We start from the raw sequence: 288,358 nt of genomic DNA on the forward strand, positions 1-288,358 counted from the left end.
AGCAAAATCGGCCTACAAGCAAATTCAAAAGGGTGCCAGACTGGAATGGCAAGTGAATCAATGGCGGGCAATTATAGAAGCCTCATCATCACGGAACTCCAGACAATTTTGGCTCCTGGTAAATAAAAGAACTAAAAGATACCCTTTAACTATTATTCCCGCCCCGGTTTGGGAATCTTATTTAAAAAATTACTTTGCCACAACTGACTGTATCGTTAACACAAGAGACAAATTTCAAGATCAGCTTCCCCTCTGGCCCCCCACCGATCCGGAAGACACCCATGACTTGATCGTCAAACTCAAAACAGGGAAAGCGCCTGGGCCAGACCTGATCCCGGCAGAAGCTATAAAATACCACGTGGACTGGTGGGCCATCTTCGATGCAGTTAACAACTCTGGAATGATCCCGGAAGTATGGAAGGACGCTGTTATCGTTCCAATCCACAAAAAGGGCTCACCAGACGACCCGGGGAATTACAGAAACATCAGTCTGCTCTCAATAGTGGGGAAACTGTATGCCCACTTCCTGTTGAACAGACTTATCCAATGGGCCGAAGAGAAAAAACTAATTGGGCCCGAACAAGCTGGATTCCGCCCAAAACAGTCAACAATTAATCATATTCTAATTTTACAGCATCTTGCCTGGAAATATTCCACCCCAAAGGGTGGCCAACTCTGTGTGGCATTCATTGACCTAAAGGCAGCATTCGATAGTATCCCCAGGAGCATCCTCTGGGAAAAACTCACCCGCTGGGGCATCGACAGAAGGCTTCTCTGGCTAATAATCAAACTCCATGAGAACTCAGTGGCTAGAGTGAGATTCACCCCGGAGGGTGATCTCACCAACTCAATTCCCATTAACAGAGGTGTCCGACAGGGTTGTATATTGGCTCCACTCCTGTTCAATTTGTTCATAAGTGACATGAGGACTCCCCTAATAGAGGCCCAAGAAAGGATTCATGCACCCCGCCTAGCACTTTATCGCTGCCCCTTGTTACTATATGCGGATGACGCAGTCATTCTTTCCTTTTCTAGAGTAGGTCTCAGGAGGGCCTTAAAATTTTTTGGATCATACTGTAACGCAAATTCCCTTACAATTAATTATGGAAAATCTAAGATCCTGATATTCTCAAAGAGCCGGAAACTCCATAATTGGAGAATTGATGGGAGAGTCATCGAACAAGTCTATAGATTCCAATATTTGGGAGTTTGGTTACAACATAACCTCAGATGGAAGGCCCATGTAGCCTATGTTACAAATAGAGCCAAAGCTATCTCCTTGACGATCTTGCGATTCTTCTTCACCGATGGGGCCCTTCATATCCCATCGGCGTTGAAAGTCTTCAAGGCCAAGGTGATCCCGACAATTGCTTATGCCATCTCAATTTGGGGGACTTTTGCCAACCTATCTCACCTGGAGGTCATTCAAAATCAGTTTTTAAGAGGGATATTGAAACTGCCCAACTGTGTAAGTAATACAGCGTTACGCATGGAACTTAATATTGTATCCCTGGAAAATGCTCTGTGGAAGCACATACTCTGTCACTGGTTATCTCTATGGCACAATCTCCCAAACTTGTACTTGATACAATGTATGTGGAGAGATGATTTCCAGAGCCCATGGGTAAAAAATTTACAGCTGAAAATTACGGCAATGGGAATCTCCCCATCCAAATTACTAGAGCAGGACATAGTCCCAGCTAAAAGAACAGTAATCTGTAAGCTAGAGGAGATGGACTTGCAGCAGAAAATGGTTTTGGGCAATGGTACCTGCTCACCTCTAAATCTTGGTTTATTACCCCTCTTAAGGCTCCCAAACTATTTGAATTCCTTAACTTCCTCAGCTCATAGATATGCCTTTGTAAAGGCAAGATTCAACACCTTCCCATCGAACGTGCTGAGAAATAGATTCTCCAATGGACAGATATCGCTCTTATGTGATTGTAATTGTGGGGCACCGGAATCGTTGCATCACATAATTTTTGACTGTGCTTTTCACTTACCGGCCAGGAGCAAGTTTCTTGCTCAATATCTTAAGGGAATTGCCGATGATACGATTGAAGCCAAACTGAGATATCTACTAATTGATGATGACCCCCTAAGATCACTCATGGTTGCCAGATTCTTGATCAGCGTCCTATCCCAAAAGAAGAGAAACGGTCTCCTGTGTGGCTCGGATAACCCCTTTAAACCATGATCTATGTTTTAGGTGACATCACCATTGTTTTAAACCATGATCTATGTTTTAGGCGATATCACCATTGATATCCTTGATTAATTTATGAGCAGAGGGCGATGTATAGGTTACAAATTTATTGTAATGTATGATGGTGGTCTTTGTCTTTGTTTTGCTTCGGTTCCTGTTTGTCTTTTGTAAGTTTTGGCGATTTTAAATTAGGAGGTTTAAGTATAATATGTTGGTATGGGAAACTGTCGTGTAACGGGCCAATGGCCGTAATAAAGATCAATCCAATCCAATCCAATCACAAGCTCAGCTGTCCCAAGTTAAATTATTAGTTAACTAACTGATCATTGGTGAATTTAAACATAATCAAGAATTTTGATTGGATCTGAGTTCCGTTTCCACGTGAGTTTTAGAAATAAAGATCCTGAGAAAGTAGCCATGGGCGCACTCTGCAATCCGCCCGTCTGTCAGCTTACCACCTTGCTGATAGTTGTCCGGCTTGTGGGTCTTTGTAATGAAGATCTTTTCTGTCTTTGAGATGCAGATTTCACTGAGGACTTTGAAACCATACTAACTTTGCCTTTGTTCTCATTTGTAAGTATGTTAGCTAGCTATACTATACCATGTATTTGTTTTCTGTGTGAAATGTGTTAAGTTGTGGGCGAACATATCAGACGACACAGCGATTCTTCCAAAGCAGCTCTTTATTTGTAAACTGGAACAGAACTGAACTGAGGAGCTCAGTCAGCCTGCTTATATAGAGCTCCACTAGAATGCAACAGTAACCATTTTCTGTAACTAGCCAATCACTGAACGTCACTTTTGATCATTCATTTGCATACAAACTATCCAATCACTGAACGTCACTTTCAATCCTTCATTTGCATAACTATCTACAGTATCCCCCTGCTGGCCCAGGGTGAGAACTTCAGTACATAACAAAATGTATAAGAGAGGTGCCTACTTTTTAAAGTATGTTTAACCCTGTTTTTTAAATAAATTTTAAAAAGAGAACTTTTCTTGTCCTGTGTGCCATTCTGGGGGGAAGTCTGAGTCCAGAAGCCTGACCAATCAGTTACGCACTACCTGTTGAATTTCTGCCTGCACTTTTGTGAAAGTAATTTGCAGGACAGGGCAGCCGGTAATTAGGAAGCGTAACTTTCTCCCTTGAGTTACGTTTCCTGGTGCCCTGGTACAGGGGAGTGGTGGCAGCAACTACCCTTTTGATGCGTTTTGTCCTGTCAAAAGTATATGCCTCCTGCCGCTGTTCCTTGAAACCTGATCCAGCTGGATGGTAGGACAGGTGAGGGGGGGCGAGTGATCGGAGCATTACTACATCAGGGATGATGGGAATTGTAGGAATTGAGGAAGCCTGCTCTAAGGGGAGGGGAAAGGAACAACATAGATGTAAGCAATGTGCAGAAACACAGGATGAGGAGAGCCCATCAAACACAGCACTATGGGATTGCCTAGCTACTTTACCTCCAGTTACAGAATTGGAAGTGCTTGTCCCCTCTCAAGTTTGGCCACCTTATAACAGGGTAGGTGTGGACTCAGCTACATGAGTAAAGAAACAGCATTTTGAATGCGCTGTAAACATGCAGCGCCAGACAGCACGAATTTTTTATACACGTTTTTCCATAGGGTTTTAAAATTATTTTGTTAAAATGATCTAATTTCTGACTTATTTATAGCATTTCCCCCCCTGTGTGTAGATCCACCATGTGTCTACCAAAAATGTCCCAAGGCATGATCAATCCTCTGTTGCCTAACTAAAACTGCTATACTGAATATGTATATATATTCTTAAACTACCAGGTTGGAACAAAAGAAATAAGCAACTAGACTAAAGGAGCTCTATGAAAAGTATTTGCAATCCATTACAGTAGTGCCCCGCAAGACGAATGCCTCGCAAGACAAAAAACTCGCTAGACGAAAGGTTTTTTCGCCCGCGATTTGCCTCACAAGACGAATTCCCCTATGGGCTTGCTTCGCAAAACGAAAACGTCTCGCGACTTTGTTTCCTTTGTGTAAAAACCGTTAAAACCAAGGGTGCTTAGCTTGAGCAGCTGCAGTTGCGACTTGACTTCGAGGAGCAACTGTTAGCACGTGGTTTGGTAGCCTTTTCTCAGACTTTGCTCACTTTTGAAGATTTTCCAAAACTTTTCCAGAACTTTTCCAGAACTTCTCTTTCATCCATTTGGTAAGTTAAACTTTTAAAACTTTTTTGGGGGGTTTTGGATTTTGGGTTGGGGTGTTTGGGATTCAAGGACTTGGTGTTGGGAAGGGGTTTGCGATAATCTGGGGGCTTGTGGGCCTTTTTTGGGAATTTTTATGATTTTCTGTGACCACTGGGCCAGGTTGATTTTTTTTGAAAAATTTTCTGAGTTTGAATTTCTGAGTGCTGGCCATGTTGTTATTTTTTGAAATTTTTTTTTGTCTGGGTGGGGAAGCAGTTGGGGAGGGGTTTGCAGCAGTTGGGGAGGGGCTGGGGGAGCAGTTGGGGAGGGGTTTGCAATTTCTGTGTTGTGGGTGGGTTGGTGCATGTCTGTGGGAGCAGTTGAGGTTTTTGAAGACATTGGTGATTTTTGAAGCTTTTCCTAAACTTATTTTGCAGCCATTTGAGGTTTCTGAGGACGTCGGTGGTTGATTGGTGAAGCTTTTCCAGAACTTCTCTTTCATCCATTTGGTAAGCTAAACTTTTAAAACTTTTTTGGGGGTTTTTGGATTTTGGATTTGGGGTTGGGGTGCTTGGGATTCAAGGCCTTGGTTCTGGGTTTTAATTTCTGTGTGGTGGGTGGCTGGCTGCTTTTGTATTTTTTGGGTTTGAAGCACATCACTGATTTTTTTTTTCTGTTTCTGAGTTTACGAAGGTAGGAGCTGTGCTGCCATGGGACCCAAGAAGACTGCTGCTGCGGTGGCCGGCGAGAGGAAGAAGGAGAAGGTGACGCTGGAAATGAAGAAGGAGATCATCTGGAAGCACGACGGCGGAATGTGTGTGACGGACATCGCCAGGGAGTACGGCAGGAACCCATCGACCATCGGGACCATCCTGAAGATGAGGGAGAAGATCCTGGCGACTGATGCAGCCAAGGGAGTCACCAGGATCGTGAAGAACCGCCCAGCTGTCCTGGAGGAGGTCGAGAAGTTGCTGCTCATCTGGATAGAAGAGAAGCAGCGTGCAGGGGACACAGTGTCTGAGGCCGTCATTTGTGAGAAGGCCAAGGCCTTGCACGCTGACCTCATCCGGGAACAGCCAGGAACCTCAGCCGAGCCAGAAGTCTTCAAGGCTAGCAGAGGTTGGTTTGACCGGTTCAAGACAAGATCTGGCATCCACAGTGTGGTCAGGCATGGAGAGGCTGCCAGTTCTGATGTTCCTGCGGCTGAAGACTTTGCAGCGGAGTTCCTGGAGGTTGTGACGACGGAGGGCTACGTTCTGCAGGCAGAGGCTGCGCAGGAGCAGGCCTCACTGGAAGAGGAGGAAGCAACTGAGGAACGGCTGTCCTCCGAAAGACTGAGGGACATTTGCCAGAAGTGGAAGGAGGTGCAGACTTTTGCAGATCTACACCACCATGAGAAGCACGTGGCACATGACGCTGGGAACTTTTATGATACGAGGGTCATGTCGTCTTTCAGGGAGCTGCTGAAAAGGCGGATAAAGCAGCAGACTATGGACAGGTTCTTGACCAAGAAGCAAAGAGTGGAAGAGGAGCCTTCTTCGAGTGGTCCCCCAGAGTCTTAGAAAATGTACTGTACACTTTGTTGATTTTTAAATGTTTTTCTGTCATGTTTATAAAGTTAATTTATTTTCCCTTCAATTTTTGAACTGCTCTTTACAGTATGTGTGACTTTAAAGAGCAGTTAATAAACTGTTGTTGTACCAAATTTGGCTTTGTTTGGACTTTTTTTGACCATAGGAACGCATTAATTGATTTTCAATGCATTCCTATGGGATTTCGTGCTTCGCAAGACGAAAAATTCGCTAGACGACAAAAATTGCGGAACGAATTAATTTCGTCTTGTGGGGCACCACTGTAGTTACAAGTTTAAAGCCACAGGAACATGTAACGATCCATTTATTGAGAATAACTGCTTCATTATAAAAGCATTTATAACTTGGCGAATTTCCAGCAGGAGTAGTTAAGAAGCTTCGCATTGCTGTTGTTTTTTCTTAAGAGTTTAATTTTATTAGAAGCCTGGGAAAAAGCATGGTGTCTCTTAAGGCAGAATGTGACAGGAAATAGCCACAAATGAGGCCTTTTTATGTATCACTTTGCATTATAGAATCATAACAATGGTTGATTTCCTCACCTCTGGATTTTGGATTTTTTATTTTTAAGCTTACACAGGTCTGTCTCCTCCTTTAGGTGAAAAACACTGGTTTCTTGATGGGTATAAAATGGGGGGCGGGGAGGGAGGGAAGGGAGAGAAATTATATAGCCTCCCCAAAGCAGAAGTTTTCTGGTTGTCTCACAGATATATAGATATGTGTATATATTTTAAAATACAGCAAAAAAAATTGAAAAGCCACAATTAATTAATTTGTTAAAAGCTGAAACACAGTGCAAAATCCAATCTTGGACAAACAGCTCAATAAATGAGAATACGGGAACAAATTCACCTTTGTACAAATATGTTACAGTGCATTAGAAGAGCTCTGCTGGATCAAAGCAATAACTTTATCAATTGTTTTAGTATTTATTATAATATAATAATGTTACCAAATACACTATTAAAATATTGTAATAAATATTACTGGGTTATTAAAAATATTTCTCCCCTGACTTTCACCATGAGGTGAGTTAGAACAATTTACCCATAAAATATTCAAATCAGTTAAAACAAGCCATAGTGAAGAGGTGGGTCCTAAAATACAATATATCTCTCAGTTGTCAGAGACCTGGATAAAGAGGTACAGTATGTCTTCATAAAACTACCGTATTTTTCGCCCTATAGGACACAGTTTTTCCCCTCCATAAATGAAGGGGAAATGTGTGTGCGTCCTATGGGGCGAATGCAGGCTTTCGCTGAAGCCTGGAGAGCGAGGGGGGTCGGTGCGTACCGACCCCTCTTGCTCTCCAGGCTTCAGGAAGCTATGCGCTAGCCGTGGGAGAGCTGTGCGAAGTTGCGCAGCTCTCCCATGGCTAGCGGAGAGCTTGCCTGCACCCAGAAGCTTAGAGTGCGCTGAGCTCAGCACACCCCAGGCTTCGGGCTTCGCGCAGCTCTCCCACGGCTTGCGAATAGCAGCCTGTTCTGGGGGCTGGGGTTGGGGGAAGCTCGGGCTTCCCCCGCCCCAGCCCCGCACCTGGGGGGGGGAAATAATTTTTTTTCTTTATTTCCCCCCAAAAAAACTAGTGCGCCCTATGGGCCGGTGTGCCCTATGGGGCGAAAAATACGGTACATAATGGAGGGACCAGTTGCACCTCTGTGGGGATAGAATTCTACAACTTGCAGACTACTACAGAAAATGTCTTCTACTAAGCCACCACACCCTGAACCTCTGAGGATGGGGGAACTACCAAAGTCCTAACACCCAAGGGGGAAGGAGGCAAGTCTTCTGAATTTTTGAGGTCTTAGACTTGCCGATCAGAAGGTTGGCGGTTCGAATCCCCGCAACAGGGTGAGCTCCCGTTGCTCGGTCCCTGCTCCTGCCAACCTAGCACTTAGAAAGCACACCATTGCAAGTAGATAAGTAGGTACCACTGCAACAGGAAGGTAAACAGCGTTTCCGCGCACTGCTCTGGTTCGCCAGAAGCGGCTTAGTCACGCTGGCCACATGACCCAGAAGCTGTACGCCACTCCCTTGGCCAATAAAGTGAGAAGAGCACCGCAACTCCAGTCGGCCATGAGTAGACCTAATGGTCAGGGGTCCCTTTACCTTTAAAAACATTTGGAGGGGCACAGGTTTCCCATCTCAGATCTAGAGCTTTCCACAAAGAATGACTTCTGATAAACTGATGGGAGTTTTGTGTGCTTTGAGGTCCCTTGAAGTCAATTAAGTTTGCTTTTCTATCAGTGTATTTAGGACACCAGCCAAAGTCTGTCCAAATCCCAGCTGTTCCCTCTCCACCCTCAATATCTAATGACTTTTCCCTTTGAAATCACTGGCTCGGAATCGGATTTTGACGTAATACATACAGAAACAACAGCATGCAACTTTTTGACGTAAATTCCTAGAAGAAGCAAGCACAGGGGGAACTCTCTGTGATGAACTAAGTTAACCTTGGGCAATCCAACCTGGCTAAACCTTCAGTTAATCAGTTTTCCAGAGCAAAGAGCAGGTTTCACTTTTCTCCCCAAATGCATTGCACAAAGTGACTAAGTATTAGAGCGGTTATATTCATCCCTTTTTCACCCACTGTCTTTGGGTTGTATCAATGCTCCATGAATGGAACTATGCTCACACAACAGAACTTCCCCTTCCTCTCCTCCCCCGTTCCTATGCACCCCATAATCTGATCTGTAAAATCCCCCCCAAAGAGAACAGGGGAAATATATATAATTTTCCATTTAGTAATATGCAATCACATCATTATTAACCACATTACCTCTCTGGCACTTCAGAGCCCATCGACTTCCTTCCCTCCCACCTCATGGCTTTCAAAATTAACCTTTATATCATTGCATTTTCCAATTCTAATTACATTCCATACAAAACACCTTAAAATTTAAATAAATATAGAAAGGGAGAAAAATTCTCATTACAAGTCTTCAGACAACCCTGCTAGTGATGTTAATTGCTTACAGTAATCTTTCAAATATCGTATAAATTTACTCCAGCCTTTTGGAATACTTGATCACGCTGGCTTCGGATTTTTCCTGTCAGCTTCACCAATTCCGCAAAGTCCATCATTTTCATCTGCCACTCTTCTTTCGTTGGTACTTCTTGTTGTTTCCATTTTTGAGGAAATTCCAGTTTAGCAAGGAGATGTTTCTTCAGCTAGTGGAACGAGAATGTCGGCTACTGCTCCTTGAGTCAACTAAATTGGTCATTCAGAAGGAAATACAATTATCTCTCTACTGTATAAAATAAAAATGGAATAAATGGAAAGGGGGCTGTACACACGAGCATTGCTCTCCCTCCAGAAACAGCAGGTGCATGATGGAGAACAAGAGGGTCACGCTCACAGCTTCTCCCTTTGATACAGGCCTTGGTGTGTCAGCATCAAAAAATGTGCAACCCCTGAGGTCATAAAACCTGGACAGCTATATGCATGGAGGGTGTAAATGCAGCCATAGGGGGCCCTGAGTCAGATCAGGATCATGGCGCTGGGGGAGGAATTTTAACATTTCCTATCGTTTCCCCCCCTCCATCCAAATCTCCACCACCACCCCTTACACATTTATCACACCCTTTCCCAAAGTGCTCAGGACAGCAGTGGGGGCTGGAGAAGCTCTCAGTGGATCAGAATCCAAACTGCAGGAGGAGGCAGAAAGCAAATGGAGAGGGAATGGAGGATGCAATGGCCCATCCTGAAAGAGGAATGTTGCTGGTTGGCTGGAATACTGAACAGGAGAACTCCATGCTGCAGCACTGTCCTTTCCATAAGTTTTTGTTATTCCATTCAATTTGTGACTGGCACCTGCAGCACTTTCCCCAAATTTGAAATGTGCCTCCTTATCCAACCATCTAAGTTCTAACCAACATCTAGCAGCAAATCATATAAATAAGCACACCAGCCAAGGAAACCAACACAGTGATGCAACAATCAGACTAATAACACAGAGTGTACCCTGTCATTAGACAAATTGGCCTCCAATCTTTCATTAGATTCGTGCCCACAGATACATTGCACCACCAGTACTGAATGAGGACTTTTATAACCCCTTTGTGGGAGGCAAATTTAAAGCGTCTGAACTGCAGAGCAGAACACCCAGGGAGGTTTTATGGATGATTTATCACTATCAAATCTACGAAATAAAGCAGAGACTGCACAGAAAGGCAGAATCCAACTTTGCAGCCATCTAGGATTCGGAGGTTCTGACCTTTATTTCTGAAGCTGGCCAGTTGGTACTAGGAATTCTTTGATGTTCATGGAGAATGCCAGAGCAGCTATTTTGTTTACCCTTAAAAGTCCTTAAAAGTAAACGGCGTTTCCGTGAGCTGCTCTGGTGCCGGTTCGCCGGAGCAGCTTCGTCACGCTGGCCACGTGACCCGGAAGTGTCTGCGGACAGCGCTGGCTCCCGGCCTATAGAGTGAGATGAGCGCACAACCCTAGAGTCTGGCAAGACTGGCCCGTACGGGCAGGGGTACCTTTACCTTTAAAAGTCCTGCTGTGGAATATGATGTGAGGAGCGGAGAGGTAACAGCCACAGTTCCAGTGACTTGCCAGTTAGAGACAACTACATATTGTGGAGAAGCATTTCTATTGGGACCAGTGCTATTGAACTTGTTCATAACTTATCAGTATTTGAGGAGAGCAGCGAAAGAGTTAAATTTGCAGATGATCAGGATGGTAAACTCCCAAACAGACTGCAAAGAGCTCCAAAGAAGAGCTCTTCAAATTGGGTGAATGGGCAACAAAATGGAAAAATGAGATTCATTGTTCTCAATTTTTTTATTATTTATTAAATTTATATACCGCCCTTGATATATCTCAATATCTTAGGGCGGTTCACAGTATAAAAATACAGGATGAAAGTGCAAAATAAAAAAGAATTAAACAAAAACCAAACAAACATATATAAAATGCCATAGATATTATTATTATTATTATTATTATTATTATTATTATTAATTAAATTTATTGTAACTAAGCGAAAAATTGATGCACAGTGGGGCAAAAAATGTAAATAAATAAAAGAGCATATGCACTGATATGGTCTAAGTTTACAGAGACTTATCCAGAAAGAGATCATGGAGTGGGGTGGATAGCTCAAAGCAAATGCTAAAACAAGAATGAGCCAGCTATCAAAAGGAGCCGCTCGTTCTTTATAGGTTCAGGCACCTCTTGCAATAGCATCACCAAAACCATCAGCTGAAGCAATTAACTCCAACTGCAACTTTGCCAAATGGCACAGTAGTAACAAATACAAATTAGACACCTACTCCACAAATGCTTTCATCCTGCAGCTTGTAAAGTTACCAGGCTAACTGGTCTTTTATCATGCTGGAAAGGGCCTAGCCCAGCAATGTTCAGTGTTGATCACAGGCAAGTATGAAGCAAACTTGGAGAAAACCTGAAGTTTCCAGTGTGCTCCCACCACTGGTTTGAGAAGTGGTGTAAACACACAATGTAGGCTGCGACCCAAATTTATCTTGTATTTTCTTATGAAATACTGCATTTTGATGCATTTTCTTCTAAACTGGCTTCAACTTGAATTAAGAAAAAAGGATGGCCTAGCTGGATTTCAAGGTGGCAAGGTGAACACTAACTAAAAGAGGCATAAATGAAGACTTAGAGAAATGTCCAAGAGAAGGTGGCCAATGGCCGTCTCAACAAAACCTCTATCAAGTTCAATCTGAGATGGACTTATCTCTAGGGAACATGGGCCATGGGCAAATCTCTTGCCTATGCAGGAGTTTCATGCATGTCCACGATATTTAAATGCACTTACAACATGAGCAGGCCCATTTGGGTGCAATGTTTGCATGTCAATGGTATATCCCATCCTATTCCAGTACTAGAGGTAAGTGTGTTTAAACACTTACACTGGTAAGGGCTTCACTAAGGACCAGTCCTGTATAAATTAGTCCTAATGGTAACAGAAATTCCTACCCCAGGTCTGCGAAGACTATGGGCTGTTACACACTTCTGTTTCCCCCATCGCTTTCCCCTGGGGAAGCCTGCTCTTTGCTGCTGATTTGGAAAAAAGAGCAACTGGGTTTTCCACATATTGCTGTTGGTTCCGATTGAGTGGTAAAGAGCAGGTTTTCCTGGGGGCAAACGAGAAACTGCTCAGACCTGTGCTTCCTAGGCACAGCACAAGTGGAATTGTGGATTAGCCCTATTTGTGTGTGTGTGTGTGTGTGTGTGTGTGTGTGTGTGTGTAAGGACCTAAAACAGGCTCTTTTTTTGGTCTGCTTCAAAGCGGGAAATTTTAGATGAGGCTTGGGTATGTTTTTAGGCTGCTGCAGTTCATACGGGTTTTTTTATGATACCGCTTTACAGGTGAGCTAATCAAGTCAACTTTAAATACATGCATATGTAATCTCCTTCTTCCCAGGTGAACGATCAGCCTGCACCCCACAACTGGCCACACACAGAGGGCACAGAAGAGGGAGGATGACAGCAAAGGCAGGGAAGATGGAGGACGTTGGCAGTGAGGGCAAGGATCCCCCAGAAGTGGCTCACTCAGAGGAAAGTGACAGCGAGGGTTAAAAGCGTCCTACACTGAGTTGTCAGGATGACCCGGAAGAGAAGATGTAGAAGAGTTTGGATTTGATATCCCACTTTATCACTACCCTAAGGAGTCTCAAAGCAGCTAACAATCTCCTTTTCCCTTCCTCCCCCACAACAAACACTCTGTGAGGTGAGTGGGGCTGAGAGAAGTGTGACTAGCCCAAGGTCACCCAGCAGCTGCATGTGGAGGAGCAGGGAATCAAACCTGGTTCACCAGATTACAAGTCCACTGCTCTTAACCACTACACCATGCTGGCTCTCAGGGGAGTGAGAATGGAATAAGTGGAAGAATTGCCAGTGGGGCCTGCTCAAAGCAAGAAGGGAGCCCAAGCGCCCCGCTTCCCACTGCCATCGTCACCTTGAGCCTGTAGGCGGGCAAGCAGAGAAGAACAACATTGTTTGCCCAGGAGTGCACATCATCATGGACCTGGAGGGAATGACAGCTACGCTCACAGCTGTGCCTCACCAGGCTAAGATGGGGCTGGGAGCACAGAGCATATGATCCCTGCACCTGTAGCTGACTCAGATTGGAACCAGCCCTAATTAAGGAGAGAAGAGTCAAGCTGCAAGCGTTGGCACAACTACCCAAGGCAGGGGTGAGGAGGAGGAGGAGGGGGAGGGGGAGGAGGAGGAGGAGGGGGAGGAGGAGGAGGGGGAGGAGGAGGAGGAGGAGGAGGAGGGGGAGGAGGAGGAGGAGGGGGAGGAGGAGGAGGAGGAGGAGGGGGAGGAGGAGGAGGAGGAGGAGGAGGAGGAGGAGGAGGAGGAGGAGGGGGAGGAGGAGGAGGAGGAGGAGGGGGAGGAGGAGGAGGAGGAGGAGGAGGGGGAGGAGGAGGAGGAGGAGGAGGGGGAGGAGGAGGAGGAGGAGGAGGGGGAGGAGGAGGAGGAGGAGGGGGAGGAGGAGGAGGAGGGGGAGGAGGAGGAGGGGGAGGAGGGGGAGGAGTATTGTGAAGACCAAGAGGGTGATGTTGGAGTGCAGAGGGTAGAATGACCTTTTCTGGGCAAAGGTACAGCAGAGACAGCAGCAGCAAGGTGTGCTGAGTTACCATCGCACACTGAGAGGAAGCAACGGCAAAGAGGAAGAAAGTACCGCTAGGAGCAGCCAGATTCGGGACAGGCTGGAACTTTATTGGACTTGGCGCTAGACCACTGCCACCTCAACCCTGCACCAAACGCGACAGGGAAGGTATTGATGACTGGTTTTTGGATGTGCCCCACTCCAGTGATATGACTCATAGAAAGGCAAGGTATGAACGCCATACAATAAAGAAGTTAATTAATACAGCATGCTACAACATAAAAAGAGAAAGGAAACAAACAGAGGAGGACAGAGGTAAATAATTAGTGTATGGCAAAAAATCTACCATTTCTCAAATATCTTGTTGTTGTTTAGTCGTTTAGTCATGTCCGACTCTTTGTGACCCCATGGACCAGAGCACACCAGGCACTCCTGTCTTCCACTGCCTCCCGCAGTTTGGTCAGACTCATGTTTGTAGCTTCGAGAACACTGTCCAACCATCTCGTCCTCTGTCATCCCCTTCTCCTTGTGCCCTCCATCCTTCCCAGCATCAGGGTCTTTTCCAGGGAGTCTTCTCTTCTCATGAGGTGGCCAAAGTACTGGAGCCTCAGCGTCACGATCTGTCCTTCCAGTGAGCACTCAGGGCTGATTTCCTTCAGAGTGGATAGGTTTGATCTTCTTGCAGTCCATGGGACTCTCAAGAGTCTCCTCCAGCACCATAATTCAAAAGCATCAATTCTTCGGCGATCAGCCTTCTTGATGGTCCAGCTGTCACTTCCATACATCACTACTGGGAAAACCATGGCTTTAACTATACGGACCTTTGTTGGTAAGGTGCCTTCCATAAAAAGGCACTAACTGAGAAAAAACAGAGGTAATCAAAGGTCTCAATGTATGTATTCACTTGACTTTGTCTTACATATGTTATGGATTCTTGTATGGACCAGTCTGAAAGTTCTTTTGTCTACTTCTATCCCATCTCTTGACCGCTAAAGTAGGTTTAGTCTTTATGGTGCCACAAGGCTGTTTTCTTCTCCTACATGAACAGTTAAATCTCCAATTTATTGGTAGATGGATGGTAGCACTGTCATCCTCTACACTGACTGGACACTACTCATTTATCATCTTGGAATAATAATAATAATAATTTATTTGTACCCTGCCCATCTGGCTGGGTCTCCCAGCCACCCTGGGCGGCCTCCAACAAAGATTAAAAATACATTAAAATATCACACATTAAAAACTTCCCTGAACTTCTAAATGTCAGGGAGTTGTTTATCTCTTTGACATCTGATGGGAGGAGGTTCCACAGGGCAGGCACCACTACTGAGAAGGCAGGAATGAGCATGAATATGGGTACCCACTCTTGCAATGCCCTGCATAACTACCTACTAGTAACAGAAACAGGTCAGAGTTGTTTGTTCCTAGAACTATTGGATAATCTGGTGGCAGGCAGCCTCTTGAACCCAATAGGCCTTGTTGTGGAACTCAACAAAAGTCTCTGGCTGAAAGCTGCAGCACTCATGCCACATATTCCAGGGGCCAGAATGAGCACCATAGTTTGGGGCAGTTATGACTACTTTCCTAACCAGTCGCACACACTGTCTACCTGATATTGGGGTCTCACGTTCACATGTGTCTGCAATGTGCTTCCTGGTGCTTTTTTGATGTCATGCAGGCACAACACCTTCTTTATATGTATGGCATTGACAAAGCTGTGCCTATGTCATTCTGTGTCGACAACTTCAATTGACGACTTAATTAATTAAGAGTCTCATGCTCTACTCACTGAGCTAGATGTTGTTGGATTCCAAATCTTGTCAGACCCAGAAGCCATGGCCAATATAAGGGTGGCGGCGGGGGGGGGGGGAATCATAGTCTAGCAATGTCTGAAGGGCACCATGTTGGCTATCTGTAGACTAGACTATAAAATGAACTAACATGTTCATTACCGAGGCGGAAAGAAAAGGACACATTTTCACAATGTCAAGGAAAATGTGACATTACTTGTTGACAAGAATGATTACTGAAAGGCGAGCTTAAGTCATGTATGAGGAACCAGATTTAAATACCACCTGCATCCTGCTGTTCTTGTTCTGGAGTGTCAGTTTTCATCATTGGTGTGACTGAATATTGATTAAGAAACACAACATTTTCAAATGACAACATACAAACTTTGCAAGCACTGAGCTGCTAAATAAAAGTGGAACTTTCACCTTCTCTATAGGCTAAGGTAAGTGAGAGAAGGTTTGCCAGGTCAAATTGCAGGTCCGCTTTAGGAAGTTGGGTCTTTTGCTTTCAGATAACGCAAAGCCTCCAGTAAGTTGAGGTTTGAATTTAAAAAGCAGAAGAGAATTAAGAAAAACAGCAGCAGCAACAAAAGACTCTTAAAACTTATTTACTGTATTTTTCCATCTATAAGACGCCGCCATGTAAAGACGCCCCCTATTTTGGGGGACTCTGATTTAAGAAAATAGGGGGAGATCTATCCATGTATAAGACACCCCCAAATTTTGGACATTATTTTTTAGGGAAAAAATCTGGTCTTATAGATGGAAAAATATGGTATTTATTTATTTTATTTATTAAATTTTTTTTATATAAATAATTTTTATTGAAGTTTCCACAAATTTTTATCAGAACAAACAAAACATAACAACATACATACAACACGTATAATTTCAACTCTTGATTTCATATACCTTTCTTTCCCGACTTCCTCATACCTCCCCTTTCTGCATTCTCATGTCTAGTTAATTAATTAACAAATCCCTCCCTTACTTTCAACTTAATTTTAATAACACTCATTTTCTTTAACTTGACCATTACCGCTGTTAACCCCTATTTTTCTCATCCAACATCAATCTAACATTCACTGATTTTTTAATATCTCTTTAGATAGTCTTTAAATTTTTTCCAGTCCTCTTCCGCCGTTGCTCTTCCCTGGTCTCGGATTCTGCTCGTCATCTCGGCCAAACCCATATAGTCAATCACTTTCATCTGCCATTCTTCCACGGTGGGTAGATCTTGTGTCTTCCAGTACTTTGCGATGAGTATTCTTGCTGCTGTTGTAGCATACATAAAAAAAGTTCTATCCTTCTTTAACACCAATTGGCCGACTATGCCCAGGAGAAAGGCCTCTGCTTTGTTAGGGAAAGTGTACTTAAGTACCTTTTTCAGTTCATTATATATCATTTCCCAGAAAGCCTTAATCCTTGGGCACGTCCAACAAAGGTGAAAGAATGTTTTATTTATTAAATTTATATACCACCCTTCATCAAAAGATCTCAGGGCAGTTTGCAGAATAATATACAAGAAAACGTACACTTAAAGACAAATGCAGCTTTGCAAATAAGTTCATAAAAGGAACTAGCAAATGTCTGGCTCTGTAGCACATAAATCGCCTGGCGCACAAAGGGCTCATCTACACTTATCCACTCATAGACTTATCCACTCATCCACACTTTCTAGGCACAGGTCTGAGCTTTCCAGGCCTTTATCTGAGTGGTTTTGTGGGGGGCTTTGTCCTGGAGCTTTCCTTGGGAAAACTCATGTTTTTCTGCTGAATTGGAGCAAACAGCGATCCACAGAAAACCCAATTGCCATTTGCTCTGATTCAGTGATAATACAGCTTTTCAGGGAAAGTGCTGGGGGGGGGGGACCCCACTTGGACGTGGACCTGGGAAGCCTTAACCTGTGCCAAGAAACGCAACACAAAAGGAAGTGTAGATGAATCCAAATTGAAACAATTTTCTTCCAGTTAAAAATACTTCTTTGCCCGGTCTCCTTACCAGTGCTTTTTTTCAGGGGTTCTCAATAGTACAAAGTACTGGCACCTCTTTTTTGACGTTAAAAAGTGTGGCATTTACTGTAACAACTTCATGGTGAGTACTGACTCCCACCTATTTATCTAGGGAAAAAGCACTTATTATTACTCATCTCTGGTGGACACACAAACAAATACTATTAAATAAGGGGATAGTAACACTTATCTACTTTACAGGGCTATTACTGAGAACAGGTATGCAAAGGATTTTGATCACTCTAAACCTCACTATGTAGATGCTAATTATTGTTACTTCCTAGTTGGAAACTTAGGTTAAAAATATATAGGAGACCCACTTGATCTAATCAAGGATCATCTAGTCTAGGTGAGTGGAGGGCATTTTTGTTGTTGTTGCTGCTGCTGCTGCTGGCATTGATGGCTCATCCAGACTTCCGTTTGTACCGTTGCTTTTCCCAATGGAAAACCTGCTCTTTACTGTTGAATCGGAGCAAATTGTCAAGTGGATTTTCTGCCAACTGCTCTAATTAGCGCTGTTGTAGAAAAATTGGGGGTTGGCTTTTGCTGCCCAACTCCCCAAGGGACTCTGAGTCCCCTAAGTCCATGACTGGTCAAAGAAGAATGGATGGAGGCAGGATCCAGTGAAAGCTAGGCTGATTTTTATTTTTCTGTTGCAACAGAGCCCCGCCCCCACCACAAGGAAGTGAGAGAGACCAAAAGCACAAAGTGTACAGGAACCTTTAAAGACTTTAGACATTAGCCAAAGACCACCCTAAAATCATCATACATACATCACAGAGGTGGTCTCCCAAATAAATTTGAGTGTGTGGCTTCTCTCATGTCTACCAGGATATCTGATGTTTTACTGGTTGCATTACCTGGGCAGTGAAAAGAACTACGGTACTGGGAAAGGTTTCTCCATGATATCTCCTTCCGTAGGGGAAATATTTTGAGTAATTAGGAGAGCCAAGATGGCTTTTGGGGGGATTGTTCTGTGTGCTAAAATAATGTGTAATTTTCTCAGGGAATAGTTCATATATTTTGTAGGGTGGAGGATTGGTTTTCTGTGGAGTGTGTGTCTGCTATGTGTGTGTACCCTAATATTTTATAATATTTTATATCAGCCCTAAAGAGCAGCTTTTCCAGGGGAAAGCGGTAGGGCAGATGGGGAAGAGCATTCCACAAGCAGAAAGCCACTGCAGAAAAAGTCTTTTCTCATGTTACCGCCCTCCAGACCTCTCACGGAAGGGGCCCCAAGAAGAAAGGCCTCAGATGATGATCACAGGTTTATAAAGAAAAAGAAAGACATAAAGAAAAACGTTAAAAGAAACTTGTACAAAACAGGCAATATTAGCAGCATTACAAGCCATAATGGCATATCAGAAGCCTCATTTAACCAATGACAGCACCATACAACATTGTATTTGGATAGCATTTGTAATCCATGTGTGTTGTTAAATAAAGTATGAAAAACCACCAGACTCTTTCCCTGAGAACCTGGAGCTGGTGGGCCATTTTCCTTGATGTGGCTATCAATAAGGCTTTAAAAAAAACCCAAACAGTTCATAATATAATATGCAAGAGCCTCCTTCCACCCTATATGAAGTTCATATATAGTTTGCAGCCAGCGCAGACACCAGGGCTCTCCTTCGCTCCCTTCTTCGGGTAACACGATGCTGCCTCGCTGAGATGCGCGCCTTCCTCCCGTTGCTAAGCGACCATCTCCTCTTTCTCACCAGAGGACCTGCAGCAGCGACTGCCCTCACCGCGCAGTCGGCAGCGGGGCTCCCATTGGCCGCCGGGCACCCGCGTCACGCGCTTCATTCGCCGGTCCGGGCCTCAGCGGCGCGCCCATTGGGCGCCCTCCCTCTGGCCACGCGGCGTCATTTTCTCACACCACTCCTCTCGCCCTCCCCTCGCCTCCTCTCCCCGCCTTGCCTCGCTCATTGGCCAGGAACGGGAAGAGGGGCAGGCTCCGGCGCGCCGGCCTCCGATTGGGCAGGGAGAGCTGCCGCTCACCGGTTTCAAGCGGTAGCTTGGGCGGCGGGGCTGGTTTAAAGGCGCATCTCCAGCCGCGGCTGCGTCCCATTCAGGACGAGGAGCTGAGAGACAGCGCGCGGACCCTGCAGAGAACGAGCCATCGCCGCACACAGGTGGGTGGGATCTTATTTCCGTCCGGTGCATAGGGAGCACCTGCCTGGTTTTGGTGTTAAATTGAAGCTCTCCCGCCCCGCCTCCTCTAGGACCAGGTGTGCTAACCCAGAAATCGCACCTGTGTCTGCTCAGAAGTAAACCCCGTAGAAGTCACCAGGTAAATTGTGCTTAGGGTTGCAGGCGAAGGCTGGAATCCTGCACGAGCTTAGCTTGGGTGTAAGCCCCATCGCATTCAGAGGATCTTACTTCTGAGTAGCCCTGAATAGGATTGCCACCTAAACTAGGTCCTTGATTTTTCCAAAGACCATTAGGCTTTTTTAAAGTGGTCAGATCAAAGTTTTGGGGTACTTGCAATTCTAGAGCTGACTGTTTTCTGTGATGGTGGTGGTAGTAATATGTGGCCCCCTGGTTACATTTAAAAGGAATATAATTGTTCTGGGGCAAGGGTGGGGAACATTTAGCTTTCCAGATATTCGTGAACAGCCCCAGCAGCTGTGGCAGCTGGGCAGGGATGATGGGAGTTGCAGATCAGCAACACCTGGCGGGCCAAAGGTCCCCCCCACCTGTTTTCTAGTACTAAATAGGACCCAGGATGCCATCATGCCCAGTGCTTCTGCTAAAGAGAATAATTTTCTACTCAGCAGGCTTGTTTGGGCAGGGAGGCTGGGCAACATGTCTCTGGTGGGGCCTCCTTATCATGCCACTGTTCCTCAAGAGAAAGAGCAGTTTAAGTTGCCAGGGGTGGTGGTGGTGGTGGTAGAATTGAGCAAGTGGTGATTGCAAGGAGCAGCTACCTCTGATTCCTCACCTGCCCATTCCCTTAAGGAGGCTCTTCTATCAGGTAAGAGACTACTTACCTGGATTTAACCCAGCAAGGTTGCCCAGAGAGAGGCAGTGAGCAAGAGAGAGCAGCTCTGCCAGTTTGAACGCCCTATCGTCACTTTAGGTGGGGCAGTGGCTGCCCTGCTGGGAGCAGCTGCTTCTGGCTTGCTCACCCACTCTCTCTGGGTGGCCTCTCTCTACTGAGCCCTGTCCACCCCGCCTAATGGGAGAGCATAGGTGTGGAAGCCTCTTGCTAGGGTTCTTTGGGGCTGTCCCTCAGATCTCTCTCTCTGTGTTTATGGGGTGGGGCTGAGCCAATTTTTTTCCACTGCTCCACCCAGAGAGAAAGGGGGTGAGCAAAAGGGAACAGGATTCCCTCCCTCCCTCACTTGCATCCTTCCTCTGAAGAAGTACAGATATGGCACCTTATGGCACCTAGACAGGGAGGCTGTACTGGCGGAAAAAAACGATTGAATGTATTTATTGCGCTTAACTCTCCCTCTCCCCTACTGTGTTGCCCAGAGAGAGGGAGGTAAGGTTGGAGAGGCAGAAGAAGCCACTTTCTGCTCTTCCTCTGGATGCTATGACAAATCCAAGCCCTGATCCAAAGGGAGGGGGCAGGCAGGTACCCCTCAAAACCTGTTGTTCAGTTTGCCCATTTTTGCAGACAAACCAGTGGCAGCTGTTCTCTGGGCAGGAAGATGGGGCATTGGTGTTGCATGTGGCACAGAGCAAAGGAGGCAAGTCTCCCAGGGAGCTCTCCACTGAAAATGGTGGCTGTGGCACTTCAACAGTTTTTGGGGGTGGGGGTCTGTACTAATGTGAGAGCGAGGCTTGGGCCAGTCCCCCCCCCCATACTAGCCCAAAGTGATCCAGTACAACAGCACACGCCCAAAGTACAGAAGTCAGTAAGACATGGCAAGTCAAAGAATTGCTTGCTGTTGAACAGTGCAGCCCTATGGAACATATTTACTCAGTTATTATTTTTATTTCCACTAAGTTCAGTGGGGTTTGCCTCTCCAAAAGTGAGTATCTGGGAATGGCAGCTGCAGTTGACTTCTGCAAGGAAGCCATAGGAACCCCCAAAAATTGCGAGGAAATCCTTTTCCCGATCATCCAGATAGGCTGCCTTGTTAGATCTGGATATCTTCTGAGTTTTTTTTTGTTTGTTTTTTGCTATTAACTGAACACTAGTTCATCTCACAGCCCTCCACCCACCAATGTCTTTGCTGGGTGGTGGGGAACTTGTGTCTCACTAGAGTTTGTGAGCTCTGGAATAAAAACCAGAACCTCTCAGCTTTTTAAAATCTGTGTTTGGAAGCTTATAATGTCCCACCCAACCAGAATTATTTCTACTTTAGGAACCCTGCTTTCTTTCATTACAAGCCAGCTGCAGCCTCTGATCAACCAGAAATTTAAAACCAGAGTAATTTTAATTGTAAAATAGAAATCTGCCCAGCTAACTTGTTAATTGCTGTAGAGTACATCTACCAAGTGATATTTAGTGATTGGCTTTCATTCTAGGATAGACAGAACAATTCTAAAGCTGATAGATCTTGCTGTCTTAAGAGCTAAATGGTTTCTGTGAACCTAGTGGGCATTTCTTGTGTCTGGTCAGACATATAACCCTAGAGCAATTAAGGGCTCATCCACACTTAATTTTTGACTCACACTTTCTGGGCACAGGTTTCTGGTTCCCTGGGTTGTGCTAAATCATTTTTTTTTTTGCCTGAAGCTTACTCCAAGAAAACCCAATCTTTGCCACTGAATTGGAGCAAGATTCCTATTTGCTCTGATTCAGCAGTAAAGTGCAGGTTTCTGTGGGGAAAGGGGGAGGGGAAAAACAACAACTAACCCACTTGAAACAGACCTGGAAAGCCCAGACCTTTGCATAGAAATGTGGAGCAAAGGTGGATGAGCTCTCTATTGCTAGAGCTTTGTGGTGACATTGAAATCTACCTTGGCAACCCTACTCTGGGGGTGTAGCCTCGGGACTAGCAGTTCCATAGGGAAGTCCCTGAACTCTAGCAGAGAGAGAAGTGCAGTTTTAGTGGCTGGATCAGGTCCTTCTACAGTACTGGTCATAAACATTGTACTTTCCACAAGTTTTGGACTCCAACTCCAGCTGAGTCATCATGACATCATCTTCAGGGATGATGGGAATTGTAGTTCATAGGATCTGGCGAGTGCCACACTGAATGCCTCTCTTCTAGAGCATTAAAAATGGCCATGTGTGCTTTCTTCAGTGTGCATATTGACCAAGGACCAGAACTGGATCAGGAGTTGGCAGGTATGCCTGCTGGTGTTAAATTGCCCACTTCTGTCTGCAGTTATCTTCCCTAGGATTGTTTTTGGTTTTTTTTAAATCCCTGCATATGGTGTGGGGAGGAATTGATCTTGGGGAAAATACTTCTAGCACAGAGTCCTCTTTCAGATATGTCAGGGGTTTTTTGCTTCTAGGCATGTTCCATCTCACAAGTCGCTGCCTGCAAGTCTAAAGTGGAATAGTCAGACACAGAATACCCCCTCTACTGTTTGTAAGGACTACCATAAGTATAAGGCTAAAATCCTCTACACACAACTCAAAAAGTAAGTCCCATTGAACTTGCTGGGCTTTAAACTAAAAGAGCTTGCTTAATGATTCCACGGTCCATCTTAACAGATCTTTCCGAGAGCTCTCCATGGAGACTGGTGTGAAAGGATATGCAAATTTGTGAAGCGTTCCTCTTTTGTGTTGGATTGTGACCTCCTGTTTCCACAGAATGCCATAGGGAGGCCAATATGATGCCTGCTGTTAAATTTCTAGGATCACTGCTACGCTGAATTTTAAAATAAGGGCAGAGCATTTATCAGGTGTGGCTTGTCTGTTTTTTTAAAAAAATTGATTGGCTTCACTTAATTACAGCAAAGTCTTCTCTGATTACAGTAGAAAGAGTTCTATCGCTACCAATTAAATCAGTGGGACTGCGTAGTTGTGGTTGCGTCATGCACCCTGTTGCTCTTCTTTGGACACTGATCTTTACTAGACAGAGTAGGTGATGTCATTGTCATTTTTTTAATGGATTTTGTGCTCAGTGTACCTCCAGTTTTCAGGAGGTACCTGCCCATTTAATCTGTCTGTACCATGTAGTCTGTTTTCCGACTGATCATCTAGCATGCCTTAGTATTTCATCATGATTTCATTGTATTGTTTGGTTTTGAAAGGCCGAGGCATTCTTGTATCAGCCTCTGAAGTACATTGGGACAGCAAGTGCCTCTTGAGATTTTTCCCCTGAGGGTAGCCTGCCTGTAGGACAAGAAGGAAAATGGATGCTGTGTTGTGCCTAGTAGATTTATTCTGGCATAAACCTGAAACTTCAAGAGGCTTTCTAGCTTTGAGGATGATGCTCTTTTTTTTGTCTTTCCATGTAATTTTTTTCTTGCTAAAATTTGTGTTTTGCTGCAGCTGGCAGCTCAGAAATTGAAAGTTTCTCTTCTGAAAACGCTTATCTTAATGTGTCCTCATTCTCTTCTTCTCCCCCCCCCCCCCGCCTTTCCCTGAGATGACTAGAGAAATTGGACTGCATACAGTTCTTTCTTGTTTGGCTCAGAAGTATTCTGCTGCTGCCTAAAAACGTGAGCTGCAAGTAGATGAAAATGCCTCTCTGAATTGTTTCAGGTCTGGCAGCAGGGAGGTTTTGTAAGAGCCTCACTTTCATAGGGTTGGATTTCCCCGTGTGGGCTCCTGACGCCTCTAGGTGAAGAAGTGGGGGAAACCAGTAAAAAATAAGCTGCAGGACATGTCCACTCGCCTGAGGCTGCCATTGCTGCCGTAAGCCAGGCTCAAACTATGAGCAATGTAGTCTGACAACATAGCAATGCAGGTTGTGGACAGTGACTACCCCAGGCTGGGGTGGAGCTTTCCCGACTCTCATGAAGAAAAGGAAACGATGGCTGCTTAGGCTTTCAGATTCTACATCTGGGGGAGAGAAGGTCTTGCCAGGTTTGCTCGTAGATATATAGTGACCCTTGTAGTTGTGAGACAGTGACGCCTTGTGGCTGTTTTTAGTGCTAGATTTTGAGATGTACAAAATCTTTGAACACCAAGTACTTCTGGAGCAGCAGAGCTTACAGTAAGTTAGCAAATGATGACTAATGGCCCTTCACAGTTGTTAATGATTTTTATGGTTATGTGAACAGAAGTGGACTTGTCTGCTCTCTCTTGTCCAAGCCTTTAGCATACTTGAAAGATGCATGTGAGCATTTTCTGGGCACTCGGTAGCTATGTCAACAGCTTGTGCATACTGTTTACCAACTTGTGGCAATCTCAAGTCATGTGCTACTTTTGCTTTGGCCCGATTATTCTATTTCCATTCCTTTTATTTATTTTAAACATTTCCTTTCTTAACTATGTTCCCTGGTGTAACTGATGCTTGAAGTGGCTCTACAATGCATTCTAAGCATTTATGGGATAAGTAGAAAAGCAAAATGCTGCATTCAACGGTGGAGGGACGGGGCAGGACACTACAGCTTGGGAACAAACTTCTTTAGGCTTTCCCATGTATCTGATGGGCATATGAATTGGGTATCATTAGAACAAGCCTGTAGAAGAAATTCCTGGCGGATGAGGGGCGGGGGGAGAGATGCAAGCTGGGAGTTGGAGACAAAAGAAATATTCACAGCCCAAAGCTCAACCTACCCCTGTTGTGTTGGCTGGAATTGATGGGTTGTAGTCCAAAGCATATATGGAACGCACCAGGCTGGGCAAGGATAAACCTTAGCCACTCGCTAAAAGTTCTTCCATAGTATCTTGGTGAGGATGTCGCTAGGGCACTGCTTCCTATCGCAGTGGATTCACTGCCTGAGCCACACTCAACCTTTTTAATACAAGTTGCTGTGATTGGAAGACAAAGTGAATACAAGGGTGGTGGCCCATAGCCCCAAACCTTTTTGTGGAAAAGACGCGTGCCTGAACATGGTGTTTTAAAATTGCTGTAACATGCCCTGAGACCGTATGATTAAAGGCAATAATAAAATTTATCAATTAAATTATTAACAGGATTACTATGCTTACTGAATCATCAAAAGCCTCTAGGCTATTTACATGAAACAGTGCATTAAGCTTCTACAACGATGTTTGGTTCTTGCCAAAGATGGGAAGGGGAAGGTGTATAATTCTTTTACACATACATATCCCTTTCCTTAAAACCCCAACCACAGAATATGTACTAGATGTGCTGATTGGCATAGTATAAGTAGATTAAGTCAATTGCTTAATGATTTCCTGGAAAGGAAATTTGCAAAATTCAGGCTGTTGCTCATATATCAGTTTTAATCTTCTAATTGCTCATGGTAATACATTTTTTAAAAGGTGTTCTAAAGTGACCCTTCTACAAGTAGGATCTTTCAGCAAAGCAGCAAGCTTACAAAACAAAGCTCTGCACATAGGTCACCTATTGAAATACATCCCTCTTTAGCCAACTATGTAGCTTGAAAGAAGCCCCATTGATTTCATAAAGTGACCTCTCAGGAATTATAATTTCAGCCACAGCTCAAGTAATAAACCTTTAGGTCTGCGAAACGGAAATCAGATTTTAAAAAATATTTTAATATTTTTCATATAAATTTACAGGGAGAAACCTGTGCCCCTGCCTCCAGTTGTGGGACTTCCAACTCTCAACACCCATGGTTCATGAATGATGGAAGCCGCAATAGTTCTGTTGCAACCCTCCCTAGGGCCTTTTGATGAAAGGCCAGTAAGACATATTCTAGATAAATAGTGGAGTCGCGGGTTCCCCATCCCTGCTCTGATGCCATGCTCCTACTTAATACTGAGGTCAAGAAACTTCAGCGGCAGGGGTGTGTTTGTGATACGTCTGAATATGGCAAACATAGTGGCAGGGGGTTGTGTGCGTGCTTGTTTGTTTGAATACACAGTACGAGTTCTAGCTCAGCTCATGGCAAAGTAACTGAAGGCGGCTGTCCTTCACAAGACACCATTTCTTTATGTACAGTACAGTACAGTACAGTACACGCGAAGGAGGCATTGCCTACATTTTGAGGTGCCGATCCGGGTTTGCCCTGCGTCACGTGTGAAAGGTCCCCGTGCGTGACCTCGGAGACAGGGACTTGCCCTCCCTCCTTCCCACGCGTTCCCTGTGTGCTGGTTTCGTATCGTCCTCGGCAGCAGCCACCGCTCGCCTACACATCCGTGCGCCGCTTCTCAGAAGCGAACGCGTAGTAGTAGTAGCCCCAGGAAAAGGCGGCGGCGGCGGCGGCTCGGGCTCCTCAGTTGCATTCGCGCGGCGGAGCGAGGGGGCGCGCGAGCGCAGAACGCCCTCGAGCCAGGGAGGGGCGTGGCTTGCTCTGCCGCGTCAGAATGAAGGGGGGGAGTGGGCGCGGCCGAGGGAGGGAGGGAGCGGGCGGGCGGCCGCGCGCCGCGTTTTCAAGGTGACAGCGGCGGGCTGGAGCCAGAGGGCCCGCGATGAGGAGCGCATGCGCGCTGGGCCGACCCGGTGCCGTCCGGAGCCGGTGATGGGGTTTCACTGCGTGTGAGTGAAGCGCGCCTGGGGGGGGGGGAGGGGCGGGGGGAACCGCGCCGGCCTTGACCTCGGTGAGGACGCGGAATCTTCCTCCCCGGTGTTTCCTGAGGGATGTGGCGGTGGTGGGGACTTTCATCTGGGTGGCTTATATATGAGGGAAGGACGTGGGGCCGCTCTGCCTGACAGGGAAACTGAGGCAAAGGCCTCAGTTGCGAATGGAAGCCATTATCTGGCTACTTGAGGCCTAGGGGTGAGGTGGAGTGGGGGTCATAAGGAAAATGGGACCTGCCACCGCCCTTTCAGTTATATATATATATATGTGGGTGGGTGGGTGGGTGCTCTGAGTGCCTGACAGGGAAACTGAGGCAAAGGGTCCCTTACCACGGAAGTGGAGGTACAGAGCTCTCTTGAGATAATTAGAGGTGGGGAGAGGCTTATTTTCTTCCCAATTCCCCTTTCTCTTCTACTGTACTTTTCCTCACAAGAGCCAAGGGAGCTGCCTTGTCGAGTTGGGCCATTGATCCGTCCAGCTCAGTGTTTTCTTGCACCGACTGGCAACAGCGCTCTAAGGGTTCAGCTGGGTGCAGAGGGTTGGACTCGATGATCCTTGCGGTCCTTTCCAACTCTGCACTGGGGACCTTAAGCATGCTGCCAAGCTATTTGCTCCCCATCCCCCCCCCCCACAAAAAAAGCCTCACGGCGTGCTTGTGTGTGTGTGTATGTGTTTACTTGGAAGCAATCCCCACTGTGTTCATGTTTTCTTTGTGCCTGTTACCTGCCCTTCTCTGGTTTTACAAGCCAACTGACTCGTAGGACATTTGACTGAAAGAGGTTTCCTTAGCAGTGGAAGAAGGGTTCACTGGTTGTATTTCTGTCATGTATGCACAGGTATCCTTCCAGTAACATAGATAGCCACATTTTTCTTTTTTAAAACATAACATGCGTGGCAAATGACTGCCACACTTCTGTCAGAATTGTGGAGTTGCCAGGGCTTGTTATATCTGGATATGAAACTTGATGATCCAGGCAGGCTTCTGGTATTTAGGGCCATGATTGTTGTGCAGAACATTAGTCCAGTTGTGGATAGTTGAATGATCTGCTGCTTGTGTGGGCTTTACATTTTATTTTTATATTTGTTTCGTAACAAAATATTATCTGAAGTGACTTAGGATAGTAGAGATAATTGATATAAACAGTTGTTTTCCAATTAGATTTTCGGTTTATGAAGGGATTTGTTTCATCTTTTGCCAACATAGCTCCAGTGCAGTCGTTTGCCCCCTAAGAGACCCAAACCATTGATAAAGGGATTCTTGTGTATACATATTGAAGCAGGCAGTGAGTGCGACTCACTGTTTTTTCCTGAAGGACACACCAGTGAAGCAGATTTGCTGTGACACTACCAGGCTGAAACTCAGACACACTTTTTCAGTGACCATATAGCACTGAGGATCATGTAGTGTTAACTTCGGCAGTGTGATATTTGGCAGTTGCCCATTGTCAATCCTTTTTCCTGGAGAGGCTGTCAAACTGTTGTTTTGGGTCCTTAGTCAGCAAAGCATTGTATAAACTTTCTAAGAGTGAGTAGATAAATTGTTTTGTCTGATAGTTGCTATTTTCTCTGGGTTGGAGGTAAGCAGCACAAAAAGAATGGAGAGCTGGTAAGATTAAGGCCATGTCAAACCAAGACAAGCACAAATCAGGTAAATTTAAGTAGGCATCATTCTGCCTTTTGCCCAATGGAGACTCGCTTGGGAGGAGCATACACCTCCCTAGCAAGGGCTGTATTTAAAAGCCATCACCAATCTTCTCAGAGTTTGGTGCCAATGGAGGGCTGTAGCAAAGGGCTGTCTTGGAGTACTGGTGGTTGTAGGTGAGCAACTGATTGGATGGCTGAGATGGTTTCTGTGTTGTGTTTTTGTTCTGCAGGATGTTGGGCATTCTCAAATTACTAGTTTTTAGTTAAAGAATGCATGAGTCAGGAAGGGTTTCAATCTTCTTTTCAGATGGAGAAAGAAACCAGGTTTTGCTGCATTATTGGTCATTTTTATTACTGGTGGGGTGATTTGATGACATTAATTTCAACCATTCTACAATGGTACATTTTCATAATGGATATGAGGAATGGTTTGGCAAACTACTGGCCAAGAAGAAGCTGATACTGCAGGCAAATGACTGCTGTCTTTAAGGATGTTCAGAGTCATGATTCCATATTACTTGGTTTTCTTCTTAAGTTGTCATTGATTATGAAGGTTGTTTTTTCAACAACTCCGTTTTCCACAACTGGGGCTTGACTTAACTCAGCTGGTTAGAGTGTGGTGCTGACGTGTAGGTAGCAGGCCCTGCCCTGCTCTTGTTTCCCAGCAATTAATTTTCAGAGAGATACTGCCTTTGAATCTGGAGGTTCTACTTAGCTTTGTCAGTTTATCTGTTAAACTCATTTTCTAAAAACTATTGAACACAAAAATTCAAACAGCTAGGCTGAGCTTCATTGTAGCATAAGTGGTCCCCGGCACACTGGACCCTGTGCAATGAAATTTTGTATAAACTATTGGGCTGTGAAAGCAAACAGAAACCTTTATGTGGTATGTTTATCCCCATGATCCATCAGCAAGTAACAAGCTGTTTGGGCCAATAATCATTGATTAGACTGACCTCTATAAAATTTGTGTAATATCTGAATTTAAAATCAAAACCATAGAATTGTAGAATTGGAAGCGATCCTGGGAATCATCTAGTCCAGCACCTTGCAATGCAGGGATATGGAGGTGGCCTGTATGGGGATCAAACCCACAACCTTGGCATTATCAGCACCATGCTCTAACCATGATTCTTTTTTAGAAAACTCATGGCCACATCTTGTTGCAGCAAATTCTGTAAGTTATGTACTGCGTGGATCAGTTCTTCCTTCTGCCAGTCTTGAATTAACAGTAGGAATTAACAGTTATTAAGTTCCAAATAGTATTAAAAAGTTATTATGACAAAGATGTTATTACCCCAATATTCAATATTTTAAAAGACATACTTAAAAATCTGAAAACTAGTCAAAACAATAATATAAGACTATTTAATCTGCAAGAATTAATTCAATAACACAGATTTTTCCTTCTGGCCTTCCTATTCCCAAGTCTCCATACTTCATTTGCACAGTGGTGAGAGCTGTGTGTGGTGGTCCCATACAACTAAGGAGCACATTTGAATGTTCCAAGCACGCGCTACAAATTTCTGCGCCATTGTATGCATGTTGGATGAGGCAGATGGGCACTGGGACAGAGTTAGTGTTCCTCTTGTGGGTTCCAGTCTGCAGAACGATCAATGTCCACAGAAGGGGAGCCCCAGAAGTCATGCAGGGTAAAGAGTTCTACCCATCACTTTCAGCTGCCTACCTGCCTCTTCACTTTATCTTTATTAGGATTTCTATTGCCCTAAGGCAATATGATCTACCCACTTGAAATAAAGTTCTCTTCATTCCAATACCGCATTGGATGATACGCCTTTTGTCTCCTATCCATTTGGCAGTTCTTTGAAGTTTGCATTTCATACAGGATGTTGCATGTTTGTAGATAAAGATCATGTCTGGATTTGCCATTCAAAATAATTACGCAAGACTACTGGTACATGTTGCTTTACTCCTTAAGAATCACTTTGGTGTCCAGTAAAAAGAGCTGCACATGCTGAATGTCCCCAATTCACCCACAGTCTGTTAATGAATGACTTTCTTCAGTGGTTGGACGGGGGGTGGGGGGGGGATAGGGAAACCCTGTATGAGACTTTGGAAAGCCTCTGTCAGTTGGAGTGGTCCAGGGATAGGGAAGCTCTGGTTCACTAACTGAAGTTGGATTACAACTCCCATGGATGGTCATGGGTTCCCTATCCCTGGAGTATACTTTTCTAGGTAAATGGAACAGTGGTCTCACTCAGTTTAGGGCAACTTCATATGGAATATTCTTGGCATTTTTCTGACGTAAGAGATCTTCTCAATCTGAATAGTACAGTTGCAAGTACAGACTTGTAGTGTGAGCTAATAATGGCCTATATATCAGCTGGACAGCAGAGGTTGGGATAAAATAGCTCTGCTCCAGTTCTACATATGTGGCAATTTGTTAAAATGTGCTTGGGATAGCAGCTGTAGCCCTGGTCTCTTTAAAATTAGTGTGGGCAGAATTACAGCTGTGCAGACTATAGTGTAACTGTCAGATTCCTCTCCAAGTAGCTTTTCTTACTTTGAACACTCTGCCAGGTGTCTTTCCTGCTTTGAGGGGTTGGACTAGATGACCTTTGGATTCACTTCTAATTCTGTTATTCTATGTACCTGCTTTTATGATCATTGCCCTATTAGTTGTTGGACTGCTTGTGAGTCAAAATATTTTATCAAAACTTTTAATCTCCAGCCCTTGTGCTTTCAGTAAGCCTCAATGAATGCATTGGTACTTGAATCTAAGTAAGTGTGCACAGGATCAAGCTTTGCTCACTCTATTCAAATAAGCACTATTAACTTCTCTTCTTTCAGCTGCACCACCATGCCTGGATCTCTTCCTGTGAATGCTGAAGCCTGCTGGCCAAAAGATGTGGGAATAGTTGCTTTGGAGATCTACTTCCCTTCCCAATATGTTGACCAGGCAGAGTTAGAGAAGTTTGATGGCGTGGATGCAGGGAAATACACCATTGGTTTGGGTCAGTCCAAGATGGGCTTCTGCTCGGATAGGGAGGATATCAATTCACTTTGCCTCACTGCAGTCCAGAAGCTTATGGAAAGGAACAGTCTCTCCTACAACTGCATTGGGAGACTTGAAGTTGGAACGGAGACGATCATCGACAAGTCCAAATCGGTAAAGACTGTCCTGATGCAGCTTTTTGAAGAATCTGGCAACACAGACGTGGAAGGCATTGACACAACCAATGCATGCTATGGTGGCACTGCTGCACTCTTCAATGCTATCAACTGGGTTGAATCCAGTTCCTGGGATGGTAAGTTTGACATCTCCAGCAAGCAGTATTTTTTAGAATTTGCCAAAAAAAAGAAAAGGAAAGAAAGACAAGGCATACAGAGATATGGAATTTAAATGTTATTAAATGTAATCCTGTAAATAATAGTCACTTCAGGACTATGAAGTCCTGGCTGTCATGTTCTTGTGATTTCAGGAGGGCTTGATAAAAGCTAATTCCTAGTCCACTATGCTCATTCATGCTTAGTGGATATTACAAGAGGAAACTATATTAGTGTTCAGAAGTAAAAAAAAAAAAAAAAAAAAAAAAAAGGCAGAGGGCAGTGATCCTTTGCAAATACCAAGCAGGGCAGTAAGATTTAGCAGGAATACAATTGGCCTGTGAAAATGAGCCCATATCCCACTAAACCTGTTCTTGTACTGAGCCAGCACTTCACTCATCTGTACTGATCATACTATTGGATGCAATGCAAACTAGCTGGTGGAAACAGGTTGGATAACATACTTTGAATCAGTGACTGTAGCATTCAATGCTTATGCTTATTTGAAACTCCCCCCCCCCTTTCCAAACTTTCTGGTGACTCCTAAGCTGCCCATCTGCAATTGCCCTCAATTTTGTTCCTTGCTCAAAAATGATCTGCTTAACAGGATGTTTGTATGACAAATAGAATTGTGTGAGAAGAACTTTGTACACATTAAGTATTGTGCATGTTAATTGGTGGCTGTGGGAGTTTAAGATTGACTTCTTGTAATCTTTTCCCCAGTGACCACGCAGTCCAATTCTCTGCATATTTACTTTGAATTCTGTAGGGCTTACTGTTAAGGGATTTGCTTCCATGTGTATATAGCATTGTAGTCAATGTAGTCAGCAGTTGCCTCAGCTAAAAATGACTTTTCTGCAGCTTTTTTACAGCATTTGTTTGTGTTTTTCAGGGCGTTATGCACTTGTTGTTGCTGGAGACATAGCAGTGTATGCCACTGGAAATGCTAGGCCAACTGGAGGAGCCGGTGCTGTTGCTATGCTTGTGGGACCAAATGCACCTCTTATTTTTGAGAGAGGTTAGTTTTCTCTGGCAGGCTAAATATTATTCATAGAGAAGATTCCAGCAGTATTTTAGTTCAAATGAACAGCTTGTGCAAGCATTCTTCACTTGTGAAATGCCACAAGAGCAAGCTAGTGCTAGATTGCCTTTTCCTAGATTGCAAACTATGCTGGTTTGCCCTTATGAGGGAAATTAAGCAATTTTCCAGTTCACAGAATGAAAGCCATAAACCTGCATGTGTTCACTCCTCTGCAGCTCATATGAGTAGACTGCTTATGTGAGCAGTAATCTCTGCAAGTGAGCTGCCTGGAACATCAGCCTGTTAAAATATTAACAAATAGCTATCTGTACTGCTTGGCATTTAGTATTCTAGTATTCTTTTTCCTGATCACATTGGGAAGTGGTGTAACTTTTCTGTTCACCACCACCTCCCACATCCACCAGATTAATCTTTGGTTGTACAATGTATCTTATTTTTATTATTATTATGATTTATTGAATTTATATACTGCCCTATGCCCGGAGGTCTCAGGGTGGTTCACAGAATAAAATAATAATAATAAAAACCCAATATACCCCCCCAAAAGCCCCACATTTTAAAAGGGCATAGGATGTCAGTCATGTTTTGAGGTAAGAAGACTACCTTATTAATGGACTTCACTGCGGCATTTCTTTCAAGTCTGGCTTCTTTTCCCTAGGATTGCGAGGGACCCACATGCAGCATGCCTATGATTTCTATAAGCCTGATATGGTATCTGAGTATCCTGTGGTTGATGGGAAACTGTCCATACAATGCTACCTCAGTGCATTAGATCGCTGCTACACTGTCTATCGCAAGAAAATCCATGCTCAGTGGCAGAAAGGTATGTCTTGCTAGAAAGTACCATTGCAGAATCAAGGTGTTTCTTTTTTCCCCATCTTCTCGGATCCTGTCCTCTTCCACAGAATTTGGAAAACTGTCACAGACTTAAAACCATTCTGCCAGTTATGGCAAACGACTGCACAGAATTCTGCTGCTGGTTCAGGAGTGCAGAGTATCTTGTGTTTGAATGCCTACCACAAGCACACTTTAGACTGTTGTTCACACAGCTGCCCCTGCAGCGTGGGGTTACTGCTGAACATGCCCTATATTAGATTTCATTTTGAAAAGTATTTTTACCCTGTTCTTCAGCTGCAAAAGGCTTCCGGGGTGGCCTGTGGTGATCAGTAATAAGAAGGTCCCTGCTTTAGGCTTACAATCTAAAATAGAGAAGACAAAAAGAAAAGAGATTGGCTTTAAGGAGGAGGAAAAAAGGAAACCTAGGCAGGCATTCATTGCTATAATATTTCTAGCAGGGAAGCTCCTTGTTTGGTTGAGCCACAGTGGTCTCTTGCTCTTTGTCATGATATTCTTAAGGTAGTCAAGCAGCCTTTTCTGGCTGGGGTGGATTTTTAAACGAATTGACAATGAGTGGTGAGAATGGGATAGATGAGTAGTGCAGTAGTGGAGCAATAGATAAGAAACAGCTAGGTTGATTAGGAGGAAATCTTTTTGTTTCAAGAGGGGTGTGTGGGCAGGAAGATCTAGGCTCGGGCTATCCATGGTTACTAGCCACACTGACTTCCGTTCTGCCTTTACTGTTGGAGGCACCATGCTGCTTAGTGGTAGTTGCTGGGACTCACAAATGGGGACAGTACTTGGGTTGTGCTTGCAAGCTTCCCACAGGCATCTAGTGGGCCTCTGTGAGAGCACAGGATGCTAGGCTTGGTGGGTTGTAGTCTGATACACCAGGGCTCTTCTGAGGCCAGGTTGACAGACACAAGAGTTGGTTGCAAGCATATCCAACAGCATGGGAGTAGGAGGTAGACAAGGATGCCATAAGCAAATGAGTTGTGTCACACAGTAGAAATGCAAAGGTGATTAAGATGTGAGAAGTTGTTGGAGCAGAGGATTAAAATGTACTTAATCTCCAATACCAGAATGGGAAACCTGTGACCTTTCAGTAGTTGTTCAACTGCAACTCACATCAGCCCCACCCAGCATAGCCACTGGTCAGGAATTATGGAATGTGTAGTCCAAGTTTTGGAGAGCCATAAATTCCCCATCCCTGCTCTAAGCAAAGATCTGAGCCGATCCCAATTTTAGTTGGGATTTAAATAAAAGGTAGTATAAAACGAATTTCATATTGCAGAAGTAAGAATACACAAATGTTAAAACTTGTAGCCTGATCTTTTGCTTGTTTACTTGGAAATAAGCTTTGCTGCGTTCAGTAGTTCTTTCTCCCAAGTAAGTGTACATAGGACTTAGGCAGAATAGCATCCATGTCCTGTTTCTTTTTTTATTTCAGAGGGAGTTGACAAAGACTTCACCCTGAATGACTTCGGTTTCATGATCTTTCACTCTCCATACTGCAAACTTGTACAGAAATCTGTAGCTCGTCTGTTGCTGAATGACTTTCTGAATGATCAGACACCCACAAAAGAAAATGGCATCTATAGTGGCCTGGAAGCTTTTAGGTAAATAAGAAAATTCTTCAGTACAAGAGACATTGTGAAGCATCCATAAACTTGTATCTGGAAGTAGTTCTATAGCTGACATTGATCTATTTTATGTATGATCTTTTTTATACAGCTCTTAAAATTTAAGGGAGTGGATCTGGAATGCTTTCATAGCTGCCTGAAAGTTTGTCTTGATAAGGTTCATCTTATGCAAAGATTTCTTGGAAAAAAATAGGTGGAAAAGAACGTATCACTAGGTTGATTTTTTAACAATAGTCGACAAACTGGGAGCAGTTAGCTTGATTTTAATATGTGAAGATAGCCTGGGGAACCCAAAGAGGATAAGGTTATTCTGCGGTGTAGCTTAATCCTAATCACCATTACTTGGAAGTAAGTCCATGTGTGGAATTTACTTTTTAGTAAGTGACTCTCTTTTGCTATCTTATTCTGTTGCAGCAAACGCACCAACAAGGCTAACACATTTCTTGGCCTTGTTTGGATGATTGTATAAGAAGCTGATAGGCGAATGAGGCTTTCATTTACACACACAATTATTTCTCTCTCCCCTTCTCCATATGACTGAATGCATTGTGGAAAGTCTGCAAAACCAGTGTTTCCATTTTGGACCAAACATGGGGAATCCCTGGATACTGGCTTCAAGACAAGCTAGCATTTTAAAAACCTGGTTTAAAGTTTAAGATCCCAGCTTCTTCTCAAAGGATATTGAAGAGCTAGAAAAGGTGTTAGAAAGGGTCAACCAAACTGAACAAGGGACTGAAACATTTCTTCTATGAAGAAAAGATGCAACCTTTGAAGCTTCTTAGTTTAGGGAAAAGGTCAGTAAGGGTGGGGCAAACATGAAAGAGGTGTGTAGAGTTATGTATGGTATGGAGAAAGCAAATACTGCTTTCATAACACACAATGATCCTGAAGTTTGTAAGATACAAGGCAAGCAGAAGGAAGAACTCTTCACATAGCACATAGTTAAATTATAGAAGATTTAGTGATGGCTCCCAACTTGGAAGTCTTTAAAGGGGATTAGACAAACTGATGATAGCACAAGGCTGTCAGCGGCTATGTTACCTTCAGGATCTGAAGCAATATGCCTCTGAACACCAGTTGCTGGGGATTGTGAACAGAAGAGGGCGATTGCACTCATGCCCTGTTTTGTAGGCTTCCCAAAGGCATCTGGCAGGCCATTTGAGAACAGAATACGGGATCAGATGGGCCATCAGCCTGATCCAGTAGGTGTCTCTTAATGTTCAAAGGTTGTAACCAAAGTTTCTGGTTTAGAAAAAAAATGGAAACAATGGTTTTATAGACTTTTACATTGCATTGAGGCACATTGAGAACAGAAGGAGAGAAGCAGCTTCTTCACCATTGCCTGAACACGGCCAATGTGAAAGTTAGTATTGGAACTAAATATTGCAGTGCGTGACTTCAAGTTAAAATTGTGCATGTTCTTCAGTATAATAAATTGGCTATATCAAATTGAAATAGGCATGACTGAAGGAAAAGTGATCTCTTGTGTAGCACAATCTGGGTGCCTTAAAAAAAACAACCAACCTGGGATAATTTTAGAAATCAAATAGAGCAGATGAGACATGTTTATAGGTTTCATAGCCTTCTGCTCTAGTAGTCTTTCAAGTTATTATTTTTTCTTCTAAATGCTCCCCTTGCTATCTTCAGAGATGTAAAACTAGAAGACACCTACTTTGACCGTGATGTGGAAAAAGCTTTTATGAAGGCCAGTGCTGAGATTTTCAATCAGAAAACCAAAGCTTCCTTGCTTGTATCCAATCAGAATGGAAATATGTACACGCCTTCTGTCTATGGCTGCCTTGCTTCTATCCTAGCACAGTAAGTATGAAGGAAGGATCTGAAGCTGGGTTTGAGGTGTTTGTATAATTATCTGACTGACGTTGGGTATCAGATTCCTAAAGGACAGGCTTGCTTTAGGCAATGGCTCAGCCCCACATTCTTCTTGTGAATTAGTAAAAAGCAGAGTGCCTTTGAGCATGCACAGGGTGCCTTCCTTTCTTCACTGAGTGACCAACTTTAACACCACACTTCAGAAGGAAATAATTCCCAGATATGAGTGCAACTACCAAGCAGTGCTGAACCTTGCTGCTTCTTGCCTTTTGAAACTAATTAAACACTATCTAAAGGTGATGTAACCAAGCAGTGCTGAACCTTGCTGCTTCTTGCCTTTTGAAACTAATTAAACACTATCTAAAGGTGATGTACAAAGTTGTTGAAAAGTCTGTGACAATTGTAACCGTATATTTGAGCTGAATGACAAAATTTAAAGCACGAAGGTGACTTAACTGTAGATTAAAACTTCTCCAACAATATAGGTGGCAACTACCTATATTGGGCAGACAGCAGTAGGAACTGTGGCTACTAAGCTGCTCCATGAACAATCTTAAGTTCGCAGAATATCTGTGTGCTTTTGATAAGACACACTCCACGCTGCGGTTGCTGCTTCAAACAAACCAAGACTAGCACACCTGTTTTATCAACATCTGTGTATCTTTGTAGCCAGATTCTGCATTTCCTTAGTATTCACATGTACCAGAAGTTATTTGGCATAACTCACTTGTGCAAGTCCAGACTTGGCAGCTGAAGAAAGAGGGAAGAGTCTGAACACTGGTAATCTTTGACTTGAGGCAGAACCAATAGCCTTCAGCTAAACTCCTACATGTTTGAAGATAATTACATGGCCAGTGGTTTCGCTTTAGCAGAAAGAGAGGAAATAATTTGAAGGCGGTACAGGATGGAGACAGCTTATTAATATTTGTGTATTAATCTTCTCTAATGTGCTTTTCACTAACACCTTGTTCTCTGGCGTGCAGGTATTCTCCTCAGCAACTGGCAGGACAGAGGATTGGAGTCTTCTCTTATGGCTCTGGGTTTGCTGCTACCCTCTACTCCATCAAAGTTAGCCAAGATGCAACCCCTGGTGAGTAAAATCACTAAGGTTTCCTATACACAACCACTTCTAAAGTTAGTGTGTCACTGATAGTATCCAGCCAGTATTTTAATTCTTGTAGGGAGTGCATACAGTGAACATGCTGAAGAACCCATTAGCAGTAATTTATGACAAGAATGGCTTGTTGTGCACAATTAAGAGTGTGCAACAAAAAGCACTGAGTCTATATAGCTTTGGGTTATAGCACATTGGGGATGATTTATATGCTCAGTGATGACTGCAGAAATACTGTTATAAGGGAATGCTATAATACATATTATTTTATACTTCTTGAATAATCTCTGGTATTAATCTACATAGATAGATGATCCAGTTTAGGAAATGCTAGCTTTAACAATTTTTTTTGTACGATTTTGTGTTTTTATTCTTATAAACCACTTCTGGATACAGCAGTATATAAATATTTTTTTAAATAAATAAATATCAATTTCTGGGCAATTTTTAAGAATAGAGGAAGTTGCCACTAAAACCTAAATAGCTGGGTTAAGAAAGGTGCCTTGCTATGTAACATCTTGCATAAATTTGAATGCATTGCTTATGGTAATACAGTCACACCTCTTGTTACGTTCAGTTCAGGTTACGTCTTTTCAGGTTGCGTCCCGCGGCGACCCGGAAGTAACGGAATGGGTTACTTCTGGGTTTTGCTGCTTGCGCATGCGCAGACGCTCAGAATGATGTCACACGCATGCACAGAAGTAGCGAATCGCGACCCGCAGATGCGGGTTGCGTTCTGCTCATGATGCGAACGGAGCTCCGGAATGGATCCCGATTGCAACCAGAGGTACCACTGTAATGGTGAATCTAATTGCAGTGTTAAAGTGTAGCATTGTTTAGTGTGATGTTGGCAGGCTGGTTTTGGGCAGGCTGCAGCTTGTGAGCCATTTTGGCAGGAACCTAACTCCTGCTTCTGAACAGAGTCTAGCCCAGGGTTGTGGAACCTGTAGCCTGTTCCAGCAGGCTCTTCTTAAGTTCTTAGCCCTCCACAGGTTATTGGGTGCCAGTGGTTAAGGATTTGATGCCCAGGTGTTGCTGGGCTACGACAGATCTGGCCTCATCTCTGGCCTCTTATGAGGTTTTGAGAACTTAGGAAAGGGTGTGCTATGTCTTGATATAACAATCAATGCACTTTTACTACGGTACTACTACAGCTAGCAATATTACAAAAGGGTTATGTTGGAAAAATAGCCCCCGCTTTTTCACAGTATAGTAAGAAATCAAGATGCTGCTGTTTCTGACTTGTATTCTTCATTGTCAGATCATGGAATTGTCGAGTTGGAAGGGACTAATAATTCTTTTTAGAAAACGTAAGTTACTGCTTTCTACTGCAGGCTCTTCTCTGGATAAAATAACAGCAAGCCTCTCTGATCTGAAGGCAAGGCTCGATTCAAGGAAATGCATCTCGCCAGAGGTGTTTGCAGAAAACATGATGCTTAGACAAGATACTCATCACTTAGGTAAGTGATGGTGGGATTAAGTTCAGCAAATGTCTGCCATAAATTCAGTGATGGCCTCTATTAGGCAACCGTTGATGATAAAGCACACCCCTAAAGCTTATTTCCTTTTTTAAAATAATGAGGTTGGCTTCCAAGCCTTCTGGTTGTTGTAAGAGATGTTAACCAACTTGATGGTTACAGCTTTGACTTGAAATATTTGGGTAATTCTGTCCATATTGAACTGGCAAAAGGCTTTTCTTTTCATGCCAAACATGGGCTTAAAAATTAACCATGAATTAAAACTGCAATCAAGAGGACAGCAGGACCTGGTTCTCAACTTCTCAGGTCTTCAGATTAACAACTTCATGGTGGATCTGAAAATCTAATTGTGCTGTAAGCGCTGAAGTAGTTGACAAAAGTGTCTTGTGTGCCCCATTTCCACAGCTCCACCAGAGTGTGATAATGGAGGGGTGGAGGCATTTCATATTCTTCTTTGGGAGCGTTGCAAGCCTCCTGTGCATCTTCTTACAGAGAAGACAGTGAAGGCGCTTGCCTTCCCAATACCCTTGAAGCATCTGAACATGAAGCACAGCTTGCTTCAGTTCTCTGCACTTCCATGTGACATAGCACTAATCCCTTCATGGTGTGTGTCTCTCACACAAGATAAGAGAAATCAGAACTTTTCCAGCATGGCTCAGTATGTAGTGAGGTCAAAGATTAAGCTAACACCAGGAGTAAACTGTCTATTTAGAGCTTCCGCGTTCTGTCTTTTTATAGCCAACTATATTCCACAATGCTCAGTGGATGATCTGTATGAGGGAACATGGTATTTGGTGCGAGTGGATGAAAAACACAGAAGAACCTATGCTCGTCGCCCCGTGCTGGGCGATGGGCCCTTGGAAGCAGGAGTGGAAGTTGTTCATATGGGCCTTGCTCATGAGGTAAGTGTAAAGTCTCTTTAATTCATCCTTTTAACATCCAAGGGCTAGTGCACTCCTAATGGTGTTGATCCCTTATTTGTGGGTTAAAGACATCAGGAGCAGACCGCAGAATTGAACACTACCCCCACCCCAATCTGCCTTTAATGTGATTCATAGATATCTTGGCACTGATGAACAGTTGTTTAGGCTTACCAGTTTCCTTGCTTGAGCAGAATAATAGTACCCCAGCCACTGTGGGCAGCTTCCAACAGATATAAAAGTATCATAAAACATCAAGCATTAAAAACTTGCCCATGCAGGGCTGCCTTCAGAGGTCTTCTAAAAGTTGTATAGTTATATATCACATTGACATCTGATGGGAAGGCGTTCCACAGGGCGGACACCACTACCTGGAATGCCCTCTGCCTGTTTCCCTGCCTGCCCTCTTCAGTTTCTGATTAAGCAGGGAAACCAGTAACCCTTAACTATTGTTTGAAGTTGGTGCTGGCATACCTATGGACTGAAGCTAAGGTGCACATGGGCCTGGGAAGGAGGAGGGGAACATGCTTTCCAGGAGGGAATGTTCAAAGATGTGGTCTGCTTCCAATCTCTTTAAAAATGATTCCCTGCTCCATTATGGGTGGAGCAGCCACAGCAAAGGGTGGCTCTTTGCTAACCTTTCCTTTTTTTATTTCTTTTTGTTACCAAAACTAAATTACAGACTATTAAGCACATGTAGCGGATGTGTAACTGCTCTTCCAGTAAGTTACAATCTTCAGTAATTTATAAACCCTGTCAGATCACACATCCCCTCCCTTTCCCTGCTCTTACGTTATATGGTTCTTCTCCCACTTACCTCCGCAGTCTGTCAGTCTCTTTCTTTCTCTCCCCCCACCCCTTGTGCAGTCTGCCCAACTTCCATTGTCGGGCATACAAAATATTTTGCTGTCATTGATAAAATAACAGGCATTTCCCTTACACTAACATATTTTATCAGTTCCAGCAAGATATTTTTTTAATCCTTTCTTAAGCCTGTAATATGAAATTTCACAAGTAACCTCAGCAGTCCTGTCCCAATATCTAGAAACTTTAGGGAAACCACACCAAAAATGCAAAAAGAAAAATACTTGGCACTAAGCAAGACACAATTCCTCTGCTTATAGTATTTACTTTGTAAATTCTGCCTTAGTTTTTGTAGCCTCATATTCCATCTCTCTTCGTAGATTGGGTTTTCATTACATTTAGACATGGATAATGGCAGAATTCTACCCTGTTCTAAAACATGCCCAACTATTTCATGATACTGATGTTGAAAGTTACCAAAATCATTGCAATTGATGGATACGCTATAAATCTGGGATATGATATTCTTTGGATTTTCTTCTGTCAGTGATTCCTCCATTTCAGATACTTGTCCATTTTATTGTAATCAAACCCATTACAGAATACCAAATTTGATAATATTGATACAAATCTTCAACCCAGCGTTCTCCAGCTCATGCCTTCCAGGTGTTTGGAACTACAATTTCCAATAGCCCTGACAGGTTGGAGAAGGCTGCTGTGTAACCTGACATTCTTTGAACAACTTCTAAGAGGGGAATGCTGCTGTTCTCAAATTGGATCTAGAAATCTAAATATAACCTATGTTGTGTCCAACTCTGAAAGCTTCCTATTGTGCAGGATAGATTCCAATGGAGAATTGTCTGGACAAAGTATTTGGAACCAAGTTACTGTTGCCTAATACCTGGGCTTTCCCAATGAGTCTTGAAACAAAATTAAAGTAAGATAATTGGCAGCTGTGCTTTTTAATAATGTGTTCTAACCTGTGGCTTTTCTCCCCCTCCCCACCCCTTGCAGCATATCCCTAGCCCTGCCAAGAAAGTACCAAGAATTCCTGCAAAAACAGACTCAGAAGCCGTTGCTGTTTCCCTTTCCAATGGGGAGCATTAAGAGACCTCTGTGAGGTGGGAGTTGGAAAAGTTGGGGAGGGCTGGGGATGTACACGGGAGTAACTGTTAATACCCATGTTTTGCTGTACAGTACTGCTTAGTTGGGAGCATGAAAAACTGTTAATCTTGAGGCTCTGTCTTTTGATGCAGTTTGTTGATACGTAGTTAAATAACACTAAAAAAAGTTTGCTAGCTTCTTGGAACAGAAATGACCAAGGGCTCTTTCTAAGAAACAGCTGTTTTAAAACAACAGCAAATGGTTCAAGAATAGGTACTTAAATTTACAGAGGGGTAGCCATGTTAGTTTGTTGCAGCAAAAAAGACAGCAGAGCCTTTTGGCATCTTAAGTTTAGGTCTACAGTTGCTTATTCTGTAAAAATATATCGCTTAATCTTTAAGGTGCCACAAGAATCTTTGTGTTTAGTTTAAGCTTGGGAAGACTTCAGTTGTGCTTGCCCTACTCTATTTTAATGAATTAATATCCAGAGTGGAGGTGAGACCTTTTAAAGCCATTATGGAGAAAAATTAATGTGACCTAAAGCTATTTGTGAGTCATTTTATCTTAAATGTTAGGGTTCTATGTGCCTTAACAGTATAAGCACCCAGTCTTTTAAATACAAGCCTTGTTCCATCCCCTCAAAACATGCTATGCATTTGAAAGGGGATAATTGGCTTGTTTTTCAAGGTGCTATTAATTGGTTCCAACCCATCTTGAAAGTTGGAGGTCTGTGACATGGTTTCCAGTTGTATGCTTATAATATTAAAAGCTCCTCTCACCTCCCAGAAATCATATTGCAAAGCTAAGAAGTGCATGCATTTGGGGAGAGAACACTCTCTTGCCCCAAAGTGCTCTTGGTGGCTACTTAGAAATAGTTGGAAAGTTAATTCCTTTTGAACCTCTTGTATGTAATCTTTTATAAAGGTTGCTTAAGAGCAGGCTTTGCCATACTCTGCTTCTACAAAAATGCAGAAGCTCAGCCCAAGAGCCGTGATTTGATCCTGAACTTTTTGCTCCTCACGATTGTTTTAGCTGTGTGCTGTGGGGTTCTGCAAGCTGTAGCTCTGAGGTCATGTATAAATAGCTTCATATCTCAAACATATTTAAAACTCCATTTCACTTCTGCAAGGAGTACTCAAAAGGCTGCAATCCTCAAAGCACTTACCTTAGAATAGGCATGAACAACTTGTGACCCATTGAGTTGAACACTGCTCACCAGCTATGTGTGATGGCTTGTCGGGTGCTTGCTAAAATTGACCTGTGTTGGCTGCCTGCCAGAGACTTGGGGAAAAAATGGTATGTGTTGAGAACCTGGCTGGGCATATACAGGGATTTGTGAGGGGTGCCTTTGGCCTGCAAGTTGTTCTGCTCTAGAACGGTCCTGTTTATTATCATACACTTGCTGAAGTGTAAGTGCTTTGGCCATTGCAAGTATATTGGGTGGGCCTGGATGAACTGGAAGCAAAGGGAAAGACAGCTCCTGGCTTGTAAAATACATTGTGTTTACACTAAACTTACACAATTTGTCCTGTTTTTATTTTGCTTTGAAATACTTCTTAACTAATGCATACTGTGCTAAGTTACAAGATGCGGTGTTTGGGGGCTCTGTAGTTTGTTTGTTTTTTGAAGCAAATTACTTAGGTTTGATACAGCTTGTTGGGGAAAAACGGTTTGATTTACACCACTTTTTTGTCCATTTGTGCCAAGTGCTGTGGCTATATAAAACAAAGGAGAGGATCCCAAGCTTGGTTTTGTTCACAGGCTGGCGATGTATCAAGTCCATTGCAGGCAATGGACAGGCTAAAAACAGCAGCACCAAATCTAAGGTTTATAAAACTCAAAAGCAATGAAACAGATGCCTTGCCAAATAAACACTGAGCTATCTGAACTGCCCATGTTGGTGTAGTTATGCTTTGTATCCAAACCAAGGAGGATGAATTGTGGCTGCCTAGAGGGCAGATCTGATCAAGCAGATGAGTTCTCAGTGGCCTCCACGTTCAAGACTTACCCTGCTGGAATTAGAAGGGAACAGGGTGAACCTCAATATTTCCTGCACTGCAGGGGGGGAGGGTTGGACTTAGATGACCCTTGCAGTCCCTTCGCTGAACCTTAAAAAAGCAAAATCACAGATCACAATGTTACAGGCATGGGAGGAGGAGAAAAACAGTGGGTAAAATATTTATGGGTGCTATTCATTAGGTGCCTACAGATGTGTATTTTCAGGACCTGCCTTCTTCCTGTGAGAGAAAATTCCTTTAACTGCTTTTAATGCTGAAATTTAAATAGTTGTAACTTATCCTGGGACCTACTAGTGAAGGGCAGGTAATAAATTTAATAATAGTGTTAACTATTATCATTACTTATAATGCAAACATAACCAGGAAGACCTTCTAAAGGATTCCCACACTACTCAATGCATGTGAGGCAAGAGTTCACCTATATTAACAGACCTTAACATGCTGTCTAAACTCACCCAAGTGAAATGCACTGTGTTAGTTCCAGACAGCAGCCTGAGCCAAAATTCTAAGCATGTTTACTCTGAAGTCCTACTGGGACTTGCTGCATGATAACTATACACTTTACTAGTCTACTCTAGAATGTGCATCTTACATGAGGAATTTTAAGGCATCTTTTTTTTTATTTAATTCAAAATTACAAAAATGCTAAGAACAAGAGCTGACTGGTAGCAGACAAAGAGGTCTCGGCAAAGTTTGCCACCAAGACAGCTGCATTTTTTATAAAATCAAACAGAGCTTAGATGAGTGTTTGAGGCCGCGATAGGTAGACTGCTCTTTCTTTGACTCTTGCTCCCTGAATTCCGGTTGGCTGATTATATGAACCGCTTCCACGGCCCTTTTCTTTTGCACCCTGTGCAAAATAATTCGGTAGATCCCAGTTACTGAGCTGTGGGAAGCTCTCCCGCGGTTGTTCTGAATGTGCTCCTCCGTGATCCCCAAATTGTTCAAGATTTTTTTCACTTCGGCGTCTTCCTCTCCGAGTGTTCCACTCCCCGACAAGTACTTTGGATCCAGTTTGAAAGGTTCCAGGGGCTTCGGATACTCCACTCCTTTCATCCATTCGCTGTTCATAATGTACTCAATGGAATAGCGTTCCGATGGTACTGGCTGCAGGATTCCCCGAATCAGCTTCTGGCAAGGTTCCGAGAGGAACGGCGGCAGGACATACACACCCTCGAGGATAGTCTTCTTCAGTTTGCCCACTGTGTCTGCTCGAAAAGGCATCATCCCCGTCATCATAAAATACAGAAGAATTCCGAGTGCCCAGATATCCACATATGCCCCAACGTAGCTTTCGTCCCTGAAGAGCTCTGGGGCAGCGTAAGGAGGGGATCCGCAAAAAGTGTTCAGTGTTTCCTCTTTCTTACTTATTGTGCTGAATCCAAAATCCCCCACTTTCACACAGGTGTTACTGGTGTAAAATACGTTTTCAGCTTTTAGGTCCCGGTGAATTATGTTACTCTCATGCTGCAGAACAAAGAATAAAAATTAATGTTTAGCTTTCATAAATGTTTTCCACTGTGCTGCAAATGGAAACGTGAAAGTCTTTTAAAATAAGAACGGTTAGTCTTTTAAAAGCAAAGTATATTTTAGCTAGTCTTTTGTACAAAACCACCAGCAGGGCTGTAGCCGCAGATGAGGAAAAGGAAGGAATGGACCACTGAAAGTTATTCCAAGCCTCTACCTTGAATGTTTAGCTTTCATTTAACCCTTCTTCCCCTGCCTCCCACATCCCAATAATTTTATAGCCATTTTGTTTGTGGAGACATGCAGAAAAGGACAAAGGCAGCATTCTGCCCAGTTGCCCTCTAAATATTAATACAATTAAGCAGTTATGAGCTCTTTATCAAGCTACCTGTATGTTCTTACTATTCTGTAATGAATCCCCTCCCACATAGGATCCTCATCACAACATTTCTGGCTATAGGCCTGAAAAATCAGAGCTGTTAAATAGCCCCTGAACACATTACAGCAGAGCTTACACAGGCACACAAACTGCTTGCACTCCCATGGTGGTCACGTGTTTCCAGCAAAAGATATTCCACACAAAACGTACCTCAAGCTGCAGAAAAGCACCCAAAGCAAATGTTTGTTCAAACGTAGGCACACTAAGCTGGAGCCACTTGCCATGTGGACATAATACTCTTTTATTGCTCCTAACAGACTGGTGGATATCTCAAACTAATCCTGCTTCTCTTTAAAGTGGGACACACACAGGGAAATGCAGAGCTGCTGAAGGGACCAAAATAATGAACTTACCATGTGCTTAAGAGCAGACACAATCTGGGAGAAGATGTGCTTACTCTCCACTTCCAATAATTTCCCCTCTGTCGTGATTTTCGCAAATAGCTCCCCTCCACTGGCATATTCCATCACCAGGTGCAGCTTGGAGAGTGTCTCCATGACCTCATAAAGCCTGATGATGTTTGGGTGGTGCAGCTTCTCCATGCTGGAAATCTCGCGGGAGAGTAATCTCTGCGTCTTCTGGTCTAATTTCGTCTTGTCCAAAATCTTAATGGCTACCTTTTCTGGAATGACAGTGGTTTGATTTCATAGGGTTAGCAAGGGCAGCTGATAACATGCTTAAGAAAGGAAGAAAAGTAATATGAACAGCCTTGATCCAGCAAGCTCATGACTATCAGTTGCAACTTGCAGGAGATCGTCAGAGCCTCAGGCAGATGGCCTTCCCATCGAGCTACCTAAGATCCTTTTAACTGGAAATAGCACCAGCTAAATCTGGGACTGGTTCTGCTCTGGAAGGTTCTGCTCTGCCACTGAGCTATGTCCCCTCCTTCTGCTCCATCTTGTATAATTGCATCTTAAAACAAAATTCCCATAACAGTTGGCATTGATGTAACGTACTCACCTATTAAAAGAGGAGGAACATAGGCAGCTGTTTTGTTACTGCACAGCACCCTGGGTTCTGTTTGGATGAAGGGTGCTTTAGAAATGTTGATAATAAGTATACTCGGTAAGCACAGTTGTTCATCTAGCCCCGTTGTTCATCTAGCCCCGTAAATTAACTGGCAGAACGTCTTCAGTGCCCAAGGGGATGTTCACATTACCACATTACAGTGCAGTGACGTGGTTTGTGCTGGCAGATACAGTGGTACCTCAGGTTACATACGCTTCAGGTTACAGACGCCGCTAACCCAGAAATATTACCTCGGGTTAAGAACTTTGCTTCAGGATGAGAACAGAAATCGTGCGGCGCCAGCGCAAGATCCCATTAGCTAAAGTGGTGCTTCAGGTTGAGAACAGTTTCAGGTTAAGAACGGATCCCCGGAACGAATTAAGTACTTAACCCGATGTACCACTGTAATTAGGTTTCTTCCATGCTCAGTTCAGGGGCTTGTCCCCACTTCCACTTGTCCTTTTTGACTTGCCCTTTCCCCCTTGCCCCACTCCTTTCCCCCAAGAAAACCCACTCTTTAGCTCTAAATCTGAGCAAATGTTAATCTGGAGAAAACCTGAATTGCCTTATGATTGAGTGCTAAAAAGCAGTTTCCCCCAGGGGCTGTGAGGAGTTGTGTAAGAAATTTATGCATACTAACCAGGCTTTGAAACTGAAACTGAAACTTTGCTCAATATGGCAAGAACCATGCAGAGCAGCCATCAAATCCTCTAGCAGGCCTTGGACTCCACATATGCACAACTGTAAGGGACCCTAAGCAGCCTCTCTGTGTCACAGGCCAAAAGGGATCTGCATTCCACTATTTGTTTTATTTTTTGCTGTGATGAGGCAGCTGTATTTAAACATGACTTAATAAAGGAACTTGAATGGAATATAGAATCCACATTGTTTGTAACAGAACTGAGCTGTGTTGTGTTGTTTTTCTGATACACAGCAGTCAGACTACCATTCCTATCTGTGCAATAAATGCTGGCTGCAGCTGAAGGCTGTTACAGCCCCAAATATCTGGAGGGCGCTAGGTTGGCGAAGGCTGTATTCAACTCTACTGTTGCTGCAACCCAACACACACTTACTGGCGAGCAGGACACACTGAGCACAGTGGTGTTCACTTTCAAGTAAATATGTATAGGATTGCATTGCGAACCAGGTTTCCACTGCAGCAAACATGGTCACTGTTGCAAATGAAACAGACTACAGCCCGTTTCCGAGAGACCGTGAGTATCTTCACCCCACAAGAGAGACTGAGCTACACCCCCACCTTTCCCAAGAAGCTCAGGGTAGCACATATAGGCGTTATTCCCCTCCAATAAACAATAAAACAGCAACACAAAATTATTAAATATCCCCCAAGTGCAACTGCTGTTAAGAAAGCTTCAAAGGCACTGCAAGATGTTTGTGTTTTGTAAATTTAAAACACTATCCTCACCACAAACTACAGAAGAGAAAAAACAAAGGCCAAGCAACACAGTGGGAAACAAAAGGCCTTTTCTCATTCTTTTCAAGCACAATATTTACAGAAAAAAGAGGGTAGAAGGAAAAAAGGTTCCAAGGCTAGGCAAGACCAAAAGAAGTAACAAATCAGATTTTGCACTTCATCCATGGCCCAGATTTCACCTCACCGCATTTTGCTTCTGCAGCCTTGGTTCTGCACTTTGTTTTAAGAAGTTTAGGGAGGAGAGATCAGGTCATCCTGAGAATCCAGCTAGCCAGACACTTTTAGAAGGAAAGGTTGCTATAACCTTGTCTGTGCCATCAGTGACAAGAGTCTCTCTAATCCTAGCTGCTGATGCAACTGTTTGAAACACAGCTTGCAATTGGCACGCCAGGTATCATCTGGAAAAGGAGCCAAACACTAGGATGTTCTTTTGTTGCACATGCAGGAACACAGAATTCAGGCATGCGCATGGGTGGAGCTTCAGCTATTGATACGGTTTTTTAGCAGAGAGATACAGGATTCCCTCTTATTACTATTATTTGTTAAATTAGCATGCCACTTTTCATCCAAAGATCACAGGGCAGTTTACTACATAAAAATACAAACGAGAACTAAAGCAAACCAATAACTCCTTCCCTCCCACAAACATTTAAAAAGCCATAGAGTGTTAATCAGCCAAAGCCTTAGTTACAGAGAAACGTTTTTGCCTGGCCCCTAAAGATAAGTAACAAAAAGCGTCAGGCAAGCCTCCCCGGGGGGAGCATTCCACAGATGGGGAGCCACTGCAGAAAGGCCTGTTCTCATGTTGCCACCCTCCAAAACACTCATGGAGGAGGCACACAAAGAAGGGCCTCAGGTGATAATTGCAGGTTCTGGGTCAGTTCATATGGGGAGAGGTGGTCTTTGAGGTACAGTGGTACCTCGAATTAAGTACTTAATTCGTTCCGAAGGTCTGTTCTTAACCTGAAACTGTTCTTAACCTGAAGCACCACTTTAGCTAATGGGGCCTCCTACTGCCACTGCGCCGTTGCCGTGTGATTTCTGTTCTCATCCTGAAGCAAAGTTCTTAACCTGAGGTACTATTTCTGGGTTAGCGGAGTGTGTAACCTGAAGCGTGTGTAACCTGAAGTGTATGTAACCCGAGGCACCACTGTACTGCAGTCCCGAGATTTATAGATCAAAACCAGCACTTTGAACTGGGCCCAGAAACTTATTGGCAGCCAGTGTAATACCCTCAAACCAACCACACCAGCTGAAGTTTCCGAAGTATCTTCAGAAGCAGCCCTACATATAACACATTGCAGTAATCTAACACAGAGGTTACTAGAGCACAGACAATGTAAGTTAGTCTATCCCTGTCCAGATAGGGGCACAGCTGGGCCACCAGCCGAAACTGATGTAAGGCACTCCTTGCCACTGAGGCCACCCGACCCTCAAGCAACAGCAAAAGATTCAGAAGTACCCCCAAGCTGCATACACGCTCCTTCAGAAGGAGTGTAACCCCATCCAGATCAGGCAACCTCCCATCCATATGGGTCTAGGGAACCATTCACTAACAGTGTCTCAGTCTAATCTGGATTGAGCTTCAGTTTGTTGGCTCTCAGTCCATTACCAAGGCAAGACAACGGTCCAGCACATCCACTGCTACACCTTCAGATGTAAAGAAGAAGCAGAGCTGTGTGTCATCAGCATATTACTCCAAAGCTCCGGATGACCCCACTTGGTGGTTTCATGCACCATATTTATCTTGGAAGGATAACGAGTCATGTGAAACCCCAAGAAACCAGATCTGAAAGACACACTCTCTGGAGTAGCCCGTTGGAAGACATTAACTGCATTACTTACAGGACTGAAGTCTATACAGTCATACCTTGGATCTTGAATGCCCTGGAACGCGGACGTTTTGGCTCCCAAACTCCACAAACCTAGAAGTGATTGTTCCAGTTTGCAAGCGTTCTTTTGGAACCAGAACATCCGATGGGGCTTCTGTGGCTTCTGATTGGCTGCAGGAGCTTCCTGCAGCCAATCAGAAGCCGTGATTTGGTTTTTGAACGTTTTGGAAGTCGAACGGACTTCCGGAATGGATTCCGTTTGACTTCCAAAGTACGGCTGTACCAGCAAATAATTTATCTTATTCCTTTCACCAGGTAAATTTCCCCTGTATATCCTACTGTTGTAACTGCTAACACTGCAAAGTTAGTACACCCCCCCCCCGCTCTGCTCCTAAGAAATAACACTGCAATAATTACAAGTTCATTTAATTATAATTCAGCAATTGAGCTGGAATTTCCATCGCTACATTCTTCTGCAGGCAACACCTCGGCTCCCGTTTTGAAATGCTCAAGTGCTCTCTTTAATCCTTGCTGTATAAAGCACACCTGCACTCTTCCTTCTGTTGCCATTGCCCCATGAATCTAGGCCCCAGGAGGTGAAGGTCTGGGATCACAGGATGGGGTGGGGGAGGGGGGGTTTCAATTAATCTGATGTGAGCAAGGAGAGACTTTCTACAGGCACACAAACATGGTATCAGCAGGAATTGCAAATACAGAGAAAGCGACACACACACACACACGGGCAAAAATTTAAACACTAAAGAGCTTCAGTGTGACTTAAACTCAGCAAGGGAGATAACAAATACAGCAGAGTCAGAAGACCCCCCCCCAGGCACGTTTTGGATAAAGAACAACTGATAATAGTGCTCGCATCCAAATTCTGGGAGCAGGAAGGCACTTATGCAGATAAAAACCGTATAAATCACAGAGATGGAAGGGACATGTGGCCTTCCTGACGTTGTTGTTGGACTCTGGCTTCCATCATCCCCAGTCACCATGGCCGGTGGTCAGGGAATGATGGGAGTTGTAGTCCAACAACAGCATCAGAAAGGCCACAGGTTTCCCACCCAGATTTATAGTACCATCAGCAGATGGTACTCATTTCTATAATGCTTGGCCTGTGATCTAGAAACGGAAAGAAAGGTTAGTGGGAGCAGTGGGGATGGGATTTGTGTACGCAGGAGAGAATGAATGCATGATGAAGGGGAAGGGGAGGGGGGCAGGAGGGCTGTTCTGACCCACTTCTGGCTTCAGCCCGGCTCACTTTGGGCTCTGCCCTTGTCCACCACCAGCTTAAAGCTCCTAATTTCTCCCACCCACCCACCTAGGGGAAATTGACATAAACTTCTAAAGGGGCTGCCCAGTCCTCTTCTAAAATAACCAACGCTCCTTGGTATCATCATGAATACTGAATGGAATAGTCATTCCTGACAAAAACAACATGTCCTGGAAAACAGGTAGAGGAGGAGGGGAAGTCTCCCATCTTAGCTGTTCTCTGTCCCAAGAGGGTGTTCAGAAGCACGCTCAAAAGCGCAGCGAACTCACTTTTAACTCTCTGGTCTTGGCATGCAAGGCAGATGGTACAGGAGCCTGAACAAGGAGAGACCAGCTCAGGACATTGCCTTCAATGCTAATGCAAGGGATGGCGTATTACATTGTGCATCCACCCACTGCCCCACTTAGTTATCTGTTCTATGGGTGCTTCCAGACAGGAGCTGAATTTGCAAACCGATCAATGAGATGTTGCAAACAGGTTGCTTTAAAAAAAAAAAAAAAAAAAAAAAAACTTACTGGATTTTCCTCAGGAAAGGATAAATCTGGATGAAATTGGAAGGGAGGGGAAGATATATAGCCTGGCATTTGGATGCCAATGACACGTGGATGCTGTAGGAACAAAAAACCTTACATGTGTCTGCTGCACCAATCCCACAAACACCCATCTGGAAACACCTTGTATATATATCTCTACACAACCGCTTGTTCCACACACCGCAGAGCCTACCTTTGGTCAGAGCATGGATTCCAAGCTTCACTTGGGAGAAGTTCCCACTCCCTATTTCCCCTCTGATGCGGTAAAACCCAATCCTCTTCCCCAGAGTTAACTCTTTAACCACCTTTTCATCCTGGGACATATCCAGAGTCAGTTTCTCCAAAGGCGTCAACCGGCGCTGCCTGCCCTGCTCATCTTCTGCGTAGACCTCGCTCTTTGTATAGTCCTCTGCACTGTCTTCCCGGTTCCATCTAACATACCGGTGGCTCCCTAGACCGCCATTCGCATATCCTGTGGTCATAGTCCAGGGGGCGATCACGTATCCATCGGCTTTAGCGAGCTGCTCTGCAGGAAGACCTCGGTGACACGGATGCAGACATGACAAAGCCCGTGACCATTTAAAACAGAAAGCTAGAGAGGGCTCCAAAACATCGGGCTCGGCACTAAGTCTTATTCGCGGCGTTATCTTCCAGCAAATGCATCACTCCGTTTCGTCCAAATAAAACTTAGGAAGCGAAGACCCAACTTGTATCCACATTTAAGCAGCCATTTCAACAAGGGTCACAATCTGCAGGCTTAATGGAAGATTTGCAATTAAAGGTGTAAACTCTACATCACAAAAGCAAGGAGGGCTGTGCAAAATACAAGGGCATCCTTTTCTCACACTCTCTCTCCAGGCATACAAACAAAGTGCTTGACTCAGCGTCGGCTGCTGCTGCTTTGAATATGTCCAGGTCCCTTTGAACAGCTGACCTCATCAGGCAGGAGATGATCCGATCCTCCCTCCTTGATTCAGGTCCCAGTTCAAGAGCCGAAAGCTGCGATTCTTTCATCGCTATGTTCTTTAGCCGGCAACACTTCTGCTGCGGCTTTGAAGTGTCGGGGTGCTTCCTCGGATCCCTGCTGCAAATAACACACCTGTGCTCTTTGGTGCTGCCATTGTTGGTAGAAGGCTGGCACTGGAGGGTGAAGGCAAAGGCTGTATGCTGACAGAAGAGGAAGACGGGCGATGAAAACACCACCCTTTCTTGAGTAGCACGGAAGTCACAGCGAAGGATTAACGAACTGCAGTTACTTCACCCCTCCTTCTTTGAAGGCTTGAGCCTTCTCACAGATGTAATGTGTTCCTAAGAGGAGGGAGGTACAAAAGAATAAAAATCAGTTAAAGCCTTTGCTTACTGGTTCCAAGCGTTCCCACTGCACAGTCGCTTTTTTTCCCTCTGCTGTTTTAGAAATCATCACCAGTTGCATCCTGCACTTTAACACTACTCCAAGTAATCAGGGAACTTGCTCACTCTCTCCTGTTTCCTCCTCTTAACAAGGCATCAAGAGGTTGCAAGGCTAATCTGTGGATCACCAGCATCCTCCAGCCCATATCAGCAAGCATCTGCTGGAGGAACAGAGCTGCTGTGCTCTCTTCCCTTTCACAAGGGCAGGGAGATAGCTTTACATAACCCATTAAATAATCCTTTCAGCAGCTCAGTCACTTCTTCGTGAGATCCAGAGGTGTACAGAGCCTGGCCCTGGAAATCTTTCAGCTGTGCTTGCTTAACTTCTTAACTATCTTAGTATTCCTATTTCCCCGACACTTACCTACCAAGTTACAATCTCTGTGGCCTTGCGCCATGGCATCTTTCAAGCTTCGTTTCCAAAATAGGCTCCTATTCCAGGGGTGGCTATAATCTGTGTCCCTCCAGTTGTTGTAGACCACAACATCCACCAGCCACAGGCAGCATGGCCATGGATGATTAGAGTTGTAGTCCAGCAACATCTAGGGACGTGGGTGGCGCTGTGGGTTAAACCACAGAGCCTAGGACTTGCCAATCAGAAGGTCGGCGGTTCGAATCCCTGCCATGGGGTGAGCTCCCATTGCTTGGTCCCTGCTCCTGCCAACCTAGCAGTTTGAAAGCACGTCAAAGTGCAAGTAGATAAATAGGTACCACTCCAGCGGGAAGGTAAACGGCGTTTCCGTGTGCTGCTCTGGTTCGCCAGATACGGCTTAGTCATGCTGGCCACATGACCTGGAAGCTGTACGCCGGCTCCCTCGGCCAATAAAGTGAGATGAGCGCCGCAACCCCAGAGTCAACCACGACTGGACCTAATGGTCAGGGGTCCCTTTACCTTTACCAGCAACATCTGGAGGACCACAGATCATAACCAGTTCATGCACTAGACCCAGGGTGAGGAACCTTTGGCCTGCCAGATGTTCCTGAACATCAACTCCCAGCAGCCCCAGGAAGTAATAGCCAATAGCTAAGGGGGATGGGAGTTGGGAGTTCAGCAACATCTGGATGGCCACAGGTCCGTCTCCCCACTCTTGAGCATGACCTTCGCTCCTCCAGACCAACTGCTCATTTTTACTTGTTTGTTTTGTCTGTGAATGAGCACCAAACCCTCTGCTTACTTGAAGAACTTCAACCACTCTCCCTGCCAACTGTCAAGTCTAGAATGTGTTCCCAGAACAGTTATGGGGTTCCACCCATCTCTTTCCCTCTCTCTCTTCTTTCCAGCCTCTCCCTTTTTAGTGGGGCTTTAGTTTGGGGTTTATTTGTAAAAATGTGTTACCCTTAGGCATGGGCAGCCCTTGGCAGTTTAACCCTTAGCCATGGATGCTAATGTAGCCTGCTTAACTCATTTGGTGGGTTTTTCTGAGCAAAGCTAATATATATTTGACTATAGTAAATAGCACACCAGGAGACAATGATATGAGCCCAGATCAATCCTACACTTACAGTTAGCAAAGGTAACAGCAATGCAAAGATCTAAACAAAGCATCTTAAAGATTCCACTTCAAAGACCAAGCAGCTCATCTAATGTTTACCAAGAAGCTCAGATGCAGAGCGTCTTGCTTTTGCATGCACAAGGCCCCAGGATCAATCCCTGGCATCTCCAGGCAAAGCTGGGCAGCTCCCCTGCCTGAAACCCTGGAGAGCAGCTGCCAGTCAGTGTGGATAATGCTGAACCAAACAGCGCCAACTTCATATAAGGCAGCTTCCACATTTCTCAAGGTGAATGAAGTATTTATGTTGGCTTTGTTCTGAGCAATGAGAGTGGTTCCACTGCAAGGAATCAGGAGAAAGCCACAGTGGGTCAAAGGAAGCATCTCTCCAACAGTGGAAGCTCCTGTGATTCTTGTTAAATATCCTCTCCACAGTAGCTGTTTTACTGGGAATTGTCCTGCTGCTCAAGAACCGATTTACAGAATAAACCTTTGGATTACCCTAAGTGCAAAGAGCTAAATTAACTCCATAGAACCCTTACCCTACCAAATGCAAGTAGAGGTCCTTAGTTAAATCTGGGAGAGTAACAAATGAGGCATTTTCTAGAAAGTTTCTCCCACTGATAACTGGAATACCTCCACTGTGGCGGTTGCCCTAGGATGTGTCAAGGAAAGGGTTAAAATGGGTGTGAGGTGATTGGCCAGTGAGAATGCGAGGGGGGAGTAAAAGATAGAGTGGGAGGTTTTGAAAAGTCAGTTGAGGTTTGTCAGTTGGGAGTTGAGGCTTGGGTGTTGGAGAAGGAAGAGGGTGGAATAGGCAGTGGGTTGGTTGAGTTGCATTGTGAAAGAGTGAGAGGAATTGTTAGGGAGTTAGATAGTTGGGAATAATTCAGTTTGAAATTGTAGGAACTAAGATTTAAGAAACGGACAAGAGAGAAATACAGTGGTGCCTCGCAAGACGAAAAGAATCCGTTCCGCGAGTCTCTTCGTCTTGCGGTTTTTTCGTCTTGCGAAGCAAGCCCATTAGCGGCTTAGCGGCTTAGAAAAAGGGGGGGAGGGAAAAAAACCCGCAGGAACTCGCAAGACATTTTCGTCTTGCGAAGCAAGCCCATAGGAAATTCGTTTTGCGAAGCACCTCCAAAACGGAAAACCCTTTCGTCTAGCGGGTTTTCCGTCTTGCAAGGCATTCGTCTTGCGGGGCACCACTTAAACCGAAACCATACGCTTATTCCTGCACTTAAAAATAATCTTGCTATTTGTTTATGTTAACAACTGTCTGGACTCCATGTGTCCCCGTGAGAAGGGGGGGGGGGTGGCAGCGAAGAAAGCAACCGCAGTGGTGGCACAGGGTCAATAGACCGTGAAACGTCCGGGGCCCCTGTGTGATCGCCACATCCACCTTGCTTCACAAGCCACCTCAGCCACCAGCCTGAGAGTTTGGATTGGAAGACCCCTCCCAACCCCCCTGTTACTCTTTGGTGTATCCAACACTTGTACTGTGACATAGTTCTCCAGACAACCTGTTTATTCACCATTCATCCTGAATTGTTCACACAAAGCTTACACAGTGGTTCAAATAGATCCAGTCTTCACTGAGCATTCGTTCTTAATTGTGTACAGGGCAGTCATATGACCAATGAGCAGACGTCCTCATTTGCTTTCGGGTGCTTGCATGCCTTCCGGTTAATATTTTTACCTACTCACACTTTTCAGTGCATCTCCTTGTCACTTTCCTAACCACAAAAGGTCTGGGTTTTTTTTAAAGAAGATTTGTTGCACTAGGGCAACAGAGCGCTTTAATCCACTTTCATCGTGCATAGATCTCTCCCGCAAAAATAATGGCAAGTCTGGAAGGCTCCTCGTCTCCTGCATAGGAAGCAATACTACTTCTGTGAACACACATGGAAGGTTCATGTATATAGCTGTGTACAGATCATAGGAGCCAATTCCTAGGGGCTGAGGCCCTCCCATAAAATATTTGGGCACTGCCATTCAAATGGTAGGGGGTGAGCCCCATCATGTGATTGATTATGTGGGACAGGGCTTACCTGCCCTCCCCAATATTTTATTCACAAACAGATGCACAAACAGATCTTGAAACACTAGCAGATTTACCCTTGTGGAGTTTTGCACAGAGACACACACTCTCTCTTCAAATTGGGGACCATTTTCAGAACAGCAGCATTCAGACAGAAAATCCCATGACTCAATCTCAACAGAATAGTCACTGCATACGGACAAATACAATCAGCCTAAGTAAGGGCTTTATCGGCGATCTGCTTCTCCCCTCCATCCCTGCTCCACCCCCAGGCTATGTAAGGCCTGCTATGACAGCATCATGTGTCCTGCCAATCCCACTATTGCTGCCTTTTATTTATGAAATTTGCCACATCACTGTTAAGACTCTGAAACGCTCGGGACTCTAAGGTTTCTGACAAAGCAAAACCAGACACTCAGCGCCGGCTTTTCTATATATGTGGCGGAGGGGACAGAAATAGCAGAACCAGCTTAGAGGCAGTGCAGCTTAGGACAACAGTGGCAGATGGATATAGCAGAGGAGGAGACGGTTCTGCCCTCCGGCACATTCATTATTCAGATTCTATTTTTGTGTTTCTGCTTCACCACTGATGTTAATCCCGCTGCACACGCCATGTACAATTGTGAAAAGGGCGCATCATGGGCAGGGCAGCATTCGTTCTCACCATTACGTAACCCAAAGACACGCCTGAGCTCCTAACAAAAGATGGTGCAGCAGTTTATCTGACAATGGCAACTTCTAAAATTGCAGACCGTGCTGTGCGACTGAGATTTCAGACACAGCTCGCCTCCTAGGGCTTTGTCTGCTGCATTGGTTTAAGATCTGAAGCAGGGAGGCATGGGAAGCAGCCTCATATACAGCTCAGAACGAGGGCCTTGCCCAGCTGTGCCTGGAAGGGATTGAGCCCAAGATGTTTTGCAGAAGCTCTGCCACTGAGCTACAAGTAAATCCCTTAGCTGACTGCACCAGAAGCTTGGCACATTATTCATGCCCTTTGACTTGTAGGGCTCCTGTTGTAGGTTGCTGCTACTATGCTGCCAAACTCATAGGCACAGAAGTTATGGGGTAAAAAAAAGGTAAAGGAACCCTGGATGGTTAAGTCCAGGCAAGGGTGACTATGGGTTTGCGGCGCTCATCTCACTTTCAGGCCGAGGGAGCCAGCGTTTGTTCACAGGCAGCTTTCCAGGTCATGTGGCCAGCATGACTAAACCGCTTCTGGCACAACGGAACACCGTGACGGAAAGCAGAGCGCACGGAAACGCTGTTTACCTTCCCGCTGCAGCAGTACCTATTTATCTACTTGCACTGGTGTGCTTTCGAACTGCCAGGTTGGCAGGAGCTGGGACAGAGCAACGGGAGCTCTCCCTGTCGCAGAGATTTGAACCGCTGATCGGCAAGCCCAAGAGATCCAGTGGTTTAGACCACAGCGCATGTCCCTTCTTCATGCAGCACAAAGCTAAACTATGGAAGTCACTCCCCGCAGGAGGCAGTGATGACTACCAACTTGGATGATTCTGAAACAGATTAGAGAATTTCACAGAGGATAAGGGCATCAATCAGGCCTGTGCAGACCTTGTCTGATGAATGGGGTGGGAGTGTTGTCCATGAGATGCACCACCTAATCCAGGGGTCAGCAAACTTTTTCAGCAGGGGGCCAGTCCACTGTCACTCAGACCTTGTGGGTGGCCGGACTATATTTTGGAAAAAAAATTGAACAAATTCTTACGCCCCACAAATAACCTAGAGATGCATTTTAAATAAAAGGGCACATTCTACTCATGTAAAAACATGCTGATTCCCAGACCATCCGCGGGCTGGATTTAGAGAGCGATGGGGCTGAATCCGGGCCTTAGTTTGCCTACCCATGACCTAATCTGACCTGACGCGACACACTAGTAAGCAGTAACGCAGGTCCAGATTTTACTGTCGCAGCCTTGCAGTGCATATGGACAAACATGGCAGTTTCACTCATTACGTACCCAGTCAACTGAGAGGTGCAGGGTATTTTTGACATGGCAGTACATCCAGCAAGCCCCTGCCAGCTCCCCCAGCCTGTTTAGCCCTCTGCGGCCTGGGGCAAGTTTACCAAGCTGCCCCTGCCTCTGCATGCTAGACATAATGGTTCTGTCAAAGGCAGTAATACTTCTGAATGCCCATTGCTGGAAACTGCAGGAGGGGAGAGCGCACCTGAGTTCAGGTTCCTCACAGGCATCTGGTTGGCCACTGTGAGAACAGGATGCTCGACAAGATGGGCCTTTGGCCTGATCCAGCAGGCTTGTCCTAGCGCTCTTTTTACATCCCTAAATGTGCTACAACAAAACTTGTTTCATTTAAGCCAATTTCTCTGGGTAACTCCAAAGTTCCACCATTATGAGAAAAAAACAACACCCTCCTCTTCACGCCATGCGCAAAACTCTTTCCTGTTCCCTCTTTTCATAATTGTTCTAAACCAAACAGTCACAAATGTTTTAGCCTCTCTCTGTCATAAGGAAGTTGCTCTTGCCCTTGTTCATTTTTGTTTGATATTTACAGAGTTCTCTTTTCTAGAAGCGAGTGATATTTTAGTTCGGAATATGAACCTCCGCAACTTTTAATGCTCTCCTTCAGTCCAAAGAGAGTATTGACGCTCTACAATATCTTCTCTAGCTTGAAATGCAATCTTCACGACGTGCTTCCTTCCCATGGGCCTGGGGGCCGAATCCAGCCCAATCACCTTCTAAATCCAGCCTGCAGATGGTCTGGGAATCAGCGTGTTTTTACATGAGTAGAATGTGTCTTTTTATTTGAAATGTATCTCTGAGTTATTTGTGGGGCCTGCCTGGTGTTTTTACATGAGTAGAATGTGTGCTTTTATTTGAAATGTATCTCTGAGTTATTTGTGGGGCATAGGAATTCATTCATCTTTTTTTCAAAATATAGTCTGGCCTCCCACAAGGTCTGAGGGACAGTGGAATGGCCCCCTGCTGAAAATGTTTGCTGACCCCTGTTCTAACCGTTCTCACTAGAAGCATCTCTCTTTCCTGGTGACTGCTGCAATTTAGTGTGCCAGGGAGCCTGGGTATGTGATTTTCTTAGGGTACCCAAGTCCCCAATAGGGGCATTGGGCATCATGGAAATCACATTTCCCAGGCTCCCTGGCACACTAAGGCAGTGGTTGTAGCAATGTTCCAGCAGTTAGCAGGCTGGCTTCCAACAACTTCTCTGCCACTGCTTCCAGACCGAAAGATGTCAAACAGGCCAGAGGGTCTCATGGGTGCAGTCTAGGGAAGTTTTCGGAACCCATCACACTTCTGGAAACATTGGGATCCCAATGAGGTTTGATTTGGGCTCACAATAATTTCCCCTGTTTATTTCCATACAGTGGTACTTCAGGTTACATACACTTCAGGTTACAGACTCTGCTAATCCAGAAATAGTGCTTCAGGTTAAGAACTGTGCTTCAGGATGAGAACAGAAATTGTGCTCCGGTGGCGCGGTGGCAGCAGGAGGCCCCATTAGCTAAAGTGGTGCTTTAGGTTAAGAACAGTTTCAGGTTAAGAACGGACCTCCGGAACGAATTAAGTACTTAACCCAAGGTACCACTGTATTTAGAAAACAGCTTAAATTGAGCTGGTTTTCTAAATGAATAAATATACACGGAAAATTATTCGGAGCCCAGAACTGGTCCATCACTGCATACACATAATGCAGACTACCTCAAGAAAACTGAGCTTGCCTCTCATTCATTTTTAAACTCACCCAGCGATAAAAACACCGCCAAAGAAAAATAGTCAGCAGTGGGGCAATCCGCACACCAATTACCAAAGCACCAGCGACAACCCTTTGACAGGCTCTTAAATCTCTGAATGCAGTTGGCAAGACTGGCTTTTAAACAGCCTGCTACAGTAATTCCAGTTTTCACTGCTTTCAACTCAAGAAGATGCAACTGTGTGTGTTTTAACACAAAGTGAAACTGCAATTACTAGGAGTGTTTTTCTTCGTCTGCTGAAGAGGTATAAAGTTCAGAGCAGCCTTTGAAGTAGCCTTTCATGCAGTCAGCGATGGTTACAGTCCAAAATGTGGAAGAGACTGGGGCACCAGGTTGGGGGAGACAGGTTTGGAGGACCAGTAGCTCTGTTTGGAAGAGAACTCAGCCAAGTTGGATCCCCGAAGCAACCCTGCTTCCCCAGCTTTTTGATGTCAGGGATGATGGGAGACGTTCCAAGAGCATTTGGAGGTCACTCCATTGGCTATCCCTGCTCTAACCATACCAGCTCTAACCTACCCTAGGCTAACTTTACCCTAACTCGCAGTGTGGTGCTAAATCACTGATCCAAGCAAAATTTCCATTGTTTTTTTAAAAAGGTTAAATCCTAAGCTAGCTTTTAAAAAAAGGGGAGAATTTTATTTGATTTTCAAAGCCTACAACCCAGAAAGTCTGCAAAACTATGACCTCCTTTCATCTAAATATTTTAGCTACTCTACATGATAAAAAACAACCAGGTGCGACCTACCTAGCATTTGAGCCTCTCATGACTGTATCTCATTACTTTTCCAGATTTTTGGTTTATCAAAGCCTTTGATGAGATTTATTCGATTCCTTTGAAATGCAGAGTTCACGCCCACATCAGTGTGGGTTCCAATAAAACAGAATACATCTTAACATTGCCTCCCTTCAGGATCGCCTTTAGTCTTTTGAAATTACTTTTGCTAATCATCCTCATGAAATATTGCAAATATAATTTTTCGCTCCCTCTGCTTGCCAGCCTTCCTCAGTAGTGAGAAAGCCCAGCTCTGTACAGTGGACCCTCTGGATACGAATTAAATTCATTTCGGGGGTCCGTACTTAACCTGAAAAGTCCGTAACTGGAGGTGCTGCTTCTGTGCATGCACGTGGCACAATAGAGTGCTTCTGTGCATGTGTGCGGTGCGCAGAGCGCTTCTGCGCATGGCAAAACCCAAAAGTATACACTTCCGGGTTTGCCATGTTCGCAATGCAAAAGGTACGTATCCAGAGCAGTATGTAACTCGAGGGTCCACTGTACTTACAAGGTTCATTTAGCAGAGGGAGTACTGGAGGGTTTGGGCCCATCTGCACTATGCATTTAAAGCAGCATTGCACCACTTTAGACAGTCATGGCTTCCCCCAAATTATCCTAGGAACTGTAGCTTGTTAAGAATGCTGAGAATTGTTAGAACACTCCCCCACCCCTCTTTAGAGAGCTACCATGCAAAAACTCTCAAAGTGATACGTAAACTTCTCTGCCAAGCAAGTAGTATGATGAACCATTAATATATTTATGTTATTTTCACTTGCATTTCCATGGTTATGTCTTCTTATAAACTATGGCTGAAACGAATGAAAACACGTCCCTCTTCTGCAGAATTATTTAGGTTTGAAACCTAGTTGAGACATAGGTTGCATGAGACTGAGCTAAGATGCAGGAAAGAAGCTCTCTATAGCTGCTTTGTTCCTCCCTGGTCCTTCTCTTGCAGTGCTCTGCTGAGCTAAGCTAAGCCAATCCTTGGCTTAGCATGTTATCTGAACTGGGTCTCACAGTTAAGCTCTTGCTGTGCTAACCACAAGATGCAGCCAACAGCCTATGTGTTTGTGCCATCTCGGTAAGCCATAGTTTGGCTTACCACATTGCATGAATAATTGAGCTGCAGAGTTGGAAGCTGTAGAGTTGGGACGCGGGTGGCGCTGTGGGTTAAACCACAGAGCCTAGGACTTGCCGATCAGAAGGTCGGAGGTTCGAATCCCCGCAACGGGGTGAGCTCCCGTTGCTCAGTCCCTGCTCCTGCCAACCTAGCAGTTCGAAAGCACGTCAAAGTGCAAGTAGATTAATAGGTACCGCTCCTGTGGGAAGGTAAACAGCATTTCTGTACGCTGCTCTGGTTCACCAGAAGCTGCTTAGTCATGCTGGCCACATGACCCGGAAGCTCGGCCAATAAAGTGAGATAAGCGCCGCAATCCCAGAGTCGACCACGACTGGACCTAATGGTCAGGGGCCCCCTTTACCCAGAGTTGGAAGGGACCACAAGGGTGATCTAGTCCAACCCCCTGCAATGTAGGAGTCTTGTGCCCAACATGGGGCTCAAACCCACGATCCTGAGATTAAGAGTCTCATGCTCTACCGACTGAGCTAGTTCTTCAACAATAACACTCTCTGAAGTAGTTCGCTACCTTCCTTCTTTGCTCATGCTCTTGCAAATGCAACCATTAAACCTGTCAAAATGCTTTTTCAGAGATTTCAGCTCTGCTGGGGCCTATGGTCTGCTGATGTGTCACTGTCACTCTATGTGGCTCCCATCGACTCAACTGCTCTGATGTCCAGTGGTGTAGCGTGGGGGGTGCACGGGGGGCCGGCCACACTGGGCGCAACATCTGGGGGGGTGCTCGCACTAGCTAATCTAGTGGAAGAGACTCGAGTGCTAAAATCCATGGGTTAGGGGGCGCAAATTACTTGCCTTGCCCCGGGTGCTGACAACCCACCCTACGCCACTGCTGATGTCACACCAATGTCATAATAGGGAGCCTAATAAGCCCTGGACAACCCATATGATGATGATGATTTATACCCCGCCCGTCTGACTGGGTTGCCCCAGCCATTCTGGGTGGCTGGAGATAGCTGGAAGCGGGGCATTGGGAAACCTCAGCACTCCAAAGTCTATGGGATGTTTAGTTCAGCCAAAGATCATGGGAGAAAACAGCTGGGCAAAACAAAGAAGCTCCCAACAGGTCAGAAGAAACTTTCCTGGCTGCTTACTGGTGGAAGAAATGAAAAGAAATCAGCAGCCTTTTTGATCAGCAATTCCCTCCATGGCCAGGGACGAGACAAATATGACCTCCTCCCCTTACAATCTGCTGGGTTATTTGCCATATGTAGAGGGGCATCTTTCTTCTCCTCTTACCATAATATAAAAAAATATACCCCAGGTGATTTAACGGGCAAGACGATACCTTTTCTATGAGCCAAGTAAAAAGATGAAAGCTTGCAAATTGCACAGAACTTTTCATACAGTTGGGTGTTCAAGCCAAAAGAGGGATGGGAAAGAGGGGGAAAAAATAGCTGACTGAGCTAATGCATGGCAGTACATTGATCTTACCCAAGGTCAGAAGGCTTCCCAGCACCACCACTTGGTCCTTATATGGGAGTGAGCTGTCAACCATAGCATTTGTTTAGTATCCTATGGTCTTCTGTCTCAAATAGGATCATCTGGGTGGCTAACAAATCAAAATAAAACCAACCCAGCACTACAGCAAGTGTATGGGGGGGGGCTCGTTTAATTTCACTGCACACAGGTTGTGTAATGACAATAAAGGTTTATTACTTATTATTATTATTAAGATAAGATCCAAAGAAAAACCTGAGAAAATAGCCAGCAGCAGCAACAAAAATGAAGAGCAATTAAGAGACCAAATCCAAGAGCAAGCAGATCCACAAGCCTCCCATAAAAAGACTGGTGAACCATGATCTTCTGAACCTGGTGCCTAAATACGCTCCATGGGATAATGAACAAAGGTGAAAAGATCCCGTCTCCCAGTCCCACACTGTTCCACATGATGCAATGGGTGGGCATTCTCCCCCAAAATGCAGCACGTGGGCATTTGAAACACAGCCTAAAATAAGCTACTATTGCGAAAGCCAAGAATGCGCTACGTTGGCAAATTTGGACCTCCGAGCCATAAAAAAGGGTGGGTTGGATCTCTTCCTGGGTGTCCAATTGCAATCTCAAATGCAAGAAAGAGATAAAAGCCACTGAGGTCCATTTCTCCTGTGAAATTAAGCAGGTTTTTAATCCAATGCAAACAGTGCTTCCAGATTGTCACTATTTTGCTGGAGACATTAAAGTGCATATCAGAACTTTAGGTTTGTACATCCTAATGCAACAAAGCCACTTATTAAAAAGCAGAGCTTTTGCGGTTTGGAATGTGGTGATGAAATGTACCAAAAACTGTGGGATGGATGAATGATTAATGGGAAGCAGGCAAATTGGGATGAATGCTCATTGTTGCATAACCACTCTGAAAACAAATCTGAATGCATGCTCACTAAAAACCAGATATAATTTACCATAACCTCCATGTGAGCTTTGCAAAAGCAAACCAGGATGAGTGCTCAAGAAACTGGTTATCCTGAGCAGACCCTAACCCTATCATGATTTAATAACAGCATTTTAAAATGTCAACATTCATTATTTAGCGTCTGAGAAACACACCACTTTTCTTTCTGCTTCCGTTCCATCGCATCCACTGCACACACAGAAATTAAAGAGATAAAAACCTCTGAAGTTAATTGCATCTGTGAAATTAAACAAGCTTTTGATATAACATAATTAAACGTACCTGTTAATGGCACTAAAACGTTCACTATTAAGGTATGAGAAATTAATAGCTTCTCTGTTCATCGAATCCACTGAACACACAGGAACATACCCAAACTCTGCCCTAATCCACACCAGCTACAGCTCACTATTCCCATTCCATTTACCTGTCAATGTCCGCCAATCTGCATCCTGAGTGAAGCACTCACTATATTTCTCTGTACCCAGAAACAGATTTGATCCAAAATGAAAAATGTTTGGAGCCTCTGTAAAAAGCAAGTCAGAATCCTTTGCCCCCCAGAGTTCCAAATTATCAGAGTGACAGGCAGCCTCTAACGTGGAACGGAGCCTGCAAGCTAATACAGAGCAACCGAAGCTCTGAAATAGCCAAAGCTATTTTTACATCCATGTTAATACAGTACTTCTGGCATTTCATTCACTGACTAATCCACCCTGGATTTGCTTAATGCTGTTCCCATATCAGCCTGCCACAAGTAATGACACCTGTTTGGTAGCCTCCAAATATTATAGGGAAGCAGCAGGAGGGCTGGATATACCAGGAGGCAGGCTAAGCAGCTGTCTAGTGGCCTCGGATATTTAGGGACCTCAAAACCTCAGAGGGAAAAACCTTGTGCGAAAACTCAGTGAAGACAATCCCGTTTAGTAAACACTTATTCAGTTCTAATAATAAATTGCTTCCCCACTCAATGCCTCCTAAAACATAGACACGAACCACCCCTAGCTGATTGCTGCATTACAGGAGTTTGAAGAACCTTAGGGTTCCTTCCATCTCCACAATTCTGTTCCGTGATTTTGTGGGGAAACATTAATAACATTGCAGCGCACTTTAAATATAAGTTGAGCAGCGGGTACCACCCCTTCCTTCCCTTACAGATATCCCAAACCATGTCATAGGTGAGCTCCAGAGGAACATGAAGAAGAGAGTAGGACAGCTCCCCAGCAGCCTTCCTGCTTTGCTGTGGCTTCCTTCCTTGGCCTCCAACACTGCTGAGGCCAAAACAGCAGCGTTGATGTGAGGCAGGCAGTGGTAGTAGAGTAGGACCATTGCTGGGGAGCTGCCCCAGCCTGCCCTGCCTATTCCTCTGCAGCTCACCTGGTCCATGCTGTGCCCGCTCACTTGCTCTGCCTGCTTACCTGCCCAGGCTGCCTATCAGCAGCAAGACAAATTGCAGCGTGACCACGTCCTTACAATTTGTTTATATAGCTTTTTAAAAACTCAGCAGAACATCTCAAATAACAACAGAAGCCGACAAAAAACAATTCATGAATGGAAATGTAGCTTATATTTATCATACAGTACAGGAGAGCCCTTGCTGACAGGTACATTTCATTGCTTTTAATAAAGACAACCTTATACTACCCTGGAAGGTACTTTCCACGTACCTCTTTAAGGAAGGTAAAGGAAAACTGAGTGTGAGATAGAATGGGAATCAGTATGAAGGATGAAGAAAAATATACAAGTTGGAAAGGAGCTCCAAACAAAAACAAAATCCTGGCTTTCTGCTACTGGCTCCCTGCTTCCTCTTCTTTAACCAGTTACTAATCTGCCTACTCCTTGACTGCTAAATTTACTCAAGCCTGGATTAAAACAACGGAAGGCCCTCGACTAGGAGACCTGGGGAAGTCCAAATTTAATAGCATTTGATCATGAAAACAAAACCTCGTACTTCTTTACTGTTACTAAGCAACTGGGCCCAGACAGTAAAATCTGCTTGTATTTAAAAAAAATGGCAGGAGGCCAAGGACCCCCTAGACTAGGAGGCCATGGGGTGCAGCCCACTCAGCCTATATGTAAATCCAGCCCTGACTGGACCATTCCTACGCATGTGCTTATCAACACACCCCAAGAACAGTTAAGGTTGGGGAGGCAGGACTTTCTTTTGCAAAAGACACACTGATTCCTCTGCAGCAAGGCTTGTTCTTCAGTGTGCTTCATTTAGTGTTGCGTTTAATAAATGATCCCACCAATTCACCCAGAACAGATGTTTAATAAACTGGCTTGTGTTTTCCTGGATCCTCCCTGCAATACTTTAAAAAAAATAAATAAAGTTTATACATATAGTGCTGTTAATTACCTTTAAAGCCCTAAACAGCTTGGGGCCAAGATACTGAAGAACCATCTTCCCCCATGTGAACCCGCCTATCTTTCAATATCAGCTTTTAAAGGTGTGTTTGGCAGCAACATGCAAAGAGTGCCTTTTATTGAACAAAGCCTCCTATTACATTCATGGAACTTATTTGCCCCCGAGAGATTAGATTATCTCCTTCTCTTTGCTTGTGTTCTGGCAGCACTGAAAAACCATGCTTTCTCATTAAGCCCTTTGAGATCTTACTGCTGTTCAAGTTACGTCGTTCTGGCTCTTGTTATTTTTAAATGCTATCTTTAGAGTCAAGATGTATTGCTATTCCATCTTATCCATTTTTAAAATCATCACGTAGTATTCATACTCCAAAGGTCAACGTTTGTTAAGATTTGTAAATGCGGGATTCAGAATTGGGGCCATTTTCTTCTTCTTCACCTGCCTGCAGACATAATCAAGCCTCTTAACTTCTGGCACAGCCTTTAAAGTACATGGCTTATCATCAATCCACAGGAACATTTCGAGAACCAATATTTTCCCACTTGGGCAGTATGCCAGAACATCTATCTGGTTACCTCTGCTGTCAAAGCCATGATGTCTTTTGTCCCAACGTCCCACAATGTTCTACAAGACAAGAAACCCAAACAAAAAGTTAAGAGTTGTTGCAGTGAGCTGGTGCAGATGTCCCCTATTTCACCTTGGCAACTATGCAACTTTAGCGATGGCAACTTCGTGGGAGTTATAGTCCAAAACACCTGGAGCACAAAAACAGCTGGAGAAGGCTGCTGTGCAGAACTATTACTACAAAGACACAATCCTTGTGGATATTTATGTTTTTTATAAAACTAGCTTAACATCTTCTTAGTGGTATTGCACTGTATTTGTGAAGTTGACAGTTCTGCATGTCACTCCATCCTCCACTGGCTTGGATTTTAAATCCATGCACTTTCCATATCAGGCAAGCCATATTTCAGAGGGTATTAATTACTCTTACAAAGGGCATTAATTAATTAGAGGGATGCAGGTGGCGCTGTGGTCTAAACCACTGAGCCTCTTGGGCTTGCCAATCGGAAGGTCGGCTGTTCAAATTCATGTGATGGGGTGAGCTCCCCATCACTTTGTCCCAGCTCCTGCAAACCTAGCAGTTTGAAAAGCACACCAATGCTAGTAGATAAATAGGTACCACTGTGGCAGGAAGGTAAACGGCATTTTCATGCAGTCTGGCTTCCGTCATGGTATTCTGTTGCACCAGAAGCAGTTTAGTCATGCTGGCCACATGACCCAGAAAGCTGTCTGTGGACAAACAAAACAAAATAAAAAAATTCCTTCCAGTAGCACCTTAAAGACCAACTGAGTTAGTTCTAGGTATGAGCTTTCGTGTGCATGCACACTTCTTCAGATACACTGAAACAGAAGTCACCGGACCTTTCTATATAGTGAGAAGGTGGGGAGGGGTATCTGAAGAAGTGTGCATGCACACGAAAGCTCATACCTAGAACTAACTCAGTTGGTCTTTAAGGTGCTACTGGAAGGAATTTTTTTATTTTGTTTTGACCATGGCAGACCAACACGGCTACCTATCTGTAACTGTGGACAAACACCAGCTCTCTTGGCCTGAAAGCGAGATGAGTGCCGCAACCCCATAGCCGGTATAGTGCAGCATGCGGGGGATTCACTGAGCTGGCAGCTCGGTTTGGGGGGCGGCTCGTGGGTCGTTAAAACTGTCTTCGTGGGCTGCATCCAGCCCATGGGCCGCACATTGCCGACCCCTGATCTAAAACATAGCAGAGGGGAAATTTGAAATGTGGCAAATGGGGACTGCTAGGCCCATTGTGCCACACACCAGTCTTACCTGAAGACCAGGAGAATTCTTTCATCACCCAATATTTCAAAAAGTCTCAGGAACCTGAATAAAGCTTACAGATGGCGTGATCAATCAAGCCATATTTGGGCATGGTAGAAATTTGGGAGCTACACGCAGAAAAAGAGGGGTTGTTGTGGAGCAGAGTGTGCTAAATCCAGCCCCCTTCCTCCTCCACCCCCTCCTCCTCAAGTTGGAGGGCCACTGTCTGAAGCAGAGACCCTCCTGAACTCATGGTGGCTGCACATGCAAGGTAGAAGCTGCGGAAGATTAGGGTCCCTACATCGTGCAAGGAGCCCAAGCAAGAAGAAGTTGGCTGCCCAGTTCACATGCTCACTACTCTTCAACCCAAGGCTAGCACACTTTCCCCATAAACTATTGCTCCTCTGCCTCCTTGTGAATGGAATTTTCCCGTTTCTATAACCCTTGAATACGGCTCCAGAACTGAGGCTAGATACAGAGGAGGGAACTGGATAAGAGAACCCCAGGCACTCCCACAGGACATGTTTAACACGCGACTTGGCAGCAGCTGCACCATCAGGTGCAGCGGAGGGAGTGATGGGAAGCAGGGGTGGCCTAAAATAGGGTGCATTTTATCAAACTGCGCCAGTTGCCTTGTGGCCACAAAACAAAGCACGCCAGCTGCGTATGTTCAAACTACCCCCTTGGAATCGCACCCTGCTTTGTGACATTTCTGAAGCTAAGCAGGATTGGGTGCAGCAGCACCGGTTCCCGAAATGAAAGGGTGCTTGGCAACCTCCAGTACGGTGTCCTGAGTTCCAGAGAGAGAAGGAGCAGGAAACGGAGAGGAGGAGGTGGAGAAGCAGTCATTTGTAAGCTGCTGCTGAATCCACACTGTGTGAGAGAGAAAAGAAGCTGGGCTCTCACTGGCCTTATAGCCCCTTATTAGATTCTGCCCCATTGATCTGGAGTGCGTTGTGGGGCGGCCGTGCAGGAGAAGGAGGCAACAACTTCAAGTATAATACTACAGGCATGCACCGAGCCCATTAAGATGCAAATTGCCTACCCCTCAGTTACGAGGTTTGGGCTCCTCCGTGAGATTACAAGCAAAGGGTCCTCGGTTTGAAAGAGCTGCTTTAAAAAGTTCCCATAACCCTTACAGAATTCCCACAACCCGGCGCTGTTTTTTCACATGTGCGCACAGCAGCAAAAGGCGCAGTTCTGAGAGCAATTACTTAATGCTCCAGAGATTAGCTGTCTGCCTCATCCTGAGTCCATATTATTCAAGAGAGAACAAAGGGGAACGAGACACATGAATCCATCAGCCCTATAGCGCTAACTTTCCTGTCATAGGCATTTATGAGCCTCTACAACTCCATGTTCCTCCTGGGGCAGGGGGGAGTTTATTCATAGTCTGCTGAAGTAAAGACTATGCAATGAAAGAAGTTGCGTCGCTGCCCCAAACTGGGAGGCTGCTTCAGATGCAGCAAAGTCACATGCAGGGTCTTCTTGTGCAACTGCGGTTAAGATCTGCATCGTGCACTCGGCAAAAGGGACAAAGCTAAGAACATAAGAATATTCTACTGAATCAGGCCAAAGGCCCATCTAGCCCAGCATTCTGTTCTCACAGTGGTCAACCAGATGCTTGCAAGCAGAACCTGAGCACAACAGTACCCCCTACAGCATATACACATAGTTGTGATTCCTAGCAAGCAGTCATAGAATCATAGAATCATAGAGTTGGAAGAGACCACAAGGGCCATCGAGTCCAACCCCCTGCCAAGCAGGAAACACCATCAGAGCACTCCTGACATATTGCCTCTGACAGGAGAAGCTGACTGTTCAAAGCTACCCAACTCTGCTGTGCTTAAGAGGCAAAGAAACCTCTGGTTTCTGCTGCCGTTCCCACAAACTGAGAAATTTTAGGTAGTTACAGAATGAGATTCCTTGTGTTTGGTGTGTGTGCATGTGCTTACACACACACACACAGGGAGGGAAGACTGAAGGTGCAAATATGTGAATAAATCATATTTCTTAAAGCTATGATGGTCTCTGCCACATCTTCAACCTTTTATTATTATTAAATAATTTTTATTGATTTTACAATTTTAACTTCACCAAGTATTCTCCATAGAGATAATACAAGGGGGGGGGATAAAAGGAAAATAAAGCAAAAAAATAAAACAGAATATAAACAAACCTTAATCATGACACATTTTCAGTATATATAAACATATTTTGGAGGTTCTCTTTAGCTTCCTGACTTCCCTCCTTCTCCTTTTCTGGTTCATTAAATAAGTATGTTTTCTTATTTTTCTTAATAAGTATGGTTTCTTATATAAAACCTCTTTTTTTTCTTATATTATCAATATTTAACAAACTACCATCATACATTAATATTTCAAATAGCCTATGTTAGACTCATTATTTAACACTTGCAAATTTTTCTATTTGTATACCATATTTTTGTACATATACAATAAATGTTTCCTAACCTTTTTTAAATTTCTCACTGCCATTGTCTCTGAGCTTCTCTGTAAGCTTTGCCAACTTGCCTTCAATTCTCCAAAGGAGCAGAGCCCCTGGGCGGGTGCCTGGAATCTCGGCAGAGAGTGGGGGTGACACCCAACTTTTATAACATTATGGTTTTTTATCCTATTTTAATGTTTCATTGCATAGGCTGCTCTGGGATTATGATAATTTTAAAAAGAGTGGTGTATCAAACAAAGAAAGTACACAAATACTGCCCCCCCTGCCCCCCGATAAGCTTCAAAGGAATCCTATTAATACCCAAAACACAGTTTGAGGACACTGAAAGTCCATTGCTAATACTTCCCTGGATTACAGAGTATAATAGCCCTATATGAGCGTGTTACTCCTTTTAATTAATCCCATGGCATCGATCCCAGATGTTTCCCCCGCTGCGGCTTGATACTGATGAGCTAATCCTGAAATTAGATTAACCTGCGTGGATGAACAAACGGGGATGTGGAGTCATGGTTGTCAGGACAACAAATAGAAATTGCATCCTATTAATCCTCTCAGAAGAAATCTGCTTCCAGCACAGCAACAACACCCAGGACATGTTTCCAGCAAAGTCAATCCAATGAAATTTATTATTGTGCGTTTGTTGCTTTCATTGGGTACATGTGTAACAAAGGGAGCCCAGGTTCATTAAGCTGTAAAAACACATGCTGTAAAATTGTAGCCATTAAAAATAATAACAAGAAGTTTTTCCCACGATGGTAAACTCTAGAAGGGAGAGACAGGTTTGAATAAGAACTTAAGAAGAACCTACAGGGTCAGTCCAGTGGCCCCTCTAGTGTGAACTCTATTCTCACAGAGGCCAAATGGATGACTATTGAAGTCCTAGAGGAGCAGGTCTGCCAGTGGAATCATAATAGAGGCAATACAAAAAAATAATACCATAGGGGCATCCTCCTCTTCATCCAACAGGTTCTAATGTGTTTTTTAAAACAACAACAACATAGCCCTAAAAATATAATGTGTTGATGTGTTTACTTTGAGGTGTTTGAAAGTTAAACAAATACACCACACAGATACAGTGCTCAATTCTATGCACAACAGATTTCCTGAATGCACAACAGTATTGTCCAAAACAATCTTGTGCTGAAGGGATGGCATAGATACCCACTCATGTATAAGTAGTGATAGTGAGCTAACCTGATTGAGCCAGGGTCGCAGGATGCATGTCCATAGCCAACCCTTAGCTGGTTCGTAACAACTACTACCCGGAGCAGATCACATTTGCCACATTAAGATGCAGAACTAACAAGAGAGATGACATATGCACCAAGGCAAAACTGAGTTTCTGTCTGGGTGACATGGTCCCGGGAACACGCTGCATATCCACCGCATAATAAAACTATGTGCCGTAACCACCAGGAAAGAGAAAGAACAGCAAGGAGTGGATTACGGCAAAGCTTTTGTAGACTAGAATCCACTTCAGTCAGCAAGTATAGATGTGTACACACAAACACCCAGTTCACCACCTGTTCTTGATCCCCATGATTGCTTCCACGGTTAATTTGCAAGATGCACCACAGCTGCCCAAAGCAACTTAAATAGAACGCATTGTAGGCGGACCACAAAGTCCATTATTTCAAGTGTGCATACAGTACCTCGGGGTTCCTAATTTTGGAGCCCTTCGTCCCAAATATTTGCAGGTGTGTAGGACAGAGAGAGGAAGCTGCCTTATGTGCCCATTCAGTATTGCCCCACAGTGTTATATCCTGCCTTTTACGTCTCCTCCAAGGAGCTCAAGGTGGCGTTTATGGTCCCCCCTCCTCCCCTTGCTCTCCTCCCCACAGCCCTGTGAGGTAGGCGGGACTGAGGTCACCCACGGGCTTCATGGTGGCTGAGTGGGGATTTGAACCCAGGACTCCCAGGACTCTGTGCAGCTGCTCTCCATCCACAGTTGCAGGCAGGGGACACCCTCCGCCCCCAAATCCTACCTGGAGACGCCGGGGGTTGAACCCGGGACCTTCCACCCAGGGTCCTTCCCGCTCCATTCCATCCCTCAGCATGCCGCCGGCGTCCCCTTCCTTGCAGGTAAGCCCTGCTGAGCTCTGGAGGTTTCGCGCAGCGCCCTTCCCGCCTCTTACCTGCCGGGCAGGTGGAGCCAGGAGGAGCAGGCGGGCAGCCGCGCGCCGCAGGGTGTTCATTGCAGCCGCCACTCGGGAGCCAATGAAAGGCTCTTGCTCCGCCGCCAGGAAAGCCAGAGAGAGAAGGCGCGTGCGCGCATGGCCGGGAGGCGCAGGCACGAGGGGGAAAGGCGGGGCGGCGGCGTGGGAGAGCGTGCAGAACGGAGGGAGCCCCAGGAAGGGGGAGGGAGAGCCGACGGGAGAACCAATCGGCTCGCAGGGAGGGCGTGGCCGGCCGCGCGCCTTGGGCTGGTTTCTATAGCAGCGCGTGCGCAATAGCGTGGCTGCGAAAAGGATTCACCTGTTGGGTTTCTGCCTGCCTCGTTATTGCTATTATTGCTATTATTAATAATACTTTGGTTTAATTACCACGCCTGTTCACCTCTGAAGGGGATGGAGGCAGCTCACATATAAAAACAAGAAATGCCACATTGGGGGTGGGGGGAACCATTCATTTAAAAAAGCAATTAGAAGTACACGAAATCTATTAACAACAACAACAACAAACAACTAGCATTGTTAAGCTGGGTGAAGGGAGAGAAGAGGCAAGCTGGAAAACTGGGAGCAGCAATGCCCTCACCGCCCCACCCACCCCGCTCAAGGTGGGGCAATACAATATATATATATTTAGGCAGAGATGTCACTGCCTTAAAATATACAGTCCCTGGGTAGGTTCAAACCCACTGTGGATGCTGAAGTGTCTATTCTGCTTACTATTCAAGGAATCACTGTTCCTAGAAACCATGGACAGCTCCACACACAATATTCTTTCCTAAGAAAGAAATGCTGTACAGATGCGATACTAAAGTACCAGGTAGTACAAAGTTCCTTGCACAAATCGGATGGAGACGAAGTTTTAAAAACTGAGGGTGGCTTGAAAGAGGGATCACCACTCATGATATGTGTTGTCATTCCCACTTCTACCCCTTGCTAAGCACACATTGTTTCTAAACATATCTGAATGCAGGAAACAGCAGGGGGCAAAAGAATGCAATTCACATCATGGCAAGTAAACCCAGTCATTAAAAGAAAAACGGCAACAACATTTTGTACATCGTTTCCTTGTGCTTCTAGCTTGTACTCTTCTTCCCAATGAGAGCACTGAGCAGTGGCTGCCAGAACATTATCACACACAATGGCATATCATTTCTTCCCAGGTGTGGAAGAAAACTGTTGTCCATGAACCAATATGTGTAAACAGGAAGGAATCAGCAGCCAAGATGTACTGCAAAGCAACACCCCCCCACACACAAAAAAAGCTAGCCAAAATGGTAGTATGTTGGATTTGTACAACAGGCAGCTACTTCTTTGCTTACAGGTTGCTCCTGATCCTCCTTGAAAGGAGTACTGCCCTCTAGCCTACTTAAGCGTAAACACCACCTTTCCTTATACTGTAGATCCAGCGCTTGATACAGCCTGTCATTAATTTTGTACACTTCGTTATACAGTTTGCAATGCTACCAAGTCATTGGAACTCCCCCAAGTTCACATACTTTAGAAATAGAGAATTCAGATATCATTGCCTCCCTGCTACATTCCGGTGTCTTCTGCGTTATCCTCCCATCTTTTTCCAGAGCAAATTTCCAGTTACCTACCTCCAGCTTTGAGTATTTGGTTCTAGACATACAGCCATCACTGCAGTGATGACATCAGTGGAAAAAAGGTATTTGGAAGACCATTAAGACCATTTTTAAGACTTGTTAAAATGTATTTCGCAGTAACAGCCCCATCCTTAACTTACCTTCTCTGAAGTCAGTCCTATGGAGTGTGAGAAGAGTTAAGTTCCAACCAGGAATACTTAGAACAGAAGCCTTACATGGTGGAACGCTCTGTCACAAGAGACTAGGATCCTGCGGGACTTGATATCCTTCCGCAGGGCCTGCAAGACAGAGCTGTTCCGCCTGGCCTTTGGTTTGGACTCAGTCTGACCCCTATGTTTCCCTTCCCTTAGGGTTTTGATCTATGGGCTACTTTTAAAATGAGGCTGCATTTTAAATTGCATTTTAACCTGTATTTTAAATTGGTCCCCCCCCATTATGTTTTTACTGTAATTTTACTGGTGTTAGCCACCCTGAGCCTGGCTCTGGCAGGGGAGGGCAGGGTATAAATAATTATTATTATTATTATTATTATTATTATTATTATTATTATTATTACATTGAAACTCCCAGCAGCATATACTTCAATTTACAATTTGTATGTGAAAAGTGCCTTCCTTATAAGGTGGGGTGGGGTGGGGTGCACTTTTACATCACCCATGGCTCAGTGTAGGAGATAAAAGCTTTAGAAGATGGTGCAAGCAGTTTGTGGAGAAAGCACAAGCACATCTCCAATCACTCTGAACTCAAGCATGGGAGTGTCTTGATGCTGGCCACAGAAGAAAGTCAAGAATTGGAGTCTTCTTTCCCCCTTTCCATTTGAATGCAGCCACTCTAACCCGCAATCTCTATGATGCCCTTAATTTATTTGCATTGCTTTTCCTGAGCATTCTGCTCGCTAGGCAATGGCTCACATTTTCAACACAATCCCTGTTTGAGCCTCTCCTGGTAAAGGTGATCCACAGGCCTAGGCTTCCCAAGAGACATGGATGTAGTGTAGTGTAGTGTAGTGTAGTGTAGTGTAGTGTAGTGTAGTGTAGTGTAGTGGTTAGTGTGTCATGACTAGGGATTAGGAGATCCGGGTTCAATTCCCCACTCAGGTCAGGAGACCCATTGTGTAACCTTATACTAATTAACATCTGTCACCTTAACTTGCCTGCGAGGGCAAAAACATGGATGCTTGCTTGAGCTGCTTAGAGGGAAAACAGGATAAAAGTGCAGTAAAACACCTCCAAGGAGGTCAAAACCCTCACTTAAGGAAGCCCAATCCATCTGTGGTCCTCTAGATGCTGTTGGACCACAGAATCCCATCACACCCAACTACTGTGTATGCTGGCTGGGACAGATGGGAGCTGCAGTTCAACAGCATCAGGAGGGACCCATCTGATGAAGGCAGGCATTGGTGTCTCAATGATGCAGTAAAACTTTAAAGTGTTGGCCCAATGAGGGAAGGGAGGGTGGCATTTCAGGCAGCAAAGTGTCTAGTGCTGGCACTGGCAACAAACTGAATGCACATATTGTAAGGACAGGATTGGCCACAACTCCCTGAAAAGCTTACACTCCTGGACCAGCCCAACTTTTTTGTATAACATCCAAAACGGCCCTAAGAAGGAACAAATACTACATTAACTGAGAATTTTGTGGTTGGTACTGTTTTATTGTCCAATAATACTGATTAAATATTTACACTCCTACTCTTATAAATCCACAGTTAAAACACTCATACCTATGGCTTTTGATCCCCCCCCCCAATCTTTTAAGCACAAGATCTTTCTGTAAAGGTTCAAAAAAGTTTAAATAATAAAACAGTAGCCTGATGCATTGAGCAGACACATTTACTTTGTATTTTTTTTAAACGCATTTTCTTTAAATATAAAATGTACCTTTTTTTCTAAAAATAAAAATCTGGTGATAAGATGCCAGTGCAACCTTTCAGCCAACTCATTCCTTGCTACAGATGCAGCCAAAATATTCCTATTATAATTGGCCCTTTAAATCAAAACAAAACTGCCCGTGTTGAACTAATTCCCCCCCCCCATCTTAAGTTTATTGTAATGCAAAAAACCCTGGTAGCTGACAATTGTAAACAAAATTACAAAGCACTGTACAGCAATATCTACACTGTCTCCTCTGCATTAGCTTTGTAAATGTCCTAAAAGCTTTGTGGAAGTTTAATTCCTCAGTTGTGAGAAGGCACAAGGGTTCTTTTTAAAAACAAAACAAAAAGAAAACCTGTAACACACTCTACTTCCATACCAATCCACTTCCAGGCTTAAAGACAAGGAGTGTGTTCACATGTCACAGTAAACCATAGTTAACCAGTTCAGACATAGCATTTAACCAGGGACTGTGGTTTTTTGCTCTCGCTGGAAGCGTGAAGCAGGAGAGACTGCTGCATTTGCTGTGATGCGTGAATTGGATCTGTGGCTAACCTGAAGAAGATAAATAAAGCAAAGACTGCAGCTACTGCAAAAATTAATATTAGAGGGGGAAAGGGGATAAATTGTCTGCAGTCCTTATATAATCCATCTGAATGTTGGAACCTTGCTGTTTTAACACTAAACTCATACTTGGAAAAGAAAACAGAACTTGCTCCGGAAGTCTCTCCCAATGGCAACAGTATGACCTAAATGGTACAATCTAGCAAAACTCTACTATTAAACTTCACACAAAGCTTGTTCATCTCTAGAATAGGCTTTGTTCCGTGGTTTTTTTGTTTTTTGTTTGTTTGTTTGTTTGTTAGGAAAGGGGGATTATCCCCCATCCCTCCCCAAAAAAAACTCAAGAAGGGCAGTTTAATCAAATATCCTAACTTTGGTCCACCTGTCCACTTCCCCAACAGCATCGATACAAGAGAGCCATCCATTGGTGGTGCAAAAGTCATACAAGTAAATTAACAAAAATAGTTTGGTATTACATTTCCCACCCCACCCTCCAAATCACAGGTACTGCAGTCTACATTTCCTAGGTCTCCACCTTTTCCTCTTGCATATCCACTATTGGCTGAGTTTTTAAATCATCAGATTCTTCATGATCTGCTGTGTGTGCTTCCACCTCCTCTGCCTGAACAGGCGGGTTTGCTTCCAGCTCTCCTTGATCCACATGTCCCGATTCTACTTGCTCTATATCAGTTTCCTCTATAAGCTGCGCCTGAACCTCTTCCATTTGTAACTGGTTCACATGCTCCACGTCTAGCTCCTCCATGTGCACTTCAGCACTTTGCTCAGTCTGAATGTGCTCCACTTCTAAGTAGCTTATCTCCACCTGCTCTTGTAGCTCCGCTATTTGTTCACCTTTCACTTGATTATTCTGTATCAAATCCGGATGCACCTGCTCTACAGTCACTTGTGCTGGATCCACCTGGACCTGGATTACGGGCAGGACATGGACTTGTTCCACTTGCTCTATGATAGTCATGGAAGCCACTGGGTTGCTGTCCACTGGAAGAATGTCCTCGGTCACAAGCCGTTCTGTGATGTTATGCATTTCTTGCAGGTGCCTCCGCAGTTCACTGCCTTGCATAAACCACACGTCACATAAGGTACAGTGGTTGGGCTTGTCACCTGTGTGTATTACCAAGTGATCCTTGAATTGATCCCAGCTGTTAAATATACTGTTGCAGACCTGAAAGAACAAAACACAACAGCTGTAGGAATGCTAACCAAAGTTCATTGTATGTCTTCAGACCATTCTTTTCAATTCAGTTTATTTCTTTAAAACCCCAGGTGGCAACGAAACAATTCCACTGCTTAGGACCTAACTTTCCCTGCGTCAGCCAATTGGGAACTATAAATTAGTTCACAGTTACAAGCAACCCACTAACTAACTAAAAAATAGTTAAGGGAACCTCCAAAGGCATTATGCAGAACTGCACAGCGGATCCTTACACTGGATTAGCTCCATAGAATGACACAACCAATGACTGCATGCATGTGCATCTAGTCTTTTGGAAAGCTATTGCAATAAGACTTATTTAGCACCTTAAACATTTTTATCATTAGTAAAATCATTACACTTCTCTCTTCTAAAAAATGTTATAGTAATGCACCTTGCATTGAAGCACTTGCCTGGCAGCTATAGGTAACAAGGAATGGGAAGCAGGCGACTGGATGGATAAGCAGAGGAGAGAAAAACTGAATCCCTCCTCTATGGCCAGCACAGAATCTATGGTAAGTGGGCTGTCCTAGAAGGGAAGCCTTCTTCTCCACGCCCATCACAGAAATGCAGCAAGTTACTGCAGGAGGGAGGGGACTCTCATCCCTTCTGGGATAGCTCCCAGCAGGCTAGCAAAAATACTGCATGCTTGTAACTTTTGTGGGCTTTTTGCAAGGTTGTTTAATAGGTTCTTCTGTCCATCTTCAAATGCGCTATCACTAAGCAACTCAGCTTCTTTTAGTCTGACAGCCATTCACTCAAAGTTTGGTTTTTGGGCCTTCCTCCGTGGCATTCCCTCCCCAAGAAGGTTTTGCCTGGTTCCAACTGTTTCTTTCAGGTGCTGTACCAGACAAAGCCCTTTCTCCCAGTATTCAAGGCATTTGATACATTGCCAGCTCCCTGTGCTTATATCTTTAATGTTTGGTTTTATTGCTTTTTAAAGTTGCAAATCACTCTGAAACAAAATCTAGTATATAAATATTTTAAAGAAAATAAATATAAACTCAACGTGGAAAATTGTTTATATAGAGTTTACTATAGAGATCAATGCTTAAAAACATGACATCTCTGTGGTGCAATCTGCCTGTGGTCTGAGGACCAACCAGGTAGGACTGTGGGTGCTCCCCACGCTCAGTGAGTAGTAAAGTGGTGAACTGCAGAGTAACGACATTTTTTTAATCATGACCAGACAAACTTTTTGCAAGAATCTTGCTGCAGGTGTGCTACACAAAAGGCAGGGCATCCTAACCTGACAGCCATCCCCTAAGGGTGCTGCCACTGGAGCACATGCCAGAAAGAGAGGAAGCAGGATCTCTGGCCAAGCAAGTGAGGGAAAGCCAGAAGAATAACGTTGATTAGTCTTCTGCAATAGCAATAAAATAAAGGGGGGGGGGGAAACTGCTTCTGTGCCCATCTTTAACAACAACAACAACAACAAAAATGAACATAGTGCTAAAGACAAAGTATCAGTGGGGAAAATTAAACTTAGTCTTTTCTGGAACAATCTCCACTTTGAAAATAGCAGTGTTACCAAAAATCAATTTCCCATTTCGAACTCGCATATCTGAATTTGCAAAATCGCAAGATGTTCTACTCAAATTTATTTGTTGTAATAAAAAAAAACTCCAAGAATTAAAGCAAATATACAATTCTACATGAGAAAACAAAGGGTTTTTTCATACCAAATTTGAAATTATACTATACAATAAGCTGTAAAGATTCTCTGGTGGACTGTATATTAGAATCCAACTTTAATCTCACAATTTGAAGAGACGTTACTAACATCATCACTCCATAAATCATCATTGCATAAAATACTGTGGGGGAGATAGAACTTAATAAAGCTACAGCAGCTAAGAATAATTTCTTACTATCTACCAAATTCTAGATACGGTATAAAAACAAGCAGATACTAGGTCCAAAAACATCCCCATTGCAATTAGTCCAAGTGGATCTTCACTCACACCCCAGTATTAAATTTTGGAGAAACAACAAACTATTACCGTATTTTTCGCCCCATAGGACGCACCGGCCCATAAGATGAACCTACGGTAGTTTTTTGGGGGGGAAATCAAGGAAAAAAATTTGATTCCCCCCCCCCCAGCCTGCAGAGGCTTTGCACAGCCATCCCCAAGCTAGAAGAGGGAGATGGAGCGCTCCATCTCCCTCTTCTGCCTTCAGGGACAGCCTCCCTAGCCTCCGTGGGGCAGCAGCTTGCCCCGCTGTCCCCCGAGATTGTGGGGCTGGCGGTTGGGAGAAGCTTGCTTGCTTCTCCCCACGCCAGCCTCCAAACCAGGTCGGGGAATAGCGGGATGGCGGCGCTCCGCCTCCCCGCTGTCCCCCGAGCTTGTGGGGCTGGTGGTGGGGAGAAGCTTGCTTGCTTCTCCCCACCGCCAGCCTCCAAACCAGGTCGGGGAATAGCGGGATGGCGGCGCTCCGCCTCCCCGCTGTCCCCCAAGCTTGTGGGGCTGCCCGATATCTGCTCGAAACCCGGGGTGCGCTCCGGAGCGCGCCCCATGCTTCGCACTGCAGGCTGCCGCCCGCAAGCCTTGCGAGCCTGGTGGGCACTCCCGCGGGCTCCCAAGGCTTGCGGATAGCTTTCTGAAGCCTGGAGAGTGAGAGGGGTCGGTGCGCACCGATGCCTCTCGCTCTCCAGGCTTCAGCGAAAGCCTGCATTCGCCCCATAGGACGCACACACATTTCCCCTTCATTTTTGGAGGGGAAAAAGTGCGTCCTATAGGGCGAAAAATACGGTATTTTAAAGCACTGAGAAGAAACAATACTATTTCAGTTAAAACCAATTCAGCTATCAGCATGGGCTTTCCACAAACAACTTTAAGATAAACTCTGAAAACAGGGAGAATGGCTTTGACACATCTCTCTTCTCTTCTGACACTTTAAGGGCTCCAGGCTTCTAACTATTACTACAGGGTCCTGTGTAGCCTAGCACCACATGTTGCTGCAAGAACCCAGTCCTAAGTGTTCTGCAGCAAAGCCAAACTGGAGATCAGCTCCCACAACCCCGCCCTGGCCACCTTGTCGACAACACAGGCTGTCTACATGGTCAAATTCGCTAGACCAGAATCACGATGGGCAAAATTACATACCTGACATTCATAAAGTTTCTTCCGTCCCTTTTTAGCACCAGCGCTGGACTGGCATGCTGTCAGGTGGCATTTGAGTGTGCTGTTTCGAGCAAAACGTTCACGGCAGTTTGGACACTCAAATGGTTTTTCACCTATCAAGGCAAATATCAAGGCATGACCAAAAAATGAAAATCAGGTTGCCTCAGGTTCAGCTTTTTCACTGTTACAAACTCACCTCCCTACCCCCGTAATTAGGTGGGATTTTGCCAGTTTCCCATTCCCGAACGTCAGCTATCCAAGAGGAGTAGAAGTACAAGAATAAAGAGTTTAGGGACTACTAAGTAGGGTTAGATCAGTGATATTAGACTACTAAGCAGGGCCATCTTTCTATCTTGTGATATTAGCCGTCTAGGATGCTGTGTTCATAAACGGAGCAACATCCCTGATTATCCGTCCATCTCTGAAAACAGATGATCTGCTACGGCTATTAGCCAAGAACATACCTATCCCCTCATAGATTCATCTATTCCCTTTAATAGCCCACCCTTAAGAGCACAGCAAATAAGATGGCACAGGAAACAATCACCGCCGTGCCCAATGTGGCTCATTCACAGGTAAAAGCAGGTAAGGCTATAACCTGAGGGTGGAATTACATGCTACCTTGGCAAGCAGTTTTCCCCAAATACTATTTGCGAAAGTAATACAAGTGTGGCATTTGGGAGAGGGATGTTGAATGTCTCCAATCTTCCCTTGCAAATGCTGACACAGACACACACCCCAGGCCACTCCCCACACAGTCAGGTTTATGTCAAGCTTCAGAGCCCACCAGAGATGCATTTGCAGCAGAGAACTGGCACAAGTGAGGAACAGGCTCATTCAGTGCACATCTGCATTTGGCAATTCTCTCCTGCATAATTTTCCCATTCACACTATTCACCTTATAGGGAAATCACTATTTGATAACTGTGTGCTGCTTCATGACATGCAATTCTGCCCTGATAGTCATGGATTAGTTATGCATCATTTAAATTTTTTATTGTGTGCGCAGCATGCTTGTCTCCCACTGGAGCCATTGGAGGGCTCAACATTCCTGGTTATAGAAGCTGAACGCTTTCCCTTTCTAAGTAACACTGAGCAGGATTTATAACTTACATCTTGCTGAAGTGTTCAATAATAATAATAATAATAATAATAACAACAACAACAACAACAACAACAACAATAATAATAATAATAATAATAACCCTTGCAAATTGTGAAGGGTTTCCCATTCATCTATTGCATTATCTCCTAAACCATTCAGCAGTGCTGTGGAGAAACAACTCACACTAGTACCTAGTCTAAGGTTAGACACCAAATGAAATATAATGCACACTGCAGTCAATGCACATTATAGATCTTGATACACAAAAAGAACAGATAGGTTAAAGCTAAATGTAACTTTCTTAGGGGCAAAGCATACTTTCCTTAACGCATTAAGCAGAGCATTGTACAACGTCTGACTGCTGGTAAAGAAGATTGTTAACTTCAGATTGATCTCAGCTATCATTTTTATGGAGGAAGCAAAGTTCACGTTTTCGTGGTGTAGAGAGAAACTTATGCAGACATTGAAGATCTGCAAATCAAAACGTCTCTTGAATACATAATCCAGCCATTCCCGGCAATAAGGGCACTGCAAATTGAATTACAGGCATTTACACACATTCAATATGTTTGTGACCACGGGCCTGCATATCACACCGAACCCGGAAGTGACCCAAAAGTGTCACAAAAAGGGGCAGAACAGGACGGGCTGTTTGCAGGCTTTTCTAGTGGTGTTTCAAATGCACACAATTTCACTGATGCGCACAGTGCCTTGGAATGTAACTCTCACGTAAATGGGGGCTGCCTGTACTGTATTGAACAATCTACCACCTAAGCTTCTGTATTTTTCCCAATTGTGGCTCTGCGTACTGGGATGCAAGAGCAACACGCAACATGAATGGAGCTGTTTTACAAACACAGGTGGTGTTTCGAAAGCCAGTGAAAGCCTTGCTGTGCAGAGCATTGCTGTCAAAGGTGGGGGGTTGAGTTCTGCAGGCACAACCACATTCATTTATGTCAGCAAGCTCTGCTCACGTTATAAAGCATAACTGGGTGGCGATACATCTAGGGCTAGGAGCATTGACCAAGCCTGGGCAATTGGTTTTATTGCACTCCTGTTCCTCTCCGATCGGTTGCTCATGCAAATTTAACACTATATACGTAATCTTTTCAAGTGCAGCCTGAGATTATCCATCTGTAAAATGCATTTAAGAAGCACTTCACAAATAATTCCTAATATATTCTTTGCTCATTCTAACTCACTAACTAGCATTAAAGCCAAAGGAAAACCCACATTATCCTCCTAACTCTTCTTCCCAATTCAGTACACTCAAAATATCCACCCGTTCATCCTTCTCCATCTCTTCTGTCACAACAAATTCTCCCTTCTCCGCACAATCCAAGGCTATCCAACTAGTTTCCCCTTCTTTAAGAAATGCTATGCTTGTGTGACTCCTGCCAACCTAGCAGTTCGAAAGCACGTCAAAGTGCAAGTAGATAAATAGGTACCACTCCGGCGGGAAGGTAAACGGCGTTTCCATGCGCTGCTCTGGTTCACCAGAAGCGGCTTAGTCATGCTGGCCACATGACCCGGAAGCTGTACGCCGGCTTCCTTGGCCAATAAAGCGAGATGAGCGCTGCAACCCTAGAGTCGGTCACGACTGGACCTAATGGTCAGGGGTCCCTTTACCTTTACTATGCTTGTGTGATGAAATTGTGGATACACACAGTCCTATAAAGGGGGCATTTCAATGAAAAATTAGAACTGAGTTAGCCTTCTCCAATCTAGAGCCCTCCAGAGGCTTTAGATTACAAACTCCCATCAGCCTCAACTAACATGTCTATTAGTCAAGGATAATGGAAGCTGTAGTCCAAATCTCTCCGGAGGGGGCACCAAGTTGAGGATGGCTAAACACAAACTAGTAACTAAGCCAGATATAGGCCTGGGGGAGGCAGCTCAAACTTGACCGGGCCAGAGTTTTTCCAGATCAATGTCCATTATGTGTTCCCAAATCCATAGAGACCAAGTCTGATGTCATCATGCAGTATATTTTCTATCAAAGTAGAACATTATTCTGCAAAACTGTACGACTGACCAATAAACAAATAAATTTGACAATGGGTTGAAAAAGCCACATCCCAAGTACTTCTGATCCAACACTGAAGACACAAAAAGGCACATTTCCCTTCCACCATTTTCACTTTGTATTTGCCAATGTGTACTGTACCTATTGAAATTGGTTGTGGGACAGGGAGACCCTTCCAAGAGACAGTGTCATTTTGATGAAGGAGCAATATGCAAGAGATGATTGATTCCCATCCTCTAACAACCACAGACACACAACAAAACTTAGGGTGCTATCTTGCTGCTTTCTGATTGGGAAAAACATGCTAAAATCCCAGGATCAAAAAGCACAGCTAAGCAACTAATAGTGTCCTCTAAGGCCTCGGAGCAGTCCCTGATACATGCAGCAGTTTGAGTAAAAAAAAGAAGCTAGGCTATTTTTATCCTTATCCAGATCTCTGTGCAAGCAAAGCAAGCCTCAGCCTATCTTGAAAAGTTATCTGTGCTTGCCAGAGGCCTTGGAACAGAGACGGGGTTTCCTCTACAAAGAGCTTTAAATAATAATAATAATAATAATAATAATAATAATAATAATAATAATAGAATCAACTGACATTTGGGTGGGTGGCAAGTTATGAGGGCCAGCCTTAAATGGTTCCTAGATTACCTTCCATTTATAAAGGCTTTAATCAACATTTACACCATTCTTATTCCACTACCAATGAAGGCTGTACAAAATGTTACGGTGAGAATCACTGTGGGGAGGCGAGAACCACAAAAAGTGGTGTGAATTGTCTGCAACTGGAAGGGGGAAGGGAACTGCAGTTACCTGTGTGCTTCCGAAGGTGCTCTTTGAAATGTCCAAAGTGGTCAAATTGCTTATCGCAGTACTGACAGACATGTATTTTTTTGCCAGGTCTCTGCTTCTTGTTAGCACCACCTTCATCAAGGTGGTAACAGGTAAGGTGCTGCTTCAATGCACTCTCACGCAGGTACCTTTTGTTGCATAGGTCACACTTGTAAGTTTCTGTGGAGTGCGTTTTCATGTGCTCCTTAAAGTGGTAAAACAACTTAAATGTACGGTTGCACTTTTCACAGTGGAAAAGATTGTTGACGTGCGACAACTGAAGTTCCATTATCTCAATGCCTTCCACCTGCTTGCCTGTTGGATCAGATCCGTCGTCACACTCTTCCTGAATTTCACTTTTCCTCTCCCCATGGCGGAACTTGCTGGTAATATCTGCCAGGAGAGCCAAAGCAGACTCATCTGATGTACCCGTGGTTTGTATGTACTTTATTGACTGTTCAGCAGAAGCGACCTCCTCAAGTGCTTCAACGTTATTTTCTTCCACGTCGATAGCCCCTTCTGTAATCTCCACCTCAATTTCAACAGGCTCAGATTCTGCGCAGGGCAGTGTTTCAGTAATAACATTGGAGGTCTCTGCTATCTTCCTCTTTTTGGCTATACTCTTATCTTCTACCTGATCCGATTCAGGCGGCAATGAATTTTCTTTGTTCCTAGAAAAATTATACACAACACAGTGCATAACATCAAAAAGGCAGTTCTGTTGCACTTAAGGCTAACCAGGCTTCTCATTTTAACTCAGAATCCGTGGCCAGCTTTAAATGAGAAAACTGGCTATTCCAAATACAGTTCACTGTTGCTGAAGATGTAAGTTAGACCTAGTGGCAGGAATTGATGCTCCTAAAGGGAAGGAGAGCATGATCCTGTGCCCTGGGACATAGGGGGTAAGGCGGTACTTAAATCATCCTGGGCCTAAGTTGTTCAGCACTTTGTACCCTAGTAAAAGAACCTTGAACCAGGTCTTTTAACAGCAGCAACCTTTGCTTGCAGCAGTTTCTATCATGAGTCTGGCTGTAGCATTCTGCAGTGGCTGAAGCTTCCAGAACAGACCCACTTATTTATCATGAAGACCACAGGATGATGCAGTAGTCATGATCATGGAAAGCCAACAAGAAGAGAACCTGGCCAGTGCATCGAAGATGGGTAAAGATAGTTCTAACATGCCTTCCCAAGGCACAGTCCTCTGAGAAACCACACTCACCTGATTTCGAGTGCTTTAATGGCTTCCAGCATCTGAAGATACTCTGCTGCTTTCCAGACATCACTTGCTTCCTCTTCCCCTTGCACCATCAGCTTGGCGGTGTACGTGAACTCAATTAAGTGACGAAATGCCATGTTACTTACACCTAATGATAGCAAAGAACAAAATGAAACCTAGGCTTTGCAAAGAGGCTTTGCTAGTAAATACCTAAACAACTGCCTTATTATTATTATTATTATTATTAATTAAATTTGTATACTGCCCTTCATCCAAAGATCTCAGGGCGGTTCACAGCATTAAAAGCATTGAAGCATCATTTTCAACTCCGTTCAATTCATACTAGGAACAATAACTAGCCGGGCTATGTTTTATGGCCACTTCCTGCTGTCTGCTCTCAGCATTTAATAATTGAACGTAATGTGTACATGTATTAACCCCATTCCACTTTGTTATATGATCTAGACCTAAGAACTGGTGGGATATGACTAGAATGAAACACTTCCCAGGAAAATATCTCTTAGTCCTAAACTGAAAGTATGCCTATGAGAATGGGAAGACAAGTGAAAGAGACATAGCAGGGTTTTTGTTTTCCTAGTTCTTTTCACGCAAGAGTTCTGGATCTAACAGAATCAGCAAGTTACCTTCTATCTCTACTAGAGGTTCCTGAGTGAAGTCTTGGAAGAATTTGTAGAAAAACTGGCTACAGGCAGCAAGAACAGCTTTATGGGCTTTAAAATGGTGACCTAGGAGGAGAGAAAGAACTGGATATAAATATATGTTAGATGGTCATAGTGGAGAGGAAAACATTGTAATATACAGCCTTCTATATTAACAAGACCAAGAACACTGCAGTGTCAAGTCTTCCCACAGAGTATGTGTCTCCAAATTTCATGCCAAACAGTAGATCTAAACACACTAGGTATTTAGACCTCTTTAGTGGAGGTCTCATTTGGACATGGTGATTGAACAATACAGGCAACAACTGTTTTATGCACGTCTGACTGGTGTGTGATCGTGGAGGCACGCACAGTGCTGAACCTAGAAGTGACCCTAAAAGGTTGGAATGGGGGCAGGGTGCAACACTTTACGTGGGCCCACCGAAATGCGTGGGGCCCCAGAACCAAACTCCTGTGCAAAATGAGGATTGCACGTACAGTAGTACCTCTGGATGCGAATGGGATCCGTTCCAGAGCCCCATTCACATCCTGAAGCGAACACAACCCGCATCTGCGCGTCACGATTCGCTGCTTCCACACATGCATGACGTCATTTTGAGCGTCTGCACATGCGCGAGCGGCGAAACCCAGAAGTAATGCGCTTGGTTACTTCCGGGTCACCGCGAAAATGCTCAACCCGAAGCTACTTCAACCCGAGGTACGACTGTGCTGAATGTTATGAAAAAGCACATCAGGATGGGATGTGGATGGTGGCTTAGGAAGGGGGGCGCAGTAGGCTGCTCCGGGTGTCATCACTGAGGGGGGTGACTGCGGAGCCTGGCCTGCAGCGAGCCTGAGCCACATGTCTCTCTTGGGGAGTGACATGGTGGCTCAGGCAGCTGCAGGCTCCACGCTGCCCAAAACAGCAATGTGGGGCTTGCGGACTACGTGGAGGTTCCGCGCAGCATGCTCTGCCCCATCCCCGGGTGCAGGGCATTTGTGCCGCCCCGGGGTGCCCAAGCAGCTAGCTATGCCACTGGATGTGGACTTTGGATGGGTGAGAGGGAAGAGAATGCAGCATCCAGTTTCTTCACAAACTAATACAGTGCACAAATCGGTTTAGGGAAGAATTCAGCATTTCAGTTTGCTGCATACTCTTGCAAAATAGATTCGGTTATCAGAAAAATCATTTTAAATTGTGAAAGGTGGTGGTGATACATATAATAAAACAAGCAGAAAAATGTTTTGCCTTCTACAATATTTGTGCAGCCTGATCTTATGCCAGTCATTTGGAATTTTAAGTCCTGAGTTGAATGGGACTGCAACCTAGGCAGGTGTATATGTAAGTGGCCTAAAGCTGTAAACGAAACAAGCCACGGTATTCAAATTTCAGTTGACCGTCACTCAGCTTCAATGAAACTGAACTGGCTGAAGTCCAGATGCCTTGTGCCTTAATTCAAATTATGGATGATATGTTTGTGAGAGACCCAGTTTGCGTCACGACATACCATCCACAATCAAAGTGATGTCTGTGAATTGATCCTGCTCCCGCTGTTCATTCAGTCTGTCCAACATTACTTTGTAATGTTCTGGAAATTCCTGAATGCATTCCATCGTCTCTTCAGCTTCCATGGCTAATAGATTTGTCTAGGAAAGATCATCAGTCGTAATGAGAACTCCACAGTCCATAGCCATAAATGGTTACAGTAAGCAAGGATATTCATCAGCAAGAGGTATCCAGACTCAGAAGCGGGTCCTATAAAACGATGAGTAAAGTTAGAAGCACACAGTATTACACCTACCACATCTGGAGAAGCTATAGCAAATACAAGACTCAGTATATAAAAACACAGTGCATAGATAGCTGAACGACATTATGAAGCCCATGGTACAAGGGGAGATGAAGAACCCCAGTCACAATAGAACCAAGGAAGCCAACAGCAGCAGAGAAACACTATCAGTTGAGGGGAAAGGAAGTGATGGCAGTAAGAAAAGGTGTGGATTATTGGAGAGAAAAACACTGTTGTATGGCGGGAGATTTTGGTTTCCAGCCATAGGAACCTGAAGCACCTGCATTTCTTAACTTTTAAGGTTTTCTTTTTAAAAACTGAACAGGCTAGGTTTTCATTACCTCCTTTAACTAAGTGTTTCATTCATCAGAATCATGGGCAACATGCATTTATATTGCCAATGCTACAGACAAGAGAGCAGAGGCATAGAAAGAAAAGAAATTATGCATTTGGAGCTTGTGTGGCCACAGGAGCCCAGAGAGTAGCTAAACAGGTTTTGGGGTTGCAAGCTGTACATAATCCACTAAGACGATGGATTACTGGAAGTTAAAACTAAAATGGGATCAGATTCTGTACAAGCACACACAGTACATACAGTATGTACATACATACAGATAAACTATACACCCACATACAGTGGTACCTCGGGTTACATACACTTCAGGTTACACACTCGGCTAACCCAGAAATAGTGCTTCAGGCTAAGAACTTTGCTTCAGGATAAGAACAGAAATCGGGCTCCGGCGGCGCGGCGACAGGAGACCCCATTAGCTAAAGTGGTGCTTCAGGTTAAGAACAGTTTCAGGTTAAGAATGCACTGCCGGAACGAATTAAGGTACCACTGTGCATGGTGGTACGATTGCCACTTTTCTATGGCTCAACTCCATACAGCTAGGAAGTATTTAGGAATGTTCATTCTGTTTATATCCCCCTGTTCCTCCATCATGGAATTCAAGGTGCCGTATGTATACTAAGTTCTCAGTGCCATCCAGGCACGGACTCAACCCAGGTCTCTTGCTTCAGCAGGGCCTGGGATCATCCAAATGAGAGATTATTTCAAATTTGTAATAGCCAGGATAACAAACACCAATTTGAAGATCCTGAGGTAAAAATAGTATTCCAGTGCTGTTGGTACTCAAGAGATGTTGAGCTCAAAGGAGGTATGGGGCATATCAGGGCATGTTGGGGGAATTTGATGCAGTCTCCTTCATTGGCCACCCCCTGCCCCCTGCTAGCAAACGGGGGAAACAGAAGTACACCAACTACAGGAACCAATGGAACAGAAAATGAAAAATAAGAGTGGGGAGAGGGGGCCACAGTACAGGGCAGGACTTTGGATGTGTCAGGCTTCTTCCCCATTAAGATTGCTGTGTTTAAAAAAAATCAGAGTAAAGGTTTCCTGTATTTCATCACCCAGGGAACCCAACTGTCTCATGCATCACTGCGTACATTTGATTTTGCATCAAAATGTCACTGCTGTGCTGCACTTCACAGCTGTTTACCATGGATTCTCTCTGTAGTCATGTGTGTGCTGAGGTTTGCAACCATGTGCCACAGGCTTATTTCTCTCTGTCTCTCTGTCAAATAAGTATCACATGCTACATCCACTGGACTCCAATGCAAAGTTTCTCAAACTGTACTCTGCAAGCTCCATTCAGGGGGTCAATGGGAAGGCTTTGGAAGAGCTGCGATTCTCTGCTCTCAGTCCTGTCTTGAAGACAAAACTGCTTTTTGACAAGGGCCAGGTTCCTTTAAAAAAAAAAAAAAGCTTCTTTTGAATCTTAACCTCTACTAAATTATGGTTTGATGCTGCTGTCAGCTACCTTGAGTTTCTTAAATGAAAAGGCAGCTCTTATTTCCGGCAAGAAATCATAACACCTCTTAAGCTGCAATAAAAGCCCTGCTGCTTTCCTAGCTTAGAAGCCAGGAGACCCCAGGGGCAGAACGTGGCCCTCAAACAGGCTCAGAAGCATCTCTCCTTAGGAGAGCCACACGGCACTGGAGTCCACTGGGGGCACGCACGTCAATCATCGGCTAGGCAGCCAATCGCAGCACTGGAAGGTAGAGAAGCGGGCCAATGAGCTGCTAAAGCGGGCTAAGCGGAAGGCCTAACCGTCGAGGGGCGACGAGAAGCGAAAGGGCCTCCCTGAAGGGGAAAAAAGAGAACGGAGCGGGAGGTCCCCGCACTAGCCGGCGCGGGCGGAAAGACGCCATAAGGCAGCCGGCGCACAGACCGGCGCAACCCCGGCGGCGGCCCTGTCTCCAGAGCCGTTATTACGTCATCAAATCGCGCATTAAATCGATCCCTTCTCGACGCCAGCCTCGGCCAGAGGCGAGCGCCGACCTCGAGAAAATCGGAAGGGTCCGAGAAACACTCACCCGGAGGAGCCTCCCGCCCCGCCGAGCCTCCTCAGCCGCCGCTATCGCTTCCTGCTTGCCGAAAAGCGGGGCAAGCGCCGGCCAATAGCGCTACTCGCATTCCCGTCCTGCACCGCGCGCCGGAAATGGCGAGCTCGTTGACCTCCTTTACCTGCCGGGGCGCTCTAGGGAAATTGGCGGGCCCAAGTGCATGATGGGAGTTTTGAGGTGCCTGCTTTGAGCGGCTGCCCGAGTCCCATTCGCTGTGCCGCGAGATGCATGCCGGTAGTCGTAGTAGGCGCCGCGCTGCTGTTTCTGCTGCTGCCTCTGTTGCAGGTGGCAACTTGCTTGGCTTGCTTTCTGTTAGTAAAAGCACTCTGCTTAATATTTGGCATCATTTTGCTATTTATGAATACGTATTATCTAATTCTAATGGATGCAAAACAACACCTGGACATACTGGGAGAGTTATTGGAAGAAGAAATCACATTTATTATAAAACGTTCTCTCTTCAACAGAAAATTCGACAAAGAGATGTGTGCTGTTTGCCAAACATGTCTTTACCACAATTTTATTCGGTGTGCCGCCTTTCCGTAGTTAAAACCATGCTCAAGATGGCTTACAGTATGAAAAGATTTACATAATTACAAACAACAAAAGCCATAAAACAATAAACAAAACACTTCAAAAAGTCCACAACCAAGCATGTGCTCAAGATCTCCTTTTAATCAAGCTCCAGTGTTTTTGTGATGAATATTGCTAGTTCCTAATCTCAAAAGGTTTTCTTTCCAGTAATAATAATAATAATAATAATAATAATAATAATAATAATAATTTATTTATACCCCACCCATCTGGCTGGGTTTCCCAATCACTCTGGGCGGCTCCCAACAGAATATTAAACAGAATAAAACATCAAACATTAAAAACTCCCCTAAACAAGGCTGCTTTCAGAGGTCTTCTAAAAGTCAGATAGTTGCTTATTTCCTTGACATCTGATGGAAGGGTGTTCCACAGGGCGGGTGCCACCACCAAGAAGGCCCTCTGCCTGGTTCCTTGTAACCTCACTTATTGCAGGGAGGGAACCGCCAGAAGGCCTTCAGTGCTGGACCTCAGTGTCCAGGTTGAACGATGGGGGTGGAGACGCTCCTTCAGGTATACTGGGCTGAGGCTGTTTAGGGCTATTTTATGCAAGCTTTACATAATAAAGTCACAGAACGTATTTATAAGCATGTTCAATGTCTTTGTAACTTGTCGCTTTAAAAAAATCATTTCTTAAAATGTCAAGAACCTTTCAACATGTCTGAAGATTACTTCTTCATGTTTTACTTTTGCCCTGATAGTGCAATCCTCAGAAAGCATTGGATATATAACCATGTTCTAAGTACAGTGGTACCTCAGGTTAAGTACTTAATTCGTTCTGGAGGTCCATACTTAACCTGAAACTGTACTTAACCTGAAGCACCACTTTAGCTAATGGGGCTCCTGCTGCTGCTGCGCCGCCGGAGCACGATTTCTGTTCTCATCCTGAAGCAAAGTTCTTAACCTGAAGCACTATTTCTGGGTTAGCGGAGCCTGTAACCTGAAGCGTATGTAACCCGAGGTACCACTGTAACCTGTTCCAAGCATAGTTTTTTGAGGGGGGTGGGTTACATTGTATGATGTGTGAGTCCCTTCTAATTCCTGGATCCGGCAAGAGTTAAAATCTAATGGAGGAGCCCATTGTTGAATTAGCCAGGCAAGGGCCATAATGGCCCCTAAGTATGGGTCAATTAGTATAAGCAAGGAAGTTGCTCTGTGACCCTCCCTCACCTGGCTAGTAATGAAAGTTGGGGTTTGTGGGGAGGGAGATGAATCCTTATGTACCTTCCTGCAGGTGCCAACCATCCTTACTGTCACATTTTGGGAACAAGCCACAGCACAGTGGCAGAACACCTGCTTTTCAATCCCTGGCATCTCCAGGACTGAAACCTTCCTGAACCTGGGAGAGACACTGCGAGTTAAGTGTGGACAGTACTGAGCTAGGTGAACCAATGATTTAACTTATATATAACACAGCTTCCTCTGTTAATGTGCCTTATGAAGGAAGCACAGTTAGATGTTTCTGCATTATTGGTGTATATTGTGGACAGTTAAACTATGGAACTCCCTGCCTCAAGAATTGATGGTTACCAAGTTAGAAAGCTTTGAAAGGGGATTATTAGATAAATTCATAGGGGATAAGAGTAAACAATGGGTATCAAAAAAGGAAAAGGACCCCGACAATTAAGTCCAGTCGCAGACGACTCTGGGGTTGCGGCGCTCATCTCGCTTTACAATCCGAGGAAGCTGGCGTTTGTCGCAGACAGTTTTTCTGGGTCGTGTGACCAGCATGACTAAGCCGCTTCTGGCGCAACGGAACACTGAAACCAGAGCAGCGCACGGAAATGCCGTTTACCTTCCCGCCGGAGTGGTACCTATTTATCTACTTGCACTTGCGTGCTTTCAAACCAATTTCTGGGGAACAATAACCATAGAGGACTGTTGTCCTCATGTCTTGTTCATAGGCTTCCCAAAGACATTTTGTGTTTGGCTCCTTTGGGAAACAGAATGCTGAGCTAGACAGGCCTTTGATCTGATCCCGCAGATCTACTCTTACGTTTCTCCCATACTGTGAAAAGGATCCCTAAGATGTAAGTCTTTCAGTTACCAAACTGCGGAATGGGAAATCTCCTTCATTACTATTTATTAACATATATCCCCCACACCCACCAAATATTCATTATGCAGCAGATAGTCTGGAAAATAGGGTTCCTCTGAATATATTAAATCTGAGTATATTCAAAAGTTTTTTTTTTCTATCAGCTTTTCAACCTAGGAAATATGCCAAATGATTGCAAAACTGTTTACAGGAGCAAATGTATCTCCAGGCTAGGAAATAATTTGTATCTCCTTGGCTAAAACAGTTTGTCTTTTCAGTGTGCTTGGATTCATGTACTCACTTACATCTCCTTTTCCAACCGCTGGGTGAGCCTCCCTGTTCTAGGTCAAGGTCCTTTGGCACTGAACAACTTATGCGAAACAGGAACACTCTTTAACTTGGTTTTGTAGTTTTGATGAAATGTGTACTTCAGCAAAATGAGTGCCTGGAATATTTTACTGTGGCTCAAGCTCTTCTCTTGGAAAGTGCTTTGGTATGCATTTCTTTTTAAAATACCTCTCAAGAGCGTACAACTTGATTTCATTCATCCCAATATATTTTGATAGCCCCTTTTTGCCATTTTAAACGTAAAACAGGTAAATGAGGTTGCCAGGAACATTGGCTGTGGCTGATGGGAGTTTTAATACAGCAGCATTTGGAAAGGTTCCTCACTCCTGATTTACTCTGTATACTTAAGAAAGAAGAGCACATTTATTTGGATTTTCTCCATTTAGAATAGGTTTTCCCACAGTGATTGATATTGACCCCTTTGGGTCTATAAGACTGCAAGGGGTGAATAAAGACCTAGGGGTTGAAATGAGGTTTAAATGAGCCTAGGGGCAGAAAATAAGTTTGTATATAGAGGATATAGTGCAAAGCATTTAATTAGGAACTATAAGCCTCAGAAATAAATGTCATGGGCATATACAGAGTACACCTCCCTTGTCAGTGGGGAACCTCTGTATTTAATAAGAAGATTCCACAATACAATAATAGTATTCCTTATTTTTTACATTTTATGATTCCTAGGATGCCTTTATCTGCTCCGCTGCAACAAAACATGTCTCTCTCGTATTCAGCCACAGCAGGTGCTGTGAGCTTCCAGTGGTTTGACTTCACTCCCGAAAGTGTACTCTTCCATTGTCTCCCGAGACAGATAGATGCCAACCAAGTAATGGTGATGGATGATTAATAAATGTTGATTATGTATTGCAATCGCTTGTCTTTATTTCATTTGCATTTCTAAGAATTGGGGTTGGGCTCCATGACAATTTTAAAAGCTCATCAAGGGGCCAATGAATTCAGAAGTCTGGAAAAACCTGGTTTACAAGGTTCAACGGTTAGCAAGAACTGATTCCAGCCTTGTTTATGAAGCCCCGATCCAGAAATAGTCTAACTGCCCACAGTGATCTGAGAGTCCTTGTTTACTCTTTTACCACAGTGGATTTCCTAGCACAGCAAAAAAGTGTTTTTTACTTCTTCTAATTTACTTGACTTCCTTTTATCCTAGGAAGCATATGACGGATTAATTCCACTACTGAAGAGTCTAATTATTTTAATGAGAGTGGAGGCATTCCACTCTCTGTCCAGGCAAAGAACTGTCCAGAAGCATACAGATCTTCTTCTTAATACATTCTGATGGTTGTATCATTATGTTAATCTCCCATGGGCAGCCAAGGTTGTTTTCAGACCATCCTGACCCTCACTGACCTGAAACCAAAGCCTTTTGGAAAACATTCACAGGCAAACTGGGTTGAAACACTATTGTACTCTAAATATAGGTGCTTCATCAGCATGCCACAGCCTGCTTGAAGAAACATGCCAATCCCCGCTCTGGTCTTGGCACCCACAAATTGTTGGTAGACTAGTTTCTCACAGTACTAAGGTTTATTTTAACGATTTTACGAAATTTCTATACTTGCACAAATTTATGATTGCCTGTATGTGATTGAATCCATCCCACAAAACAGTGACAGTCTGGAGGTGATCTTGCATCGCATGATTCTGCACAATGCCACAAAGCAGAGAAGAGCAAGGCTGGATCTACATTGATCTTATAGAACATCGTATTTAATAGTGTTTCGAACACTTAATGGCAATTTTTTCCATTGCCAGTGGCTCGCTGCTCTGCAGCAGCCGCTGGAGTCAAATTTTAATAATGCATTTTTAACGTTATAAATTATTAGTGTAGATATGCTCCGATAATGCACTGTAATTAAAAGGGGTGTATGTAGCTCGGTGATGGAGCGTGTGTTTTCCTTGCAGAAAGTCTCATGCTCTATCTCCACCTAGGGCTAGGAATGGTTTGTCAGGAGCTGGTGTCAGGCGTAGGTCAGCAATAAAATAATAAAGCACCCGATGTCAGTGAACTCTTTATCAAAGAAACAAAACAGTTCAGTCCTAGTTGGTTGCAGCAACCCTTCCCAGTAGGTCTTGCCCCAGTGAGGCAGTTGCAAGGACTGAAGGTCCCTGCCTTCCTACCACTCTCTAAGGCGCTTTCCCCGGTTTCTTCCCCAGCAGCCTAAGCTCTTTGCTCCTCCTTCATTTCTCTGCATGTTCTGGGAGACCAGGAGGAGGCGAGCAGGTCGCAGCAGGAGGGGGAGACTCCCTGGATTCTTCATCAACCTGCCTCATCTCTGTCTCCTGGCCCCCCTCCTCTCCTGCCTCCAAGTCTGCACTGCGCTCTGCCCCAGCCTCTTCCTGCTCCCTAAACCTTGTTGCCTCTTCAGCTTCCAACACCTCCTCTTCCCACCCTGCTCCCTCTTTTCCTTCTGACCACTCATCTTCAACCCACCACCCACCCCCTGACTCAGAGTCTTCTTCCCTTGGGGGTTCCCCAGCTGGTGCCTCTCACCACTCCCCTGTCATGATTCTAGTCCGAAATCCAGGAGAGCTGCTGCCAGCCAGTGCCAACAACACTGAGCTAGCTAACTAATAGTCTGGCTTGATAGGACAGCGACTCATCTACAGAGCTATCAAAAGAACAGAGTGTCTTTTTATATCAGATTTATTAAAGGAAAGGACAGAGTGCCTTGTAGTGCTTCAAAGACTAACAGCACAACCCCCTGCATGCCTGCTCAGGGGGGAAATCCCACAATAAATGTGTAGAGGTTGCAGTCTAATACAGGGAGAGTAAGATTTCCTGAAAGTTTGTGCCAGAATATACTTGTTCACTAATATTATCATTTAAAGCAGAGGCGTATTGTTCTCCATTGTGACCCTGGTTCAAGTCAATATGTGCTCTCCTATCCTCCACATAATGGCTGCACCACAAGGGCTCTTTGAACTGAAGAGCAACTCACTGTGATGGAGGACTTGATCTCCGGACTTGCTCCACAAACACAGCTTTATTTCCCTCCCCTACCTACCAAGTTCCAGAAACCTAAAGCAAATTTTTGGACACCCGTAGAGGAGTCCACCTAATAGAGGTAAAAATAGACCAAGCAAATAGGAGCTGTTTTTCACCTATGGAGTTTCCTCCCCCCCCCCCAATCAACTCAGTATCCTTACAATCATATTGTGATCATATTATAAAGCTGGCTTGTTGCTCTGTGAAAGTTTGCTCCCAATAGATGTATTGTGTGACTGGGGATTTCTGAACTTTTCTTGCAGAACAAGAGAGCTTCCTTTCCTTTTGGTGTCAGGTTTAAATGTTATCTGCCTTGGATACACAGCCGATGACCCTTCTGCCCCGACCATCCTTGCTTCTCAAGAAAACAAAGTGAAATAATGAAATAAAATCTCGGATACATTTTGCTTCATTCTTCTATGCGCTCAGAGGAAGTTTGGCAGTGGTTCTGGGCTGCAGTGTCAGCAGAAACCTTATCCTGTTTTTCTGCTTCCAACTGGCAAAAGTTCAGAGAAGTGCAACTTTAAACTAGCTCAAAAAGCACACAGTTATGTTCTTCGGGCATTTCTTGTCAAAACCTTTAGCAACCATCCAATTAGCATTAATTAAAGACAGCTGTTTTGCTTTGTGACATGCTGGGGGGTTTCATTGTTTTGATCACATTGGGTGAGGAACACCGGATAGGATTAAAAAAATGGGCCCGATCCAAAGGGTTGCCTTCTGCACATGCAGTCCCATCACTAGAACTCATACCTCCCAAGTGCCCTGATTTAACCAGGACAGCAACACTTTCCTTGAAGGCACCCCGGGCTCTGCCTTCGTTCCAAGGTGCCCCAATTTCACACCAGCTGTGGATGAGGCTCACAGAAGCAGCTCTTGTAGCAGCAGCAGCAGCAACAGCAGCAGCAGCATTGTGAAGGAGCAGTTGCCGGCCTTTGTGAAGGAGGCACAAGACTGTGATGGGCTCCTGGAGCCCTCCTGCCTCCTTCTCAAAGCCAGCAAGCACTTAAGGGGCTTGGGGAAGGAGTTTTGGGTCTCTTGTGCCCTAGCAGAGAACCTGCCACTTTCCCTATGCTGGGCAGAAGCTTCCTAGACTTTGGGAAGGAGGCGTCAAGACCTCTGGTAGGATCCTGGAGCCCTCCTGCCTTCTTCCCAACATCAGGCAGAAGTTTACAGGGCTTTGGGAAAGAGGCATGAGGCCCCTGTCCTGATTTTTATCGGCAGAATGTTTGGAGTGTATGAGAACTTGGATTGGGACCATCCAACCCATGGTGGCTGGGGACCATTGAGACTGGCAGGGCAGAAGGTAGGGAGACCAACAAGAGTCAGAACCAATCACAGGCACACCTAACCAATTCTAGCTTTCACTTCCTCTTCCTTTTCCCTGTTGAGTTCAATAAGGGCAACCTTATCAAGGAGGAGGAAGCTGACCCCTCCACGACTGGTTGTAATTAAGAAGACAGGCAGGTGAGCAGACTGAAGTTGGTGGTGGGGCACTGTCCCATTTGCCCAAGCAGAGCAGCCTCCACTGCTTCCAATGAAAGGGCAGATTAGAAGATTCAGGACTGGCAAAAGTACTCCAAGTACATAGCATGTGGAATCCCCCCCCCCCCACAAGATGCAGCGGTGGCCATCAGGTTGGATGGCTTTAGAAGAGGATTAGACACATTTATGGGGGATAAGTCCATCTATTGTATCTAGCCATGATGGGGATGTTCTCCTTACAACATTGGAGGCCATATGCTTCTTAAGGAATGCTAGTTTCTGGGAGTCGCAAGTAGGTCAGGTCCTGTTTGTGGACTTCCCATAGGCGTCTGGTCAATGCAACGCTTGACTAGATGGGCCTTTGACTTCATTCAGCAGGGTCCTTCTCATGTTTCTCTATTCTTGCCCTGCCCACCACCAGGTTTGGTGTGCTGGGCTAGGGGCTTGGCCTCCTCCCAGTGTTGTGTGTTTGTGTGACATCACAGGTGCTGAGATCCCCCAATGTTGGGTCCAAGCTGCACCTCTGTCTCAAAGTATTTCTTTTCTTTTTAAAATCAGGACTGCCCAATTTTTTAAAATTATTATTATTATTATTATTAGGTAATTTTCTCTAACAGAGTGAAGGCACGTGAAGGAATGTTAATTGTGTGCTTCATAACTAAAGTACATAGCTATCTAAAGCTCTCCACCCTCCTGCCGTGCCCCCACCCCAAGATCCACTAACTAAAATTACCTGGCTGTTTGATTTTATTATGTAGCTTAAAAAAAGGACAATGATGGAGTGCCACCTGATCTGGTACTTTTTACTGCTTGTTTGTGTTGAAACAGGACCAATATATTTGGTCAATCTAGAAATGCCTGAAAAGGATTAAAAAGATAAACATGTGAATTTGCAATGGACAGAACGTTTAACTAATGATGTATTAGATTTGTAACATTTATTGTATTTTATAGTTATGAAAACAAATAAAAAATAAATCTAAAATAACATAAAATCACCTTGTTGCAATACTGGAAACACAAGGCCCTTAATTATGCTTTTGTTGTTGTTGTTGTTGTTGTTGTGGGAAGTGTAGTGTGTGTGTGTGTGTGTGGTGCTTTTTACAGCCAAATCTCCTCTGCAAATGCCTTTGGAGGCAAAGAAATCAGCTTCATCACTCACCATTTTTAATATATATTTTGTCCTTTCTGTCCTTGTCGCTGATCTGAAAATATAATATCTAAGTTGTAACGTTTTAAAAGTCTCAATGAAATGCAATTGCACACTCCTGAGGGATGATGTGTGGGTGTCCAATCGATTAAGCAGTTATCCTTCCTAACATTTAACATAACATGTTGTAATGTGTCTCACAGGTAAGATTCTTCATGTCCATCAAATGAACAAATAATGAGTGATGCAATAAAATGTACTCAGTACTGTCTTCATCATGGTAGCCAACCTGATACCTCTGGGAAGACTCAAAGCAGAGTTACACTGCATCCAACAGTGAAGATGGAACATAGCCATTGTGGTTAATAACCACCAACAGCCTTAACCTCCATGAATTTGTGGACCTCCAGATAATGCTGGACTTCATTATCCATCAGCCCCAGCCAGTGGTGAGGGATATGGAAGCTATAGCCCAACATACCTGGAGGGCCACAGGTTGTTGACATGCAGAGGGCCAGGAGGCCAGCTGGCTAGCCCCAGCCAGGCCATTCCCTTCCAGCAGTCCTGCTGCGTAGACCATCGGCCTCTGCCCTGACGTAAATCAGCGACCCGGGCTTCAAAGCCAGGGCAAGCTATCAGCAGATTGAACTGCGCACAAAGAATAGGCGTGAGGCTTGTGGAAGCATACTACAACTACAGATTTATTAATCATAAATCAGGACAAAGAAACATGTCGTCTCTCTTTCTCTCGTCTTCTCAGAGAGAACAGGAAAAGCAAAAGCTATACACAACAGAAGTACCCAGCAAGCTGTGCTGGAATGGAAACAGGCATGTGACACGCAACAGTTCCACACATCTGCTCCTTAAGGTGGAATGGAAATTTCAACACAGGTTCCCCATCACTGGGGAACGAGCTGTAGCTCTCCGGTTTTTCCAAGCCTTACCTGCAGATGCCAGGGACTGAACCTCGAACCTTCCACATGCAAAACTTGTGCTCTGTGACTTATGTCAGCGTCCACTTGCACTTTGCTCAGGTGTTTTGCTAGCTTATCTGTAATGGTGAGGATGGGGAAAGAGGGAGAATGCATACCTGCACCATTTCTCTCTGTGCTTCCTTTTCACATTCTTTGGTCGTGGATCCAGGCACGCTATCCCTTGGAAATAAATTATTAACAAGGTCTTGGTCTGGCAAATGCCATTTTAGGTCACCTGCTCCTTTACCTCTCAGAGGGAAAAAATGACCTGTTATATTTTTCCCATGCTCAGTGATCTGTAAAGGAATCGGTCTTCTACTAGATCAGACTCGCTCTGGCAGGTGATATTGGGGGCTACGAATTTTCCTTTATTACCTTTCCTGTTGTATGTTGCTTTCTTCAGTAGGACTTGTTTCCAAATGTGTGCAAAGGATTGCAGCCTTTACTGCCCGATTCATTTGTTTATTTGAAGCATTTTTACACACACACACTTGAGTTGGCTTAGAACTATCAAGAAGACTGACCCTGCCCTCAGACTTACCATCTAGAAGACAATGATGCTGGTCACTATTTTCAGGTGACTATTTTCAATCACAACCTGGCAAATTCAGGTTGTGTAATTCAAGTCGATTTGGAGCTGTTGTGTGTCAAACCTATTCCTATCCATCCCGTATGCCAAAACAGTTTTTTTGTGTTAAGGGAAGTGGAATGCCCTCCCATCAGCTATTAAGGGAATAAGTAACTATACAACCTTTGGAAGATATCTGAAGGCAGCCCTCTATAGGGAAGGTTTTTTTAATGTTTCATGCTTTTGTATATGCTGGAAGCTGCCCAGAGCGGCTGGGGCAGCCCTGTCAGATGTTGGGGTACAAACAGAAGAAGAAGAAGAAGAAGAAGAAGAAGAAGAAGAAGAAGAAGAAGAAGACCTCTGTTGCCACATTTCCAAATTAAGGCCTTGTTTGGAAGTACCCACAAAAGGAGAAGAGAGTGGGTAAGATAGTTTCAGACACTGAAAGCATAAGACAGAACTTTGCTTGGGGCAAAGTCTGTGAGATCCAGAATATCATGTTATATTCCTCAGAGCCAGACTTCTCAGAATCTCAAGTCAGCAAAGGAAGCTAGTAAATTCAGATATGGACTTGGAACTGTTCCTGAAAACAACTTGTGGCCCACCAAACCAACTGTAACCCTTCAACCATTCTAGGAGGTGCTTGACAATCAGTGTTTTTCCCCCTCAAGTGGTGGTGAGGGGGGAAAAGTTTATTGGGCTGCTGTACATGATTGATAGGCTAAATTCATCTTGGTGAGTCAGCTGTTAACTAGCCAGTTTTAACCTCTGTATTTCATGAAGAGTTACTCATTGCACATCCTCCAGAATGATAAGAAATTAAGATTAATACTTGCCCTGATGAATTGTCTGAACATTGTCCTATTTTATGTCTAGCGAATGCAGCTATCAAGGAGGACCATCTGGCATTATCCACCTTATCTATATCACACTGGCATAAATCTTTATTGGCTCAAGGTCTTATCTGGGGAAACCTTTGCAACATTAAGAAATGCCATCTTTCTTCCAATCTTCTATTTTGAGACTATTTTAAAAAGCACCTTTGTGCTTTTCGTTGGGACAGAATGTGGAAGTGGTTGTACCATACTCTGAATTCTGCTGGGTTTGAAAATAAGGCACTTTTGAAAATTATTCCAAAATTCCATATTCACAGGCAACTCTAAACCACTTAAACTAAACTATGGTTGAGAAATGCACTTTGCTCCCCCACAACTCTGGGTGCTGCAGTGCTGTCAGGAGCTAAGCCATGGTCTCTTTATGTCTGATCCTGGGTTCGTGGTTTGTCTTCCCCAAAGAAATCTCAAGCAGTAAGCTAAGAACAAACCGTGGACACAGCTCATAGTTCATTTGGAAGGAAACAAACCACAAGGCTACATTCAGAAACAACACTGTTCCAAACCATGGCGTCGCAGGGAGGAGCAAAGCTATTGCGATTTTAGCAGCATGTCGTACAGTCACCTATAAAACATAATTTAAGAAGGATATTGACAAGCTGGAATGTGTGCAGAGGAGGGAAACCAAGATGATCAAGGGTCCACACCTGGAGTACTATGTCCCCGTTCTGGATGCCACAGTTTAAGAAGGATATCAACAATCTGGAACATGTGCAGAGGAGGGAAACCAAGCCTTAGGAGGGACATTTGAGGGAATTGGGTATGTTTAGCCTGGGTAAAAGAAGACTGAGAGGAGATAGGATAGTCATCTTCAAATATGTTAAGGGCTGTCACATGGGAGATGGAGCAAGCTCGTTTTCTGTTGCTGCAGAGTGTAGGACCCAAATCAAGTTACAAGAAAGGAGATTTTGACTAAACATCATGAATGATTTTCTGACAGTAAGAGCTATTTGACAGTGGAACAGTCTCCTTCGGAAGGTGGTGGACTCTCTTTCATTGGAGGTTTTTAGGCAGAGGTTGAATGACCAGCTGTCATGGATGTGCTAGTTGAGATTCCTGCATTGCAGGGGGTTGAACTAGAAGACAGTCAGGGTCCCTTCCAACTCCACAATTCTATGATTCTATGGTTTTGGCCCCAAGGCAAAATGGTTCATTCTGCCTCAATGGTGGGCCTGCCCTGCCTTTTACCCACACCCCGGCTACATGGCAAACTGTTGGGATACCCTGGGAATCTGCTCTGTAAGTGCCACAGCTTCCTAACTGCCCCAATGCAACACAACTGGGCACACAAGGACTCGCAGCATACTTGAACTTGCTCTTTGGGTCCCAGCCATACTCTCAAGGCAGCGTAGGGATCACAGGCAGAGAAGCACGAAACAGCTGGAATAGGTTCCTGCAATTTAACAGTCTAGTGATTCAGTTAAGCTTTTGTCCCCTAAACAGAGAGATGTAAAGGAGCAATTGTTGCCAATTTAATCTGAGTTCCAGCTTTTAATTTTCTCAAGGCTGTCAAGCCATTATGCTAAGCACAGCTAAGCCGAACAGCCCTGAGCCAAATAACAGCCTACGTTGTTAACATTCAGGGAGGAAAAGAGAAATAAATGATACAGGTTGGAGGCTGTTTGCTCCCTTTTTGTTCATTTACCAGGGACGCAAGCAGTGCCTGATTCTACAATGTGACCTTTGGGTTTTATTCCTGCCAGCAAATCAGCTGTGCAAGAGAGAGAGGGGAGGATGGGAAATATTGAGCTCACCCCTGACCCTCTAGGATGAGCTGGTGGTCATAGGCTGTGTACACATTGCTGTTTACTCAGGCTCCATTGCGCTCCCGCTGCTGGTGTTTGAAGCTGTGTACATGTGGTGTTTGCCACAAGCCATATATGTGCTGTAGTTTCCTGAGAAATACTGTTGTTGGGTGTGTTCCCCCTCAAATCAGCTTCCATCTGATTTGCAAACATAAGCCACATTCATTTCGCAGTTAAGCTGAGGTGTGTGTACTTGAGATCACCTTTGTGAATGCAGTTTCATGAATAGGAGTTGCAGGAGTGTACGCATGGGGAAACCAAACAGGCAATGTGCATTGGGTGAAGACATCCCCACCTCTACTTTGGTGTGCACAGCAATGTAAGAATGTGACTTGAAACACAGCCTTGCTGCATTTTAAGCTGCCAGTGTGTACATTGCCTTAGAACAGAAAAAGGAGTTAGGGTTTAAGATTGGAGGCATTTCCAGCCTATGTTTGTGTGGTATTAAATCACTTATTGGCAAATCCAGGCTGTGCAATTGGGAGGTCTTGTGCAACAAACCTGCTTTGCCCCCAAATATCAGACTTTGTGGTAAGAAAAGTGATGGGAAAATGCAGTGGGAAGTGTGGGATAACACTCACTTTGACTGACCTGCAGTGCTCATTAAACAGCCAGCATCTAATATCCCTGCAGACAAAATCAGGATGAATGCACAATAAACAGGATGTCTGGACGTGCCCTTGGAGAAAAGCAATGGCTTATAGACTTTGAAACAAAAATGCACATTTTTGTCCAGGCAAATTCACCGTGAGTTTACTTTCCTCTTAATTTTGGCACAAGGATGTGACGTCCCTAGAATCCCTTTAAAGAGTCAAGTTACAACAGGACATGGTGCTCCCAACTGTGTGACCTCACGGTGTGTTGGAGCACTCAGAGGGAGGGTCACTTCCAGATGATAGACAACCAATGGAAAACTTACGTAATGAGAAATGGCTGTGAATATCAAACATTAGTGGCATTACTTGTCTGAAGTGCGCTCTCTCTCTCTCTCTCTCTCTCTCTCTCTCTGAGATTTCATTTGCTTTCATTTGATGATTGTCTCTGAAAGCAAATCATGGAAGGAAGAGGATACTTTCAGTTCATACCTGACACACACACAAGGATAATTTTTTATTTTTTTAAAAAAAAGCATGTTTAAACCAGCCATTTCAGTGCTCCCAGTACAGATCAGAGGCACATTCCAGATCAGGGACCTGTGGGCGCTTTGCCGTCAGACTAAAAATTGCTCATTTAAGAATCATTTTTCTCTCTCCCCTAATTATAACAATAGTTTGGCGTTTAATTTTTTCTGTCTGCCTGTCTATTTTATCTATAGTGGCTAAAATGTGCATTTGCTTTTAAGCTACTTTCTGCACCGTAAAAAAAGGGTAAAGGGACCCCTGACCATTAGGTCCAGTCGTGGCTGACTCTGGGGTTGCAGCGCTCATCTTGCTTTATTGGCCGAGGGAGCCGGTGTACAGCTTCCGGGTCATGTGGCCGCACCGTTTACCTTCCCGCTGGAGCGGTACCTATTTATCGACTTGCATTTTGTGCTTTCAAACTGCTAGGTGGGCAGGAGCAGGGACCAAGCAACGGGAGCTCACCCCGTCGTGGGGATTCAAACCGTTGACCTTCTAGTCCTAAGCTCTGTGGTTTAACCCACAGCGCCACCCACGCCACCCACTTTCTGCCCCACATGTACACAAATAGCACAAGAGAGGCCCAGAGAGCCTGATTGTCATGTATGAAAAAGAGTGGTGTAGGGGTACATTCCGAAGGGTAGGCACTCATCATGGCAATCACCAGAACTATGCCCCTTCCAATACAAAAATGCACTTCATTATGCAGACATTATGTCATCAGTATCAAGATGGCCTTTTTTTCCTCGCCATCCCTCCTATTTTGTTTAACATCCATCCTGAAGCAGAGATCTGGTGGACTCAAAAGCTTGCTCGCTATTTTGGGAAATTTTTTTTTTTTTTGGTCATTAAAAAAGAGGCTTCAAACTTTTATAAAATAAAAACTGGCCATTTGAACTGTTAGTCAGGTGTGCTAATGTACTCTTCCTCAACTTACCTTATTTGGTGAGTTTATATGAGAAAAATGTTAGCTACCTGGAATGCAAGGGATGGCAAATTGTGCCCAGGATATGACATCATCACTTCTGTGAAATAAGTTGTGGTGCTTTGTAGTTGCCCGCCCTTGTTCCTGATGAAAAAAATAAATAAATCCCAATGTTATTATTATGAGTATTAGGGCCGGCTCAATACATTTTGGCACCTGAAGTAACCTTGTTTTAATGGATATGCTTGCTATGCATTGCTTCTTCTTTCTTTTTTGCATTTCAATTTTTTGCAGTGAGTTTCCTTGGTTGTGAAAAGCAATATAATAATCAATAATAAAAACCCAGCTAACTCATTCTGTGAGTGCCTATCCTTAGGACTGAAGATGGTCAGTGCACATAAAACAGTCTCTGAGCTAGGAGAACACAAAGGTGTATTCTGGAGAAGGGATGGCAATTTCATACTGCAATATTTTGTTGCAGATCACACTTTAACAACAACAAAGCAGCCAACGGAGACCTCCGTAGGGAGTGTTTGGGTCTCCCTCGCCTGCACCCAAGGCTTTGTGAACCTTTGGATCAGTATTGCCAATAGATTTCAAAGTAGGCTGATACAAACAAAAACCAGCTGTTGGGCAGGGAAATTTGCTCAGGCTCCCATGTCAGGAAAGGGTGTGCATCGGGCGAAGGCAAGGACACAATGAAACTTGCAGGCTCTGATTTATAACGAAATGAAGAAAATGTTGAAATATACATTTGTTAAGAAACCAGAGGCTTTTCTTTTAGGAATTATAGGAAATGAAATAAATAGAAAGGATTGTAAACTTTTTCAATATGCAGTAAGAGCGGCGAGAATACTATTGACCCAGAATTGGAAACAAGAACAAGTACCAACATTAGAGGAGTGGAGAATAAAGCTGATGGACTATGCAGAACTGGACAAATTGACAGGAAAGATCAGATATCTACGAGATCAAAAGTTTATTGAGGACTGGAGAAAGTGGGTGGACTATTGGGAAGGTATAAGTGACAGAGAAATAACGTTAGTGGCATTAAAGAAGCTCTGTAAAAGTCAAAGAAATATTGCAAAAAAGAAAAATAGGTTTCAAATGGTTTTCCGAAAGGCAATAGTGAATTTAAGAAATGTGTACTTAAAAATTAAATTTGGATGATTGTCAGAGAGGCTGAAGAAAGTCCAAAAGTGAAAAATTTGTTAAAGTTGAAATGTGATGTGTTATGTATTCTTTTTGTGGAAATTAATAAAACATTATATATATAAAAAAAGAAAAGAAACTTGCGGGCTCAGCAGATACTCCTTTCCTTAAAAACAAGTAATAAGTTTTTTGGAATTAATGTCCTCCCCACACACGTTTTGACTCTACCACTAGCTCGGAGTTACTGGGGGGAGTTTAGACATTGCACCACCCAAAAAAGCCACTTTTCCTGCACATATCTTTTCCCCAGGACGGCAGGAAAAGCTCTTGTTACTTCCAGTTAGTTAACGAAAACAAACGTTTGGCTTGGTTTCGCTCCAGGGAGCTTGCAAGGACATTGCAAGAGTCCCCTGAACTTTGAACCGCGCATGCAAGTGATAAACAGGCGGAGTATAAATATTAGAGAACTGCAGCTGCTAACTAGATAGCTAGATTTGTTTTCCTTGCATGGTGTAGCTGGAGAGAGCACAAGCGAAGTCGAGGAGCAGCCAAGCGAAGGGTGGGGCCCGGGTAAGTCTGTTGTTTCCTTGTCAAATTCGCTTTCCCGATTTCTGCAAAAGTCGTTTTTTGTCTTTTTGTGTGTTGAATCGGGAATCGGTTTTATATATATATTTGCGCGCGCAAAGCGATACTTTAGTCTACAAAGTGTGATTCCCCCAAGTTTGCCTCCTGAGAGGCTGAGTTGTCAGGCTTTGGTTATTTGTTTCCATAAAGGGGTTTTTGGAAAAGAATACAGTATATATATATTCTTCCAGAATGTATCGGGTTCAGAGCTGCCGGAACAGAGGGGGAAAAGGGGAAAATCAGTTAAAGCTTGACATTAACAGTGCAATCCTATGCATGGTTACTCAGAAGTAAGCACAGTCGAGTCCACTTTGCTCCCATGAAAGTGTTTACAGGATTGCAGTTTAAGAAGTCTACGCAATGGGCATCCCCTCTCGTGCAGCCTTACTCACAAGTAAATATGCATAGGATCAGGCTGTTGTGCGAGTCCCGTTGTTTCCAAACACACTGTAGTTTTAGTGGGGGTTGACATCAACTGGCTTTTACTCAGAGTAGACCCATTAAAACTAATGGTGACAGCTAACTTAGACCACACCCACTGGATTTAATAGACCAGAGTAAAAGTTAGTTGTATCTTTGAAATAAATACAAACGGGGAATGATTGCACACTTTGAATTTTGACATTTGTCTTAATTAAATTGAATATAGTAAACTTAAACAGCTGTGTGCTATAACTGCAGTGGTTCCCAAAGAAAGGGAAAGGCGAGGGGTGGGGTTGGAATCCTTAAAAACAAGAAGTGGGACAGATTTATTGGGAGTCTGTTTATTCTGCTGCTCTGGAAGAGCCAGGGGCAGGAGGCATGTTCTGTGATCGGTGGGGTTGTGGGTGGAGCATTCAACTTGTTTTCTTTTCTTTTCTGCCAAAGTCCTGCCATGTGGGTTGGCCTGGGACTTGCCCTGGCTCTCTGTCTCCTCCCAGGAGGAGGGACGGAGAGCCAGGGTACCAGCAGCCGTTGCAGAGAGGCTCCAGAATGGCGAATCGGGGAAGAAGATCCTATGCTGGATTCCAGGGGTACCGTCACGGTGGTAGCCCTTCTTCAGGCCAGCTGATTCTTGTGCCTGTTGCAGGCTTCTAGGTAAGGACAGCCTGTGTTTGCATCTGGATTTTTGTGGGGGAGATCAGATCTTGTTGTCAAAAATAAGAGGCATGTTTATACAGGACAGGGGTGGGATTTTCTCCTTATTTTCTTTCAGATTTATGGTGTCTCTACTTTTCCATGACTCCCAAAAGTGTTTCTGTTATAAAAGTTATTTTTGGCTCGCAAACTGAAATTTCTGGCTTCACTGCTTGGATTCTGTACTGCTGTTTGTAATAACAAAACTCCTCCTATAAGCTTCATTCTTCGCTTTTGGATTTCATCCAGAGCTTGGATGAAACAAAAGCAAACCAGAAAGTGCCCAAGCAACAGAGCACCACATGTTTCATAGGGATTATATAGTAGAGGTCATTAGTGCTTTCATGACTTCATAGTTCTCTTGCACTGTCCCATTATAAACTCCCCTTCAGGGGGACATCAAACCATTCCACTTCTCATATGTATTGTTTCTTTAGTAAATAAAATACAGCTGTTCAGATATTAGCAGTGTGAAAGTCCACAGTGCCCTGCATTCTTCAGATTGGGGTGAATGACCTCCAAAGCCTTATACTGTATGAGGGGGCGGTGGGAGACAGAACTGCTGATGCCTTGCAAAAGAGACCCAGATTGTTCAGGCTGTAGTGAGCAGGGAAAACCTGAGTTGCCAAATTAACTTCTGCTTTTCCAGTTTATTGTCCTCCAAGGGCATACAATTTGCAGCTTCTGTGACAGTTACAGAAAGGAGGAGGAAAATGACTGATCCATTTCCACATTATCTCCACTTTTAAAAAAGCAGCATATTGCACTAATTTCCAAGCATTAGTACAGTGCTTTTTGAGTAGGGGATGGATCAAAGGCTTTTTTGGCAGACATATGAAAAAGCTTTTAGAATGGCAATTGCTTTTGTTTTTACTTTTAACACAACGAATTAAACAGTAAAGCGATTTGCCAAGGATATATTTTAAAATCCTAAATTATTTGAGTAGGCAAGAACCACGTTTGTCCCATATGGCATTAAAATCTTCACATGCAATAATATTATTAATACCACTTGGCCAAATGTTCTGTTTTCTAATCACAACAAGCAAGCAAACTCCATTGCAAATCCCTCCAGAGCCACATACGGTATGTGGTAATTTGAAGTATCCATAAAAGGCTAGAAGATAGCAGACACGACTAATAATTTACAGTTATGTTGTTGCATGCTGATCACTTGTTTTATAAGTTGTCCAGAGACAAATAAATCCAGTAATAACAGTGGAAGTTTATAGATTCTGAGAAGCCACCATTTCATCTTAACAAACAATATAAACTGTCCTGAAGGAGGATAGTGCACTTAAAATATTCATTTTTCTCTCTGTGTGTCTCCTATTAGATTGGAAGATCTGCAACTGAAGCTTGAAAGTGATGGCTTGGTAAATGTTTCATTTATTGTGATCAATCACCAAGGACACCATTCCCAACTGAAGTATAACCATCTAAGAGAGAAGGTTTCGGAGCACATTCCTGTATACCAGCAGGATGCAAAACAACCTGATGTCTGGACTACACTAAGTGGAAAGAAGGATGACTTCCTCATCTATGACAGGTCTGTATATAAAGGAAAAGCTAAGAGATCTAAATGAACCTCATTGGGCAAGGTTTTCCATAGCACTGAGGAGAATAGGGCTGAGAAGCCCTGCTTCCCATCCATATCAACTTTATTTCCACCATAAATAGGATACTAGGTTGTAACCAACAGGCACATAGATAGCTGTATGTTAGGCAGAAGAGTTCTAGTAGCTTAGCTGTCCCTTTTTAATATATAGGTATGTGTATTGCTTTTGAAAATAAGGAAGCACATTCATTTATGTGAGTCCCCATCTGCAACCCAGACATGGGTTTATTGCCTCGGGACAAACATTGCTGCTCTTGAAGGTTTTTCTTGGCAGAGAGCTCCCTGTACTCTTAAAAGAGGCTTGAGAAGTAAGAGGGTGCCTGGAGGGAGCAGAAACATGCTCACAGGGAGAAAAAGTGTCACGATTTGCTGTTGTAAGAGCCCGTGCAAATGCCATTTCCACCCCTGCAACCTAGCTATATAGGACTAAGGCAGCTGTGAAATGCTTGCAGTAGATTTTTTATGGATTGTAACAGAACACAGGACATCTAGCACAACAGAAATTCATTTCTCATTTCCAAAAAGCTCCACGTAATGGGCGGTAATAAACTTAAGTTTTATTCCAAGTAGATGCATTGAAATTAATGAATATGACTAATAGTTGAATACAGTACCACCCCATGAATTTATTTCACATTGATATTAAAACCCAGGTAACTTTCTTTCTAGGTGTGGTCGTCTAGTGTATCATCTTGGTTTGCCTTACTCTTTTCTGAGTTTTCCGTATGTGGAAGAAGCCATTCAGATCACATACTGTGAATCCAAGTGTGGAAACTGCTCTTATCTGGTACTTTTTTTTTTTTTTTTACAATATTCTTTTCCCATTGTGTGTGCATTTAATTGAATAAACAGAAACCTAATCAAGCATGTTTTAGCTTATATTCTGAATGTGATTTTTGAAAATTGAAAGGTCCTTGGCTGCTATGGGCTTAATTTGTGGTGGGAACCTGCTATAATGCATACAGCTGAAGTACTCCCACACCGCTGGATTCTAACTTACATATTCCCTACTGCTGAACCATTGTGCAGGCACGTCTTGACAAACTTTGTACCGGAAAGCACTTTGTGGCTCCTTCTCTGGAGCTAAGTATGGGAGCCCTCCTGAAACCCATTTGGAAGCTCATTGGAAAGCCAGGATAACTGAATAAATAAATAAAACGAGTGGGTTGTAGCCAATGAAATCCTACTCACAGTAGACTCACTTAAATTCATGAACCTAATTTAGTCCTGTCCATTGACTTCAGTTTGTCTACTCATACTAGGGCTAGCATGGGGTACAACCCTTTGGCTCTACAGCCATCATGCAAATAGAAAGTCTCATCTTCTTAATGCCTCCCGCATGATACCAAAGAGCCAAAACCTGCATTTTCTTAACGAGTTTTGTGTTGATCGTAGTATTGTGAAATTTCACAAGTTGCTATGGAGGGAGAAAATTGTTAAATGCTTTACCACCATTCAATATAAGTGCATTAATGTTAAGGTTGTAATTTTACACAGCAGGTATATAAGAATCGGCTAATATTTTGCATATGTATTTAAAGAGCCACATACCGGTCTACCGAAACGGTGCATTTATGTTGTCTGCACTTTTTCCTTCCAGACACCAGAGATTGAAGAAATATGCAGGAACATTTCAAAAAAACCAGATGAAAAGCCAGAAGAGGCAGAACCTCCTCCCTCTCAGCACGACCAGTCACCTCCCCTTGGCCATCAAGGCCAGAAACCCCATCACCGTAGACATGGGCATCGGCATAACAACCGGCGCCATCAAAATAGAGGCGGTCAGGCAGGTAGTGAGGATGTTGTAGAAGCTGCCTCACAGCAACCAGCTGTGGAGGATCCCCCCCAGAGAAAGAGGCTTTGACGAAAGGGGAATGCTATTTGCCAGAGGCAGTTGAGCTGAAACTGGCAGGAGCTGACAAGGCCCACTACAGGTAACTGATGTTGACATTGTCGGCACTTGCTGTTTGAAGATCTAAATAGCATAGCCTCCTGACACTGTCGTGGTGAGCTCCCATCTTCCTGCAGGTGACGTGGGCAGCTGTTGGCAGAGAATGTCATTGAGTCTTGCCAGTGACGACTGCCAACGGCTGCTTGACAGCCAGCAGCAGCAGCAGGTGAGCTTGCAACTTCAGATGCCTGACAGTGAGTAGAAAGGGCAGAAAACTGAGCCCGAAAAACAAACTAAGCATCTTAAGACACTAAGGAAGAGTCCTCAATGTAGAATGCATTCATTCATAGTGCAGGCATTGGTATCATCAGATTTTTCCAAGTTGATTGGAAGCACTTATTGGCCAGAGCCAAAGATAGTTAAAATACATTGAGTGACTATTACATCGGTGAGCTTTCCATCTGGTACCGTTATGTGAATGTCTGAAAGAAGGCAACTTACGCAGCTTAGTCCATGAACCAATTAAGCCGGAGTACTTGAGTTTCATGTTTTGCAACTGTAGTTGAGTGCTATTGCTTAATTGGCTTTGTACTGAGTTGTTTGGGTAAGCTGATTTGCCTTTAAAAAAACAACAAGGAAATTCTCATAATGGTATAGATTTTTGTTTTTCAGTGCCCATTTAAAGTGTTTGCTACATTTAGTTACCTCATCTTTCTGGTTTCCTCTTCTACCATTCTGTTTGCATTTGTGAAGACAGAAGCATAAACTATAACCTAGGGGCTTCTGTTTGATGTATAGCAACCAAGAACAGGGGAGGAGAATAAAGATGTGTTAACTACTTAAAAACAACTCTGGGGGTTTTTTTTTTTGAAAACCAAGTAAATATATAAAAATGTGAATTTCCCCCCACTAAAACTTTAGAGCCACTTAATGATCAAACCTTATTGTAGAAGTTGATGTACTTTTAAAGTTTGTGTGTGATGGCTGATATTCCAAACAAAGGGATTTGCCAGAATTTCTAACACCCTAGTAATAGATTTTGGACAGGCACATTTAAGATCCTGTGGCAAGAAGATTAGAATAGACCATGAATCTTTTTGTGTTTTCGTGAAAATCTCACCAAAGCTAAGTATCACAGCTGTTTGGGGTGCAAGGTGAAGCTGTGATAGAAAGAAACATGGAACAGGGTCAAAAACACCTGTTGATCAGATTTAAGTCTTGAACAATCTATTTCATAGTTCCTGTTGGTTTGTCATTCTTGTACTGGTTTTGGTTACTTTTATAACAGATTAATGAAGCTTGTATGTTTCTCTTTAGCTAAATAGTATGTCTCATTGTTAACACCTTGTCTTTCTGAAATGAATTTTTGAGTGTTTGTGTGTGGAGGATTTAGGCATGAAAGAAAATGTTCAACACAGAAACTGCTTAGATGGTGCTTGCTATAGTTCATGATGGTTTCATAGGGAAAGTCACTGCCCTACAAACTTGAATTTTTTTTATGGTGAACACTTGTTAAGCATGAAAGTAGTTAGGAATATAACTGGAAAGCATGTTTTGTTGATGATGGATAAGAGAACTTTTAATAAACCAAAACAAGCAATTAACCTCTTGTGATTCTTGTCAGTTACACTTCCTAAACAGACAACTTGTGTTTTCATGTAATTCTCAAAACTGTCAACATTTGAAATGGACACCTTCACCTTTGCCAAGCCTCTGTTCCAAGTTTCTGATGGTATTACGGAGAACTTCAATTTCCTTATTCTTCTCTTCTTGAAGATGCTGAAGCTTCTGCAAAGATTAAAGCAAATGCTTTATTTCCCATTAGAACTTGGTTCCAAGATAGTGTATATAAACAAAGGTGTCATTGCTTTTGAAAAAAATCTACAAATACTTTTCAAAAGTTTGTATGTATTATATGACATCCAGGCACTGAGTCAGCTTGGTGGTCCCACTGGAAATTAGAGCACTTAATTAACTCCATAGTTTTTGCCTAAAACATAGCACAAACAATGAGGACGAGACCTTTGATAAGCACCTCCTGATGCTCAAAAGTTGCTACATTTCTTTTTGTACCCATCTTGCCACTTCTATTCTACAGCCAAAGGGATTTTAAAAGGTTCATTTAATAATTATCAGTCAATCAATCAATCAATTTCCTTTATTCGACCGATAGTCAGAGATAAAACACAATACAGAATTATAAACTAAAACATCATAGGGGTACATAAATAAGGTAATAATTAATAATTCTGCAAAGCCTGAAATTAAAAATACCACAACCAGGGTACATTAATTATTGCATATTTTTCAGTGTTACAGAAATGGATGGGAGTTGCAGACAATGTCACCCTGATGCATGTGTACACAGTGCTTACATGTCATTAAAAATGGGGGAGTGCATATAGATCAGGTCAGTCTTAAAAATGAACAGAGAAGCCATTTTAGATAGGGGATTTTCCCAATGGTTGGCACTCCTCAGAGGAATAGGAGAACTGGGCCCAATGAGTTACACTTTCAGAGATGTTAATATATAGGGATGAGGGCAAGACACAACATTTAAAGTCAAATCTCATTGTCAGAAATACTGTGCGCCATCCAAGTATTTAATGAAACCCAGACATTTAAGATATTAGAAAGTGCTGGAAAACATACCCTTCTGTAAATGTTTTGAGGCAGTGAAGTGGGATTTGGATAGGACTTGGGTATTTTGGTCTGAAGCTTTACCAATTCAGCATTGAACTGAAACAAAAACACATGTTAGTATGTTGATAATGGGGAAAAACCTATACAAATATTTCTACTTTAACTATTCTTGAGCCAGTGTGGTGTACTGGACTAGGATGGATGAACTCCAGGTTTAATCTCCACTTAGCCATGAAGCTCAGTGGGTTACCTTGGGCCAAGCACCCCCTTGGGCCTAATCTACCTAAGAGGGTTGTTTGGAAAACTCTACAGTTTTGTTCACCATAATGCAAGGAGGATACTGCAGCTACAAAAGGGTGACCAAAATGGAGAAACTTGCATGAGTAAAGGCTACTTGGAGCTATTCGACTGGGGTGGGGGGGCTTCCAAAGGGATAAGAGAGAGGTGCAAAAATTATGCATGGTGTTGAGAAGATTATTACACAGTGCATAGTTAAATTCTGGACGTTGTTACCATGAGAAATAGTAAAGGCTACCAACTTGGATGGCTTTAAAGGGAATTAAACTCATGGAGGATAAAGCCAGTAATGGATACTAACCAAGATGGCTGTACTACCTACGTATCAGAGATGGTGCATCTCAGCACCCCAGTTGCTAGGGTACAGGAGTGGGAGAGCATTGCTATACTCCAATCCCGCTTGTGGACATCCCATAGGCATGTGGTTGGCCCCTGTAGGATCAGAATGCTGGACTTTTGGTCTAATCCAGCCGGGTACTTCTTATGTTGTTAAATGTAATATAAATTTATTGGCTGGGTCATGCATGTTTTGAAGTTTATAATTAAATTCATAGGCAGCAGTGGGGAAATTTGCAACCATGTGACAAAAGAGGGTAAGGTAGATATTAAAACATTCAAAGTATGAGTACATTTTCAGTGCTGCTAGGAGCAAAACAAAAACAAAAACAAACAAACCACCTCAAAATATTTTTCTTGCTCCCACTGCTTTTTCAGAAGTATAACAAGGAAACAAAAATTATAAGCAACATAATTCTAATAACTCAATCTGAAACTCATCTATTTAGATTACATCTAATTAATTTCAGTGGAAATTATTCTCAGTTATGGCAGAATAAGAGCCTGCTATAAGGCTCTTATAATTTATCCAGTAAAACAAGCTAGGCTCTTCCTAAAAAGTTATACTTCCTATTCACAACTTACGACTTGTATTTGCATATACTTCTTTATAAAACAGACCCAACCTTTTATCTTCTGGCTTCTATCTTGAGTTTCTAGTGCATACTGTACCTCTATTTGCAATTTGATTATCTCATCCTGTTTTTCTTTTTCTTGTGCTCTGAGTTGTTTTGTTAATTCTAAAATCTCCATATCTTTTTTCTCTATTAGTAGTTTGTGCTCTTTCTCCATGTCTTCAACTTAAACAAAATTAAAATAATGTAAAAATTCATTATATTTAATCAAATGGCTTTAAAGTGATGAGAAGTGGTACGTTAGAAAATGTTACTCAAAACATTTGCAAGAAAAGCTGGGATAATAAATAAGAAACTTTTTAATTTTAGATACAAAAAATCAATCTGTAAACATTATTAAAAAAAACCCTCAGAGGAGCAGATTCTTCAAAGATGATGCTGGTTAATAAACAACAATTTTAGGGGATCCAGATAAGCTGGAATTTATCTACCATAGTTAATTCCCAGACTACTGTTCATTAGTGAAAAAGTACTGTGTAGTACCAAATATTTTGCTTTAAAGTGTGAGAAATCTCAGCATCACTCACATAGTGTACACAATTTATGCTTACATTTTTTATTCATGTCACAGTGCAGCTTCCATTGTTCAAGCTTGTGTTCCTCCTCCTTCTTTTCAATTTCTCTCATGAGTCTATCAACCATATTTTTATGTTCCTATAAATTGATTTAAGCAATCTTTTAAAACAAAACACCCAACAGCCAAATTCTCTAGTTAGTTTAAAATAACAATACAATTAAAATCACGAGACTATACAATGTAGCATAAAGCTTTCCAGCAGCAGAGATTATAAAACAATAAGCAACTGATCTGTCTAAACAGATTTCAGTTGCCACAAAATTCCCTGAATCCTCTTTTTGACATGTATTTGAACTACCAACACTCCTTTCGGAAATAACTTCGGAAGTAATGAATTCATTCAGAGGCCAGAGAATCCACTTATAGAACAGGAATAACACAGCCTTTCCCATCACCTAGTTTACAGTGACAATCCTTTAAAAAAACCAGTCCTTTTTAGCTCAATAAGTCTTACTTTAAGAGCACATAAGATCACAACTTTAGCGGCAACAACTGGATTTAAGTTAATTTAACCCCCAGATTATGGGGCCAATTCACACACCACAAAGCTTGTTTGCTTTCCCACTCCTTCTGGAAAAATAACTATACTTGCCCAACTACCAGTGCCTGTGGGATTGCAGAACAGGAGGAAGGCACACTATGGTCTCATTCACTATGGTTAATCCATCAACTGGCTAGAGGGCTGCTGGGAGATTGTTGGTTGGACTTGTACCTCCCAGGAATATCATGCCAAGGTGAAGACCTGCCTGGACCTATCCACTGGTCAAAGAGGAGTAGTCAAACAGGAGTTTACTCTGGGCTCTCAGCTGGAAAAACACTTGATTCCAACTACCAGTTGCCTTCAGATTGCAGAAGTGAAGGAATCATAACAGCCTGAGAAAATGAGGCTGTTGGATCAGTTGCAGCACCTCTATCCAAGCAAGATCACCAGCAAGGGAAGATCTATGGGATAACGAGCCTCATTTAACCAGCATTCTTAAGTATAATTAATGCACAAAGGTGTTAATACCATAAAGTAAGTTGTCCCACCAGGCTTAGCTATGTCACTTCCCCTTGGGAAGAATATTGGTAACCAAGCCTTTGTTACCACCCAGTCTACCTGTGAACTTGATGTGTGAGGAAGTCTGAGGTGGTTGCTCCACTTCAGCTGCATGGCTTTCACAAGCCTCTCTTGTGTTCCTTTACCAACCGTTTGGGAACTTCTACCATTTTGTAACTAAGCCATGTTTTACTGCCTGTGCAACTTTTCTGACTGATTGCAGCCTTACTCCAGTTGTCAGTGGAACAAAATTACTTTGGCTGAACTTGTTTGCAGCTTACAACTTTAAATGAAACTTGAAAAAAGACTTATAAAATGTAAAACTGCTATATGCCACATCAGACTACTAGATGGACTTCTTGGTCAGGTGCCTTTCCAAGCCCTTTTAATAGGGGATGAACCTGGGTTTGCATTCAAAGCATACCATGTGACTGTGACTGTGGTCCTTCCTTTCCAAAACGAAGGAGATTACACACTTGCAATTTATTGTTGCTATGCAGGATTATACATATTGAAACGGTTGTGACTTCCACCATGATTGTATAATGCCACGCGAAATGAAGCAATTAATATACTACCCTGCTCTTTTGGATAGATACATGGGTTTGTTTGTGATGTCAGAAGATGAGCCAGAAACAAATTAAGACCAAGTATTTGAAACCAACACTCTAATCTGATTATTGTCAAGTAGTTCATAACAATGAAGATGACAATGCCGATATAAGGGGGGGGGGGGAATCAAAATGAGAAATTGTCAAACAACAACTCCTCTCTGGAAAGTAGGCTGATTCGCCATACAGTCTTCCATAGAAAGAAACCTAAGGTTTTGAAGATAGATGCTCTCACCTGTTCATGGGATTTTAGTTTCTCTTCTAAATTATGAGCTGTGTTCTTCAGTCTCTCACTTTCATCTGTGTAAGGGAATTATTGACAGTCAGACTGGAAGAGAAATTTTGTACAGGTTCTGTACGAAGAAAGAAAGAAAGAAAGAAAGAAAGAAAGAAAGAAAGAAAGAAAGAAAGAAGTGTATATGGACTGAATAACAGCCCTTGACATTTTGAATGCTCGCTAGAGTGTATATGTATGGGGCTTTTAAAAAGTTAAGATAACTTCCCCTTCTTATTCTATTGTTGGATAATCATTTTAGGAATTTTGTATGGTATATATATATTCTTTTTTCTTTGGCTTTTTATTGATTTTACCTGTTTGCACTTTATCTTGTTAAGTCGCTTTGAAACTTTCTTTGATATAAAGCAACTAACAGACTGAATAACTAAATAAATGTCTATGCAAGTAAGCAAAAGAGGTAAGAAGTGAGAGAGTCAGGAACTTTATGAACACCTTGTCATTTTCCAGACCTATGCACTCACCAGCATTGTGCTGGATTATCGCCCCAACCACCCAGGTGACTATGCCAGCAAAAAAATGGATAAAGACATGGAAATAACCTTGTGCAACATCTGCCAATGACGCACAAGCAGAGGTTTTCAACCAAAGCAGAATCCTATGCCAGACACACAAGACTGAGCTGTATGCAACTTGTATTGAAGAAGTTTAACAGAGATGCCTAAATACAACTACTTTTGCTGATGCATATGTATATGCATACTGTAGTCAACCCTTGTTGGAAGCTCTATTCCAAATACTGTGTCCACACAAGAGCAGTCTCTAAGTACATTAAGAACAACATCAACACTGCAGCTAGCTTTTTTTTACCTCTCAAATTATACTGGTTTTCTATATTTTGTTGGAGTCCTTTAATCACATTTTGGAGTGTAGCACATTCTTTTAAAAAGAAAAAAAAAGAGAAATTGGTACACTTGAATTACTACAAAAATTTAATAATTATTAAACTGCATCATAACATTCAAAGTTATCTTAAGGTAAAGGTAAAGGTAAAGGTAAAGGTACCCCTGACCATTAGGTCCAGTCGTGGACGACTCTGGGGTTGCGGCGCTCATCTTGGTACCTATTTATCTACTTGTACTGGTATGCTTTCAAACTGCTAGGTGGGCAGGAGCTGGAACCGAACAACAGGAGCTCACCCCGTTGCGGGGATTCAAACCACTGACCTTCCGATCGGCAAGCCCTAGGCTCAGTGGTTTAGACCACAGCGCCACCCACAAAGTTATCTTAGTCATCAGCAATAAATACTTCCTTGTTCTGGTGTAATGAAGAAAAAATATACATGATGCTGTCTTTCTAAATCATGCATCTTCTTTGTAGACATCATTGAAATTTTACAAGTTTGCCCGCTATTTCAGCAAAATAATTGCATTTAAAGAGGTGTTCTCAAGTTTCATAGGGCTTCTTGCAGTTTCAAGAAGTGAACACAAGATGGACCTCTGGCATCCCCATATCGTTCATGGCTTCTATACTTATAAAAATACAAAGCACTGCTTTATATTGAAATGTATGTACAGAGGAACATCTCCACGTAGCATTATAGACTCATTCTCTTTCCTTTCCCTTACTTGCCACGTAACAACGTATGCGACAACTCATATTAAAGTGATATCTTTTCTGTACCTCATAGGAAAAGCTCCAGTGGCCTTGCTCTTCCTAATCCCACCCCCTGCAAAATTGTCTAGATGAGAACAGCCAATGCCTTTGCACCTGTTCTAATTTCCAAACCATCTCCCAGATGGAACATATTGGAAAAACACACCTTGGAGATTATTAACTGATATTGATTCCTTGTTTTGACTTTTTTATTTTAAAAAAGAGCACCCCATTGCAGGGGTGCCAACTGCCCTTCAGGATTGTGGGTGCTTGCCTCCGCAATGCAGATGTGTCACATCCTGAGCGTAGTGCGTGTGATGTCACACGCACTATGTGCAGACATGTGCGTGTGACATTACATGTCCGCATTGCAGTAGCTGGTGGCAGCGGCTCCTCTTCCTCCTCCTCTCCGCAGCCAGCGAGGCACCCTTTTCCAGGAGGAGGGACTCAGACACAGAGACAGACAGAGAGACCCCGCCTCAGCATCCCAGAACCCCTCCACCTGCTGGCTTTTCTCATTGACTTTGTGGGTGCCCGGCCCCCACAATTATGGCTGATGTAGTGCACACATGCATTACATTTAAAACATTCGGCCTTCATTGCTATTGTTTTATTAACACAGAGACTTAATGGATAATAAATTTTAGTTGATTTTTAAAAAGATAAATAAATCATGTGATAGCATTACTTTAGGAAGACTATCCAGCACTTTTCACCATCAAAGTCATCTTGCTAATGTCTGCTTGGTCCCAGCTCCTGCCAACCTAGCAGTTCGAAAGCACGTCAAAGTGCAAGTAGATAAATAGGTACTGCTTCAGTGGGAAGGTAAACGGCATTTCCGTGCGCTGTTCTGGTTTCGCCAGAAGCGGCTTAGTCATGCTGGCCACATGACCCGGAAAAACATTGGCTCCCTCGGCCAGTAAAGTGAGATGAGCACCGCAACCCCAGAGTTATTCGTGACTGGACTTAACTGTCAGGGGTCCTTTGCCTTTATTGGTTTTTTATTTTTTCCATAACAATACAAGTAGCAAAAACAATAAAGTCAAAGGAAAACATGTCAGCATAGCATGCCAATTCACAATACCATATTGCAAAATAAGGCACATATATTGGTCTTAAATCTGGAATGCATCAAATGTAGTGCAACCAAGTCAGGAAGCACTGTTCCATAATCAGATACCTATCTTATGTTAATATCCTATTGCAAACTTTTAATATTGTTTAAAATGCTAGCTAGCCCTGGAACAAGGGCAGGCAAAGCCAAGGCAGAATTTGGAGACTCATGGGCAAAGCTGGGGGATCAAGTGTATAATGGACAGAGCTTTTTGAAATATGGAGCTTATTACCTAGGGACTCCTCAGACCTACAGCAGCCCTAATTTATGGAGAAGATTCCATTAATATCTGCATTGCTTGCTTCCATCACATTATTAATTGGAGGACTCCAGTGAGTTGCTAGTCCCTGTCTAAACCAGGAATGTAAAAAACCAGGCCTTAATACTGTAAGTCAAAAGCTGTCATTGTGTTTTTATATCATGCCCTTTCTTCGCAAGAAAAGCCTTTGTATTAGCAGAAGTTGGAATGGTTGGTCAAATATATCATTTGCCCTGTCAAAATATCTATGATTAAAGGCAGTTTCCCCCCAGTCTGCTGTAGCATTTGAAGCATGCCTCATAGGCTGTAAATTGTTCCATGCCCTCCCCCACGTGACAGTCCTTCTCAGCTCATCTGCAGATTTGCAGATCACTAAGATCAGACACACCGAAAGAACATTCATTTTACAAAAGCTATAATCCAGACATAGCCCTTCACAGAAAAATATAATCAATTTTAAGCATTCAGCCTAAAATGCTTCACACTTTTAGTACGTTTTGTATTGTGAAATGAATTCTTGCAGTAAAGACAGGCAACCTATTATTCTTGTGATATATTACACAAACTGCTTTCAATAGAAAAGAGGCTTTATTCTTAGAAGAAACATCTCCACAACTACTAAGTTACAGTTTTACTTCTATAGACTTTTTTTTTACCTACCATAGTATATAAATTAATTTTCACCTTTGTTAATATTAAAACTTCCTAGTGTTTTACCTAAGTATGCTAATAGACCTGGACAGCACTCAGTTTTCATATATCCAGATATGTGGAATCAGTTTTCTTTTTTTTTTTTTTTTAATAAATATTTATTAAGGTTTTTAAATATAAAACATAATAAACAATCTTACTTCTTTCACAACAATTTCATCACTTCTTTGGGCTCCCTCACGTCTCCCGCTCCCATTTACATCGTTAAAAAATTTTTTCCAAACAAATTATCAACTTGTTTACAATCTCATGTCCACTCACACATATAATCTAGCGCTTCTTCCAAAAAGTTTTATATTTTCTTTAGTCTCACTTATCATCAAATTTAAATCTAGTTTAGTGGTGACCAGTTTTTTATAATCTAGCATCCTTCTTAACATTCAACCAAATTACAATGTTTTTGTAAATACATCTTGAATTTCTCCCAGTCCTCCTCCAACTTCTCTTCTCCCAGATCACGGATTCTGCCGGTCATCTCGGCCAGTTGCATATAGTCCATCAGCTGCATCTGCCACTCTTCCAGTGTGGGTAGATCTTGAGTTTTCCAGTTTTTTGCGATGAGAATCCTTGCTGCCGTTGTTGCATACATGAAAAATGTTCGATCCTTCTTTAACACCTTCTGGCCGACAATGCCCAGAAGAAAGGCCTCTGGTTTCTTTGTGAAGGTATACTTAAATACCTTTTTCAGCTCATTATATATCATTTCCCAGAAGACCTTCACCTTAGGGCATGTCCACCAGAGGTGAAAGAATGTTCCTTCATTTTCTTTACATTTCCAACATTTATTATCAGACGAATGGTATATTTTGGCAAGTTTAACTGGGGTCATGTACCATCTATATATCATTTTCATAACATTTTCCTTCAGAGCATTACATGCGGTGAAGTTCAGCCCAGTGGTCCACAACCTTTCCCAGTCCTCAAACATAATGTTATGCCCAATGTCCTGTGCCCATTTTATCATAGCCGATTTAACCATTTCGTCTTGTGTATTCCACTTTAGCAGCAAGTTATACATTCTAGATAATACCTTGGTCTTTGGTTCTAACAATTCTGTTTCTAACTTCGATTTCTCCACCTGGAACCCTAACTTTTTGTCATTTTTAAAAACTTCTTTAATCTGAGCATAATGTAACCAGTCTCGCACCTTATCCTTCATTTTCTCCAAACTCTGCAATTTCCAATTGTCTCCATCTTTTTCTAATATTTCCCAATATTTTGGCCATTTGGCCTCCATATTGGGTCTTTTTCGGGCCTTGGCTTCCAGAGGTGAAAGCCACCTTGGAGTTTTATTTTCCAATAAGTCTTTATATTTTGTCCAGACATTAAACACTGCTTTCCTGACAATATGGTTCTTAAAGGCCTTATTGATCTTAACTTTGTCATACCATAAATATGCATGCCAACCAAAAGCATTGTTAAAACCTTCCAGATCCAACACGTCAGTGTCTTCGAGAAGTAGCCAGTCTTTTAGCCAGCAAAAAGCTGCGGCTTCATAGTACAACTTTAAGTCTGGCAGGGCAAAGCCCCCTCTTTCTTTCGCATCTGTTAATATCTTAAACTTAATTCTGGGCTTTTTGCCCTGCCAGACAAATCTAGATATATCTTTCTGCCACTTCCGGAAGCACTCCGTTTTGTCCACAATCTGTAATGTTTGAAACAAAAACAGCATTTTTGGCAATACATTCATCTTAATAGCAGCAATTCGGCCTAACAAAGAAAGCTTCAATTTTGTCCAACTATCCAAGTCTCTCTTAATTTCAGACCAACATTTTTCATAGTTATCCTTGAATAGACTCAGGTTTTTTGCTGTTATGTTTACCCCTAGGTACTTTACCTTTTTAACCATAGTTAATTCTGTTTCTCTCTGAAACCGTTCTGACTCTATATCTGTCAAGTTTTTTCCCAACACTTTGGTTTTCTGTTTGTTTAATTTAAATCCCGCCACCCGACCAAAGTCCTGTATCAATTGTAATACTCTTTTCGTACTAGATTCTGGCTCCTGCAGGGTCAAAACTAGGTCATCTGCAAAAGCTTTAAGTTTGTATTGTTTCGCTCCGACCTATTTTTCTTCCTAGCATACAACCTGTTGCAGATACCAACATGATACCTGCACAGCACTTTAAAGAGTCTCATTTGAGTGCCAGCTGCCTCAGACCCTCCAGGTGTCCGCATTTTCCAGGGACCTCCCTGATTTAGATAAGCCATCCTGGTTTCTGATTTGATCCCGGAATGTCCCACTTTTCCTTAGGATGTCCCTATTTTCATTGGAGAAATATTGGAGGGTATAGAATTATCCAACACCTGAGCCATCTGAAGGCAATCTTGTATAGGGAAGGTTTTTTTTTTAATGTTTAATGTTTTATTATGTTTTTATATATGTTGGAAGCTCCCAGAGTGCCTGGGGGAATCAAGTAAGATGTGTGGGGTATAAATAGTAAAATGAGCATTATGGAATGGGACGTCCCTATTTTCATTGGAGAAATGTTGGAGGTTATGCTGTGTTCTCCAGATGCAGACTCACGGCATTATCATCAGCCACATCTTCTGCCTACCCCCTTTCTTTACTGTCTAACCCGATGATGTGTTCTGGAGAGCTTGGTTATCTTAATACAGTTAATACAGCTTAATACAGCAATGTGGAGGCTAACAAATTTATTATGCAATAAACTTTAATGGGCACAAGTCCACCTCATCAAATCTGTGGTTATAAAAACAGTGCCAAGGAATGCTTACCTTCTTTAGCTGATTCTTCCTTCATTTGGCTTGCTGTCAGTAACTTGTTTGTTTCATCTAACTGAAGACTAAGAATATTATTTTTTCCATGAAGCCCTGATATTTTCTGTAAGAAAAGATGAGAATTCAAAATTTAACAAATTGTTTAACATTACCTTCCCATCTTTACGGTCGCTCTAAGGCCTGGGCAATAAAGTCTAGCCATGTGCTGTTTAGGCAACAATTAATTAGAGACCTGAGAGCATTAACCACAAAAAGTTAACCACAGAGCAATTATGGAAAGGTTTCATAGAGGACATACAGCTGTGTTTTGGGTGATGTCTGAATTCATCTGCTGACTTTTGTACTTTACTCTTTTTTTAAGCTGTTTTTCATTTTGCAATTATTTATTGTTTTATTTATTTATTTCATTTATAAATCACTTCCCATGAGGCACCCTAAAGCGATTCACAATATGTATATGTATATGTGTGGTGTGGTGTGTGTGTATAACAACTGCATATATAAAGCAATTAAACACACACACATATACAGTGCTTTTTTCTAAAAAAATGTTTAGGGATACTCTCATTTTGACTCAAGAAAATCACCATTTTATAGTTCAAATCAGGAAAAATAAATATCGTAAATGGACAAAAGTACAAAGATTCATAAAATGTTTAGGGGTATGCGTACCCCTGCGTTCCCCCAGAAAAAAAGCACTCTGTGTGTGTGTGTGTGTGTGTACACATTGGCATAACAATTAAAGGATCTATACTCTTCTTACCTTTTCTATATTTAAAAAGCCCTCTAAAAGTGCATCAAGATTCACGACACTGATTTTCTTCATGACTGCTTAGCTGCACAATTGCCCAGCTGTCTCCTGTGTAATATACAGTGTATTTAAAGAGAAGAAAACAACAACAGATAGCAAAAACTTCTGAGCAAACATTTACTGGATTGCATTTGCTCCATTGTAAGCCCTTCCCAGCTATGAACTCACTGGATGGCACAAGAACATAGGAAGCTGTCTTAGATCAAGTCAGACCATTGGTCCACCTATCTCAGTAATGTTTACTGACTAGTTTACTGACTAGGGAGGGACATTGACAGCTCTGCCTGGAGAGGTCTGGGAAATTGAACCCGGGGCTTCTGCATGCAAAGCAGATGTACTACTGAGCTACGTTCCCTCCCTTGACAAATCACACTATTTTATATCAACCGTTTCATACAACAGAGATCGGGAATCTCAGGTTCGGGGGGCAAATGGGGCTATTCAGGCTTCTCTGTTTGGCCCTTGGAACTCTCCCTAGCCCAACTCTTCACTGGCCCTTCTTTACAAGCTGCTTAAGTGCTTTTGCCTGAACTCTGATAATGCTTCTTGCTTGCCTGGCTAGAGGCTAGAGAGGGGTGTTTGAGTGCACGGAAACTAGCCTGTACAAAGGGAAAATTTATATTAAATGTTCTGCCCTCTTAACCAGCTCATGACTGACATGTGGCCCTCTGAAAGTTGCCTAGATGTGAGTTCAGCCTCCACAATGAAGAAGATTCTCCACTCCATTAATACAAAAATAACGATGTGCCCTAGTTAAAAAATAAGTGATTGCTTCATGATGATTTGAGAGAAGATATGATAGCCCTCTTCCAATATCTAAAGAGCTGTCACATGGAAGATAGAGCAAGCTTGTTTTCTCCTACTCTGGAGGGTAGGACTCAAACCAGTGGCTTCAGGTTACAAGAAAGGAGATTCCAACCAAACATCAGGAAGAACTATCTATCAGGAAGAACGGAGGGAAGGGAACAAACAGCTCCTCAAGTTTATCTCTGAGTGAGGTTGTTAGGATGCCGCAGAAGTTGATTCCCCAACTCCGGGAAATGTGTTTACTTATTAACATTTTCCTGCACCTTATAAATTATGCTCAGAGAGGCCAGAAGTACTTAATAGCCCCTTTATAACATGGTGACCCTGTAAAATGGTGGGGGCTGCCTTCCGGGGTCCCTAAACTCTGCTAAGCCCAGTGTGATTCAGAGCGCCCCCCCCCACAATGACCATTGATTCCCAGTTCAACCACAGGGTAAGGTTGATTTGATTCCCTGCCCCTTTTCTGGATGCAGATCTCCACTCCCTGCTTCTTGCCTGGCAAGGTGTGTGTGTGTGTGTGTGTGTGTGTGCCATTTTGTAGTTCACCTCAGGTAATAAAAAGGCCTTGGGCCAGTCACGACAGCAGGGTTTTCTGGAGTATGAAAAGTATAAAGTGCTATAATCTATAGTAGCATCCAGCTTTCATGGCCACAAATAAGCTTTATACACCGCAACAAGTGTATTAGTTTTTACGGGAACCAGCAAACTGTGTTTCTTTTGCAGAATCTTGTTATTCACTATTATATTTTTCTACATGGCATTGCAGTTTACAAAACACCCTGTAATTCTCGTCTCACTTAAATGCCTTGTTATCTTCATGGCGGCAGCAAACACTTCAACACCAGCCAAAGCTGCCCCAAGGGAAGCCAAAGATATTCCCTGCCAGGCTGATTGCTAGCATTTGTAGATTTTCTTCTTGAAATTTTTGTCTAGATGCGTAAGGCATTTCTTTCTGGAACGAACTATCCCTCCAGAGCAACAGCAAGGTTACTCAAAATCCTAAACCAAATAAGCAAAACATTCCTCACTGGTCAATCACTAGGAATGCCAGTTCATCCTCCCACTAAAAGCATGGCTCAGTTTAACCAAGGAACAATAAGATGGATGCATTATTTTTATGAGAAAGGACCATCATGCATTGTGAGTGAGGCTGACAAATTTTGAACTGGTTCTTTTAGAAGCAGGTTGTTTGGACTTGCTTGTGGCAATGAGCTGGTGATCATGTTTAGCCATAGTCAGCCAGAAAGTTCACTGGGTGACCTTAGCCTAATCCCTATTTTCTTAACCTACCTCACAAAATTGTGAGGTAAGAACCATGTAAGAACTTGAGTTGTTGGTTTTTTTTGAGGAAAGGTAGTAGCTACATAAAAAAGAAAGGAAGAAATGGATGCTTTACCACCACCTTATTTCTATATATTGAAAGTATCTTAAAAGGCAGAAAAGCATGCTGGCCTGGTGTTTTCCTGCTCAGCTGGCAATATTCAAAAGGATACACACATTCAGAATACATTTCGGAGTCAGTGAATGTGTTAGTATTGAGTGACAAATTGTATAGGGAACAGGGAGGAAATGCATTGACTGAGGACTCAGAGACACAAGTTTGAGGGGAGGTTGGTGTTTGGGCCATGAGGAACTTCGGCATCCTGAAGTGACTTGTCGGAAATAGGAAGCAGAGTTGGCTCGAAAACTAGGGCAAAACTAAGCCGCTACCTATATTTATTATTATTATTTTTTCTGAGACAGGTTCCCCTTTACAAAGAGAATTCCCACAAAACTGCTTCTGAGAACGTTTCCCTCAGAGTGACAGTTGCTTGCCTCTCAACAGAAAACCCACATAGCTTGCTGCCCAGAAAAGGCGGGAAAAATCTCTGCCTCAGGAACCAACGGGTGGAGCATACCACTCATGGCTTAAATAGAACGAGAGGGGCGTTTCCCCTGTGCTAGCCTGATAATAGGTTCATCCACACATTCCAAGTGGTTGGGAAAGGAATATGGACACCCCCCGCCCGGGTTTTGAGCTGCGCCCGAAAGAAACTTTTCTAGAAGAGAGCTGCCTGCGCACCATACATTTAAAGCACATACTGTTCCTAAGAATTCTGGGAACTGTAGTTTGTCCCTCATAGAGCTATAGTTCCCAGCACCCAGTTCCCATGATAGATTTTTGTTGTTGTTATTCAGAACCCATTTCTTTGCATAGATCTTGTTTTTAAGACAGTACTAGTTTGGATAAAATTAATAACGTTGTTAATTTTCACACATATTTCTAGAATGGAAAGCAGTACCTTGCGCACGTGTTTGGAAGCTAGCACTTCTCCTTGGAGAAAGTGATTTATCAAAGCTGCATTTGAAAGGAAACCCTTAAAGTAAGGTTTTGAAAAGGTCGAGGGGTGCACTGGCACTGCAAAAGATTGGATCCTCCCTCTGAACAGCTGTTAAGCAAGAGAAACTAATCTTGTGTGGCACCACTTGCTGTTCCTTTGCAAGTGGCTTCCTTACTGGGAACGGAAGCCTTGTTTTCTAAAACGGTCAATAATGTCATTTTATAATTGAGTCTGTATATGCATGTTCACAAGCGGCAAACTCCACAACCCCAACAGTTTGTTTTCTAAGCTCAGGGAACACTAATTATGCTCATTAGAACACCTGCTTGCAAGTGACTGCATATTCTAATGTTTGCAAATGCTAAATGGCATCTTTCAAGGTTGCTTAATTGAACAAATTGCAGGGAACCAGCTTAATTGTTGCTAGCCAGAGATTCTAGGGACAAAAAAGCAAAAGAAAAAAGCAAACACATTTGTTATTCTGCTTGTGTTGTGGACATAACTTTATTTTGGCCTTTGTTGTCAGAAACTGTTAGCCAATGACCCTGCAAAATGGCAGGCCAAGTAATTGGGAGTTAAGTCCAGCAGTGGGAAGGCTTCCAGGATGCTGTTTAGAGCACACCATCAAACTGTTGGGATACTGCCAGGGAGATAAAGCCCATCATGGCCCCCACGTCGCCACCGGACGATCCATCGATCTCCGGTAGATACAGTATCAGCAATTAGCGACACGAGCTCCAGAAAATAGCTTGCCACATTCCAGAGCTGATGCACGCTCTATCAGCAGAATTCGTACAGCGAAAGATGCACGCAGGAGAGCATTATTTAGAAGTTTATTCAGCGTTGGTCAGAACAAAGAAAAAACATGCCTGCCTGCTTGCGTGTTCAGGCACAGAGAGAAAACGAAAGCATAGACACAACAGAAACAACCTGTGAACAGGAAATACGCAGGCTGTGACACAAACATCCTGCTCCCTTTTAAGGTGGAACGGAAATATCCTAACACAAACTACTATATCACATATAAAATTAAAGGAACGTTTAACCACCCTCTTCTCGTACAAAAGATCACTGACCATAGGGAGGCTCAGATGACCCTCATAGATGGGGAAGCCTGTGTGATAAGTCTTCTAGATTTGGGGTGGCCAATTAGACATTGTCCCCAAAGAAATTTTGCATCTCCCCCCGAAATGCAATCCAATTTGTATATGGTGATTTACATGCAGACACAAATCTGTAAATACAGTGGTACCTTGGGTTAAGTACTTAATTCGTTCTGGAGGTCCATTCTTAACCTGAAACTGTTCTTAACCTGAAGCACCACTTTAGCTAATGGGGCCTCCTGCTGCCGCCGCGCTGCCAGAGCACAATTTCTGTTCTCATCTGAAGCAAAGTTCTTAACCTGAAGCACTATTTCTGGGTTAGCGGAGTCTGTAACCTGAAGTGTATGTAACCTGAAGCGTATGTAACTTGAGGTACCACTGTAATTTATTTAAATAGAAATTCAACACTTGTGTCTTAGCTCAGTCTGCTAGCCAGGTGCCACTCAGTGCTGATGGGCACCTTAAAGACCCCTCCTGCTCGTTCCTTTTACGGTTCCTTATCTTTAAACCAAGGACCCCTTCACTGACAGCCCTTCAGTATGGAATACTGTTCTCTGTAAAGCAAGGCTGTGTAATACACATTTTATTCTAGAATCAATGTAGCCTGATTGTCCCCCTACCCTGTACAGTCCATACACAGTCTAATTCTATTGCATATTTTTCGCTCCTTCTGGTGAAACTGGTTTTATTCCGAAAAACAACAGTTCGTTGCAGATTGATTCTGCATTACGTGCAATGTGTCCATCTGAAGACAGATGCAGGCCTGTCCAATGATGTTGTGAGTGGGCATATACTTCCTTCTTCACTCATCTGGGGAATGTGCAGGAACAGACGTGGTTGATAAGCTAATCAAGGCAGGGAGTTTCAAATGGTATCAAGTAACCACATCCACTCTTGTGGACGGCAGGATCTAGAACAAATCTAGATCAAAAGCAGTGTGTTGAGGACGAATTATCGTGGATTGAGAAAAACTACAGTTGTGTACTACATTAGTCTGTACACAGTCTGAGACCCATGACCACCCTATTCAGATGACAGAAAGCACCCATATGCTTCGGGCAGGCTTCCCTGTTTGCAAACATCGCTCCAGCATGTGGGCAGCTAAGGGGCAGAGACACTGCAGATGTGACACGACCCTGCTATATGTCCCCGTCCCCCCTCAATGATTGTTTATCTCCATACGATCATTTATCGGGATGCTTGAAGGAGGGTTCTCTTGACTTTTAGAACAGTAAGAGTCAATGAATACCATGCACAGCAGAAAGGATAGAGCCTACAGCAATGTGTTACCCAGGGGTGCCTGAGGGGGGTGGGTTTCAGGCGATCCCTCCCCAGGGGTTGAAATAATACACCAGGAGGGTTGTGAGCCCTGTGCACTGCAGTGGCCAGTATATGAAGGTTTAAATATATGCTGGTGTATGCATGTTGACCTGTTCCATGCAAGAAGTTTGATTGTAGCAGGATTCCCCCCCCCTTGCATGTAGTAGCTCTATACCCTTACATCAACACCTCTGTCTTCACACACAATGGCCAAATGTATGGATTATGATGGTGGTGGCACATGGCTGTTGTGCATGTTGGCAGGAGAGGCAGGAAGAGTCTGCAGAGTCCCTTGAACCCCTCATGTGTTTGCTCATTGTGCGCGCTAGCATGTGTGCTTCACCACTGTGACTCACACATGGACACAAGGGAGATGATGTGTTCCTCAGAGGATGGCCAGTATAGTACACTGTTGCAGTAAAAATGAAGCTTTGAGAAATGCAAGAACAAAGTGTGTTTTCAGTGTCAACCCTCGTCCTTCTGTGCAACATTAGGAAATGTTGGCATTGCGTAGGCTGTGTCCTCCTGAACTCTACTTTGTTTTTTAAGCAAAATCCTTGTTACTTGTAGACGTGTAGGCAAAGGAGCACCCAACACAGTAACAGTGTATTGAAAGCTTCAGCTGCCTTGGGATCGCAGTGGTAAAAGGAAGCTTAACTCTTTCTCCCAACAAAAACAAAAATCCTCCCCAAAGCTGCTATTTGCATTTCAAGGGCAGCTGTCATAGGCACCAGTGGAGGCTTCTCATTAAATACAAGTAGCAGTTTAGAAGGGGCAATTTTTCTTGAGATGATGGCAGAGTAAAATCATTGCTTAGGTTTCCCCAAGACTATTTAAATAGTTTTAAAAGTGCATACTCATCGTATCAACACAATTGGCTTGCAACTAGTTTGGCCCTGAAATGTCTCCAATGAAGTTTTACTGACTGAGGCTGCAGTTTAATAGTAATAATAATAATTTATTATTTGTATCCCGCCCATCTGGCTGGGTTTCCCCAGCCACTCTGGGCGGCTTCCAACAAAGATGAAAAGTACACTAAAATGTACACTAAAAGTTTCCCCAGGGATGAGAGTGGAGGGCTGGAGTGGGACAGGGTGCATCTCTTCTCCACAACTTTTCAAAGTAGGCGGAAGAGTTTGTGCCGCTTGAATTTTCTCAGATCGTGGCTGTCAGTCATGCCCTCCCTAAGCCCCACTTACATACTTGAGGATTACAGGACAGGAATGACACCTGTTGCATTGTGATGGTCAAAGAATAAAATATTAAATGTGTTTTCACCCTCTGTAAAGTTTGTGCAATAAAATATGCAATGATGTCATAATGGATTGAAGAAAATAAATTTATTGAAATAAGGAACACTGACAGAAGGCAAGTTAAATATAAACAGAAGGACACAAATCTTTATACTGGGGTATAATGGCTTGTGTAACCAGCAGAGTACCAAAATGACATTCTGAGATTGATTGAGGTATTTAACTAGTTTTTGGTGATAGAAACACTCTTGTCAATAAGACTTGCTTGCCCCCAAGAGAGACTCACATAGCTTCAATGGCATTAGGGCCTAGAACTAAAGAAGGCAGCTGTTAGAAAAATTTAACAGCAAATTAGCAGAGTATCTAATAAACATCAGCTTAAAAGTACGAGCCAAATGCAGAATTTCCCAGTTTCAAACATTTGGAAGGCAACACACCCTTGCTCTTATTTGTGGCTTAAAATATTTATATTTGTTAAAATAGCAAGTACATAAAAAACGTTGACTTCTGAAGCAAATTATGATTTGTTCCTGCAGAGCCTCCCCCTCGAATTTGCTTTGCTTCTCAAAGCTTGCTTACATGATCCAAGATGCTTGGATTTTAAATTTAAAAATGGTTTCAGGCCACGTAGTACAGCTTGCTGTGATCTGCTTTCACAGAGCTCTACTCACGTGAGACAAAGGCTGTTACAGTTGACACGGTCCTTTGGATAATATAATGTATAATCACAGCCTGGAAGGCAACCAGATGATATGAGAAAGGGATACTTCTGGTTTACCCCATCTGCTACCTTCAGCTAATCTCCCCTCCTCTTCCCCATCTCAACTGCTAAAGGAGACTAGTAAGAAAGCTACCAGGGACGCGGGTGGCACTGTGGGTTAAATCACAGAGTCTAGGGCTTGCCGATCAGAAGGTTGGCGGTTCAAATCCACGCGACAGGGGGAGCTTCTGTTGCTTGGTCCCTGCTCCTGCCAACCTAGCAGTTTGAAAGCACGTGAAAGTGCAAGTAGATAAATGGCTACCACTCCGGCGGGAAGGTAAATGGTGTTTCCATGCGCTGCTCTGGATCGCCAGAAGCAGCTTAGTCATGCTGGCCACATGATCCAGAAGCTGTCTGTGGACAAACGCCAGCTCCCTTGGCCAATAAAGTGAGATGAGCGCCGCAACCCCAGAGTCGTCTGCAACTGGACCTAATGGTCAGGGGTCCCTTTACCTTTACCTTTAAGAAAGCTACCAATAACATAAGGTCCAGCAGCATCTCCTCTTTCCTGCTCAGGATGACTTCATGGCTTTCCTTGACAACTTGGGACAGAGCTTTTGATACCCTAAATCATCAATGAGCCACAAGTAACCATGCTGCTGCTGCTTCAGTGTGATCCTAAGCAAGTTTATTCAGAAGCAAGTCCCACAGAGTTCTGTGGGGCCAGTGCTGCAATCGTGAAATACATTTTAACACATCAAACATAGTGGGACATGATTCACCAGTGAGAGTCCTGCTTATTTCCTCCACTCAGCTGCGCATTAGTGTGGAGATGGCAATGCAACAGCCAGCAACCATTTTATTGGTTGAATGTGCGACCTGTGATCAAGGAACAGCAGTAGCAGGCTCTTGAGTTCTGCCTAGTTCACAGCAATGTTTCGGTATGGTACGGATTTGTACCCACAGCTCAGTGGCAGAAGGCTCCAGGTTTGATCTCTCTTATCTCCACTTTTTAAAAGAAACAATTAGGTAGTAGGTTATGCTAAAGTTCTTTGTCTAAACTCCCGGAGAGCTGCTGCTACTCAAGAGTAGGCAATATTGAACTAGATGCATCCAGGATGTGGGCTCAGTTAAGGCAGATGTGTATGATTCCCCTGGCTTGAAGTGGGCCCTGCGTCCTGCGCCCCACAGCTCAGAACACTGGACTCCAGAAATTCTGAGTTGGAGACGCTTTGGGTCTAAAAACAGCTGCGTATAAAGGCAGCATGGAGAAAGTAAGCAGGGGGTGGGGGCGTGTTTGCAGGGTCTTTGAATTTAGCCCCTGATTATGTAAACAAAATTTGAGATTGCAGTATGTTAAGGCGTACCTTGAGAGAGAAACACAGGTAAATTGTAAATGAGGCGTAAGCGACTTCTTTAAAGCCTCTGAACAACTGACGTGCAGAATATGCCAAACACAAACACACAAACAAACTACACTGTTAACAATACTGTACTGAGTTCTGTAGCTTCATTTGATTTGGAGTCTGAGCTTTACAAACAGCCTGGAGCCCCCTGCTCAGCTTCCACTGAGAATATTAGCGCTGAGAGGTCCTCAACAGTTTTCTGAGGAAAGGACTTCAGGATATATTGTGAAGCATAGTGTTGTCAAGTCACTGGCGCTTATTCGCCAGTGTGTATTTCTAAACGTCCCATAAAAGTGGATAGTGTTCTTGAAAGGCCCTGAAAAATCCAAACCCATTGTAGTTTTTACTGCTATACAAACTGTGTTATGTCTTGGCTATACAAACTGTGTTATGTCTTGTTACAACAACAGACTCTTGTGACAGATCTTTTATGGTTTGTACATGTTCTGATTTGCTACATGTAAAATACAGAAGCATGAATAGCACTTTTAAGAAACGAATAGGCCTCAACAAACTAGTGTAGCAACTAGTTCTCTATAGCTTTTGTGGAGGTATAAAAACTTTCTGTAAAAAATAATATTCTCCTTATATTCTTTTCTTCTTTTAAAGTTGCTACAATGATTGCAGCAGATACATTCCATAGACAGATCATTATAATTAAACTACAGTGTGCAGTGTAAATATAAAATATCCATGTCTGCTTGTCTAAAGTATTAAAATATGTTTATTTATATAAATCAAAATAAATGTATTATTTAGCCCAACAATTCCCCCCCTGTCCTTCCCAGTATTTCATTCTTCAATTCCCAGTATCAACATCTCTTCATATGGTAGAATTTTAACATAAACTTGCTCAAACTGCAGAAAACACCTGACATTAGCTTTTCGAATAAAGATGATTTACGTAACATTACACTGCCGTCCAATGCATTAAGAATGACCCCAAATCAACACCTACAAATAACAAAAGACACTCACTGCTACTGAACCAACCCCACCGACGTTTCATAAGACAATATTTACAAGACACGACAGCAATACTGTGATTGATTCAACATCTCAGGTAAACGGAGAAGGGACTGCACTAGCCAACACCCCTCTGAAAATACTGAATGTGTTTGTTTTGGTTGAAGCATACACACTCCCCAAGCCAACTCCCTGCCACTGAAATATATACACTCCCCAATTCAAAGGCTCTAGGTGAGCATGGACGGCCTCCAATGTGAACATGGAGCTCCACACCAAAGTGAGCATTGAAACCTCTGCTCACAGGGAGCTCTGCATGTGTTTCAGAGCCTCACAGAGGCATGGACTGAGGAGTGGGGAAGGGGGGGGGATGGCTCCACTTCCTACTCAGTCCAAGGAAAACTAGGGCAGCATTTTGTTTAGTTGGTCTGTGCTCACGTAACCACAGGATGCGATGAATTCCTTGTCTGGCACTGGGAGAGCGGTGGCGTTGAGCACAAGGCCTTGCGGAGATTGCACTACATGGATGGAGGTATAGTCTGCCACAAGCACCTCGGCACTTCCTGGCTCTTCCTGAACTGCTGCCCTCGCAGGATTCACAGCTGTAGGGGTAAGGCTCTCGGCGGTGAAGTAAGCGTTTTCAGGAAAGCTCTGGTCTTGAACTTCTGGCTCGGCCTCTTTGTGAAGCGTGGCAGGGACACATTTTTTCACATCCAGCTCACAGAAATAGGCACTGTCCATGTCGAAGCTGGGTTGGCACTGGGCAACTGGTTCTTTCGGAGTCTCGCTCGGATCTCTCCCCATCTTAACCTTTTGCCCTGGGGAAAGCACAACCCTCCCTCCCGGAGTAATGTCACTGACCAGCGTGTAAAAGTCAATGTTAGCCATTGAATTCTGGTTGCTCAGCTGGGTCTTGACAGGCGGGCTGGTCGTCTCGATAGTGTCAGCGACAGAGACATGGGCTTTGGGCTGTTCGTCTTCTCCTGGGCGATCAGGCACCCCCTCAAGACCTGACGCTGGCTTCTCGTTGTCTTTCTGGTCAAGGCCCAAGAGATCCTCCTCTTTGTGGTTTGCCTTCTTGGACTGGTCGATGTCTGAGGTTCCGTCACAGGTGTCGCTAGCGCTGAAGTCGGTCTCTGGGATATCCGGCTCACAGCAGCTGGCTCTCCCAGAATCGTCATCCCTTACGCCAAGGCAGCCTTGAGACTTCAAGCTGTCATCGCTGAGAAGCCTGTCAGTATCCAATCCTTCATTCCTCTCTTCTGCCTCGTCTATATCCAGCTCAATGAATTCCACCCAAGAGTCGTCTCCGTACAGTGGTGGCATGCAGCTCCCATGACTGGCTAAGATGGAGTTGACTTCGTCAAGTTTTCCTTTCTATAGAGCCAATTTAAAAAAAATAAAAATGACAAATTGCAAGACAGGAGCAACAGTTATCTGAATGATTAAATATGCCAGTATTATATGTGTTCAATAGAAAGGCCAGCTGAAGTCCCAAACTCATAGCTGTCAACTTTTCCCTTTTCTTGCGAGGAATCGTATTCGGAATAAGGGAATTTCTCTTTAAAAAAGGGAAAATTGACAGCTATGTCCAAACTGTGTGTTAGAGCACACTAGATGGCTGGGAGGGAACTGCTAGTGTGCTGTGAAAAAAAGATCAGGTTCATAATTGAAGGCTCCTAAGTGCCATTTCCCTAGACCAGGGATAGCCAAACTTGGCCCTCCAGCTGCTTTGGGACTACAACTCCCATCATCCCTAGCTAACAGGACCAGTGGTCAGGGATGATGGGAATTGTAGTCTCAAAACAGCTGGAGGGCCAAGTTTGGCCATCACTGCCCTAGACAACTGATTCCCAAACTTTTCCTCACATCAAATTGCTTAGGGTCTTGGTGGACCATTGTTCTGCCTGTTGTAGCAATTGTAATGTGCTGTGCCATATGCTGTATGATTTGTAATTGTGACTTCATTGCTTCTTTTATTTCATATATGCTAAATTTTATTGTATTGCTATTTGATTTCCATAGTATTTATAGTATTCTCCCCACAGCACTGGTGCTTGTGCCAAGAGTGGAAGACATGATCTCACAATCCTCAAGAAAGCCGTCACACAGACAAATTTCTTAGATAGTACACCATTTTAGACTGTTTAGTGTCACTACAGTCAGTTACTCTGATCATTCTGAACACTCTTCCATAGCTTCCCCACAACAAATTACCTTAAAGAGGTCTGGATCGATTCCTTTAATTTTGGGAACTGGAACAGGAGGAAGAATCAGTATCTTTAACCTTGAAAAGAAATAGCAACTTTTAACAGAAAGAAACCTTTTGTGGCTACAGAAGAAACACAAAAACGTATATCATGAATAATAAAAACAAAAATGTGTGTTTTGGTAACATGCTGTTGAATACTTGGGTAGCATTTGCACAAACCAGACAATATTCCAAACTGGGGTTTGAAGGACATTTTTACTTCTTTTGTAGGAGCTTTTCTGCAAGTTATATAGAATTCTGAAGTTGCAGAATTCTGGACTGTGTCACTTCGGTCTGTCTATAGGGGGCTATATTTTTGGCCTTTCCCTTGAGTAAAAAGATCCCTGCATTTGGTGGGAGTGTCTAATAGGGAAGAATTTTGGAATATGGTTGCTGATTACTGCCAGGAATTTTTCCACATTAGACCAGAATTAAGTCTCCAGAACCATGCTTCTTTATTTTATTTCTTACATTTATATTCCACTTTTCCTCTGCCTTGAGAAAAAACAAAACCAACAACCAAGGAGTGTATACATTTTACTAAATAAGCAAGCAAACAAAATGGTACTATGGTTTCCTATGTGGAAGCCCCTTAAATTTCTGATCAAATTCCAATCAAGTACAGATGTGTGTGCACATCTGTCTGTGTATCTAGTGAGCAAGTCATCCCATAAGCATGGTATGCTAAGAATTGTAATCAATTCATTTATTTATTCCTTTAGTGATCTTGTTGCATTTTTGTATGTGTGTGCATGCACATGTTTTGTTGTTTGCATTCTAAGCTGTATTTCAAAATAAAGCACCCTTCATGTGTAAAACTAAAATAGCAAAGAGAAAGGCTCAGTGTAGTTCTCTCAGTGATATACTGTTTACTAAAGGCAAGGAGCCTTAAGCGGGAAAGCATTCAAAATTATTACGGAACCCCCACTCCCAGTTTGAAATGATACAGCCCTTTCATTTTGCATAACTTGAGAATGAATGACTGCAAGATTCTTATCTTGAAACTGGGAGACTGAAATAATAAATGTCATAACTAGCAACGTTTTAGGAAAACAATGTGCATTTGGGTATGTGGCCAGGATGGGATTACTCAATATTGTGCAGAGTGCCTTTCTTACGAAAGTCGAAAGACATGTTGGAGAGAAATGGAAGGGAGGTCATCCAGTTCTATAAATAAAGGGTTGGTTGCTGTTGAGGATATAATTCTTCTCACTAGTGACATTGGCCTTCAGTGAAAGCCAGCAAAAAAAGGGCATGCACAAATCATTGGGAATTAAGTCAGCATGAATTCTGGTCTTTAGCAAAGGGTGATTTGCAGCATATGAGAATTTCAAAAGCCATCTTTAGTACTTTCTGAATCAAGTAACTGATGTCAAATACAAGGATGGGTAAATTTCCTTCTCTTGTTTTTGTTCTGTTTTGAACATCTGTTTACTATATATAACCAATGGGGATAAAATCCTCACTGGGAGGTTAAATATGGAGGCCCTTGGAAGTTCCTGTTATTTCTATTATTCATCCATTCAATCACCTGGCAACATGTATGGGTAACACAGCTATCACAGATGTAACACCACAGACAGATTTATTGCCCGATAACCCTCAGATATAAATACTCTGTCATCAAGTAACAGTTCCTTTGTACAGATGAGAGACTGAGGATGAGTTGCCAGGATGACACACTAAGTACATGGCTAAGCAGGGATTTAAAGTCTGGTCAATGTCGTCCCTTCCAGATGTTGTTGGATCCCAGTTCCCATAGATCCTAGCTGGCATGGCCAATGATCAGGGATTATGGGAGTTGTAGTTCAGCAAGATCTGGAGGGCGCCATGTTGGTTGCCTCTGCTCTAGGGCAAGAACCATGCCAACCCTGCAATAAACTTGACTAAAGACCAATTCACACCATCAACTAGGCACAGTTAAGTAAGCAGGTTGGATGGAGAATGTGGGTTGCATTAAGCATAGGCAGAAACTACAAGGCAATTGCCTCTACACACTACTAGCCCTGAGTGCAATCCACCTTACAAATACTTCTGGTCCTTCTGCTTTTGGCAGCTTTCCAGTAGCATGGGCAATGTGTGTTGAGTTACAAACTGTAGGGTGATGTAATTGCACGTCATCTTTGCCACTCAACCCATGAGCTGTTCAATTTCCTCCCCCAGAATTAGCTCTGTATGCTAGCAGATCCTGCAAACAGCTTCATATCCTGCTGTTTAGGAAGCCTGTATTAACAGTGCAGACAGAACACTGCAAGCACTGATCAGTTAGATGAGTGGACCAAAGCTTTAACTGATAATTCTTTCCCAACTCTTTTAAGGGATGGGATCAAATCTAAATTTGGACAGCTCATGGGCTGAGTGGTGAAGGTGATCAGTGAGGTGGTAGGATTGTCAAAGGCTCACATTTATAATTTAAGGCTGTTTTGGTACTGGTGTGTTATTGTAATAAGGAATAAGAAAGAAAGAAATCATCAGAGAGATGGCCTTCTTTCTGACACCTCAGTGGTATCTTTTGATCATGGACAAGTGTGAAAGAGGTTATCTTCCTTCAGTATTTCACAGAGGTACTGATATTTAGATATGGATGCATGCAAATGGATATGAATGCAAAGCAATAAAATAATTGGGGGAAAGACATTTAATTATTAAATTACAATTCCAAAATCAGTTGATTGGCCTTGTAAAAAAAGGAGACCTGTGCAATGGGCACATTCACTTCTTCATATAATGCCTGTGCAGTGAAAACCCAAAGCACATGTCAATGTTAAATGCATTTAGCATGCAGTTTTTAGAAATTGCAAATACCATCTAGTGTGGTGTGTGTGTGTGTGTGTGTGTGTGTGTGTGTGTGTGTGTGATAATCATGCAGATCAGAGCTTAATGTACCATACTGTGTCTTATGATTTTGGTTTTCCCCACTCAATCTCAACTGGTTATTAACTGAAATAAATAAATGGGGGAGGAGGAAGGAAGAAGGAGGAATTTAACTCTTTCTCCCCTGCAGTGATCCTGGGGAAAATCCCTCCATGGAAGTTAATATCTGCATTGGAAGGGTATCTCCTCATAGTGCCATACCACGCTTCCATGCCTGCTGCAATCCGAATAACTATCAGCCTCCCAGCTGATGATATATGCAGTTTAAAAGCCCCACCCCCTACATATGAAATTCAAAGATGCCTTTAACATCATGTGTAGTTTGGGCTATGCTCTGTACTGGGATCGCTGCATCCAGAGAATTAGACTGCAAGCCTTTTTATCCCCACTAATGCTGATTTCATTGCTGAGGTCGCTTTGGAGTAAAGCCAAATCTGGAAGCAACTGCTCCCTTTTTTAAAAAAAGCATACTAACACGAAAAGGTTCTCTCCTTCAGTATGGCTTGAGCCATGCTTCCTCTTGCTTTTTCTGGAACCACTGCTTTTTAAACTGTTGCCTTGAGGAGTTTTGTGTACCCGTGTCACGGAACGTTATAGAAACTGGGAATGGATTTTCTCACTGGTCTGTCTGTATTAACAGTTTAATACAACAGTGAGCCATTGGCCAAAGCTGATGTGAGCAGGCAGTTTGCGTGACATCAGTCATGAATTCACATGAGATGCACGAGCTATGACTGACATGAGGTTGTGGCTCCAACGTTATAGGATGTAACATGAACAGAATGTTCACATGAGCTTTCTGTCAGTGCAAAACAGACAACTAGCAGTCGAATCCAGCGGCAGGGATCCTTAGGCCTGAGGGGCTGAATGTGGTCCAGAGTAGGCTCACTGGAATGAATGGACCTATGTTACTCATGTCCACTCATTTTAATGGGTCTACTACGTTGAAGAGGACCAACATTGGATCCATTTTTACTGAAGTATGGGAGAAGGTTTAGGACAACTGGTTGTTCAAAGCGTGACACATTGTCACGTGCAATCTTGCAAATAACTTACTTCTTCTGCTTAGAAAAGAGCACCACAGTTAACATCACCATTACGCCAAGCGTACCAAAGGCAAACACCATAGGCCAAGGAAATGAGAATTCTGAAACAAGAAAGAAGCAAGAACCGTGAGTTGTTTCAGTTATTTGGGTACTCTTTAGTATTCTTTGATGATCTCATGCTGATACACACACACACACACACACACACACACATAGAGAGAGAGAGAAACCCACATATACTGTATTTTCCATGTATAAGATGCCCCCTATTTTTGGGGACTCAAATTTAAGAAAATGCGGCGGGGGGGTGGCACAGAGTTGTTGAGCTTTTTTAAAGAGGGATTGCCAAAAATCAGTCACCCGCATGCGTCACTAAATGTGCCTCTGTTCTCTCTCCGGCAGAAGCTGCCAATCGCCCACCCAATTGCCGCAGCATCAGCCAATCAACACCAGCCATTGGCGCAGCAACCAATAACTCGCCCAATAGCTGCTGACAGCAGTGGCAGCAACCAATCAAACGTCCACCCTATGCACTATCCATGTATAACATGACCCCCACTTTTTAGCATAATTTTTAAAGAAAAAACCCCAGTCTTATACACAGAAAAGTACGGTATTTGTTTTGGGGTGTGTGGCAGACTTTGGAGCCTGAGGGGTGCTGCAAAAGCCCACCCTGGGGCGCATATTATGTCTGCAGTGAGGCCAGGGGATAGAAGTCGGGCATGAAGTGGAGATATTCCACCCCACTTACCTTCGTCATCGCATGGCACCTGGCCTGCGGAGTCAAAAGATATGTAGAGGGTGTCACTGAAGTCCCCATACATTTCAGATACCCCTTGTGCCCGGACTCGTATCTCGTAATCGCGGCACGTCTTCAAAGAATATACAGGAAACATCGTGGCGGCCTTTGGCTCCAGCTGAAAAAAACAACGGAGCGGTTTTCTGAGCAGTCTTACGAGAAAGGCTGCTCTTTGCTCATAAGCAAAACACTTATGGGGGAAGGGGGGGGGTCTTAGAATTACAGATTCACAGAACTGTAGAGTTGGAAGGGACCCCTAGGGTCATCTAGTTCAGCCCCCTGCAAGGCAGGAATCTCAGGTAAAGCATCCATGAAAAGATGGCTATCCAACCTCTGCTTGAAGCAGAGTCCACAACCTCATGAGGCAGTTTGGCAGTCAGGTGTAAACAGCCCTAAATTCAGGGGAGCTCATTCCAGTAATGGCTATTATTATTTTTATGGAATGGGTTTGAAAAGGCATTGAATGGTACACAACTTGAATCTGATTTAAAGAATTAATAAGGGCCATAATCTTCAGTTAATATGCTGCAATTAAAAAAGGAGACAATGGACTGAAATAAATTTACATCTCAAAACAAATCGTTAATAATTTTAAAGTCAAATGTTTTCTTGAATAATGCATTAGAAACGCATTAAAGCCCAACTGAGATTGAAGCGGCTGCAATTAAAACCACCCACGACGGTTTAAAATAAGAGGCAACGCAGGGAGTAGATGAGCAATTATTGCAACACAAAGGAGAAAATATTAACAACAACACGGAGAATCAATAATATAGGAAAGCTGTTGGGACAAAACAATTAAGGGAAACTTACCTATTTCACTGAAAGTTCAATGTAGATAAGACGTGCCAACATTTGCAGCGCAATCTTAATCACATCTACTCAGAAGTAAGCCCTACTGAACTCAGCGAGGCTTATTCCAAGGTGTGTTAGGCCTGGATTGCAGTCTTAGGGTTTAAATAAGCTTTCCTTAACAAGTGTTGGGTTTATTTATTCTTTATGTGTGTGCCTTTCATCCTGCTCTGACAGGCAGCACCATTGTCTACATCCTTTGCCATAACCAAGTAAATGAACGACGTCAAATCTGCAGAAACTAGACGCTGTCGAAAACTCCAGTTAGTTCTGTGCTGTCCTTGGATCAAGGGGTGACACTGATCCACAGCTGGCTACGGTGGTTAACCTTTTTCAGTCCAGGGGCCACACTGCAATCCAAGGGCCACATGCTGGTGGCCAAAGAAGTGTGTGTGTGGCTAAAGAAATGGCCAGACCATGCTTTTGCACATATGTGCGCGCACCCACCCAGCCCAGGGCACACATGTGGAATTCTGGGTAGGATCTGAACTTGTGGCTCCAGAGCCAATCTCAGCAGAAACATACATCATCTACTCCACTGTGCAGAGCCCAAATTTAGTCGGAAGGTTTCCGTTCCTTTTTTTTGCACCCCTGTTGCCACCCAATTCTCAAGCGCTCTTCAGGGGCCACAGGAAACCTCTTCAGGGGCTGGATCAGGGGTTAAAAGGTAAAGGGACCCCTGACCATTAGGTCCAGTCGTGGCCGACTCTGGGATTGCGGCGCTCATCTCACTTTATTGGCCAAGGGAGCTGGCGTTTGTCCGCAGACAGCTTCTGGGTCATGTGGCCAGCATAACTAAGCTGCTTCTGGTAAACCAGAGCAGCGCACAGAAATGCCGTTTACCTTCCTGCCAGAGTGGTACCTATTTATCTACTTGCACTTTGACGTGCTTTCAAACTGCTAGGTTGGCAGGAGCTGGGACCGAGCAATGGGAGCTCACCCTGTCACGGGCATTCGAACCGCCGACCTTCTGATTGGCAAGTCCTAGGCTCTGTGGTTTAACCCACAGCGCCACCCGCGTCCCTTGGATCAGGGGTTAGCCAACCCCAAAACTTGACATTCTCTGGGGCTTGCTCCTAGTACACATACCTTCTTCCACTCTGTCTCATTTACTTCTTTGTACTGCAGCTGGTAGTGGAGGGTGATCCATCCATTCTGAACGTCTGCGGAAGGTGGAGGCTTCCAGGTGACCTGGATATCAGTATAGATGCCTATTGGGCTGGTGTTCAGAACAGTCCAGTTGAGTTCGATGGGAGGGTCTGGTATGACTGTGAATTAAAACGCATTTTTACCCAAACGAGCAAAGATCATTTTTTGAAATTTCCCAATATCCAATGACAGAAAGAAGTGCTTTTTAAAAAAGCAAAAACAAAGCATTCCCAGTAGGTCCACAGAATGCATGTATTAGTGAGTAGGACCATTCCTGTGACTGCTAGCCCAAGGCTGATGTGGCTGCTGGTCCTTTCCCCCCAATGGACACTTGTTCAGTGTTAGAAACTTAAGATATTTAAACTAGGCACCAAATGGCTCCTTAAACCAATGTTGCAGTCGCCAAAACAGAATGTCTAGATGCCATTTGGGGGAAAGATGGCGCTAAAGTTTTATTTTTCAGATGATGGACTGACAGTGATGGATTCTCATGTTAAAAATCTGGCTAGTTCAGATGACAACCTAAGTTAAGAAATTTGAGAACCTAAAGAAGAAAAGCCACTTTATACAGGGACAGTCCACATATATATTGGCCTATTCTTACCTCTGTTTCTTAATGGTGACACGGACCATTCAATAATGTAGGAATATTTTTCACAACTGCGAGAGGGGCAGTGGGGTGGGGCAAGTGAAGGCAAGCTACAACAATTAATATAACGTCGTTCACTGCTTCTGCACAAAAGAAGCATTTTCTTTCCAGTTGTGCAGATAACTGATAGAATTCTACAGGAAGTGGTACCAGGGTGTGAAAACAGTCAAGATCCAATGATCCCCAGGCATGCACCTCCTGGTACCCAGGCATCTTCACTTGGTCACAAGTGGTCAATATCCAGGTGCGTAATGCACCTGGGATCTGGCTAATTTCAAACACTGGACCCTATGTAAGTACAGATGCCTGTACACAGGATCTCCTTCTTGCAAGTGGGATCTTCAAAAGAGACTGCCTACGCAGGTACATATTTATGGATGTGGCCAATGGACTAAACCATGGGTAGGCAAACTAAGGCCCGGGGGCCGGATGCGAGCTAATCGATTTCTAAATCAGGCCAATGGACAGTCCAGGAATCAGCATGTTTTTACCTGAGTAGAATGTGCCCTTTTGATTAAAATACATCTCTGGGTTATTTGTGGGGCCTGCCTGGTGTTTTTACATGAGTAGGATGTGTGCTTTTATATAAAATGCATCTCTGGGTTATTTGTGGGGCATAGGAATTCATTCATTCCCCCCCAATATACCGTATTTTTCGTCCCATAGGACGCTCCGTCCCATAGGACGCACCTAGTTTTTTGGGGGGGAAATAAAGGAAATTTTTTTCCCCTTTATTTCCCCCCAAAAGCAGGTCGAGGAAACCGAACCAGGTCGAGGAATGGTGCTGCGCCTCCCTGCTGTCCCCTGAGCTTGTGGGGCTGACCGATGTCTGCCTCAGGCGGCAGGCTGCTATCCGCAGCGTGGGGAGCCCTGCGGGGAACTCCTGCAGGGCTCCCCACGCTGCGGATGTCTGCCCAGCGCGTGGGGCGCTCTGCTTCAGGGCGCCCTGCCTGCCGGGCGGCAGGCTGCTATCCGCAGCGTGGGGAGCCCTGCGGAGAACTCCCACAGGGCTGCCTAGGCTGTGGATGTGTTCCCGAAGCGCCGGGCCCTCTGCTTTCAGGGCGCCCAACGCTCCGGGGAGCAGGCTGCTATCCGCAGCCTAGACAGCCCTGCGGGACCTCCTGCAGGGCTGCCTAGGCTGTGGATGTCTTCCTGAAGCCTGGAGAGTGAGAGGGGTCGGTGCGCACCGACCCCTCTCGCTCTCCAAGCTTCAGTGAAAGCCTGCATTCGCCCCATAGGACGCACCCAGATTTCCCCTTCATTTTTGGAGGGGGAAAAGTGCGTCCTATGGGGCGAAAAATACGGTAATCCGCCTCCCACAAGGTCTGAGGGACAGTGGACCGGTCCCCTGCTGAAAAAGTTTGCTGACCCCTGGACTAAACCCTAACCCCTGTTTCCAGGTGTTCAATGAATGTGCAAAGGGATCATTTGAACTTCCTGGACAAGCCCGAGGAGCTCCTGGTCAGTAGAAAGACGTATCAGGGAACAAGAGTTCAACTAGTCTTGAACCGGACTGTACAACCCCGAAAGACTCAGGTTTAGGGTTTGAGAGAAGGCCTGGATCTGGATTCCCAGGTGTACTTTTGCTTAACTAAGGCCACTGTAGCAAACCGTGCTGGATCTGGCCATGGTGACGTATGCTGCAATTGTATCTCATCTGGAGTACTGTGACAAACTGGTGCCCTCTAGATGTTTTGGAGTATGACTCCCATCCCCAGATCCCAAAGTTCCAATAAATAAAATAACAAGAAATTCAATAAAACAGCTCCCCTTACGCGATGCTCAAAATCAGCTTCCTGAGGCAACATGCCTACTTCTGCCTAATTGTAGGGCCAGGAGCTGCTTCAAACTAATATGCAAATTAACCTTTGGTTACAAGGCTGCAATGTAAGCACGTAGCGGAAAGATACCTAGGTCCTCCACGCGGAAACATAATTCGTCATACATCTTGCTTCCATTAACCAGCCTGACACAATAAGGAACCCAAATGGAGGTGTAGGTTTTGTTGAAATAACAGCTGTTTTCACCGGCGGTTACATAATCAGGACATTCTTTCCATTCGCCCAGCCTAGAAGGATAGGAAGAAAGAACTGTGAAAAAATAAAGATATTATGAGCATCCTCTCCTCCCACCCCTTTTAGGGAAAAGAGTGGCTACGTAGGGTTTGGAGCAGACTGATTGAGGTTATAAAGGTTATAAAGCAGAAGACCACCTGTATGTGACTTTGCAAAAATAGCAACCAGCAACAACACCAAGCCCTTGAAACCTTATTAACACATGTAGTGGATGTATTGATAATTCCGTGTTTTCACATTACAGCTATATGTATTAATTTGCTTACTGATGACAGGGTCCCTGTTATCAAGGTGCCTGTTTTTTGTGAATGGTCATTGTTAATACTGTAATTATTGCCGTCTGTACTTTTCCATACTTTTCCATACTGACCTCATGAGATTCAGGGTCTTGGAGATCTATGAATGGCATAGGTTATGGTGTGAGGAACTCCCCCGCCCCCACCCAACAGATTCATAACCTTCATCCAGATACTCATTTCTGGTGCTATAACACAGAACACACATTTTAGACAGCAATTCCTTCGTACTTTTCTAGGTTCCTTTTTGCATACACCAATTTCACGGCTCCAGCAGCTGTTAAATGGGAAAAGTTGCCATTCTTCCAGTAACATGAAAAGGTTTCCAGTTCAGGTGACCGGCACTTAATGAAGTGTGGTTTTCCTGACAAAGCTGTATGTAAAAAGTGGAGAGGGAGAAAGAAAAGGAAAGAGTGAGTATGTTTTCAAAGAGATCAAATACAGCAATCGAGGGATTAAAATAGCAACGCAGACTCCAAACTAAAATTTATGTCCCCGTGCCATGTCATTCCCCTCACATATTGGCACCACAAACAGGCATAGCCACAAATATACCTGCTTTGCAGCATATTGACTGTGACATTTGCAGATGCTCAAAACCAGAGTTTGGCAACCTAAGGCCCATGAGCTGGTTCCGGCCCATGAGCTTCTTGGAACCAGCCCATGGCCTTTCTGTGGATCGGTGTGGGGGTTCTGTGCTTTTTTTTCACGGCGTCATTTTTATTCTCGCTGCGGGGACTGACTTCCGGGTCAGAAGAGCGCTGGAAATAGCATGTGCGCATGCACATGGGCGCTCCTCACCCTATTTCTGGCACACTTCCGGGATGGAGGAGCGCCCGTGCGCATACGCTATTTCCGGTGCTCTTCCAACCACGAAGAGTGCCAGAAATACCTTGAGTGCACACACGGGTGTGCATGCTCCGGCCCACCAAGAGGTCTGCCAGGTAGTGGACCGGCTGGGCCTCAAAAAACGTTGCCCACCCTTGCTCAAAACATTCCACCTCTCATACCAGCTGCCCCCACGAGGTTTCCTCCATATGCTTTGACTGTAGTTCTCATCATGCCTGACCGTTAGCCATATTGGCTGAGGCTGTCGAGAGATGCAGTCCAACAATATCTGGAAGCAACCAGGTTGTGGGATGATGTTCTATACAACGCCGCCCCTGAGTTTAAATATTTCTAGGTTGGCTTTCAGGACAAAGCCCTTACCAGACAGCTCACATGGGAAGAACTATAACATACAATGCTATATTTAAATAAACCAGCACCCTAAAAAAATTCACAGCCTAGTATTTGCAGTGAAGAGTTTCTCAACCTTTTATTGCCTTTCCCCATTCAGGGTTTTCTTGTCAGACCCACCCTCCAGACTTATTTTTTATTTTAGGTTTATTGTGTACTTAACACAACAATAGTACATTAGTGGTAGATTTATTCTGCGATGCTTCTACAAATGCCACCACCTTATCACTGTCTGAAGGGGCTACAGCGCAACAAAAGTGGGGCATTTGTGGCATGAAAAGTTACAGGATATCAGCAGAAAGTTACAAGACATGCAACAACATGTCCCCCTGGAAGCTTTTGCAGGCACAAAACAGTATTGAAAGCGAGATCATGTATGCCTACTCCAGAAGCAGCATGAGCACAAATCATCGCAAATGGCCAAGGAAAGGACATCTGGACAGGTCCTGGGTGGTGACATGAGACAGGGCATCTTCACTGGTGTCACCTCACCTATGAAGCTCCCTCTCAAGTAATATTCAGTCTGCCTCTACTGTTGAGGAAGTTTAGGACTCCTGCTGTCAACTTCTGTACTGTAGAGTTGCGTTTGGCTTCCCAAGTTTCATGCTGTGCTGGCCTGGCTTCACAGAGCTGCAGTGTCACGGTTTTATAGTGTTACATTAGGGTTGGCTATGCCATAATTGCCAAGGAGTGGAAAAGAACACAGCGATGATCCCAAGATAACCTTCAGAGAGAAGGTGACACACTTGCTTTCTGAATTATGTTGGCTAAATGCACAATTATTCGGTGCTACTGAACTGGCACCAGCTGCTTTGCAGCTTGTCCAGAGTGCAGGCCGCAGCTAAAACCCATGGCCATAATAAAACAACAACAACAACAACAACAAAGAAACAGGCTCTGATGGTTTTTGCCGGGATTCTGTCCTTGGGATCACAATGGCTACATAAGCCGCTAATCCCCCGGGGACATTCTGAGCAGCCTTAATTTGTAAGTGGCAGCACACCAGAGAGGTCCTGGAAAAAGCTGTCCTTTTGCTTTGCTTTTCCCAGACTATTTTTATTTATTCATTTACATCTTTTTAACCCTTCCCAACTGGAATGCTGTTGCATTCTGTATGTCCTATGATATGGTGGTGCCATTAGATGGCACTTTGTAAATACAGTGGTACCCCTGGATACGAACACTTCTGGTTACGCACGCTTCGGGTTACGAGCTCCGCTAACCCAGAAGTAGCTGCTTCTGGTTGTGAACTTTGCCCCGGGATGCGAGCGGAAATCGCGTGCCGGAGGCACACGCACAGCAGGAAGCCCCATTAGCGAAAGCACGCCTCAGGATAAGAAAAGTTTCAGCTTAAGAACGGACCTCCGGAACAAATTAAGTTCGTAACCAGAGGTACCACTGTAAAGCCTTATTTCGCTTTTGATTCCCACACGCCAATGCAGGTTGCCTCTTAAGTCTTCACATATTGCAGTCGACCAATTAACCCTCCTGTTACCTCTAGAGTAGGTATCGTCAACCTTCTCAGACCCAAGCATGCATTTGGTGATGTATTTCTTAACTCTTTACTGTACATTTGCCTCATGGAAGTGCTCCTGTTGCAACCTTCCTTGGTTCAGGGGGATCGACCAGTTGAAGACCAGTAGTCCAGGCCATTGGCAGTTAATCTGCGGACGGCCAGAATATTTGCTGGAACACAACTTCTGCCATCCCTGACCATTGCTCTTGTTGGTTGCAGGGAGCTGTAAACCAATCACATCTGGAGGGCCAATGGTCCTCCACCATTTTGTGATACAAACAAGAGAAATGGCAAGAAAATGGTAAAAAGAAAAGAATATGGATAGAAAAACACAGCCGTTTCCTGTAGCCCTGTTTTCCAAAGCCTTTCTTTCTGCATCAGTTATTCAACTGTGAATCATGGACCTCAGTTTAAAAAAAAACAGATGTAGTTGCTAATTATGTATTAATAGTATTGTGAATAGTATTAATAGTGTAGTTTGACCCAAAGAGGGGTAGAGAATTGGTCTGCATACTACCCTGGTCAACTCTTAATACGAGCGTTCAGCCTCCTGCTCACGAGGAGACTCTCTGGAGCCAAAAGAGGATGTCCTCTTTGGGCTCTGGGGAAGACCCCACAAGCTGGAGGTGCAGAGGGAGTCTCCCCATTTAAGCACATTTCACTTGTGTACGCAGGGCTCCACACAACCTGTGCGTAAATGAGGAGTCTCCTTTTTGATATCCTATTGTTATTCTGCTGGAGTTTAGCATGCACTAAAGTGCGTGTGTATGAATTTATCAAGGAAATTTTAATTCACCGAGGGTAGTAAAAACACCAACCAAACAACCAACCTTGGAGCGGCAGCAGGCAGGTTTGAAACTAAGGGGCCACTGCTCAGTGGTAGAGTATTTGCAATGCGTGCCAAAAGTCCCAGGTTTAGTCCGTATAGTTAAAGCTATGGTTTTCCCAGTAGTGATGTATGGAAGTGAGAGCTGGACCATAAAGAAGGCTGATCACCGAAGAATTGATGCTTTTGAATTATGGTGCTGGAGGAGACTCTTGAGAGTCCCATGGATTGCAAGAAGATCAAACCTATCCATTCTTCAGGAAATCAACCCTGAGTGCTCACTGGAAGGACAGATCGTGAAGCTGAGGCTCCAATACTTTGGCCACCTCATGAGAAGAGAAGACTCCCTGGAAAAGACCCTGATGTTGGGAAAGATGGAGGGCACAAGGAGAAGGGGGCGACAGAGGACGAGATGGTTGGACAGTGTTCTCGAAGCTACCAGCATGAGTTTGACCAAACTGCAGGAAGCATTGGAAGACAGGAGTGCCTGGCGTGTTCTGGCCCACGGGGTCACGAAGAGTTGGACACGACTAAACGACTAAACAACAACCAGCAGGTAAGGTTGGGAGAGAATTCTGCCTGAAGGATAGCCACTGCTCTCACAGAGCCACTGTGAACTAGATGGAGAAATGCCCTGATTTTTTGGTATCAGGCAGCTTCTTATGTCCCTATGCATGTTAATCGATGCTACGGTATTATACCCAGCTACACTAGATGGCAGCAAATATTTGCAGTGGTTGCCATAAAATGGGGCTGGGGACACAAATATACCTTGTGGTGAGGGAGATGACAACCAGAAGCAGAGGCATGCATCAGGGGATTAATAATTGTTTAGCACAGGTATGGTACGTTCACCAAACCAAGTGGCTCTTTCGTGATGCAACTGGTTTTCATCACAGTCTTTCGTAACTTCAAACCAGGCAACTGAACATTCTAGGTCAGCCAGCCAATCGGTGTCAGTGGCCTTCCTGCCACAAGGGCAGCCTTGTATAGATTAAATCACTTGCTGTGGTATGTTAGCTGGGCCATTCGCCCAAGGGCAGCTAATATATTTTGGCCTCATTTTGTCAAGGCGGATCAGGAAGTCATGGGCCAAACCCCACGGTTTTGAGCTTTGGCAAACATCTGGAATTTTTAACACGATCTCTCTTTCTCTCTCTCTCTCTCTCTCTCTCTCTCTCTCTCTCTCTCACACACACACACACACACACACACACATTTAGAGACTTGGAAAATGCTTCAATGGTAATATGATGATACCAAATCTGCTTAGCGTTCCTCTCCAGATCTTAGATTGATTGCACAACTTTTCCCAACAAAGCAGTTCCAAATTTATTCTGTTTTCCCCAGCGCTCATGAAGCTAAATATTTAGGCTCACTAATTTCCAAGGTCATCACCAAAGCAGTTTCTGTGCCAAAACTGGGCCTGAACCCCAACTGAAATGGATCTAGAAAATAAGTTACCTTCAAGAGTGCCTAGATCTAGTTTGTGACTACCCATTCAAGAACCTTGCCCAAGAAGGAGAGATTGGCAACTGGCTGGTAGTTACTTAGTTCCAATTTGTTCTATTTTGCCTTGGAAGATTTCAGCGTATCAACAAAACTAGTGCAGCAACTACCAACAAAACTCCTGCCTCATGTTTTGGGTACCCAGATGACAACAAATCTCACAAGTGCACACATGAAAGAGAAACTTTAAGTCTCCCTCCCAGCCCCAAAAAGATTTACTCTAAGGTAAATATTTGTTAATGCAACTGGCTTTCTTACTGTGGTTATATAGATGTATAAAGCAAACAGTTCAAAGTGACATAGTGAATTGGTTTATTTGGTTGTAATAAAATCACAAAGTGATTTGCAAAAAGATAAAACTTTAAAAGCGCTTTACAAAGAGAAGGGAACCCTGAATTGCAAGCAATCCAAAACAGTGAGCAAAATGAACGTTCAAGCTGGTGAGCAAAAAGGCACAAGAAACCCGGCCGTTAAAAATACAAGCAGCTATGGAGGCTACAGAAAACCCTCTGCCTTATTCCCAGTGATGGGTGTGGTTATGGTAAACCAGATCTGATGTAAGTTCAAGAATTCTCGAGCCAGAACCTAGGCAGGATTGAGCTGATAAGCCAGATAAGCAGGTACCACATGATACCAGAGTTGCTGTTGTCAGGATTTCTTAAAAGATATTGACCCTAGACAAGAGACTGAGGCTGTGGATCACTTGTTGAGGTCTGGGAGGGTTTAAATAGCACAAGGCTCAAAAGGTTTGGAAACCCCAACTTTTACATCATGGGGAAATGAAACCTCGGTGCAGAAGACAGCTTGAATCTCCAATTTAAAAAATTGTAGGTAGCTGGATTGGGAAGGACCTTGGAAAGTTGTCAGCAGTCTGAGAAGTTGGTATAGGGATGGATAAATCGATGACCTGACTTCAAATAAGGCAGCTTCCTCTGTTCCGTGCTGTATATGGTGTAACCAGGGTAAGGGGGAAACTGCGGACACAAACCACTTAACTTCAAGATTTCTCTGAACCAAGCCTACTCATGATATTTCCAGTTATTATGAGCACATAGATATATTATTTCTTTGGCATGGATCCCCTTGTTTCTTTGTCCCTGGCACGAACTAGTTATGTGAAAGGGAAGACTGAAAACCGAAGATAAGTTTTATACACAGGAAAAGGCTGGGATTGGAATCTGTTATCACAGTCATTTAATGGGGGAAAATCCATATATGTAATTAACTGGGTCATGCTGACCTCTTCTAGCATGATTTTGTTTAGAACAATCAGAAGGATGATCAACGTTCTCAGATAATGGGAGCTTTGGACAACAATGTCAGAGGCAAGAGTGGAAGCCAACAGCCAAAGAACAGGCTGCCTAATTCAAACGAGTATGCAAAATTCAGGCCAGCCTCACTTCCAGCTGTTTTTCTTGAGCTTTGTTGCTCCCCTTGAGGGTCACAGTATTACAATGACTGCTGAAGCCACACAGCTGGCAGAATTTCGTTGTTTAGTTTCAGACTCAGGGGTTAGCAACCTTTTTGGAGCAGCAAGCACATTTTGAATGGTAAGGAAGTGCTGCAGGCACCAGTCACAAAATGGCTGCCATGGCGGTGTGGCATCACATGACATAACTGCTGGGGGGGCATGCCATAACCCAGAATTAGAGAGAAAGAGAGAGAGTCATTGCTGCCTCTCCCCACCTCTCAACAGACAACCTGATGCTTACAGTGATTATTCAGGACCATGCTGGTCCTGATTATGAAGATCACCCAATATTGATTCCTCTCTGTCTCTGTTTCTCTCTCACACACACAACAATGCAGTTACTGTCTAGTAGTGACAGGGAGCATTCCCCCACTGGAAAAAAGGCACAAGGTGGCCACATCATACTTACTGTCCCTTGCACACACAGCACGCTCATGTATGCCCTGCGCATATACGAGACATGCATCTCTCTCTCTCATACATGCTCATACAGCCGCACATCTGTCCCCTCTCTCTGAACATGTGCATTGCTCCCTCTTTCTCACCGTCTACTCGCAGAGACCACCCACCCACAAATATACTTCCTTCTCCTTTATCTTCCTCACATGTATCACTGTCCTTTGCCCAAACGCATCTCCCCCTCTCTCACACAGACCACACATACATCTCTCCCCTTCTTTCTGTCCAAGTGCATCTCTCTCCACCACACACACAGAGCGTACTTGAGCACCCCTCACAACCCCACACCAGGAGCGTATTGACCAAACCAGGAGCTGCTTATGATCCTTTCTTGTCAGTATCAACGCTCTGTTAACCGGTGTACGGTGAAGGCAGATATGCACGATTTGTGACTCCCCAAGCTGAATGTCGTCCACCAGCCATGCATTGTGGCTCACCAAATGATTGCCTCATACAGGGAATAAAATTAGGAGGCTTATTTGTGGCTCAAAATGTCACCTTGCACGGCTGATGGGCTTTGTTTGTCTCGATGTCTCACACAACCTGTGCAGGCCTAGGGCTGCAATTTGAAAAGGTTTGATCTCATTCAACAAATCTCTCCCCGCAGCCATCTCCGATTATTTGCACAGCTATCAATCTACCATTGCTAGATGAGATTTTAGTGGCATGGATGGAGCTTCAAAGGGGGAAATTGCTTCTAATTCAATCAGCTTCAATCAATCAATCTCCTTTATTGGCACAGAAAAAGTGCATCATATACATGGATCAGAACACGACACGGTTAACGAAACATAGTAGGAGATACTTTAGGATAAAACTGTCCAGAAATCGTGAGGTATGAAAATGGCTCTTAGGATCTATGGGGATGTAATTTCATAGCATTGCTCAAAAATCTTGCCACATTTTCCACAATGTCGTTACTACAATTGTTCAGCAGATAAGACACCCTGGAATAGTCAGTGCAATAAATCCCCTCCTTCAAGAAGGGGGCCAAATACTTATCATATATTTTTACATAAAATGGGCAATAAATTAAAATGTGTGTGATGGATTTGACCTGTTTTGTGCCACAAGGGCAGTATCTTTCAGAGTATGGGATTTCCAAGAATCAAAAACTCTTGCAAAACTGCAGACAGTAAGATGTTAAATCTTGCGAGGGAAAGAGCTCTGCGTAGTTGGCGATCATAAAGCTGGTGTAAATATGGAGTGTCCTGGCCAAACAAGGGTGGAATTCCCAATTCCAATGGGGAACAGGTTTTATTGGCTGCACTGCAAAGGGCTTGGAATTCAGTCTCAAGGATTCTGCACTTGATTGTCGGGAATGCTTCCAATTCTGGGAGCATAAGCAGCGACTCGAGTGATAGGCCACAGGTTTTGATTTTGCTCTCAATGCAAGCTAGCCATTTGGAGTGGTGCGATTCTGCCAGCACGTGGAAAGTTAAAGAAGACCTATCAGACATTAAATGTAGGTGGAACCAGAATTTTACAGTGGTGAGCCACGCTTTGGTTTCCAGCAGCCCTTGACCAGTTTCCAGACACATGGCTGCATATGGCACACAATCTGGCAGCCTCAGGATTTTGCACAGAAATTTGGATTGGATGCGTTCTGACGATAGGTTAACTGCACCAATCCATAATGGGGTGTGATACAGGAGTTTTGGGGCTACTTTGGCATTAAAGACCGTTAGCACAGCTGGGACAAACAGCTTCCCTCTGTTAAAGAAGAAATGGGTGATAGCCAGAGCTAGAGTATCCGCTCCGTTAAATGCGAGCTTACAATGGTATTTTCAAGAAGCGTTATATTGGAAATGGATGCCTAGGTATTTGAAGTTTTTAACCTGTTCCAACAGGTTTCCACTGATCTCCCACCTATGAGGATTCCAAGATCTTGAGAAACTTTAGAGTTTGCGAAGTTCAGTTCCAGTCTGTTGGCTTCCAGTTCTTTATGGATGGCTGTCTGTACCGGGCCTTTGTCGGGATGTGTGTGTGTGCTCTTAGAACGTACTGTCAAAAGGGCAACTTCATGCCCAACAATTCCCAGGAAACAAAAAATGTCCATGGCATAATGAGCTGCATTCACTTTGTTGAATGCTTTGGTAAGCACCTTCAAGAGGGTATTTTGTGCTAAGGTTTGGGCTTTTTCAAACAAGGTGCCAGATGCAATCCACTTTGCACCGTTTTGCAGCCAGAAACAATTTGTGGGAGCAGAAATGAGCTGCAATTGTAGCCTATCCTGTATTGATCTTTCTAACTGCCTTGTTCTCTCCCCTGACACACACTTCCTTGCTTTCTCTTTGCATTTTAGTTTTAAGGACCTTTTCTTGCTGCTTCTCTTGTTGGCTTGGATTCATTCTATCACTTTTTGGCCTTGAAAGACAGCCTTGAGAAGAAAACATATGATAGAGCAGCAAACCTGTTGCTCTGGAGCAAAACTCCCTTCAGCCCAAGCTGTAGTCCAAAACACCCAGAGAATGCAAGGCTGGCCAAGGCTGCCCTCCTGTATGGCATCCGCCCGATGTTGCAGGCAGCATCAACAGAGAAGCGATGGTCTTATTAGCACAAAAGACGGCAAAGTTTTCAGATTAAACAGAGCATCACATTAGCCAGTAATTTAATTAACCGGAAGGAACAGCACGTACAATGTGGGATAATGAATGCTGTGAGCTTAAGCCTTCATCCTGATTTGTAAACCAAGGAGTAAACAAGTGATTTATTGGTGGGAAAGGTCCATATGCAGTTCAGCAGTAGGGATATGGCTTTGCATGTCCCAGGTTAAACCTATGGCACCTCCAGCTAGAGTTGCTAGAGTCCCCTTTTCTGAAACCCTGGAGAACCTCTGCCAGTCAATGTAGACCATACTGAGATACCTACTGTAGGCCAATGGTCTGAGTCAGGATAAGGCAGCTTCCTATGTTTTTACTGCTGGTTTTGCCTGTCTCCTACGATCTACTCTCAAACTTGAGTCAGCAGCTTTTTTGGGACTACAGTTCCCATCATCCCCGACCACTGGTCCTGCTAGCTAGGGGTGATGGGAGTTGTAGTCCAACAATAGCTGGAGACCCTAGTTTGGGAAACCCCGATCTATACAGTGCTAGGGAAACCCTGGTTTAAGAAATACCAGCCCATCAGTAATATGGGATGGTCTTTGCATATACAACCACCAGCAATACTCATTTGCACTTCCACTTACTGCTCCTCTACAATTAAGAAAGGAAAAGGCACTTGTGGGTGTGAGATGCACACATTTCTTCAACATCCGAAGCTCTCACAGGCTTTTTTATGTTGCACTGCAGAGTTCACATGTGCAACCTCTGCCCTGCTTTGTCACGAAGTGCGTGAGGGGGTTGGACATATTCAGTTTCTCAAAAATGCATTTTTATGATGCTACTGATCAATTGCATGAATGGTTGGAGGATTGATGAATGGCTATAATACCATTCAAATGGGGACAGTTCAAAACTGTTTCCTGCCACACATACAATGCTCACGTCAAATACAAGGCGGCACGTGTATTCTTCTGCAGCTTGGATTTTAGGAACCTGGGAAGCTGTCATACTGATTCAGACAATTGGGGCCATCTGTCTCAGTATTGTCTACTCTGACAGGCAGCCGCTCTCCAAGATTCCAGACTGAGGACTGCCAAGTTTTACCGAGAGATGCTGAGGGTTGAACCTGGAACCTCCAGAATTCAAAGCAGATGTTCTACCACTGAGCTATGGGCCTTCTTCTAATCTCAGCTGGCACACAATTCTGCACTAAACCCCTTCCCTCCTACCCATGAGCCTTCAATCTCCTCCCCTGTCACTGACAGCGGAAGCCAGATGCTTCTCTTTCGCTTTCCTCAGGGCCTGGCACTTGCCACTTGCCACTTCTATGGCAGTAAGCCAGATGCCAGCATGAGACAGTATCTAAACCCAACTTGAAATTACCACATCTCACATAGCTCTGAATCAGCTCAGGAACATTAGGCCACAATTCTAAGCAATCTGTCAAAGGAGTGAACATCAGTGCTTAACAGGGAACAATGGCACTACAAAAATGGCTGAAAATGGTTTAGAAATCATCTAAACAATTTTGCAGCACTTACTGCAATTGTGTTTTTCTGTGAAACTTCGCTTCCAGATATTACAAATTGCTTTTGAGTTATTTTAGATTGCAAAGATGTTCAGCATTTATTTTGCTCTGGCATTTATTTCCACACGTTCTGGGATAAAGAAGCCTCCTCCAACTCTACGATTCTATGAATTCTATGAATGTCTGAAGGCTGGCAGGCATGAGTGGAACACACAGGGACAAAGACATAGTGGGCAGAGAGATACGAATAATATAGTATTTTGCAGAAACCGAATTGCAGCGGAAGAGAAACGGCGCTGATTGCGTCAAACACAGGTCGGAATCAAAATTGCTGCTTTCTTACATTCCCTATGTATGGTTCAACATCTTTCTACCTTTATGGTGTAATTGTCACATGTGCTGCAGTCTGCATCTTTCTTTCTCAGAGTTTGAACTATTAAGGCTAGAAAGAGATTTTCCCCAGATGCAAAAAAATAAGATAAAAAAATCACTTCCAAAATTTTTGTCACCATACAGTTTTTATTCCTAGTGTTTATACACAGAGGGGCCGGGGTGTGGAATCACCCTTGTGACATTATTTCTATTATTACAACAGCTTATATAATGATGCTCTAGGTTACTGTAGGTCCTAGGATATTGGCAAGGCCCACACTTTGTTATATGAGCTAGGAAACCGAACCGGGGAGTAAACCTGGATGAAGTCCCAGCAGCACAGGCCGAAGGGCACACGATGTAACATTCTTAGAACAGCAGGGAAATGCTGACAGATTGATCTTCACCTGGCTGCAGAAAGCAGCCACAAGGTGTGCGCCTGCTCCCAGTGCCCCATCTTCTTTTAGATATTGCTGAGCAAGCAATTTCCAAGCACTGTCCGTATGCAAAGCATCTCCCTCCCTCCCCGACAAAGCTCAGCAAAACTCTCTAGCACTATGACTGGAATAGAAGAGATGTCAGATGTATCTTCCATGCTGAGGCTGCAGCAAGATGCAAATGGCGCCAGTTCCACCATGTTTAAACATGGAGCTGCCCAAATCATGGACAGCGGGAGAGGAGAATGTCTGCCAACCTAAGGGCCGCATTTCTTTGTGGGGCATTTTCTGGGGGCCACATGCCAATGGCAGGTGTGGCAAGAGGTGAAAAGCAGGTGGAGCAACAGATTTGATCTCCCCAACTTAAATCAGCGATTGGCTTGGGACATATGTCATGGTTTCCCTCAAATAATTTATGGAATTGTGGTTTGGTGATGGTGTTGGGAATTCTCTGCTAGAGATACACACACACACACACACACACACACACACACCCACCAGTGAACTATAGTTCCCAGGGGTTCCTGGTGAAAGCAAATAAAATCTGGAGAGTAAATATGCTCTTAGCCACCATCTGGATACCTATACTTATAGTCCAGGTATGGCAAACAACTCCCATCAGTCCCAGACATTGGGATCAATAATCGGGGGTGATGGGAGCCGTGGTTCAACAACATCTGGAGGGTCACAGGTTGTCCAACTGTGGTCTAGTCACTCGTCCTGTAAACTACCTCCAAAGCACTTGACACTCTCCTTACAATGTGCAAAGGGAACTAGTATAAAAACAAAACAGGGATGATCTTAATGTCAGGAATCTCAGTTATACCATTTTGAAATTTTTTTACACCCACCTCCTTTTGGCCTGTAGCTTGTGGGGATTTTATTATATATACAATTTAAAAAACAAAACAGAATCATAGAATTGTAGAGTTGGAAGGGACCCTGAGGATAAGTTAGTTCAACCCCCTGCAATGCCGGAATCTCAACTAAAACATCCATGGCAGATGGCCATCCAACTTCTACCTTAAAAACCACCAAGGAAAGAGGAGTTTGTCCACTGTCAAACAGCTCTTACTGACAGTAAGTTCTTCCTGATGTTTAGTCAGAATCTCCTTTCTTGTGTTGCTTCAGGTCCTTCTCTCCAGAGCAGGGGAGGAAAAAAAGCTTGCTGCATCTTCCATGTGACAGCCCTATAGATATTTGACAGCCCTATAGATATTTGAAGATGGATATGCTGAACTGGACGTTCTATTTTTAGTTCTAATTCTAATTCTTTTTTTAAAAAACAAATGAGTTTATAGAAAACACCAGTTACCATGCAAAGGATTTTAAGCTGATTCCCAGGCTGTTTTCACAAGGCTGCCTCCAAACAGTACTGCTTAGTCACACAACGTAAAGGCACCAGAATCCTGTGTTATGCTTATACTTCATAAATAACGAGATATGCATGTTGGAAGCGAAACTGTGAGGATTTATGAAAGAAATTCTCTCCAGCTGGCCTGTTTCCTCTTCCTTTCCCTTGCCAGTTTCCAAGCATCTAGCTTTCAGCTCATAAAACCGTAACTGGCAAAACCCCACTTGAGGGAAGGAAGGGAACAAACAGCGCCTCACATTCGCTTTCTGCGAGGTCCGTCTCTGAGTGAGGTTGTTAGGATGCCGCAGAAGTTGATTCCCCAAACCCAGGAAATGTGTTTACTTATTAACATTTCCCTGCACCTTATAAATTAAGCTCAGAGAGGCCAGAAGTAGTTAACAGCCTTCATAACACGGCGCCCCTGTAAAATGGAAACACGGCCAAAGTATTACCAGTCTGTTTCCTCAGTCATAGGAACACAGGAAGTTGCCGTCTACCAAGTCAGCTCAGTGCTGTCTACACGGACTGGCAGCAGCTCTCCAGGGTTTCAGACTATGCACATGCCTAGCCCTTAGGATGGAGATGACAAGGCTTGAGCCCGGAACCTTCTGCATACAAAGCAGATGCTCTGTTGCTCAGCTTTTCTCACTGAAAGCTCGCTTAAAGGAAAATAAGTCTTACGTGACTTCTGGAAAAAGCCATCCTAAACATGAGGAAGGCTTTCTGCCAAGTCTACGTGAATGCAGTCCAGGGGAATACAGCCAGAAAGTATTTTGAACAGCCTTCACAACACACTGAAGCTTATACTTTTGCCTCATTGAAAAAGAAGTCAGAAAAAGAAGTGAAGTCGTCAGGGTTATTTGTCTACCCCCCCCCTTTTTTGCATATACCACACTCAAAGTGATTTGCAGCCGGTGGCAAATATGGTAGTGACGACATCACTATTAGCAACATTCAATCAAGTCAATTGCAACATACTAATAACTCAGGCTGGGCGATATATCAATATACATTGGTACCTCGGGTTACATACGCTTCAGGTTACAGACGCTTCAGGTTACAGACTCCGCTAACCCAGAAATAGTACCTCGGGTTAAGAACTTTGCTTCAGGATGAGAACAGAAATCGCGCTCCGGCGGTGCGGCAGCAGCAGGAGGCCCCATTAGCTAAAGTGGTGCTTCAGGTTAAGAACAGTTTCAGGTTAAGAATGGACCTCCGGAATGAATTAAGTACTTAACCCGAGGTACCACTGTATTGTCCAAAACTGGGTTGAAGTCCATCTCGTGATATTGGTTTCATAATTTTTGACCTGGAAATATATTGTGAATCATGATGTGTGTGCGTGCGTGTGTGCGCGCGCACTAAGCAAGAATAACCATGTGGGGAAAACCGTGAAACCAGCCAATGATTCTCTCGGTTCCTGCAGCCCCTGTTAACTCTGCCTGCACAGCTTTCTCCGCTGCCTCTCACAGGGGGGCAGTGAATCACAAGAGCAGACACCAGCAGAAATCACGATGCAGGGAAAACTATGAAGCCAATGTGCCAACATAGCTCCATCCTTATTTCAGACACTGTGATATATCAATTTATTGTGATATTTAGCTGGTGATATATTGCGATGTTGAAAACCAGACATTGGCCAGCCCTACTAATAACTAGTCAAAGGTAGCAAAAAACCACAAACTAGCCAATTTCAGTAATAATAATAAAAAAGGTAATAGCCAGTTTCTACCTATGCACTTTACTGGAACAGGCAACAATATTGATAACAATATCATTAAATGACAAATCAACAGTCATTTATCCAAGCTATCAAAAAGAAGATGATGCAGTGACAGAAAACATCCCTAGAGATCCATTTTAAGAATTATATTTTTTAAGCTGTTCATGATAACAGCGGCTAAATGCATTGTCTGTTTTTTTTAAGGTACAGTGGTACCTCTGGTTATGTACTTAATCTGTTCTGGAGGTCCGTCCTTAACCTAAAACTGTTCTTAACCTGAAGCACCACTTTAGCTAATGGGGCCTCCCGCTGCAGCTGCACGATTTCTGGAAAACAGCCAGCAAAGTCCCTCAACCCATACTTGGAGGAATAGAATCAACTTTTTGTAGTTTAAACAGCTGGGTGGTCTCAAAACCTTGCAATATAACCTGTGTAAAAAAACATCAGAACAGAAGATGGTTTGGACTGTGAAATGCTATTCTTGAATAGTATGCATTTAAAAAAATAAAAATATTTAACTCTGCCCTTCCACCAAATATTATTCAGGGTGGATCACAAGACTCATAAAAACAGAGTAATAAAACCAACAGCAGAAACTCTGCCAGAAACTTAATCAGGAGATAAAAGCCATTAGAACCACCAATTTTAATTATACAGAGCAGTCAGATAAGAAAAATTATGGCCCAGGTGTACAATAGTCAACCAACAAAACACAACAAGAAGTGAGCATCACTGCTGCTGACCCTTCAAAGCCTGTGAGAAAAACGCAAAAAGAGATGGTGCCTGATGAGCAGACATTCTTAGGGGGAGAGATCCATAATCAGGCCACAACCACAGGAAATTCATAAAGCCCTAAACAACTTGAGCCCTTAAGGATTGCCTGGTTTCTTATGCTCCACCTCAGTCACTGGGATCTTCTGATGGGGCATTTGTTGTGGTTCCTCCTCACGCTCCTGAGGTTCGATCAGCCTTTGCTTGGCTCGTACGCTAAGTGTGTTTGAGGCGATGGGGAAGTGGGCAACACCAAATACAAAAGAGCAAAAGAAGTGGCAAACAGTGCCGAAAAATATTGAAGAGCTTTAATGAACTAGTAAATTGCTCAGTGTGTTTTAGTAAAGACCTTTCCTGGGGCACATAGAAACCAAATTGCTGTGCCCCTAAATGAGGTTCCCACCAAAGTGGGTTGGGTAATTTACTGTTTCATTAATGATTGCTATTTTCCTCACCAAGTTGTCTCTTTTGCGCCAGTGTAGAAGTGAAATAGTGGCTGCAGCCAGTTTTGCTGGACTTTCTGTCCTTGCTCAATGCAACATATGGTCCCAGTTCAAAACTCTTTGGAAAGCCAAGCAAGTCTTACATTATGGTTATTGGAAGTATGAGCCCAACAGCACCTTTTTAGACCAGCTCTTTCCTGTTCCCAATACAGTGGTACCTTGGTTCTTGAACTTAATCCATTCCGGGAGTCTGTTTGACTCCCGGAACCATTTGAAAACCAAGGGTGCAGCTTCCAGTTGACCGTAGGAGCTTCCTGCACTCAATTGGAAGCCGTAGAAGCCCCTGTTGGACGTTTGGCTTCCGAAAAACATTCGCAAACCGGAACACTTGCTTCCGGGTTTGCGGCGTTCGGGAGCTGATTTGTTTGGGAGCCAAGCCATTCATAAACCAAGGTATCACTGTACTGTATAAGCTTTCATAGATCACAACAGAACCTGTTTCTTCAGCAGAACAACAGCCAGGCAGGTGCTACAGTGGTACCTCGGGTTAATTACTTAATTCGTTCTGGAGGTCTGTTCTTAACCTGAAACTGTTCTTAACCTGAAGCACCACTTTAGCTAATGGGGCCTCCTGCTGCTGCTGCGCAGCCAGAGCATGATTTCTGTTCTGATCCTGAAGCAAAGTTCTTAACCTGATGCATTATTTCTGGGTTAGCGGAGTCTGTAACCTGAAGCGTATGTAACCTGAGGTTCCACTGTACTTGAGGCATGCTTTAAGAAAGTGTTCAAAATTAGAGCCTGATTGCTTCACAGCAAGCTTTAAGTTGTCCCGGGGAAGCAAAGCCTTTTAAAGAAACGTGGCTGCTTTTGAACATTTCCATTTCATAATTCCTCCAGGGAGCTCAGGACAGCTAACAAGGTTCATCCTTCCTCTTATTCTCACAACAACCCTGTGAGGTGAGCTAGGCTGAGTCGTGATGACTGTTCCAAAGTGACAAGTGTGAGTAGGGAGTTGGGTTCAGGTCTCCCCAGTCCTGTTCCAACACCCTAATCAAGATAGCGTCCTGCAGAAACTACTGGACTACAACTCCCATCAGCTATAACCCTGCACAGCAAATGGTCAGAGCTTTTGGGAGTTTGATGGAACAGAATTTTTCAAACAATCTTCAAAGGAAGTCCCATGTAGAATATGCTGCAGTAGTGCAGACTGGAAGTTGCTAAGATAGGTATAATGATCGTTGTGATACATAGCTCACTAATTGATAGCTAGGTTGGGCCCAAAATAAAGTCATCATACAGGGGTGCATTAGCACAGGGGGTGTGTTTTTTGGGTTGAACAGCAGTTTATAGAGGACAAAACATTGGCTACTCCAGTCCTAACATAACATGGCATTGTGTTTGTATAAAATTATGCTGAATGAGAAAATGTGAATAGCCCAGATGCACAGGAGTGATGAGGAACAAAGTTGTATCTCCCTGGAAAACAGCCCTCTTGCAAGAGCCCTAAATGACACCTTAAGGACCACTAATATGTGTGTGTTAGCATCCAACTGATACACAGGGAAATGTGCTAGTTTTTAATGCTGCAACGACAATATTGCTTATATACTGCTGCTTAAATATCACCGAATAAATGTACCACACTGCTCCAAGGCTACAAAATCCTCAGAAGCAAGGATTTCATCTTTGCTTTAAATAACTTGTAGAATGCAGCCTTTGCGAGGCAAAAAAGTTCTTTAAGGCAGTGTTTCCCAACCGGTGTTCCGCGGCACACTAGTGTGCCGCGAGACGTTGCCTGGTGTGCCGTGGGAGGGAGGCGGGCGAGTCGGGCGGCGAGAGGCGGGGCGGCGGCAGCGAGCACACGCGGGGCGGCGAGCGAGCTCCCTCCCACATCCCATCGCCGCTCGCTTCGGTCGGCCACCCCGTGCTCCGCGCTGGTGTTGGCCAGCCTTGTGCACCCGGGGGATCTCCCCCCGAGAGCGCAAGGCTTGCGGGCGGAAGCCGGCAGCACGGAGCACGGGGCGCCCTTTGGAGGCCGCCCCATGCTCCGCGCTGGTGTTGGCCAGCCTTGCGCACCCGGGGGATCTCCCCCCCCCGTGAGCGCAAGGCTTGCGGGTGGAAGCCGGCAGCACGGAGCACAGGGCGCCCTTCGGAGGCCGCCCCGTGCTCCGCGCTGGTGTTGGCCAGCCTTGCGCACCCGGGGGATCTCCCCCCGAGAGCGCAAGGCATGCGGGCGGCAGCTGGCAGCGCGGAGCACGGGGCGCCCTTCGGAGGCCGCCCCGTGCTCCGCGCTGGTGTTGGCCAGCCTTGCGCACCCGGGGGATCTCCCCCCGAGAGCGCAAGGCATGCGGGCGGCAGCTGGCAGCGCGGAGCACGGGGCGCCCTTCGGAGGACGCCCCGTGCTCCACGCTGGTGTTGGCCAGCCTTGCGCACCCGGGGGATCTCCCCCCGAGAGCGCAAGGCTTGCGGGCGGAAGCCGGCAGCACGGAGCACGGGGCGCCCTTCGGAGGCCGCCCCGTGCTCCGCGCTGGTGTTGGCCAGCCTTGCACACCCGGGGGATCTCCCCCCGAGAGCGCAAGGCTTGCGGGCGGAAGCCGGCAGCACGGAGCACGGGGCGCCCTTCGGAGGCCGCCCCGTGCTCCGTGCTGGTGTTGGCCAGCCTTGCGCACCCGGGGGATCTCCCCCCGGGAGCACAAGGCTTGCGGGCGGCAGCTGGCAGCGCGGAGCACGGGGCGCCCTTCGGAGGACGCCCCATGCTCCGCGCTCGTGTTGGCAAGCCTTGCGCACCCGGGGGGCGCGTGGGGCGCCCTGAAACAGAGGGTTCCCCATGCTGCGGACTGTAGCCTGCCGCCCGACGCGCGGGACGCCCTGAAGCAGAGCGCCCCTCGCGCCAGGCAGACATGGGCCAGCCCCACAAGCTCGGGGGACAGCGGGGAGGCGCAGCACCGCCATCCCACTGTTCCCTAACCTGGTTTGGGGGGGGGAAATAAAGGAAAATTTTTTTCCTTTATTTCCCCCCCAAAAAAGTAGGTGCGTCCTATGGGACGGAGCGTCCTATGGGACGAAAAATACGGTACTTACTATTTCATAATAAAGTAATTATAAAATACTTTCTTTGTGTTTATTTGATGCCTATTAAAGAGAGTTACTTTATATATAGTCAATATAGGCACAGAGTTAATTTTTTAAACATTTTCTAATGGTGGTGTGCCTCGAGATTTTTTTCATGAAACAAGTGTGCCTTTGCCCAAAAAAGGTTGGGAAACACTGCTTTAAGGCCATTTGTTATGTAGATCACACACATTCGGTGCTACTAGAAGACTTTTCCTTTGATGAGGCAGCTGGCGAAACATACTGCACAGTCCAATTCAGTTGCTCAACACAAAGCCTTTCATACAAACACTGGAGAATATAGTCAGAATCTGATTTCCCTTCCATCCTGTAGAGACAATTTAAATGGTTAACTTAAGCTCCCAAGCGATTTTATCCCTAGCAAAATGCAAGATTTTCCTCAGGCAGAAAAGAAGAATGGATCAAACCAGTATTCACTAAAGTTGATTGCAAAAGGAAGTGGATAACTTTAGTGGTAACTGCATGTGGGGGTTCAAGATGGAAATTATGCAGTACAAAAACCAAGCACACAGAAAAAACCCATCATGTCAAGGAGAAGCAGAGTTCTGACATCTAGTTTCCTATAAACAGGCTATGTTTTTTTCATGGAGGAACTTTCAGTTGTGCAAGTTTCTACCTGCAATCTAATATAGTACAGCCTAGAAAGAGGCTTACCACCTTCTCTAATTACAATGGTACCTTGGATCCCAAACGCCTTGCGAGTTGAACGTTTTGGCTTCCGAACGCCACAAACCAGAAAGTGATTCCGGTCTGTGAACTTTCTTTGGAACCCGAACATCCGATGTGGCTTCCGCGACTTCCGAACATTTTGGAAGTCAAACGAACTTCTGGAATGGATTCCGTTCAACTTCCGAGGTACGACTGTACTGTGTGTCTTGTTGTGATTATTCTAACAGCCAATCAAGATGGGATTTAAAACAAGGACTCTTCAGATGACCTGACAATACAGGAGGATGGGAACTCATGATAAAATGGGCTGCTTCAAAGTTTAAAGGTTGAACCCAAACAACAATTTTAATCGTGTCTTAAGTAACTGGGAACATAAGAGCAGATCTGCTGGATCAGGCGAAAACATATCGCCCAACCATCCCATTTTGACCAGGACATCCCGGAATTACAGAAGTTATCCTGGCTTCTGATTGTATTCTGGAATGTCCCATTTTTTTGGTCCTGTGCTCTTGCGAGAGTCAGCCAACTCCCACAAGACGGTGGGACCAAAAGACACACCTCCGTATTTTCAAATTGGAGAGGTGGCATAGCTGTCAACTTACAGATTTGAAAATAAGGGACCAGCAGCCTCAAAAATAAGGGACCACCAGCCAAAATAAGGGATTTTCCGGGCACAGGTATGTTCAGCTTCTGAGCCCCTCCGAGCCAAAGGCAGAAAACCCAGCCAGCAGCCAAACGAAGCCTCAAGCGGTGGTTCCCACAGCGCAGCAACCCGGCAAAGGGGATGCAGCAAGGAAAACCACATCACCTCTCCGCTGGGAAGCGCTGAGCAAAGGCGAGTCCCCAGGCAACGCGACTGATTTGATTGACGCAAGGCATGCAAGCTCCACCCCCCAGTCGTTCTTAGACTCCTTATTGGGTGAGCAATGCAGCCAAGCAACATAGTTGGAGCCTCCCTCCTCCCTGGCCGGCAGGGAGGGAGGGAGAGGAGCTGCTCATCAATAAGGGACAGCAGCGGGACACGGCGCTGGGATAAGGGACTTTCCCACCAAATAAGAGACAGTTGACAGCTATGAGAGGCGGATGCAGAGCAAAGCAGTGGGAAAGTGCCTCCTTCGCTCTTGCTGGCAGCACCACCATGCTTCTTCCTGTTTGCAGGAGGGGCCGCATCAGGTCTGATGCAGGGAATGTTTTTTGTTTCAGTTCAACCACTCATTTACACTGGTCAGCGCATGGTTATGTAGTTTAATATGCTATTGATATCCAGCGACTGAAATCGGTTCAGATAAGAGTTACATGCCACCTGGGGCCATTTTGCAAAGAAGCAATTTGTCATCAGGAGAGAAATTCCTCAACGCTAGCATTATTTCATTTCACTTTTTAAATGAACATCTTCCTTAGGACTGGGGCAGCGGGAACACTCTATCAATATACAAAATTGATTATTTTTCAGGCTCGGGAAATCTTTGTCATTTATCCCCTTTATAAACATCTCTGTAACAGAACCTGAATAACTGACCACATGTTCCACTCTTCAGGATCTATACAAAACAGACAACTGAACAGCTTGTAATTAAACTAAACATAAATGAAGCAGGTGGGCAAGGTCCATGAAAAACCATGGATTATTATGCGGTTTCCAGAGCAACGGGTTTCTTTCCCGCTCAAGAGTACACTATTTATGAATGAACTTGAATCCTGGCTGTGAAGACACTATGAAGACGCTACCTGAATATAACTATGAAGCCCTGAGGAATAGCATTTTGAAGGAGAGATAACTGGATATTCTGACAGGGGCTGATGGGAGTTGTAGTCCAAAACATCTGGAGAGCACCAGGTTGGGGAAGGCTGTTTTAGGGCATTGCTCTTCAGCTGGTGGCTTGACATTTGATTAGAGAAGGGCTGTAGCTCAGAGGCAAAGAACATGCTTTGGATGCAAAAGGTAACATGTCTGCCTCAGGTTTAGGCTGTTTCCTATGCACACCTCAGTTTAAGGACTGTGGTATCACCACTTCTTCCTTTTGTTATTTAGGGCTGTTTCTAATGAAGGAAAAAGAAGAAGAGGGAGAAAGATACACGCAACCCTCTGTGGCGATGACACAGGGTCCCCGGACGCTTGACGGTCTATTGATCCCTGTGCCACCACTGTGATCGCTTCCCTGCTGCCACCGACCCGTTTCTCTCAGGTACACAGAGTCCAGACAGTTGTTAAAATTAAATCAAATAAACAAGTTTATTTTATATGCATTAACAAGTTGATGGTTTCAGATAATTTTTCTTGTCCGTTTCTTATCCTTAGTTTCTTTACCGGCCTATACTTTCCTAATACCTTCTAACTGATTATCCCAACTGTTTAACTGACTCCTCTTAACAGATTCTCTCACTCTCTCACATCAAACTAGCCCAACCCACAGACTTATCCTCCCTCTCCCTTCTCTAACTCCAGACTGACTTTTTAACCACTCTAACTCTAACTCTAGCTCCTCCCCTTGAGTTCCTATTGGTTAATCATTTTACACTTAGTTAACCCTTTCCTTATGACCCAATATGATGTCACACACCTAGGGGGCAAACGCCACACCCCCGTTTTAGGGGCAACCAATATGTGCGCAATTGCGCACCTGCGCATAACGCTGAACCCAGAAGTGATCTGGAAGCGTCATAAAAGACGTCACTGAAACGGTGGAACAGGGGTGGGCAGGGCAGGGAGGTTTCGATTCCATGCAATTTCGCGCAAGAGCTCAACCCCAGTGCAAATAAGGGGTTGTCTGTATGCAGAGATGAAAAAGAAAAAAAGGAGAATTTGTTTAAAAAGAAACAAACAAACAAAAAAGTTGCAGGTTGTGCCTAGATTCTGAATTCTGGGTCTAAAAAAACAAGAGCATTGAAGATCTGTCTAGTACAGTTGATACTAATTCCCCACTTGCAAATAACGTATGCTGAATGTTCAGATGTTTTGGACTACAATTCCCATCAGCCCCAGCTTGGAACAGCTGTGCTGGCTGAGGCTGCTGGGAACTGCAGTCCAAAAAACATAGAGCGGCTCATATTGGGAATATTGAATGGTCCCTCGCCTCTGTGGAGGCGGTGGAGAAGAAATAAAAACTAGTTTGGAGAGCCCCATGGTTTAAAAGCAAACACCGTGAAGCGAAAACCAGCAGAGTCATTCCTTCACATGGAAAATTCTGGTCTGCAGGGCTACTTAACCACTCCTCTTTAAAATGTCTCCTCTTCGCTCTCTCCCCCCTGCCTGCCTGGCATCATGTGCTCCCCCTCCAGTCTGGCACGGATCTTTCTGGTATGTTCTCTTAAATGCTTTGACACATCCTGCGGCATGTAGAGGGCATCATGTTACCAATTAATGGGAGCTACTGTCTCTTGCTTTTTCCAAATTCTGGGCTTCAGCTAATAAAACTGAAGGGGCATTTGAAGTCCTTCCTTCCTTTCTTTTATGTGTTCATGAACAAGAGGCAAGCAGATGGGAAGCATGTAATTTCTGGCCAGGAAACCAGCACACATCTGTGCAACTCGTCCATTTCTCTTGCCAGAGGAACAAAAGCACATTCAGTCGGTGTCCTTGGAGCTGAGGCTTAGCCAAGAAAAGGCCCTTTTGTTTATTTTGGTTTGATTTGTGCACCTGTCCAGCTTTTAATTATTATTATTATTAATAATAATAATAATTATTATTTATACCCCACCCATCTGGCTGGGTTTCCCCAGCCACTCTGGGTGGCTTCCAACAAAGTATTAAAATACAGTGGTCTGTTAAACATTAAAAGCTTCCCTAAACAGGGCTGCCTTCAGATGTCTTCTAAAAGTCTGGTAGTTGTTCTTCTCTTTGACATCTGGTGGGAGGGCGTTCCACAGGGCGGGTGCCACTACCGAGAAGGCCCTCTGCCTGGTTCCCTGTAACTTGGCTTCTCACAGTTAGGGAACCGCCAGAAGGCCCTCAGCGCTGGACCTCAATGTCCAGACAGAACGATGGGGGTGAAGATGCTCCTTCAGGTATACTGGACCAAGGCAGGTCTTTTTTTCTATCTGCAGCATTTATTGATCTGTCAAATCTTTCTTATCTGCTGCTGTACCACCAAAAGATGAAGCATAGGATTGTGCATGAGGACTTGGCACCCCACTTAGTTTATGACGCTACGATTTATGCTCAAGGTCTCTTGGTGAAACTGACCTTTGTGCTTAGACAAATAAATTGAACTAAATTAAAACGCATAAATAAAAAAATCGCTCTCAAGTAAAGAGTAGGTGTTATCCTGAAAAGAAACACCAGCAAAAGAAAACAGAGAAGCAAACAAAAGACCACATGACATCGAGCTTAAAAGAAAAGAGTAGCTGCACATTTCAAAATATTTGTTCAGCCATCAGAAATATTTATGGGGGGAGGGGAGGGAGGGAAATGAATGTTCATAAGGAGTAGAGCTTGGTTAAGCACCAGAAAATAAACATCCTTCATTTAGGATAGTGCTCAGTTGAATTGCCCCCCCCAACCCACCCACAGTTTTGTCACCATGTTTGCAAGTGGTAAAGTTGGTAGGCTTTTTGAGAATGGAGAATGAATGGAGAATGAACAGGGCTGAAGTGTGGTCTAAACTTCCTGGCAATGGACACCCACACTCCTAGGGACCCTTGCTTCTTCATGATGGCACCATGCGATGACATGGTGTCATCGTAAAGCCAAGCAAGACTGAATGCTGGGTTCTAGTCCAATGACTGATCCAATCCAGAAAGTGCCAAGGCCACTGGACCACAGCCAATTCTGAATGAGCACCTTGCTCCAACAAAGGTTGGGGACAGATTGAAGCCTCCATCTTAAGAACTACCGGTACATACCTCCTCCAGACTCCACCTCTCTGTAGAGGACTGCAGAGCCTTCAAGGACCAACCCCCTGAGCACTCCTCCTGCATCTCATAGCTTCCATTCTGGTGTGCTCCCTGTGCCACCAGACTGGTGCTGTGTGGTGGGAGACATCTGGTTCTTCAGAGCCAGGGCAAATGGAGGGTCCAGACCCTGGTGGTCTGGGAGTTTCCTTTGGGAGCTCCTGTCCAACAGCCTCAGGCACAATGGTCTCCCTATGTCCAGCGGTCAGCTCTGACCACTGAACCAGACTTGGCTCCCCACTGGGTGCCTCTGCAGCCTCCAACTCCATGTCCAGATCGATGCAAGAGATGGGAGTCATGACATGGAGGACAAAATGGTACTCATAGCAGTCCCAGGAGTGCAATTATTTATATTGCTGCCACAATAATAAAAGAGGTAGTAATGGCGATGAAATACAAATGAAAGAACAATGGCAAGGGAAACTTATGGAATGTGCAGAACTGGCAAAACTAACAGAAAAACTACATGAAAAGGACGACAAAGACTTTAAAAGAGAATGGGAACCATTTACAACATATATGAAGAGGCAACATAAAGAAATGGACTCATTGGCAGGGTTTGAGTAAACAATCACAACTGTATACAACAAAAAATAAGACTATATGTATTGAGGAAATTTTGGGGAAACGATACGCCGAGTGAACAATATGGAAATAAAACAAAACGGGAGTATGGGGAAAATCCAGGGGAGGAGGGTCAAAATATGAAAAATTGTTAAAGATATATTGTTAGAAGAAGTATACATGGAAAAAATCAATAAAAATTAAATTGTTTTAAAAAAGAGGTAGTAATGGTGGCAAGCAAAAATAAAACGCCGAAAGTCTTTGTGAAATTTCCCAAGTCCTCTTCTATCCTGATAAAGTTGGACACAGTGAGGCAAAGCAACAAGGCTCTGGGAGGGTTTGTGAAATTATCATCCTGTATCGCCCTTTGCTTATGCAACACTGCATACAACTAACTTAAATTCTTATTCTTCTTCTTCATCGTCATCACTGAGGAAAACAAGCACTTTGAAAGGAGGACTGTAACAACCACTTCAAATCATTCAAGTGGAATGAACGTGGCTTCAGAGCGAGGGCAGAACTTAATATTTTTGCAGCCACTGCATAAGGCACAGCAGAATATCCTTTAACTACTGTGGAACTGGTCCTGAACAGTTTCCTCAGCCTGTCATCCTAATGTGTTGACATGATTGCAGAGCCTTTTAAAATTAATCTCTTTCTTTTCTGAAGCGGCTGCCACACATCTTCTGCACATGTTTGTTGACAATTTGATAAGTGCTTTTTTTTTTTGGTATGGGGGCAAATTATAATCTTTGTCTATGTTGGGCATCAAGAGACCATTTCTTCAGTTAGGCCCCTGGCTTTGCTTTCTCTGGCAAAAGGCAGATTTTTGAAAGAACATAGGTGTACAACTTTTTCTGCCAGGAACATGTTTGGGCAGCTTAGCAAAGGGGCCAATGTTTCCCTCCTTTGGTTAAAGGATCTCTGTAATGGCCAGGTGACTGCCAATCCCCTTACTTCCACACTTTATCCAAAATGCCAACCAGCTAACCTCTCTTTCCCAAATAATCTAACCATTAAAACTGCAGCATTAATCCCAAAGCAGCTTCAGGACTGATGAATGATGAATTGATGAGCTCTGTTTGCTTCAGCAGGATTTATGAGTCTTCAAGGAGGATCGCTGCCCACAGAGCATTATTGTGTGGGCAACTGTCTGAGGGCCACGTGCTAGGGGCAGGTGGTGCCAGAGGCCCCTAACAGATACAAATAGATACAAATTACAGATAACTGAGCATTCAATTTTGGGTGCTGCAAGGTTATGGTAAAAGAGCAAAATATAGCCGTACCTTGGATCTCAAACACCTTAGCCCCCGAACAAATTGGTTCCCGAACAATCGAAACCCAGAAGTGAGAGTTCCAGTTTCCAAATGATTTTCAAAAGCCAAATGTCCGGCGCAACTTTTGATTGGCTGCAGGAGCTTCCTGCAGCCAATCAGAAGCCACGCTTTGTTTTCTGAACGTTTTGGAAGTCTAATGGACTTCCAGAATGGATTCCATTCAAGTTCCAAAGTACGACTGTGTGTCATTCTTAGCTTTGGTATGGAAAAAGTAAAGGTAAAGGGATCCCTGACCATTAAGTCCAGTCGTGGCCGACTCTGGGGTTGCGGCGCTCATCTCGCTTTATTGGCAGAGGGAGCCAGCGTACAGCTTCCGGGTCATGTGGCCAACATGACTAAGCCACTTCTGGCGAACCAGAGCAGCGCACGGAAACGCCGTTTACCTTCCCGCTGGAGCGGTACCTATTTATCTACTTGCACTTTGACGTGCTTTCGAACTGCTGGGTTGGCAGGAGCAGGGACTGAGCAACAGGAGCTCACCCCGTCACGGAGATTCGAACCGCTGACCTTCTGACCATCAAGTCCTAGGCTCTGTGGTTTAACCCACAGCGCCACCTGCGTCCCTTTTGGTATGGTAGGCTACGCAAAAGTCAAACAGTGGATTATCAAAGTTCAAGAAAACATTCTAGCCTAGCAAAAGCTTGCAAGGAAGGCATGGCGCAAGGCCAGTGAAGGTTCTGGCTCGGGGAGGAGATGTAGCCATTGAGAAAGTGCAGTCATCTCAACCAATGCCAGTCTGACTGCTGGGTGGCCACTCACACATAATGATTCCCCCCGCAAAAAAGAAGAAGAAATAGATAATCAAAAAGGGGGACAAGAGAGGACACCAATTTTCATACTATGTGCACACAGTAATTTGTATAGATGCAATTTTAGAAATACAGTAATCATCTGGCCATTGAAAGTTAGCACTGTTGCCAGGTGAATTTCAGAGAGCAGGGATTTATACAGCTTGGGGGCAGGGGCACAGAACAGGGCTGACTCCGTGTCCCCACCGAACAAGATTGTCCCCACTGAAAGAACATTCAAGAGAGCCTCCCCGGACAATCTCAAGCACACATAGCCTCATTTGCAAATGTTTTAATTCATATTCATACAGCAACAGCAGTTGCAAATGTCTCCTCCAACCAGACATCTTAACTAAAGGTTTGAGACTAAGCTAAAAAGTCTCACAGAGAGATTGGAGGAGTGCATTCCAATCCGTCGACCCACCTGAGAAGTCTAATGCCCCCCCAAGAGAGCTCTGTCATTATGATTTTCAAAGGCATCTATTTATCTGGTCTAAGATGAGCACTCTGACCAGACACTGCTTGTGGCACTCTTGAAATCTGGGGTTATACTATTCTGACTTCAAGATAAATGTCACGATGTTCTCCATAGCCATAACAACGTGACATTGCCTGATGTCTTGTATCAAATTAAAGAGGTTTTCTTGAAGCTTCCAAGCATCAAACAGAGCTAAGATTGTCCACTGTTTTTACAGGCATCCCTTCTAGAACTTTCTTCCCTTACACAGTCTCATACCGCCCCCCTAAACTTAGTGTGTGTGTGCGCGCGTGCGTTTTGTTCAACTCAAACACAAGTTAATAATGAAACATTCATACACAGGAAAGGGCAAATAGTGGTCAAATTTGTATGAAGAGACAAATCTGTCTGGAGGTATGCACCATGCAAGAAATAATGCGGAAACATAGGGTGGACACAAGCACAGTTGCTCCATCTTCAGGATGGAGGCGTGAGGGCTCTGACAGGGTCCTAGAGTCCTCCTTCCGCCTCCCCAAAGCCAGCCAAGTGCTTACCAGGGCTTTGGGAAGGAGGTGTCAAATTTTGGCTTCACACAAGTTGCCACACCACCAAGGTCTGCCCCTGCTTGGGCTGAAAGGTATTGCCCAACTCTAGGCTACTGAATGCTATTCCAGTCCCTCCAGTTAACTGAACAAAAACCTAACTGCATAGGATTTTTTAGTGGATTTGCAGCCCAGGGATTTGCAGAGTTTTTTCACTGCTCAAGCTCCACCACGTTAGCTGTTCTTATGCCCAGGAGTACTTCCTTTAACATCTATAGTATGCCTCCCTCTTGCTCCCTTTGAAACCATTCTCATAACCCTCCTTTTCCCTGTGAATCTCTTACTTCCCACAGCCCATTGTCTACAAGTATCTGAAACAAATACATATACTTTCCTGTCTCCCTTCTCCTTCCTCTGTTGCCCCCCCCCCAGTAGCACACTGTAAGCTCCTTGAGGCAGGGAATCAGTCCTCTTTAAGGATGGAAAAATATGTCAACTTCAGTTTCTCATTTTTCTTACATTGAGTTTAGATCTCTCCATTGGTTTGTGATTTATTCAGGAAGTTCTCATGAAAATTCATAAGCATATCTGCGCAAATTTCTCCCATGATACACATCTCTGCAAGGCAATTCCCCCAATGTAATGCATTTTTACTATTAATTTACATGCACATTACTCATCTATCTATCTAAACACACACACATTACATGGCTAGACAACTGCATTGAAAAATTCACCGGAGTGAGAATTTGCAAGGATAGCCGTGTTTCGGTTTGCATATTGTTTGGGAAACTGCAAATTATGTAAGCTCACCTTTGAATGTGAGCCAAATCAAATATCTCCTGGAGCCACCCCATGTCCTCTTGTAAAACACAAAACACCACGTACAAAGAGATTCCTATGTAAATACTTCATTTTGTACCCAGATCCCAAATTACCACTGATGCAAAGTGATATTGGTAAAATCCCCACCAGTAGCCTCAGCTGCCACTGCCAACAAATCTGGTAGCATCGGGCTTCACCAGCTCCTGGTAGCAGAAAGGCTTCACATTTTCTCTCTCCATCCCTAACAACTAATTGGGAAGCTTTTTCCTTGAAACAACAAACCTCTTCCTAATGACTAAGTGCTACGCATCTCTCTAGCAAGTTGTTTCATTCTGCATTCTGACCATATATTCTATGTGCTCAAACACTGCCATTATTTGCGCACTAGCTACAAAGGAATAATACTAACATGCATACTGACTGGACCAATTTGAAACCACCCATTATATTTCAAAAACAAATTAGAATGTCTAGACATGTTTCTTTTTGCCTGGCAGTTTTATTTTTCTGCATTAGACAAAAATAGTAATATTAAGGATGTACATGTACAGCAGGGGAGGTGAATCAAAAGCCCTTGCCTCATGTTTAATTATGGATGCAAGGCATCTGAGCCAGTGAATGAATTAATACAGGCAGCAGGTTGAGGAACAAATTAGCCTCCTTATATTCAGCGTAAGTGAAAATTCAGCAAGGGGGATTGCTGTCTTAGCTTGTCTTTGGTAAATAAAGTAAATGAACTTTAGAGCCACCAACACGTGTTTCTTAAAAATCTATGCTTAAAACACCTTCTATGCACAACATAAAAAGATTGGTTCAAAATATTCAACTGTCTACCCCTGTAAGCCACTAAGTGGAAAATCCAGGAGGTCATCATAGCAGCCTTTTGCCAAGTGATTTTGCATGCTCAAAGTTAGATGATGGAAGAGGTAGGATTCAAGAGGATTTCCTGATTCATTGCTCAGCCTCTTTCTATCATGGGATTTTGAAACAATGTCAAAAACACAAGCAACAAAATAAAGAAGAGCAAAAGACTTTTTAATTTAAGCAAGTGAGAGGTAACATAGTACTAGAATTTGTGGACCTTCGTTGAAACTGAATGTTGGAGGATACTCCCATACATTCTTATATAAGCTGATATAGTGTTACTATCCTAATAATCCTAATGTCAATTGCCTACTACATTCTGTATAAACTCACTCCAAATGCTATCGCATTTATTCAGACAAAGTCTGTGCATAAGCAGTCCATTCATAAATTGCAAGTGATGTCATATTGTCAATCCGCTGATTATAGGGTATCATATCTCTGTTCTTCCAGTTCATCAATATCAATCTCTTGGCCACCATTAGGGTGCATAGAAAAAACTGTAGCTAGCCTTAATTATGTTTCAGGTAGACAAGCCAACTTCAAACTTTGATGATGACTCTGCCTTGTTTGTCTATAGACATAGTTAAGACTAGCCACAGTTTGGTATTTGAATGTAACAATAAACCATGGTTAACACTGACTGGAAATTGACAGGCAAGACTTCCATGAATTTGTCTCAATACCTTTTAAAGCAGGCATAGGCAAACTTGGCCCTCCAGATGTTTTGGAGCTACAACTCCCATCATCCCTGACCACTGGTCCTGTTAGCTAGGGATGATGGGAGTTGTAGTCACAAAACATCTGGAGGGCTGAGTTTGCCTATGCCTGTTTTAAAGCCATCTTAACCAGTGGTCATGCCATGGTAGCAAAATTCCAAACAATATTTTCTCCAACTATTATTGTTTTCTTTAAGAATGAAAATGAACAACAAATAAAGGCTTTTTAAAAAGATTTCATGTTACTTTAAATCGTGATAGCTAACTTGACCTTTAAAAACACACACAAGAAACCCCCACTATAAAATATTATAGAAATCACTGTTGCAATGTTTGTTCCAGCATTTTGTTTGTGAAGCTCAATAAATAATACCCAGCTTCTGCCACAGAGTTTCACAATGTACTGCATGGCTTTCACTGTGTTGCACAAGTCCTACCTACCCCCACTAAAAGCGGAGCACCACCAGGAGGCAACGTGAATAAAACAAAGGCCTGGTTAAACATAAAAGCCATGGCCTGGCAATTAAAAACTAAAAGGTTATGCCAGGCACATCTCTCTGGGAAAAGCATCGTATACTCAACATGTAACTGTTGGGAGGCACCCAGAGTGGCTGGGGAAACCCAGCAGATGGGCGGGGTATAAATACATTATTATTATTATTATTATTATTATTATTATTATTATTATTACTACTACTACTATTACTGTTTACCTTAGCTTGTGACACCTGTATACACACACAGACACACATATAGGACCCACCCTACTCTTCTGATTGCAAATTGTTTTAACAGATTTTAATGTTGCATTTTTTAAATATTGTTGTAACTTGCCCTGGACTCTATGGTGATTAATGGGTAAGTAATCTAATACATCATGATGATGATGATGATAATCATTATCATACATTCATCCATTCATTCATCCCCCACTTTTACCCTGATGGAACTCAAGGCAGTTTACAGTTAAAAATGAGTGCCGCAAAAAAAGAACAGAAAAACCCCCAATAATTAAAAACAATTAAAGATTGCTTGAAGTAAAACCATACACCTATATAAATCTATTAAAACAATATGGTTAGAGCATGGTGCTGATAATGCCAGGGTTGCAGATTCAATCTCCATATGGGAAAGCTGCATATTTGTGCATTGCTGGGGGTTGGACTTAGACCATCCTCAGGGTCCCTTACAACTCTACAATTCTATGAATCACAATAAAAACGGCACAGCACCAGCCCTCTCATTAAAAGCAGTTGGTTCCTAAAAAGCCTGTTGCAACAAAAAAGTCTTCACCTGCCAGTGGAAGGACAGCAAGGAGGGAGCCAGTCTAAATTCTCTATGGAGGGAGTTCCAAAGTCTGGGAGAAGCCACCGAGAGGCCTTCTCCTGTGTCCCCGCCAAGAGTTCCTTTGAGGGCGGTGGGACTGAGAGAAGGGCGTCCCCAAAGATATCAAAACCCAGGCAGGATTGTATGAGGAAATACGGCGTTTCAGATAGCTTGGACGTAAGCCGTTATGTCTACATAAGGTCAAGCCGCAGGCTCAGTCAGCTCACAAGCATTTCAAAACACAGCTATTGCAAAGTCTGCTAGGACTGAGACCTAGGAACGAGCCCTGGCAACAGCCCATCTCCCTATCAGAGAGTTGTATAATAATTTATGTGCCACAAACTATTCTGCAGCTCTAGCATGGGGGGTAAAGTCAAACGTCATTGGTTGCCATGGGTGGTACAGCAGTTGGCTCCGAGCAAGCATAACCTTGTAAATAGCAGGAGTGCTGGCCGCAGTGGGAGCACATTTACAGGGTATATTTGCATATAATGGATCCATCTCTGCAGAAGAGATTAGATGCTTTTAAAAATGCTCTTCAGCTGCCTTTTTTACTTCATCACCACAGCCATATGTATTAAATGCCTGGCAATTGCTAGTGAATTTTGCTAAAAAAAAAAAGAGAGAAACATAAAAATCTGATTGCTATTTAAAATATGACTTTGGGGGAAATGGCCATGGCGTAGTTAGTTGGAAAGCTGACATCTATGAAGACTTGTCACACCACAAGAGCCCAAGGCTAACCTGAGTGGAGGAAGTTTGTTGGTCAAGTCTGACAGACTTCAGGTCTTGAGTAATATTCCGTGGAGCGGTTGGCGGCATCAGTGATAATTAACAGTTTAGGGTGCTGACCACAGCAGAAGCAATCGGAAGGTTGCCATAACAGTAGCATCTTTTCCAATGAGTGCATGGTCAGTTCTTTTCTCCAGCTATTGTCTGCGATCAACAAAGTCTTGCAGGATTATTATTTTTTAAATACTGGAGGAAAAAACCTGGACAACAAGACTGCTTATCTAATAATTATCCACCTAATAAGTATATACGCCACCCATCAAATGTAAGACTCCAAGGGCACTATGTAATAAACAGTGTATGCACATCACACACAAGAATTTCTTATTGTCTTCAGCCATCTCATCGGGGACTGTGATTTCTCTACCCAGTCTACTGAGGTACTGGGGGTGAGCATTGACTTGGAACCCTTTTCACAAGCTCCCGTTCCTTCCCAGCAGCTCATCCAAGTGTGAATCTTCTCAACTGACCAAGATTTCTACCCTTACTTGTCGAAAGAGCAGTAAGTGGTCGGAAGTGATCAACAAAAGAGGTTTAAAGACTGTCTCAAGGCAAATCTTAAAAATTGTAGTATAAATGCCAACAATTGGGAAACACTCGCCTGTGAGTGCTCCAATTGGAGAACAGCCTTTACCAAAGGTGTCATGGGTTTTGAAGACACTCAAACTCAGGACACAAGGGAGAAACGTGCTAAGAGGAAGGCACGCTTGGCAAATCCACACCGTGATCAACTCCCGCCCAGAAACCAATGTCCCCACTGTGGAAGGACGTGTGGATCCAGAACTGGCCTCCACAGTCACTTATGGACTCACTGTTGAAACCATGTTTATGGAAGACAATCTTACTTGGCTATGGGTGATCACCAAAGAAGAAGAAGAAGAAGACCTTCTTACCACTGCGGCCCAGACCCCTGCAACTGAGATCAGGGAACACGCAACAGGTGTGCACTTAGGCGTGGATCAATGGCCCTAGATCGACTCCAATAAGTCTAACTAACCCCTCACTTCCAAGCCCTAGCAGCCCACTACTGTATGTTAGCAATCTTAGTTTCCCAACTGCAGAATAGGAGTCACAGATCGAAAGCTATTCCATGCTTATTGAAAAGACACCTGCAGTAAGAATCTGAAAGCCCTTAACTTTGCTAAAGTCTGCTAAAATGAATCAGCAATGGGGGTTTAATAATGTTAACCTGCCTTCTGATCTAAGAGGTGCAACAAAATTGACCAAGGTGCAATTAAATCCTTTCTACCTTCGTAATGAATGGGGGGGGGGGTTATAATGGCTTACAGGAGAACCTCTGAAAATCAAGCGCAATCAAATATGAACAGAAAACAAACGCAGAAGCAGCAATGTATCATTGCCATCTAGTTAAAGAGAGAGAGGGAGTTATTCTGCCAACAATAGTGTCAGAAATGGATGGGAAAGTTTGCAGTCTAAAGGATTGTTGTTTTGCAGGGCAACTTTATTTTTACCTTACTCTGAAGAAGTGTTAAAGAGAACATCGTAATATTGTATGAAAGAGACAAACTGCCTCAGTGAGGAGCCCATGTGGAAACCAGTACTCTTCCAACAAACAAGCCAGTGGTTGTTTGTCAAAAGAGCCACTGGGACATTCCCTCAGAGAACTCACAAGAAGTGGTTGCTGATGAGTGTGCGCTATAGGCAGTGGTCTGAGCTGAGCTGGGAATCAGTATGCATTGGATGAATTCAGTAGCCAGGACTGGAAAGCAACCAGGACATAGGACAGAGGAGAAAGCCAGAACTCGGAACAAAAGGGTAAGTTAGGATTGAAGAGCTAACCAGCACGACAAATCAAGGAATAAGTCAAGAACCAGGATCAGAACTGTTACATTTTATTTTCTTATTTCTCTAAATATTTTTTTAATCCTAATACATGGTCCAAAACTCCTCCTAGAGAAGCTTATGGATAATTTAAAAGGCTTAAAAAGAAAGAAAGACATGATACGAAAGAAAAATAGATTGGGAGGGAAGAAGAGAAGAAGTCTAAGGGACAAGTTTTTGTTAACAAGTTCTGATGAGAAATTTTGAGTGACCCTCAGAATATCTTCCATCTTGCAGGGGAAGGAATGGCGGCAACCAACTTAGTGGAGGAAAATTATTTCTCTTGCCTTTTTCTTCAGCTGACACCAGTAACATCTACCCAACATAAATTACAAGAATCCTATCCGCCTTCCAATAAGTTCCACATAAAATTTAGAAGATGTCAGCCAATAAGGCTAACAAAACTAAACGGAACAGAAAACAGAAGAGATGCTATCGAATGCCGAACATTCCACTGGCTTCTCTCCCGAAGGAACAAGATAAGATAGATGCTGGTGGATAAGCAATTCTAGGGGATTTGAGCTACAGCAAGGAAGGTCCTAATGTGAGCCCTCAGCAGCCCAGCCTCATGGGTGGAATTCTAAGCAAGTAATCTTGATTAGACCTTGAAGAAACAGTCATAGAGGAGCACTAGGAGGAGGAGAAGGAAGCCACGAGAACCTAAAAGCCTGATGGATCAAGACAGTGGCCCCTCTAGGCCAGCATTCTGTGCTCACTGTGCCCAACTAGAAACCTGTGGGAAGCCTGCAAGCAGGACTCGGTCAGAAGAACACTTATCCCCTCCTGTGGTTTCCAACAACTGGTGTTCAGAAACATTACTGCCTCCAATTGTGGAGGCACAGCATGGCTAGTTGTCAAGTCCTGACTTGTCTTCGAACAGCTAGCGCTGAGAAACACAACAGCAAAGAGAAGCTGTCTTGCACCAAGTCAGAACACTGGCATACCAAGCTCAGTATTGTTTCCACTGACTAGACAGCAGCTCTCCAGACTTTCAGACAAGGCCTTTTGCCCAGTGCTACCTGGAGACGCCAGTGATTGAACTTGGGGAGTCTAGAGCCTGCAAATCACGTGCTCTACCACTGAGCCTTTAAGGCAGCTGCATCGTTTCATCACAAATCTAAGAGATAGATTGTTATGGCAGCAAAGCCAGGTTTGCAGTAGGAGGGGAGGAAACCTACAGCAGATAATGATTTGTGGAGATGTAGCACACCAAAAGCATTTTTTTTTTTTGCAAGGATCATCTTGTCCAAATGCTGCTTTGTTTTCCTTTATCATGTGCTCTTCCCTTTATCATGCGCTCTTGCAAAACATTTCTCCTCCAGAGTGATGAATTATTACTCTCCTAAGGGCAGCGCAACAGAGGTTTTAAATGGACCAAAGTTTATTACAGAAGCAAAACAAAAGAAGATGTGTCCAGCTTCTTCCACTGACAAGAGATCATGTTTCAAAAGCGCCTATCCTTGCTTGCATATAGTTCCATGAGCTGGGACTCATTCCCAAGCTCTTATTTCCCCTGCCTTAAATGCAGGAACAGAAAACCTTATTTTGTCGAGAGCAGGGTTACTGCCTCTCATTTTCCTCTCCATTTTGTCACCGCTTTTTCTTTCAAGCTATCTCTCCGCCTCTGCCCAACTGGTCACCTTGACAGTTCACTCTTGATAGATGTTTGACCTGCTCCCTTATGGAAGCCTACCTCTGACTCTTTCAATTTTGGTCCGTCCCCCCCCCCCCCGTTTCCCTCTGGGATTCCCCCTCTGAAACCTACACGAAATCACTCTGTAGGCTTCTAACCCTCAGCTGATACCATACTGGTTTCTTATACAAACCAGATAAGCTGATTAAGTTCAGGCAAAATCCCTTTTCAGATGCTCCGAATCTTATCATCATGTGAAGGAAGAAATCAGGGCTCATGAGATTTCAGCAAGATCTTGCCAGAAGTCGCCACCACGCAACACAGGCACATGATGCTTTAGCAGGGAGAGGGGGGAGGCGGTGGCATGGTGGAGCATCCCATTTCACCTCAAGCAACAAAATGGGAAGATGCTGGGGAATGAACTTGAGACCTCCGGCATGCAAAGTGGCCCCTCTACCTCTGTACTATGGGCTTTCCCATAGACCTTGAGGGTCATCTGATCCAACTGTCCTGTAATGCAGGAATCTCAGCTAAAGCACCCATGACAGATGGCCATCCAATTTCTGCTTAAAAACCTCCCATGAAGGAGAGCACAACCTCCCAAGGGAGTCTGTTCCACTGTCAATCAGCTCTTATTGTCAGAAAGTTCCTCCTGATCTTTAGTCGGAATCTCCTTTCTTGTAACTTGAAGCCATTGGTTCAAGACCTACCCTCCAAAGCAGAAGAAAACAACCTTATTCCATCCTCCATGTGACAGCTCTTAAGTTTTGAAGATGGCTATCATATCTCTTCTCAAGTCTCCTCTTTTCCAGGCTAAACATAACCCAGCTCCTTCAATTGTTCCTCATAGGGCTTAGTTTCCAGACCCTTGATCTTCTTGGTTGCCCTCCTTTGCCCTCAAGCTTGTCAATATCCTTTTTAAATTGTGGCATCCAGAACTGGACACAGTATTCCAGGTTTTGCTTTTGTCTTGGCCGCCCATTGCCTGTGCTTCTTGTAGCACTTTGGCTTCAGGCTGGCCTCTTATCTATTGCATAAATGTGACACAGAGTTGAGAATGGTTCAGATAAATATCTTAGTAGAGTTCAGGTTTGTTCCCACCCCCAACACCCCAAGGTCACAGAATATGGCTCTGAATCTGGAGCAAATGTGTGGCACATTCCAGCACTTTCTTTCCTTGCGAACAACTCGAATTTTACTATTTGCAACAGAAGGAGGGAAACGAAAAGGTGCAATGCCCATTTCTTTTTAGTGCCCATTAAAAACCACAGCTATGCTAACAACAGTAGCAAAAGATTCCCTACAGCTCCTTGGCTTGGGCAAATTCCTGTGAAGGTTGATAAAAGGGGTCGTTCCCCCCCCCCCCAGCCTTTTTAGCCCCCAAGGAACATTAAGCGATCTGAAGAGTACTGTTCATCCATTCTTAAAACACATGTGAACACTGTTAAGAATAGCTTTAAAAATGTCCCATGCAAGACAGGCCGGAAAATATCTTTCTTTCAGTGCAGCATACTGGAACAAATAGACTGCGCTCCTTTGCTTGGTTCCACATCTAAGAGGCCTCTCCGCAGTTTTGGCAGTCGAGAGGCATTCCAGCTGCCTGGCAAACACAGCCCCCACGTTAAAAAACAAAAATTAGCATGCAGCTTTATAAATCAGACAAGACACAAGTACTCTTTCGGGCAACTCGATATGCGGAAACCCATTCTAGTTAGTTGTACACAAATAACTCCACCTAATACTCCCCTCTCCAGACCTCTCAGCATCGAGCACTTTCAGGATTGTACCTCCCTTGGACAAAAATTATTTATCTGTTTTTCCTAATCCCCCAAACCTCTTAGGCTCTCGAGGATCTTGAACGGACTGCGCGTGCCCTCGGCCGCTCTACAGCTGGGGAGAGGCAGGGGCCATCTTGTCACACACACCACCACCCCAGAGTGGCACCCAGGGAGAGCCACCCCCTCTGCCCCCCCCTTTGTTCGCCCCTACCACTCCCAATGAATTTCTGGGCGCTACAGTTTGTTAAGGGTGCTGGGAATTGTAGCTCTAGAACGGGTAAAATACGTTTCCCAGGATTATTTGGGAGGAGCAACGTGTTTTACGAAAGAAGCACTAAGAGAGAAGTCTTGATCAAAAGTATGTCCCACTCACTCTCAGGTAATCCTCAATGTGTTTACTCAAAAGTAAGTTCCGCTCGAAACAGTGGAACTTACTTATGATAGCACTACAATATGGCTACCCCTCTGGAAATAGTTCCTAGGAGATCATGGCCCCAATTTTGCCCAAAAACTCTGAATCTAGGAACTGTAAGGAAGAAAGTTACCTATTCCACAAATATATTCCATTTTAGTCAACCAAAGTCCCAACTAAATGTCACACACAGATACATGTATTTAACGCATCTCCACAGCTACTGTTTGTAAAATGTATACTCAAATTGTACTACTCTGTGGAGGGTAGCAATGGAGTCTGCAGGGAAGCACTTTTCACAATGTTATCACGTATTACATCACCATGACTTGAATTTTTGAACTGCCCATTTCCCCCCTATAACTCCCCCTTTTGCAGTCTGGCTACCCATTAAAAGAAGAAAGAATTCCTGTGCTGAAAAGAAGCTTTTGGTTAGGGAAAAGTCTGAGAGGATTAGAGGATAAGGCAGGCCCCTCACAATATATCAGAACTTAATACAGTATATACAGGCAACAATGCTATCATTACCAGAAACATCACCTTAGCTCTTAAAATGAAAAGCACAAAAATGAAAACAAAACAACTAGTAGGTCTTAATGCCACCAGGCTTTACCGATAAGTGAGCTTTACAATATCACTTAAAAGACAGACAGGGAAGTACACAATCTTTAAGGTCAGTCCGTAACCCTGGAGTCACAACTGAAAAGGCCTAATCCTCAGTTGCAGATGGTTTCCAATTCCTGTCCTCTAGGGGACACTGGCCGTGTCCCTTGATGATGACCTCAACCAATAAGTTCAGGTTCATATGAGGAGAAGTGCTCTCTGATGTACGGTTCAGTGTTAAATCATTGAACCAAGCAAGGTAAAAACAGTAGCCCTAGCATGAAAACTATGGTGAGCAAGTATCTAGTGTCAAGTACATCACACAGAGCTCAGCAACAGTGCATCAAAAGCTTTTCTTCACCAACACTCACCCTTGTCCGTGGAGGAGGAATCGCTTGCAGACACCAGTGACAGAATAAAAAGCAAGAGACGAAGATCCATGCCTCTGGATTCCACAACTGTGAAAAGAGACAATAATGTCAAGCTCATTACATTAACCACTTGTAAGATGTAAAATTCTGTTTCACCCGTCTCCTAGTTTATTGGGTGGCTGGATGGAGTTGAGGAGGAGATTATAATAAACGTTATTGCCTTGTAAAATATTACTGCCTATTATACACTGTACAAGACCGTAAATCCCACTCTTGGAGGGAGGCTACTGGGCCAGGAATTACTGCAGGCAATGAACAATTTCCATGAGCTATATCAGTTTAGTAATGGTATAACCATCAACAAAGAAGTCCAGGGATTGTAGCTGGGTGAAGATGGACCCAATTCCATTAGCGATCCATCTGACCTACCCATATAACTATTGTTTCCTGGCAAGGGGTGGGAGGGGAGTATTAAACCATTACAGATATATGGCGTCAGTCTAGACAATTTCAGAGAATAAGAATAGAGTGGACATGATCCAGCAAAAATTAAACACTTTTATGTCCTGCTGGTTTCAGAGAGAACACCCAGCATTTCCTGGTGAAATCAATGGACTTTAGCAATGTTTTAATTCATCTTACAATTTATTTATTTATAAGCATTTATAAACCACGTAATACTTTATTTTTAAAAAATCACTTAGTGTACAACATAGTAATAATAAACAACAACATTAAAACGGAATATAATGCCCGTGAAAAAAGGTCAGCAAAGAACCATATAAAAATAAGGTGAATGCAACCGTTACAGTCCCTTTGCAGAGCTTTCCACAGATGGGGTGACACTGCAGAGAAGGCTCTGTCCCTCCTTGCCATTTAAGAAACTCCTCATGGCAATGAGACTTGGAGAAAAACCTTCCCTGAAGCTCTTAAGACACAGGCAGATTAGGATAGGGAGAGGCAGTCTTTCAGGTATTTTGGTCCCAACCCATTTAAGTTCCACCACCTTGAATTGGGCTTGGGAGCTGAATGGGCAGTCAAGCTAGATCTTTCAGAATCAGTATTATGTGATCCTATCTGGCTTTACTGTTTTGGCAGCTATGGTCTGCATTAGCTGAAGCTTCCAAATTGCCTTCAAGGGCAGTCACATGGACAATGCATGGCAACCGTCGATCCAGAAAGTACAGTGAAATTGACAATTTGTATGAGAATGAGCATAAAGTCATAAGCTATTCCAAACAAAGTCATGAATAATGTTTGTGGGTATCCATTATTATATAGAGTAAAGGAAGAGCTAAGAACTTATATCATTTTGCACTTTTTTCCCCTAGGGAAAAGACTTTTGTGATGTCCTTTGCAAATATATTTATGCATTCTCCCCAAACAACTCATGGCAAGACTTGCAACAGCAAAAAAGAAAATAGAAGAAAGCGCATCTTAGTTATTGCCCTTGAAAAATGAAATGCACACAGATTTCCACATAATGGGACCGATTTTGAAGGCTTTCCCTTGCCTAATGGAAACGAGACAGAACTCTTCGCCAGCTGGAAGGAATTAAATCCCTCCACAAACTTCCACAGTTGCAAAAGCCCTCAGGCCTCACAGCTATTCCTCCCACAGCTGACAGCAGAGGCCAATGGTAAGTGGCTAAATGCCAGCAATGTCAGAATTCTCCTCATTAGATCAAGCTCCGCTATGCTTAAAACAGATGGACAAAACTTTTTTCCTGTTCTTTTTTTGCATTCAAAATCAAATTGTTCTGGACCTTGCTGCATATACTGAATTCCTGGCTAGCTTTTAGACAGCGATTATGGTCACATAATGGATAACTTCTAAAACGAGGAGTACATACTGACCCAATTTAGCCTTACCTACCCTGGTGGCTTCCAGATGTGGCTGAACTACAAGTCCCATCATCCCTTGAGCGCTGACTATGCTGGCTGCAGCTGATGGGAAGTTGTAGTCCATAATATCTGGAGGGCACCAGGTTAGGAAAAGCTGGTCCATTTCAACAGCATAGCCAAAGCATGGCTTGGCCATTAGGAATGTGCTGCAAGTCATCTCTCTTTCCTCCTCAAACATACAAAGATTCCTTTTTAAAAAGCAAATGCAGTTTGTCAAGAATCTCATCATAGGGACACATTTCTGCATAGCCTTTATACATGCATATGTTTTGAGAGCAAAGCAAGGATGAGACAAAGGAACATGAAGGGAGGTTTATAGTTACCGATGGACTAAGGAACCTGCTTCATGGTGCATTAAAACAGAACAAATGGATGATAAATGGACCCCTCCAAAACAGTGGCAGTGGGGGTTTGTGGTATGTTCTGCAAGATGTCTTTAACACAGTAATAGTGGATTGATACCAGACCATCCATACATCATCCACACATCTATGAGTTGTTCTGCAATGCTTTCCCCAACTTTAAGCATTATAGCCATCTGAAGCGGTGTTCTTGCTTTATAGTGCAACTAACACAGGACCAAAAACCCACACCCTCAAATATTTGTGGTATGCAAAATTCCAGGATTAGCAACAAAGCAACATGCCTGCCCCCAAGCTTTTGCAGGCACAAGCAGTATTGAAAGTGGGCACAATATAAACGGTGCCCTGAGGAGCCTCAGTGCTGAGCTGGAGTCTCATGTGCACATTTAGAGACACACAAGTCTTCAATAAGAAAGTGTGTTGGCAGTAGAAAACAGAGCAATGCAAGTAAGAAGGGGTAGGATGAATGCAGATGGCGATCGGATCGGGCCCGTTGTAGCTACACAGTGCTGTGGAAATGCTACTTACTCATCAGATTCAAGGCATGCATAATAATAATAATAATAATGCAATAACTGGAATAACTATTTTAATTAACTTTTTTATAGGAAAGACAGAAGATCATGTGATGAAACAGGACATTTCTGGGTGGAAATTTCTGTGCCCCTCCACCTCTTTTGTCCTATGCCTTTGTAGGGTGGTATACTTGCCACATAAGCTACACCTGCTGAAATTACCTATTCTGAACAACTATCCAAGGTGCAGTTTCCTCCAGTGGCACAAAGGGTCAGCGCATCTGGCTGTTAACCAGAAGGTTGGTGGTTTGAGCCCATCCAGGGATGGCTGTGGGCAGGTTCCTAAATTGCAGGGGGCGGGTTGGACTAGATGTCCCTCAGGATCCCTTCTAACTCTGCAATTCTATGTTTTTATTAAGGTGCCCAGTCCTATTTTGCCCTCGCCACCCCTGTTGCAGCATGAGGACAAACGGTTAAATAAAACCTCCCTCCCCCCAATTCTGATCCAGGCTCTCCCTAGGTTGATCATGTGAAAAAGAGGTCAAGGCTCATGCATCTTTAAAAGCTATGTAAAAAAGGCAATTTTAACAGGTATAGTTTGCAGTGCTGGAACACTGGATTTTAAGGGTGCTTCCAGATCATCAGTATTTAGTGGGAAAGATTCAAGCACATGCCAGGAAAGTTAAGTTTGCACAGTTGAAGCAGATTAAAGGGCTCTGTTGCCCTAATGCAACAAATCCACTTGAAAAGAAAAGAAATCGACTTTTTCCAGTTAGGAGAGAGATGGGGAAATGCACTGAAAGTGTGGGGTGAGCCGATGAACACTCCACAAGCAAATCAGGAGGAATGCCTATTGTGGTATGACCTCCCCGCAAACAAATTGGAACAAATAATCAGCGAAGACCAACTATAATCCAACCTCCGCATAAGTTCTGTGCAAGCAGAGGAATGCGCAATAAGCAGGTTGTTTGGAGGAGATGCGAGTCTTAATGCAATGGGTGACTTTTATGGTGTTCCCTACAAACTATCCATAATAGCTTCTGAATTATCAAATGGGTTCTGCTGAACATAACTTTAGGAAAAATAAAAATAAATTAAGGCTGCAGTTCTATTGGGAGCAATCCCAACAGAACTCGGTAGAACTTACTTCTGAGTCAGTCCACACGCTCAGGAATGTAGTGCAAGATATCTCCTGAGTTTCAGCGGCTGCAGTTGCAGCGAAAGTGCTCTTTTTATTCGGTGAGGCAGAAAGGGGGCAAATTTGAGATTACTCGAGTGGCAAAGATCAGTACATTAGCAAGCCAATCACACTGTTATTTTTAGAGAATCTATGGGATGCCTCTCATGATACCGTTTCAAAGAACAGTGGCACCAACCTCGCTGCATTATAAATAGGATGACCCCTTTTTTGAGCAGACTGAAAGACGGCCAGCCAGATGCTTAGGTCACCTAACATCATGATGCCCCCCCCAATCTGCAGAAAGCTCATAGCACAGCACTACCAAGCTGGACTCTAATTCCAGAGGTAAGCCTGGCCAGGACGATGAACAGCCTTTGGAGGAATTTTTAGAATCAGCAGGCGTTAAGCACTCATTCCTTCCTGCTCACAAACTTTCTTCTACAATGGCCCCCTACCGACAGCCACACATTCGTGATCTCAGCAGACCTGGGTCTGCCAAGACAACATGAAGTTCCATTCTAGGGTGCTTCTAGACCGTTGCCATTTTTGGACGGGACTCAATCGCCTACAAGCAAATTCGGGTGGTGCAATTACAGCTGATTTAGTGTTCTTCTGCAACAAACCCAATCTCTCTCCTCACCCTCACCCCCAAAATTGGATTTTCTGCACTAAGAAAAGTGAGGAAGAAATGCACTGGAAAGTGTTGATTAACATTTGCTTGGTACAACACTGTCAAACCACAGTAACTTGGAGCTGGGCTTTTAAAGTGTGGCTTTCCCTGTACTGTGGAACAACATTCCTGTCGAGATACGACAGGCTCTCAAACAAACAATTGAGGACATTTTTTTTGACCCGACTTCCCAGCTGGACGCAGGGGTCTCTGCCAGGGGTGTCTACTTTGTACAGTTTTAAAATGTATCTGTTGCTATTTTCCATGCTGTTTTTATTGCATTGCGTACATCGTCTTGAGACATGTGTGTCTCCAGGCATGTGATTAATTGATCGACCTCTCTGCAAACAAATCAGGATAAATGCTCAATAAACAGGTTGTCTGGAAGCAACTTGAGGCACTGTGCTACACTTCTTGAAAGCTTAACAGTTCCTTGTACCTCACTAGGGAATTGGTAGAATCCTTGGAATAAGCCACACAAGTCATTGTTTTGATTTTAAAACAACACCCATCTTCTTTTCTTTGCCTGACCCATCTGGTACTTTTTCTGGTTTGCAATTCTGTTTAAAGGTGTAGGAACCCTGGTCCTTTTTTGTATTTGGCCAGCGCACTGTATTTTATGCTACCTCCGTTTTAGGAAAGGCTCATTTTTAAAAGGGAAAATTGGCCTGCGTGTTAAAAGGATCTACATAATAAAACAAGGAATGGGCTCCAGAATATTATTATTTTTCTCCGGGAGAGGCTGCAGAGATCCTTGGGCCTGTCAGGGAAAGGGTTTATTTACACCCTAGGCGTGTCTGAGTACTGGCTGGGCCAAAGCACTCAGCTGTGCCTGGGACTGGCGCCGTGCCTGGGCTGGACTCCAGCCAGGGGCACAGCTAAAGCCCAAAGAAGCAAAGCTTGAAGTCTCACTTAAGACGCACAATCTCGGTGCAGGGCTGCCAACCCCCGAAATAAAGAAATGAAAATGCCAGTGCCCAGGCAAAAGCTGGAGTGGAGCCTACTGGAAATGCTTTGTCCATATGAGGCAAGGATGAGGATCACCACCACCACCACCACCACCACCACCATCATCCCAGAGAGCCACCTTCCTTTATGGAGAAGGCTTCCAGGTGCCATTTGTGGTGGGCAGGACCAGAGACAAAAGTGGGTGGAGCAATGGATGAGACTTGTATCTTCAAGGACACATTCCAGCCAGGCAAAAGCCCCCCATGAGGGTACAGAGCATAGTTGTCAACTTTTCCCTTTTCTTGCGAGGAATCCTATTCAGAATAAGGGAATTTCCCTTTTAAAAAAGGGAAACGTTGACAGCTATGGTACAGAGTTAGTGCCGCAGCTGAAGGTTTGGCTCCGGGTTCCTCTTTGCTGCAGGCCCTCTTTTCCTTCTCACTCAAAACAGCGCTAGGACCATCTTGGGAGAGAGAGCTGCCCACCCAAGAATGATCCTGCCAGGCCCCTCCTAGTTGCTGCCATTGCTTGCCAATCAACCAGTCAGTACTCCCCCCCCCCCTTTCTGGCAGGGTCCTGTTTGGCCTTGAGCAAAGGCTGAAGGCTCAACAACCTTGGTTTTGCACACTGACTCACTCCTGCACTAGTTAAAGCCCAGGGTTAGCTCTCTTCAAGACCTTTCCTCCCGCAATATGAACCATAACTAGAGGTCCACCAGAATTTCTTCTTTGCCTGCCTTTTGGTTGTCTCTTGGCTCTCACACAGGAGGAGCAGCAGAGCTGCAGGAGGAGGGGAGAATATTCTCTGGCAGGGAACATCAATGGCTGTTCCTACTGGGGCATTTCTAAAGAACCTCTTTGCCTCTTGTGGGAGCGCATGGGTCCTTCACATCAGATGCTATGGTGACCAATTGCCCATCCCTAGTGAACACTGATGAGTGAGTAGTTCTGTCTTCAGGCAGAGATAAGGATGAGGCACGCCTTTGGTCCTTTACAATTAAATAACTCTACATCATCATAAACTTTTACTGCAGTAGCCTAAAACATCTAATACATTCAACAGTCACTAAATATACTGTAAAACCACATCCAGATCTACTAATATTCTTCGTTGCATAGAATAAAAGGCAGATCTCATATAAAATGTACAAATTAAATCCACAAATCCCCTTTGCAATTTACCGCCAGTTCTTTTGCCCTAATTTCCTAGCTGCCAAGGCATGGAGAGCTATTTTCTAAGTTACAAAGTCATCGGCATCGCTCAGCAGCCATTTCAACCTCTCCCAGCTTTGGTTAAATTGATTTCCTTCATGAACAGAGGTTTTATAAATTGATTTCTTCCTTCTGTATGTAGTGGACATTGCATGTGTCTTCTACATAGGGTTGCTCATACCTCATAGGGTATTTTAAACGCTAAATCAGCAAACTCCATTGGTTAGTGCTGACAGGACTGTAAACAAAACAGGATACAAAAAGGGGGCATCATCAGGCTTGAGGTTTGCCAAACACCAGTTCAGGTGGGAACAGGGTCTTCTCATGCCCAGTGACACTTCTATTCCACAAGCCAGAACTGCTCCTACTAGTAAGTGGTTCACATCGATTTCCCCCTCCTGACAAAGCATTCAGTCGTTCACACAATGCAATTTCAGATGAAAGACTGGGCATGGAGAAAGAGAAGACTTTCATTAGTTCTGGATGAGAGCTAAGTGTTCTGTTGCTTTTTCCTTCTATTTATAGATTCTATTCATAGATTTTGGGAGCTGGCCAAACCCCATACGCCTAGTGTTGATACTGAGATATATGACAACTCTGCCCCCATCTATATCACTCTTAATCACTGGATTACTTACTAATTACCCTTGATAGTCAACTGCAGTCCCTTTTCTTTCTTTCTTTCTCTCTCTCTCTCTCTCTCTCTTTTTTACATGAGTGATCTTGTGCACTACAGCTGATGACCAAGCAAGTCAGGTGGTGTTTAACCAATCCAGAAGCATTTGCCCACATTGGGCAGACAATTCCTGCATTGCAGGGGGTTGGACTAGATGACCCTCGGGATCCCTTCCAACTCTATGAAACTTCTATGTCTTATTTCTGCACACAAGTATCTTAAGGAATCTCCAAAGAGCTTTTTAAATGGTTTTTTTTTGATGGGTTGTTGGAATAGCTCAGTCAGTAGAGCACGAGACTCTTAATCTCAGGGCTGTGGGTTCGAGCCCCATTTTGGAAGCGGCACTAAACAACCCTACAGGGTCCCTTCTAATTCTACAATTCTATGGGTCTATTCTATGATGATCAGGGACACGGGTGGCGCTGTGGGTTAAACCACAGAACCTAGGACTTGCTGATCAGAAGGTTGGCGGTTCGAATCCCCGTGACGGGGTGAGCTCCTGTTGCTCGGTCCCTGCTCCTGCCAACCTAGCAGTTCGAAAGCACGTAGCAAGTTTACCTTCCCTCCGGCGGGAAGGTAAACGGCGTTTCCGTGTGCTGCTCTGGTTCGCCAGAAGCGGCTTAGTCATGCTGGCCACATGACCCAGAAGCTGTATGCCGGCTCCCTCGGCCAATACAGCGAGATGAGCGCCACAACCCCAGAGTCGGTCACAACTGGACCTAATGGTCAGGGGTCCCTTTACCCTTTACTTATTCTACGATGGCTTAAAAAAAAGGATTCAACGAATTCAAAGGGGTGATAGATCTCTTAGAGGCTATTTGGTATGATAGATAAATGAACCTCCATAGTCAGAAGCAGTTTACCTCTTGAGTACTAGATACTGGAGACAAACACCAGGCAGCTCTCACCTTAATGTCCAGCTTGCAAATGTGCCCAGAAGCATCAGCTTGGCTGCTTCAAAAAACCAAAACAAAACCCAAGCCTGGAATTCTGGATGTGACGGAACTTTGCTCCAAGCCAGCAAGGGAATTCTTGTTTTCTTTTGCACTCTCTGTTGTTCTCCAGCGAGTCTCAAGCGGGACAGGGAGCCGCCTCCAATACAAATAAGGACCATAAGGAATCCTTGCCACCTACAGGAGGGCCACTGAAATGGGCGCACGCAACAGCGACAGTTTCTGTGAAGCAAGAAATTCTCACCCTGCCACTTGAATGACCTTTCAAGTACGTAGTTTATTGAACACAGCCTGCAATCAGAGCCTCGCTTTCCAGGAAGAACCAGGCACTGCAGATGTCAGCTTCAATAACAGCCCCAGCTGAACCTCACATGATCTGATAACATTCTGTCACTACCAGAAGCTGCTGCGATGGAGCTAGGTAGCTTTTGCGAAACCCAATAAGGAAACACACCACGGAGGAGCTATCAAATACTTCTTCAGAGGATGAGATGATACGGGCAACAACGAGACCATTTCTCCTTTCAGCTGAGCCACACACACAAAGGCCTCAAGTGAAAAGCCGCATTTCTTAATGTACAGGTTGCCTTTTCTATATCTGTTCCGTCCCCCCAATTATATACTATTAAACTCCTCAGTGGCCTCTTCCTCAGACTCACAGGGACCTCCTGCTTTACATATTGTGTGTTGTCAGCAACCACTCTAGGGAATCACAATTTGAGTGGGTGAAGAAGAGGTGCAGAGCATGATCTGAAGTAGCTGAAAGTGTTAAAGGCGCCCAGACCTGTTTAGCTGGAATGCCTTACAAGCCCTCGAAGAGCCAAGCCAGGCTTGCATGCACTGAACAATTAAAGGTGTACAGTAGGCCCACCACTTTTGTGAGGGTTCGGTTCTGGGGGTCCACGCACAAAGGTGAAAATTGTGCAAAGTCAGGAACCCCCTGAATTGCCATCCTGCGAGGCGGAGGGCTTGCTTACCAGGGTCTGGGAAAACTACAGTGGTGTCTCAGGTTAAGTGCTTAATTTGTTCTGGAGGTCCGTTCTTAACCTGAAACTGTTCTTAACCTGAAGCACCACGTTAGCTAATGGGGCCTCCTGCTGCCGCCATGCCGCCGGAGCCCGATTTCTGTTCTTATCCTGAAGCAAAGTTCTTAACCTGAAGCACTATTTCTGGGTTAGCAGAGTCTGTAACCTGAAGCGTATTTAACCTGAAGCGTATGTAACCCGAGGTACCACTGTACGAAGATGGCATAGAAATACTGTTAGTAAACAAATGAAAACTTTGCCAAAAAACGGAGCAGCTTTTTCAGCATAATTGCCGACACTAGATTTATAACAATCCCGTTTTAAGAGCTTCCCAGTTCCTGTGTTTTGCTTTACTAATAAATACACATTGCTGTAGAAAAGAGCAGCGAAAATGATCAACAGTAAGGAGCGACTCCCCTTTGAGGAAAGCTTGCACTACTTGGGACTTTTTAGTTTAGAGAAAAGGAAAGTACCATGCATGGGATGAAGAAAATGGACAGGGAAAACTTCTTCTCCCTCACTTATAATGCTAGAATTTGTGTACTGTACATCCAATGAAATCTGAATGTTTGGAAGATTCAGGATGAATAAAAAAAGTACCCAGCACATAATTAAGCTATGGAACTCCCTGCCACAGTAGATGGGCCGCTGGCCTGATCCAGCAGGCTCTTCTTATACTCTTACATTTCTTATTTTGTTTTAAAGAATGGTCTCTGACTATTTCACAACCCCCAAATTAATGCATCCTTTCAATTTCCATGTAAACAGAAAGAGCTACTATGTTCTGTGTAGAACAGGATGCATCTTTGCCGGGCAATTAAGTGCAGCTTAATGAATGCACTGATTAACAGGCCCCTGGATGTCTGCAAACCAGCGAGCCAGCAGAGTCTGGTGAATAGATTGCGTTGAACAAATCCTGGCTCGGCTGCAGACAGAGGCCGTAAGAGCATGAGAACTACCGCGCTGGATCAGATCCCGGAGTAAGGATTTCTGACTCATTTTGCCACCACCGGTTTTGCACCCTGTAGAACCTGCGTGCCACTTGCAGTCACAAAAAATGTAAGCAGAGCCTGCCGGACCAGCACCTTGTTCTCACAGTGACCACCCAGATGGGAAACACTGAAGCAGAATACCTCTTGTGCTTCCGAGCATCTGGTATTCAGAAGCATTTACTGCCTCCAATCATGAAGCCAGAGCATAACAATCACGGCTAGTGGCCATTGGTAGCTTTATCCTCCATGAATTTGTCCAATCCTATTTTAAGGCCATTCAAGTTGGTGTCCCCATCACTGCGTCCTGCAGGAGGGAGTTCCATAGTTTAACTATGAGCTGTGTGAAGAAGTACTTTATTTTAATCTGTCCAGAATCTTCAAACATTCAGCAACAGTCAAAAGGCAGAGCAAAAGGCAGGGCGGGGAAAACTCTGCCAAAATAGTGGGCCAGCAACTCAGTTTGGTAGAGCATGAGATGCTAAATCTCAGGGTTGTGGGTTTGAGCCTCACGTTGGCCAAAAAGATTCCTGTATTGCAGGGGGTTGGACTAGATCAGGGGTCAGGAAACTTTTTCCGTAGGGGGCCGGTCCACTGACCCTCAGACCTTGTGGGGGGCCAGACTATACTTTTTTTTGGGGGGGGAGATGAACGAATTCCTATGCCCCACAAATAACCCAGAGATGCATTTTAAATAAAAGCACACATTCTACTCATGTAAAAACACCAGGCAGGCCCCACAAATAACCCAGAGATACATTTTAAATACAGTGGTACCTCGGGTTAAGTACTTAATTCGTTCTGGAGGTCCATTCCTAACCTGAAACTGTTCTTAACCTGAAGCACCACTTTAGCTAATGGGGCCTCCCACTGCTGTTGCATGATTTCTGTTCTCATCCTGAAGCAAAATTCTTAACCCGAGGTACTATTTCTGGGTTAGTGGAGTCTGTAACCTGAAGAGTATGTAACTCGAGGTACCACTGTATAATGGCACATTCTACACATGTAAAAACACACAGATTCCCGGACTGTCCGTGGGCCAGATTTAGAAGGCGATTGGGCCGGATCCGGCCCCCAGGCCTTAGTTTGCCTACCCATGGACTAGATGGTCCTTGTGGTCCCTTCCAACTCTACAATTCTGTGATTCTGTAACATACAACCAGCCATGTGTATCTTAAGCTAGAAGGCAGACTAATGATCTGGCATGACCGGTTACTGCCAGAATCTGATTAAGAGTCACAGCTCACTGCTTGGTGTCTTCTGCCCTCATCTAAAGTGTGCAGCAGTAAAGCCTGAAGCTGGGTAGACAACTTGGTCCTCTCTCTAGCTGCTGCCAGCATTCCTGACCATCTGCCACACTGTCAGGGACAATGTAAGTCAAACAACATGTAGAGAGTAACCCCCCTTAAGGCTGCTCCTGGGCTGAATGATGGGAAGTGGCAGTTACAAACTTGGCAGATGTGCAGATCGTTTTTTGAGGAATATGCTTTGCATTCAAAAGGTCCATGTTCCATCTCCTGTGTCTCCAGATAGACTATTAGAAACCGTTGTCTGAAAGCACAGACTGCCAATGCCCATCACTGTTGGCAATACAGAGTGAGATGGACCAATGTGCTAAATCACTCAGTATAAGACAGCTCCCTATGTTCCTTTTGGTTGGGGGGGGGGAGTTGAGTCCCGATGAACTCAAGGGATCTTACCTTGGAGTAAATGTAATTAAGATACACAAAGTCAAATAAAGGAAAGACTGCAGGTGACATAATAAAACTACTTTGCATCTTATACTTTTAAAAAAAACAAGAACAAAAAGTGTTCATTTCATTCCACAGTGGTCAATTGATTTTTTATAAATGTTTCACAGCCAGGAAACTTGCAGGCGTGTGATGATCTAATTTATTGCCCGAGGAGTTAATTTCTGCAACCGTAAACCGATTAGGGATGGTGAGGTGTCTTGGCACAATTGATTTTCTTAATAAATTCAACAGCAGCATGCACCTTGGAGAGCCAACCTTGGAACCAACCAGTAAAATACAAACATATCTCCCTCTCTTTCTCTTAAAACCCTGTTACTTTGGTTTAATGACGGGATGGTAAGCTTAAATGCTGACAGGCAAACTTTTATTCAGCATTTATTCTGATTTGTTTGCACAAAGCTCATTTAGAGGTTAGATTATGTATGGTCTTTACTGAGCATTCTCCTGATTTGCTTAGAGGAAGGTTCGTTCACAACAACCATCCATCCAGAATTGTTTACAGGTCTTCCCTCTAATCATTTGCTCATCTCACAGTTTTCGATGCGTTTCCCCATCATTGCAAAAGTCTGGGTTTTTGTTGTGCTGGAGCAAGGGAAGAGCTTTAATTCACTTGAAATGCACAAACTTAAAAATCTGGTATGAGCTTCAATCCCTGCAGCAAAATGCTGATCATCTGGAGACACCCTTAAGAAGGGGCTTCAAGAGATTTATTCACAAATTCTATTTTAGATGCCACTCTGCTTTTAACAAGCACTGGGCAGGGACCTCTGCTCCTTGAAAAACTCAAGTCCAGTATATCTGAAGGAGCGTCTCCTCCCCCATCGGTCTGCCCGGACACTGAGGTCCAGCTCCGAGGGCCTTCTGGCGGTTCCCTCACTGCGAGAGGCCAAGTTGCAGGGAACCAGGCAGAGGGCCTTCTCGGTGGTGGCGCCCGCCCTGTGGAATGCCTTCCCATCGGATGTCAAGGCGATGGACAACTACCTGACATTCAGAAAACATCTGAAGGCAGCCCTGTTCAGGGAAGTTTTAATATGTGACATTTTAGTGTATTTTTCATCTCTGTTGGAAGCCGCCCAGAGTGGCTGGGGAAACCCAGCCAGATGGGCGGGGTACAAATAATAAATTATTATTATTATTATTATTATTGGCTCAAGCCCATGTCAGGTTCTGAGGGATCAAGTAATATCCAAAGCAACACGTTGACCAAGTACAATAATGCAATGTCAATATAAACTCTATACAGAACATTGAACAGTATGAAATATATTATATGCACTCTCTGCAAAACCAAGAAATCTTATAAATCTCTGAAAGTAACAAAATATGCACTCTTGATGGATTCTCTTGAAAACATAGAACCAAATGAAAGTCTTATAAGTCTCTGAAAGTCTTTGTAGACTATGCAAGTCTCTGAAAGAAGCAATGGGTCAGATTCCTATCTGGTGAAAACAAGCCGTAAAGCTTTGTTTTATGACTTCCAACGCTGCCGAAGTAGTCCGCAAACAGACGTAGTGAACAGTGATTCCGGATATACCCACTGTTTCGTGGAATTCTTCTTCAGCACAGCAGAGGGATACAGGAATGCTTCATAAACCCATCTATATGGAATTGTATAACAACAATTGCTATGGAGTAGTGGTCATAAAGTTATCTGAAGCATGTCAGGTGGACAGTCAGTGGACAGACAGAGAGCCAGTGTGGTGTAGTGGTTAAGAGCGGTAGACTCGTAATCTGGGGAACCGGGTTTGCGTCTCCGCTCCTCCACATGCAGCTGCTGGGTGACCTTGGGCTAGTCACACTTCTTTGAAGTCTCTCAGCCTCACTCACCTCACAGAGTGTTTGTTGTGGGGGAGGAAGAAGGGAAAGGAGATTGTTAGCCGCTTTGAGACTCCTAAGGGTAGTGATAAAGCGGGATATCAAATCCAAACTCCTCAAGTGGTCTGCCGCCCTGCTGCACTGGCGAAAGGAAAGGACATACTTCCTTGAGTTCGCACATCGGCCCATCTAGACTTGTCTTCACAACCTGGTGCCCTCCAGAGGTTTTGGACTACAATTCCCATCAGCCTCAACCTGCTGCCTTATTCTCCTTTGGTTCATCTAGCTCAGTACTAACCCCATTGATTATCAATGGTTCTCAAAGGGATCATTCTTGATCCAGCTTGAAGACGCCTGGAATAGTCTACTACTGGGCTCTTTCTCTATCATATGAATTGGTCCAAAACAGGCCTATTTGGGTTTTCAAAATGGAGATGTTAAGGCCTGGGGGGGGGAATCTGTTTGCCCCCCAGTTTTTGGTTCCCTCCTACAGAAAAAAGCCTTCACATCTCTAGAAGAATATCCATATTTGCTGGGTTTCATTTATTGGAGAGAAAGGAATGTCTGGTAAAACAAAACAAAACCAAAAACCAAAACCACCAGTCTAGGAACTCCTGCTTGGGGCCAATGGCACATCAAAGAAACCAGAGTCCATCACTGTGCTTCTCAAATTACCCTTTCAGGAAAAGGAAATGCAGTTGATTCCTTGCCAATCAGGCAAATCTGCTTTGTGCCTGCAGGGTTATGGTTTCATGCTGTCCCATGAAAATCTTATTTATAGAAAGAAGGCTTTGAATGGTCACAGATGGTTTACACTCACTGAGCTTAGGGTTCATTTGTACTACAGAAAAAGACAGTCGTGCTTGGCAGAGGCTATCGTCACTGATTGGGTTGATAGGGCAAATATTCAATTTGCTTCCCGCCGCAGAAACTTTATTAAATTGGCTCTGCTTTTTCTCTCCACTCCCTGCTGCATGAAATACACACAGATGATTATATAATCACTTTGGTATGCTTAATGCCGTGCAATGCTCAAGACAGTTGCAATGTCTAATATCGCTTCATACTAGGACAACCCATGGCTTTGAGTAAGGCATTTGGATTGATCTTTTGTGTATCAGGGGTTCTCTAGACCAGCATTTATTGTGGGTGCATTCTGTAAGATGTTATTGACTCGACAATAGAGGCAGTGTGATGTAATGGTTAAGAGCGGTAGACTTGTAATCTGAGGAACCAGGTTCACGTCTCCGCTCCTCCACATGCAGCTGCTGGGTGACTTTGGGCCAGTCACACTTCTCTGAAGTCTCTCAGCCCCACTCACCTCACAGAGTGTTTGTTGTGAGGGAGGAAGGGAAAGGAGAATGTTAGCCGCTTTGAGACTCCTTTGGGTAGTGATAAAATGGGATATCAAATCCAAACTCTTCTTCTTCAGTGGACCTCACACAGAGGAGGCACATGAAGAAGGGCCTCAGAAGATGATCCCAGGGTCCGAGTAGGTTCATATGGGGAAAGGTGGTTCTTGAGGTATTGTGGTCCTGAGCTGCTTAAGGCTTTAGAGGTCAAAACCAGCACTTTGAATTGGGCCCGGAAACTAATTGGCAGCCAATGCAGCCAGCCTAGGATCGGTATAATATGCTCAAGCCATCATGCCCCAGTGTACTAGCTGAGGTTTCCAAACCATCTTCAGAGCTATCTTCAGAGGCAGCTCTACGTGTTGCAGTTATCTAACCTAGAGGTTACCAGAGCACAGACAACAGTAGTTAGGCTGTCTCTGTCCAAGTAAGGGCACAGCTGGGGCACCAGCCAAAGCTGATGGAAGACACTCAATCTGTGCCACCGAGGCCACCTGAGTTGTCTCATTAAACTCAGAGAGCGGTTTGAGGATGAAGCGCTAAGCATTTTTTTCTGAATAATTCTTCCAGAGCCTGCTTCAGTCTCCATAAACATCACCATCTGTTTCAGGGCAACGTGGTTGGGCCACGGAAAATGCAGCTTTTCATTACGCTGGCATGCAAGACAGTCAGTGCTTTTGAGCGAGTCTCCCCCTGCTTCTCTCCCTCCTAGAGCCGACTTTAAATACTGGGTCTCAGTATTTCTTAAGCATACACTTTTTCTGTATCTCACAAGGTAAACACAGAAGAAGCATTAATTTAAAGGCTGAGCGATGCTCATCTACAGCCCATTAGATCTCTGCCAATGTAGACTTATTTGCTCTCCTCATCTGTTTAAATTATGAAATTAAAGGAACAGCATTCTAAATGAACTCAAGAAAGCACCTTTCCTCAGGCAGGGTGAGTTAATCTGCTATATCTTTTTTACAACCAGGTTTTGAATGTTTAAAGAACATTATACATACACACTTCATTCCTTTTTTCATTTTTATAGTAATAACAGTTTTACAGTGCTGCAGATAATTTATAGTGGTATGCAAAATGTTCAGTAAGTAATACCAAAGAGATTTAACACTTAAAGTAGCCTTGTTTATGCAAATGTTTGGACGCTAAGCCAAGTAAATGATAATGCTCAGTATCCTTGCATTTAGGCCAGAGGACCAGAGGTTTTGAATTATTTTCCCTAGATTGCAACCAAATAAAGAATTTATAACAAACTAGTAGCAACCGGTATGCTTTTTCAAGATATACATGGATTTCAAAATAGAAAGCTGTAATTAAATCAATCCAAAATTTGGCGTATATAAAAAAACTCAGAACAAAATGCTCAGCTTGAATTTTGACGTTGCAAACAAGCAAAATATTATCAAGTTTAGTGTATGTGTGTTTCAGCAGGGGGGTTATTGACAAATCAAGCAACAGTTACGGGAAAAAAACCCAACAACCACAACAGCAACCCCTTTACATAGACCATTTAGTATTTAACAATTCCAAGATCTGCCATCACAGCCATTACACAATATGCCAAATAAGATAATTGCTAACAATTTTCTTTTCTAAAAATAATGTTTTGTTTATGACTTCAAATTCTCCTTGTTATTCAAGCACAAACATCAAAATATACGCAAGACAAAGTGGGAATTTATAACAAGCACCAAAAACGAAAATCTGTACTGTTAGCTAACACATTACAGCTGCAATCCTATGCACATTTGCCTGGGTGTAAGTCACACTGACTTCAGCCAGGATTACTTCTGAGCAGGCAAGCATTGGACTGCATTGTTAATCGGCAGCAAAGTTTCAGCAGACAAAACAGTAGAGGGCAGGGCTTCTTCACCATTGATAGCGCAGAGGAGAGAATTCCTGCAGGTATAAGATTGCATGACAATAGCTTGTGTAATAGGTAACCATGCAGAAAAGGGTTTTACAAGACCATGCATAAATAATACCTAGCATTTATGTTTGCATTTTAGAGGAAGGGCCATAGCTTTGCGTGCAGAAGGTCGCAGGTTCCATATTCAGCTTCTCCAAGGCGGCTTGGGAGAAAACCCAACAAAACAACACTACAAACTGACTTATAAGTATAAAACCAAATTTACTAGAATAGAGATAGACTTGTAACCATTCAAGCAACAAACATACTAAGGTGCCATGTGCAAAACAAAGCCTGGAGATACTGCAAACATGGAGTGGATAAATGTACAACTGTATCTTAACAATTACACATGCAATAAATCCAGTTACAGATAGGTAGCCGTGTTGGTCTGCCATGGTCAAAACAAAATAAAAAAATTCCTTCCAGTAGCACCTTAAAGACCAACTGAGTTAGTTCTAGGTATGAGCTATCTGAAGAAGTGTGCATGCACACGAAAGCTCATACCTAGAACTAACTCAGTTGGTCTTTAAGGTGCTACTGGAAGGAATTTTTTTATTTTGTTTTGAACATGCAATAAATGTTATACAGACTGGATAAATGAACCGTTCAACAAGTAGCGCAAGTCCAATCACAGAACGGCAACCCCGTGCCGCCACAATGGCCATGTCACTTGTTAAGATACAGTTGTACATTTATCCACTCCATGTTTACAGTATCTCTAGGCTTTGTTTTGCACATGGCACCTTAGTATGTTTGTTGCTTGAATGGTTACAAGTCTATCTCTATTCTAGTAAATTTGGTTTTATATTTATAAGCCAGTTTGCGGTGTTGTTGTTTTGTTGTATTATTATTACTGTCACCACATTTGATACTTTGTGTATATACCTGGGAGAAAACCCAGCCTGAAAACCCAGAGAGCTACTGGCAGCCAGTGTAGACCAGTGTTAGGAACTCAGATATATAAGCCAGTCAGGGCCCCTTAAACCTAGGTTACGGTTGCCAGAACAGAATGTCTAGCTGCCATTTCCCTCCAATGAAATTTGTAGTAGTACAGTGGTACCTCGGTTTATGAACTTAATGCGTTCTGGAAGTCCGTTCTTAAACCAAAACCTTTCTTAAACAGAGGTGCGCTTTCCATAATGAGGCCTCCCGCCGCCGGTGCCCTTCCACCATTCGACTTCCACTCTTAGTCTGAGGTAAAGTTCGCAAACTGGGACACTACTTCCGGTTTTGTGGAGTTCGAAAACCGAATCGTTCATAAACAGGCCTGTTCTTAAACTGAAGTGCCACTGTAGTAGCAGTTGTCGTTATTCGTTTTGTTTCTATACCATTTTATATTTTAAATCTCAGCGGTTTACAACACATGAAAACATCAAATACAACAATCCAGAATAAAACAAATTCAAGCTTCAAGGAAAACAGTTCAGATCCTCCTCTAAGTGACATTTTGCTTTCCCCATATTTATCTACCTACTTAATTTATAGAGCTGCCCCATAGCAGAAGTGCTCTAGGGAGCTGGTGTGGTGGTTAGAGTGTTGAACTAGGACCTGGGCGATCAGGGTTCGAATCCCCACTCAATCTTGAAGCTCACTGGGTGACCTTGGAACAGTCACAGCCTCTTAACCCACCTCACAGGGTCGTTGTCAGGATTAACTGAGGAGGAGAGTGAACCATGTATTCCTTGCAGGAAAAGGGTAGGACAGAAATGCAATAAATAAGCTCTTCTGCTGACCTGCTTAAGAAAGCTGAAGGGGCCAGCCAGATGGAGATGTCTGTCACCAACCTAGCATCCAGAGATCTCCACGTGGTCGCAATTGGACCCTTACCAGTTGCAAAATGAGCCTGGCAAATTTCTAACACTGCTGTAGACCATACTGAGCTAGATGGACAATTGGTCTGACTTGGTAAAAGACAGTTTCTTCTTATGTTTCTATATACAGTGGTGCCCCGCAAGACGAATGCCTCGCAAGACAAAAAACTCGCTAGACGAAAGAGTTTTCTGTTTTTTGAGGTGCTTCGCAAGACAAATTTCCCTATGGGCTTGCTTCGCAAGACGAAAATGTCTTGCGGGTTTGCTTCCTTTTTCTTAAAGCCGTTAATACCCGGGGAATCCGCGCTCCGCAAGACGAAAAAATCGCAAGATGAAGCAACTCGCGGAACGAATTAATTTCGTCTTGCGAGGCACCACTGTATAGTGCTTTCAAGTGCTGCAGCAACTTCTTATCAGTAATTCTTACAACAGCCCTATAAGGTGAATATCATAACTTAAACACACACACACACACACACACAGAGAGAGAGAGAGAGAGAGAGAGAGAGAGAGAGAGAGGATCTTCTTTCTCAGTAAGCGTGAACAGGGCTGTGTTGCAAATGTTCAAAACACAGAACTGGTTGAAGGTACACAGCCAAGACAACAACAAACGAAAAATGGAGCAGTGAGATGAGCTGGCCTCCTATGGAGAGAGTTAAAAGCTGACCTTTAAAAGCTCAATCATAAATGACCGAAAGTCATGTGTGTTTTTTCCCCCCTTGTAGAAAATAAGCTGCAGCAACATCTCATTTCTTTCCCTACTATATTGCTGACAAATCCAATTAACTCCCACAGGCAATAGCTTGAAACACATTATAAAGCTGTTAGACGGAGCAAAAACACCATTGATTCAAGAGAAAGTGTAGGAGTCAATGGAAAGCGTCATTAAGAATCCCAATCACCGTCTTCAAGATCAAACAACTAAAGTGCATCTTTAAGGAGGAAGATGTGCAAGCCGGGTATGTATTGTTCTGAATGGTGAACGAGCCTAGAGATTGGCGTCTTCTGATTGGCACCATAGTATGAGAAAGGCAGCTTGAGCGTCTACCCACACAAGATTTATTCATTTTGATTTTTTGCACTTAAAGGGCTTTTGTAGCAAAGCCAGGGACTTATTGAAGAAATTTATCCCCTCCCCTACAAGTGCTTTAACACTACTCAGAGTAGGCTACCACAATTAAAAGACAGCATTCGCACAAGAAAGCAACAATACAAAAGAAGCCAATATTTTAAAAAATCAACTGGACACCACTGATAAAAGCCCCCGGCCAAAGGATTTGCAATATATAACTTCATATCCGCAGGAACAGCAGAAAGCAGCGTGGGAGGCTGTGCTGTGCTGTGGAAAACTTTCCAAGATGATTTCTCCAGTGCTTTAAACTTTTCCAATGCTTTTCTTTTCTGTCTATTTCATAAATGCATTGTTGACAATGAAAAGATACCAATTGCAGATACAATATTAGGCAGGCCTGGCAGTTTCGAAGTTCTGAGCTTTGTTTACCAAAGGTCACCTCCAGACTCTCTGCATTTTGCAGAAGGGATGAATGTCCGTACTGGGATATTTAGGTTTGCACAATTAAAGTGGGTTAAAGCACACCTTAGCACACCATCAAACCCACTTTAAAGAAAGAAATGGACTTTTTTCAGTTAGGAAAGTGATGGGGAAACACATTGAGAAGTGTGAGGTGAACCAATTACTAACAGAAAGACGTGCAAACTACCCACAAGCGAATCTGGATGAATGTTCGCCGTTACATAACCTTCCCACAAACAAATCAGAATGAATGCTCAATAAGGACTTGATAAAATCTAGCCTTTGGATAAGCTTTGTGCAAGCAAATCTATCTCAATAAGCAAATCATCTGGAACCTCCCAAAATTCAACTAAAATATGCATGCTAAATTTGATAACTCTCTAGGGCAACAGTTTTCCAGTGCAAAGTGTCGATTTCCCAAGGCTAGTTTGTATAGTGTAATTTGCATAGGAAAATGGAATTTCTAATTCACCACTTTCTGGAAAACCAACCTCTTGGGTGGGAGGAGGACAGGGAAGCTTTGCACATTAGGATTAGGAAATCTACTAACAATAACATAACAACAAACACACATGCAATGAACGCATCGGTGGAACTTATTTTAACACACCTAGAAATTGTTCCATAGGGCTGGAAGTTTCATTTCTTACATAAATATCTGCAAGAGCACCACTGGTTGTTCCCTGGCCTCGCGTGGCTCACCTGACAACATGACAAAACTGAGCCTTAGTGTCACTGGCCCCCTATTGTGGATTACTCTGCCAACGGAGATTCAGCAGGCACCTTTTGTTTTAGCTTCTAAATGCCTTTTGGAAACTATTCTATTCTGCCTGGCCTATGCAGGCAATTAATCAGTGGCAAAGCACAGGTGCTACCCAATAGATACCTGTAACACTGAAGCAACTGGATTCTAGATAGCACTCCAGATTCCAATGGCCCTGCTACTTGGCCTATTACCTCCATTTGCCCAATGAACAATATAGGGCATTGAACCGGGGGCAAATCTGAAATCCCCCATAAGGAAACCTTTCCTTGAATGCTTCCGGCATAACCCCCGAGCACCAATGTTGCATCTGTTGTGATGTAAGAAGGCTGACTGGAAGGACCTTGAGCCTTGTGAACCATCCCAAGCCTTTAGGGATACAGCTGGTTTGAATGCTTCAAGTGAGTAAACACATAATCGGATTGCCACTGGTAGAGAGTGTAGCGTAGTGACTGATTCATCTCGCGTAAGATGACACGGTTTCCGCAACAGCTACTGGATCACACCTCCTGTATGTCTGTGGAACTGTGGTACTATTTGCGCACAGACGCAACTTCACCTGACCGGTTGCAGAGGCTGGGGGCCCCCTCTTTAGATGGCAAAGTGTGCAAAAGGGAATAAGCCAGCACTGCTGCATTCTGCTTATTCCGTCGATCGTACCACAGGCCCGGATCCAGCGTTCTCTGACCGCCAGTGCACAGGCTATTGCACCAGTGTACGGGCTAACATAATAGTCGTGCAATATGAAACCCAACACTCCCAGTTGTGTAACAGGAAGTATCAGAGCTACAGCAATCTGATGCGCAACCAGCCATGGGAGCCATGCTGCTTTCCCGCGCTTCCTCTTGCACAAACAACTAGTACACTACTAAGTGTACTGTATCTGGCTACAGATAGAGGCTCTCCCTTGAGACTTTGGCCTTCATTGTCCACCCTGGTTCCTTAATAGCCCAGGGACTGACATCAAATTCAGTCACTTAGCCCTCTTTCAACAGATCCCAGGATTATAGGAAGTTGAGGTGTTTCACTGATTATAGCCCAGGAAGGTGCTTAATCTGATCCTGGAAACTGGGCAGGAAGAGGCTTGCCTACAAAAAAACACAACAATAATACCTGCTAATTAATAGGCTCTGTGGCTGTTTAAGCCCCTCTTCCAACAGAAGTCTCATTACTGCAATTTTGTGCTGCAGTTTGTCACGTAATGGGTAGTGTAAGCCAGTACTGTACTTGTCCTCCCAAGATCAATTAAGCCAATTGGTCACTTGAAAACACAAAAGATATATCTTCTTGAAATATACTCAGAGTCGAGCGTGGATTTCATGCTCTTTATTCAGCTCAAAGTGGTGAGGAGGAATGGAAGTTCCCCCAGAATGTCTGCTTTATATGCATTATTTACACAATGGGCCCCACGTGATTGGCTAATTCCGGGATTCTCCTGTAGGCCAATCAGGTTGTGGATTCACTTCCACCCGGAGCTGGATTGGGTGGCTCCTGCGGACCAATCAGACTGCTGCATTCTGGATCCTATTGTTCTAGGACCAATCAGACTGCTGCATTCTGGATCCTATTGTTCTAGGACCAATCAGACTGCTGCATTCTGGATCCTATTCAACTCAGTACATAACACTTCTCCTTGCCTCCATCCCGCTTCCTCTCTCTTAGCATCAACTGAGCTTGGTGCTCTGACTGTATCTTTCTCAAAAGCGTTTCCAGCTCTACAATAAACCAGAACTGTGCACAGTACCCAAAGTGCAGTAGAACCATGCATTCGTAAAAGGGCATTAGGATACTGGCAGTTTCATTTTCAATCCCTCACCTAATGATCTCTATGATAGAATTAACCCGCTACAATGCCAAGGTCTCATTCCTGGTCAATACTGCCAGTTCAGGTCCTATGATCATATATGTAAAAATAAGGGGTGAAGGTGTTCGGAACACTTTACATGTGCTTACATGTATGGTGCATACACCATACATTTAAAGCATATTCCCTCCTCCCCAAAGAATCATGGGAACTGAAGTTTAAGGGTGTTGGGAATTGCAGGTCTGGGAGGTATAAACTACAGTTCCTTTTTATTTTTTGAGGGGTGGAGTGTGCATGATAGATCTGCACCCTAACTTAATTTGCCATTTTACTGCCCATTCCCTTAGTTTGCAAAGACCCTTTCCAAGATCCTCAGAATCCCCCCTTTTTGCTTTAATCATCTCGAAAATGTGGATACCATTTGATAATTCATAAATGCAGCAGAGGTGTTGCATGCTGGTAGAAATAAACTCCACTCCATTAATGAGCTGTTGCATTCTGTAACAGTGGCAGCTTTTGGACCAGCTATAAGGGCAGGCCCCACATAAAGTGCACTGCAGTAATCCAATACGCAACATTTGATTGTGCAATAACTTTCCCCTGGAACACCATCAAGGTCACAGGCCTGGCTCACCCAGGCAGGAAAATGAGGTGACAAGAGCGGCTTGTGCTATCTGAGAATGCCAATGAGGGGGGCAGATTTAGAGCCATTTTTGAATGGGCCTCAACGTACCCACGGAGTACCTGCTTTTGCTATATGGCCAGAAGAATAACGTCAACAGTGCAAAATCTACTTCCAAGGCTAAGCAGGTCTACTCCTGAGAGTTACCTCAATGAGATACTGCCTGTGAACTATATGTTAAACTGCTGTGAAGTCTTTGGAGAAAGAGTAGGAGGATAAGCGTGGTAAATTCGGGTAAATAATAGGGGCTGAGAGCTGCCAGCCTTTCAGCCTGCCCCTGTGACTACATATCTAACAGCAGCATGGTACACCATATTAGCAGGCAATAATGCTGTGAAAAGCATACCCTGCTAATCTGTGCCAGTCATGTCCCAGGGCATGGTGCAAAGATACAGGAGATCACCACCTTGTTGGAGCTAAGCAAGCCTTGCAGACCCTCCCAGTGTCCCTATTTTCCAGAGACAGTCTCAGATTTGCGGAAGCCGTCCAAGTTTCTGATTTGATCCTACAAAGTCCCACTTTTCCTTAGGACGTCCCTATTTTCATCGGAGAAATGTTGGACGGTTTGGCCTGGATGTCTGGTCAGTGCCAAGTTGAGTGAACACCTATGGGTTCCATGATGGAAGAAAGATAGATGTAAGGGGGAAAAGATATAAGATGTTGTTTTTAAAGGCATAACAGCTGGTCAGCCCAGTCTTTGTCAACTGGCAACCAAAACACAAGGGAAGTTTTTGAATTGCAGGGCAATTCGGCTCTGAACATTTCTTGCAGAGAAGTTCAAACAGAACATAAAAACTCCTTTCCTCATTTCCCCACCTCCCAACATACACCCCTATCTACGAATGACTGCCTTTTACTGAGATAATTTTCTTACTAAGTGGCTCACTCCGCTGTGCCTTTAGCAAGCGACTTCCCTAGCTGGGCAACAGCTGCAGCACAGCGCATGATAATCAGACTGTTTGAGGAATAATTAACACATGCTTCAAGGCTATTTCTACAACCAAAATGCCAAAGAGCGAGAGAAGGAACTGACAGAGGAGAGCAGAAGGTACAGAGAAACACCACGGGTGGCAAGCGAGGGAAGGGAAGGAAGATTATAAATAAGGAGTAAATAAAGATTGCAAAGAGAGAGACGAAAATCAGGTAGGGAGGCAAAAGGTGAAGGCACTTTCTGTTCCAAATACAGAGAAGAAACCACTGGCATGGTTAGATGTGAGGTTTATTCTATGGGCTGTTTGCATTCGGTGTTTTAAGAAATGCTACAATGGCTTTGCTCTATCTCCAGAAGAACAGCTGCTTGGAATCACGAGTGAGGAAAGGGCTGTTGCATCCAGGTTATGCCAGCGCTCGAAACTCCCATTGTTCTAGGCACATTTTGCAACAAGGAATTTCATTAGTGAAAGCAGTTTCTGAGCTCTGAGCGCAGTACTGCACCTAAGATTTCAGATTAAAACTGCACAGTGGAAGGAAAGGAGGACCTTTTTCTGCCTCTCGACTTCTAACCACCCTCTGAAGACTGGAGAAGAGACCCTCTTAAGAATATTAGGGGGGTGGGTAAGTGAAGCATGGCTTTGTTTTTGTTGTCTTCAGATGAGGACTAGACCATGTGAAAAATGAATGTAAGATTTTAGCTGCAGTTCACTCATTTTCAACTTTGTATTCTTGTTATAAAAAAGTGTGCCTAGACATTCCATTGTTGTGCCCATAATCTAAGTTTAAGGTGCCATTTAGCTCCTAGCTTCCATATCTCAGTTTCTGACACTAGGTCCTGCTTGTGGGGTTCCCAGAGGCAAGAGAACAAGATCGGGGTTTCCCAAACTTGGGTCCCGATGTGTTGTTGGACTACAACTCCCATCATCCCTAACCACAGGTCTTGCTAGCTAGGGATGATGGGAGTTGTAGTCGTACAACAGCTGAAGACCCAAGTTTGGGAAACATAGCAGGCCTCTTCTTGTGCTCCAATTCCACCCTTTTTTAAAAGCGAATTTGCACGGAGCCATGGTCGGCTTCACACAAATAACTCCCCAAGTCCCAGCTCATTGCAAACGTTATCTATTGCACTTGGCACTTTATGTTACCGAATGTCATCCTCCTTGCATACCGTTTAGTAGTATATTGTGACTAGTTATGGCGACAGCGTGTAACTGGATTCTCTGGTATCCTTGTATTTATAGTGTGGACAGGCCATTACTTGCAGAGCATCAACAACCTTGCTATTTCTGTATGGTATGTTCCCTTCTGCCACACAGACCAACAACCCGCACCCCCCCCCTCGAATGGGCCCCCACCTCCAGCTCTTAAGAATTCCCTTAAAACGGTGTACGCACAGGAACAAGGTGACGTCAAACCACCATACTAACGCAATAACGCCATCCTTCTGGAAAGGACATTGGAGCTGTTCTGCCTGGCAGAAAGCTGATGAGAGCACAATATGAACATTGACACGTTTACTGCCAGGGCCGGCCCCAGACATTTTGATACCTGAGGCAAACACAAAATGGCATGTCCAGTCTCTCCAAGCAGGGGGGGAGTAAAGATCTACATTGGGAACAAGGGTGGGAGAAGACAAGTAGCTCCCTCGACTTGCCAAGAGGACATTGTAGAGGCAGCATGTGGGCAGGACGTGGCTGCTGAGGAGGCAGAAGATCCAGCTTCCAAGGAGTGCGCTGCAGCTGCAGCTGCCACTGTGTTAGAGGCAGCGGTGGCAGCAGGTGATGCATTCTACCACCCCTGTGGATCCTGCTTCCTGGGTAGGCTGGATTTGCTTGCTGCTGTGGAAGCAACGTGGCAAGATATTTATAAACGGATGTATCTTAGTGGTGATCCAGACTTTAAGCAAGACACAGGATTCATCAACAGCAAGCACTTTCTTTTTGCACCAACACAATCTGATGCAAACATTTTTGGGGGGGAGTGAAGGTAGAGACAAAAGGTAGGTAAAGGTAAAAGACCCCCGGATGGTTAAGTCCAGTCAAAGGCGACTATGGGGTTGCGGCCCTCATCTTGCTTCCAGGCCGAGGGAGCCGGCGTTTGTCCACAGACAACTTTCCAGGTCATGTGGCCAACAGGACTAAACCGCTTCTGGCACAACGGAACACCGGGACAGAAACCAGAGCGCACAAAAATGCCATTTACCTTCCCACCACAGTGGTACCTATTTATCTACTTGACTGGCAGGCTTTCGAACTGCTAGGTAGGCAGGAGCTGGGACAGAGCAACAGGAGCTCACCTCGTTGTGCAGATTCAAACTGCCGACCTTCTGATCAGAAAGCCCAAGAGGCTCAGTGATTTAGACCACAGCGCCACCCGCAACCCTAGACAAAAGGTAGGATCATTCAACTAATGAGTCCCACTAGTGGGAAGTTCTGTGCAAGGACTTCCACTTGCTCAGTAAAGTTGTCAAGAGACCCTTATTTCCGTCACAAAGCTGCAATTCCCCAAAATCTCTGGGAAAAGGGTTTGGCTGTGAAATCACACTGGGAACTGTAACTTTGTGAGAGGAGCAGGGGTCTCTTAGCAACTCTCAGAACCCTTAAATACAGTCCCCAATATTCTTTTTTGGGGGAGAAACATCACTGTTAAAAGTGCCTTTAAACGGATGTGGCCTTAAACCCACAATGACATGAAAAGATGTTTAGGTCCACCATGCAGTTTCACTCTGCAGCTCAATCCCCGGAACAAAACAAAAACCACACGGAAGCCAGTCCACCTGCGCCTCCATCGTGGAGATTGACACAAGAGACAGGCATCTAATAACTCCAAAGTGCCATTGACACAGATCTCAGAACCCATGAGGTCAAAAAACAACATCTGAAATGTCTTTTAGTAGAACACTGTCACACTGATTTGTAGCAGTCTGTTCATTAGTCGAAGCCTGATGCACTCTCTTGTCTCTAACACCAGCTTGTCTAATAGCCTGTCAATCCAGGCACCCGGGACAATTTTGGACACCTATTAGCCACTCAATGTTTCATAATTGGAAACTGCATCCTGTGTACCAGTGCGATGATCTGACAGGGAACAGGAGAAGATGATGAAAGACTAACAATGCTGTCCTTCTCTGCTGCTATCGTTCCCTTTATTTGCGATGCTCAGGCTGCAAGCGCCATTGCTTATTTAGCCTTCATGACACCACTCCCACAAAAAAAGTACTGCTTTCTTTCCCATCAACGAACCTCCGAGCTTTCACTAAAGTGTAACAAATCTGGGGCGCAGGAAGCTTAAAACGGCTGGGTGGGTGAGAACCCAAAAATAGCCCAATGGTGCCTGAGCATGTTCAGTATCCGTGGAATGCTAACTGCTTGCTGGAAGGCAAGGGGAAGAGGAAAACTGAGAGAAAGGTGGAAGGAATGGAGTAGCCAGGATCCTTACCAGAGAGCACTCCCCACTGCAACACACTTTTAAAGGTCACATCTGCCCCCAACAAATCCTGGGGACTGTAAGGTACAATTCCCAGGACCCTTGAGCTTCAGATTCCGGGATTCTTTAGTGGAAGCCATGTGTGTTGAATGTGTGACGCGGATGTGGGGCTTGCCCAGTTCGGGTTGGGCACTGGGGGTGGGCACACTGCGAGTTCAGTCCGCAAGTGACTCGACCTCCCACCATCACCCTTCTGCATTGTTTCCTGTGGTACCTCCATCTTTTCTCAAAAGCTTCTGTGAAAGCATTACTTTCTCCAGAAGAACGGAAGGATAGCACAATCTCTACAAGCGTAGGATGTCTTTAGTGTCTTTTAGGAGGGTCGTGAGAAAAAGTTCCATTGCACAAGCCGAAATGCTTGAGCTGAGTTTGTCGAGCACTGCCCAGACTTCTTAGCATGCTGTTCCAACATTGTAGGCTAGTAACTGTTATGGGCTTATTTATAAGGCAGGCTGATTTTATAAGGAGATTAGGAAGAATATATATCCTTGTTCATGTGCAAATCACGTCAGCCACCAAAACCATAATAACAGCAGCAATGTGCTTTGGGGTAGCTTTTCCAGCCTGCAAATGCCTTGGAATCCAAAGCATGAGGGGATTCATGTATTGCGCATGGCCCCAAATCCTGTGCTGTTAAGGCAGAGGAGATGCATGGCTATGCTTGAGTTCAACAGGAGGGATTAATTACACGCTCCATTTAAGCATTTCAGAATGGTTTAATACCTACAAGACATCAGCAGAAATGTAATATACTCAAGTTTTTCATTTACTTGTGTTTTTTTTAAATAACCACACACATGCCCACACCTCTGGAAAATGAGAAAAACCATTAACGTGCCAGAATGCCACGGTGTTGTGCTAAAATCTCCCACACTTATACGGATCTGATCATTAAAAGTATTATTTTTAAAAAAATCCCTTCTGCTGGGAATGATTCTTTCCAGTTACTTTCCAGACTTTGAAAAGGCATGGTCCAAATGGGTTGTAGAGATTTCCTTTCTCAACGGATAAATAGGTATAGATACAGATCTATCCCTCCAGGAGTTGCTAACATGTCTGCCACAGATTAATAAAGGCAGGGCAATTGCTTCCTGCTTCAATGCCCCAGACTTCCTGGTCCTGTAACAGCATGGCCAGGTGCTTGCAAGTGCTGCACCCTCTGAAGGTATGGAAGCAACCGTTCATCAGCGATGCTGTAGCTGCATCCTGCACTGATCAGTTCAAAATTCAGACTTCAGGGGGAGTTGGACTAGACAATTTCTACGGCCTCTTTCCACTCTACGTGTCTATGATTCGGACTTGGAGCACATTCCCAGCTAGAATTCTGCAGCCACCCTTTCTCCAAAATAGAAAAGAAGCCAATTTAAGCACATCACGGACATCATGTGAGTACTTTGCCCTGCCACAGGTAGCAAACACAGTAGTTGGGAGACTTCACCTTTCATCAGCCCCAGCCAGCAGTGCCAAAGGTCAGAGGTGATGGGAGGTGTTGTCTTACCAACATCTGGCTGGCACAACATTGGTGACCCCTTGTATAACCTACGTCCCTTCCTAATATTTTATTGCCCAGCAATAATTCCCAATGGATTTTGAACATGCAGGGGCTTGGAAGATGCTTCTTCCAAGTGGTTCTTGGTGTGTGTTTTTTTACCTTTTGCATTTTGGAAACAGAAGAGGATTTCAGCAGAGGCGGACCTATTCGGGCAAATGGGGCATTGCCCCACCAACCTCAGTCTTTCTTCAGTCTGCCAGCCTTCTTACTTACAACCAGTCGAGAGGGTGGCACTGCCCGTCGAGCTTCTTCCCCCTTAAGCTCAGTATTGCCCTTGCAGAACATAGCAGGGAGGTGGGTGTGAGCTAAGGGAGTAATACAGTGGTACCTCGGGTTAAGAACTTAATTCATTCCGGAGGTCCATTCTTAACCTGAAACTGTTCTTAACCTGAAGCACCACTTTAGCTAATGGGGCCTCCCGCTGCCGCCGCGCCACCGCTGCTGAACAATTTTTGTTCTCATCCTGAAGCAAAGTTCTTAACCCGAGGTACTATTTCTGGGTTAGCGGAGTCTGTAACCTGAAGTGTATGAAACCGAGGTACCACTGTAATGGGCTCTGCCTGCCGTTGGTTCTGGCTCCATTTATTGTTGGGTTTATTTCAGGAGTAGATCAAGGGTCACATCTCCACTTAGGCAATACAGTGGTACTTTGCTCCTCAAACACCTTGGTACTCAAACAACTTGGAACGCAAACACTGCAAACCCGGAAGTAAGTGTTCTGGTTTGCAAACTTTATTCGGAAGCCAAACATGCTCCGTTTTGAGTGTTACGCTTCCGTTTTGAGGGCCACACTTCCGTCTTGAGTGTTACGCTGAGGTCTGTCTGTTTTTGCTATTTATTTTGTGTTTTTGTTTTTGTGGCTCTTTTTGTTTTGTTTTTGTGACTGTGTGTAACCCAGTTCAGCTACTGATTGATTGACTGTGTGACTGCAGTACATTGTTTATTGCTTTCATTTTATGGATCAATGGTCTCATTAGATACTAAAATTGATGTTAAATTGCTGTTTTAGGGGTTGATTTTAAAAGTCTAGAATAGATTAATCCATTTTGCATTACTTTCTATGGGAAAGTGTGCCTCGGTTTTGGAATGCTTTGGTTTTGGAAGGGATTTTCAGAACGGATTAAGTTTGAGAACCAAGGTACCACTGTAAATAAATACATCCATGCTGCTCTGAGGTCCTTGGAGGAAAACTAGGATAGAAAAGTGACGCGTGCCCCTCTCTTTCTGTAATGGATCCAACGTTCTTCTCAACAGCTTTTGCTGCTCCAGGATCACTACAATTAAGAGTCTGAAAAGGGAAAGAACCCAGGGCGAGCAAGGCTCCATCCATCAAGCAAGCCGACAGCAGAATAAATTCACAGAGATGCCAGCTTCCGAAAGTTTATTGACTACAAGAGGGTTGGGAAGAGCATTCGCATAGCCCATTCCCAGAACAGAGGAGGTGACTAGGTAAGAATTCACTAGCAACTCATTATTTGATGTTTGCACAAGGCTCTGGAGATATAAAAATGCTTAGCGTTGCAATTCTGGTTAGGAAATGCTTTTTCTCCTCAGCAACCACGTATCAATCGTGCCAGAGCCAGGACGCCAGGCTTGAAGAGCAAACCTGATCCTTTAAAGCAGCCTTTGCCAAACAGGTGCCCTCAAGATGTTGTTGGACTACAGCCCCCACCAGCCCCAGCTAGAAGAGTTGTGGGTGGTGATGGAAACTGCTGCCACACAACATCTTGAGGGCATCTGCTTGGCAAAGGCATCCCTCAGGCTTTCTTTGATCTGTAGGACTGGACCCTGTTTTATTCCTCTGAATTTCTGTTTTATTTGCTGTTTAATTTCCCCGTGACCTCAGTGCTTAGAATTCCTGCCCCCACACCAGAAAACAACACACACACACACACACACACTTGCCAGGTTCTGCACAGCAACGTTCAAAATTCGTCAGATGATGACCTGTGCCACAAACTAGATTTAATGAACACTCACATCACAGTGCTCTCTAAATTGATAGTTATAGTCTTTTATATACGCTTTTATGCTCTTCCACATCCGTTTAATGCTCCTAACCCTTTATATTCTTATACAGTAGTCCTTTAGATATACCTTCTGTTTTAATACTTTTTTAGCTTTCCAAAACATTTTACAGATTCTAAATTATTGTAGCCCACTTGTGCTGGTCTATGACCGTAATAAAGATCTGATGATGAATCTTAAAGGCAGGGGTCAGCAAACTTTTTCAGCAGGGGGCCAGTCCACTGTCCCTCATACCTTGTGGGGGGCCAGACTATATGGGGGGGGGGAATGAACGAGTTCCTATGCCCCACAAATAACCCAGAGGTGCATTTTAAATAAAAGGACACATTCTACTCATGTAAAAACACACTGACCATCTGCGGACCGGATTTAGAAGGTGATTGGGCTGGATCCAGCCCCCGGGCCTTAGTTAGCCTACCCATGCTTTAAGGTGACCCAAGATTCAACTGCAACCCATAGTTAAACTGTGGAGAGAGACAATGATGTCCACCAACCTGGATGGCTTTAAAAGAGGATTAGACAAATTCACAGAAGACAAGTCTATTGATGGCTAATAGCCATCTATGATGGAGATGATGCTCTGGAAACTGTAGGAGGGGAGAGTGCTCTTCTGCTTGGCTCCTGCTTGTGGATTTCCCACAGGGCCACTGGGATGCTGAGCTGGATGGGCCACTGGCCTCTTAATAATAATAATAATAATAATAATAATAATAATAATAATAATTTATTATTTATACCCCGCCCATCTGGCTGAGTTTCCCCAGCCACTCTGGGCGGCTTCCAATCAAGTGTTAAAAACAATACAGCATTAAATATTAAAAACTTCCTGAAACAGGGCTGCCTTCAGATGTCTTTCCTTCTTGTTTCTGATAAAATGTTCCATCTTGTTTCTGATAAAAATGGTAACGGACCCCTGACAGTTACGGTAAGTCCAGTTGCGAACAACTCTGGGGTGTGGCGCTCATCTCGCTTTACTGGCCGAGGGAGCCGAGATTTGTCCGCAGACAGATTTTCCGGGTCATGTGGCCAGCATGACTAAGCCACTTCTGGCGAACCAGAGCAGTGCACGGAAACACCATTTACCTTCCCGCCAGAGCGGTACCTATTTATCTACTTCCGCTTGACGTGCTTTTGAACTCCCAGGTGGGTAGGAGCTGGGACCTAGCAACGGGAGCTCACCCCATCACAGGGATTCGAACCACCGACCTTCCGATCAGCAAGACCTAGGCACAGTGGTTTAGACCACAGCGCCACCCACGTCCCAACTTAACACAATGCTTATTGACTAGACCTCTTTTTAAAGTTCCTTTGAAACATGGTTACTGATTGCTGCAGTCAGTTTAGCATAAGCAAACATTAGCTTGGCCTTCACCTTACACGGTGTCCTGTTTTCTGGATCCCAGCTCTTTTCTGGACGTACATGCCTGGGGATTCTTGGTTCTCGACTGATTTCAAACACTAGCAACACATCTTGTAGAATTCCATCTGTTATAATTTATCTGCACAATCAGAATGAATTTCAGGAACCAAGAAGTCCTATTGAAAAATACGACTGTTGAGCTTGTCTGGCCCAAAAATGACAACCAAGGATTCTGTTTTGGCACTGTTTAAGAAGCCATTTGGCACCTAGCTTATATATACACATGTTTCTAACACTGCTGTACACACCTTGATAATTATGCCATGAACCATGGTTATTCACAAAAACAGTTGTTAAACTCAAGACCTCCAGGCAATGGTAAGCCAGTTAACACTATATATAATATGCTAAAAAAAACTTTTCTCTCTGCTCTGTCTGCAAGGGATAGCATCAAACCTTTTTGATGTATTACAATGAAATGGAAGCTTAAAACACGGGAAATGTGTTAAGTCTTTAAGGTAACCCAACCACCCTGTTTTTTGCTGCAGGAGACTAATAATAATAATAATAATAATAATAATAATAATAATAATAATATATTATTATTATTATTATTATTATTATTATTATTATTATTAATACAATGCCTATCTGGCTGGGTTTCCCCAGCCACTCTGGGTGGCTTCCAACAAAATATTAAAATACAATAGGCCATCAAACATTAAAAGCTTTCCTAAACAGGGTTGCCTTCAGATATCTTCTAAAAGCCTGGTTGTTGCTTTTCTCTTTGACATCTGGTGGGAGGGCGTTCCACAGGGTGGGTGCCACTACCGAGAAGGCCCTCTGCCGGGTTCCCTCTAACTTGGCTTCTCACAGCGAGGGAACCGCCAGAAGATATAGTATAGTTACCCATCGGAAAAATTATTAAGCAGGATTCACTGGAACCCATGTTGTAGGCTGAAAAATGCTCAAGAGAGACAGCTGTGTTGTTAAGAAGTGTGCTTATCACATCCCTGGCAAATCCCTTAGAACATCGAAGACATTCGGGAGCAGAGAGTGACATGGCTGCTGGGCACAATGGCTATGTTCTACTTCCACTATAGAAGGCAGTATGCCTCTGAACGCCAGGTGCCAGGAATCACAAGGAGTGCTGGCCACTCAAGTCCTGCTTCTCGACTTCCCGTGAGCATCTGGTTAGCCCCTGTGAGTGCAGAAGGTCCCAGATTCAATCCCCAGCTTTCCCCAGGCTGAGAACCTGGTAAGAGCTGTCAATCACTGTAGGCGATCCTGAGCTAGATAAAGGAACGGTCTGACTTAGTGTAAAGAAGATTCCCATGTATTAAGGAGTGGGATATTTGCGGGAACAATACCAGTTACTTTATGGGAAGGCATTTTTAAAAATTTGCCTGCTATGAATAATGGATATTTGCTAAACTGCAGATTTGGGCAAATATTATCTGTCTCAATTGATTTTTGGCTTTTTTTGTGTGTGCATTAGGAGAGAAACGATGTCTCACTTCAAGCCAAAAGTCAGGACTTTGTTGACTCTGGTTAGGATTTTACCCAAGATGCTTTAGGATATAAAGTAGAGCTGCCGCCGATGCCCCCCAATGTCATAGCACTGTTTATTTCTTATTTATGGTACAAGTAGTACCTGCAACAAAGGGCTGGATTACATTTCACAATAAACACACTTTTGTTTTAAAGTGGGCTTAAAAACGGCCACTTCTACTTTGAAGACAAAGCGGCTGTGGGGCCCTGATCCAGAACATGCTGCCAGCTCACATGCTTGATGCCACCCTCAGTAGCCCTATCTTCGCTCCAATACTGTCACTGCTCACTACTTGAGTTTGCTATTAGAGGGATATGATTTTGTATACCTTTCATCTTCCAGCCAGATCTGAGTGGCTTTTCATGCAAGTGCATTTCGAGTGGGTGTAGCAGCTGTACGTCTTCAGAACCTTCAGGTACCCTCTTGGTGCTTTTGAAACTCGCTCAAGCACTTCTTTGCCTTTCTGTTCTCATCGGTCTTGCTGGTTTTGCTTTCTGACCACTTCGGCCTGATATTTAATTTGGCCATTTGTTTATAGGTTCATAAACAGTGAGTCTCTCTCTCTCTCTCTCTCTCCCCCTCTCTCTCTCTCTCCCCCCCCCTCTCTCTCTCTCTCTCTCACACACACACACACACTCTTCCTGTAAGGTTTGTCTGGTAAAATTCCATTAAGAAATGACCTTTATGTCCACCACAGGCATTGGATGAAGTGATTGATCATCGAAAACAGAATCCTGCTAAGGGAAGGCAACAACAATGTTTTCTTCTTTTCATCTCTTCCACACTAGGAAATAGCAGCACTCACGAAAATAACCTTCAGACTCTACATGACTGCAAACTGAATACAGCTATTAAAATTTGACAGCAACCTATGATAACGAGTAGGCTGCAGCCTGACACATTCAGAAACCCAGAGATGTCCGTTTTGGCCCTTAGTTTCTCCAGGGGCCATGCAACGCTGCCATTCTAGCAGTCAAGGAAATCAAAATGCAACAAAACCCAATGTTAAATGGAATGTTAATTGTTGGGTCTGGCATTCAATATTGTTACATTATGGTCATTGTGATATTATTCTCTTTAGGCTATATTCTGCATACCACTTTGAGCACAAATGTATTGGTGTAAAATGCCACCAGTGTGTAAACAGGTTAACCACAACTCTGATCACAAAGAGTGGTATGGGATAGAAATGGCTGCAGTACTGGGGAGTTTTTTTTTTTTTTGTGGGGGGGAATTCAGTCACCAACTTTCATTAGTAGCGATAAATGGATGTCAATTGAACATATTAGTTAAGCTTGACAGCTCCAAAGCTTTTAGCTTTGTTGACTAAAACATAAGTCAAGCAAACATGCTAAATTAGGGCACCAAGACATTTTCAGATACAAACTTGACCTTTCCCTATGCAAATCAAGCCAATCCCAAATTTTCCTGGAAAATCCACATCACTATCTATGACTGGACTTCTGCCCCTGTCTTGTCAACAGAGAAGAACTTTTCTGGCAGCAGTTTCAGCTTCTCCAGCTCTAGCATCTCATAGGAGAAACCTGGGGTTGGAGTCAAATGCTTGAGAACGACCATAGGCCAATGGTATAGCACATGCCCTGGAAACAGAAGAGCCTTGGTTCAATGCATATCCAGAAAGACCAGATGGAAGGTGATGGGAAAGACAGTATCTCTGCCTGAGGCTCTGGAAAGCAGCTCTGTCATTCAGGCCACACTGTCAAATTGCTTTGAACAGTCATGGTGTCACTCCCAAGGAATGCTGGGAACTGTAGTTTGTTAAGAGTGCTGAGAGATGTTAGAAGACCCCTATTCCCCTCACAGAGATACAATTCACAGAGTGGGTTAACAATTGTTCCCTTCCCCAGGGAACTCTTGAAAACTGTAGCTTTGTGAGGGGGAATAAGGGTCTCCTAACAACTCTCAATACTCTAAACAAACCAGGATTCTCTGAGGGAAGCCATGATTGTTTGAAGTGATGTGATGCAGCTTTAAATGTATGGTGAATGTGGGGCCTCATAGCAGACAATACTGGCCCATGGTCTAACCTGGCACAATACAGCACAATGTCCAGGCCCGGATCTGGCCACAGCTCCCAACCTGTTCTAGAAACCACTTTTAAAAGTCCTAGGCCACCCATCCTTCCCTATGCCTCCACTGCCTTCCACCCAAATAGGCTGCTCACCCTTTTGCCCCGTTTAGATTAGAACCGCTTTTCCAGGGGGGGTGGGAAGCAAGGCAAAACCCAACAACGTCCCTCTGACAGAAAAGAGAACAAATGGCCAATGTGAAGCACAGAGGCAGCTGGGCAGCTCTGCAACATGATTGCACTTAATGAGAACAATGACCCCATGTACCCAAATGTCAATATCCTTTTCCAAGTATTTCAGAAACTGGATTCATTATTGCTCGTATTGGCAGGGTTTGCTAATTTGACAATGTCAGAGACTGGGGAGAGAACATTCTCGTTTTGCAACAGACCGCAGGGACCATCCCCACAGTTGCCCAATCAGAACTCTGGACCGGATCATATTTATCTTTGCTAAGTCTTATAAACAACAGTTAGGACTGAAGGTGGGGTGCAGTGAACAGCTTAGCCCAGACCTCACAGTTATTACCCTAATCCCCTGGTAAGCACCATGGGGACACTTTACTGACTGAGAGCCAAGCAAAGCCTTAGTTTGCAGTCTTGATGTGAATCAGCAAGACTGATTGCCACAGGCAACTCTGCAGTGCCATTCTAATCTCGCTGCTGGAACCTGCCCAGAATCCTCTGAAATATTGAGTGTTTTGTCACTTGCCTGGAGATAAAAGTCAGATTTCTGTCTCTCTGGCTTTCATGCATTTCCTAAAACATTGCTGCACACATTGCTACACACCACCCCAATCTCTGAGCGGTGTGAGATTCCAGAGGTTCCAAATGCTTGCCCAGGGTTCATGTTTCCTTTCAGGAATGAGGCACAGCAGTGACTGTGGTGCTTTTATGATATATGGTTTATTTACACATATATACAATCTGAGCCTATGATGGGGGGGGGGGACGACTCACAGCATCCACACCCCAAGAAAGTCCTGCTTCTCCCATAGCCACAGCCTAGTATTCCAGGAATGGCTCACCCTCTCTTCCAGTCCACCCTTCAGCTTTGGCATCCAGCTTCTAAGCTCAACTCGGGCCTTTTCTTCTACCAAACTCCACCCGTTTGCCATCTCACACAGAGCACCTTTCCTTTGTTTCCCTTAATGGCCCATCACCCAGGCGATCATCTCATCAGGAAGCTAGCCTGGCTTATTTTTTTAAGACTTGATGGATCCAGAGTTTAGGAGGGTCTCTGCATACAGCCTACCGTACTTACCCACACCACACACAAAAAAACTTTGTAACACTGTGTTTGCTCTGGGATGATTAAAACACACACACACACACACACACATGAAAGATCTCTCGAAGGACAGGCACAACCACATTTTGCTACGCTGCAGATGCACACTGACCATCCTGCTTACAGTCCCTGCATCGTAAGCTGAAAAGCTGAATGCGGTATTCCTGCATACCAGATATAAACACTGGCTCTGGTGTAAGCTATTGTGGGCAGTGAGATGCTTCTGTTCTGGCCAAGCAGGCAAAATTCCTCATCCTTAGACCTCCTCTGCTAATTACACACAACTGGGGAAAGAGAGCGCTTTCCCCTCCTTATCTAAACAGTAACTGTCACACCAGGTGGAAGGATAATTCTTACTGAAATCACAGTCAGCAAGACAAAGCTTAAACTTCACCTTCCTGAGCGCTGCAGTGCAGACGATACCAAGCAACTGGTATTTCATTTTGTTAAAAGAATACGATGTGATTGCTAATCATGCAGCTAGTGCTACCTGCAGTTTCGGTCGTGGCGCACTTGCGCAAGTTTTTGCATACAGATTTTACAATCCATGCCAGCCAGAGGCAGGCTCAGGCTTAGGAAGCTATCCTTATGCTGAATCAAAGCATTTGTTTGTTTGTTTGTTTTATTAAAGCTGCCTTTTGGGATAACTCCTTACAAACCACTCATTAAAAACCACGGCACATCTAACTCAGTATTAGCTTCTGTCTACAGATTCTATTACTGCCAACTTAGCAGTTCGAAAGCACGTCAAAGTGCAAGTAGATAAATAGATACCACTCTGGCGGGAAGGTAAACAGTGTTTCTGTGAGCTGCTCTGGTTCGCCAGAAGCAGCTTAGTCATGCTGTACGCTGGCTCCCTTGGCCAATAAAGCAAGATGAGCCCCGCAACCCCAGAGTCAGCCACGAATGAACCCCAGAGTCAGCCACGAATGAACCCTTTACCTTTACTTTACAGATTCTATGCAGACTATCTGGCAGTGGCTCTCCCTGGACATACTAGGGATTGAACCCAGAACCTTCAGATGCTCTACCCCTGGCACCCTAACAAGGTCCCCCTGCCTGGGGGAAGCTTCATATTCTATGCTAAGAAGCTTCTTTCTGATGCTTTCTACGATGAATCCCAAAGTAGTGAGCATCTGCAGCTGACTCTAGTGTCCTGCAACCTGAAGTAAGCTAACTTAGTTGGGAGTCATCAAACCAATCACATTCCCAGTTCAGCTTTAAATCTTTGCTATTTTATCTTCCATGCAAAAAACGCGAAGCTTATTATTGGGTCAGAGATACATATACAGTGCACTGTGCAAAGCTTAAGAGGGTGGAAACAGCTGACACTAGGCAGAGGCAGGAAGGAAGGCAGAGGGAACCCTACGTGATGTTTGGTACCAGTAACCTCTTACTGTGCAGCTTTTCCAGCTCCTAAGCAGAGAGCCTGGTAGCCGCATGATGCAATTACTGGGTGGAAGCTAATCTTGCCTGCATACTTTGGACTCTGCTTGATTAGCAGAAAGCTTTTTCCTGACATATTTCGGACTTCTTTTTTTTAAAAAAAAAAGTTTTGTATTGAAAGCTTTTCACGGACAACAAAGATACATGTGGCACCTCTGTTTTCAGTTCACATTGTCTTTTCTACAAGTCAGTTACATTTGGTGTGAGATATTGCTATTGTAGGCATTTTGAGTTGGGGGGAGAGAGGTGGGGGGGTGAGAAGGGGGTAGCGTTCTTTCCTTCTTTTGCAGAGTATATATGTGGAATTCTGTGTCAGCATCGTGTGGATAAGCTCTTTAAAGGGAAAAAAAGCTCTGCTGATAAGAGCACTATTGTTTCTTCCACCCTTTTCTTCCTCCTATTCTTTCTTCCACCACAGATGCATTTTTACATATTATGGATTCTATCTTAATAAATACTTTGTATATATAAACGGAGCAGTTCTTTTCTTTTCGTGAATGTGAACCAGTGTTAGAAATTCATATATAAAGCTAATCGACCAGTGGCACCTTAAACCTAGGTTACAGTTGCCACAACAGAATGTCTAGGCACCGTTTTCCAATTTTTAAAAAACTATTATTATTACTATTGTTATTATTTATTACTATTTATTAACTATTTATATTTTAAAGAAAAAATCTCAAAGTAGTTTACAACACATTGAAACATCAACTATACAATCCATAATAAAACCCACATTCAAGCTTCAAGGAAAGTAGTTTGGATCCTTCTTTTATTGACATGTTGTTTTCCCCATATTTATTTACCTACTGTATTTTTCGCTCTATAACACGCACCCAACCATAACACGCATGTAGTTTTTAGAGGGGGAAAATCCGTAGGCATGCCACCCGTAGGCATTCCCTCCATAACACGCACAGACATTTCCCCTTACTTTCTAGGAGGAAAAAAGTGAGTGTTATGGTGCAAAAAATACGGTACTTAATTAATATAACTGTCCTATAGCATAAGTTCTCCAGGAAGCCAGTGTGGTGTAGTGGTTAGAGCATTGGACTAGGACCTGGGAGATCAGGGTTCAAATCCCCACTCACTAGGTGACCTTGGGCCAGTCACAGCCTCGTACCCTACTTTGCAGGGTTGTTGGAGAGATTAATTGAGGACAGGGGTGAACAATGTACTCCTTGGAGGAAAAAGTGGGATATACATGCAATAAATAAGCTCTTCTGCTCACCTGCTGAAGAAAGCTGAAGGGACCAGCCAGATGGAGATGTCAAGCACCAACCTGGCATCCAGAAATCTCCATGTGGTCACAACTGAATGTGCCTAGTGCCTTGGGAATTTCAAACACTGATTTGAACTTTTTGTGTGTCCATCATCTGTAGTTTGCTCACAACTTTGTACTTGTCTACCAGCCATGACAAAATTAAATTTAAAGGAGCCCATGGCAGTGACCAAAGAAGGAATGTTGAGTACCAGTAATATTCTGATGCAAGTTTTACTTAGAAACAAGTCCCACTGTGTTTAATAGGGCTTACTTCCAGTATTGCAACCTGAGTTTCTTCGCTATAAATAAACCACCCTCCACAGGTAATTAAATAATCATGGGGGCTGTTGGGTGGGATTGTGTATTGTCACAACAGTTAATTCAGCACCATCACTTAGCTGTGGGCTGGACGAGACTTGCATCCTCTGCAATGCTGAATGTTGCGGTGGGAAGCCTAAGAAGGAATTTAAAATTCTCAATCACCATTATCAAAATAAAGTTAAATTTTGGAAGAAACTGCTCACCCATGTATTTATCCCAGCAGGTTTCCTACAAAATAGCAGTGCTAGATTCCACAAAAATCTTTTATTTTGCTGCATTTAAAGCAGTAAACAGGCATAGTCTGCAATTCTAAACACAGTTATTTGCCAGAAAGCATGAGAAAATTGAGGCCTAAACAAGATCATGTTTAAATTACCCCTTTGGGGGCTTGCCATTCAGGCAGGATGATTGTTTATCAAAAGTATCAAAAGTGGCTGCGATGAAGCAATCCAGCCAGCACCCAAACACAAATTACTATTTAAAAACCAACAACAGCAGCCATTTACAGTTTTTGTTATTGCAGCCTACCCTCAAGGCAACTTAAAACAACACAAAATGCATTAACACAGTAAAACAACAAAGCACCCTAAAATGATCTAAAACAGTGGGGAATAGGGGCTTCCTAACAACTCTCAGCACCTTTAGCAAACTACAGTTCCCAGGATCCTTTGGGGGAAGCCATGGCTGTTTAAAGTGGTATGATACTGTTTTAAATGTATAGTCCGGATGGGGTCCTACTGTGTGCCATTTCAGAAGGCATTGTTTTTCATCCAAGAAATATTTACTGAAAGAAATGACAGGAGGAGGCAGAAGGCAGGTATGTTTATATTGTATAGTAAACATAACATATCCTTGTAACATGCCTGAACAGCCTGCCAGTGCTTTGGAGCAGGATTGCAATTATTTTCCGGCACTTCCAGACAGTAGCAAGGTGCAACTAACAGTGCAGCGAGTCATACAAAGAAAACAACACCTGTTGTGTCTTATTATTATTATTAGCCACTAGTTAGGGGAGGGGTAAAACCTTTGGTGGGGGCATGTCGTGCTCCTTCTGGGGTCGTTTGTCCAACTTTGGTCCACACCCTGCACTCAGCTCTCACCTGTGGCTCCTAGAAGCTGTCAGCAGGCAACAGCAGCCACATTCTGGGTAAAGGTAAAGGTAAAGGGACCCCTGACCATTAGGTCCAGTCACAGACGACTCTGGGGTTGCAGCGCTCATCTCGCTTTATTGGCTGATGGAGCCAGCGTTTGTCCGCAGACAGCTTCCGGGTCATGTGGCCAGCATGACTAAGCCGCTTCTGACGAACCAGAGCAGCGCACGGAAACGCCGTTTACCTTCCTGCCGGAGCGGTACCTATTTATCTACTTGCACTTTGACGTGCTTTACAACTGCTAGGTTGGCAGGAGCAGGGATCGAGCAACAGGAGCTCACCCCGTCGCAGGGATTTGAACCGCTGACCTTCCGATCGGCAAGCCCTAGGCTCTGTGGTTTAACCCACAGCGCCACTCGCGTTACTCCACATTCTGGGAATGGCTGGCTAAACCAGGTAAGGGTAGCCGATGGGTCTCAAACCCTCGGTGAGTCAGGGACTTTCCTTGCACATGAAGATAGGCCCCGGCGGATTGAGCTGATGCAACCAGGCCTGGGAAGTGATATATAAAGATTTGAAGAGAATATTGAAAATTACTTTTGTTAAAAAAAATAGAAGCTATGGTTTTGAAAGGTACAGGACTTAATGGATTTACTGTGCAAAGGACTTTGTTCTTGAATCTGAGAGTGGACGCCAGGCCAAGACCAGCCAATCCCCATAGAAGGAAGAAGCCACCGCCAAAGAAGATAAGGAAGATTGGCAAAACAAACTAATGAACTTTGCAGGACATACTGGATAATTTGATACCCAAGAAAGAAAGGACATTGATTTTTTTTCTCTCTCTCTCCTTTTTGTTTGTTTTTTCTTTTTAAAAATGTTTAATTCCTCAACCTTGACCCCCCAGATGTTTTTGGCCTACAACTCCCATGATCCCTAGCTAGCAAGACCAGTGGTCAGGGATGATGGGAATTGTAGTCTCAAAACATCTGGAGGGCCAAGGTTCTGGAGACCTGGTTTAATGCATATCTTGCAAGCTTTGTGTATAGGTTTTACATTATCTGAACTTTAAAGGGCACTTGTAACAACATGAATAAGGTTTTAAAAATGAACTGCTAAGAATATAAGACCTTATGGACATGCATGAATAAGTATAAAATAATGGAACCAGGAGGGGAGTCAATTAAGATGTATGATTTAAATTCTTGATTGTGATGGGGTTTTTTTGTTATTATAAAATTAATAAATTGTATCGAAAAAAGAAAGAAAGGGGTGAATGGACCAATAGTGGGCCCAACGGTCAAGAAGGCGGTTTCTGCACATGGGATATAAATGCAGAAAATGAATAAATGAATAGATTTGGTGGAATTTGTTTTTTTAATAATGAGGTTTCAAGAAACCCCTTTCTCCACATTTCTTTATGACATTGAGCACCAGGTGGTCAAGAGCTCTCTGGCTAGATTGCTGCTCACAACTGTGGGTGTTTCATACTCCCTCCCAGGTTGAAAATGTGCTTTGTGTAGATCTCCTGGAGCAAAACGAAGCTTTGAAAGCCTAGTTGCAGCTACAAGGGATATGTTGTTTTACTCATTTCAGAGAGCCTCACATTTAGAAGAGACAAGGATGCTCAGAGCTAAGCAAGCCCGGAGTTGGCACACATCACATTTTCAACACATCTTGGCAGTGGGGCAGCTTTTAAAATTTTAAGTTTCAACAGAAGATGCCTTCTTCTCTCTTCTTTCATGTACTAATTTACCCGAACTCTGTAAACAGAAGATTATGAAACCTGGAGTTCTGAACACGAACTCAGATCTTTGGGGAGCTTGTTACCATAGCTGTCAACGTTTCCCTTTTTTTAAGGGAAATTCCCTTATTCCGAATAGGATTCCTCGCAAGAAAAGGGAAAAGTTGACAGTTATGCTTGTTACATGTGACAGGGAATTTGTGGCCATCTTGATATTGTCGCCTACAATTCCCACCATGCCTTATGTTCCCAATCTATGCCTGTGCTCTGCAGGCGAGGACCTCCTGCTGATACCATCTTATCAGGAGGTTTCTTGTGCATAATGTAGGAATTGCCCCTTTACTATGGTGGCACCTATCCTTGAGATTTCCCTCCCCTTGAATACTAGACGGGCGCCATCTTTTCAGCACCTACTGAAGAAGGCCTTCTGTCAACAAGCCTTTTAACCCAAGATTTTCCCCAGTCATCGCAATTGTTTTATAGAAATTTTTATTGTTTCAGTGCTTGTTTGCCTCCTGTGGGATATAAATTTAGTAAATAAATAAATATTCGCTTTTTAAAAGGAGCATATCAAAGAAACCTCCACTTCACCACTTATTAAAAGCCAGCCTGTTTCAGCGGGCCTTTGGCCAAAGGCTGTGCCCACGCCATAATTTTAAAGTGCATTCAAAGCACATTACTTCCCTCAAAGAATTCTGAGCAGTGCATTTTAACCCTCGCGGAGTCAGAATTCCCAGCAACCTTTAGTAAACTACAGTGCCCAGAATTCTTTGAGAGGGAAATGTGTTTCAAATGTGCTTAAAAGGCACAGTGTCTACACAGCCACACAGGGTGCTGTTCTGTTACCCCTGATGTGCAGTTAAATTTTTCTTGCTCTGCTTTTGTTTTCCTGCTCAGTCATTTACTTTTTATACACAGTGTACATCTTTCCTCCTTGATTGATTAATGAATAGGTAACATTTACCGTATTTTTTGCTCTATAAGACGCACCAGACCATAAGATGCACCTAGTTTTTAGAGGAGGAAAACAAGAAAAAAAAATATTCTGAATCCCAGAAGCCAGAACAGAAAGAGGGATCGCTGTTCTGGCTTCTGGGATAGCTGTGCAGCCTGCATTCGCTCCATAAGATGCACACACATTTCCCCTTACTTTTTAGGAGGGAAGAAGTGCGTCTTATAGAGCGAAAAATACGGTAACTGCTTGTATACATATATTTTTCTACTTCTGGATTTTTTTATATTCTACGGTACATTTGTAACATGCAAGTCCTTTCTGGTGGGAGGGAAGCCGTCTAGAAATATATGTATAATTCTAAACAAAGCAAGGCATTTGGTAGATTAATATACCGTGGTACCTCGCAAGACGAATGCCTCGTAAGACGAAAAACTCGCAAGAAGAAAGAGTTTTTCGTTTTTTGAGTTGCTTCGCAAGACGAATTTCCCTATGGGCTTGCTTCGCAAGATGAAAACGTCTTGCAAGTTTGTTTCCTTTGTCTTGCAAGTTTGTTTCCTTTTTCTTAAAACCGTGCATTCAGGGGGTGCAGTTGCGACTTGACTTCGAGGAGCAACTCATAGCACGCGGTGTGGTAGCCTTTTTTGAGGTTTTTGAAGACATTGGTGATTTTTGAAGCTTTTCCAAAATCCGTGCTTCGCAAGACGAAAAAATCGCAAGACGAAGAAACTCACAGAACGAATTAATTTCGTCTTGCGAGGTACCACTGTAGGTGCTTTTCCAATGCGCTATCCTACGTGCAGTGCAGCAGGTATCTCAAATGTATACACTTCTGCTGACATTTTCAAATCAGATAGAAGCTGGTTTGCAGGAAAACTCATCGAACAGCAGTATTTCTCAAGGAACAACAGGATACATATGGATTGGCATTCCATTTTAGGGGGTGAAAGTTACCATAATGTTTGCAAAATTCTTCAGTGAGGGTGTCTTAAAAATATGTTTTTGGGTGTGAGGAATTCAAATCTGCTTCTATTTTTGTGACTGGACAACATTTAGCTTGCTAAGTCTACACCTGATAAAGAAGCAGGGAAGATGCTTTCGGAAAAACCAACACATTTTAATTTTACCGTCTGAAAATGTCATAATGCTAAATACTATAATGCTAAATAGTAAGCAGATAAATAAATAATATAGATACAGAACTGCAAGTACTTCAACAATCATTTTTAATTATTTCTATGAAATTGTACACAGGTTTTACCTACCAAGTAAAACTAATTTTTTTTTTAATTTAACCAAAACATCTTTTGAATTCCCAACTAATATCACAACTTTTGAGCCCACCCACCCCCTCATTTTGGGAGGCTGAGAGCTGGAAAATTCAACACGCCCTAATCTAACATGTGCTCTGCTTTGAACACCAGCAGTGGGAGTGCACTGGAGCCAGAGTAAACAGGAATGTGTGCACACAGATCAGAATGCTGGTGGACTCACAGAAAATCTTTTCGAATCCAGGTTCAGAAATCTGTGTAACTTAACCTTCCATTCCTTATCTCACCATAGCTCTGCGCGAAGGTTCCCTTCGTGATTATTCACTACACAATTACACACTGCACAAAGGGAAGAGCCTGTTGCCCCTCGTCCCCCATCCTTTTGTTATTCACACAGCCCCCTGTGCAGGGGATGGAATGTCTGCAGAGGGCAGGAGCGGGGGGGGGGGGGGGCTGAAAAGGCTGACTTAAGAGGCTTGACCTTCCATTTTATATAAACCATCTCGAGTAGAGGGGGGAAATCCACCTTCTCAGTGGTCTAAAAAGACTTCATGGGCACGATTCTACCAAAGGTAGGCAATTCAAAAACCCCACTGTTGTTGATGGACCACAAATCTATTTGTATTGTGTGGAAGTAGTTACTGCCGCATTCAGTCGAACTGCGTTCAGTATGCATAATTGTGTCCTTAATTATATGCTTATTTCTCTCCATCCCATCGAAATCTACTATACAACAGCACAATCGCATTCACATTTCTTCAGAAACAAATCCCACTTGTGCTCAATGGCATTAACTCCTAGGTAAGTGTGAACAGGCTTGCAGGCTCAGCGGTGCTGAACTTTAGCCGGATTGTGACCTCCCGGCTTTATTTGTGCGAAAGCAGACAAGAGTAATTATTGTAATTGTGGGTAAAGTGCAACTGCATATCAATTACCTATCAATGCAATCTGTAAACCCGTCAATGAAACTTAATTTGAGTTTACCTGGGGAATCTTTAATAGCGCTGAGTAAATGAATACCCTTAACGACACAATGCCTGGATAGAAAGACTGTAATTAAGCAGGAAGCTATATCATTCTAGCTAACATCAGTATTCAACATTTTACTGGTGCCAACAGGGGACATTAAAGCTGTGATTCTATGCATTTTTACTTAGCCTCACTGAACACAGTGGAGCAGATAGCTCAGCCTCTTACAGCATGAGACTCTTCATCTCAACGTCATGGGTCCCATGCTGCGCAAAAGAGTCCTGTATTGCAGGGGCTTGGACTAGATGGCCTTCTGTGTTCCTCCCAACTCTATGATATCCAAGGAAACATGGATTGGGTTGAGCTGCAAGGATATTTGCTCCTTGGGTGCTATTCTGCAATGGTGCTGTTCTGCTAGGTTGGGCATTCTGTGTTCTTATGGAGAGCTGGGACAACACAAGAGTGTGTTGAATTTGGGGGAGATGAGAGTGGTCAAGAATTCATATAAAGTTGGCGGAGGGACGCCAGTTTCATATCAGGTGCAATAAATCCCATCCCATTCAGAACAACAGGTGAGGTGAGCTAGTTTGTCAAAAACTGGTCTAAAAGTGGAAAAGCCCTCACTCAGTAAGCCATGCAACTAAGCATCGCCATCGAAATCTACCTTTGTTGCAATAGCTCTTCTGGCTTACAACAGCAAGCAACACCTCGAACCCTAAACAAGCAAGCAAACAAAAGTAGAAGTCAGGAGAAAAACCAAACATCCACCACGAAGAGACTTGTGGCACTTTAAGGACTACTACCGCATTTATGACGGTATAAACTTCCGTGGACTATCAAAGAGTCCTGAGACAAGCTGTAGTCCACAAAGGATTCCGCCGTCAGAACTGTGTTACGTCTTAAGAGGTGCCACGAGACCTTTGTTGTTCCTGTTGCAACAGACGTGACACGGCTTTCGGGGGGGGGGGTGTTCCACCAGAAAGAAACCTCTATTTCCACCTAACAAGCGGCATCGATCTCGCTTCAGGCTGTCAAAGCTGGGAGGAAAAGGACGCCTCTTTCTTTCAGAAGGAGGGGGCGCTTGCTAGAATTCTCAACTACTGAGAACAACCGCCCCCTCAAAAAACAACAACCCGTGCCTCTCCCTATAGTAGCTGGCCTTGCACGCGCGCACACACACACACACACACACACTCCCAACTTCCCATTGCCCGAGGAAGCGAATCCTGCCCACCAGTTCCTTGGCTCTCCCCAACTTCCTCGAAGTTTGCAATCAACAGGCGTTCGTTTGCATGTTCACCTGGGACAAGGCGAAGTCGCTGCGCACTCAAGAAACTTTGCCTTCCAGCGAGCGAGCGCGATTGGAAACGCAGGGATCGTCGGAGGCGGAGAGCGCAGAGGAAAAGCGTCTCTCCAACCTCCAAGCCTCCACGGCGGAGATCAGATTACCACTTGCCTCCCGTGGGGGCTGAGGGAGGACGGGGAAAGTCAAACCCCTACGGGGGAAGACGCGAAGGAAACCCCAGAATAAGAATGCGCCCCTCGTGCGCCCTCCTTTACCTGCCTCGCCAACGAGGCGCAGAAGTCCAGCGCGCTCCCTTGTCTTCGTGGACGCTGCGCTCTCGCCAGGGCAGACAAACAGCTACGCCCCAGGCTGCGCGTACCCCGACCCAGGCTGCCGGGATCTCACTTGTCGCCCCCAAAGCACCCTCCTCTTTTTCCGCCGCCGCCGCCTCTCCTTCTTCCCATGGCCGTAGCCGCCGCTGCTGTTGGAGACTTGGAAAGCGTCGGAGAGAGTTGCGCCTGAAGGGAGAGGCGGGCTTTATGTCCGCCGAGGGGAGCGGCTTCTTTTAAGAAGGGATCTGCTCGGCACTTTCTGCTCAGGGCGGAGGGGCGAAGCGGGGGGGGGGGCTGCGAGGCAGGGAGGAGGCAAGCGCTGCGCTCTGGCAAGCTCGGGTTGCTGCCCAGCCCGGGAGGAGGTGCGCCTTAGCGCGCGTCTCTTTTTTGCCTGGATCCCGCCCCCCCCCGTCCAAAATAATTTCTCCCCCCCCTTTTCTTTTTTCGGGGCTCCACCTAGAGAGAGAACTTCGCGACTGCAGGGCTTGTATTTTCCCATTCCGAACCGAGGAAGGGTCTCCATGGTGGACATTCAAGTTTCATTTACAGTTTTGTTTTGTTTTGTTTTGTTTTTTAAGAGGGGTGGGAAAGGGGGGGGGTGATATATATACTCGATGCTGTAGAATTGCAGAGTTGGAAGGGATGCCGAGAGTCAACTAGTCCAATCCCCTGCAACGCAGGAATCTTCGGTCCCATGTGGGGCAGAATGAAAGCAGGACCTGCCCATCTCTGTTTCTTTACATTTCATTTGGGCCACCGATATAGCACTATTTATTTATTGCGTTGTATCCCGCAAGGAGCTCGAGGTGGTATACATAGTTTCCCTCCTCCGCATTGAATCCCCACAGCAACCCTGTGAGGTAGGCACATACGTACGAAGCTGCCTCATACAGAGTCAGGCTGCTGGCCCATCTAGCCCAGACTTGTCCACACTGACTGGCAGCGGCTGCCCAGGATTTCAGGCAGGGACTCTCCCAGCCCTACCTGAGGGTTCCCGGCATCAAACCTGCATGCACAGAAAATACTCCGCCACTGAGCTATGTCCCTTTCCGTAGGTTTCTTCCCACTTATGAACCAGTGACCTTTGCAGGTGAAGGAAGCATGAGAAACCACTACAATGCAGAAACTGTGCAGGTTAGGCTAAGAGGTAGCGACCAGCCCAGTCACCCACAGTCACCGAGTGAGCTTCATGGCCAAGTGAGGATTTGAACCCGGGTCCCCCAGGTCCTAAGGGATGCGGGTGGCGCTGTGGGTAAAACCTCAGCGCCTAGGACTTGCCGATCGTATGGTTGGCGGTTCGAATCCCCACGGCGGGGTGCGGTCCCGTTGCTCGGTCCCAGCGCCTGCCAACCTAGCACTTCGAAAGCACCCCCGGGTGCAAATAGATAAATAGGGACCGCTTACTAGCGGGAAGGTAAACGGCGTTTCCGTGTGCTGCGCTGGCTTGCCAGATGCAGCTTGTCACGCTGGCCACGTGACCCGGAAGTGTCTTCGGACAGCGCTGGCCCCCGGCCTCTTAAGTGAGATGGGCACACAACCCCAGAGTCGGACACGACTGGCCCATACGGGCAGGGGAGCCTTTACCTTTACCTTACCCCCAGGTCCCGGGATGCGGATGATGCTGTGGGTTAAACCATAGAGCCTAGGAATTGCCGATCAGAAGGTCAGAGGTTCGAATCCCCGCGACGGGGTGAGCTCCCGTTGTTCGGTCCCTGCTCCTGCCAACCTAGCAGTTCAAAAGCACGTCAAAGTGCAAGTAGATAAATAGGTACCGCTCCGGCGGGAAGGTAAACGGCGTTTCCATGCGCTGCTCTGGTTCGCCAGAAGCGGCTTAGTCATGCTGGCCACATGACCCAGAAGTTGTACACCCTCAGCCAATAAAGCGAGATGAGCTCCACAACCCCAGAGTCAGCCTAATGGTCAGGGGTCCCTTTACCTTTACCGTTACCCCCAGGTCCCGCACCATAACCATTACACCATTGCTCTGATTGCTAGGTATAAAGATCAGGGAGGAGAAAACCTGTGGCCCTCCAGGACATTTCTGTACTCATGCCACTCTTGGCTTTTGTTAATTTTGGAAAACACAGGTGTCTATTCTGATTTCAATATTGCAGGAACCAGTTATTCCTCAGAAGCACCTTTACCTGTGGCCAGCTTCACTGGTACCACATCGTCAGTGCCAAGAGTTGTAAGAAATGCAGTCCTTTCATTGTATTCATTTTGCACCAACAGCTTTACAAAAGAGGAGAGATATCTGCACCATTGAGCGGCTTGCAATCTAGACCAAGGCATGGGGGAAATAACAGGGGGAGGAGAGGCAGGAATAAACAGAGAAGCAGTGTGGGGTTAGCTGGTGCAGTCTGTCATTAGCTCTGGCTCCACCTACTGTTGGCCTCCCTGCCTTCCAGCCCAAAGAACACCAGGCACCACCACAAGTAGCCGTAAACTAGGTTATTAAATTATACAAATGGACATAGGGCTATGTACCAGGGAGAGTGTTCTTGCACTCAGATTCTGCTTTGGGACTAAGTAAAGATAGCAAGGGACGTGGGTGGTGCTGTGGGTTAAACCACAGAGCCTAGGACTTGCCGATCAGAAGGTCGGCGGTTCGAATCCCCGCGACGGAGTGAGCTCCCGTTGCTTGGTCCCTACTCCTTCCAACCTAGCAGTTCGAAAGCATGTCAAAGTGCAAGTAGATAAATAGGTACTGCTCCGGCAGGAAGGTAAACGGCATTTCCGTGCACTTCTCTGGTTCGCCAGAAGCGGCTTAGTCATGCTGGCCACATGACCCGGAAGCTGTACGCCGGCTCCCTTGGCCAATAAAGCGAGATGAGCGCCACAATCCCAGAGTCGACCATAACTGGACCTTATGGTCAGGGGTCCCTTTACCTTTAAAGATAGCAAACTGACTCTCTGAAAGCAGGTCCTTATGCAGCCATCCAGGCACAACAGCTGGCTTGGGGAAACCCAGATGTTTGCTCTTCCACTCCTCTCACAATGCATTTAATAATGCAGCTAAATAAAATATGTTGCATCCCAGAGCGAGCAACCTGTGGCCTGTAAAAGTTGTTGGGACTCTTAGCAGCCTCAGTCAGCATAGTCAATGGTTAGGGATAATGGAAACTGTAGTCCAATAACATCTGCCGGGCCGCAGATTCTCCATCCCTTGTGTAACTGTACTGCAGATGAGCAACCCTTTTAAAAACAGTGTTAGAAAAAAAAGTAATCTGCTGTGAGGTTTCCAAAGGGTTAATTGACCCAATAAAGCTTTGCAGTAAAATTCTCTTATCCATTGCAAGGTGAAGATAGAAAAACAGAAACATTCCTTCGTCTCAGTTCTGCCGCACATTGATTAGGGACCGAAATGCCCTTGGAATTATCTTGCTTTGGCACTCTCTAGATTCACGTATAAGATGCACATCCTGACCACATTTTGACTAGTCGTACGTGCTGGAGGATGTACATTACGCATGTAAAACGGTGCTTTGTTTTTAAAGGAAGGAAGAAAAACATGATTATTGTGGGAATGTACAGAAACTGTTAAGAGGTATGAGGTGTCTGAAAAAAGTGTCCTTCAAAACTGGAACACTGTAGATTAAAAAGAAAGAAAAAGACACAGACAAAGCAAGTACTTTAAAAAAGCGTATTCCTGAGAGCCACCACGTTATTTTGCAATGGTCAGGGACAGAGAAGCGAAAACAATGCTTACAAGGACATAATTTTCTTTCAGTGTCATTAATACAGAAGGAATACCAGCCCCAGCTTTGCTTGTTGCAATCCTGCATGGATTAAAATAATCACTTTGAGGGGCATGCTTTAGAATATTCTCTCTCTCTCTGTTTAATATATAGTTTTATTGATTTTCCTTCACAAAAGAGAGAAAAGGATACAAAACTGAAATCCCAATTCGCCCCCCACTTTCCACTCCAGGACAGATCAATCTAGTTAAGTTTGCTAAAGTCTAGTCTGTGATTTCAGTAGTTGCCATTCTTCAGGATTATCAGTAAACTATTTTATAAAAAGATGCCAAATTTCAACAAAATCGTCTACATCATTTTATTTAATGCATTTTATTTAATGCATGTAATCTTTCTGTTAATTTTTCTGATACAGTACAGGAATAGGCCATACATTCTGTGTCCGATGAGAGATACATCACTGTACAGTGGTACCTCGGGTTCCATACGCTTCAGGTTCCATACGCTTCAGGTTACAGAATCCACTACCCCAGAAATAGTACCTCGGGTTAAGAACTTTGCTTCAGGATGAGAACAGAAATCATGCTCCAGCAGCGTGGCAGCTGCAGGAGCCCCATTAGCTAGAGTGGTGCTTCAGGTTAAGAACCGTTTCAGGTTAAGAACGGACCCCCGGAACGAATTAAGTATTTAACCCAAGGTACCACTGTATTTCCTTTTCCTTTTTTAAAACTTTTATATTTTAGTAATTGCTTTCCTTTTAGCATTAGCACTACTACTAGAGGCACAGGATTGGAAAGGACTGGAACATCCATGCTTTAGATTATTGATCACTAAGGGTAGGGGAGGAGATCCAATTCAGTTTGCATTTGAAACTGAATCTGTCAAACTTGCACTTTCTGAAACAATATGAGAACCAAACCAAACCCATCCTTCAAAATTCACACTTGCAGTGTCGTTCTCCAACCAACAATGTTTACAAAAATGCATATATTCTAGAAAATGTGCCTAAAATGAATGTAGGATACTAAAATGAGTTATCATAAGAAAAAGTGGTTACAAAAATGTGTACATTAATCGAAAGTGCATCTAAAAATGTGTTTATCCACACTAAAATGCTGAAGAATATTGATGAGGATTTTTTTATGCAAATGGCTGCAGAAATCTGGAGAGCTGCATCTAACACTGGAAGAATGAGAAGTATTGGGAAATTTTAAATGTTTGACGTTTTATTATGCTTTTATATGTGCTGAAAGCCACCAAGAGTGGCTGGGGAAACCCAGCCAGATGGGCAGGGTATGAATAATACATTTTTAAAATCATTACTATGAAACAGAGAGAAAATAAATTGACTAGCCACCCAATCCTTCATTGGTTAACTCAGCAGCAAGTCCCACTAAAACTCTCTTCCAGCATTCAAAATATTGCATGAGGGCTGAATATAGGGAGGGGATGCAGTGTGACATTCTCACCCCCTACCCCTGATAGTCTCTATGGGTGCTGCCCTGTGGCATTTATTCAGACATCTCCAGGGAGATTCTAACCATGCTGCCCCTTCAGTCAGTAAACCTTATTGCACTGGGTTCCAAATTCTAACATTGCTCAACTGAAATCCCCTTCAGCGCACTGCCCAGTGTGCAAAGGTCAGGAAAGTAGCCGGAGCGCACAGGGGCAATGGGATGAGCTTCACTTTAAGCCTTTTCTTCTGAACACACAAAGAGGGCTTCAGTTTAGTGAGATTCACTTCTAAATAACTTTGCATAGGATAGCAGCCATAGTTCTGTGTCTGCGAAGTTCAAATTTATCCCAGTGGCTATTGCTCTGGGAAACTTATAGAAACTTTGGCCTAGGTGGGCTTAGGACCAGTTGTTCCTCCCAGAAGAGAGTCCATCTGTGGCCATTCCACCTACTCATTTATCTATGTTGTGTAAAGCCTCTGTCGCTGATTGGCTGAGTTGTTGTGACATCATGGAATATATGAGTAACCTGAGCACTCAGACAACAAATTCATGAGAATATTTGTATTCCAACTTCTTTGAGGGAAGAGGAGTGGTCAGTATATCTTGGATTAAAGTCAATTAATCTGTTTAAAACACTTTTATTCAATGAAGAATGTGCACCTGATTGATTAAAGGAGAAACTGACTGTTTCCTGCCATTTAGGTAAAACGGATCCTACAATACATAGTGTATGCATCATCTTTTAAAAGATAGCATTGTTCTTCTAATACAAGAACCTCAGCAGATGTAGTTTTTCCCCATTATCACACTTCCATGTTAGCAAAAGCATATTTTGTGGGAGGGAGGCACTGCCCATAAAGGGAATCAGTTGTATGTTTTTATTACACATGAGTGATCTACATGCAGTTCTTAAAAATATTGCTCAGAACTGGGTTCCTCCTCTGTAAATCTTGAAAGAGCCCTATGATGGTTTTGTAAATGAAGGAAGAAGTTTCTGCTTCTCCAGCTGAGTGTTTATTAAGTTTCTCAGCTTGCTGTTTCTAACAACTTATTCTTCAGTTTCTGGAGAAGCAATTTACGACTTCGTACTATGTCTGAGGTTCTAAAGCAGGTGTGGGATGTAATCCACTGGAAGCAGCCAAGTACAACATTCCTTGTTTTGCTAGAGTGGACATGCAAGGGAATGTTTGGTCCAGGCAGTCGAAACTTCCTGTTCCTCCTGGCCTGGAGCATCCTTCCTTGCATGTGATTAGCAGGTGGGTGTGACCTTTCCAGACCTGGTAAAAGGCCAAGTCACGCTGCTACCTTTCTCTCTTTTCAACCTTCCTGTTTGCCCTGTCTGCTTCCTGCATCACCTGGAATGGACTGCTGGCTGCCACAAGCAGTTCCCCAGGTAATCTCCCATATGGGGTAAACCTGTTTGTACATGTTTGTAACTTTAAGCCTAAAGCCTGCCTTGAGGGATTGATCACACTGTGCTCTGGCTGATCGCGAGTAAAACTACTATTTGTTACTTATGAATAAGACTATGGTGTCTTTATTCTTTTAGGAGGGATTCCAAAGGGGTCTTACCAGGAATATTAGAACATATCTCAGTCTGGACAAGCCAGATTGAATTGCTTATTGTCTTAAGAAGCTCACACGAGTTTGCAACCAGCTTTCTGCTGCGTAAGAAGGGAAATGCACTCTGCTAAGTGAAGAAACTTGCTAGCGCAAGTTAGGAAGGATATTAATAAACAATATATCCTCTCCTGCCACCCTCAACATTCCCATAGCAGGCCCAATGGAATATTGTCTTTCTTGCAATTTGGGAATTGAGCAATACTACCGAGAATATGTAAAGCCAGCTAGTTAGCTGGCAGGACGTTTAATCTAATAATGTATTGTTGCATGTCAGTGCCAATTTAATTATATTATAAAGGTTATGAAGTGGCTTACAGCAGAGATGGGGAACCCATTCTATTCCCATCTGGGAAACATTTGGGGGACCAATGCCAGTGATGGTTGAGGCCAGAGACAAAAGTGGGCCTATCAACAAATGTAAATATTGTCTTTGTAATATTAAGAGGATCGCCAAAGAATTGATGCTTTTGAATTATGGTGCTGGAGGAGACTCTTGAGAGTCCCATGGACCGCAAGAAGATCAAACCTCTCCATTCTTAAGGAAATAAGCCCTGAGTGCTCACTGGAAGGACAGATCGCAAAGCTGAGACTCCAATACTTTGGCCACCTCATAAGAAGAGAAGACTCCCTGGAAAAGACCCTGATGTTGGGAAAGATAGAAATTCTTTCGTTGACTGGAGAAGAGTCATAACTCAAGTGTTTCACTGAAGGAGGATCCAGGATGTCTGGGCGCGGCAAGAAGCCTGCAAAGCCTGCAACCAGGGAAGAAAAAAACAAGAGTGCAAAAGCAGGCTTGCAGTTCCCAGTGGGCCGCATTGGACGTCTTTTGAGACGGGGTCGGTATGCAGAAAGAGTGGGTGTTGGCGCCTCAGTGTACATGGCTGCCGTGTTGGAATATCTGACTGCAGAGCTACTGGAGCTGGCGCGAAATGCTGCTCATGAAAACAAGAGGCAACGAATTGGGCCACGCCACATCCAGTTGGCGATCAGAAGCGATGATGAGTTGAACAAGCTGTTTGCACATGTGACCATTGCGGAAGGTGGAGTTCTCCCCCACATCAATGCTCTGCTTCTTCCAAAGAAAACAGCACCGTCCACTGTTCCCCAGGAGGAACCTTATAAGGGGACCTGACCTCATGTGACTTTTCTGTCTTACTGTCTGAAAAAGCTCCTCGTCCTTTTCATGTAGCACTTTCACTAGGAAGAACTCTATATTTGTATGTTTTAATAATGTTTTTGTAATAATAAATTGTGCGATAAAAAAAAAAAAGGGAAAGATGGAGGGCACAAGGAGAAGGGGACGACAGAGGACAAGATGGTTGGATAGTGTTCTGGAAGCTACCAGCATGAGTTTGACCAAACTGCGGGGGGCAGTGGAAGACAGAAGTGCCTGGCGTGCTCTGGTCCATGGGGTCACGAAGAGTCGGACACGACTAAATGACTAAACAACAACAACAAAATATTAAGAGAGTTCAGGGACACATTCTACCCAGGCAACAGCACTCGAGGAATGCTGGTGTGGGATGTGCCCTCAGAGCATGGTTAATGAGGGTTGTGGCCCGAGGAGAGTGTATCTGAGCATATGCAGTGTGGCCTTTCCATTTTAAACGCTGACTGTGAAAGCAAGTGACGGTGGGACCGAAATGAATATAGAAGGTCTTCTCACATGATCACTGAGGACGTGGCAGCTGTAGCAAGAGCGCTCAAAAAGTCTGCATGAGTTGGCTCCCAGCCTGCGACTAGTTTGATTATGTGCAGGATGCGTGTGTCGGAGGGGGTGGGGGGTGGGCAAAGGGACATTTGCAGCAGAATGTCAACAATTCACTGCACATCCTGCTCTCAGCACTCCTTCTGCAAATGCCAGCCTCCCAGGCGGCATAGCAGTACCTGAAAAACATAAGCGGAGGCAGGTGAAATTACAAGCAAATTGGGTGGTTGTGGAGGGAACACCATGAAAACATCCAAGTAGGAAGCTGTTATCTGAGTGAAAAGAATCGCTCTTTGTTACACAGGCTTCACCAATCTCCTCTCCTGTGTGCTGTGGCTCTCTCAGTCAATAAAGGTGGCTTTCTTCCTGCTGGGCAAGTCTTATCTTTCTAATTTATTACCGGAAGGCCCTATTTAATACCCTAGCAACAGTCAATGGCTGCTAGGAGTCTCCCCCCCCCCCCTTGTCAGGGACCCAGCAGGAGACACCCAAGGCAAGATATTTCCCTCCCTCCCAAATAAAATTTTATTGTCATTTTAACAATTGCAATAAAAAAGCATCGGTAGCAAAAAATATGTCCAGTAGGATAATCTCGTAAAGCATTCAGACAACACTTATCTGATAATATACTCCATTGTAAAGTATTATATCTTCTGCATAAACCTTCCTGTGTGGAGGGTGGACGAAGGGTATTTTCCTTTTCATTTATCAAAGAGAAAGAAAGGGAATCCATTTCACCAAAATTATCCTTCTCTGAGGTACCTTTGGTTACCTTCTTATGGCAGGTGAGGTGTTCTGAAAGCGCAATATCCCTCATATATTGTTTATCGAGATTTCAACTGGGACTACAGTAGTATTTCCCCATTGCTGGGCAATTGCTGAGCAAGCCGCCATTAGCAGAAAACATCAGAAATGTCTATTCAACATGATGACCATGTACATACTCAATAACCAAAGATTTCATTTTGTACTTGTTATGGTTTGAAGGAATTCTATAAAGATTGTTTATTGCATATGTGCATGGTCATCGTGTTGCCTAGACATTGCTGACATTCTCTTTGCAACACAGGGGTTTGTTTTGTTACTATTAGCAGAAAACAAACTAGGTTCTTAGATTTAAGATTAACATTTAAGTTTAGGTCTAGTGATAACAGTGCCAGGGCTCAATTGGGCATAATATTCCATAATATTGATGATTGGATGGAAGATGTTATCCCAGACTGAATAGACTATCTTACAGCCCTACCAAGCTTGAAAAAAGGAGTCCATCCCTCTACAGCCTTTCCAACATGCCGGGGAAATAGATGTGTTTATTTTTGCAAAGTGGTTTATAAATTCTTAAGCAAATAAATCCATGGTTCCCAACGTTGGGCACAGGTTACGAACGGTTTCCAGTTACGAAGGGACCTCCAGAATGGATTCCGTTCGTAACCAGTGGTACTACTGTAATAAGAATTATATGTCACAAGTGGGTGGGACATCAGGATTTTAGAGATGCTTAGGTGGGGCATGGCCAAAAAATGGTTGGGATCCACTGAAATAAATAAACTGTCACTGCAAATTTTGAATGGCATTTTTAAAAGATCTGGATTAGTAGCTGCTGTGTTGTACTCTATCTTTATTGAGAGTTGATAATGTCTTTGTATTGAGGAGCAGGGCACAAAATGAGCATAAAAACAAACAAGGATTCTTTAGCTAAAACAGAGTAAGTGTGAGGACAATACTGTACTACTTTCAGAGCCTCAATTAGGGGAATCAAAATGATACCCAAATGTGGTATCAGTAGGTGAGGTTGCCTGTGACTAGACTCTACCACTTAAGACTGTAGAGCATGGATGGGCAAACTAAGGCCCGGGGGCCGGATCAGGCCCAATTGCCTTCTAAATCTGGCCCGCGTACGGTCCGGGAATCAGCATGTTTTTACTTGAGTAGAAAGTGTCCTTTTATTTAAAATGCATCTCTGGGTTATTTGTGGGGCACAGGAATTTGTTCATTCCCCCCCCCCAAAAAAAATATAGTCCGGCCCTCCACAAGGTCTGAGGGACAGTGGACCAGCCTGAAAAAGTTTGCTGATGCCTGCTATAGAGGGTTTGATGCTGCTCCTTACCCAAAAATGCTACACAGATACATTCCTAAGAGAATAGAGAACCTGTCAAAGAGAGGACTGGGCTAAAACTCCTCTCCCGGACATGACAAGGTGACACTGTAATCAGTGTTGTGTAACCCACCCACACTGCTGCCTGCTTCTTTTCATATCGTTGCTGCTTGAAGCCCGACTTTCAGAGACAAAATTGCTAATCCATTTCAAGGTCACATGCAACTGGTAGCTCTTCTAGTTAAAGAACGCAAGTAAATATTGAAAAAGGACTTTTGGATCAAAATTGTGCCACCCTGCCACACTTGCCTTTGTGTGGAATAAGCATCCTTAAATGGAGAGGTTGCCTCAGAGCAGAATGACCTGATTGCAAAACCAATTTTAAAGTCTGGCAGAAGTTTGCGAAGTCAACAAACAGATATCAAACAAACTGCTGCTATTTTGCAGGTGGGATTCAAGCAGATGCGGCAAATTTGGGGTGTGCAATTAAAGTAGATTTGTTGCTCCTGCACATCAAGCACACTTTTTAAAAACCCTGTGCTTTTTGCAGCAAGGAAAGTGTTGGGGAAATGAACAGGAAAGGGATAACAGTTGCTGGATGTGATGTCATATAGCTGCCCAGCAAAACCCGGAATGAATGGTGAATAAGCAGTGGCAAAGCCATAACTCCCCCTGCCCCACTTGCAAATATGTGCAAACATATCAGGATGAATGCGCAGCACACAGGTCATCTGGAGGGGGCGGTAATTGGGTTTCAGACACAGGCAAGAAATATTCAGAGAAAGTTTGGTGAATATTCTCCCACCCAGACACAACAGCAAGAGAGATCTTAGGAAACATTTTAGGAGCAAATGTTTCAGCCATAATTTGGGCTTGTATAAGATCCTGAATTAGCCTGTGTGGAATTTGTTCGACGTTTTCCCCTTTTGTTTTAAAATCAATTTGCCCCATGTTGTGGGAAGCCGCTGTTTCATAAAAGTAGACCCTTAAGATTCATGGAATTAGTTTCCTGTTTCTTTCCATCCTGGCCCATGAACTACAAAATCTGCAAGCAATTATTGAGTAGCATCTGTTGTCATGGTGGCTGCATACCGTGGTTGGCAAAAAAGGGCTTTGATTCATCAGTGAGAGCTTTAGCTGAGTTTTCTATCTGACAGGTTTTCAGTGCTCTAGGAAAGCATGTATAAGTGTTTAGGCTAGAAGCCTCTGAGCCAAGATGGGTGAGCTAGAGTGCTTGGTTATAGAAGACAGCATAGCTAAATGCTGCATTCATACAGCGGTTTATTCTGTTTCCCTAACTGTTAATTTCTGTATTATATCTGAGTTTTCACATAAGGTGAAAGCCAGTCATGGAAACATGGCAGAATCTAGTGGGCATCTAGCACTCATTTCCATGAAATTGTTTCCAGGAATAATCCATTTGCAACCCCATTAATCCAGAAAATTGCAGGAATAAAGTGACAAAATTTGGTGTGTGTCAAGGGCATGTTGAGTTTTTCAACTTTCAAATTCCCAAAGTGAGGGGTGCTCCAAAGTTGTAACATGACTTGGGAATTCAAAAGATGTTTTTGTTAAATTAATTTGATAAGTAAAATGTGTGTAAAATTGAATAGAAATCCTTAAAAATTATTGCCAAGTACTTGTGCTTTTTATTATTAGTATTAAGCATTGTCTGACATTTTCAGAGGGTAAAATTAAAATTCTTTCATTTACTGAAAGCAGTTTATGTGCTTCTTCATCAACCATAAACTTCCAAGCTAAATGTTGTACAACCACAAAAATAATAACAGATTTGAATTCCTCACACCCAAAAACATATGTTTAAGACCCCTCACTGAAGAAATTTGCAAAAAATTAAGTTTCATCCATTTAAAATGACAGCATACCATTTTTGGGGCAGCATACCATTTTTTCCTGTTTTTTCATGGATGAATCACGGGGGAACAGAAACATGTATGCATGCAAACAGTGGGAGGTAATGATGTGTCCAATGATGTTCATTGTGTCACACTAGCGTGAATGAAATTAAGCATGACCTGCTGGTAAATTGGTCATAAAGCTACAGTTTCATGGTGCAACAGGTACTGTAGTGTGAAATAAATGTTCAAAAATGGGCAAAAGTACTAGCATCAAAAACAGGAAAATCAATGCTTAAGATGGTAGATAGATGCTGGGGAAGAGTCTGATTTTCTTGTTGTTACTCAGGGAGCTATTTCTAATCTATACGTTGCAGCTATCCTGGAGTCAATGAAGTTCAGGTCTCTGTTTGCTGTAAGTCTTCCCATAGGAAGGTTTCTGGAAATGATTTTTATATGTTTCTTTTATTTCCCCGCCCCCTGCCTCCAAGCTAAAGTATTGATTGTATTCTCGGACCACATATACTGTACTGCCAGGATGACATTATACTGCTGTTCTCTTGGAACAGCAGAGCCTAGAGGCCATTTTATGATGGATGAGGAAAAGCATTAAAAATGGATGGTGCAAATGCAAGGCAACACAAAACTGAATGAGACTGCCAGCGCTTTAGGGGAGAAGATTTTAATTCCAAATCTAGGTACACCCCATAAAGTCAAAACCTCCTCCTACATTTCTATTAGTATTTTTTTGTTAGAGACAAGGGGAAAAAATATAAAGAAGGACCAAATGTGACAATCTAACAGGAAGAATAACTATCTTAGGCTGAGCCAGCACCTACTGCTTTTCCATACGTATGTTTCAAATGCAGAAGTTAGTGCACTTTGTTCTGACCCAAGATCTATCCCAGATTGACATTCCGCTTCTGATTATTCTGCACTTGAAACAGCTAATTAAAGAAGAAATCCTCATACTGTTTCGTCTTCTGTCCAAATCCCTAACAGGTGTTTCATCAAGAGGAGGAGCCCGTAGTTTTGCTCCAAAGTTTGTACTGGGGGAAATTCAGTAGCAACTCTAAAAGGTATCAGCAACTTTCATATTTTGCAAATATGGCAGCTCAAGTCCTGCTTGCAGGTTTACTATAGGAAGGTGACCAATATGAGACCAGGAAGCTGCACTAGATGGGCCTTTGGCTCTTCTGATTTTATGAAGTTCTTAATAAGAGAATAGCTTAATGACATAGTAGTCTGGTAGCAACTTACTGTGTCCTCGTGCTTTCACGGTAAATGCCTGATTAGGGGTACAATGTTCCTAACAATCCGGAACGCTGCCCAGAACAAACAGAGAGAAATGCACCGTGCTAAGGACTTGCACATAGTGGCAGATGGCCTAAGGGACTTGAGCTACCTGGTGGAAAATCAAGTGACCCCCATGCCCACCCCCAGCCTACAATATGGCCTTCTCTAGTAAAAATGTAATCTAAGATTTCTACTGTGAGCCCAATTCGTTCTTGGCTTTGAACCGAATTCTAATCAGGAGTCACCCTGAGCATGGTCTCCTCGACCATTCTCTACTATTTACCATCCATAGTTGTGCCAAGTGACCATGAGGGTGAATTATTATCTTGGAGATACCATAGAAAACCAGTTGTTTCAACGACAAATGAAAGCGCTAACTCAACAAAAGCATTCGGCAAGGGTTTAAGTTCTGCTAGGGCAAAACCCGAGATTAGAAGTCATCACCCCACCCCGGTGCTGGCCAATGAATTACTTCCAAAGTTTGGGCTTTAGCAACCAGCAGATGTTTACTGCAGTCTTTGAGATCAGTTCAGAGGGCGCTCTTGAATATATCTTTCCTATCTCACCCGCTTATTACCCATAGTCCTCATACGAATATGGGTGCGATCTTAGATTTCAGTATTCAATGGAGATGGAAGAGGGAAGTCTATGTATTTGGCAGTGTAACAAGGTAGATTTCAGGAGTTACTTATTGGATAATCAAGGCTACATCTAAAGCAGTGACAGTTGTTAGGAGGGTCCTGTTCCTTTCACAGAGCTACAGTATCTTATCAAGAGAGCCTCCTAACAACTTTCAGCAAGCTGCAGTTCCCAGAATTCTTTTGGAAAAGCCATGGCTGTTTAAAGTGGCATCACAGTGGTTTAAAGGTATGGTTTTAATGCGGCCTTTATCAAAACACCAACCTTACCTCCTCATTCATGGGCTGTGAAGCCACCTCACTTCTCAACACAGGGGTGGGGCTTCAAATTTCACCCACTGCACCAGGGAAAGAAGTGAAGTCACAACACATGATACATTTAAAGCACTGTGATGCCACTTTAACAGTCATGGAGAACCCAGGGAACTGTAGTTTGTTAAGGGCAATGGCCCCATAGAGCTGCGACTACCAGCGCCCTTAGAAAACTGCAGTTCCTGGATTCTCCATGACTAGCAAAGTGGTATAATAGTGTTTTTAATGTATGGTGTGGATGAGATTGGTTCAGGGCTGGCTGAAGACATTTTGATACCTGAAGGGAAAGAACAAGATGGTTAGGCTGAAAGATGGAGACCTGCCCAAGCTTGCCAGTGAGCTGAGTGGGGATTTGAATTGATGCTCTCTCTGGTTCAGCACTCTAACCAATATACCAAATAACTGGGCTGTTACCTTTATGGCCATAATCACATTCAGCACAACATTTGTAGCATTGGTTTTCTATACCAGTGTTTTCTATACCAGCTGTTTTTGAACTACAACTCCCATCATCCCTGACTAGCAAGACCAGTGGCAAGGGATGATGGGAATTGTAGTCCAAAAACAGCTTGAGGCCCAAGGTTGGGAAACACTGTTCTATACAACAGGGTGGGGGAATCTTTCACCTTCCAGCTGTTCTTGGATTTCACTTGCCATCAGACCAAGCCAGTTAAGTCAGTCCTTGCAACTGCCTCATTGGAGCAAGACTTGTGGGGAGAGTTCCTGAGATCACTGGGCCTCCACTGTTTTGGTTTCTTCTAATAAAGAGCAAACTTCACGGTCACTGTGGTTTTTTTATTGCCGACCTACGTCTGGCTCCAGCTCCTGACAGTATGCTGCAATGCCCATAATCCCAGATGATTAGCTGTGGCTGGTGGAAGTTGGAGTCCAACAACATCTGGAGGGTCATCCTTGTCGAAGGGCTCCTGGTCGACCACTGTGGGAAGCAGGATGCTAGACTCAATGGTTACCTTTACAGGACATTTGAGGCAAATTTCCCCCTCAAAGAATTCTGAGCACTGTAGTATTTTTAGGAATACTGGTTACCCTCACACTATATATATATATTTAAAAGGGATGCAGGTGGCACTGTGGGTTAAACCACAGAGCCTAGGACTTGCCGATCAGAAGGTCAGCGGTTCGAATCCCCACGACAGGGTGAGCTCCCGTTGCTTAGTCCCTGCTCCTGCCAACCTAGCAGTTTGAAAGCGTGTCAAAGTGCAAGTAGATAAATAGGTACCACTAGGTAAACAGCGTTTCCGTGTGCTGTGCTGGTTCGCCAGAAGCGGCTTAGTCATGCTGGCCACATGACCCGAAAGCTGTACGCCGGCTCCCTCGGCCAATAAAGCGAGATGAGCGCCGCAACCCCAGAGTCGGCCATGACTGGACCTAATGGTCAGGGGTCCCTTTACCTTTACCTTCATATATATATATGAGGGTCTGGTGACTTCTGTTTCAGTGTATCTGAAGAAGTGTGCATGCACACGAAAGCTCATACCAATAACAAACTGAGTTGGTCTCTAAGGTGCTACTGGAAGGAATTTTTTTATTTAGGAATGCTGGTAATTGTAACTCTGTGAGGGGTAAACTCCAGTGCCCAGAATTCTTTGAGGGAAGGAATGCGCTTTGAATGTGTTCTAAAGTTATAGTGTGTACACAGCCCTTTGATCTAGCATATCTCTTTTATGTTATTCTGTTACTTGTGCAGCCTCCCCCAACCTGGTTCCTTCCTGAAATTTTGGACTACTACTCCCATCAGCACCACACAACATGGCCAATGGTATATTGAGGGTTGAAGTCCAAAACATATGGAGGGCACCAGGTTGAGGAAGACGGAAGAGATCTGTTTTTATGTCACTGCAATCCTTATGGATATACCATCTTTTAGAGTTCCTTAGTGATCATGTAGCTAAAGATCCAAATGCCAATATATTCGTATTTTTCAATGGAACGCCCCGCATTTTCCTCCCAGCTCTGAAAATATTTTTCCTCTGCAGCATTGCACTTCGCGGTTAGGAGCTGAATAGTCCTCATACTAACATAGATGCAGAAAGCTCACAACTACACCAGTGTCTAATGGGCAGAAATTACTGCCTACTAGATCTCGCTGTTTCAAAGCATCCTAGTTTTCCTGCAAATTAATAAATGGCTCCCATGCTTTTTGAGAAACTAAAAGAATCACACAGCTAGTGTTGCATGAACTCAGATATATGTTTGAGCAGTGGAAGAAAAGCCTGCTGCTGAAATAAAACTAAGTAGGAGGACAATATTTGTTTTATGATAAAGGGTAAGGTTTATGCTTTATTGAGTGCCAGGTTCTCACAGCACCTGCAAACAAAGTATGTACACCAAAATCCCCACTATATATTAGAAAATCTTCGGCAGAGGAGTTGCTCTTCTGATTTTCAGCAAAAAAATAAATAAATGACCATGTCCTGGACAAAAAGAAAAGTAACATAGGGATAGCCTCGCAGACAGCCATCTTTGAGATCAAGTGAATTCACACTCTTGGTTATATTGTTCTGACATCATCTGCTTGCGTGGCGAGGCCCTGTGACCACCCTGTTCCCCAAGGTGCAGATAACTAGACAACACACAGCATATTGGTTTGGGATCAAATAAGGACACAACTTTATGGGTTACAGATGTGGAGGTTTGGCCATAGGCACTGAGGTAAGCAACTGTGTATGTCACTCCTCTGTCTGTCCGCTGGGAGTGTTTCTAAGGGTGAAGCCAGCTGGGGGGGGGGCACACTGTCTATGACCTACGTCAAATCAGGACATCTCCTAAGTGGTCCCTGTTGGAGGAGTGGTATGGCCCTAGTCCCCGTCTGGGCATTGGACAGAAGCCACTCTTCCCAGATCCTTTTAACAGGATACCCTAACCCGTAGAGGGGCAGGCAGAGGCTACAACCTTCCCCCCAACCAAAACAAGGCTTACCCATTGCCTATACTCTTTACAAAGTTGTGACAATTGCTATGAGGTAGGCGAAAACCCACATGGCAGAGCCAGTTTGCCAGATGGGGGGAAATTCCTGCCCGACCCCTAAATCTGGCTACCATCCACAAAAACCCTAATCTGAGGGTGGGCAGGTGGGAGAACCAGCATGGTGAGAGGCCAAAAGGCCCTGCAGGCTGGGCATTTATTCTTGCTATGGGCGGAGTGCCAAGCACTGCTACTGGTCAGTTGGCACCGCACCCAAGAGAACACCCCCTAAATTCCTGCCGTCATTGGCCAATTCAGTGGCAGGAGGACAATCCAGCCTGCAATAGGCCAGTTTACAAGGGTCCCCTGCAAACTGACATCTCACTTTAACTGTCATGGTGTAATGAACTGGTGAGGAAACTCTGGCCAGCAGGCCTTTTTTTAGCCCTGCAGTGCTTCTGATTTTCCGTAAACCATGCCTAATTGACCTACACCTTGTGACACCAGCTGTGAAGACACAGCAGTGAAGGAACAAACAGGATCTTAATACCTGTTCCTCGACAAGTGTGGTACACTGACAGCATTCTATTCCACATTATATTTTAGCTTTTCCATGTCATAAAAGCCACTTCTGGGAAACTAATGGCATCTAGTCCGTATTTAGCGCTTGCTTTTGTGTTATTTGATTCCAGAAAATTTCCATTTGCAGCCCCCAGGAACTCAGAAAAAGACAAAATTTGGGGCAGTATACCAGCATACAGTCCTTTCCTGCTGTTGTCCTGGATGATTCATGGAGGAAGAGAACCATGCATGTGCAGGAAGAAGAAGAAGAAGAAGAAGAAGAAGAAGAAGAAGAAGAAGAAGAAGAAGAAGAAGAAATTTTTATTTATACCCCGCCCTCCCCAGCCAAGACCGGGCTCAGGGCGGCGGATGGGAGAGTAATGAACTTGTCCAATGATGTTCCTTGTTGTGTCATGCAACACTCACTGGAGTGAATGAAATTTAGTGTGACATGCTGGTATATCAGTTAGAAAGCCCCAGTTCTATAACACAGCAGGTGTGAAAGGAACATTGGAAAACAGAAGCACTAGCATTATAGTCCAGAAAACTGATGCAATGTTCCCCACGTCTGAATGTACCACTCGTCTCCCAGTAAACAAATCAGAAGGCATGCTCAGGAAAGAGCCAATGTGTTCTAACATCCCTACGCACGTCATACATACAAATCAAAGGTAAGGTAAAAAGGGGTCCTTTACCTTTTACATACAAATCAGGACACATGCATACAAATTAGGCTATATGGAAGCAAGCTAACACTTTGGTCTTCTGCCAGTACACAACTTGGTTACCCCAAAGGCATCCGTCCCCAACAGCTACAATCCTCAAGCTGAAATGGTGGGTCCCTAGTACAGTGGTACCTACCTCTGGTTGCGAATGGGATCTCTTCCGGAGGCCCATTTGCAACATGAAAAGAGCGCAACCTGAAGTGCCGTATCTGCGCAGGTGCGCGGTGCGATTTGGCACTTGTGCGCATGCACAGAGTGCAATTTAGTGCTTCTGCGCATGCGCGAGCGGCGAAACCTGGAAGTAACCCTTTCCAGTACTACTGGGTTGCCGTGGGACGTAACCTGAAAGAATGTAACATGAAGCAAACGTAACATGAGGTATGACTGTAGATGAATTTTCCATCACCAAACGCTCTTCTGAATTCTTCAGTTAAAGTCTAGCTAGGTTGTGTGTGTTTTTAAAAAAGCCTTTTCAATTACCGTATCTGAGAGTATTTGCAAGGCAGAAGCAAATGCTCGATTGAACAACAACACGGAACATCAGCCCCCTTTGTCTCCCTTTTGGCTCCCCAGAATGACAGGAGTTGCTAGGATGCACTAATACCACCAGGCCAATTATATTAGCAGCATTTATGCCAGCTTCCCCCCATCACCGCCCTTCATTCCTATCTCCCATTTTTTTTCAAATTACAGCAATTACTCCACAAAAGGTTTAATGCTAGCTAGCACTCATTATTCCAGTTGTTCTCAGTATCTTGGTCCCAGAGAGAACCAATCAATGGGGGCTATTTCATCTCCATTCTGTGCAATCTCTGTGTGCAAATCCCCCCCCCCCGGCCCCCGTTCAGCCCAAGCTACTGAAGGACTGCATTCACTTCCAGAAGCGAAAAAAGCAATAATTTCGCATTCCCAGGGCCAAGTATAAAAATGACATAGTAACAAAAGAATGGCCTTGTTGAATCAGACCAAGGCCTATCAAATCACGGGATTTTGTACCCAGCAGCAGGCAAGTGGATGTTTGCTGTCTGAAACAAAAGATAACTCTGGCAGTGGTACCATTGGAGAAGGAAGATGCCCAGAGTCTCATTCGGAGGAATACAGTGGTACCTCGAGTTACATACACTTCAGGTTACATATGCTTCAGGTTACAGACTCCGCTAACCCAGAAATAGTACCTTGGGTTAAGAACTTTGCTTCAGGATGAGAACAGAAATCGGGCTCCGGCGGCGCGGCGGCAGCAGGAGGCTCCATTAGCTAAAGTGGTGCTTCAGGTTAAGAACAGTTTCAGGTTAAGAACGGACCTCCGGAACGAATTAAGTACGTAACCCGAGGTACCACTGTAAGGGGGAGCAAATACAGCCAGGGTTGGTTACCACATTTTGAAATATGTGAATTAATACACATTCCTACCTGAAAAGCCCACCCCATACCCCGTAAAACTGTTAACTCCAAAGTCCGAACAGGTCTCTGGAACATCAGAAGCAGGGACATGCTAAAGATGTCCATTCCCTCTTTCCCCCCCACAGACTCATCCAGAAGATCACGTGTTTATTGGCTGCATCTTCCAGTCTCCTTGCCTGGCCTTGGTCCTTTATCGAGCAGAATACAGAACCACAGGAGCAATCCTTTCTCTTACCAAATGTTTTGTTTTGTCCCGATGTGTAATGCGTATTTTGGAATAACTTTGCGTAGCCACAACATAGCAATTTATCTCTTGCAAAAAAAAAAGCCTAACCCCTTATTTGGAGCTTTATTTTTTAAAATAAATAAATAAATAAAGGATTAGGCACATCCATGGAGGGCACTTCCATCAATAGCTATTAGCCACGACAAGAGAGACTTGCAAGAAATATTGCAGCATGGAATGTTCCAGTTCAGGGCTCTAGCCAGGCAGCAATCCCTCCTTTCAAGAGGCTTCCATATCATCACTTGTTTATGGTCTGTAGGCCAAATATACTGGAAGTGAACCGAGCATTCCATTCCACTTTCTGCTTTGAACTTGAAACATAGGACAGTGTCTGGAACAACTTTGAGTCCAGTATTCACAGAGACTCCATAGATACTTCAGTACTAGAGTATATTTGATCACCGTTGCACACCACCCCAATTTCAAAGCTGTACGAGATTCCAGGGGTTCCAGGCACTCGCCCAGGGTCCGTGTTTCCTTTTGGAAATGAGCCACAGCAGAGACTGTGGTGTCTTTGGTCCTGTATACCTGAAGGAGCGTCTCCGCCGCCATCATTCAGCCCAGACACTGAGATCCGGCGCCGAGGGCCTTCTGGCGTTTCCCTCAATGCGAGAAGTAAGGTTACAGGGAACCAGGCAGAGGGCCTTCTCGGTAGTGGTGCCTGCCCTGTGGAATGCCCTCCCAGCAGATGTCAAGGCAATAAACAACTATTTTACTTTTAAAAGACAGCTGAAGGCAGCCCTCTTTAGGGAAGTTTTTAATGTCTAATGCTGTATTGTTTTTAATATTCAGTTGGAAGCCGCCCAGAGTGGCTGGGGAAACCCAGCCAGATGGGTGGGGTATAAATAATAAATTATTATTATTATTATTATTATTATTATTATTATTATTATTATTATATACAACCTGAGTCTTCGGTGGAGGGGTTTTGTTTCTCCCACAGCTGCAGCCTTAGATCCCACAAGAAATCAACCACCATGTCCTGACCTTCTTTCCAGCTTGCCATCTTTACCAGCCTGCAACCTTATCCTTCTAGGTCCCATCCCAGCCAACTCTCAGACTACTTCACACTCTGCCTTTTTTCTTCTAACTAACTCTGAGTTTGCCATCTGGCACACAGCCCCCTCTCGTTGGCTTTCCTAATGGCTCATCGCCTTAATTATGTTCTCCTAATGGCCCATCACCCCAGGCGATTTCCTGAACACAGGAATTAGGAGTTTGGCATCCAGTTTAACTCTCAAAGACTTGGTTAAATGCACACAAACTACTGGACCCAGGAATTTAGGGGAGTCTGACACCTACAAATTTAGAAGAATACACTTAGCTATAATGCAGTGCTACAGACTAGCTATTCTTTCTCCTCATCTTATATTTGCAGTCTTCAACGTCTCAGGAAAACAGTTAAAAAAGTATTCCAATTCTGTGTACAAGATATGGGGTAAGGAATTGTCCCCTAGGGATTTTGTGATGTAGAGTTCAAGACTCACATGCTGCTTTTATGACATGATATTAATAGCTGGCCTGTGTTGCCTGTGATGCTGCTGCTTAAGGAACAACCAGTTCTTTGTGCACTTTGTTTTTTGGCCAAAGGTGCGTAGCATTGATTTGACACCTTGGCAAATATAAAGAATTGAAGAATTATCATAATGGTAAATAAAAGGGTTGGATGGTGAGGCTAGACTCTGGCCTTTCCAAGAAAAGTCAAATATTGCTTCATTTAGGGGCCAGGTTATACAAACAAAAATGACATTTTTTTGGTGGGAAATCTGGGATCAGCAGTAAATTTGTAATATACAAATCAAGACGACCCATCATTAAATCAAAGGCTGGTGGCACATGTCCATTCTTCCTCTATGCCACCTGTATAGCCTGGCCTTAAAGTCACATTGTGACAATGCTTAATGTGAAACCTGCTCTTCAGAGGTTATTTCTATGTGGTTATAGATATGTTATTGATAACTATTTGTTGGATTTATCAGTTAGATCAGGTGTTGGCCGTGGCCCCCGGCCTGGTGGGACGCTCTCTCACAAAAGACCAGGGCCCTGCGGGATTTGACATTTTTCCACAGGGCCTGCAAGACAGAGCTGTTCCACCAGGCCTTTGGTTAGGGTTCAGTCTGATTCTTTTATTTCTGTATAAGAACAAGCATTAAAGAGGCCTCCTAGCCCGCTCACAGGTCCTTAATAAGACCAGTGGTGACAGTTGGCCCTGGAGAATATTAACCACTCTCAATTTTACCCGTGGACTGCCATCTGTCAAGATTTTCATTTGCTCTGAACTAATTTTAAGATGTATTTTAATTAACTGATTGCCTGTTTTTATGTCCTTTGTATACTGTGCTAGTTTTATGATGTTAGCTTCCCTGAGCCCGGCTCCGGCCAGGGACGGCGGGGTAGAAATAAAAATTTATTATTATTATTGGTGCCTTTGGGCACCAGTATATCCACTACCTCCTATGGTGCCCATGAAAGGTCCCCTCAAAAATACACAGTGCATGAGAGAATGCTTGCTCTTCCTGATCACTTTGTGTTTGTTTGCACTTATTGCAATCTTCTGCATTGAACATACACCTTTAAATATGCCGCTGGATAACAGCACTGGACACCTGCCCTCATTTCTGAAGAGAGTAGAAGTGCAAAGAGCTTCTCTCTGTGAACGAGTGTGACAATGGCTGATACAAGCGCTTTTTCCCATCAGTAGAGGGGATGCCTGCACCATTTCACAAAATCCTATATCCTTTTTTTTTTTTTTTGGGCTCTTTTATATATGGCCGCCATTTTGTGTTATGCCACATACCTGTGGCAGCCATTTTTTGACTAGTGCCCACATAACTTTTTCGAAATTCCAAATGTGCCATTGCCCCCCAAAAGTTTTGATTGCCGTGGGTTATATTAATTGATTTAAAGCCTCGTTTAAGTCAAGCCAGAAGTGAATGAAGTACAGAACTGTGAGCCATCTGCCAGTTGCCCTGAGACTGCAAAGCAGAAGGGGGGGGGACACTCCGGCCCCATCCATCGGTCAGATGACCCAAAGGTCCCTGGGAGTCTGCCTTCCTTGCTTCTCAAGAACATTGTAATAGCATCAGCCATATAGAAGGAATGTTCATCAGCCATATAGAAGGAACAGCTATAGGGTGCTTTTTCCCCAGCTCATCTTGCCAGAAAGGACACTTGACTCCAATTGCCAGTAGCCCTAGGGTTACAGAATCAAAGGGAAACATATACTAGCCTTTGCCAAGTTGGAGGACCTGCCGAGTTGTGTGTGGATTTAATGCATTGGAAGCTGATCTTTTAGTGCAGGAGAAACTACGCATTGAAACTGTCTACTAACATTTGGAAGGGACCCTCACTATGCTATAATGTTCTACCTGCCTGCTAAAAACTATTTTATTTCAGCAGTTCTGTCCAGACACATAATTTAGTTAATTACGAGCCAAGATAACATATTTTTAAAATTTGCTGGTTTTATCTGTGTATTATTGATAGGGATGGGAGATATGTTTTATTCGGTTTGCACTGAAAAGCAAACAGACCTAATTTCCACTTTCGGAAACAGTATATGAACTGAAGTACAGCCATCCTTCAAAACTGGAACTTCTTTAATTTTTGCAAATGCAGTTCTCCAGCCAAGTAATTTATATAAATATGTATTTACTCTGCTGAAGTGGGCATAAAAATCCACATATCAGTGAAATAAAATAGAAAAATGCATTCTGCTAGGGAAAGTAAATATCAAGGGAAATGTGCTTTGTCAAAATGTGCTCTGAGGTAAAATTGCATAGCAGGAGAAATTTGCACAGAGGTGCTAGTGAATTTTCATGAGGACTTAAAAAATATCCACAAACTGATTTGCGAAATGTCAAGTACTGAATACTGGAATGAAAGAGTAGCTGAAATTGACAGATTCACCCGTCCACACATTGTTAGTTGTTTTATATATGCCACTTAGAGGGTTTAAACATGCACACCCTGAGTGACAATTTATTTAGGAAGTTGTATTAAACAATTGCAACCTGTGCAAGCCATCATAAGAATCATATCACTGAAAGGTTTCAAACTAAAGAAGCCTTCTAAATGGACCTTTGGCTGTAGATTGGGGTGGGTGGTGTTCTACTTTTAATATTAAATGGGGGGGAGAAGGAAGGGAAAGTCTCTCTCTCTCTCTCTCTCTCTCTCTCTCTCTCTCTCTTTCTCTCTCTCTCTCTCTCTCACACACACACACACACACCCTTACCAAGACTGTGAGCAACTTCACTATTCAGCTACCTTTTCCTGTGTAAACTGCTTTGAGAACTTCTTGTTACAGGAAATATAAAAAAATATTCTAAATAAATAAATCTCTGGAAAAAAAGCAATAGCAGTACCCACTTCACCGAGAGAGAGAGAGAGAGAGAGAGAGAGAGGAAATGTATCAACAAAATGGGGGACAAGGGTAAATATTTGTATAAAATTTTCATGTGCTGATTTATATGTATAAATTTAGATTTAGAAACAACTGCTGCTAGTAAAATAGAAATAAAGTACAACTCACCTTATTGGGGAAGGCAGCAACCTGCTTGCCAGCTGCTGTTGATGGGCAGTTCATGACCCCTCTTGTTTTGCATTTCTGTGGCTCTTTAGTTTTGAACCAGACTCGGGCCCCTTCTGTACCTTACATTTGAAACAGTACCATAGCACTTGAAGCAGCCGTGCCTTCCTTCAAAGAATTCAGGAAAGCATAGTTTGTTCAGGGGGGTGAGAGGTCTTACAATTCCTTCCTCGCAGTGTTACAATTCCCTGAGTTCCCTGAGGCAACCAATCCCTCGCCCCAGGGAACTCTGGGAATCGTAACTCGGTGAGGGGAATGAACGAATGAGTGAATTTTTATTTGCGTCAGCCATCGGCCGTAGCAATAAAACAGCAATATGATATACAAAGAATAGAAATAAAAAGTCAATTATATAAAATATATTTTAGGGTTTTGAATCAATAGTCCAATAGTGGATCTTATTCTGATTGCCCCAGCTAAAAAGCTTGCAACCTTTGCTGTCACCTGCTCATCTTGATCTGCCAAGAGAAAGGACACTGTGGCAGTGGTTGGGTGACCCGGAATGGACAATAAAAGAGGGGTGATAATCTCATTCCTCAAGTCTTTATAAAGCCAGAAGGGCATGCGCCACCGATTCAGTACTGCCATCTCCACAGGGACATAAGCGTTTTTCGTGTGGAATCTGTTGGAATCGTCCCTCAGGTACAGCCGAGGGCAATACATTCATCTTGCAAGAGTAAAAGCGCCCCTATATTTTGGAATTGCTAGGTTATGCAGATAGGGTGCCAGAGAGTCGAAATGGGAAGGTGAAAAATAGTCATACCATGGGGGGAATGAATGGGGTCTCCTAAGAACTCTGAACACCGCAGCTCCCAGGATTTTTATGGGGGAGCCTTAACTGTTCAAAGTGGTGTCATTGTGCGTTAAATGTATGGTGTAGCCCAGGACTGACTGAGTTAACCTCAGATGTTGCAGCTGGCTGACCCTGCGAGCGGATTCAGGAAAAGTCAGCCAGCCAGCCAGCTTGGAAAGGAAGCGTTTATCCAAACAACAGAGTTTGTGCACTTAGCTGGCTTGGATCCAGACCCCCTTCCCCACCATTGCTGCAGCAATGAAAACACATTTCCCCTTGCAGGCATGCAAACCTCCTAAAATTATACATTTAAAAATGTATTTTAAAAGTTAAGGTGGTGATTGTGGAGCTTCCATGGGCGGGGCGGGGGGAGGGGTAGTCTCCTTGCTGGTTGTATGGCACCGAGCAGACACCTAAATGTTGCTGACTTTTGGTCCCAAAAGGACTGGGAGTTGTTTTTATATGCAAAAGCTCTTCCTGATTTGTTGAGCCTGTGTCTGAGTTGCTTTGAGCCACTGCTGTGTAGAGGCAGCCTTTGCAGTGCCGCTGTTCTCCTCTGCTTGTGGAGGACTGCGTAGAATGGTCTGCTGGGGAGTCCCTCTACTGCATGGGTGGGCAAACTAAGGCCTGGAGTCCGGATCCAGCCCAATCACCTTCTCAATCTGACCCACGGACGGTCCAGGAATCAGCGTGTTTTTACATGAGTGGAATGTGTCCTTTTATTTAAAATGCATCTCGGGATTATTTGTGGGGCCTGCCTGGTGTTTTTACATGAGTAGAATGTGTGCTTTTATTTAAAATGCATCTCTGGGTTATTTGTGGGGCATAGAAGTTTGTTCATCCCCCCCCCAAAAAAAAAATATAGTTTGGCCACCCACAAGCAAATGATTCAGCAGAGGAAACACAGCCCAGAATAACTAAGGAGATAGTACAAGAATACTTGGCTAGTTTAGATGTATTCAAGTCTCCAGGGCCAGATGAGCTGCATCCAAGAGTATTAAAAGAACTGGCAGATGTGATCTCAGAACCACTGGCACTCATCTTTGAGAATTCCTGGAGAACAGGCGAAGTCCCGGCAGACTGGAGGAGGGCAAATGTTGTCCCTATTTTCAAAAAGGGGAAAAGAGAGGACCCAAATAATTACCGCCCAATCAGTCTGACATCAATACCAGGGAAGATTCTGGAGCAGATCATTAAGCAAACAGTCTGTGAGCACCTAGAAAGGAATGCTGTGATCACCAATAGTCAGCATGGATTTCTGAAAAATAAGTCATGTCAGACTAACCTGATCTCGTTTTTTGACAGAATTACAAGCCTGGTAGATGAAGGGAACGCAGTGGATGCAGCCTACCTTGATTTCAGCAAGGCATTTGACAAGGTGCCCCATGATATTCTTGTAAAGAAGCTGGTAAAATGCGGTCTTGACTATGCTACCACTCAGTGGATTTGTAACTGGCTGACTGACCGAACCCAAAGGGTGCTCATCAATGGTTCCTCTTCATCCTGGAGAAGAGTGACTAGTGGGGTGCCACAGGGTTCTGTCTTGGGCCCGGTCTTATTCAACATCTTTATCAACGACTTGGATGATGGACTCAAGGGCATCCTGATCAAATTTGCAGATGACACCAAACTGGGAGGGGTGGCTAACACCCCAGAGGACAGGATCACACTTCAAAACGACCTTGACAGATTAGAGAACTGGGCCAAAACAAACAAGATGAATTTTAATAGGGAGAAATGTAAAGTATTGCACTTGGGCAAAAAAAATGAGAGGCACAAATACAAGATGGGTGACACCTGGCTTGAGAGCAGTACATGTGAAAAGGATCTAAGAGTCTTGGTTGACCACAAACTTGACATGAGCCAACAGTGTGACGCGGCAGCTAAAAAAGCCAATGCAATTCTGGGCTGCATCAATAGGAGTATAGCATCTAGATCAAGGGAAGTAATAGTGCCACTGTATTCTGCTCTGGTCAGACCTCACCTGGAGTACTGTGTCCAGTTCTGGGCACCACAGTTCAAGAAGGACACTGACAAACTGGAACGGGTCCAGAGGAGGGCAACCAAAATGGTCAAAGGCCTGGAAACGATGCCTTATGAGGAACGGCTAAGGGAGCTGGGCATGTTTAGCCTGGAGAAGAGGAGGTTAAGGGGTGATATGATAGCCATGTTCAAATATATAAAAGGATGTCACATAGAGGAGGGAGAAAGGTTGTTTTCTGCTGCTCCAGAGAAGCGGACACGGAGCAATGGTTCCAAACTACAAGAAAAAAGATTCCACCTAAACATTAGGAAGAACTTCCTGACAGTAAGAGCTGTTCGACAGTGGAATTTGCTGCCAAGGAGTGTGGTGGAGTCTCCTTCTTTGGAGGTCTTTAAGCAGAGGCTTGACAACCATATGTCAGGAGTGCTCTGATGGTGTTTCCTGCTTGGCAGGGGGTTGGACTCGATGGCCCTTGTGGTCTCTTCCAACTCTATGATTCTATGATTCTATGATTCTAAGGTCTGAGGGACAGTGGACCGGCCCCCTGCTGAACAAGTTTGCTGACTCCTGCTCTACTGGGTCAAAAGGCCTTTCAAGCCTTTACAGATTTAGGAGGCAGACTTGAAAACAACAATCCAGATCTTCTAGTGTTTTGCCAACCTCATAACCCTGAATTCTCCTTTGTGCATTTGAAATGAACACATGGGGAATATATTGGACAGAAGATCTCATTTTGCACTCTGGCTAGGAATTGAGTTGAATATTAACAGTTTGGGGAAGACCCACCACCTGCTGCTGCTGCTGCTGCTACTACACACTCACAGTCCTTTCTATGGCCCAGAGGGCCAAACTAGGCTTTATTTCACCCCAAAGGCCCAGTTTGTCAGGGCAGCAAACAGCACCCTCTCCACCCCTTCCCAAGGCAAGATGTAGCATACCCAAGGCCAGCAAAGTTATTTTTTTGCACACGAGACTGAAAACTCCACACCTCTCCTCTGGCATTAAAAAATTCAACTATAATAAGTGAAATAATGGACAATGTAGAATGCAGAATGTTTTTCAGCAGGATACAATGGGCATGCACCAACAGGGTATGAAGAGGGATGTCTACCCAAAAACCTTTGAAAGTGGACTCCTGCATAGCTGCCCCAGTGCCAGCATGAGCACAAATCATCATGCATGGAGGGGCTCAGAGTAGACAATAAAATGCTGAACAAATAGTATTACCAGCTTCCTGCATTTATATGACCTATCTTGAGACATTCCTATTAACTGTTCAATAAAGAAATATGAAAGCGTTAAGATGAGTATGCAAGCTGTTCCCTGTTGACTTTTTTGGGATGCTTTAGTTGAGTTTTCTGCATTGCAGGGGGTTAGGCTAGATGTCCCACGGGTCTCTTACAGCTCTACTACGATTTTATGATTCTGCAACTTTCCTGTTGCCCTCCATTGAGCAACTGTGAAGTGGGGAGTCTCCTATAGTTACAGAGGTTCCCCACACAGTTTAGAAGGCTGGAGAATCCAAGCTTCCTCTCTGTCCAAATTGTTCACACTTTGCAGTTTTATAAACTGGTACAAAGACCCTCCAGTTCTCTCTCTCTCTCTCCACTGCATGTTATGAATACCAGCAGTGCATCTTCTTTCAAAAATTGTCAGCGGTTCAGAATTTCCGTAGAGGCTGAGAATGAAGTCATGCTGATAATGTAAGACTGATGTGCAATTATGGAACAGCATCAGATCACAGAGAAAAACACTTCCCATGCTGTTGTGCTTATACACATTCTGGAAGAGCAACACAGACACAGCTAGGCCAAATCACTGCTGTTGGGAAACTGAATATTAAGCCTTATCCCTTTGGCTTTCTCAGCCTGCCTTGCTTTCTTGAGAGTTTCTTTTCCTGCCATTCCAACCCAACCCCCCAACCCCCCGCCGACACACAAAGAGCTTCCAAGAGCGACTTTGGATTTTATTTTCCAGCTTCCATTATCTAACTATTTTTTTAAAAGGAAATAACCTCTGCGCTCCCCAGCTTGTGCTTTGCCTACAGCATTGTATTAATAATGGAATTTCCTAATGTAAGAAAAAAAATCAAAGCAAAAGCAGGACTGCTCAACATTGCTCTGCAGCAGCTTCCCCCAACTTGGTGCCCCTCTAGATGTTGGGACTACAACTCCCATCATCCCTGGCCAATAGCCAAGCTGTCTGGGGCTTTTGGTGTGGAGTCCGACAACATCTGGCAGACACCATTTTTGCAGAGATGTGGCGTGTAACAACAACAAGACAAGAGGCTTGTGACCAGCAGTTTTATTACGGCATACATGCTATTGTAACCTAGAATCCACTTCATTAGATTTGCCTGGTGTTCTTTTCAGTTGGCTGGCTTGTTTGTTGGCTTGTTAAATAAAGTTCTCTCCTCCTTTCTTCCATTGTAGAACTCAAATGGGGTTCCTAAGTGCCCCCGACCCCATCCAGGCACAGGCCAAATTCTTCCCTGCTTCACTTGCCCTCGGGCATGGATGTAGAGGGGGAAATGCAAACTGTGAGACTGATATAACCATGATATGCAAAAAATATAGTCTCTGAGAATTTTATGTAAAGCTCAAGATAAGCAATGTGTCCATTTACAACAGTGATAGTTGATGAGGCTGAGCATGTCCTTGATGTGCCATCAGGCTTTTGTGAATTAAGACACACATGGCTAAGGCTCAGGGGTAAGGAACCTGGCTGCAGAGCTGCTATTCTCAGGAGAGATTCCCAGCCGTGATTCCTACACTGCAAGGCGGTTGGGCTAGATAACCGTCGGGTCCCTTCCAACTCCACAGTTCTATGATTCTGTGAATAAATTGTGGGAAAGCTTGAAGGTTCATGTTTTGTGTTCACGAAAGCATTTAAAGCTTGAGTGGAAATGGAAGAAACAAAACTCTTACAAGAAGCAATCTTCAGTGGGCATAAGAAGGAACTTGATGGACTCAAGTATTATTATTTTCTCTGAGAACTTGCAATGCAAGGGCAAGGACAGTAATTGCTGGCGCACAATTCCGCACAGAGAAAACATGCTTATAAATCGGAAAAGGAAAAACCAACTGCTTCTAGTAGCACCTAACAAAGAGGCTGTAGAAACTAGCCCATGTGGATGATCCTGTCATATTGTTCTGAGTGGTAGAGTTGAGCATCTGTAGTACACAGACCTGTCCTGTGTTTACTGTGTAAGATTTGTTAAGTTAATCTGGTGGTCTAACTTGGGTTCAAATTCAGCAGTCCCGTGGATCAAAGTGTAAAGAAGCCTTCCCCAAGCTGGTGGCCTCCAGATGTTCAGCTTCTCATTGGTCACAGCCAGCACATCTGGAGAGCAGCTGGTTGACAAAGGCTGAAGAGAAGCATAACTGGTGGGAAAGACCACATACTCAGGAGTGCTTTGTTTACTGATACACAATGCTTCTTGAGTCTGCAATCTTTAGTACTTGTTATCCTTTTCTCGTTCTTGGGAGAAAAGCAATGACAAACCTAGACAGCATCTTAAAAAGCAGAGACATCACCTTGCCAACAAAGGCCCATATAGTCAAAGCTATGGTTTTCCCAGTAGTGATGTATGGAAGTGAGAGCTGGACCATAAAGAAGGCTGATCGCTGAAGAATTGATGCCTTTGAATTATGGTGCTGGAGGAGACTCTTGAGAGTCCCATGGACTGCAAGAAGATCAAACCTATCCATTCTGAAGGAAATCAGCCCTGAGTACTCACTGGAAGGACAGATCCTGAAGCTGAGGCTCCAATACTTTGGCCACCTCATGAAAAGAGAATACTCCCTGGAAAAGACCCTGATGTTGGGAAAGATGGAGGGCACAAGGAGAAGGGGACGACAGAGGAGGAGATGTTTGGACAGTGTTCTCGAAGCTACTAGCATGAGTTTGACCAAACTGCGGGAGGCAGTGGAAGACAGGAGTGCCTGGCGTGCTCTGGTCCATGGGGTCACGAAGAGTCGGACACGATTAAACGACTAAACAACAACATGCTTTTCTCCCTTGACTTACTGCATCACTAAAGTGCAGATTTAAACGCAGTTTAGATCACCAAACTAAGACACCATCTTATGGTTAATGGTGTGTAACACACAAAATACATTTTCTTACATTCTCGCAGTTTTGGAGTTATATGTTTCATTGAAAGCACATAACTTAAGATCAGAGGCACTTACTCCCAAGTAAATGTGCATAGAATTGCAGGCTAAATTGATCCCACTGAAATCAGTGGGGCATTAAAGGAGTAATCCTGTTCCCTATTACTTGGAGGTAAGTCCCATTTAATTCAGAGAGACTTCTAAGCAAACATGCATAGGATCAGGTTGCAAAGTGCTGATCTTGTATTAACAGCACACCATGTTTACTCAGTTATAAGTCCTGAAGTATTCAATGGGGCTTACTCCCAGGTTAGCAGGGTGAGGTTTGGCTTGTCCCCCTTTATTTCTCTGCTTTCATTTCTCAGTTGGATTCAGTTTGGCTAGTGAGCTGAATGTAATAGTCATTGCCTAGTAAGCTGAGGTGTTGCAATTGCTGGGTTACATTTTTTCACATTCAAAATAATAATAAAAATAATGTTTGGATATTGCTCCAGGCTGTTGCGCAACAAATATATTCCCCTTTTATTCATATTTGGAGCACAGCAAGGAATCACATGGATGCAATGTTTCTGTTTTCTTGCATGAATCTGTAGTTGGTTGATCAAATAACCTCTTTCAAGAAATATAAGATGAGCTGATAAAGAGATGCTTGGGAATGAGGTAATTTTTAAAGAGTCCTATTGAACTTTTACTCCATTGCACTGCAAGCTTAGACAAGGGTAGGGAACCTGCAGGCTGAAGCTGAAATTTGTCATGTGAGTTTGAAAATTCACCAGCATTTTAGTGTCCATTTCTCCTAATAGACATATGCTTGCTTGCAGTTTTGCCCAAGCTGTATGTATGTATGTATGTATGTATGTATGTATGTATTTCACAAAATTTATATACCACTTGGTTGTAAAAAAAACAACCCAAAAACAAACCCTGAGTGGTTTACAAAAAAGATAAGATTATAAGAATATCACTGTGAAAAATTACCAACAACAATTTAAATCTTTCGAAAAATTAAAATAACGAGAAACTAAAAACAGATGAAGAGAATATGCTATTTTCACTAATGGGTGCATCTTTGTGCTCACTTTTCCTTAAAATATGCACATTTCTGGTACACATTTTCTCATTAGAGAACTGCATCGCAAAATTCAGAGAAAATTCCATGCAGATCTGCGTTCTGGCATGCACACTGTTTCTGGAAGCATGCATTAGGGGGAAAGCGTGCAACATGCAATGTATGCATAGCATATACAGTGGTACCTCGGGTTACATACGCTTCAGGTTACGGACTCCGCTAACCCAGAAATAGTGCTTCAGGAAAACTTTGCTTCAGGATGAGAACAGAAATCGTGCTCCGGCGGCGGGGCAACAGCAGGAGGCGCCATTAGCTAAAGTGGTGCTTCAGGTTAAGAACAGTTTCAGATTAGGTACAGACCTCCAGAACGAATTAAGTACTTAACCCGAGGTACCACTGTACAGTGTTCAAAGTGTGCTGCAAAAGGAAGCATCACACCACACATACTATGTCGGCATATGTTGGTTGCTCAGGCACTGTGCATCAAGAAACCCCTCTCTTGACCTTTATTTTTGGCTTTCCATGCTCTCATCTTGGCGATCAGCCCAAAGGATAAAATTCTGGCCCGTAAAAATCTGGCTGGTCGGCAAATCTGCAAGGAGATCACATAGCAGGGCCATCTGCACTCTTCGTTTCTTTCCTGTAAGGGCAACAGCTGTGTGCACACTCTTGCTTTGATGTTAAAATAGGGCAGCAATGGAAGATAAATAATATGCCCATACCTGGTGGGGAAATGGCACAGAAGCAAACAAGGGCTTACCTCAGGGGGTGAGGAATGAGGGTCCCCACACGACTGAGAGGGCCTAAAACAAATATTGAGGGGGCCAAAGGGCCTTCACTTCCCTAGAGTTGGCATGCCTGTCAGTAAACAAGCCTTATGTCTGAATTCAGATATAGTGAAATAACTGGTGTCCCTCCTGGTTGTGTTGCTGGCTCTGGAACATGCTCCCATTTCAGGCCTAATTAGCACTGACCCTGCAATGCTTTCAGTAGCAGGTTAAAGCTTTTCTGTTGCCGGAGTCTTTTAAGCTGTTCAGTTTGCCCTGTTGTCTTTTTATTCTGCCTTTCAGTCCTACTTTATGATTGCATTTTAATGTTTTAAGGTGGTATGACTGCTTTTGGTTATAATTATCATTTGTCACCTTGATAGCTTTGACGAAAGGCAGCTTACAGGCATCTTAATATACTGGTATTTAAGAATACCAGTAGTTTGCTACAGAAAACAAAAACACGCATTTTGCAGTGCAATTAGATGAGTCAACAGACGTCTCAAAGTGTGCTGTTCTTCTTGAATATGTGAAATACCGTATTTTCCCCTCTATAACACGCAGATTTTTTCTCCTAAAAAGTAAGGGGAAATGTCTGTACATGTTATTGAGCGAATGTGTGGTCCCTGGAGCCGACTGTCCCGAGTGCAGAGGCAAAAATCAGGCAAAAATCATATCGCGCCGTCACGGGAGGAGGGAAGCCTGAAAAGAGGAAGCTGCTGCTTTCCTGCATTCTGCCTCAGGGTCTTACTGCCCACCCTGTTCTGTTTCGGTTGCTGTTTGCTCAAACGGAGAAAGAGCAGGGAAATCCCCTCCCCTCCTGGCAAGCAGAGGGGAAAGGAAAGGATCGGATCCTTCCTTCTAATTCCTCTCCGTGCTCCGCTGTTGCTGCTGCTGCGTCCAGGGAAGCATCCCAGGCAGCCGGAAAACATGCAGGTGGGGGGAGAGAGAGAGAAGAGAGAGAGGGCTGGCTTGGGTGGGTGGGTGGGGACTTTTGCCTTCCTTTCCTCCCTCCCGTTAAACCCCTCTCCTGCATTCTTAGCCAGCTGCTTCTCCGCACACCCCTCTCCTGCTCCTTGTCCCTTCTATGTTTTGTGGTTACAAAGCACGGATCCACATGGATCCTCAGGATCTTTGCATTGGGTCACCCCAAATTCACCATCAGATCACATAGCAATGATCTGATGCAAAAACAGGGCTGCAGTGGTGCAAAAACGTGGTTACAAAGCATGGATCCACATGGATCCTCAGGATCTTTGCATTGGGTCACCCCAAATTAACCATCAGATCACATAGCATGTCCATGGCTACAGCCTGCACCAAAAAAATCACGCACCCACTGTTGCCTGGGGCTGCAATGGTGCAAAAACGTGGTTACAAAGCATGGATCCACACGGATTCTCAGGATTTTTGCATTGGGCTACCCCAAACTCACCGTCAAATCACATGTCTGTGGCCACAGCATGAAGCACAAAAATGATACATCCACTGCTTCATTCAGAATTTTTTTTCTTGTTTTCCTCCTCTAAAAACTATGTGCGTGTTATGGTCAGGTGCGTGTTATTGAGCGAAAAATACGGTATGTATGTGGGAAGAAGAGATTGAGGAAGAAATGCTGTTCAGTTAAGAGCTGCCAGCAGTTATTGTGACAAACAATATTTTAAAAAGCTTTGGACAGCTTTGTTTTCAGGTTGTGTTTTCTTTTTTTGTTCAGACTTTTTTCATTGTTTAATGAATCTTATTTTCCATTGGGCTGATTTTATGTAAACTGGCTTGGAGATTTCTATAAATGCAGATGAAGCACAAAGTGGGCAGAAAGGATCGTGGCCAGATCTCTCTCTCTCTCTCTCTCTCTCTCTCTCTCTCTCTCTCTTTTAGTTTTTTATTTATACTTTTCAAATTTATACATTTCATTAATTTTACAATCCATTTAACATTTCAAAATTTGACTTCCATCCCCCTCTTTCCTTAAATTTATTTTTTCTTAACTTCTGCATATCCAAATTCATTTACCGTAACTTTCTCATTTAATTATCTACTGTAAATATATACTCTTATAAAACTGCAGGTTGTTACAATAGTCCTGCTAATGTTTTTATCTGTTTACAATTTATCTGTAAATATTCAATAAACCATTTCCATTATTTTATAAAAAGTTTGTTATTGTATCTTGATTTCTTATTCTTCCGGTAAGTTTCGCCATATCTGAATATTCTATAAGTTTTTGTATCCATTCTTCCTTTACTGGGACTTCTGCATCTTTCCAGATCAATCTCAGTTGTGGTTGTCATTGCTGTATTCAATCTGTAGCACGTTCCAGTGACTGGGGTTTGGGGTGAGCAAAGAACCTCAGTCATATTGCAGGGCATGCGATCGCTGACATTTTGGGCCCAATGCATTCACTGGGTGTGATGTGATCTCATTCTTTTCTGGGAAAGGTTAAAAAGTCAGCTTGGAACACATTTCCAGATCTCACAGGTGCATTTCTGACACAGGCAAAAGTCCAAACACACATATGGCGCTACCTGAAAGGTTTGTAGTATTTCTGTAAACAGAACCAGTAGATTGTAATAAAAATTATTATTATTTATTTATACCCCGCCCATCTGGCTGGGTTTCCCCAGCCACTCTAGGCGGTTCCCAACATGATAAAATATCAAACATTAGAAACTTGGTTTCAGAGATGCTTTCAGATGTCTTCTAAAAGTCAGATAGTTGCTTATTTCCTTGACATCTGATGGGAGGGTGTTCCACAAGGCGGGCGCCACCACCGAGAAGGCCCTCTGCCTGGTTCCCTGTAACCTCGCTTCTCGCAATGAGGGAACCGCCAGAAGGCCCTCGGAGCTGGACCTCAGTGTCCAGGCTGAACAATGGGGGTGGAGACGCTTCTTCAGGTATACTGGGCTGAGGCTGTTTAGGGCTTTAAAGGTCAGCACCAACACTTTGAATTGTGCTTGGAAATGTACTGTGCAAAGTTAAGGAAGCAAGGCACAATCCCTTGGGAATATTTCTCCAATGCAGGTAGCTCTCAAACAGCACACAATGTGTGCAATCTGTCAGGGAGGACAAAGCTCATCACAATGAATATATGCTGTAAACAGAACCAAGTTTCTAGCTTTCCAGTTGATCTATAAAATTAGTACAGTAGGTGACCATAATCATGTGGTTATAGCCAGACAGCAGAAACATGGGGCATAATAACCATAATTATATTTATATCCTGTAATATAGAATCAATAATAATAATAAATTAAATTTGAATACTAGCCTTCATACTAGATCTCAGGGCGGTTCACAAGATTAAAAAAACAAAATGCATAATGAAGACAGGAATGAAACAAAACAGGAACCCCCATGCCCACAAACACATCTAAAAGTGTATCAGATGTCAAGCAGCTAATTGCTTGAAGAAGAACATTTTCATCTGGCGCTTAAAGGTGTATAATGAAAGCAACTGGTGAGTCTCCCCAGGGAGAACATTCCACAAATTGAGAGCTGCTGCAGGAAAAGCTCATTCTCATGTTGCCACTTATAGGGCCTTCTCAGTAGTGGCGCCCGCCCTGTGGAACGCCCTCCCATCAGATGTCAAAGAGATAAATAACTACCTGACATTCAGAAGACATCTTAAGGCAGCCCTGTTCAGGGAAGTTTTTAATATTTAACGCTGTGCTGTTTTTAACACTTGATTGGGAGCTGCCCAGATGGGCGGGGTATAAATAAATTATTATTATTATTATTATTATTATTATTATTATTATTATTGAGGAGGCATATGAAGAAGGGCCTCAGAGGATAATCCCAGGGTCCAGGTAGGTTAATATGGAAGCAGTCCTTGAGGTTTTACAGTCCTGAGCCATGACCAATAAATTTGCAAGTTTGTTTTTCAGTTATGAATGCTTGACGTTAATTTATCTTAAATAATAATATTAGCTCAGTGGTGATTAAAAAAATCATTTCCCACAGACATGCTCTTGCATTTATCATATTCATATCATGTGAAGAATGTGAACATAAAGCACATCTTGTTCTGTGTTTATTGTTTATGCATATCCATTCAATTATTGTGGTTCTAATTCCTTCAGGACCTTCCATTGGGAACATTTACTTGAGAGCATATTTATAAGCAAAAGGTGCAAAATTAAAACTCGTTTAGTTTAAAATAGGAGTAGATCCTTACCAAGAAATGTTTAGGCATTATCACTGCATGACCACGACAACTTTAATGCATAAAATCGAAGTGCAAGTTACTAAAAGGGCTTAGGTAGTACAAAAAGTCTTTGCGGGAGGGACCATTTCAAAATTTCACCATTTTCTTTATTGATTTGAAGGCAACAGACAGATATATATATATTTTAGCACTTGGGATAAAAGTAGGCAGAAATCCACAATTCAGGCAAGCTCCAGTTGTCGCAGCCCAGGGTAATTGGTTTAAGAGTTCTATTAGCCTGGCCATTTGAACTTCTCAAGGAGAGTGTGAATACTGCCCATTTCAAACATGATGCCTCTTTTCAAAACCCTACAGCTGGCAAAGCAATCAAGCAACACGGCCAGGATTGATTTTGTCTTGGCATCCTGTTTGTCTTGGCATCTCTCACGCTCCTGCTTCGATTTTAGCTGAGCGTTTGGACCTTGGGAGTTTGATTGCTTATCAGTGTACTATGGTCCTCTTGAGACCCTAAAAGATTTCTCTAGAGGTGGAATTGAGCCAGTAGGAGTGCTGGGTCTGATTGGGAACGGGCTCCAACTTTGTAGCAAGCACATGTGTTGCGTGCAAAAGGTCCAAGTTCAAACTCTGGCATCTCTGGTATGGGTAGGAAGATTCCTGTTGATAAGTTTCAACAATACTGAGCTTGATAGGCCAGTGGTAAGACTTGACATCTGGCAGCTTCCTGTGATTTTTATCTATTCATTTATTTACAGCTGGCTTGCAAGAAGATACAGTACAACAGTATCTGGGACCTTCAAGGGCACTTAGTTTGATCTGGGAATTTAACACAGGCTTAGTAGTTGTGCTGCCTGGTTCAGGAGACATTTTGATTCCAATATGCTCTGCTTGAATATTTATAAATACAGTGGTACCTTGGTTCTCAAACTTAATCTGTTCCAGAAGTCTGTTCCAAAACCAAAGCGCTCCAAAACCAAGGCGCGCTTTCCCATAGAAAGTAATGCAAAATGGATTAATCCGTTCCAGACTTTTAAAAACAACCCCCAAAACAGCAATTTAATGTGACTTTTCCTATCTAACGAGACCATTGATCCATTAAATTAAAGCAATAATCAATGTACTGTACTATAAAATAAATAAGACAGAATTATAGAGGATAAAAATAAAAATTATTTTTTTTTCTCTTACCTGCACTGATGATAGTCATTTTTTGGGTGGGGGGGGCTTTTATCCATTTCCGCAGTCTCAATCAATCAATAGCTGAACTGGATTTCACACAGTCACAAAAACAAATTAACCGGAAAATCTTCAAAAACAAAAACGCAAAATAAATAGCAAAAACAAAAGCGCCAAATTTAATCCGTTCCGGAAGTCCATTTGACTTCCGAAATGTTTGAAAACCAAGGCGCAGCTTCTGATTGGTGCAGATGCCCCGGAAACAATAGCCAACAGCTGCATCGGACATTCGGCTTCCCAAAAACATTCAAAAACCTGGCGTTTGAGAACCAAGGTACCACTGTAAACAGGTGTTACAAAGACTATGTAAGTCTTTGGTGCTCCTTCATTGCAAGAAAACAGGCCCTGTAAAGAGTCTATCTTGGAGCTTACTGCCACTTTGAAAAGCAGGGTGCTGTTGATACAAAGCAAAATATCCTGAGTTAATGGTGTTCATGGAAAGGATGTTTTTTGCCTGTCCCTCACTTCAAACCAGTGCACTGGTGTGTGAGCAGCTGTGTGTACATGTAACCCCCCCCCCCACTTCTGCTGTTGCAGGCGCTATCATTCTGAATGTGAACTTTGCACAGAATTATTTGGTCCCACACTTGCTGGATGTGTTCAGACTTAATGCTAAACCATGGTTTGGTTTTACAGCAAAGAACTGAGCCTGAGCACAGCTAGAGGTTGCATACTGTCTTCTTCCACCTTCTCCACTCCCTCAAAGCAACAATCAGTCATGGTGCTTGGAGTGGACACTTCATATTCTTGAGATTTCTTGTTGCCTTACCTAAGTGTTTCCCCAACACTGATCTCTAGATCAGACCTCACTTTCACAATGCAAAATAGACTATGCGCGCATCTGTATTATATTCACGGGGTGTGCTCCAAACATGGAGAGACATGCTGCAATCAATTTTGTTGCTTTATTGCTTCCATAGTTCAGCAGAATTAATAGGCTTACAGCTCTAAAGGAATGTACTGAATGTGGTAATTTGAAACAAATGTTTGGAATATTACCCAAACACCAGCTCAGAAGACTCCAATGATGCCATACTCTTCTCCTGTTCATCTCAGACTTGACCCAGATAATGGTGTACATTGGAAATTATGTAAAAAATATTTGTGCAACATCTTCTCCAGGCTTGGCTCCTCATATTTTATCTGCTGCAATACAATTGATATTTTATCAGATTGGGTGATTAGACTGCTGCAGCAGCAACTTCCAGATGCAATTTGACGTATCTTGAATGTGGTCTATCACAGCAACACACATAACAACATACTGGTCTTGGTAGTTGGAGATTCCTTGCTTCAATATTCCACTGCCTGAACAAGCTCAGTCATAATCTGTGTTGGACCTTTCATTACTATCTGGTAGCTTTTGCTACCCGGCTGTCGGTATTACTAATATCTTGTGTCTGTTGCAGAGAAGAAGCTATGTCCTCCTGGTAAAATCTATTGGAAAAGAAACAGCAGAGTGGGAAACCTTGAAATTAACTTGGCTTGGCCAAACTTTGGATCTGAAAACAATATTACTTCCTAAGGTCCTGATAAAAATACCAGAACTATTGTTTTGTTTTTAAATGCAAGCTTTATTAGAGAAATTTAGCAGGAACGGTAAAAGTTCTAGGCTAAGCAGGTCATCTCTTCATCATTCCCACGGAAAATCTATTTTTATTTATTGTTTTACTTCTGAATTTAAGACTATAATTTGAAACCTGTCAGTTGGAAGAACTGCTTTCATGTAATTTCATTTCTCTCGTTCTCTCCACCCCCAATCTTAAATTCAGTTCTCCACATTTCCTCAACAATCTGTGATTTTTTTGTCAGTGCTTGAGTGCGGATCTTATCTAATACACACAGTTTTGTGTGTAGTTTGGACTAGTATACACATTTTGCAAGCGATCTTACACAATATTATCTATATTCATTAATATAGGCATCCTATGCACTTTCCCCTGATAGGTACGTGGGTTTTTTTGTACATATTTTTTGACTGGAGAATGATATCACAATTATGATGGGTAGCTGCATTTTGGTTCTCGCTGAGCTTTGGTTCAAGTAATGCAAATTAGGTCATTTCTCATTAAACTGCAAACGCAGTTGAACTTCTACCCTATGGCTATATGCAACTGTGATCTTTGGGAACTTTAGGAACAGCCCCAAGTTGTCCACCCCCCAATTTCCCAAGGATCTCTGACCAGTTGCAAGCATCTGTTCTACAGCCAGTGGATCATCAAATCATAGAATTGTAGAGTTGGAAGGATGCTACCTTTCTATATGCTTCTGGATGTTTGTTAGCCGTTCGTGTACCTTGCCACTGGTTGGCATGGCAACCAATCTACAGCAAAACAGGCAACTAGCTACCCTCTTTCCCTTCCTACAAGGGATAGAAAGGCCTTTTCATCTTGCCTTTCAGGGGCCTTTCTTCTTCTTCTTCTTCTTCTTCTTCTTCTTCTTCTTCTTCTTTGCATTCTCCAACTTGATCAGTTTTTGCCTCAGGCTAAATTGTTAGGCCATATGAGGGCATTTTCCTATTAACCGTGGGCTGAGGAGATATATATTGAAGCTTTTCAATCTCAGCAGTTTTCCTGACAGATAATACTGAGTCACTTGAAGAGATGGGTCGCAGGCGGAAATTAGATTCGGTCATCTTGAACTAATGAAACTCTAATGACTTACGCACAACAGTCTAAGATTTGAGGGGCAATGTGTCCAAGGCCTGATTTTTCAGCATGCTGGCTTGTTGACTTGCCCACGCTGAACCATACATGTTCACAATGAAAGTCTTGATGATTGAGACTCTGCAAAGGGGGCAAGCATTAAAACAGGCATCAGATGGTCTCTCTCTCTGCCCGAAAGCTTTGAAGAAATTTTTCTGTTTAAATGTGACTGGAATTCATATGGAGTGGAAGTTGTGTACCAGGATTAGAGGGGAGAACTGCGCCATCAATAAAGACTGTGATGGAACTAGAAATGGATGAATCTGTCACTTTCAGTTACTTTTAGTATCTCATTTTCCCAACCTTAAGATCTGCTCTCTGATTTCCACATCAGTTTCCAGATGTTGTTGCTGCTCTTTTTCAAGACTTCATGAATATTCACAAGCATTCGATTGCCAGTTTGCTCCAATACGCATATTTATGAATGCAGTTTTGCCTAATTCTACACATTAAGGCAAAGCAATTTCCCCATATACAAGGCATTTCATGTTATTTTCACAAATATACACCGTTTTTTGTGCTCATCACTTGGCTGGAGAGGTACACGGCAAAATCTGGAGAAGTGCAAATTTCAAAAGGATATGAATCAAATTTCTCCCCTCATCATCAGCCAGAAGTAGTTTTTATTCCCAAGATGAGATACATTTCACATTGCTGTTGATGGTACCCCAAGGGCTAGATACTTTTCTCCTATCTCACTTAAAAGGACAATATCCTGCATGAATGAGAGGGTATGTGCAGCCAACCAGACTTTACTGTAAAGCCTTTAATTGCTATACATTTGCAATTCTCCAACAGTGCTGTTCAATTAATTAATTAGGCTGTTTGTGTTCCTTTGAATCATATTCTTTCAGCACAGTTGGGGGCTTCTCTCAAAAAACGCATACCCACACACAGATTGCATAATGGGCTGGATTAATCTCACCTTTCAGTCTATGTATGTTGGCCATGTTAATCTTTCATTACTACCCACATGACGGAATATTCAAAAATTGCTCAGTCTGTTTGGAAGCTCGCATGCAGTTTTATCATTTTTCGTGGGTCCCATGCGGTGTTCATTTATACGAAGCTGGCTAATGGGTTTTCAAATGGCTCAGCGGGAACCTATTACATGTGGGTGTCAGCACTGAAAATTAGCACTGAATTAATCTGTTACTCTGGAAAGAAAATGAGAAAAAGCCTTAATTACATCATATATTTGGTTAGCCGTTTTTGCAGCAAGAATTCTCTCAGAGTCTCTCAGCATCCTACAGGTGCAAATTCATTCTTTAACTTCCATGCAGCTTGTCTTTATTGCCTTTTATCCTGAGGGCAGACCTCTCAGCTACTGATCCCCCTGAGTCTCCAGATCTCATTTGGCTCCCTCTGCCCTTAGACCTCGTTCCATTCGTACCTGTAAGCAATGGAGAGAGGTAACCTATGATTTAGCTAATTCAAATGGAATGAGCCTTGGATAGGTGTACCTCAGTTGCTGGCTATTCATGGGAGTCTAGCAAATGGCACAGGAACACACAATGATGTGTGGTAGCTGAAGTTAAGCAGCTGCGGAGTGAAAAAGTGATGCATAAAGTGTAACAACAACAACAACAACAACTTTTTATTTGTATCCCGCTCTCCCCGGCCAAAGCCAGGCTCAGAGTGGCTAACAATAGGTAAAAATAGCACCATTTACATAAAATCGCACAGTCAATTAATTAAAATACATTCTAGAATCAATTCATATATATAATACAATAAATAGTATAATAAATATAGGATAATATAGTATAATAAATAAGTATCTGATTCTACCCAGAACATAGCTGGGAAGTCGCCTTTAAAAAGACCACAGAAAAGCTGGTGACTAGGTCAGTAGTTGTTGTCCCCTTCCCCAAGGGCAAATTCTAGAACTAGCATTTAGACAAGGATGAGACCTGCCAGATGTTGTTGGATTCTAACTCCTCATCGGTGGTCAGGCATGATGGGAATTGTAGTCTGATAGCATCTGCAGAGCCACAGTTTCTCCATCCCTGGTTTTGTTACATTCATGATCACAGCAACATCAAATGGGATTTCACCTGAACCTCCTCATGCCCTGAAAAAGAAGTGTGAAGGGATTGTGTTGGGTAGTCCTTCTGTCCAACACTTGCTGGCCTTTTTATGCTCAAATCCTGCTTGCTGGTTTCCCATAGGCCACAGGGTGCTGGACAAGATGGGCCATGGGCCTGATCCAGCAGGCTCATCTTATGTTCTTATGAGAAAGCTGATAGCTAGAAACCCGCTGACCCTAGGTCCTATTGCACTATCAAGCAGCAAGCAAAATTACTATTTATCCAACAGAAATACAGCTGCTGCCATGCAGCTCTTCACTCTCAGCGTGGATTTCTTTCAGACTGGAAAAATCAATCTTTTGGCATCACTGGGTCATCATTAAATTATAGAAGATTTTATCTTGTGCATATCATCTATTGTGTATTTATGCCTCGGAAGATGCAATCTCCGCTACAACGCAGCACGTGGGAATATGGCTGATTAATCTGAGCAAGAAGGCAAGCACAAAGAACTGTGCTAAGTGAATGATCTCCAGCAGCGTATTTCACTCAGGGACTGGGGAAGAAGTAAAATAAAGACTATTGTGAGCGTTTTGCTGAATTTATTGTGTTAAGAAACACTGAAGGGTTTGAACAGTAAATTATCGAGTCTGCATGCATGCACCTGTTCATTCCATTTCCCCAACATTTGTCTAGCTGTTAATTTCCATATTATATTTGAGCTTTCATGTTATGTAAAAGCCATTCCTGGAAAACTAACAGAATATAGCACACGTTCGGTGCTCATTTCCGTGTTATTTCGTTCCAGAAAAAAATCCGCTTGAAGCTCCCTTAACTTGGAAAATCATTGGAGTAAAATTATGGAATTTGGGGTTCTTTCCTGCAGTTTCCAGTGTCGAATCCTGGAGGAACAGAAGCACGCGTGTGTGGAAAGAGTCAGGGAACAGTTGTCCAAGGATGTTTTTTGTCATGGATTACCATGCCCACTGTTGTGAATGAAATTGGTGTGAATGAAATTTAGCACTGCATGGCGGTACATCGGTCAAAAAGCCACAGTTCCATAACACAACAAGTATTGTGGTGTGAAAGGAATATTAGAAAACGGGCAGAAGTGCTGGCATTCTAATCAGGAAAACTAACACAAGCAACACCCTCACCTACCGTATACTTCAATATATAATATGGAGGGCCACTCTCTCTCCCTTTTTCCTGTTATCTGGTTGATAAATGGGGGGGGGAGGAGTTTTTGAGGGGCAAAGGGAAGCTTCTAGCATTTATCCGTATTTCTTTAGCAAATATTACATAATGCATCTGTGAAGTAATTGGAGGCTGGTGCTACCTTCATCTTTGCATCGCTGTGGATGAAATTAACCTCTACACTAACCTTTTTTTTTATCATTCTCTTTCATTAAATCAGCTAAGGCAGTCTGTAGGCTCTAGCACCTGGTGAAATGCCACAATGTGCAGAAATGGACCTTGCTATTTGCTTTTATAGTGAAATTGAACCCCAGTATTCAGAGCTTCGGTACCCAATGATAGGGTTGGTCATCATCTTCAAACCCTGCAGGTGAGCTTCTGAAAACGCATTTAGTGGAGATTGGCTGCTGTATGAAACAAAATTCTGGACAAGATGGATCTATCAGTAACATAGCTGTCAACTTCCCCCCCTTTTAAAGGGAAATTCCCTTATTCCGAATAGGATTCCTCGCAAGAAAAGGGAAAAGTTGACAGCTATGATCAGTAATGGTGGATGTAGGTAATTTTAGTCTCTGGGCTAAATGGTTTAGGGCAGCCTGCTCTTTAGATGGTAATTGTATTACTTCATTTACTTCGTAGTGTGGTAAGGCAGCTGCATATTAGGCGGGGGGAGGGAGGAAGAATCTCCTGCTTAGCCTGCTGAATGTGGTCCTGGGCATTAGCCCACTAAGTCCTGCTTTAGTGGTACCATTGGACCAGATGCATTAAACAAAAACTTGTTGAAATGTATATGTTTGTGTTAATGTTTGCATTGATCGCACCAATCATGCTTTAAAGCATGTACCATGAACTCTTCACCAGAACTTCAGAATTGGTCCGGCCCTCCTTGACTGGATTTTGTTCTCTTGCTAGCCTTCAAACCACAAATTGCTCTCAATTCAAGCAGAGCAAATGTACTCCCACAGACATTAGTGGCACAGCAGTCAAACTACGAAGGAGGTTGGTTTGTGAAATACAGACTTTATGTTCCATTTCTTCTGGCTTGTTTTCTAGATGTCATGGGCCATTCCTTGTCAGTGGTGTGAAAAATAGATTAAAACATTTCCCCCCAAATCTTTTTATACCGTCAAGCTGGCACACAAATGATTGAGCTCTCTCTAGGTATTTTGAGTATTTTGACAGTGTAATGTGAACTTTTCCTTTAAAAATAAATCCCTGGGGATGTAGGCAGAAATAAACAAGGTGTTTATCAAATACACCAAGAATCACAATGGAATTGTATTGTTGCTAGTGTTCTACCAAGAAAGCTATGTTACCCGAAGACTTGTGGCTGGTTCAAGCAGTAAGTAACCACTAAAGGCGAAATTAGTTCTTGTTGGCATCAGTCTGTCTCAGGAGACAATGCGGGTGAAGTAAAACGGTTGGAAGGTTACCATGCCAGCTGTGGCTGTAGAGACTGTTGTGGGAGAGACATGTTTTGTTGCAGCTGGGGAAGATGAAGGCACCCGGTTGCGCTACTGCAGATGCACCATGACATTTCTTCTCACTGTGCTCCTCCCAGTGGCCATTCCTCCTCTGGTCACTGCTATAGCTGCATGACCTGATTGCCTGTCTTCAGGCACTGCAGTTTCTGCAAGGATGGGTTTACTGCTGACAGCCTTCATGTCATGTTTGCAGACATCTTTGTTATGCAGGTGGGACATGGGTGGCGCTGTGGGTTAAACCACAGAGCCTAGGACTTGCCGATCAGAAGGTTGGTGGTTCGAATCCCTGCGACGGGGTGAGCTCCTGTTGCTCGGTCCCTGCTCCTGCCGACCTAGCAGTTTGAAAGCACGTCAAAGTGCAAGGTACCGCTCTGGTGGGAAGGTTAAACGGCGTTTCTGTGTGCTGCTCTGGTTCTCCAGAAGTGGCTTAGTCATGCTGGCCACATGACCCGGAAGCTGTATGCCGGCTCCCTCGGCCAATAAAGCAAGATGAGCGCCGCAACTCCAGAGTCGGTCACGACTGGACCTAAAGGTCAGGGGTCCCTTTACCTTTACCTTGTTATGCAGAGCTCATCTGCTATAGGGTCAAATGATTGAAGCCATCTCCCCGTAGAGAACATCCTTGGGAATCCTGCCATCTTCCATTCTGTGGCCATGACTAAGCCAGTGTAGTCGTCGCTGAGACAGGATTGTGAACAAGCTGGGAATATGGGCTTGGGAGAGCACACCTGTTGTTTGAGAATTAATGGTGCAGAGACACAACTGCATGTTCTAAGTGACCCCCTTTTTATATGTTGCTATTGTTTACTATGCCTTCATTTTATGATTGTATGTTTATATATACAAAGGGTAATAAAAATATTGAAAATATATTTCCAAAAATGACACCTGTGGGTGTATTTCTCTGTGCCTGCTTCCCGATGTGTAACAAACCTGCTTTGTTTATTTATTTTTAAAAGCACACCCCACCTTTCTCTGACTGTAAATGGCATTCAAGGAAGCTTCACAAAATTTCAGAACAATCATAGAAGCACAAAGCAGAATAGCAAGAACTGACATCATAAAAAACTGAATGGAAGAATGCTCTAGGTCCACAGTCAATAAACTACATAAGGCAAATTGGGCAGGCAAGGCTAATGAAACAAAAGCCAGATGTCAGTGAATTAAATTAACAGTCAAAGGTCCAGATAAAGGAGGACAAACTTTTCCTCATGCTTAACTTTGCCTTTTCACATTTTGTGGGGGCAGCAAATGCACCAGCAGAACACAGAGTCCTGGTGTTTTACCACACATGGCAGAAGTGGAGAACTTGCTATAGGGACTGTCTCCCACTCTACACTCCACAGAAAAACCATATTTTACATGGTGGTTCCTGAAATCAAGGTGCAGATTTTCATCTATATTTGGATACAACTGAATGTAGTCTTGCAGCAAGATGGTGGACTGAACCTTTCACAACAGCATGGATTTCTGGAATTTCCTTGAAATTCCCAAGTAGCACCAGGTACGAGAATGCTAAGTTTTGGATGAGTAAGGAGTATCCCGCACACTGAAGCTCAGAAAAAAATGTGAAACATTTCCATCCAATTTGGTCTCCATGTTGTGTTGGTTTGTTGGTTTGTTGGTTTGCTTTCTTCACATCTATCCCACACGAGACATTAATTTTTTTGTCAAACCCATTTCAAAAGAACAGGTTCACTGAAATGCCCCTTTGAGAATTTTTGCAAAACAAGTTAAGAAGGCTATCTGAATCTCATGCTGCTAATTGGAATGCCGTAATGCTGTGCGCTGAAAATGCTAAACGCTGTCCAGGGGGTTTGGCGGCACTTAATAGGCTTGTGCTTGAGATAAAAATGAAGCTATTAAATCAGCCTTGTTGCAACTTGCCTGACATAATTCAGTTAGGGTGGAAATTTGTTCAGTTGGACAATATTGCTTTATGGGAAAGAACACGCAGCCTGTCCAAATTATCATTGTTTTCAGGAGCTGAATGTTGCTGTTTACCTTTTATTTTATTAAAACATTTCTATCCCAGCACTGTAGTGCAAACTCACCACTTGGGGCAGCTTAGAAGGCAGAACATTGCAATTCCATGAAACAAAATATAAAACAGTTGCAAAAAGATACTGACGGGGCCAGCAGTTTCAAAAACCATGCAAATATCATCTGACTTCTAAACCTGAAGCCTGTTGAGATTTTCTTTTTTAAGGGTGGGGGGAGTGAGTGAGGGGAGCACCCACAAAGTGTTTCATAATCTGGGTGCAGCCATTGGGAAAGAGGGATAGGCTAGCTTGCAATTTCATTTCTCCAGAACAAGTAGGTTCTCCACCACTGAGCTATAACCCTTCCTCAAATACCTGGCAGCTCCTTGAACACACCCTCAATCTATTTTGGAACCAGGCATCTCCAGAAAAAAGGGGAGATATATAAGGTGGAGTGGGGAATCAGCGATTCTCCTCCCCCTCCTCCTTGCTGTCCTTGCCTGTTCACATACTTGCTCTAAGCATGTGAGCAGTGAAATGTAGGTGGGTTCCCATGAAGCAAGACACAGTGATAACAGCAAGAACCTTTATTGAAACAAGGGTGCCCAAACCTTTTTCAAAGAGGGCCAGATTTGATGAAGTGAACATGCGTGAGGGCTGACCAAAGTTGTTGACCTTTTTAAGATTGAAGCTGTTGAGCTTTTTTAAAGATTTTACCCCAGGAGAATAGACTGCCATAGGGAACAGACTTTGGACATGCCTGAACTAAGAGAACTGGACAACAGGGGCAAAGCAACTGCTTATATACATTTCCGAAGGCCTGGGCCACTCCCACACCCAACATGATTGGCTGTCTAAACTTCCAAGCTGAGAATCATGACTCAAGAGTTTAAGGGCAGAGGCCCATATCCTGATATGTTCTGTGATTGGATATCATGTATTGATTCAGAACACAGGGGCTCAGAATCTTTAGTCCAGACTCAAGCTCAGGCAAACACAGATCACTGAATACATAACAAGCAGCAATGAGAGCAAGGAGGAGGAGGAGGAACAGTAGCCCCTCTGGGTGGCTGCATGGATTGGGCCCAAATGAGGAAACTATGAATGGGCAGTGGCAAACCCGGGAAGAAGGACATGGACCCACTCAGGCCATCTTGTCCCAGGGCCTCTCAAAACCAGGAGCCAACCCTGACCGTAGCAGCTCTTAAAAAGGGCAGCTGACAAGCGCATAACAAACGTCCCAACTAGAGTTCTGGTTTAAAAGCGTCAAGCAGAAGGATTGTCTCAATTAAAGGGTTCTGGAAGAAATGAAAACACACACAGCTCTTGAAATAGTAGCAGCATTCCAGGCATCACTTGAAGAAAACAACTTGAGGCAGATTATGAAATTCAGTGCCCATTTCCAGCTATGGCTGGTTGACCAGCTACAACCATTCCTGGACC

The 288,358-nt window shown here is 43.8% G+C and overlaps 7 protein-coding genes and 3 long non-coding RNA genes across 29 annotated transcripts; 4 read left to right on the forward strand and 6 right to left on the reverse strand.

Annotated features, from left to right (window-relative positions):
- The first annotated feature begins 4,732 nt into the window (after positions 1-4,732).
- Positions 4,733-6,070, forward strand: LOC309352423 (putative CENPB DNA-binding domain-containing protein 1). Its single transcript, XM_081880846.1, has 2 exons — positions 4,733-5,558; positions 5,634-6,070. The coding sequence occupies exons 1-2, from the start codon at positions 5,076-5,078 to the stop codon at positions 5,925-5,927; spliced, it is 777 nt and encodes a 258-aa protein (XP_081736972.1). The 5' UTR covers positions 4,733-5,075; the 3' UTR covers positions 5,928-6,070.
- Positions 6,071-19,324: 13,254 nt separating this feature from the next.
- HMGCS1 (3-hydroxy-3-methylglutaryl-CoA synthase 1) lies at positions 19,325-44,473 on the forward strand. Of its 4 annotated transcripts, XM_081881530.1 has the most exons (11): positions 19,357-19,480; positions 22,764-22,892; positions 31,332-31,789; positions 32,701-32,826; positions 33,509-33,673; positions 35,138-35,306; positions 36,978-37,148; positions 38,144-38,250; positions 39,609-39,734; positions 40,491-40,654; positions 42,491-44,473. In XM_081881530.1, the coding sequence occupies exons 3-11, from the start codon at positions 31,342-31,344 to the stop codon at positions 42,581-42,583; spliced, it is 1,569 nt and encodes a 522-aa protein (XP_081737656.1). In that variant the 5' UTR covers positions 19,357-19,480; positions 22,764-22,892; positions 31,332-31,341; the 3' UTR covers positions 42,584-44,473. The 4 variants fall into 4 exon arrangements, with proteins under 4 accessions (XP_081737655.1, XP_081737656.1, XP_081737654.1 ...); XM_081881529.1 differs by lacking the exon at positions 22,764-22,892 and having other exon boundaries at positions 19,325-19,480; XM_081881528.1 differs by lacking the exons at positions 19,357-19,480; positions 22,764-22,892 and adding an exon at positions 26,711-26,833.
- LOC309352894 lies at positions 41,401-42,428 on the forward strand. The gene is made up of 2 exons (XR_014161454.1): positions 41,401-42,144; positions 42,178-42,428. It is a non-coding gene; the product is annotated as an uncharacterized lncRNA (long non-coding RNA).
- Positions 44,474-45,175: 702 nt separating the features above from the next.
- On the reverse strand, positions 45,176-76,203 carry NIM1K (NIM1 serine/threonine protein kinase). 8 transcript variants are annotated; one of them, XM_081881573.1, is made up of 4 exons: positions 76,163-76,203; positions 52,782-53,896; positions 46,858-47,126; positions 45,176-46,065 (listed from the first exon to the last, which is right to left on the reverse strand). In XM_081881573.1, the coding sequence occupies exons 2-4, from the start codon at positions 53,068-53,070 to the stop codon at positions 45,316-45,318; spliced, it is 1,308 nt and encodes a 435-aa protein (XP_081737699.1). In that variant the 5' UTR covers positions 53,071-53,896; positions 76,163-76,203; the 3' UTR covers positions 45,176-45,315. The 8 variants fall into 8 exon arrangements, with proteins under 8 accessions (XP_081737699.1, XP_081737698.1, XP_081737697.1 ...); XM_081881572.1 differs by lacking the exon at positions 76,163-76,203 and adding an exon at positions 74,383-74,508; XM_081881571.1 differs by lacking the exon at positions 76,163-76,203 and adding an exon at positions 74,233-74,376.
- Positions 76,204-78,236: 2,033 nt separating this feature from the next.
- Positions 78,237-92,942, reverse strand: ZNF131 (zinc finger protein 131). 2 transcript variants are annotated; one of them, XM_081880825.1, is made up of 7 exons: positions 92,799-92,942; positions 90,138-90,276; positions 88,615-88,716; positions 87,974-88,118; positions 86,737-87,425; positions 82,781-82,911; positions 78,237-79,643 (listed from the first exon to the last, which is right to left on the reverse strand). In XM_081880825.1, the coding sequence occupies exons 2-7, from the start codon at positions 90,259-90,261 to the stop codon at positions 78,984-78,986; spliced, it is 1,851 nt and encodes a 616-aa protein (XP_081736951.1). In that variant the 5' UTR covers positions 90,262-90,276; positions 92,799-92,942; the 3' UTR covers positions 78,237-78,983. The 2 variants fall into 2 exon arrangements, with proteins under 2 accessions (XP_081736951.1, XP_081736950.1); XM_081880824.1 differs by having other exon boundaries at positions 90,138-90,385; positions 92,799-92,931.
- A 4,456-nt stretch (positions 92,943-97,398) lies between these two features.
- On the reverse strand, positions 97,399-108,433 carry LOC309352415. The gene is made up of 4 exons (XR_014161305.1): positions 107,775-108,433; positions 106,601-106,766; positions 101,025-101,149; positions 97,399-99,161 (listed from the first exon to the last, which is right to left on the reverse strand). It is a non-coding gene; the product is annotated as an uncharacterized lncRNA (long non-coding RNA).
- An 859-nt stretch (positions 108,434-109,292) lies between these two features.
- Positions 109,293-115,729, forward strand: SELENOP (selenoprotein P). Its single transcript, XM_081881675.1, has 5 exons — positions 109,293-109,446; positions 110,368-110,577; positions 111,953-112,165; positions 112,904-113,021; positions 113,835-115,729. The coding sequence occupies exons 2-5, from the start codon at positions 110,375-110,377 to the stop codon at positions 114,096-114,098; spliced, it is 798 nt and encodes a 265-aa protein (XP_081737801.1). The 5' UTR covers positions 109,293-109,446; positions 110,368-110,374; the 3' UTR covers positions 114,099-115,729.
- CCDC152 (coiled-coil domain containing 152) lies at positions 115,678-130,630 on the reverse strand. Of its 8 annotated transcripts, none has more exons than XM_081881692.1 (9): positions 130,494-130,630; positions 127,741-127,836; positions 126,975-127,080; positions 121,369-121,437; positions 120,499-120,563; positions 118,588-118,690; positions 118,074-118,201; positions 116,778-116,864; positions 115,678-115,913 (listed from the first exon to the last, which is right to left on the reverse strand). In XM_081881692.1, the coding sequence occupies exons 2-9, from the start codon at positions 127,801-127,803 to the stop codon at positions 115,800-115,802; spliced, it is 735 nt and encodes a 244-aa protein (XP_081737818.1). In that variant the 5' UTR covers positions 127,804-127,836; positions 130,494-130,630; the 3' UTR covers positions 115,678-115,799. The 8 variants fall into 8 exon arrangements, with proteins under 8 accessions (XP_081737818.1, XP_081737816.1, XP_081737815.1 ...); XM_081881690.1 differs by having other exon boundaries at positions 130,430-130,565; XM_081881689.1 differs by lacking the exon at positions 130,494-130,630 and adding an exon at positions 130,306-130,443.
- A 4,567-nt stretch (positions 130,631-135,197) lies between these two features.
- On the reverse strand, positions 135,198-137,077 carry LOC309352873. Its single transcript, XR_014161429.1, has 2 exons — positions 135,806-137,077; positions 135,198-135,430 (listed from the first exon to the last, which is right to left on the reverse strand). It is a non-coding gene; the product is annotated as an uncharacterized lncRNA (long non-coding RNA).
- A 498-nt stretch (positions 137,078-137,575) lies between these two features.
- Positions 137,576-238,470, reverse strand: GHR (growth hormone receptor). Of its 2 annotated transcripts, none has more exons than XM_081881497.1 (9): positions 238,163-238,470; positions 189,394-189,480; positions 149,887-150,028; positions 149,195-149,352; positions 146,576-146,754; positions 144,587-144,752; positions 143,846-143,936; positions 139,882-139,951; positions 137,576-139,041 (listed from the first exon to the last, which is right to left on the reverse strand). In XM_081881497.1, exons 2-9 carry the CDS (start codon positions 189,461-189,463, stop codon positions 138,067-138,069), a joined length of 1,851 nt encoding a protein of 616 aa, XP_081737623.1. In that variant the 5' UTR covers positions 189,464-189,480; positions 238,163-238,470; the 3' UTR covers positions 137,576-138,066. The 2 variants fall into 2 exon arrangements, with proteins under 2 accessions (XP_081737623.1, XP_081737624.1); XM_081881498.1 differs by lacking the exon at positions 238,163-238,470 and adding an exon at positions 197,768-198,002.
- Between the last annotated feature and the right edge of the window lie 49,888 nt (positions 238,471-288,358).

Source organism: Podarcis erhardii (genome assembly GCF_964252035.2).
Source record: "Podarcis erhardii genome assembly, chromosome: 11".
Lineage (NCBI taxonomy): Eukaryota > Metazoa > Chordata > Lepidosauria > Squamata > Lacertidae > Podarcis > Podarcis erhardii.

What these genes read in the sequence shown, in the direction of transcription:
- ZNF131 (XM_081880825.1), bottom strand. Translation starts at nt 90,261, where the DNA reads ATGGAAGCTGAAGAGACGATGGAATGCATTCAGGAATTTCCAGAACAT. An exon ending in ACCTCTAGTAGAGATAGAAG is followed by an intron (nt 88,119 to 88,614) that starts GTAACTTGCTGA and finishes TGCTATCATTAG; the next exon opens with GTGTAAGTAACATGGCATTT. An exon ending in GCACCTTCGGAAGCACACAG is followed by an intron (nt 82,912 to 86,736) that starts GTAACTGCAGTT and finishes TTGCCTTGATAG; the next exon opens with GTGAAAAACCATTTGAGTGT.
- NIM1K (XM_081881573.1), bottom strand. Translation starts at nt 53,070, where the DNA reads ATGACCACAGGATATGCGAATGGCGGTCTAGGGAGCCACCGGTATGTT. An exon ending in AATCCATGCTCTGACCAAAG is followed by an intron (nt 47,127 to 52,781) that starts GTAGGCTCTGCG and finishes CTGTCATTCCAG; the next exon opens with AAAAGGTAGCCATTAAGATT. An exon ending in TGTCTGCTCTTAAGCACATG is followed by an intron (nt 46,066 to 46,857) that starts GTAAGTTCATTA and finishes TTTGTTCTGCAG; the next exon opens with CATGAGAGTAACATAATTCA.
- CCDC152 (XM_081881692.1), bottom strand. Translation starts at nt 127,803, where the DNA reads ATGAAGAAAATCAGTGTCGTGAATCTTGATGCACTTTTAGAGGGCTTT. An exon ending in GGAAGAATCAGCTAAAGAAG is followed by an intron (nt 121,438 to 126,974) that starts GTAAGCATTCCT and finishes TCTTTTTAAAAG; the next exon opens with AATGTGCTACACTCCAAAAT. An exon ending in CTGTGACATGAATAAAAAAT is followed by an intron (nt 118,202 to 118,587) that starts GTAAGCATAAAT and finishes ATTTTGTTTAAG; the next exon opens with TTGAAGACATGGAGAAAGAG.
- GHR (XM_081881497.1), bottom strand. Translation starts at nt 189,463, where the DNA reads ATGGATCTTCGTCTCTTGCTTTTTATTCTGTCACTGGTGTCTGCAAGC. An exon ending in TTTCCGCGTGGAGGACCTAG is followed by an intron (nt 146,755 to 149,194) that starts GTATCTTTCCGC and finishes TTTAATTCACAG; the next exon opens with TCATACCAGACCCTCCCATC. An exon ending in TCGATCCAGACCTCTTTAAG is followed by an intron (nt 139,042 to 139,881) that starts GTAATTTGTTGT and finishes TTGGCTCTATAG; the next exon opens with AAAGGAAAACTTGACGAAGT.
- LOC309352423 (XM_081880846.1), top strand. Translation starts at nt 5,076, where the DNA reads ATGGGACCCAAGAAGACTGCTGCTGCGGTGGCCGGCGAGAGGAAGAAG. An exon ending in GAGAGGCTGCCAGTTCTGAT is followed by an intron (nt 5,559 to 5,633) that starts GTTCCTGCGGCT and finishes CTGCAGGCAGAG; the next exon opens with GCTGCGCAGGAGCAGGCCTC.
- HMGCS1 (XM_081881528.1), top strand. Translation starts at nt 26,778, where the DNA reads ATGCGCGCTGGGCCGACCCGGTGCCGTCCGGAGCCGGTGATGGGGTTT. An exon ending in GTGATGGGGTTTCACTGCGT is followed by an intron (nt 26,834 to 31,331) that starts GTGAGTGAAGCG and finishes CTCTTCTTTCAG; the next exon opens with CTGCACCACCATGCCTGGAT. An exon ending in CCATGCTCAGTGGCAGAAAG is followed by an intron (nt 33,674 to 35,137) that starts GTATGTCTTGCT and finishes TTTTTATTTCAG; the next exon opens with AGGGAGTTGACAAAGACTTC.